General features: G+C 40.9%; 10 protein-coding genes across 26 annotated transcripts; 5 read left to right on the forward strand and 5 right to left on the reverse strand.

Moving 5' to 3' along the window:
* Positions 1-8,211: 8,211 nt before the first annotated feature.
* LOC112563814 (cyclin-dependent kinase 12-like) lies at positions 8,212-23,226 on the reverse strand. Its single transcript, XM_025238170.1, has 12 exons — positions 22,138-23,226; positions 18,787-18,969; positions 18,341-18,602; positions 16,844-17,130; positions 16,154-16,315; positions 15,677-15,810; positions 15,102-15,272; positions 14,630-14,819; positions 14,134-14,295; positions 13,017-13,211; positions 12,480-12,611; positions 8,212-11,690 (listed from the first exon to the last, which is right to left on the reverse strand). Exons 1-12 carry the CDS (start codon positions 22,875-22,877, stop codon positions 10,208-10,210), a joined length of 4,101 nt encoding a protein of 1,366 aa, XP_025093955.1. The 5' UTR covers positions 22,878-23,226; the 3' UTR covers positions 8,212-10,207.
* A 45-nt stretch (positions 23,227-23,271) lies between these two features.
* LOC112563815 (inositol polyphosphate 1-phosphatase-like) lies at positions 23,272-31,690 on the forward strand. 3 transcript variants are annotated; one of them, XM_025238174.1, is made up of 7 exons: positions 23,272-23,532; positions 23,887-23,964; positions 25,305-25,520; positions 26,118-26,235; positions 26,647-26,793; positions 27,069-27,234; positions 27,576-31,690. In XM_025238174.1, exons 3-7 carry the CDS (start codon positions 25,311-25,313, stop codon positions 28,072-28,074), a joined length of 1,140 nt encoding a protein of 379 aa, XP_025093959.1. In that variant the 5' UTR covers positions 23,272-23,532; positions 23,887-23,964; positions 25,305-25,310; the 3' UTR covers positions 28,075-31,690. The 3 variants fall into 3 exon arrangements, with proteins under 3 accessions (XP_025093959.1, XP_025093957.1, XP_025093958.1); XM_025238172.1 differs by having other exon boundaries at positions 23,280-23,532; positions 27,060-27,234; XM_025238173.1 differs by lacking the exon at positions 23,887-23,964 and having other exon boundaries at positions 23,281-23,532; positions 27,060-27,234.
* A 2,631-nt stretch (positions 31,691-34,321) lies between these two features.
* Positions 34,322-54,569, reverse strand: LOC112564575 (ras-related protein Ral-A-like). Of its 2 annotated transcripts, XM_025239487.1 has the most exons (6): positions 54,427-54,569; positions 52,652-52,792; positions 52,005-52,213; positions 44,647-44,821; positions 40,662-40,822; positions 34,322-38,645 (listed from the first exon to the last, which is right to left on the reverse strand). In XM_025239487.1, exons 2-5 carry the CDS (start codon positions 52,757-52,759, stop codon positions 40,670-40,672), a joined length of 645 nt encoding a protein of 214 aa, XP_025095272.1. In that variant the 5' UTR covers positions 52,760-52,792; positions 54,427-54,569; the 3' UTR covers positions 34,322-38,645; positions 40,662-40,669. The 2 variants fall into 2 exon arrangements, with proteins under 2 accessions (XP_025095272.1, XP_025095274.1); XM_025239489.1 differs by lacking the exon at positions 40,662-40,822 and having other exon boundaries at positions 54,427-54,564.
* Positions 54,570-54,710: 141 nt separating this feature from the next.
* Positions 54,711-85,498, forward strand: LOC112564563 (mediator of RNA polymerase II transcription subunit 1-like). Its single transcript, XM_025239453.1, has 17 exons — positions 54,711-54,849; positions 55,931-56,049; positions 60,811-60,889; positions 61,342-61,529; positions 61,959-61,987; positions 63,727-63,798; positions 64,752-64,826; positions 65,081-65,148; positions 65,415-65,501; positions 65,890-66,001; positions 66,720-66,844; positions 67,497-67,597; positions 68,905-69,097; positions 69,934-70,029; positions 71,058-71,163; positions 71,859-72,571; positions 74,487-85,498. The coding sequence occupies exons 1-17, from the start codon at positions 54,792-54,794 to the stop codon at positions 80,183-80,185; spliced, it is 7,920 nt and encodes a 2,639-aa protein (XP_025095238.1). The 5' UTR covers positions 54,711-54,791; the 3' UTR covers positions 80,186-85,498.
* Positions 85,499-85,650: 152 nt separating this feature from the next.
* Positions 85,651-100,737, reverse strand: LOC112564564. 3 transcript variants are annotated; one of them, XM_025239456.1, is made up of 12 exons: positions 100,632-100,737; positions 100,300-100,393; positions 99,862-100,013; positions 95,839-96,024; positions 95,534-95,587; positions 95,154-95,211; positions 93,695-93,759; positions 93,328-93,367; positions 92,788-93,025; positions 92,240-92,378; positions 91,924-92,084; positions 85,651-91,493 (listed from the first exon to the last, which is right to left on the reverse strand). In XM_025239456.1, exons 2-12 carry the CDS (start codon positions 100,337-100,339, stop codon positions 89,018-89,020), a joined length of 3,609 nt encoding a protein of 1,202 aa, XP_025095241.1. In that variant the 5' UTR covers positions 100,340-100,393; positions 100,632-100,737; the 3' UTR covers positions 85,651-89,017. The 3 variants fall into 3 exon arrangements, with proteins under 3 accessions (XP_025095241.1, XP_025095239.1, XP_025095240.1); XM_025239454.1 differs by having other exon boundaries at positions 85,651-91,496; XM_025239455.1 differs by having other exon boundaries at positions 85,651-91,496; positions 100,300-100,721.
* A 205-nt stretch (positions 100,738-100,942) lies between these two features.
* On the forward strand, positions 100,943-102,651 carry LOC112564573 (WD repeat-containing protein 74-like). Its single transcript, XM_025239485.1, has one exon. It carries the CDS (start codon positions 100,950-100,952, stop codon positions 102,075-102,077), a length of 1,128 nt encoding a protein of 375 aa, XP_025095270.1. The 5' UTR covers positions 100,943-100,949; the 3' UTR covers positions 102,078-102,651.
* Positions 102,652-103,969: 1,318 nt separating this feature from the next.
* Positions 103,970-115,874, reverse strand: LOC112564569 (sphingosine-1-phosphate phosphatase 1-like). Its single transcript, XM_025239476.1, has 3 exons — positions 111,905-115,874; positions 105,797-105,886; positions 103,970-105,370 (listed from the first exon to the last, which is right to left on the reverse strand). The coding sequence occupies exons 1-3, from the start codon at positions 112,838-112,840 to the stop codon at positions 104,807-104,809; spliced, it is 1,590 nt and encodes a 529-aa protein (XP_025095261.1). The 5' UTR covers positions 112,841-115,874; the 3' UTR covers positions 103,970-104,806.
* A 1,094-nt stretch (positions 115,875-116,968) lies between these two features.
* LOC112564570 (transmembrane protein 246-like) lies at positions 116,969-124,123 on the forward strand. 4 transcript variants are annotated; one of them, XM_025239477.1, is made up of 2 exons: positions 116,969-117,348; positions 121,851-124,123. In XM_025239477.1, exon 2 carries the CDS (start codon positions 121,913-121,915, stop codon positions 123,245-123,247), a length of 1,335 nt encoding a protein of 444 aa, XP_025095262.1. In that variant the 5' UTR covers positions 116,969-117,348; positions 121,851-121,912; the 3' UTR covers positions 123,248-124,123. The 4 variants fall into 4 exon arrangements, with proteins under 4 accessions (XP_025095262.1, XP_025095263.1, XP_025095266.1 ...); XM_025239478.1 differs by lacking the exon at positions 116,969-117,348 and adding an exon at positions 118,622-119,016; XM_025239481.1 differs by lacking the exon at positions 116,969-117,348 and adding an exon at positions 120,609-120,649.
* Positions 124,124-132,497: 8,374 nt separating this feature from the next.
* Positions 132,498-176,343, forward strand: LOC112564568 (G protein-coupled receptor kinase 5-like). 4 transcript variants are annotated; one of them, XM_025239474.1, is made up of 16 exons: positions 132,504-133,215; positions 143,918-144,013; positions 149,085-149,197; positions 150,273-150,350; positions 151,636-151,739; positions 151,979-152,071; positions 152,529-152,733; positions 153,048-153,238; positions 154,165-154,202; positions 161,373-161,462; positions 161,572-161,660; positions 162,228-162,347; positions 163,212-163,349; positions 163,817-163,954; positions 164,731-164,865; positions 166,391-176,343. In XM_025239474.1, exons 1-16 carry the CDS (start codon positions 133,164-133,166, stop codon positions 166,421-166,423), a joined length of 1,713 nt encoding a protein of 570 aa, XP_025095259.1. In that variant the 5' UTR covers positions 132,504-133,163; the 3' UTR covers positions 166,424-176,343. The 4 variants fall into 4 exon arrangements, with proteins under 4 accessions (XP_025095257.1, XP_025095259.1, XP_025095258.1 ...); XM_025239473.1 differs by having other exon boundaries at positions 132,505-133,215; positions 164,731-164,892; XM_025239472.1 differs by having other exon boundaries at positions 132,498-133,215; positions 164,731-176,343.
* A 10,414-nt stretch (positions 176,344-186,757) lies between these two features.
* Positions 186,758-247,678, reverse strand: LOC112564566 (5-hydroxytryptamine receptor-like). 6 transcript variants are annotated; one of them, XM_025239464.1, is made up of 5 exons: positions 246,669-247,678; positions 208,299-209,035; positions 194,572-194,871; positions 191,292-191,580; positions 186,758-190,410 (listed from the first exon to the last, which is right to left on the reverse strand). In XM_025239464.1, exons 3-5 carry the CDS (start codon positions 194,661-194,663, stop codon positions 188,722-188,724), a joined length of 2,070 nt encoding a protein of 689 aa, XP_025095249.1. In that variant the 5' UTR covers positions 194,664-194,871; positions 208,299-209,035; positions 246,669-247,678; the 3' UTR covers positions 186,758-188,721. The 6 variants fall into 6 exon arrangements, with proteins under 6 accessions (XP_025095249.1, XP_025095252.1, XP_025095250.1 ...); XM_025239467.1 differs by lacking the exon at positions 246,669-247,678 and adding an exon at positions 238,731-239,963; XM_025239465.1 differs by lacking the exon at positions 246,669-247,678 and adding an exon at positions 231,299-231,554.
* Positions 247,679-288,358: the final 40,680 nt, after the last annotated feature.

The following is a 288,358-nucleotide window of genomic DNA, read 5'->3' on the forward strand; positions in this document are numbered from 1 at the left end:
ACATGTCGAGTAGCATGACTAATCGTTTTGTTTAACATCGTCTGACCATCATTTACCGGTGTTGTAATACTGCAGTGACACGAATGTATCATGGGTAGAGGTCAGACGCGAGTTTTGCACGTTTGGTTTCCCGCTTCCCCCGCCATAAGTCCGATCTTTAGCTCAGTTGTTCAGTTTCTGGTTGTGCAAAAAGGTTTGTCTTACCGTAGAGGTTCAACGCGCTGGTTGACAGGAAAAAGAGAAAGGGGGCTAGGGAGTGTCGAAAATTAAGTGAGTGGAAACACGGTATTTGGTCAATGATATTGGAGATAAAGCTGAGTGCTTAATTTGCAGGGAAAATATCGCAGTGTTCAAAGAGCCATATTTGAAATACAAAACATCCCGGGTATTGCAGCCAACTTTCCGAAGAAGCAAGGGCAAAACATTCACGCCAATTGGTGGAACAGTTGGAGGAGCAACAAAACATTTTTACTGGAGCAAAACCCAGCAGGCGGACACAAAAGCGAGTTTTATTGTGGCATATAATATTGCAACGGAGGATAAAGCGTTCGCGAACAGCGAGTTCCGCAAGAAATATCTGCTTGAGCCGGATGTGGTCCAGAGAACAAAAAGAAGTTTGAGAGTATCACCTCATACAAGAGAATAACAACAAGAACAAGAAGGATCAACTACAGGAACTTTACATCGCTGTTGGAGGATGTTCCCTACCACACAAATGTGCGGTGGTTAGGTTTGGGGAAAGTTATCAAGCAAGTTTGGGAACACAGAGAAGAAAAAGTCCTGTTTTAAAATTTAAGAAAAAGGAAAACACTTTCCCCGAATTTTACGATTTCCGATGGCCTACAAAAGTTGCCTTTATTCCTGACTTCTTGGGCCATTTGGATAACTTTAGTGTGACTGCAAGGTAAAACCATTCTTGTTCATGAATTATACTTCTGCGTGGAAGCGTTTTCCCGGAAATTTGATATCTTTTCAACCCAAGTGGAGGAAAGAAATTTTAACACTTTTCTATCCTGAACTTTTTAACAGTTGGTGTTTGCGAAGCAAGAATATACAGCAAAAACGCTCAGACATCTGCGAGATGAATTTTCGTCTGTTTTCGGGCATTTTAAAAACTTGGAAAGTATGCTGAAAATATTGTCAAATTCGTTTACTGTCAACGTGGAAAGTGCGCCAGATAATCTGCAACTTGACCTGATCGGTTTACAGGTAGCACAGTGTTGAAGGGTTCTTCTAAATCTCCCAAACATTTTCCAGTTCTTCAAGATTAGCTTTCCTTGGTTTCAGGAATAGTTTTAGCTCTTAAAGTGTGACAACGCTATTCATGACAAAGCCGAAATATTGCTTACGAAGGGAAACATCTATGCAGATATAAAGAAAGACGGACGGAGAGACAGACAACAGAGACTCCACCTCCGCCACGAGAGACCATGTCTCTTGAAGGCGTGTAACCAGATGTCGTCGAAGTCAACTCGGAAGTGAACATCTGGACAATTTCCAGCAAATTTGACAGGTCTTTTACACGCCAATCAAAATGGAGATAACAGAATAACCTTGACATCCTCCCCACCCCTGTTTCTACCGTAGACTCGCACCAAATGCACACGCCTGACTCCTGCTGCAGTTCCAGCGCACGATGCTGTGTATCTCTCCCCAAGTACCATCGCACGCACCAAAAGATCTCTCATGAAGACAGCTGTCCAAGAACATATCTGCGGCATACCCTTTGTTCCTGAAGATGAAACGAGGCTGCTCTCCAAGGTGCCGACAAAGACAAGTACCAACAGGCCGTGGAAAATGGGACCCGCGTTCCCAAAAGAACAGAGGACGATAATGCCTCAACCAGGAATGTCAGCTGACCTGAAGGAACAGATGCCAAATAGCTTGCTGATTGTTTGATAGTACTAATACATCTAGGGGGAGATTTTTCACTAAAATGAAGGAAACCGAACCGTATAAAACCCTCAACGAACTCACTGTATTGTATTCAGAAAGAAGTTTTATCCAGGACCTGTGCGATATTCACCAAATGGACGTGTTTAACCACTGCGGCACTGGACCGCCCCCTCCCCTTCCTGTCAAGTGGTAGCTAGCTATCATGCAGTCGCCATAGCGTGGTCAGTGGAGTGTTGATAGTGCTGTGAGCTAACAGTGCCGAGCCAGGAGAGAGACCACCAGTGATGCTGTTAACGGACACGGGAGGCCACTCAGCGTCCGGCTTCGCACAGTTCTCTCCACAGCTGTCTTCACATCTTCCTCTCGTTCAAACGACTCCGCCTGCAGGTAATCTTGGCAGGGGTGGTCAAAGAACGTCTATCAGACCAGAGATGACGCGACCGTTAAAAAAAAACAACAAACACAAACATCGTTTGGACGATATACAAAAACTGGATAATAAGTTCATCTAACCTGGACATTAATGAGCCATAACAAACAGAAAAATCTAGACAAAATATTGGGGGTGGGGTGGAAAAGAAACACCAGAATCCTAAACGCCAACACAAGTAGCCTCCTCTACCGCCACTTTTTGAGGAGGTCAAGAGTTAATCCTCCTTCAGCTACGTTGTCGCCCCGCGCTGTTGTCACACGCCTGTCGTTTCGTGCCGTAAGCTGCTGCGCTGATGATGGAGGTTACAGACCCAGGCCAGGTCGTCACGCACATCAGGTCGGTGCTTGCGTCCAGCGGCGGCGACTGTCACTAGGGAGGGGGCGGGCCAGCAGACGACACACTGGGTGGCACGTGGTCAGATCATCACTGTCTCCACCGGAGAGCCGTCGACAGGCACGGAGACGTGCCGAACCCCATCCTATGAACGGGGAGAAGATGCTACTTGGTCTGCCTAATTCCACAGGCTACAAAACTGGAAAATAACTGCGCAAGTCGCGACCCTTGTGTGTGATGTCTGCCACTGTTTAAACGAGATTATTTTTATGATTCCGCTTATTACTATGGTTAATAATATTAGATATCATCAACAACTTGCGCAAAACAAGCTACGAGGTTCTCTCATTACATGCTGAAACAGGCTTTTACGCAGTTGTGTCCTGTTTATACAACAACCATGGAGGAGTCAATTCTGTCATTGTAGCTTTACCCAGCTATTGATTCACCCACCGAGAGGCCATAACCCTACAAGTTTTTTGTATCATAATTCGACTCCGTTGTCAGAGCCTTGTCGTCGAAACTTTACAAGCTCTTCTCCCCCGACTAAAAAAACAGAAGACCCATCGCTAGTTCTCGTCTCTCTTGCAGTTGTTTGTGGATGCAGCACACTTCAGAAATCGTTCAATCTGGGAACAACAGCAGGTTTGAATAACGGTGGTTTTATCTTCAACGCTGCCTAATTTCTGTGGGACGAACGTGACTGTGCAGTTGTCTGCATCTGATGCTCTCTACCGAACGTTGGCGGTTGACTAAGGAACTGCTGCGCTGCAATGAGAGTGAGCAGCACTCACTCTGGAAGTGATGCAGTGTTACAGTTTCACTCCCCTACCTCCCTACAATGGCAGAAGTTGCCATCGGTTATTTCCCCACCTTCTAGTCGTCGCTACTGCTGCACTCGTGAAGAGGAGCCAGAAACCGTGACCGCACGTAACACAAGGGACGGAGCTCGTTCTTCGTTGACGACGATCACCCACATGTGAGGGAAGTGCGCCAGCTGCGATCGCAATTTTCCGATTATGTGGGCCTGCCATGGCACGCACAGCAACTGTGGAGGATGTGTGCGTGTGTGTGTGTGTGAAGGGTGGGGGAGATGACAAAGCACACAGACGATTTTTAACATTTACTTTCTCTTTGCGTTATCGATCACTATCTTCCCCCCACACCACTCACACCATATGGCTGTTCCCATTCAACCTGGCAACTACAACTGCGCGCGCACACCCCCCTCCCTTATTATCAATAGTAATGTTTACACTCTAATGCTTCACTTTAAGCAGTTTCCCAGTATCCGTCACTTAAGTTCACCTGCAAGTCCAAAATAAGACAATATCATTTTCATAATTTAGATCTTCAATATCATTTTCACAAAAAGCCTTTTTTATTTAGTATCTGTTATATGTCTAAAATTCTAATACTCCTTTGTTCAGTTTTAAAACCCGACACAGAAATTTGCTACCAATACACATACATTTGCACTGATGCATTACATTTATGCGCAGTAAGTTGTGTGTGTCAGTTCAAGTTATACTTACAAAAAGTGAATTATATTCATGTGTAGAAAGGTAAAGGAAAAACTGGAGTGGCTGTGCACATGAAACAGCAAAAGTGTAATTAAACATTTCCTATTTTTTTCCAGTTAGGGCTAAAGGCTATATACATTTATACACTCTCAGCTCATTCCATGCTATTTTAATTTTTGCTTAATTTTCATGCAGTCACCTGTTTGTCTACACCAGCTCAGCTGAAATGTTCTCAATCATGTTTATGGAATTAGTGTTGAATTGTTCAATTGATGTTGTAAAATTCAAGTTCTTTTTATCAGAATACTTGTCCAGTTGAAGATGTATACAGCACTGTTATCATCTTCCTCAGTTAATTTCACCTGAAAATTTTTACACACTATTTCTTTTTCCAATTATTAGAATAGGAGAACTTGGTTAACAACTAACACTTTTCTAAAGTGAGAAGCCCTTCTTTATACAATGAATGTGCAAGTTAGTTTTTACAATACAGACACAAATTAAAAAAAAAAATCTGAGCTGTCACAAGCCCCCACCAACTTCCTTATTTATGCTAGGTCAATGCTCATGTTTAACTGTCACATAAACATTCTGACTATGCTTAAAAATGAGATTTTTCTGGGACTTTATATTCAGATTTTAAACACATTAAGCCAAATTAATGTGAAAATTTGAAGGCTCTTAAACGGGATTATTAAATGCTCATCAACAATGGGAGTTAACATGCCTCCTTAGACTTTTCTTGTGTTATTCACTTTCTGCTTAATACCCAATTTCTTGATCTCATCAGATTTTAAATATTTAAAACCAAAAAATGCTACACCATGCAACTGTTAACAGCTAAATGATAGTAGGTATCTACTATTGGACCTAACCAGCCAATTCACTTCACTTTTAGCACCTCATTACATCTATGCACCATGTAAGTTGTCCCAGAAGTCCTCAGTTCATTCTGGTGTTAGCAAACAGAGTACCTTATACTTTATACTTCAAGTAGATTCATGCCACATATAGTAAGAATCCAAACAGAAAAGGTGCACTGCATGTCAGCCAAATTTGATATGTGCTCAGAAATTGACCAAAGTCCCCTACAACTAAATTGAGCCATGTGAAGCACTTGCAACGTCCATTTTTATATTTTAATTTAAAAAAATTAACTGAAATTATGCTATGAGGCGGCTCTGGGGTGTACCCACACCAGTTGATGATGCTGTTCCAGTTTATAGTAATATAGAGAACCAAAACTCAATGTAAAAATCAATGACTTGGCCAACCCTCAAGCTGCCCTTCTAGAAGGTAGTACATGCAGTTTTCATAAGCCTGTTAAAAAGCATTTGTCCTGCATTTCAAAGATTCACTTGTAGAATGTCACTCATTGTTCATTTTAAACTGGGCAAGAGTTTCTATATTTGATAAATAAAAGTGTTTTGCCTATATCATTATATTTCTTGCACAAATTACTGGGTTCAAAAAAACAAAAAACAAAAAAAACTTCAAATTGCAAATTAGGGTAAAGGGTTAATAATTGTCCTTCATAACACACAGCTTTTATATGCCATGTAGTATTTATCTCAGAAAAGTGTGATTCATTTATCATCACAGAATTATTGGCTTAAGGTAAATGTAAAAATCATGCCGCGAGGGCTATAGGGCAGTCAATTTCTCTGGGCCAGCTTTTATGAGAGTGGGGTGGTGCCCATTTCCTCTCTCGCTGCCTTAATCCCAACCTTGTACAGAATGTGGTACACATGCCACACCTGGGGGTGTGCTGCACCGAATGGACATCAAACTACCATCACCTCACTCTCATGAAATATGGAGGTATTGAGAAAGTCATCAGACAATATGAATTTACTCACAAAAAAGGTCAAAAGAAAAAAAAAAACCCGTCAGTCTTTACAAGCCTATTTTTCAACCGAAATCTCTTTTTAGCTACCATTAATTAAGATTTTTCAGTTTCTAGAAAGAAACTGTTTACCATTAACCAAAACATGAAGAATCATCAAAGAACTAGGATGTTGAATTCTCTTAGGTTTTTTAAAAAAATGTGATAGTGTTAAATAAAAACTAGTGCTAAAAAAATGGTAGGCCAAGCCATAAAAATGTTTATATTTTTCCCATTGTCTAGGCAAAAAAAAAAACAAACTGCAAAACTCATCTTCTATAATGAAGCTATGCAATTTTACTTGAGGATCAAGATTTTCTGTTTAGAATTTGAGTTAATCTAGCACTGATGTTTACTGTAAGTTTGAAACCCTTTTTATACTGGTGTGATATTCTTCGAGCAGCGATGAGCATGGTATGTATAATGATTATTTAAAAAAAAAAAAAAGTAACTCACCTTTCGAAGTCTCTTCCTTGTGCACATGGTTTCTGGCCTTCCACCTCTTGTTCATTATATCACTGCCACTGTGTTCATGGTGCAAACAAACAGTGCATGTAAGCGTGCATGCAAGCTTGTTTGCATAAATGTAAGTGTCCATATCTGCATGCAAGATGAGTTTACATTTTCTGCACACTGAGCTTCTGTAAGTGATGAAAGCTCCATTTTCTTAACCAGTAAAAATTTAAACATGTGAGATTGTCATGTTTCTCTTTGCTGTACTTTTTTTTTTGAAGTTTATTGTGCGTTCACTTAAAATAATACAAAATGCATTTGACCTGAAGGTGATGGGACCAGTGGGAAATGAAGTTGAAAATTCAGGTGATAAAATGAAACTCATGATTATGCTCAGCATATGGTATTATATATAAACAAAGAAAATTTATGATTTCTTGTTAGTGGAGAAAAGTATACTTAAGTCACTTAAAGGTTATGTTTTTCTACTTCAATTTTGGGTTTAATTTATACCTAGGTGCTAAATCTTCCATCTATGAACTGCTTTTTCAACTCACAGCCAGAGGAAGCATAATGTGCAGAAATGTAAATGATTGGAAAGTCTTTCTGTTTTTGCAAATATAAATTATCAAATCCTGAAGTTTATGCATGGCAGGGTCACCACGATAAACATTTACTTTCAAACATATTATAAATGAAAGTGTTGATGCTGAAAAAGGGCATACAAAAATGATTCCCTATACCTTATTATCAATTATTGTAAATGTTATTAGTGATCAATTTTCTCCTACAACACCAAATCTTTCTACTTCCCCACCTTTCATCCCAAATATATCATATACATCTTTCTCTTCTTGATGCACTAAAAAATAAAAGGGGGTAGCAGAAGAGAGGTTATTAATTTTACTAATTTAGAACTATTCTAGCATGGAAACGTCAAGGTTTCATTTGGTCCTCTCAATTCAGTTTAACAAGCAGCCCATTCTTGGAACCTGTTTTATGTTTCACTGTACCATCTAGTGCTTTGTGTAAGTGCACGTATAGCCAAGTCAGTCTCATAATTGTCACTAAAAACATGCCTAGTGAGAAAAAGAATTCATGTTAATAACATAAAAAAAGCACGAGGACTGCTTATGGTTTTAAAGCCATGACAGGTCCTCAAAGGACACCCACCTTTTGCTGCATACTAAAGGCCTGCAGTATGCGAGCACTCAAAATACAGCTCCAGACAATGCGTAGAAGTCCTTTCCTCCAGTTCTGTTGACATGCTGCAAGCTATTGGATGAAACAGCAGGTCATGTTGTTAAATCACATTAGATGAAGTACTATCAGTTGTTCTTGAAGACGATAATGAAAGTGTTCCAAAATGCAATATTGTTCTTAAACTGCTTAAACTTGTCAGCACTGGAACTGTTCACTGGCAGCACTTTGCAGGAAAACACTGAATAGATGAAGGCAGACTACACTATTCTTGTCCTCCAAAAATGTAGTCCCTGGTCTGTCCGAGTATTCCGTTAAAGGTTTTCTTGGCATTCAGATGAAAATTGAGCATGCACTTGCACAAGTTGTCCCATGATGAAATTATCCATTCTGAGCAACTTTCTTTCATCACATTAACAAAACAATGCACAAATTTCAGCAGCCTCAGAAGCTAAAAGACAAAGTATTATGACTACCACTAAAACAAATACTTTCTTTGTTTTATTATCAATAGTTCAAGATATAAAGTTAAAAAAAATATATAAACAAAACCCTTCTTCCTGGCACTGTACTGGTGATATTGGACACAACAATCAAGCAGTGAAAAATTTTCCAGGACATGAAATGTCAAATCTGCAGACTTTCATTGGTTGTAATTTTATTTATGTTAAAAGAGAAATGTAGTTACTGATCAATCCTTAATGTTCAATCATCTGGAAAAAGTACACAGTACACTCCCTTGATCTGCCAAATACCACAAAGGGACATAAGCTGTACAGAACCATTATTCGTTCATGACATTTTACTTTCAAGATTATATTTATAAAAAAAACAAAAAAAACTAGCACAACCACAATAATAAACATATACTTGTACATGAAAAGGGCAAACAAGACTGCCTAAAACCAATATTGAAATGTAAGGCAAACAGATGTTTATCACAGCTCAACCTCTCCCAAGAAAATGCATGAAACTGGCCAGCTTTTATTCATTTGTGGCCATGTTTTGTCCTATCTCAGAAACAATACAGATTTTTTCAGTTATTATTTAGTTTTTGTTAGGTAATGCAGATGGTACATTTAAAATAAACGGCATCACACTCTTTGGTATGGAGGTATTGGTAGTTGACAGAAGAGTCATTCAAATCTACACCAGTCACTCTGAAACTGTACAACAGCAATCAAAGACAGCAGAGCGCAATGTGACCCATGTTCACACTACCAACACTGCACATTAAAACTATTTGCACACCATATGCCAGTGGAGTATTGCTATGCAGAGCTATCTAGAACCAACTCAATTCTATTTCTGGCACAACAGTCACAATATACAGGACGAATTCACCTATAACTTCATTTATCTTTGTCTTAGCTCTGCACCCTCCCACTCTTGTATAAAAATTTTGAAATTAGAATATAAATACCACTACAAATCAACAATATTTTGTACAAGAAAAATATCTCCTTAGCCTATAATACTGCACATTCTCTTTAAACTGTACTTTTTGTTTTAAAGCAGCAGCAATGGCTTTGATACATTTTACTGACTGCACTGATAAAACAAAAACAAAGGCAGGCTGAGGGTTTATTATATTTTAATACCATCTCAATGATAACAGACAAGCACCCCAATGTGGCCCAAATCCACCAGTCTCGTCTGAATGGAAAACGCTGTTAGTGCAGAGGCTAAACAAACATCTGCAGAAACACGAGAAACAGAGGTCTGATAAACTCAAACCTTTGTTAAGCGAACAAACATTAAACTTCACTGGAGCAAATTCCAGTCAGCATAAACATTCAAATACAGGAAAACTCACAATGTTCTTTGCTGCTGTTTTAGCAAGTCTTGCATCAACAGAATTGCTTAATGTTGGCATTATGATAGGGTAGCTCAAAAACAGACAGGCAGTATTTACAGCACTTTTCAATATGCAAATCAATTTGGGCAGCTTTGCTAACATAAAGGTCCCTCTTCAGCCATAACAGTCCTTTTCCTTTTGGATGGCAGGTCTAAAGTCATCAGTTAGGAAGGTATTCAAAATATTGCTGCAAATACTCCCCATTACCATTAAAAATATAGCATGTAGGAAAATTTTACTTGCACGAACAGAAGAAATCCTGCTCCTTGTCAGCTTTCAGCAAATAATTAAAAGTATTTTTGTTATGGCAGTTCAAAAAACGAACTGTTCAGCAAAAACTGATCTCATCTATTTTGCAATATGCTGGTTACAATTTCAAATGGATGTTCTTGTCCAGGGACACTTTCTGAGAGATCAATGGGTAGGTAGGCTTAGAAATTAATGCAACGTCCCCTTGATGATGGCCACAATAATTTTTCCGGTGAAATTACCGTGGGTTCTGCAAAACACCATCACCAATAAAATCTCCGTGATATCCATCTGTAAAAGTGGTTTAGATAATAAACCATCTACACTTTTTTTTATGAAATTTCTTGCCACAAGTTTAACATGCAAATGTAGGATTCCTACCATCCATAGTTCCCTCGACCTCCAAGATAGCCATCTCGATTATCTCCTAACCCAGATGCACCACGATAAATGTCTCGGTTTTCTTGTCTTTCATTTACGCTAGATCTGCCATAGGAACCAGATGTACCTCTGAATGCATCACCAGCATCCAGGTTTCCTCGGAACTCAAAAGTGTCACTTCCATCACCAGTGCTAGGACTGTCTCTGTAGCCTGTGGTACCTGTCTGATATGATGGCAATCCCACCCCTCTTGGTGGACCTGCTGTACTTGTACGTGTTGGCAGTGTGGTACTTCTCTCTACCATGAATTCTCTTGGAGGCACTCTTCTCTCTGGGAATTCACCTGGTGAAATGCCCAATCCTCTATTAGATCTATCATATTCACGATCAATGAACAAGGAACCTGAACGAAGAGGGTCTGCTGGGCCATCACTGGAAATGCTGCTGTGTGAGTCTTCTGATGCTAGGAAGTTGCGCGAGAATGTAAAAGATGTAGGAGCGTCTTCATTACGGTCAGCCACCTGCCGGGTGGCAGTCAAGGCAGGCTTATCAAGCTCACCAGTCTGGCCTCGCTCACTTCCAGCTGAAAAGGAAAGCTGAGGAAGTCTTAATGAAACCTGAGAAGTAGCAGCAGCTGCTGAAGATGCTGCAGGCTGAGACTCGGCAAACATGGCAGATTGTTGTGCTGTTTCAGAGTAAAGAGTTCCTCCTATGCTAACAGTCATACCTTGCTGAGACAACAATTTAGCCAAAGCTGCCTTTACTCCTGCATGCTTATCACTTCCTGAGTTAAGATTCACTTCTGGATCTGCAATTGCCTGCCTCCTAGAGGCAAAGGCACTTCCTTCCAAGTCCAGGGCCTGATAGTTAGCTGGATTGCCAGCTGTTCCAACAGACATATTTGTTGATGCTGAACCAGGCACATTTAGACTAACAGAACCACCACTGGGTGGCTGAGATGAATTGGTGCTTGTATTTTCTGCATCAACCTGAGCAGTGATAAGTTGGTGCCTAAGGTTATCGAGAAGGGCAGCAGTCTTATTGTCAACAGTCACATTAAGGCTTTTGGCAATCTGACTGACACTGATGCCTTGCTGGGCATGCAGCAAAGAAATAAGCTTAGTAAGCGTGGCCTGAATGTTTGCCACGTCTTCGGAAGGAGGTTCAGTCATTGTTCCTTTTCCATCACCTTCACCTGACCTGGGGACCTGCAGCTCCTCGTCTTTGTGGCTGCTTGGTACTGCAGTGTCTCTTGAAAACAAGCTTGCTAAAGAGGACAGTTTTGTATCAAGAAAAGACGGTTTATCTATGGTTCGAGGAACACCTTTCACTCCTGCTGCAGTGTCAGAACTAATGGCCTTGCCTGGAGCACCAGGGGCCAATCTGCCAACTTCAAGCTGCTCTCTCATGGCATCATGTCGAAGCATTTTTTTGCGATTCTTACACCACAGTTCATGGCAGTCTTGGTCCTTTGGAAGACTGAGAGAAAATAACCAATAATTAATTGATACACAGATGAAACAAACATTTTCTCACCCACATGCAAAACCCCATTTTTTATATGTACAAACACCAATAAAACAACAGAGTTAACTAAAACACTCTGATGCTGTATTTTTCAAGTTCTGCTAACTGGCTTTTTTTTTTCAATTTCTGCAAGAGAAACAGAAATCACAAGGCACTTTAAAGCAAAATACCACAGCATATGAACTTTAGCATGTGGTTATATAAAAATAAGACTTCTCAAAGAAACCACAAGTAAAGAAAGTTGGTGACATTAAGCGCTATAACTACAGGACCATCTGATCTCATCATTTAGTGTTTGCCTTACTTTTTATATCTATGCTCTTTATTTTCAGTGTCACTAAAATACTAATGACCACTCTATCTTTAGTAATAAGAAAAATCTGCTTGATGCAGGTATGTAGATAAAGTAAAAAAATACCATACCCATGATCAGTGATTTTACAATTTTTCAAATCTTTCCTTTCCATCCTCTCCCTCCCACCCTACAGAAACTATAAACTTTTATAAAAATCATAATCTATTTTTTTTTCATTAAAAAGAAGGTTCACATGCACGCCACTTCATGCTATTCAAGCATAGGCAGATCCATTGAATACAATTAATTCTAGATTACATATTTATAACGGTATTTTCTACTTCAGCTGGTTTTAGCTTAGGTATGACATTTAATTATATTACTTATGCCCACACACATGTAAGATCATATGACAAAAAAGAGATAATCATGCCAACAAAACTTACTCAGGTGGGGGAATTTTGTCAGGTTCAATGTCTCGCAGCCAAGGTGAGTCAATACCTTGCTGAGCAGTACAACGCTTTGAAGGATCAAGTTCCAGCATGTGATCCATTAAATCTAGTGCCAACCGAGGGAGACTGCAAGACAGAAACAAGCAAAGTCAGTTATCTAAAGATAATTTTCCATGAACTGCGACATTTGAAAGCATAAGATTACCTACATTTAATTACATTGTTTCTGGAAGGTAGCATTAAATAAAAGCGTATTATAGAAGGGGTGGTAGGCAAAAATATTTTGAAAAAAAGTCTTGCATTGGTCTGAAGCACATTTGTTTTCTTGATCTAATGAGCACCTAAACATGCAAGCATCCTCTGATCTGTCAGATATGATCATTCAATACCAATGAAAAATAAAACATAAAAAAGTAATACTAAAACCTGCATATGTGATAATGTTAACGGAACTAAAAAATAAGGACTCATGTTACTAGTCATTTAAGCCAGGATATGCTTGTACAAATAGCCCACTTGTTATTTACTTACAAGCCAAATTCCTCCCTTAATCGACGGCGGTACTGGCGTTTGGGTTTAAAAGTGTGGAAGAGAGGAAGTTTGATGACCTCAGGCCAATTAGCAGGACAAGGCGTACCACAGGTTCTGCTGATAAGCTCCAGCTGAGCAAATTCTTCTTTTGCTTGAAAAATAGGCTTCCGTGTAAACAACTCTCCCAGGATACAGCTGCAAAGAAAAAACCAGTCAACATAAGGACCACAAGCAGTCACCAAATTATATTTAGTTAAAATTGTGAACACTCAGTTGATTGTACTTTATGTAAATTAAGGTCAGCAAACTTAGGGATTTAGTTTTCTGAAGCCATCAACAAAACCATGAATATAAAATCTGATTCAAAATTTAATTTTGAAGTGGGTGTGGCAACAGTTTAAAGCCATGATCTCCAAAAGTGTGTTTGGACAAATTTGCAGGTTCTGTCTATACCAGGGGTCTCAAACACGCGGCCCGCGGGCCGAATGCGGCCCGCGGGCCGAATGCGGCCCGCGAAACATTTTTGTGCGGCCCTCGGCCACGTCCGCGGTGTATATGTATGTTGTTCTTGGTGATTAACTCCCACAGTGAAAATTACCCCCGTTATTAATGACAGAGATAACGTCAACTTATTTTAATAAACTAAAGTGCCTGTGCATGTAATAAACTACACTAAATGTAATTAATAATTATAAAAACGTTATTTTAGCATTTAACTGCAGTGACAGTAGTGTTCGTAAAATTTAATGAAAAAACATTTTCTTTTCGTGGTGCGGCCCGCTGACTGGCTGTTACTTTCCACTGCGGCCCACATGCTAATATGAGTTTGAGACCCCTGGTCTATACTCTCTAGAAATAAAATGCTGCCTTCAATACCTGTTGCAACTAACAAATAAAGCTACACTTAGTTCACATACATATATTGCTGCTAATACTAATTAAGCTTGTAATATTTGTCAATTATGAAATTATCTATCAAGTATGTAACTTATCTTAACATATTACAACCCTAATCTGCAGTGATGTACAGAAGAAAGATTTTCAGATCTACTATTGTATATTAGAATAATAATAAAAATTAAAAAAAAAACAAAAAAGAAACAAAGCAGCCACTCACCCAAGACTCCAAACGTCTATTGCAGGTCCATATCGTTCCTCCCCAAGCAAGAGCTCTGGAGGCCGATACCACAAGGTGATTACCTTGTTGGTATACAGGCGCTCTTTGTCTTCTGCTGAGAAGTAGCGGGCCAGGCCCAGGTCACCCAGCTTGATCTGACCTCTGTGCCATGGTACAATCAAATCATCAAGATATGCTCAAAATCTGACAAAAGTGCTTCATCAGTTTTGTGTATCAGCTGTGAAGCAAATAAACAAAACTTCAACGTTAATGTCTGTCCTCAGAACTATCTCTTGTCATTTCTCTACAACTAACACTATCTCCCGTCCCCCACCAATCACATATTTTTGTTTATAATACACACAAATTGTTTTCGGTGGTAAGGGGGAACCAACAATAACACAAAATCAAAAACTTTCAAACACAATGTTAGATACTGTGTCTCTTCCTGCTGAAAATATAAATTCTAAATGGTGAAAAAAGCAAAGATTCACACCTATTGTTTAGAAGGATGTTAGAACACTTGATATCTCTATGAAGGAAATTTTTCTGATGACAATACTGTAAGCCTCTCAATAGCTGCTTCATGAAAGATGCTATGTGTTCCTCCTTGAAGGTGACCAGTCCAGATTCAAGCAGACCCATTAGGTCATGGTCCATGTATTCAAACACTAGATAAAATGCACCTGCAAACAAATCTTTTCATACCAAGTCACAGCATAACACTTTGGCACCTTTTTTAACACAAAGCAACACTTACCAGCACAAATAATTGAAACAAAAATTCAGCCAAACATGTTAAACAAACAGTGAATGACAGTTTTGCATAAAGTTGAAAGAAATTTTAGGCTACAAGATGGATCTCTTTTGCAAAGCACAAACATGATAAAATGATAAACAGAGCATGAATCAAACCTCATGGTATACATGAAAGCATTTTGACAAAAGCGATAAAGCTAATTCATTACCTTTATCTTTCCTGAAATCCAAGGCATCCTGTTTATCTGTCACAATCTCACGCAAATTGACAATGTTTGGATGCTGCAGTTGCCGCAATATTTTTATTTCGCGTACAGCTGTTATAGGAAAACCTTCCTTTTCGTTCTCCAGACGTACTTTCTTCAGTGCAACAAAGGAATCTAAAAGCAACCCCAAAACCATGTATTAGTATTCTGTTCAGCCTTTAGTATTTTTTCTGATCATAATGCCTAGACGCCGAATAACAAAAGGCTCACAATACCAATCCCTACAACCATTAAATTTACTTTCTCCTCTACAAAATTACTTGGTAATATGTTGCAACACCTATGCATGCATTAGGCATATCCATTTGTGACATTTTAAAAGATGATCTGTAACTATCATCAATTTCATATGACTGAATGTCTTGGAGCTAGTATTACTCAAATTTAAAAATTAAATGTTATAGATGTCTCAAAAGATCAAGTGCTTAACAATATTTCAGTTGTTACAAAACTTACTAAAAAACAAATGCACTGAATTTTCTGAATTTGAATTTTTTCTTTAAAAAAAACAAACTTACCAGTGTTGGCCTCCTTGGCCTTGTACACCAAACCATATGTACCTTCTCCAATTATTTCCAAATTAGAGAAGACATCCACACACCGTTCACCCCAAGATGTCACTTTTCTCTCATCTAGCCGGCGGTGACAAATCCTAATGCAATTTAGAGACATATTAAAATTCCAGTATTTCAAAAAAACCTAACCAAGATGCACCCACCCCTAACTTTCCAAAATACCTGCTTCCCATGGATAACACCTCTACTACATTTTAAATGTGCAATTATAATTAGCAACAAGTTGAATAATTTCACAAACTGATGCACTATTAAACAAAAGTGAGAAAAATCTTTACATTAATCACCTTTTTTTCATTTACTATTTAAGTGCCAATGACTGGATCATTACTGAAATTTTCATAAAGTTTACAAAACTACTTTTCTCCCCAACTTTACCTCCAACAAGTTGGTGAGTGAAAAGGATTAGTGTATTCTTACTTTGGAAGTCTAAGCTTTGGGCCATTAAGGCGTGACTCATTGTTAGAGACTGCCTCTTCAGAATCATTATCATCATCTTCTGGTTCATCCATTGCTGGAGGCATGGGCAAATCAATAATTCGCCTTGGCCTTTTCTCTGCTGGCTCGAGGTCATTTGTATCACTGAAAACATTTAAATGGCATAATAACTAAAGCTGATTATTTTTAACTCAAAACATTCTACATTCTGTTCTGTCTATAATGGACAACACAACATCCATCTTAAACATCACATGTACCTGTTTTCTGCCAATTCTTATAAAGGCTTAATTATTTTTTTCTAACATCCGAATGCTAAAACAGCTTTTGTGCCAGTTTTCTTTCAAAAAGACAAAGTGGCAATTTACTTCAGAACTGTGGTGGTCCAAATTGAGCACAGAATATTACAGCAAAAGCATCTGATGCTGGTGATCAATTAACTTGGTGTAAATTCCTTTCTAGCTCATATTTCTCTACCATTTTAAGAACCATACACAATGCAGTGTATTTTTTACACATCTATGATAATGTAAAGTGTCAAATGCCACAAACCAATTTTATTATATACACAGGACAACAATGGAAAAATGGTAGCTAAAATTCTTCAAAATAAACATTCCATGCTACTGTGCTAATGTTAATCAAATTCAAAATCTGCAAAATCACACTGACCTTAAAGGACTATTGTCTAAGTCCATATCATCAGTGACATCAGGAAGAGGAAGGCATGGCAATGTTGACATCTGGGGTAACCCATTACTTTCTCCACTACGACCTCGCTTCTGAAAGGCAGGTTGAATGGCTACTGCTTGCTCTTCTTTGACAGATTCTATTGGGGAATGCTGTTTGGGAATGCTTGGCACAGACTGTGGTAAAGGAGGCAATGGCATAACAGGTTTCTTTCCCTCTACAACACGCCGCTGCTGCACCTCCTCTTCTCCTTGCTTGACATTTTCAACCTGATTTAACAATGCAACATTTAAGTATTATTAACATTACAAGAAAAAACTGAATTCAATAATTTACATACAGTAGCACCGACAATAGTGAAGAAAAAAGTGAAGAAAAAAGTGAAGAAAAATGATATCTACATACAACATCAAAAATGTGTAAATAATTTAATACAGCCCCAAATCATAAAAATTTGTCAATGGGGAGGTCTTTAAAAAAGCCTTTGTTTATTACAGGAATTAGCTTTTGTGTTAAGCCTATCCAAAGATGCAACTTATTCACACCCCTGAACTGGCTACTTTTACTCTTTCTTTGCGCACTCAACACAGTTGGCTGATTTTGCCCTGCTCACTTGTTTACGCAGTATACACATAGTATGCATTGCTGTAATTTTTTTTAGGCCTATACAGCTCGTGGTTTAAAAGAAAAACTTAATAAATAAGATAGTTTAGGCATTTTTGAACACAACTATTTCCCTTTCATGACAAAGGACCTACGTTTGAACGGAAGTCTCGCCGATATTCTACACTACCTGTCTTTTTTGACTGTACACATTGTGAACATCATGCATCTGAAATGTCGAATAACAAAAGAAAGAACATCCCAGAGGATATTCCTGCTTCAGACGAAGGAGAATTTGATCACGAATGGTGTAAAAATGGTTTTCATCTGCTCCCGAACTTCAGGCCACACCATATTTGAAATGCGTAAAAAAAAATATTAAAAAAAAAATACATTTTTCAAACTTCACTTCATATACCTAATTTTGGTTGGATTATCATAAAAGTGAGTTCACAAGCAAGATTAAGGTAAAAATGTTTCACTTCTACTTCTATACATTTCGATCTGTAATAATCAATTTTAATTGTTGTTTTATCTTGTTGACTTATTTTTGGATTATTTTTTGAAAAAGGATAAATTCATGTGTACAGGGGGGGGGGGGGTTGACTTCCTTTAGCCTTTCGTAAAGAGTGAGTTAACCATTTTGTAGCCTTCAAATGTCTCTAAAATGCATATAATGCCTTGAAGCATTGTTTGACATATTTTAACCTGAGTAAAACACCGCAGTAAAGACTACAACCATAAAATCTGTTCAAGATCTTTACCATTTTCTTTCTAAAGATATATAGATGAAGTCCTTATATCAAACCCACCTTATTTGCTGTTACATAATTTTTTAAAAAGTATTTTATACATACATATATGCACATTAGATACCTTTATGACAAAATTTTCTTCTATCTTCCCTAAAGTTCTCTCCTGTTTCTTGACTGCACTGGGTGTTGGTGTTGGTGTAGGTGTGTTTGAAGCATCATCAGAGTCCACCTTAATGACCTCTCTAATAGGTGAGTTGGAAGGTGATCGTGTTTCTTTCCTGACTGGTGTTGATGTGTCCTGTACGGAGTCAACAACATCCAGCTCACGTCGCTTTGACTTGATCTCTCTTGCACGTTTGTGTTTGCTGAGTTCAGCTGCAAGGCTGCATAAAAAAAAAAAGGAAGCATGATATGAAAATGCTCACAAAAATGTCATTCGTGGCGTCAAAGTAATAATTAAAAAATAATTGCATTACCAAATAGTTTCATAAAATAACTGAACATTCAACTTGAAATGTATCACTCAATTTAAACTGCTTGTACCATTTGAAATTAATTGTCATTTACCTTGTGGAATATTTGAAGTCTGAAACGCTGACTTTAGACCTACTATAGGATGATGATGAATTTCGGGAAGGGCTCCGGGAAGGACTTCGAGAATATGAACGTCTTGGCCTGGATAGATGTGATGTTTTCTTGATGTACCTGACAGGACTCTCTTCTCTGTCTCGCGTGCTATGCTTTTTTCTCCTGCAACAGAACTGAGGCAAATTAAAGACAGAAGTAAAATTTTTTAACACTACCCTCCCATATGAAGTCAATACAACCCATGATGGAAAAAAAAAATGAATTTTCTTTTTATACAATCATAAATGGACAAATTTTATCACTAGATATACCAAACTTCTTTTTGCAACTAAAATGTCCTTTTTTTGGTTCTATTTTAATTAGACATGTCTTAACATGCATGAAAACAAATGAAGCTTTCCGAAAAACCAAAAACAATCATTTCTATGTGTTGTCATGTTAATATTTCTTTTTTTTTATACTTTATTTTTAAAAGATGCAATGTTATACATACAGTGATGTGTTCCATGGTACCTAGTGATAACATTTTTCTGCTTTTCTATTAATATTATATTATTACTATATGTATAAATATATGTCCTTGCATGCCTATATGTAAAGTGCCTTGAGTCTGGCTAATGCTGGAAAAAAGCGCTATACAAATGTGCTGTTTATTTATGTGTATCTTTTCCCTCATGGGACTTAATTTTTAAAAAAACTACAGATCATAAAACTACAGTAAAAACCATTAAGGAAATCTTGCTCTTAATTGAATATAATATACTTGTGCATCACTAGCAAAGCAGAAATGCTTTGAAATCTTCATTTAAAACTTGAGAGATTTTTTGGGGGGAGTGGGGGGTGGATGCGCTTCTAAGATATTCCATACCATCTTGGACTGAAGAAAATCTGATTTTCTATTCCCTTACACTTTACCAAATGCAGGTTAAAACAGTATGAAGTATTTATAATTTTTAAAAAAGTAGTAATCTCAAGAGATCATCCCTATTGCACCACTCTAGAAAAAATTACTCTAAAAAAATTGTGAATTCAACTGATGCTCATAGTCCAAATCTTTATCATTCTGATAAATAAAATATAGGCATGGGTGTTGTGTCGGAAAAAGATCCATAATTTTTTGATAAATTTAATTTTTCCATATGCTTCTTTTGGTTATTTGACTTCAAAAACAAAGTTTTGCATCAAGTACATTACAACAAACACATTAATTTCAATTCAATAGCTATAAAAATAAAAGTTTCAAACTGTCATGAATTCAGTTATAAAAAAAGTGTCTGCAATTCATACCATGAACAAAAATTCTTCAAAATTAAATTCTTGCAATTTCTATCTGGCCATTTTTTATCAGCTTGGTATCAATGTTCTTTGGTTTTCTAGGTTTATTCAGTTACTGCTGATGTGTGTATAAACACTTTGCAGCATCTATTAATAATATGTCAGGCTGCCTCATTAAAGTTGAACATCCTTTGTGGGAGTAAGGGGTGGAATAATAAGCATGTCAAAGACTAATGATTTTTGATCCAAGTTACAAACCAGTAAAAAGGCAATTCCTTCAACCACGATGATTACACTTAGTCATAAAATAAGCATTAGCTAATTAAAAAGATCTTTTTTAAAATATCCACAGATTCAATAACCATTAAAGTAGCTCAGTTCCATCTGTTTACCACTGGATATAAAATAAAACTTGTCTCCAATGTTATGATACACCTTAAAAAGACCAAGGTGGGCATTCTACTTCACTGGAAGTTTTCCATAAAAATGTAAATAAACTTCTTTCTACCACCATCACATGCCACCTAAATGTAATGCCCACAAAGCCTTTATATATAGCAGTGAATCGTAATCATCAATGGGTCAATAACTGTACAATGAAACTACAGAAGAAGCCAAATAATTTGACAGAAACTAAATCGTGTGCAGATGTGATCATTATTCTACACAAGACACCACAATAATATGAGCTCCATTCAGTTATCCTATCTGCATTCACCTAACTTGAATAGACCAGTGTTAAAAGCAGCAACCACAGCCCAAGCTCCATCCACGTTTACTCCTACGTAAGATGTAATAATAAACACAATAAGATGAAATTTAGTCATTTTCATTACAGGCATGTCAACAGTAACAGTGCATAATTTCCTGCCCTTAATAATTATCATTATTTCAATATAACGAAAATTAGTTCAACACAGATGGGTTCATCACTTTCTAGTCCCCCTCTTTCCTCGACCAAACTCCAAGCTATTTGTTCAACCTACTTGCAAGCAGCTGTCAGTTATCCTTTAGTCATCATTAGTGTACTTTCTAGAGGCACAATTAAGAGTTCAGCAAAGCAGCTCAATTACTAATCTCATAAATAGAGCAGGTGTGTGGTGAGGTAGGAAAACTATATATATCTGCACCCTATTTCAAATGTCACCTAATCTGTAGGAATATTTATAATGTATCCTTTTTAAGATGCTACTGGTAGTGCCAAATGGAAAAATGCCAAGTGGAAAAAATTGCAATGAGCCCCCACATTCAAAAAAAAAAAAAAAAACAACAACCAAAAAACCCCAAAACATAAACATTATGGCTCTAATGAGAGAAAGTACGAAAGACCACAAGCAACATGTGATGTTTTCAAGATACCTAGTGCAACATGCTCTGTCAATTTTGGAAAGGCACACGAGTACATTAAAAGGATAACCACTCATATTCAACAATATATATTCAGCCAAGAAGGCCCTTAAGGTTGGACCATCATCTGAAACTTTGACAGCTCTGCAACAGGGCATCACATCACATTCTTATAACAGCTGCAGACTTGACAATTTTTAACAAACCTTATACTATTACTGCTATCATATGAAGACAAAGTAACAGCCAAAGCATCTCATCAGACCTCTTTATTGCTAAGTTTTGATCAATATCACAGCTTAAAACAGGCTGCTTAAAAATAATTCTGCAAAAAACAAACTTATACCTTGAAAAAAACACTATAATTTTCCTGAAATGTCCTGGCTTGTTGGGGGATGGGGAGTTCCTGTACAACATGTTGAACTAAAAATGTTTCTTAACTCCAGCAAATTTTTTTGCTGTGAAAAAGTGACTGGACGAAGAAAAAAGTGTCCTGAATTACAACGTAGGTATACTGTACATAAGCAGTCTTGTCATGGACATTGCTTCACTCCTCTAAACTGACAGCACCAATATTCCTCCTTTAATTATTAGGTAATACTGCTAATGTGCATCTAATATTCTACTCTACAAATAATATCATTATGCAACAATGACAGCTATACACAAACTAAGCACAGTGCTAGTAAAGTCCACAGTTGTACATACCTAGAACTTGGCAGTGGACTTCTGCTTCTAGCCGATTCTCGCCTTGGACTAGGCGTTCTCGATCTGTATCGCTTGTAGGCATTACTCCGTGGTGAAGGACTGAGTCCTCTACTACTGTATGCCTTAGGCAAGTCTGCGTAAGATTTTGGTAGCTGTTCCGCTGTACGATCTGAAACTGGAAGGGGTGGATGATTTTTTGTACTGCTGGATGTCGTGGTCCTGCTCCCACTGTGTCCATGATTTCGGGATTCTCGGTTGTCTGAACTTTCTCTAATTGTCTCCGGGGAACGCACCGTCCGGGGACGCTTTGACTTTTTCGACGATGTTCGATGAGACGAAGTGAGAGTGCCTGGAGAATTGCTGTGACTACGTTGGCTAATGTAGGAGCGAATTTCTGTTCCAGGAGAAGGTCTTCTGGAGTGTCTGTCAGAGTCTGCCAGACTGGGCATTGGCACGTGAGAAGTGGCAGGAGACAAATCCGAGTCGGAGCTGATGTCATCGTATGCCACCAACGGCTTCGTAGTCTGTTGCTGTCGTTTGTCTTCTCGATCTCTTGACCTCTGCTTGCGACTCTTCTTCTTCTTTTGCTTTTTCTGTTTAGATCCTGGCATAGAATTGTAGTGCCCTCCTTCATACTGACTAGTTCGTGACACACGTCCTTCGTTTTGTGGTACAAGATGTGCATAGGCTCTGGCGTCATATTCATAGAATGGGCTTTCTTGACGACGATTTCTCGGCATTTTTAGCTTCAACTTGTGAAGCAGTCATAAATTTTGATTCTACGCTTTAACATACGTATCGATAAGAATTACATGTTCCTTTTCGCTTATATTTTCTTCCCACTGCATCCAGGAAAACTGCTTTTCATGGGTTCAAAATGGCTGCCTTGTAAATCTGCTATTTATCAACCCTACCAATTGGTTTTATTTCATATTTTACTTTTATCTGATTTGTAAGTCTTGAAAATAAAAATTCGTTGTTTACTGTCGAATTCTGAAATGTAAAGATCCACAGATTACTTAGGATGGAGAGATATAAGAACGATGTAAACTGGATTTTCTTTACTCTCCTACTAGCCTGCAAAGTTAAAAATACTATCGGTCACGTTGGTACAATGCATTGTGGGTATATCTCAACACACTTTATGGTGACGTTTTACACACGGAAGTATTGATCAACTCGATTAAAAAGAAATTCTATTTCATATTTTCTTCATTTCATGCTTTAGTTTGAAGATTCAGAATTATTAAGTGCTTCCTTGTTAATTAGCTAGTTATGTTTACTATCATTTATTATAAAATAATCATTGTAAAGTGCTCATGAGGAACAATAGTACACTTATTCTTTTGCGTCCCGTCACCTTTACGAGGTCTGGCAAATTTATAAAGCCGAAAGGTCGGTATCAATACTAGCTGCCTATACATTCAAGTGTTAAATTTGATTTTTTTTCAAATAATGGCTTGTTGATGCTTTCTTTACTTGCTACACGTGTAACTTACAATCTATTCTAGCCTATTTTTTACTGGGAAAGAAATTACGAATATACGTATAGGTTCTTAGTTAAATATCTCATTAACATTTTCTTATGCTGACCTTGCATACACTATAAACTGAATTTATTAGTTGCAAAGTTATCTTGAATCATGTACACTTAATATCATAAAAGCTATTACCTATTTTATGATAGCTAGTTGTTTTAATTGAACACCTTTAATTAATTGTGAATCTGACCACCCACGAAATGTGCAGCAGGTGGATAGTCATACTGACAGTAGTCTTGGAAGACTTACATTTGACGGGAATAAATCACCATCTGAGGTGTACAATGTAAGCACCTTCAGCATTATGTTACTATTGTTATCAGAATAAAAGAAAAATTAATACATAGTTGTACTGGTATTTGTGAAATAATTGTTAAGCAGAGTGAAATATATAATTTGCACCTATATCATAATGTTCAACAGCAAGATATATGTCACTGGTAGAATCAAACTGAACTGAGTAACTAAATTTCAAAGTATCCAAATACCAATACTTTACATACAGATAAAATTCAGAAAACAAATACAACATGCAAAATATCAAGGGTAATTCAAAACTGTTCACCAAAGTGGGCAGAAAATTTGGATTTGAGAGTTTTGATTTTTTTTTCTCACAAATTTGACATTTACATTTAGAAAGTTATTGATAAAGCTAATAATTTTGTGTAATCAGGAGCATTTTCCAGCTTCTAGAGAAAGATATATTTTTGCAGTTGTATAAAGCCCTGGTGAGATTATTTTTGGAATATAGATGTGCAACCAGACTATTAAATTGTGCGAAGCATTAACAAGATTCATAACCATTATTATCCCTGTAAGTGAGATTTCGTTCAAACACAATAGATAATTAACCAGGTTTGTTGATATAAAAAAAATTTTAAAGATATAACTTAAAGCATAAAACAAGTAACACTGCTAACATAAATTATATTTTGGGTGTTTTATACTTGAGTAAAAGGTAAAGGTCAGGCCTGTTCTTAGCCCCCATGGGGCCCAAGGCATAGGAATTTTAATTTGGAGGCTAGTTACCATATTAATGAAAAGTATAGGGCCTCTGACAACTATCAAATGTATGTGACCTTAGGCAGATGGCTTCTCTGCTCACCTCTAAACACAGGCTTAGTGAAGTCCCATGACATTTTTTCAGGTCATTAGAGAGTGAGGTGTTAGATACCTCACTTTTTTCAGGGCTAGCTCTACCTGAGGATGGTGCCCATCTCCTCTCCCTTGCCATCTTACTTTCCACAGCCCTGTTAGTAGTTGGGTACCTATTCCCACCAGCTAGATCAACTGGGGGAAATGAGCTATATTACACTGATATCAGACTGGTGTGCCTCTCTCTAACCACTTGGTTATCCGCATACTGGAGTAAACTGAGAGCATAAAGTAAAATTATGATCTTTCTCATACAATCCTAGCAGTCTTTAAGTTAAAGTGTATTTTCTTTGCTTCCATTTGCCATTCATATCTACATGTGCATACATGCATTCAAACACACACATATATATTTCAGTATGTGTATATATATATATCCATTCATACATGCTTGCTAACATACCTTGAAGTATAATATGCTACAAACTGCTAATTCATATATGCCACAAAGTTTTAACTTACTTTTTCAAGGTCAAGATGAAGCTGAGAGATCTTCTACTTGCTATATTGCGTGTGGCAAATAAGGCTCGAGATGTTGCTCGCATCATTCGGTCTGAACATGCATTGCTGGAGCTTCTTGTCCAAGAAAAAAAAGGATTAGACAAAAATGAGCGCTTTGTTCAAGACTTTAAGACACTTGCTGATGTACTGATACAACAAATGGTATCACATGACATTGCTGCAGAGGTAGTTATCATTAGGGTTTTTTTCTTACTCTTCATGTTTTATTCCTGTATTTTTGTGTTTAAATGATAGATAATTTAGCTGTTAGTTTTGATCATATCCCTATTTGCTTGTGTTGGTGTGTGATGGTGGTTGTGAAAATGGTGTGAGAATTGCATTGTATATGTGTATATGAGTTGATGCTTTGTACAGTGGAAGGGGTGGTTTTGTTCTTCAGATACTTAATTTTAAGTAACTACGTGATTAATGTCGAGAACATGCTTTTACAAATAAACTTACAATAAAAGATTAAAGTTCAACTGAAATTATGCTAGTTACAAATGTCATTATAAAATCTCTTTTTGTTCCATTTAATTAAATATGTTATTTTGGAAGACTCCTGCATTAGTAATAAATATAGATTACATAAAGGGATTCCTTTCTGTTAATGTAGTTATTCAGGCTGACAAACTACAGAGTGCCAATCTTAAACATTGGTGTGTGTAGTTGTCTGCAAGATTTGATTATTATTGTACTTTCCAGAAATGTTTATTTTTAAGGAGATAGAAGTCTGTTGATATTGAGAATCTTGTTATCTCTGTTACTTGCTTATATTTTCAGTTTCCAGCTATGGAAGGAAGCATTTTTGGGGAAGAGAGTAACCTATTCACTAATACTCTTGGAGAAACCAAAATTATTCAAATGTGCCCAGAGCCTGAGCAAACCAAACAACTTCTTTGTAAGATCTTTCTCAGTGATAGTTTTTTTTTTTTGCAGGAGAAGGTGATAGTTTTCATGTTGCTTTAAATGTATATTACTCATCATTTGTCATTTGGAACATTGAACAGTTCTTTAATGCAGGTTTGTTTAGTATTTATGTTAAGTCAAAAGACTAGAAAAAATTGATTTTTAACATGTTCCCATTTTAAATCTTTTCTTTACTTTGGATTGTCGCTTGTAGAATTTAGGTTAATGAAATGAATTGAAAACAGATAGTTTTGCTTTATACAAAGCCATTTGGTAAGTTATCACTTTGAAGATATGCTACCTTATGAAATAGACAAATAGTTTAAAGCATCACCAGCCTCTTAAAAAAAATTAATCTTGCATTTTGACAAGTTCATGTGCTGGTTTTATAATTTATTTTCAGTAGAGATTCTAGATGATAATAAAGAAGCAGCGACACTTCTCTCAGAAGTAGTGCACAGGGAAGCAGCAGATATTACTCTGAGTGAGATGCAGGACAATGAAACAGAAATACCAGACACTGATGTTGGTATTTGGATTGACCCAATAGGTAATTATGGAACATTAGAAAGGCAGATATCTTAGTTATTTTGTAGAAGTCTTCGTAATTTAGGAGAATTTATTAATTACTAAAACAATATATTACATACAGAGGCACAAGTTTGGACTGCTACACAATTGTTTTCCTTGATTATGGCACAGTACAAGGTTAGTTGGCAGGTAAAAAAAATGGAATCATTTCTCTCTCTCACATATGAGGGTACAAGAAGCACAACTATTAAACATTCTTTAACATTTTTCTGTTTTATTTTTGAGACTCCACAGGTCAGTATATTCGTGGTCTTTTTGAGGAGCTGGATAAGGAGGGGATAACAGATGGCGGACTGCAGTGTGTTGCAGTTCTTATTGGCGCTTTTCAGAAATCAACAGGCTTGCCAGTCTTGGGGGTAGCTGTTCAGCCGTTCTGGCAATTAGATCCAGAATCAAACCAGTGAGTTTAAACATGTCACTAGTAGGTGACATGATTATATTTTTTTTAATGCTGATGCTTCTACTCCAAAACTTACCAAACACAAAATGTCTGGATATTTTATTCCGGATATGATAGTGTGTGTGCTTAAAAAATTACCAGATTAAAAGATTACCAGAACAGAATGGACCAAATCAACAACTTGAACAGAATGATGTTAAGCAGGTACAGATCAGAATTAAAAGATAAATATCAACCTATCATTGAATCTCTTAATGCTTTCAGTTACTGTAGAGGAGCTTTTGCCTTTGTTAAACATGCTTTATACTGATAATTTGTATGTCTTTTTTTTCTTTTGCCAGATGGACTGCTCAAACTACATGGGGTATATGTTACCAAAATACATACATTGCCTCTGTTACCCAAAGTGAAAATTCAAATTGCTCCAAATTACCCACAATACTAATGAGCACAAGTGAATCAGAGACTGTTAAACAGGCTTTGTCTACCAAATTTCAACTGCGCTTTACCTCTGGAGCTGGCTATAAACTCCTATGCACAGCACAGCGGCGAGTGCAGGCATATGTCCTCAGCAAGAGCAGCATTTATCTCTGGGATTGTTGTGCTCCACATGCCATTCTACGTGCAACTGGAGGAGGTGTTGTCCGTTTTCGTGCAGCACTTGCTTATGTTGAGTCCCAAGGAGGTGGCAACATCTCTTTAGGTACATTAGAAGAACTGGAAGTGAACTACTGCTCATCCAGTTCAGCACAGATAGTAAAAAGCATTGATGGAATCATTGCCTACAGTTGTCCAAAAGTCCTTGAAGAGGTTTTGCAAGTTCTGACAAATAAAGAATGAATATATACATGGGTATTATAGCTTTAGAATAAAACACAGAAAAAACTGGAGTACAGCATTGGTTCAGTATGTATGTTGCCAAACTGTTTTGTGCATTTAAAATTTTTTCTGCATGTGTTATTTTACATTTGCAATGTTGGCAACAAAAAAATTATTGTGGATAGGACTGGTTTGTCCACTGTTTTATCTCAGATTTATGCATAAAAGTGCTCATACATTTCAAGGACAGACAGGCCACACAGTAACTTTTAAGTGCACAGAAGGTAATGCCAGCCTTATTGCTTACTAATCCAAGATGTCATTTTGTGCTATTAAGGCCAGGAAGTTGTTGTCTAATGTATATTTGTTATTTATTGAAGTACACATTTGTAAAATTAAGAGGAACTTTTAAGACAGTACATTTTCTACTGTGCTGTTGGTTTGCTTGCTTTTACACGATTTCAGCTATGAATTGTGTTAAAGTCCTTTTTGTACACACTATATTGTTTCTATGTCTCAGCCATAATGTGGCTAAGCTCAATACAGTCAACTGAAAGCTAACAATATTTAGTCTATCATCTAGTCTATATTTTAAAATAGTTTCAAAATCGAAAACATTTTCATGTGATGCTTAAGGTTTAGCCTTTCATCAAAGGTGAATAGTCACATCAGTGAATAATTTTAAAGCATTACTAGCAACGCCTGTTCAAGATCTTCAGAAACACCAGTTTTGTCTTTTTCGTTCATTGTTTGTATTTTTAATATTTTTGTCTTTTTCGTTCATTGTTTGTATTTTTAATGTGGTACTTTTAAGTGTCAGTAAAAAGTTTTAGAACTGGCTTGCATATATAATGAATATATTTACTTTCTGTGTTTTTTTTTTTATAATAACAATTTTATGTCCACCTGCTTACCAAACTTCTCATTTAAAAATATATATTGCTACAGTACAGATTTTTTTCTTTTTTTAAATACTGTTAAATATATTAAAGCTGATGTGAGTAAAGCTTTTTAACTTCTTACCAGTGAAGAATATAGGAAATTTTGATTAACACATGTATTTGCATTAAAAAGTATTTCGTGAACACATTTTCACCAAATCAGCAATTTTGTCCAGCATGTATTCACACGAACACACTAAAGTGTAAAATCAGAACATGTTTTGAAACAGCCACACTATGAAAGCCAGTAGATACATTATACTATTTAGCATTTATTAATTGCATTCATACATCTCAGTATCATTACACTTAGTTATCAATGACATTGTGATGCATTGTTTAAAAAGTTCCAGTGATCAAAATATGGTGATTTATATCTTTGTATCTTGTAATTTACAAAGATACACCAAATACAGCTGTATTTTGAAGTCTTGTAGTTATACTTTGATGACAGGGACAAAACAGTTTTCAGGATAGATTTTTTTTCAGATTTATTAAATATTTTTATTTATAATTTTATATTTGAAACTTTTCTGCACTTTTTTCAACCAAGTGTGTTTCAGTATGGAGGATTCTGCACATTGGAAAGATAAATGTCATTTTTGTTTTAATACCAATATTAAAGTATGCAGGATTCTGTAAATTCAAAATCTGTTGCATTTATTTAGCCTTAGACAGTCATTGATGTAATATTTTTTAAATGAAAAGCATTTTTATGTAAACAACTATGTTATACAAACCTAATCTATAAAATAGCATGGGTCTATAGAACACGTGGCATTTAGCCTGTTATATGAGGACGTATTTCATTTGGTGCTTTTGATCCCAAATCATTTTTTCTGAGCAATCAGAGGTTTATTAAAAGATATCTACTCTTTTAAATAGTTTATTTAATCACTAGTAAGTTAATAAAAAAAAACATGAGATGTTATTATCTTCCACTCTCTGTATTTTTTATTTGCTCTTTTGTGTGTGCTTGATTTTTAACAAATATGTCAATGCATTTATTTGCAAAAATTTGAGAGAGAACTGATGACCAAGTTACTTTTCTTCACATCGTACTTGTTGACTGGTATTTATAGAACCTAGTATGATGCCGAGTTATTTCACAGCAAGGAAAATACTAAACAGATATTAAATTATTTATAAATGTTTTCTGCATGAGAAAGTTTAATGACTGTCAATATTCATGTGGATATTTATTAAGGAGAACAGCTTGTTATTGGTTACAGATATATGTATAAAATGTTATAACTTATTATAGTTATCATATCCTTGTTTTATATATTATGCTGGTTTGCCCTGAAGTCTTTTTACTCCTCTGTGCAACCAGTAAAATGCAAATCAAAAGGCACTCTTGCAACAGGCCTTTGTGCTGTAAATACACCAGTAGAAATTATCTGAACAATCATTTAGTCATTGTTGCCGTCTTTCATGTCATGTAACTGTTAGCCAATGTTAAAACTGAAAGAAATTTAACATTTTTAGCCTTAATGCATAAAGGCAAAAGTTTATGCTGTACACTAGTAGATTATTGATAAAAGTACTATGATGCGCACCTTGTAAATTTGAGGAAGACTTTTCATTTCAGATATTCACTAAACAAATATGCTCGCTACATTATTTTAATAGTTCAGTCTGTTTTAGTATTTGTACATGTGATTTCAAATGCATAATGCTATCATTAGAGCTCCTAGTCATCACCTTCTGCATAAGCCATGTGTTGAACCTTTTTACCATGCCACCATTTACTGGTCCACTTAAACTATAGATTGTTTTGATGGTATATCCCTTACAAGTCAGTTTTGGATAATAGTATGTGGGAATGTTGTTTGACATGCTTTTAAGATGGGGATTGGGAAAGATTGTGTAAGGAAGCTTGTAATTTATATATTCCTGTTTGTTTTAACCACATTTTCTCTAGTGCTTGGAAAGAGACACTAAGATGATCAGTTTAACCAAGAACTTGTATTACCTAACCCTATACACATCCATGGTTTAACACACTTTATAATCTTACTCCTGTTTGTGATCATAGTGTCACTCCAAACAGTATTTTTTTGGCAGTTCCAGATTGCTTCAGCTCTCCCCTTTCTGTTCCAGAAATATGTTCCTTTAATCCACATTATGGATGTCTTAGGTGTGTGGCAGGGACAATTTTTCTGGATGTGATCTCTTGATGGAGAAAGGCACATCACTGATTCTCATACATGCATTGATTTCAGTTTATACCTGTTCTGAAATTCAGCATATTTGTTCTTATCAAAACATCAGTAGCAAAACTTGAAAAAAAAAGCACACCTCTAGCAGAATACCCCAAATACTCCTAAAAGGTGATGTGACCAGTTTGAGAATTTCCTTTTCCCTCAGAAAATTGTTTTCTTAAGAGAATGGTCAGAATTTTAATCTTAGAGGTTTTTGAAGCACAAAATACATACAAAAAATTTCTAAAACTGTTTTAGTTGTGCTTTAAAAAAAAAAAAAAAAAAAAAAAGACTTGAAGGGAAAACTGAAAGGTTATTGTTTTTGCCAAAGTGCCCTGAAAGTGTATTGATATTCTATATTGTCTATTCACAATGCAGATGTGATAATTTTGAACTTAAATTCAAACTGTTATTTTTTTGTATGTTAGATAAATGTGGAAAATACAGTGTATTTATTATGTTGTGGCTGTTTGGTAAACAGTACATCAGTTTCTCTGCTTTTGTTGTTATTTTATGCTAAAACAATAATGGTGGCAGGGAAATGAATATACACCAATGTAAAAAGTGAATGACCTTAAGGAATTTAAGAAAAGAGTGATAGGAGACTACTAGAGTTTAGCTGCAACAGATCTGGTCAGCAGATGACATTGGGAATAGACAGGATGGCAAACCCTTATCAAAAGGTAACTGTCTTGAACCACAGGCCTTCATTTAAGGCACGTGATTAAATACTAACCCTAGAGCAAAAGAGTGGAAAGAGGTTGACACTGTGATATTAAAAATATTGACTTGCAGATAGGGTAATTTAGGTCCATTCATGAGCTTTTCTTAAACATTCATTTTGCACTTTCTTAACAAAGTCATAACAGATGTATGTTATTAATTTGCTAGCAACTATGAGCTAAACATGAAGGACTGGACAGACAGCAGCGAGATCTTTAAAAGGGTACAAAAGGCTAGTCCTGATGGCCTGTCTTCATTGGCTTCATGAGTGGGCCAGCTTGCTCTGGGTCCGTATGTGACTGTCTTTGTGATAGGGAGGGATGAAATGCTCCAGTCTGATACTTGACCAGCACAACACTGTAAAACTATTTTTTTTTTTTTTTTTTTTGTCGTTCGCCTCTTTCACACTTGGAGACCAGCTCTTGATATGAAATTGGTGGTCTTCTGTAGAGAGTCCACTGGCCCGTACAGCTTGTTGTGTAGGGTCTCCGACTGTGGCCACGTCTCTTTCCTCAGGGTACGGAGATTCCTACAGTCCTGTAGGATGTGTTCTACAGTCTGGTCTGTCTCTCCACATGAGCATCTCGGGGACGGCACGAGGTGCAACTTCCTGTGTAGGTGGTGAAGCAGCCTGTTGTGCCCGGTCCTGAGGCGGAAGATAGCGACCTGGTCCGGTCTGGACAGCTGATGGTAACTGTCCAGTGGTTGCTGTGGCCTGTACAGAGACTTGATGATGGTTTTCATCTCTGACATGTTGACTGCATTGTCTTCTTGCTCGTCCTCTGCACCCAACTTAGCCATCCTGTCAGCTTCCTCATTCCCATCTATCCCGCAGTGTGATGGGATCCACTGCAGAGCCGTTCTGAGGCACTTGATGTTTAGCAGCGCGGCTTCCAGGTCTGGCAGTTTGTTATTGTTGACTGCCTGCAGCACCGACAGAGCATCGGTCAGGAAGACGACCTGGCTGTCATGGTCTGCTCTGCTGCTGATGATATTTGCTGCGTGGACCAGGGCTTCTACTTCTGCTCTATAGTTTGTACAGTGGAGGCCAGTTGGTATTGCTGCTAAAACTATTAGGACATTCTTTCGAAAGACAGACACAGAACTGGCTGGAGAGTATAAGAGAGCAGACACACTAATCATGCCCAACTTGACTGCTGCCACTGAACAAAGGCCTGTGTGACAAACTTTGTCAACTGTTGTATTTAATTCAGCTCTCCCCTCTCAGATGACCAGGATATGTCGATCAGCACAAGAACTGACTTAATTCTGAGTAACACACCTTCCCCAATATATAATTTTGAAGGGTATGTACAGTGGAACCTCGGTTAGCGAACGCCTCGGATAGCGAATTTTTCGGTTAACGAACAAAAATTTCGTTAAAACTTTGTCTCGGATAGCGAACAAAATTTCGGATAACGAACAGCCACGTGAACCACACGTGACCGACTAGCATGTCATCATTCGCGCTCGAGACACAGTTACGATCGGTCGTTCCTTATCTATGCGCATCCTTCTTATTTAGTGACTTTTGTGCTTTATTTTAATAAGATAATCCTCAATCATGGCTCCAAAGAAGATTAAGAGCAATAGTAGTGAGGTAATGACAAGAAAGCGGCCAACAAATGAATTGTAAAAGGAAATGATTTCAAAGTATGAAGGTGGCATGCGTCTGTCGGATATGTGATGTCGTATTACCCAAGAGTTTTACAAAAAGACAGAAGCAACAGACACTGGACAAGTTTTTTCTTTAACCTCAAAGCTACAGAAAAGGGAAGTCTCCCCCGATTTTATAATGTCACGTGTGCTCATGGAGGGGGAATCAAAGCAGTAATTCCACCCCTTCCTCCCCACACCTGCTTCCAACCACGCCGTCAACACGGCAAGTTTTCTTATGTTTAAATACTTTCGTTAATGTTTTATGTTTATTTAACTCCATTTATATTGCATTTTAACTGTTCTCATTAAAACAAATACCTATATAGCCTGTAACTTTCAAATATTAGCGAGTCAACAGGGGCTGGGAACCAATTAAATCTATTTCCTTTATTTCTTATGGAAAAATTTGTTTCGGATAACGAACAGTTCTCCAGAACGGATTAAGTTCGTTAACCGAGGTTCCACTGTATGTGCGTAGTTCTGATAACTTCTGATAATGGGGTGGTTGGCAGAGCAGTCAATTTGAGATTTGGCTATCATTGGTTCTTCTCTCCAACACAGTTCTAGATATGACATCTGTTTACTGGGCTAACCACTTTCTGTGGGTATTCCAATTTTCTTTACATGGTAAAGTGCCCTTCACCCATCTTTGTTGGTGGGGTAGGGCACTTTATCAATAAATCAAAATATTTATTAGTATTAGTTATTGACATCAATGGTTGACACAAAAATCACCACTGCTTTCTGTCACAAAAATTAGGCGTTTATTAAAGTGTCTTATAAGTACAGAACAGTCATGCAAATAAAATAAATGATGTGATGACAAGTGTACAAAAGTTTCAGTTTGTTTAAATAAGAATACAAAAGGAAACAACATAAACAATCACGAGATACTAGCAGAGATGCAGGACCTAACAATGTTACACATACTTAAAGAATCACCAGCTATGAGGCAAGATGAATTTTGTGAAGTTTCACATTGATACACAGCTTACAAATAAAACAAGGAAGTTGTCTATACAAGTACTTAAAAACAGAGGATGGGGAAAGTTATCAGCAAGCAGGGCAGTGCATTTGCCCATTATGATTTCATACACTGATGCACAGCTCTAGATTCATCATCTTGTTAACAAAGCCAAAAATCACCAACATTCACTCTTTTCTCACATGCTCTTCTTCTCCACTGTAAAAGGAAATTAAACTTACACACAGTAGGCAAGGCTAACTAGATAAGTAATGCATGTAATGCTCACTCTTTTAACCAGTCTGAAATCTTTTACAGCTAAATATTTGGTCAGAATGGACACGTTTCTTCTTGGACATCAATTTGAACTGAAGGCTCTTTCAATTTAACCAAAAGGCAGAAACAAAGCACAACAGCTGCAATCATACTGCATTCTTGTACAAAAATTCTCCAGAACTTTCTGACGGCACACAAATGAATTATAAAACAAAGAATTCAATATTTTGGCTATAGTGCAAGTCTTATGCACCACCTATAGACTTTCTTGTTTGAGGAAAAAAGTTAGAAGAGCTAAAAAAAAAAAACTAATAACAAATGTGGAGTAATATATCCTGGCATTCAAAAGTAGTAAGTGCAAATTTGCCATTTAAGGATATTAAAAATTCCTTTTACTGGATTGTGAATTATTTTTTTTTTTTGGTCAATGATTTCTGATACAAAATTTTTCATGTCTGATAGGTGATGTTTTACTCATTGCTGATGATTTCTGGCATATATCATACAAACTAAAGAGACAATTCAAATTTTCCTAGGATGAATTAGTGACCTAAATAGATCCATACCACAGATAAAAAGCATGTTTAAGAGCTTGTATAATGTAAAGTGGCCGAATATTTCAAGAATTTTTTTTTCTTCTCTTATGACGCTGGATGAAAACAAGAAAACAATATGTTCACAGATTTGATAACTGGCATGTTTATTAACAAATTTTATTCTTTAGCTAAGATTTACATTCCAATGCTTGATAACAAATGAATGTCATCTTGTTAGGATTTTACCATAAGCTGTATTGAGGCTTTAAAAGAACACAGAAGTAAAAATCCAGAAGTAAGAGTCCAGAAATAAACCTAATCCAATAATAAGTCTCTAACGACAAGGAACTTCTCAAATGCTGTGAAACTTCTCTCACATTAATGGTCTTCTTGCATATTAAATTCTTAATACAGCATGATCTCCATGCGTTGATCTTGGAAAACCAAACAAAATGAGGAAAAATAAATATGACTCTTCAGCATATGCATGCATGTGCTGTGTTCACTTTCTATCTAGAACTGGTGCATCATAAGAATTATTTTTATTCTTATGAGAAATATTTTACCTCTTTTATACCTATTTTACCTCTTTTACCCAATTTCACAATCTGGGATGGGAAACTTTGTGCTATATCTTTTAACTCAACTGCACAAAATTTACAAAGCACACCATAGATCCTCCAAAATCCTTTAAGGGTGACATAAAATGTAAGTTTAAATAAAAAATAAATCCCCCACCCCTTTTTCTTTTACACATATCATCACACAAGCCTGGAGACCCATGTTTCTCCACTTACAGCCTTTCTGCAATGTACATGTGCAAATTGTATGCACAAGCTAAAGAGAAGAAAAGCCAACATGCATATGATGATAGTAACACAAATGAGGATGATTACAAGGACATGGACAGAAGTCATCTGTCTTCCAGCCTTAACATGCTATATCTCCCTGATCCAAAGATTTAATGTTTGGTCCACCACATTACATTGAGGAAAAAACATTAATGCTAGCAAAGCGAAATGTGTGCCACACAGAGGCACCTTGTCAGCAAAATGTGCACTGTCATAAAAGAGTATTTCCCAGACTGGCATGCTTTAAAATATAATTCCTGGTTACACATCATTACTAACAGCCTTTATAATGTCATGCTGATCTCACCAAAGCTCACAACAGTGTTTATCTAGCCACTAATGCATATGGTACATTAGGGAATGGGAAATTAAAAAAAAAAAAAATTCAAGCAAAAAGAAAAAAAAAATAAAAGCTCTTGCCAAACCAAATCATAACAGAAAAGGGATAACACTCATCTCAATTGTGGTTTTCTGCTAGCAAAATACAACAGTAAACTCGACCTGATTTGTAGTTCAGATATCCCAGATATATGCAGTACTTAAAATCTTTGGCTAAAAGGCTAATGAAACTTGGAGGTAAGGAGGCCTTTGTCAATGCATGGTTTGGGTTTACACACTTGCTCTGGTCAATCCCCTTGAATTGAGAAGACCTAAGCCCACAGCCAGCTGCAGCGATTGCAGCTGTGTACTGAGAAGTACAATTTAGGGTTCAACGAGTTAAAATACACAAACTAAGGCAAGAAACAATATAATCCCGTATTTTTGCATGAAATATAAAAAAGGCTTAATGAGTCACAATGGCTACCCCAAGCCACACCAGCAGTTACCTCTTCTGGTACATCTCGCTTATCTGCTGCACTTGCTGTTACTGAGCTTTTGAACTTTATGGTATGCTGCATATAGTTTAAATATATGAATTAAACATCAATACAAAGTACTAACAGACTTCATTCTACAAACACAAAAATGGTGTAAGGAGAATGTGAGCAGACTGCAAAAGTATTAATGGCTGTTGCATAGTTACTCCAACAAAACTGTTTCTTTTTTAAAGCGTGACCTAATTTGTCCATGTGATAAGCAATCTTCCATCTCAGAATCCCAAATTAAATAAAAACGACCAAAGACAAACCCAAAATCAGTCCCTTGAGTAAATGGTAACAATAAAAATGTTGGTAAGTTTAACTTAGCAAGACAAAATACCCCTGATTTGCTCATCAAGAGATGTTTTTATAGTTATGAAACTTGTGCATTTCTGATCATTGTAACCCTAAGCAGAGACCCAGCAGCAGTTGAAGAGGATGCTTACAACCCACTGCTGCATCAGGAAATTCATGGTGAAACTTTATGAATCTACTGTAACTGCACCGCAACGAAAAAAAAAAAAGTTAAAAAATTAGTCTTCTTTTAATCCTGGATAGCCAATGCTTGTCTTTAAAGTTAAAAACACTTTCACATGTCAACATAATTTGAGTCAATTACATTATAAGCCAGTACACTGTTGTAACAGCAGTTTTAAAGTCTTTTTTCACTTTTTAACAAAAATGCATGTATGTGGGTTCACAATGTATGACTACTGTTTCCAGAAATCCTGGCATCGAAGAAGCTTCTCCATCAAGCCATGAGATGAAAAACCAAAAGTCTTACAAATACAAGAAAATGCCAGATAGGCATAGATACTGTCCAGTCATATGTTAATTGTAGCTTGCAGTGTATACACTGGTCTCTAACAGATGTGCATTCTCCATGGCATGCATTTCATTCAATGGTAAGGCATCATAAACGTAGCTTTCATTATGAATGATAAGCAGCAACATTTAGCAAGCATACACATAGCAAAATGGGTGTGCACTAGCATGCATGTGCATGTGTACATGGGTGCACAAGCACGATTTTCACTGCTCAAGATACTTTCCACAAATGGAAGAATTTCAACATAAATATGCTGGAAAGATTACAACTTTTCATTAATAGACCAAGATACCGCAATAGCTGTGCAACTCTGCAAACTGCTTGGTCAATTCTGTCCTTGGGTTTTTTTTGTTGGTGTTGTTGTTGGAGATCTGCACTGTCAGGGTATACTGTCGTCATCTGAGCAAACTGTTAAATAACCCAGCACATGTGACGTTATCGAAACTAGACCAGTGACTTGAAAGACAAGCTGGCTGTCTAGGATAGTTCCTGTTGAATGTCTCTTACTTTTGTGCCTGCATTTCCAGGTAACCTGAGGCTGGTAGTGGCATCTTAAGTTAAATGTGTTAAAGAAGGAATATGGGCTGCCAACACATGAAGCAGTCCTGATTCCATGGAGAACGAAGTTACACACATTACAAAATCACACACTTTTTTTTCTGTTTGACTCTCTTCTTCTGTTTACCATTATTTTGTTTGGTTGCCTCCATTTTGCGAGCTCGAATTGCACGCATCAAATCATAGAATGCCTGAAACAGAAATATCAAGGAGGCTATGTCAAGTTCGAACATGGCAGTTTAAATAATGATCACAATAACTTTAAGGAAAGCTTGGAAAATGTTTCCTGACCAGTTGCATCAAAATGCAAATTGAGTAATATTTTGCCAGTTGTAATGAAGATGTTAACATATGCACAATGTTCATGACAGGGACATGAATGTGTGTGTGTCTGAAGTGTGGTTTGTGTCTGTAAATAGCTCATTAATTAATGAACAAAACAATAAGCAAATTAAAAAACAAGAAAACCCACCAAGTTTCCTACCCACTAGAAACAAAATAAAATGTTTAAATCCTCACCATCTTTTACCCACACCCCTCCCACCAAAAAAAAAAAGGGTAAAAAAAAAGGTAAAAAAAGGAACAAAATATGACTGAAATTTACAAAGAGGCAACAATGGTCTAAGCAGCAAATTTAGCATGGAACCCAAATAAAATTAAAACAATGAAAACAAATCTTGTCGCAGCCCATCATCTCCACTTGGATAAACTTACAGGTCTTGAAGTGCGGAATACTTGATCAAAACAGTATTTCTCTTCCCCTTAAGAATTTACTTTATCTCACATGATTAAAAGTCCTGCCTTTCAGTCTATGTTGACAGCCTTTCATAATTTTTTAAGCAACATGAATGTAAACAGTCTGTGCTTGTACCCCATTTACAAAGATTTTATTTGTACACTTACACATTTTACAACTATTTAATTTGGCAAGCTTTTATCCCTACGATTTAAAGCAAAGCGAGACTATGATGGATTTCTTAGGCATTTAATGGGAAGTCAAAGCCAAGTATGTACTAATTAAAACGGGAGGTACAGAAGTTGTCGAATTAATGGTATCCCAGTGACAACTTATTGCCTTTCGGATTACAGAGCAGCAGTGCAGTGCTGGGATGAGGAATGGACAGCAAGGCTTTTTATAAATTTTTAACATAAAGGGTAGAGGTAAAGGAAGAAAGCCTATTCCCCAGTCCTCACAAAGACAACAGTAAAATATTTGAATTAAAATATGGGTTAACAATGCCTTTGATTGCTTTAAGTGCAATGAACTTTTTAAAGTATCATTCTGATCTATAAAAAAAAATTATGTAAAGTGTTGGTTTGGCAATTAAATATCTACAGCTAGTTTTGTTATTATTTTTCTAATCGTTTACTCTCTTCTGAAGACAATAAAGCTGAAAACAAATGGCTGAAACTAGGCCAAACTTATGACAAATGCACCAGAAAACTTGCTCTTCATTACTCTGCAACTCAGACACAAATCAACTGCCAAAAGCACAATGAAGTATAGCAAATCATACAGCGACAGGATGTATTTCAGCCAGGATGCAACAAGACACTTGAGAAATATATACATTGTGAGCCATTGCACATCTTAAGATGTGTTAGAAACTTTACCACTATCCATGGGCCTCTCAGCAAACTGTTCCACAGCACATTTCTGAGTCAGACTAGAAAATAATCCACTTAGATCAAATTGTTAGAAGCAACAACAGTAGCATGATGTTCAAAGAAGGCCAAGCCTGAGGGAAATCAGCACTTCTAGTTTATCAGCGGATTCTGCTGCACAATTAACTTCTGCATTTTCAAGGAAATCCTTTAAAAGAATAGCAGTCTTTTTTAACTGAAATGCTGCTGTTTTCTGAACCTCTCTTCTTTGCCCAGTGGCCTTAGTAAGCCAACTGTCATTGCTCCTCTTGCTAACTGCTGTTGTTTAGCAAGTGAGTACTTGTCTTTTTTTCCCTCCATCTGACAAAAGGTAGTGCATAGGGACAGACCATGACTCCAGTCATTGTCAGTGGCCTACGGATGACCACTGGCCAGTCCTGTGGAATGGAACAGTTCGCAGAATTGCAATAGGAGGGAAGTGTTGTGAGTGGATAGCAGAGGGGCAGAGGGTGACTGGTGAAGATAAACAGGTACAAAAATGTGAATAATGACGAAGGCAAGGAGAGGAAAAGCAGGGTACTGGGGCGGGCGGAACATGAGACCTGGGCTTCTAGGCCAGAATGCAGCACGCTCGCGTGGCTGACTGACTCTCAGCTTTGCCCTGCTTGGCGGCTGCAGCGCGACTCTGGCCGTGGGAGCGTTGGGCTGCTGAAGAGTGGGAAGATTTATACTTTCCCATGTGGCGCATGAGATCATAGAACACCTGAAAGATATGTACATTCACGTTGAACGCATTCTTCTCCTCATCCTAAAAGACATGTATGGATCTGCTGAATGAGTTTTCTTTCGCCATCATCTGTTGCCTGTGTGTGCATGTTATTTGACTAAACTAAACTTGCCCTGATGTTGCCGTCTTAAATTTTTACTTCTATAACTGAAAAAATAAATGGAATCCACACTTCAATACTTGCAGTCATTTATAAACTTTAAAACATTAAGCAGTAAGCAGACACATGTAGCATGAATAGGATTTAAAGCCGATAACAAGACCTTTGGTTTTCTACAAATGAAATGAAAACAAACAAACAAAAAAATACAGTTTTAACTTTTTACTGCTGTCAACCTCATGCAACAAAATTATGAAATGATTTACTACAACTGTATCCCAAATATTACTGACAGTGGTTTTTTTTTTCACTTTCAGAAAATGCAAATGTTAAAAAAGTGCTGTGAATGCAAGCTCATCATGAAAATTTAATCATTTCACACAACACGGTGGCAGCTGTTATTTCAATTTTAAACTCCATAGACTCTTTGAAGACAGAAAAAAATCTGTTTTGTGCAAAATCTGCACATCTCACTGACAATAATCAAAGAAGCTGTTGAAAGTTGGCTGTAATCTACTCCCTCCATCTACCCTACCTATTAAAAAAACAAAGGCTAAAAAATGACAAAACAAACCTTGTTTTTTCTGGATGTAGAAGTGTACCTTTGCTTTTGAACAACATAAAAAGTTTGTAACTTTCCCTAACTCAACCACCTTCACTTCCCAAAGAGTCTTCTTACAGAAATCCATCTAAATAGGTTAATATCTTTTGATTTTATAGAAATGGTATCCAAACCCAGATGAACCCTGACCAGTGTGGCCCAGCATGGTTCCGCTAGTGGATCCAGTTGTGGGGAATGGGTTCCTGGCTCCATAGAGGGTAAGGCACCAAGGGAGGGGATATGGGCACCACCCTCAAATGAAAGCTCCCCCCCCAAAGAAAAGTGAGATCTCTAACACTCCTCTTCCCAACAACCTGAAAAGGTTAGGGAGCAACTTTTACCTTCAAGCCAGTTTAAATAAAGCTACAGGTCTTAAACATCTCTATACCATTTACCATACTCTGAGACTACTACTAAAAAAAGAATACAAGAGAAAAACAGAAGGGTGAAAAAAAGCTCTTGAAACACAATTTTTACTGGAATTTTCAGGATATCAATCTGTCTTTGCAAAACTTCATCCTTTAATAAAACTGGAATAACCCTTTATCTATCATTACTACTGCTGTTGAAGCTTCTGGTTTGCAAAAGCCAAAGAAGAGAGGCATGTGATGGTGATAAAAGTCTACCTTTGCTGATAGCTGAGGCTGTAAAGATTAATTTTCCCCATCCTTAATGCCTATCTCATAGTCTAAATTGCAGAAATGTCTTTTTTATCCTTTGACTTTAAACCTGAAGGTGTGAAGAGGCTCGAAATTTCTTTATACTAAGCTAACTCAAGTTCACCAATCATTTTGAATAAAAAGTCCTCTTCTGATATAATTATACAAAAAGTTAAAATATTGAAAAGAAAATAGAAAAAGTTATGCTACAATGCCCACTTTTAAAAACAATTTTATTTATTCATCTCTTATCTGGCACCAGTTGACTAGTCCACCAGTATTGGTCATCAGAATAGTGGTGGTGGGGAACAACTGGATAAATGCAGGCTTACCAAAAAGCCTGTCCTGAGAAGCAGCAAGTAGGTCTTTCATGGAATCATCAGTCCATGCCCTTATTTTTGTAAAATGGTTCTTTTTCTGTCCATTTCAGTGTGTACCCTCTCCAGTTCTAAGGCACCATAAAGGGTCACCCAACCAGACCAGACCTCTTGCACCACTTCATTGCAAGAAAAGGTTCATGGTAGCCAACAAAGGTGGCAACCATGCATCATACAGAGTGATTAATTTTGGGCTCAGTGTAAGACATTTGGAGCAGCCTCCCCAGGCACTTGGTCTCAAATGCTTGTATTCTCTTCCCATTGGCAAGCAGTCCATGTCTCATATCTGTACAGTAGGAGTGGAACTATGAGGGAGACTAGTACAGTCTGTACTTAGTAACAAACCTGATGTGGATGTCTGCTATGGAGCTGCCATCTTTGGAAAGAGTGGCTCACAAGTACTTAAAGCTGTTCACCTCTGTAATCCATACATCTCTGCTTTGCCAATGCCGTTGATTGTAACCTTGCTCTTGTCAGGGCTAGCTCTATTCTATATGTTTGAACTGTCAACTGGTGCCTGCCATCAGACTGATGTCAAGTGCAGAATGTAGGATTCATATGGGCCTCCCACAGTTCCCTAACCCTCTGTCAGGTACCTTACGGCTGGTATTGAACACACACTGAAACACCGCACATCTGATTTTTACACCAGTAGTCTAATCATTCAGCTGTCTTCTTCCCTGGTCTCCCCCAGCACCTAGCCACCTGACCTCTGCCAGTCCTACAGTTCTACCCTGGTACCATTCTAGTTCACGAGTGAGTTCGTTCATCTTGTCACACTAATGTAATGTGCAGATGTTTCACATACCAATGGATATTCCTTCTTTCCGCTATAAACCTAGTTGGGCTCCAACAGTGTATGCTTTGCTTTCTCCACAAAGGAACTTGCTACTCCTGCATGCGATCATTATTGATCTTGGCTTTCACTGATCTGCAGAAAGTTTCTTCTGCACTGTCTGTCCACATTCCTGTCTTTGGTCTAATATACTTGGTGGCACCCACCTCCTCTCCCAGAAAGACCTCAACACGTCATCAGTAAGGTTGCCCTAGCCGGTATTTTCATCACCAAAAACCTTCACTCAATTCTCATCACAATCTGCTGCAGGTTTTTATTTCATTCACCTTTATTTTTCCGAAGATTACCATTTGCCCTTTACTGAGGTGGAGACAGAGTAGGTAGAAGTGGAACTATGCAGTTTGTTCCATTCTACAAAAGTACCTATTAATCAGGTGCACCGCATCTTCTGATCAATGTTGTCTTTACCAGTGGGTACTGGCATCAATTTTCCCTCCTATAATTAATTAACAATGCATTTGGAACCCATTACAAGTTTCCTCACACATATCTGCATTAGCATGCATATTATCCACCTTTCCAACTAACCACACACGCATCTGTTATACTCTTACCATGCAGTTCTTTATCAAATAACACAAGAGATAAATGTTTAAAAAAAACAAAAAAACACTACTTATTACAAAATTCTAAACACTTCTAACCCCACTCCCCCCAAAAAACCTCACCCCTAAAGAATGTCTCATTTATCCTCTTACAATACAGCATGCGATTTGACCTACTTTACCAAGAGATTTAAGCCTGAAACACCAACATGGGTTTTTCACCTGATATCACTCAATTTATAAAAAGCTGTGTAAATAACTGAGCTTAAGATAGAATTCTTCACAGAAAACCCTAACTTAATCTCTTTGATGAGGTATAGCCTTAAATTATTCTAAATATGTCAGATCTGGTGCAATATTGGACCCAGGTCCGCAGACCCCTCCACAAAAATTCCCACCACCACATTTTTATGACAAAGTTAACTAAACTAAGAAGTAAGTATTACTAATCTACCAGCAAACGAGTTTCATTTGACCATGCTAAATGCTACCAGAAATTCTAGAATGTACAGCACCCTTTTGAAGAATTATACTACAAACTAAAACAAAATGCTGTTTTACACCAAATTTTACATAAATCAACTTTGAAAGAGAAATGAAAGAAAGGGGAAATTTTGTGTTTTTCCACTTCCCCTCTATGCAGAAACTTTTATTTTCCTCACCTTATCCACATTTACACGGGTTTTAGCTGAAGTCTCAACATATTGTACATTCCATTCCTGAGCACGTTTGAGGGCTTCCTCGTAGGATACCTGGCGCTGATCCTTAAGATCAATCATGTTCCCAACCAGTAAAAAGGGAATGCTTTCATCACCTTTCACTCGTAGTATTTGCTCCCTGAAACATATGCAATAACTTTTAACACTCAGCACTATTGAAGACAGCACTAAATAAAACTGACACTTTGTAGTCACTACGGTAAATAAATGCCATGCTGTCAACTTGATCAGTTTACCACAGATGACAAGTGTTTTAAAGAAAAATACAGCACTTCATGACTGATTGCAAACTGAAAAATGCAAAAACCTAGTACTGCTAGAACATAGACCTAGTTATTATTTTCTAAATCAGTGGTTCTCAAAGTTTTTTGGACCGCGGACCACTTTACTTAAGTAAAAGCTATGGCGGACCACCAAGGCCTAAGTAAAAACTATGGCGGACCACCAAGGCATAAAAATCAGTCTGCACTATGAATTTCAAATTTAAATTGCCACATTTATTTCATTTTAATTCAAAACTAAATGTCCTTTTGTAAAAGTAATATAGTAATAAGTTGACATAAAACTACCTACCTCGTTCTTTGTAATTAAAATGTTAATGCGAAGAATTCATCACTTTAAACATCACTTTGCTGACAAATGACGACTGTCAGCCGCGGACCACCTGACTTATGCCCGCGGACCACTAGTGGTCCACGGACCACACTTTGAGAACCACTGTTCTAAATGATCGAAATTTATGTAGCACTTTCAATACACCCACATTTATGAACCAAATATGTTCCTCCCTTAAAGTATATTGCATAAAATCTACTTCTCTGGTTGTTTCCTAATGAAAATTGAAGTAAACAGTCACTGACATCAGCAGGAAAGAAAAAGGGATAATCCCCCCACCCCATAACCTTTTGTTTCTTATTGCCTACATCTTTTCTTCCAGCTTCAACACATTATTTTTCAAGTCTTTGCCTATTATCCTATGCGTTCTCCATTTTATTTTCCCTTTTCAGAAACACAATTACGGGCACCACTAGTATCACAACATCACAGCAAAATTACTGGAGCTGTTTTACTTTTTGTTATTTAATATCTTTAAATCAGGTTAACTATCTCCCATTATGATTCAACAAAATTAAATAAACACAAAAATTTCACATTAATTTGTGACAAGAACACACCTTCGCCCAAATGATTTAAAAAAAAGAATTTAATAAAAATTATTAAAGCAAATATGTATCTGTCAACGTATGAAATTTTTAGGGAGTTTTCTTTTTAATCAGTGAAACTAATAAATTAAAACAGAACTAAAATGTAATAGAAAAATTCAGCTGCATAAGAACAAAAACCAGTATGCTGCAGCTGCTACCATGCCTTTGAAATAAGGATTTAAAAGCCTATTTGTGAACAGATCTTCTGCTTTATCTCATCTTCTGTATGTTCCCACCCAAGAGGAAACAAATTCAGTCAGGGATCACAGTACTGTTTTAGGCTGCTAAAACTAAATGCTTCCTGAATGCTGGATGCATTCTATTTATGAAGCCAACATTCCTAAAACAGAGGCATTTACACAGTTCAACAAATGAGTAATTAATGTGGGAATTATCTGTGTATTCTTTTACCTTTGACTAAGTGGCTAAATGTGTTTGGTGTCAGCATGTTATTACTATCCAGTATTTTTTTTAATGTTGCTTCATTATTGTTGGTCAGCACAAAGAGTGTGACCTGCTTTGGTGTGACAGAATGAAACGTATAAAATCACTGATTCTTGAAAGATGTGTTGGTTTTTTCACCAGGCTTCATGTATTGCAGTGTGCTCTTGAAAGCAGATGCACCTGGGACATTTGAATGCATTACTGTTGGTCCAGCTCTCTTTTACCTTCTGAAGTATATACTTTGTGTTGTTTGGGCAGATTCTCCCTTGTGTGTTTCATGCAGTGTCTATGGGATGTGGATGTTTTGCCCATACTGTGCATTGACTTGGCAGACTGGAAATATGACTTATATATGAAAAATTCTACAAAGTAAGTCTCCTGAACATCCATATCATTTTTAACTACACATGGAATTTCCTCAGATGGAATTGATTGATGCCCCCCTCTGATTTTATCACAAATGACATAATGGCAAAATATGATGCTAACTTATATGGTCTGTGGATCTAAACTTAGATTTGTCCAAAAGCAATATCATTTTACCAGGTGGCTTGGATAATTCAGATCCTTTACTGGCTTTCATCTTAGGGACAGAACACAGGGTTCCCAGGGATCAGGGATGGTGCCAAAAAAGGACCTTAAAAGGACCTTTCATGCATTCGAAAGGACCTAAGTGACAGTCATCAATGCTTAAGTTTTTCTCTTGTGTGGTCGGAAAGATGTATTATTTATGAATCTGTGGTCTTCTCTATGTTCTCAAATACATGTATTTCTAGTAATAAATAATCAAAGAGTTAATTTTGATGCCTGTCTGCCATATTTAGATTAGATAACTTAAAAAGTGTCCTTAGCGCGCTGATAACATACACCGTTAATGTTCCAAGTTTTCTAGAAATCTAAGTAATAATAATTGCAAAACCTGAAAGCCATTCTTTGGTGTAATACAAAAGTCAGTTCACGTGTCTCTCTCTCGCACACACACTCTAATGGGAAGAGAGAGATAGAAATAGAGCTATGCACAGTAGTACTAGAAGATCAAAGTTCAAGAAAGAGTAAGTTTCTAAAGAACTTTTGAAAAAAAGAGCGTTTTTTGCGAATACGGAAGGGCAACTAGTGTTGTACAGATGTGTAGACCAAACATTTTCTTGTGACTACAAGGAATGCCAAGGATTGGAGGATCAGATGAGGAATGAAAAGAGTGTGATCCTAATGCTAAACCAAAGATGGAATGAGTCGAAACTGTCAAGCATTACAGTCCATTTATTTTTAACCTTGAGATATTATTTAAGCATTCTTATTACACATACATGTAACACATGCAAACATATACATAAACAGCATGATATACTAATACACATAAGATTAAGATTACAAAATGACAAAGCAATCCATCTACTATAAGCAAAAGTTTCATTGATGAAATTCAATTCTTTGTCACCCCTACAGCTTTACCAATACTAAACAATACAATTTCTTTACACAACCTAATTTCCTCTAAATAGTTCTGGTTTTTTAACATGTTCCATAGCATACATGTACAGAATTGTGCAGGCTTATTTAAACTGAAATAAACATTAATTCTGAATGTCACAATTCAACACCTTTTAATTTCTTCCTGTAATCTATCAATGTCTGACTGAATCTTTGTTATCTCCTTCTTCTTGTCTTTGGCTAACAAACGCATGTTGTTAGATCTTTCAATAAGTGAAAAACTTTTTTGCTCTTCAGCCTGGAAACTATGTCTGTCAGCCAGTTCCAGCAGGTGTCGTTCTTCGGCACTGGTGGTCTTTAGCCTTTTTGTGAGTATTACCAGCTCATCTCCTAATCTCTTTCTGTGGACCTGCTTTTCTTCTGTTTCCTTCTGCTGCTTCTGCTCAGAGAGGTAACGTTCATACCTGCCATAGGCACTAGAAGCGGATATCATCAGTGGTTTGGAGATCTCAACATTTTCCACCCCTCCCACACTGTGAATATGATCAAGAATTACTCTGCGTGCTTTTAGTGCAGTCTGACTAAGATTGTCAGCTACTGTTTCTTTGTTGAATGAAAATCCTCTTTCCACTGTAGCTTGACCATGAGAGAGTAGGAGTAACTGTCTGACAACAGACCACAACACCTGAAACTCTGCTTTTCCAGCAAGGGCATCATAAAACCAACTATCCAGTCTTTGTGTCATAGGGTCAAAAGCCTTACTACCACACTCACCTGCAGAACTGTCAAGAAAATTACGGAACTCTGACAATACCTTGTCACAAGTCACATCATCAAACCTTTTCACACCTTGGCAATACAACAAAACCTTTTTCATTTTTTGTATTGATTTGTCTTTTTCCCCCATGGTCTTTGGGTTTAAGAAAGTTATGTTTCTCACTAGGGTGTACTTCAGTGGAGATTTATCCTGCAATTTTAGAACAACTGCTTTCAAAAAATCTCTGCATTCAGCTCTGAAGGCCATGAGAGTTCCATCGTTTACTGATGACTGTTTCTTAGCTACAGCCAGTAGTCTATCAACCCTGAAGCCAAGTTCGATCATGCTCAGATTGACATGGTTAGAACTGTTGCATATATCAACCTGCACAAGTTGGAGGGCAGTTTCACATTTATTAAGTACATTTGACTTGATAAATTTGTGCATCAGATTTTTCATAATGTCATGTAAGTCTAAACAAAGGAAAGGAAGAAGAGGCTGATCAGCTTGGTATTTTCTCAAAAAAGGTTCAAGTATACTGGCAATTAAACTAAAGAAAGCCAGACGACATGAAAGCAAAGGGGTAGATAAGACTCCAGCTTTTACAATATCAAAAGATTTGTTCTTTGGCAATGTTATTTTTTTCTCCATTGCAGCTTTGACAAATTTTTCCAAGTATGGAAGCATAACAATTGCTTTTTCAGCAACAGAATTGTTTTCAAGCCATCGGTGAGCACAGAACTTGGCTGGAAAAGATGTGGAACCAGTTACTTTTATATAATCTTCTCTTCTGGCTGGGCTGTCTCTGAACAAGATATAAGCAGATGTAAGAAATGACTCAAGCTCCCATTGAGAAGCCTCGCACCACGCCTAAATGCATTGTGCATAACATGGAGTCCACAGCTGCCCACATTTAACAAACCAACATTGTGATTGGTAATCATGTCGTTATTAATTTTCTCAAGAAGGTTTAGGTTTACAGAAGGTCCATCCATAGAAATTTGAAGTAAATTAGCTTGCTTGAAGTTTGATTCGCTAATTACCTTACTGAACTTTTGTTGAAGGTCTATGGCCGCGGAATGACCCAAAAATTCCGAGGTCAGGTAATGAGTCCTTACAGCATTGTCACTCCAGTAACGAACATGGAAATCCAGCTGTTTAGTTTGAGTCTTATGGTTAGAAGATTCATCAAACAAAAGAACATACTCAGGCGACGAATTTACACAGTCCAGAAGCAATTTCGAAAAGTGAGGAGCAAGCCCAAATGAAGTTAGATAACTGGCTTTTGTTTGACCGCACTTAAATTCTGCAGCTACTTGGCTGTCTGGGAACATAAGTCGAAACAGTTCAGCAGACTTTTCAGCAGATCTGAAACTGTAGTGTGATTCCACAATCTGAGAGTCCACAGGATCTCTGCCTTCAATCGTTCATTGCTCATCACGAAACCTATTCAAAGAAAACATTTAAGTTACCATTATGTCTGTAAACATTATGTTCTGTCTGAATAAAAGACAGGTTTCAAAAAGCAATAATTAATGACATGATAATATAAATAATACTAAACTAAGTTAAAGTATAAAGATGGCAGCATAGTTGAAAATGAAAGTTATTTTCAGCTAACTGATTTAGCTTTAATGTTAATTGTTTGATTTAAAAATCCAAAAAATAATGTATTTGCTGGTAAAATAGGATAATAAGCATACATTATTAATTATACTTTCTTTTTAATCTTTCCTGATCAGATGCCAAAAATTCAGATCAATTTTCTGCAGCAAAGCTGTAGTAAGATTCGTGATTGTATAAAACTCTATTTGTAGTTCGAATCATGAGAAAATGAAAATCTCAACTTTTTAATTTAAATAATTCTTTGCTATTTACTGATCTTTAAGCTATTGGCTTCACCGTAAATTAGACGATAGGCTTAATAAAGAGTGGAAAAAAACCGCAAAATGTTATGCACGCTTTAATTTAATGTGTTTTTCTAAGTACCCACATCGTTAACTAAATGAATCGCTAAAGATAAATAATTGTCAACTTACTGGACACACTTGCAGAGCTGGTCGGTGCCGTCTGATTTTGAGCGGGCTGTGGATGTTCTCGATGACGAAAGTAATCAGTTACACAAAAGCGCGCATCTTTCAGAAATACTTTTATTTGCCTTTGGTGTCTTCGGTAACCATGTGCTGTTTCAGAAACACTTTCGCCCATTGATGAAAGATTCAGAGATATTTTGCAGGCAGCACATCGTGCCAAATGTTTATTGCTCGAGTCTTTTATTAACCAATCTTTATACTTGTCTTCCTTTAGCCACTTCTCCTGAAAAGAGCACTTCCCCGGCATCTTTCAAATTGTTAAGCAGACAAAGAAATGTGGTCGACACGACGAGAGTGAACTCGCGAAAGGCCGAAACGGACGTTCCCGCCGCGAGCGAGACTGGGTAGTCATGTGATTAAAATAGCAATGCAGCGAAAAATCGTCGGTATTTTGCGCCAAAGTCTACTCCGGAAATAAATTTGTTGTAATATTTTATCGATAAAAGGACTTAAAAGGGTCACAGAGAAAATGTAAGGACCTGTGTGAGAATTTGAAAGGACCGCATGGCAAATAAAAGGACTTAAAAGGCCTTTTGGCGAAAATTCAATATAAAAGGACTTAAAAGGACCTTGCAAGGACCTGGGAACCCTGAGAACAGGGTACATTTTTGGTGAACCAGACAAGAAAAAACCAAAAAACTTTGCACTCAAGTCAGTCTTAATGCCAGCATCACAACAGTGCAAGTGGCAATTACAAAGAGAGAAGCACTGTCCAAAAATGAATAAAAGACAAGCTTTTCAAGTACAATGTTAAATAAAGAGAGAGGACAAATAAAATGGCTTGTATGGAATCATTCAGATAGGTAGATTAGCACAAAATCATAAATGACACTGTAACTCTGCACCAATAAAACACACATCAACCAACATCCTCATCACAACCATGAAAACATAAGAGGAAGGTATAAAAGATGACCTTGTTGATCACTAGATGTGGACTGACATTGTAGCAACAGATTACAGCTGCTCTTCATGGACTTCACTGAGATGCAGGGAGGAGGATGCTTTTTAATGCTGTCAGCTACAGCTACTACTTCAAAGCAGCCAACCCAGCACCCAAGTGCCACATCCAGAGAAAGAATGGTGTTCATAAGATCTGGATCCATGGCACCCAGTCCTCAATGTATTGATGACAAGCGTTTAACCTTATAACCTTAACCACCATGATTCCCTCCCACTCCTTGTATACCTAATACCAATCTGTTTAAAAAAAAAACCAAAAACAAACACCTAATAATCCAGTGCAATGCTCACCAAAACATGTAGTGGTAAACTGCTACCCATTGGTCCCATACCTTAAAGTCCCTTTAAAATAATGCTTGGATGAAAAGGATTTTTGCCCAATTCATACATTCAGCTTTAAGTTCTTACCTAAACTCCTGTGTTGCTTGGAAGGACTCTTGTTCTTTGATGGAAAAGACACAAAGAAATCCTTCACCAGTTCGGAAGTAATTGTCACGAATGGCTGCATAATCTTCCTGCCCTGCTGTGTCAAGAATATCAATTTGCACTTCTTCTCCATCCAGAACCACCTTTTTGCGATAGGAGTCTGCTTTTGTGGGTTCATAGTCCTCAACAAACTGCAACAGATCAGACATACAAAATAACATAACCTTTAGATGTTTTCCAACTTCTAATAATTCACTAATTATTGCCCAGCTTATAAAACAATTTTCAACAGCTATTTTTTACAACTCATTTTTAAACATTTCTTCATAATTTAATATACATAACCTTTACATAACAATTTAATGTAATTTATTTTTTAAAAAAAACAACCAAAAATATTACCGTTTGCAAGTGGTTCTATAAAACTAGCAGATTTCTTTAAAAAGTTTAATTTTCAACATAGAAAGTTTCTTCTTATCAGTCTGGACTACTTAAGTTTCAAAGGAAGTCAATACCTGAGAGCACTGTAAGGAGCAACTACAATTGAAAAAAGGTTAACTCTATTCAAGTATTGCTTGTAGGAAACTGAATAAAATAAACAAAAATCAAAACAAGCAAGCTGAATATACCTCATCATACATGAACTGCAATGTGAGAGCTGATTTTCCAACACCTCCACTGCCAACCATTATAACTTTGTGGATAACAGCTGGTTGCTGAGCCTTGGTTTTGGACATCTTGATTGTTGATGTGTATCCAGATGCCCAGTACTGAAAAGCAGGGGGAAATAGACAAAATACTTTTTAATAAATCTATTAACAATAAGCTCTGATGCATGAAATAAAACAAAAATATGTATACACTGGAATTCACTTAAAGAAATGACTGTCTAAAAAAAATCACTAGAACTATATAAGCTTTATAGCAATACCATCACCAATAATCTTAATTTTATAAACATAGATGTAAATTAATAATCTGACAGACTGAGATGTTCATAAGCTTATAAATTATATGTATTTAATCTTATAAAGGGGTCTGAGTCATCAACTCAGACCAAACTAAACCCAGTCACAACTCTGCATTTAAATCAGTCTTTAATCATATACACAAATTCCTTCAGCAAAATGAGGACATAGCAAAAATACTAAACTTCCTTATGCCATGCTTTTTTTTTAAAGTCTGAACGTTACCACCTCACAAAATAAAAAAGAAACTCAGCAAATCTTATTAAAAAAGAACTTTGACTGTCATAAACTTACTGCCTGGCATAGTTTATTAAACTTGTACATGTCTTTGATGGGAGAGGAGTTAACTTGATCTTATACACCACTAACACCTTTTGCATAGACATATCGAAAATACATATTTTACAAGCTACAAAATGTGCGCCACTATGGTGCTAAAAAAGAACTCTTTTCATATTTAATATTTATACATTCCATGAAATATTCATTTGACTGAGTGATCAAAACATTATGTCTCAATAGTAAGTTTCAAGGAGTTCTCCTCAGTTCTATGTGTCTGTCCTTTATGAAAATACAAAAATATTTTTGATATTTGTACTTTTATAGTTTCCATACATGACAATTCAGCCACATTTGGTTGCTGTAACATGCTGCCATGTGTTACAATTCATAGCTCTTTTTAGGCAGCGTTTTCACTGTATCTAAACAAAGCTATATCATACAGATGTCAGGTAAAAGGTGCTATGTCTTCAGGTGTGTCTAATCGGTAGCATGACTCACTCAGCAACAGATAAGGAAACACGCACTTAGAAGTAAAGCGTATTATAAATTATAAATAGTGGACTATTAGAAATTTATGGTTTGCACACCAGATTTATAAATACGTGTGTATATGTTCGCTAATTTTGTCCCCCCCGTTTTCTACGGGTAACGCATTCACCAAAACGACAAGTATTTGTACCACACCCTTGAAGGACGAACATGCCAAAAACATTATCTTAAAATATCTTCTATACAGAAAACGATCCGAAAGAAGACCTAACCAGCTGCATAAAATTAATATAGTCTAATGAGTCACGAATGTTTATCATTTGATCACTAACCAGTTACAGTTTTGCCATCTGATGGCATTTTTTTACAAATGCAGTTACTAAGATTTTACAACACACTAGTCGGTTTTTTCTTATTTTTATGGTATAATCATTAATAAAATATAGACTGTATTTTCTTCTAACACCAACAAGAAACCAGCCTGAAGATGTGATGATAATAAAATTAAAGACCGACTCCGACTGCCCTGCCCTAAAAAAAAATCTAGAGTTTCCGTTCTTTTCAGATTATGAAATGTATGAAAATTAGTCAATGGAAGCTAAATCTTACAAATTTATGAAAGAGAAAGTAAGAACACAAAATATGGTAACAGTCATTATACTGACCTCAAGGTTTCACTAAAGATTTAGAAACAACTACAACGGAACACTCATTTGAAGCAACTTTCCCAAACTGGAAATGGCGAGGTCCAGTGAGGTGTTGTGGGATTGATGACGTCACGATGACCCAGGCACTGACCCCGGCTGGGGAAGTGCGTTTATTCGACTGAAGTAACGAATTGTGGATTCATGCTGTAGTTATAGACAATGAATGCGTTAAAAATGTTAAATCTGGACATTACATAGAGCTGTGTACTAATAGTTAAATTAAGTATATTCTATGGATTGTTGAAAATTGACCATGCACATACCGCAACTGCTAATGAGGCAAGCGTCGAGAACCCGCTGAAGATTGCTGTGCACAATCAAAGATGGCAGCCGCTGTCAGTGGGTTATTCCCTGTTTGTTTGGACCAACAGCGCTCTTGCGGTAAATATTTCAGCGCTTTTAAAACTACAGCCATGTAGGCTAGGATCTGAACTTTCAAAGTGCTTTATGTTTCTTAGTTCGAAGGTACAGGAGTAGTCAACATAGTCATTTAACATGAGGTTTGTCTTCCACCATTATGCAAAATAAGGTAGAATATGGGTTACGTGGATTCTGGAACTGTTCTATAATGTTTATTTGCTTATTATAAGCACTTTTAGGAATAAATTTCTCTCATTAATTACAGTACACTGACTAGAATAGCATCTTCCCAAGTAAACAAGGTCCACTTTAGAGTCCACTTAACATCTCATTCCAAACATTTCCACTCAAACTTGAAAGTACTGTATAATGTCTGCAAGCAGAAAATGTTTAAGTATCACTACCGAGAAGTCTCTATTAAACGGCACAAGGTAGAACTTGTCCACAAAATGACAACATGAAAAGGATGATGTAAATTCAATTTGAGTCTTAAGTAGTTTATTAATGATTACATCATCAGCCTCACTAATTAGTATTCTTTAACAGTATAGAGTTTGCGTACAAACATGCGTACATGAGTTTGCGTACAAAATTGGGATTTATATGAAAATCATGCAACATTAAGAAACAGCAGAGAAACATAATCATGCTTGCATTATGTTTGTGCTGTGCATGTATACATTCCAACTGTAGTAGCTTAGTTTAATGGTTTGTGAACTTGCAGTCCAGTTTCTACGCTGTATAGTTTCTTATACCTATATATTTGTAGCTTATTGCCATTAGATAATTCAGCCCATTTATGATTTGCTGATGAAAGTACAAATAGTTTTCCACAACAGCACATGCACATGCACACATACACAGTAACAAGCTTATCTTGACTTCATATATATGCTGAAAACCTGTGGTCATACCAAAATCTGGAATAATAATGACTTGAAACATAGTTTTAATTATAGGTAAATATCCATTAAAATGTTTCTATCAAGGAAATGATGCAGCTGTGCAGTTTTTTTAATAATAGCATGTATTCACACTCTTATCACTCTGTTTACAAGCAAGTGCTAGTTGTAATAAATGCTATGCTGGTTTTTTTCCCCAGTTGAAGATGCAGAGCAAAAGAAAAAGCGATTGGCTTTGATGGAGAAATTGCGTAGCAAGCGCAGTACTCAGCATCGCTCATGGACTGAGAGCTTGAAGACAATACGTACTGCTGTTGTGGTGAGTCTTTGCCTACATTTTCTTTTTAGATGTGACATATATTAAAACCAATACCTTGTTTCTCAAGGCATCAGTGCAAGAGCCCTCTTGTTTGCCAAGAAGTCTGTAAAGCATCATTGATTACAATCAAAAAAATCTAATCAGACTTTATTGTCTGTCGAGGAGATCTGTAGAGAATATTGGCTGCTTAAGACTGGCTAGGAATTTAGCCTAGACTTTCAGCGACAGTCTTTGTGCATTCTTTAGTGAGGGGTTCAAATTAAATAATAGTAATAGTTTCTATATAGTACATTTCCCCACATGGAGGTGAGCTTGATGTGCTTCACAAGAGACCAGGGGCCGTAGACTCATCGTGCCGCTAGGGCACTTAGGGGCCATCAAAGGTCCGCCCACCCTTTATGTGCGGCAAAGGTCTAGACATGTGTCCTAGTTCGACTGCACTAGCGGGCATTTCCACCCCTAAGTGTAGAGACAGCCCTCCCCACCTGTAACTCACGTGGGGCTCGCTAAAGATGGCTCCTATATGCTTGATGATGTATGACGTGGAAAAAAATCTTCACAGAAACAGAATATTTCGCGATCAAACTAATTCATTGATTCATGGGATGGTTTAGCCCTCTATCAACGATTAAGGTGTTAAATTGTCCTCCTCTGATTGTTGGGGAAAACCCACGCTTGTACTACAAGTTGGTTCACACATGCGCACACGTGGAGTGTCAGGGTGTCGACGGCCTGATAGCTGACATGTGGTCAAACGGGTAATACTGCTCGCACTCGTGGCGCTCACTCGGCCACTGGCCAGCTCTCAGGAGGTTAGAGGTTTAGCGACGCAAAAAATGCTGGCGGGATGAGTCTATGGCCCCTGGGCAATGAGTAAAGAGGCCATGTGATATAGATATCACAATTGAGCACAAAGAAACACGACATATATACATGATCATGCACCAGTTCACAATTGAAGAACATGAAGGAACCCAGAGATAGTGTAGAGGACAAAAGATAACAGGATGGACGAGTTAGGAGGTGTTTCCGAAAGAGATGTTTTAAGTCCAGATCCAAAGACATGTACCAACTTGGCTGTGCAGAGAGATGGAGGCATGCCTTTCGAAATACTGGGGGCAATGAAGGAGAAAGAGAAATGGCAGAATGTCTTCAGTCTTATATGTGGAATAGAGAGAAAACCAGTCTGGAACTGACCTGTGAGGTGGTATAACAACATGAGCTCAGGCAGATGAGACTGGGGCAAGGCCATAAATAAATAGCCAAGCATGGTGATCTTGAATTTGATGCAAGCCTGAACTGCCAGTCATTGGAGATCATGCAGAAGTGACTGTTGGTAATATTTGTTATTAATAGCTGTTTCATCAGTGATTGGTCGTGTTTTGGGCCTGGGATGATTTGGCTTTCATGTTGAGATGCTGTGACCTTTCTTGTTGAGATGCTGTGACTTTTCTTGTGAGGAGTTGGTCATGGCTAAGACAATTTGACCCAGGCAGTGGGGCAAACTGACTGGGGACAGTATTCTGTTTTCTTCCCCAAATCTTCTATTGTAACAAACAGCATAAATACACATTAAATAATTTAAAAAATGCTGCATTTGTTTAACATATGACAGAGGCACAACTCATAATAACCCAGATCAGCCAAAGGAAAATATAACTAATAAAGTGATAAAAGGAACTTAAGTAAAAAAAAAAGGTTTTTAGTTAGTAGATGAAACATCTGTTAGTATCAGTGGATAAACAGATAAACCCATCAACAGATTTTGAGTTAGTGGCTATAGGAATCTGCAATAAGGTTGCAAAATGAAAGACAAATGTGTATCTTTTACTGAGCTTTATTTTGTTCTCGTTTGCCTATTTTTATCACTTTATTTTGAGATAAAGCAGGCAGACATCTGCAAAGCAATCACAGGTCCATGCAGCTTGGTGTTGAGGGGCATCAGCAATGGCAAGACCTTTGCCCTTAGTTCTTGGAGGAGCCTACACTTTTGAAGGATATGCTATGAGATTTACTCTGCATCTTCACAGGATCCCCACATTGGGGATAACATCAGATGTGGCTTAGGGTAAAGGTGATGCTTAGCCTGTTTGTTAGGCCTTGTCCTGAAGCAGAGAATTTTCTTCTGGTCTAGACAGGTGATGGTAGCTGTCTGGTGGCTGAGGTGATCTGTGCAAAGCCTTGATGATGGTTATCATCTCTGTTTAGCTGACTTTGTTTTCAGTCCCTAGTTTTACCATTCTGTCAGCCTGCCCATTGCCTTTAATACCACAGGGTATCCACTGCAGTGCCATTTTTATGCCATTGATATATTTTTTTTTTAGGGCTGCTGTCAGCTTAGGCCACCAGTTATTGTTGGTGGCTTGTAGCACAGACGCTCTGTCTGCTAGCAACACTACCTGTTAGTCTGTGGTTGCTTCACTGCACAGATCAGGGTTTCAGTTTTGGCTCTGTAGTTGGTTCAGTGAGAGTCTGTTGGTATGGTTACTATCTGCTTGTATCCGTTGAGGAACTGGATGTATAGTAGACTCCTAGCTCCATTTTTGCATTACTTATGTTGCTGACCCATTTGTGTATCCATGTTCCTTAAGGGTACTTTACTTTGAACTTGGCTAGTTTTGTAGTTTTCTTGCTTGTATTGCTGTGTTCATCCTTGGCTATGAAATGTGGAATTGTGGTGCAGATGGCAAAGTGGTTCTCTTTCTCAGAAGGAGGTTTGTGAGAGGGGACCTGGTTCTTTTCTTTCAACCTTGTGTTGTCTCTGCAGTGCCTGTGTCTCTTTCATGAAGCGTGATCTTCTGAGCCTGCCTGACGGTAGCTGTGTTTGTCTGGCAATCATTAGATGGCCTGTACTATGCAGTACTTGGTGGTTTGTACAAGTGCCTTGCGCTCTCTTCTCTTGCAAAAAGAGGCCATTGATGTTATCCGCTTCATATTTTTCTCATCGCTCCGGTGATTATTCTCAGTGCTTGGCTCTGGACTTTGTCCGAGGTCCGTTGGCGTGTCATGGCTTCTACTATCCAAGCGCTTGACATATATTCAAGGTTTGGCCATACAGTTCCTTGTTACAGAGTTTTGAGAATTTTCTAGTTGGCTATCCTCGCCCCACCTCCATCTTTGCCAACCAGCTTTCTCATAATGTTGATTCTCATAATGCTAATTCCCTTGTTTTCATCCCTGGTAATATGTTGCTTCCATGTCAACATTTTTTTTTTAAGGTCACATCCATTTTAGTGGTGTGTCTCCCATTATTAATTTGCTATCTTTTGCATTGGTGGAGATTAAAAAAAGGATTGTTGTCTTCTCTCTGTTGACTGAGTTTTATTAATGTTGATAAATATCAGAGGTCTAACAATGTAGCAAACTGTAATGCAGAAAGTAAAGCATGACAGCTGAACAGATTATTTCTCACATGTAAAATGGCTGTTTAAGTCTTAATCTTCAGGACTAAAGTGATAGAGGGGGACTTAGTCTGCATTACCCTGTATTTTCAACATTCATTTTGGTTTACAAAAATCATTTGAAGTGCAGTTTTGTGATGGATTAATGTAAGAACAGTTGGTTTTTGCTTATTTCTTACATTTTTATAAGTTTGTTATGCCCATTTATCTCTATATCGTGTTTAAAAATACATTTTGAAAATAATTATGTTCATCACAGGGTAACTAGCTTAATAGTATCTTTGTGGCTAATGTTTTAAAGATGTTACTAATGTTGGGACCATTCAGATCCTTAGTTAAAATTATTGGGAGTCTTGAGACACCCATATAAAATTATTGGCTGTTGGTTTTGGCAACTTTATTTAAGGAACATATACTAAAGGTGCTAAAATTTTAATGTGAAGCCATTGGCTTTTACATATAGTAGATAAATAATTAGAACTTTCATATATGTACATAAAACATTTCAGTTTTGTATATACAGCATGTTTGTGTATATGTAGAGACAAAGTTTATAGCTAGGTAAACATTTTTGTGCCATTTTGCCTGCAGTTCTTGTCTCAAAGAGTAAACCAACAATGTGTAAGTTGTCAGGGTCTCTGGCTTCTGGCATATTATCTGGCTGATATTTTCTAATACTATATCATAATTGCACCACTTCTACAGTAGCTGAACTGGTTGCAAGTTTGGGAACCCCTTAACTCCAAAGTGGCAACACCATGTTGTTGCCTTCATGATCTTACCATAGAATAGCAGTCTGAGATGTTGACACCCTACCGGTCAAGTTGGTTGCTTTAGTTGCTTACATGGCCTTCCTGTGTGTGCCCCATGTCAAATGAGACAAATTTAGTTGCCATTCTTTTTGTGTCTGGAATGCTTTGCCATTGTTGCTTCACGCCTTTGAAGCTTTTTCAGTCTTGGCATTAAGAACCATCGCTTTCTTGAACACTTCCAGCTGCAGAGGGTTTCCCCTTTTTTTTACACTTTCTGTCCCTCCTCTTTACACCCCCACTCCAACTTCTGTTATTGTTATTAGGAGTCTGTGGTGCTGCATTTCTCATGCTGCTCTTGAGTTCAAATGCATTGAACTCACTGGTAAGTGGGACAATGTGCTGCTTAGTGTTATTTTTTAAATGTTGCCATGAACCAGTTACTGTCATATTCCCAGATTAGTATCATCTTGCACATCTTGACACAGAGGTATCCACAAGAGAAATTTAGAAGAAAATATGGCAAAGAATAGTTGTGAAGCAATGCATGACAAATAATGTTAAAATATATGTGTTAATCCAAGACTGACATTTTTTTTAATAACTTGTAGGATCGGCGGCTGCTAACTGACAGTCTTGAACGTACGCAAGTGCAGAAATGCCTGGATACTTTGCAGCGAGCTATGAAAGGTAAACAGTTTTTCTTTGCCCCATATTCATCAAAAAAATATTTTTCACCCTGGTGAGTCTTATACCAAAGGCTGATAAACTGAATGGACTCAAATAAATTGAAATTATAGGGATTCTGTGTGAGAAAAGGAGAAGTTTTTCAGTTTTTTGATGCTATTAATTTTTGATCATCATTAAAGAAAAATGTTTGAGGAAATAAAACATATGCAGAAATGTGAAATGGTGTTGTTTCACAAGATTACTTAAACATAAATGACCGTATTCAAGACATTTTTACCTGAGAAGAAAATTGCAATGATGTGTGTGAAACACTTTGCTTGTGCTATGTGATTTTAGGTTTACATATATAAACATTCAAGGGCACATGCACAGATCTTGAATTGACTGTTGTACATATTTCATTCAGGGAAACTAGACCTAAAATAAATCATAACTTAATCCTTTTGCTGCAGTAATATCTCAGAGGTCACTGGTCGAAAGACTAGAGTCCGTGGCTCGTCAGCAGTCGCTCACATTCCTAAAGAACAATGTGGATCCACCCAGTGTTACTCTGCAGGGTGATATGTTTCATGTGGAAATTGTGATGAGCAAAGGTGGAGGGGTGAAAGAAGTGAAGGTTGCACACCAAGGGGATGCGAGTGTGAGTTTGGAATAATTGACTTGTGTTCACATCTTCTGTAACTTGGATCATCAGGACTATTTCTCTCTTTTCTTCTCTTGTGTCTCTTTTGCTTGCTTTCATTTCTTAGCTACAAATTTCAGATGTCAGATCATCATTATCAATTGTATTTGTGCATTTTAAGTATAGCCTGATTCAATATAGTATCAAAATAAGCAAACTTTTTCTTGATATTAGATAGTCCTGCTTCCACTGACACTTTTGTACTTCTTTTTTCTTTTGATGCATTACTTCATCAGACAAGATAACATACAGGAATGTATGATTTTTGGAGCATATGATCAAAACCTGCATTTGTAGGTGGCATATTTTGTAGGGTTAAAAAACTTAACCTATGCATTTTGACTGTCATATTTTCATAAAGATTATGGTATTTTATTCATTTTTCAGGTTTGTCATGAGTTAACAGATATTTTAAGGTAAGATAATTGTTGCATATCATAGATACGTTTTTGTTCAGTTATGCACCATAAGTAATTGGTAATTTGCATATTACAACTAGGTGATGAGCTTTACATAAGAAATACTGACAGTATCTCTTTTATCTTCCATTTTACTTGACTACAAAATGACTGTACCACTCACACATGACTTTCGTTTCAAAATGCTCATTGTTATAAATGATGAACTCAAAACTGCTATTTTGGAGAAGTTAAATTTTTATATTAATGTTACTATGTTCTGTATTTTTCTTCTAATGCAAGACATAGGCCCCATGGATTTAAGCATGTGGGTGGAGGTGTAGGCTAACTCTGGTCATCGATATTAACCTAGAATGTGGAGAGGAATCATACACAGTGATCACAACATTTCTACAGTTAAAAAGAGATCGAACGGCTTGTGAGCCCCCACCCATTCTCTTTTATGCTGCTAAAGACAACATGAATCAAACAAACTTTATTAAGAAAAATACAGGTTACAGAAAATATTTACTCAACATTTGGCTCTTCTAAGGGTGCCATGACTACTTCTATGTACTACACAGTGCTATCACCTCTTGTTGTGCCAGTCATCCATTCACACACACACACTTTGGTGGTCTTTTTTGCCATCTTCATGCTGTGTTCATTTCCTGCTTCTCAGTCCCATCCATGGTGTTGGTCCTTAAGATGATTCCTGGCATACCAGTAAATTCTCTGTTGACTGTACTTCATCACTTTCACACTGGATCCACCCTCCATGTCGGGGAACAGTGATTACTCCCTTGGAAACACAGTTATGTGGGTGCTGTCACAATCCAGGGGTATTTCATGGGATCTTTTTGTTTTGTTTTTTCATTCCTGTATGCTCACTTGACTACATTGTTGGTGTTGCACCCAATGGTAAGTGCGGAGATAAAGCCACAGAGAGTTGCCAAACAAATAATCTTTGATCCTGACTCTACGAGCAAATATCCAGATGTTCTCTTTTCTGTGAATGGGTAACTTCTCCATCCAGCTATTACATTGAACTCTTATCTCTCACAGATAGCAGATTGTCCTCTTCCCACTGAGTGGCCACTGATGTCTTTACAACAACAGCTGGCAGTCCCAACAGTTTATTATCGCTGACTAGACATAGTGTCATGGCTCTGTAACTTAAGCATCCTGACTTTTCTTCTGAGTCTTTACCTCTATAGCTCAGATTCTAAGTCTCATAGAAAGTGCTGCTTTGGCATTTAAGTACCAGCCATCCTGTTGATGAAGTGCTCAAGCATTATGTTGTTTCTTCCTTGATTGATCCTACATTCACACTAACAAGGAATGCCATTGTTCAGTCACACCTTGAGCATCCTCACTACCAATTACAATTAGCTAGAGTAAACTACCTACCTGGTGGGTCTGGCCAACCTATGGCAAAATATCCTTGGGTGCTGTCTGTGGTGACTGTGGTCCATACCTGCATCCTGGTAATGAAGCGTTTGTTAGTTGCTTTAAATCTGAATTTCATCTGACCTACTAGGGATGTCTTATGTAATGTGTCCTGACAACTTAAAACAACTGTCTTGTTTACACTGGTGTGCTCTAGCTGTAGATGCCAGGTAAATTAGCTCATGTTCCATTTAGGAGATTACCATGTCAGCACATTACAGTTTAAGACACTGATGCATAGCCATTTGTGTACTGCTGATTAATTTGTACTGAGAAAATAAAAACCGCTGCATGTTTCTTCATTTCAGCCAAGGAGATTTTGCTGAGTTTACATCCCATCTTGATGGATTACAAAGTATTTATAAAGTAACAGGAGAGAGGTGAGTCTTTAACTGATTCTGTACAGTTGAACCATGGTATGAGAAGCCTTAGTCCATACTTTCTTGCTAAAAGAAATTAAAGTTTTTAATACTTATCTGTGCTATTGTTACGTTCTGCTAAAGAATCTGACAATTGATTCCAAAAAATTCTAAATATGAGCAAATTCAAAATTATCACAAATGCACCATATGGTCTGGCGAAATGCATTGCTTGATGAAACAAAGATAAAATGTTTTCTAGAATAACCTTAACTTTTATTTGGTCCAGTTATATAAAGTAATTTTTTTAAAGTAAATTTTATGTTATAATTATGTTGTGCTGACCTGTTTGATACATGTATTATTATAAAGTATATAGCTATGGATGAATGGAATTTTCAGTATTCATGGGGTATAAATGGAAATGGGGTAATCAGGATATACCAGGAGGTAGAAATTATTCCCATTAGAATAATGGGATTATGACTTCCATTATCTGAATGGTCATTGGTGGAAAAATCTTTTGCTATCATTTATATCTTAATAGCAATTGTAATTGTATCATAATAGTATTACGAACTGCTAAATTCTTGTCAGCAACACTATACTGCTAAATGAGTAATTTATTCAAGAAAAGCTTATAAATGTCTCTGAGATATTTTTAGGAAAAACTTGTTAGAAATAAAAATTGTTTCAGATATCCACATGTATATTAACATAGAACAAAAATATATTCCATCAACTACAGACTTGCAGAATACACCACCAAAATGTACAGTGCACACAAGCAAGTAAACAAAAGCTTAGATGCTTAAGTAGTCACTGCACTTGATAATGTGTTGGATATTATGTTGGATAAAAAGGGATAATTGGTCTTGATAATGTTGCAGCAGGTGAATGTTTTTCCTGCTTTTCAGCATTTATTACCATATCATCTGAGCAAAAGACATTGTCAAAAAAAATTTTTTTTTCAGGAAGCTTAAGTCAAAGGCATATCTTGCATTACAGTCATTGGAGCGAGACCTCAATCAGTTAGCACAGTTTCAAAAGTAAGCGAACAATTTTATTTTTGAATGGATTCAGCTTTGTTATTTTAAACTTTATCACTAAACGTTATAATGGATTTTTCTCACATTGTATGATATAATCTTCTTGGAATTCTTGGGGTCAAATGGGTAGTGTTTTTATGTTAAGAAAAATGTGGGACATTGCACTGGTGTAAGTTGTTTCACATTTTAAGGGACCTTTTTAAGCCGTAGTTTGCACTGACAAAATGTCCCTTCTTGCTTACTGATGTTTTCAGTTCAATAAGTGGTGTGGCCAACTATATTCACAAGTCTCCACTTGGCATACTTCTTCCACGCACTGCTGGTAAAATTGTGTGTGTGAAAAACAGAGTGTGTGTGAGAGTGAAAGTAACTTATTACTAAATAGAACCCTCAAAATGTTCACTTTTGTAGGATAGTTTACAGTATACTACTTTGTTCATATGATGTGTTGTTTGCTTAATCTGTAAGAACTTACAAAGACATGCATTTATGCACACAAAGAGATGTATGTATCTTCAAGATCAGAATATTTTTTTCATCAAAAAACTCTCCCAGGGAAATTAAACTTTACATAATAATTTGTCATAGGGAAACCCATGAAGCTGATTTATTTTGTGTCACCTTATGATCTGCTGGACAAGAAAACAATGTCTGCACATCCAATGACTGTCGAGGGTATGGAAAATATTAAGCTCTACCTGTCTGTCTCTGCCTGAATATATTTTATGACATTTGCAGCAGTATTTCAGTGATTTGGGCTGACTCTTATAGGTATTTGCACACCTTTGGAATAACCTTTCCACAGTGAGCAAGAGTACTTTACCTTTGGAGCATTTGATCTGTTGATGTGCTGTTCCAGCACGGGCAAAGTAAATTGGTAGGTAATGTAAACCAAGGTGTTGTCTTTATACTGGCGATCCCACAAACTTTTTCAAGGACAACTTAAATTTTTGAATTTCTTTAAACATTTTATGTATTTTTTTCCTCAGTTCTCTGATGTATTTTAGGAGAGAATCTTTTGTTTCTAGTTGTATTTTACATTTCCTTTCCACTTCATTTACAGCCATCACAGAACATGGGCTAGGTCGAAGTGTAACTGTCTGCCTAGAGCCAGGCCCTTCAAACAAGTTGCAGACCATGCCACTTCTAACAGTCAAAACTTCTGATGGCAAGAGGTACCATTATACTGGTAGTCCCTTTCCCTTTTCTAAATGAGTCCATTGATCTCAAGGTGTATCCATACCACTTTAACTTGCATCTGTTCACAGTGGATATGAATTCATCATAAGGCCCAAGTTTTTGTGAAATTCTTTTTCATATTTGGGATAGGTGATGTTTTTGTAGGAGATGCAGGGAATCGTCTTGTAGCTACAAGTTGATATGATATGATCATGTTTAATTGCTAGAGATGGCTCCAGAAAGTAGGGGTTTTAGAGCATTATGGTTTAAGGTAACAGATTTTGATACGTCAACATATACCTATGGTTCAGATTTGCTTTTGGTGAAAAATGTGTGTTTTGATGTTAATGAATTTTTTGCTCGTACCCTCCGCGAATTTCTCTTGGTGATACAGAAAATTGCACATGTTTGAGCTCATCATCAATCGTTCAAAACTTGACCTTGTATATCAGTGGAATTGGCATTCTCTCACCTAATCCCCTTTATGAATGAAGTACTTGAGATATCAGATAGCTCCAAAGCTATTTTAAACAATTCAAAGTCATCTTTCTGCGTATATAAAGAAGAAAATATGAACTCCAGTCTTTGCTTGAAATATCTTACTACTTTAAGTCTATACTGTTGAATGATAAGCAGTTTTTCCCCCTATTCTTTTTTTCAAGCTTATTGAGACAGCAAATTCTTATTATTTATAGTTAAGTTATATGTTTGCAGTTTGCCATCCTTCACTGGGCTGACTCACATCAACAGTGCTACCTTACCAGCCTGCTTTGTGCTTGTACTTCCACAGCCAATACCAGTGGCTTCGTCCACCATTCAGAAAATTCAGGCTTTGACAAGTGAGTGTTCAGAATTAACTAAGCTTTATTCCTTTTTTTTTTCTTTCACACTTTGTAGTGATTTTTATCAGTAATTCATTTTAATTCTGTGAAATTAATCAGACCAGAAGGTTTGACTTTTTCCAGGTCTTTTTGAGTACTGTGTTGTGTGAGCAATGGAAAGACTGTAAAATAAAATTGTAATGCAACCCAGAGAAGCATCTGGATAAGACTGAAAAATCATCAGTATAACATGAAGTGTGTAACAAGCTGGGTGTGTAGGGGGTAGTTTCTATTTGTGTGCTTGTTTGTAGCAAAGATTGTATGTTGTTTTCAGGTTAGTGAATACATACACACCAAAATAAAATTAAGCTTATTAATAGATGGTTTATACAATGTTTGTGTTTACTGCAAGCTACTACAGCTACCATAAAAAGTCTTGCTGTTGTGCTAATGCTTTATTGCCATTATCGCAAACTTATCATGATAAAATAGATACTAACTAAAAGTTTAATGCTATGAAATAGATTTTCTACCCATTTTGTTCATTTTAAAAATATGAGAAGACTACTAATAAAAATTTTTGAAGTAATGGATTGTGGGTGTTTAAGGAGGGCAAGATACTTAGATGAAGATTATGATTTTTTTTTTAAATTTCATTTTTGTCTTATAGAACTGGATGTTTGCAAAGATGTAGGCAGCCATTCACTTCTTTCGCTTATTCTTGACTCCAATTCTGATGGGAAAATGAAGAAGGAGCAGCGGCTGTTTGTTGTAAGTTTCTTTTAAGATTATCAGTGTCAGTAGTAGTTCAAGACCATGTATCATATGGTTCCTATTGATAGTTTTCTAATATTAGGTGTGAAAGGTGTGCACAGAAAATTATTATTCTTCCGTTTTCTGTAAAGTTCTTGTGAGGGTGGCTTAAGTACAAATGGTACAACCTTCTCTGCAGGACGATGAAAGTTACAGTCTGTCCTGATTATTTTTTTTTGGAGTAGATGAGCCCTCTTGTTCCAAAATGTGCCCAAATTGAGGCAAAAGCAGACAAAGCTGGATGCAAGTACCACACATGTAAGAGGGTTTACCCACCATAGAGTTACACAAAAACTGGTCAGATTAAAGATGTTAAAACTAAGAGGATTAAACAGATCCCAAGAGTGCAATAAAATTAACATCTTGCACACAAAACAGCAGATGATTAAGACTGGCAACTAAGGAGCATGAGGTAATGTGCATCATCTGCTGCTGTTGTTCATTTCCTTGTTAATATTGCATTCATTCATAGACAAACTGTTGTGATACTTTTTTTTTCCTAAGTTATAACATGTTATATTTGAGTATACCTGTGAAGAAATATATAATTAATTCTCAAGAAGTAGGTCACACCTGTTAAGATATGAAGTTGCTCGGGTGGCTAAAATTTGGGGAAATAATCACTGGGGAAAGAGTGGGACAGGCGTTTCCTCTCAGCATCAGAAAGTTGTGTTGATTTTTCCATTTCTTATGCTGTTTTTATATACATGTTTAAAAATCATTTTATTTCTGTAGTTTGACAGTTGATGAAAATAAAAAAAAATATGCATGTCTTTATCTGTAATTCTATTCCTTTCACAAAAATGATATCACTAAAATTACAGGCAACCATCGTCTGCTGTGAAATTTCTTAAGTCACATTTGCTACAGCATTTTATTTTGCTGTTTGTAAAATTCATGAGTAACAAGGATGGATATTTGAAACTTATGTTGACGTAATGTGCTAACAGCATTTTGACAACACTTTATTTTATAAAAAGTCAGACATATTTTTAGATAGTATATATGTAGCATTGAGCCTATATCAAAACCAGCAGAGGTTAAACCCATAATTGGTATGAAATTCACATATATAATCATGTGCAAAGGTCCATAATTTGATCATGTTTTGATCATATTTTGTGGACTTTTCAGATGCTAATATAATGTGGGTTTTTTTTAATTTTTTACAACAGTACTTTGTCATAGGCAAGAGTTTATGGCCAATTAATGAAGGCATTTCTAGTGTATTGTTTTGCAATTGGTAATGTCTTCTGTCATAACAGTCACTGCCAGACCAACATCATGTCTACTTCATTAGAGGAGTCAGTGGGGGAGTTCTAGAAGAGCCTGCTGTCATGCTTTCCCGCATTCCTTTCACCCATCCCACTCATGTTCCTCAAATACTCATACTGCTTAGGCAACAGCTTCTCTTCAACTCCATCATTGCAAGCTGCATTAGGCCGTCAGCTAAAAAAGGTATGACATTGTTCTGTCTTGGGATTCTCCCATTCCCCAGGTGAAGAATCAAAAGACAAGATTGTATTTTACTTGCAAATAACATCAAGATAGGAACAAGCAAATATAAAACATTTAGAAAAATAAACTGTAGACTGTTGAAATATTTATTTAAAACAAGTAATGAAGAATCTTGAATATGAAATAGCCTGATTTAACCTGATAAGAACCTGTGCAAATTTTTATAGACCCTGCTAGGAGAGCACAGCTTTTGCTCTCAAAATTACTATCCTAGAGAAGACTAGTATTTAAAATAATATCAACTTATAGTTGGAGTTAATTACATCGGTCCATACTTCGTGTAACAAATGGCGATTTTATTGCATGCTATCCAGCAGCAATTTTTAGTACCAACGAGGATTTGTGCCTAACAGGTCATCTGGATCTTTAAGGAGTGCTTCATGTGTTTTTATGGACATGTGGGGCTTTCTGGTAAATATTGCTAAGAGCTTTAGCAAAGAAATATCATTATCTTCAGAGCAGAAAGCACACTAGCACCTGCTTTAAAGCTTATTTTAGGTAATGGAAACGATAATAATGTAGAATTTGCCATGTGAAGTCCTTGCTATTTTAAGTGACCAATAAATTAGATGCAGCTAATTGTGTGTGCAACGCAAATTTTACCATACACTTCTTAAGTGTAGTCACCGTACGCAACCATTCGGGCCGTGAGAGCAGGCTGTTAAGAACTTTAACTCCTGGCACAGAAACTCGAGGAAGGCAGGGACGAGGAAAGGGTGGGGGAAAGACATGAGGTGAAAGTCATAGTTAAAGGTAAGCTTGTTATTTGATTACAGATCTCAACAGTTGCATGGTGTTTGAGATGACGGTCATCTCTCTTCAGCAGTTAATGGTTGTATTTGAGCATCCAGCCTATGATACCATGGTCACTTGTGAGTATTTGAAATATCTTTCTGCTTTTAATGACAGATTACCACATGTCAATTATTTATGAAGTCTTATTATGTTTATATTATTGTTTGGTACTTGAGTGTATAAAGAACACACACAAAAAAAAAATCAGGATTTCCATCTTTATGTTAACAAATAAAGTGATCATTGGTAATTTGGTTAGAAAACAATTTATATTTGAGGTCATTTTTAACCCTCTTAAAAGAATTTGTAGCTTGTATATTTAACACTTTGAGTTTGGACCTTGATGTTTGATTCTGATCCTAGGTACTCAGGAATTTGAAAGTATTTTCAAAAAGTCATAAAAAGCATGACGAGATCAAATTTATGATTACACTTCACAGAGAAATAAATCATTCCTACCTTGTTCCATTGTGCAATAGCACATTCTTGTAAATTCAGAGAAAATTAGGTATGTCAACTCCTACTTCTAAAAAGATAATTTTGTTATAGGCACAGTTGATGATCACTGTTAATATAGGCACAGTTGATGATCACTGCAATATTAGTCCTGTATTCAGTAGATTTTAATGGTCATACACCTTATATAAATGAGGAAATATAGTATATGATGGTGAAGAACATTTTTAGTGTCGGAAATAAGCTCAAAAATGATGAAAAACCAGTAACCGTCTTCGCATTTGCACTTGTCACTTTTTTGAAAAGATAGGTACAGCCGAAAAAAGTCTTCATTTTCCAGTTCATATATTAAGGGATGTAACTGGATGCAATTGACCTATCAATATGATTGAATTTTATCCCTTTTGGTTACATAGTTTTGTGTTAAAAATTATTGAATGTGATGGATGCAGTTGGGCAGCCTGGATTTAATAGTTGCTGAAATAGGGTAGACACATTTATCCATCTCTCACTCAAGGAGCTAGTTAGATCGTTTACATATCTTTTATTGTTGTTTGTATATGTACAGATTTTTCCTTGTGTGAGAGACTTCATTAAGAAAGTTTTGTTTGAAATTTTATATTTTTTCCTTATCTCTCTTGCATTTTAGTGGATGTGGATCTCTCTGACATAACAAGTTTGAAGTGTCGAGTACTTTGCACTAATCCTGACCACAGTCTGTGCTCAGAAGATTATGCTTGTAGAGTGCTGCAGAGGTACCTGATTTTACTCCAACAAATACATGTATCATCTATTGTTTACACAAAGGGATTTATGCAAGTGTTTAAGGACTGTGTAATTGATAGTCTAAAGCTGAAGTTTGCCATTTGTCATAAAGGGATGATGAAGAAGACAGCAGACTACTATGGTTGACTTTTTTATTAGATTATGTAGAGAGAATACAGATGAGTTGCCATATAATAAAACAGCATATAACATGGTTATAGTTATTATGTTTGCTTGAGAATAATATTTATCAGCTTTCATAGTTTTAAATATTTTGGATTTTGTACTCTTTTGAAGTACATTTTTTATATAAAGAAAAGAATTCAGTACTCTTAAATCAGTCATTTAGTCCATATATTTCAGTCCTTGTTTTTAAAAATTCTATTTTGAAGTTGTTGTTTTTTTAAGTTGAAAAAAGGAGATAAGTTATTTTTATGATAAAATGTACTCTGTTTTACCATGTGCCTTCCAAGTCAACTCCTTATTGAAGGAGTCGAAGTTCTTTAGAAAAATCTTCAAGGAAAGTACACTTTAAATCTGTAGATATTTTTTATAAATTTAAATATGGATATTGTTGCTAGTAACATTAAGATAAGATATGGTACTTAATGCAGTGTATATAAATATACACATGATTTTGAAAGAACAAAATGTCTGATGGTGATATTTTTTCTTACCCTTCTAGGTGCTTGTCTTTGCCTGTACTTTTGCGAGCAATGATCCGTAAAGGACGCAGTCAGCTGGAGAAGCTTATTGAAGCAGCAGCAGCCCTTGCTCAAGAGCAAGCTCGACAAGCACAAGAAGCAGCTTTGTGGGCAGCGCAGGTGCGACAGCCAAGGATACTGTCCACCACTATACCCACCAAAGGCAGACCACCGCCACTACCACCTACTCCTCACACACCCACCTATCCGCCTACCCCAAGTCCTGTATCCAGCAACCCGCCATCAGTGGGTGGCATGGGTGATTTACGGGGAATGGGTAGCAGCTTGGACTTACCTGGTGGATCTTCACCTGGTGTTGGCTTGGGATTCATGGGAGCTGGTACTGATGGACTAGAGAAGTTGGGAAGCTCAGTACTGACCAACCTGCTGGATGGTGAGCGCAGCCATGCCAGTCCAGTGCAGAATGCAGCTACCACAGCACCACCTCTGGTTTCTGAGAGCCCAATGTTGTCTCGCCTTCTGGAGGACAATATATCCGTGGCAACCAACATCAACCCTATACCTGCTCCAACCTTGCAGCAGAGAGTTACTAAAAGAGTTCGTAAGCGCCGGTCACAGTCAGAACTCCCTAGTGGGCGTAGTCCAAAACATCGGCATGGGGATGGTGAGAGTATAGATCGCTTTGCCTCAATTGATCTAGAGTCTTCTTCCAGCCCATTTGAATCCAGTCTTGGTAAGTGCTTTTGAGTTCGGTGGTGTTATGCATGTACTAAGGCATATATTGTTTATGTTAAAAGAGTATACTCATCCCATGGGTGTTTAGGTGTTGAGTCAGGACAATTATCTTTTCAAGTTTGCACACTTCTGTTATTGTTTTAATATTATGTCATTGTTTTCATGTCATTTTTTATATTCAATAATTTTACATGAACAATAGACTTGTCCAATTATTTTTCCTGTTACTGAAATGGATGATAAAGATTTATTGATTTCAATTGTATATTCATGTCTGAATCCTGAACTTAGTAAACTGAATAACAATTGTGTATTGCTTATTGAAAAACGTGTAGCATATGATAGGAAGAGAAGAGAATTTTAAGACATTTGACTAGTTTTTCTTTTGTTAAGTACATTTGTTGGAGAATGCTGGGTTGTTTTTGTGAGAGGCTGGGGGGGGGCCATTTTAATATTTCAGCATTTTCTCAAATGTAAGAATTCGGCGGGGTAAGTCATGCACAGACCATATCGCTACACTACAATATATAATTAAATAGTCCATCGAATGGCATTCGCCACTCTACATAACATTTGTGGATTTTGAGAAGGTTTTTCACTCCATAGTTAGGGAAACCATCTGTAAGCTGATGCAGCACTACAGATTTCCACCAAAGCTCATTGCCATCATCCAGCAGCTGCATGAGGAATCGACATGTCAGGTGATCCATAACGGAAAGCTGACTGACCTCTTTACAATGAGGACTGGAGTGAGGCAAGGTTGTATGCTCTCGCTGACAATCTTCCTGAACATCATAGACTGGATCATGCTGGACCTTTGCCAGGCAACTTGGGGATCTTGACTTTGCGAATGACATCAGCCTGTTGTCTCACAAGAAGCAAGACGCACCGACAAAGCTCACCCGGCTCTCAGAAGAAGCAGCAATGACTGTCCTGATCATTAATATCAAGAAGACGGAGGTAGTGCGGGTCAACAACAAGCAAGAAGCCCCACTACAACTATATGGGGAATGTATTACAGAGTCTGACCATTTCTCCTGCCTTGGCAGCATAGCAAAGATAGAAGTACAGATGAAGGTGTAAGAAGCCGAATAAACAAAGCCATGCTTGCATTTCACACCCTGTGACCTATCTGGAACTCCAAGGCTTTATCTCTACGCACCAAAATCCGCATCTTTAACAGAAATGTAAAGTTAGTCCTTCTATATGGATCTGAGATATAGTGTTGGACAAACACCATCACCAACAAGATTCAGACATTCGTCAACAGATGTCTGCGCCACATCCTCAACATCAGATGGCCTGAGAAGATCTTCAATACAGACCTGTGGGAGAGAACCAACCAAAAACCTGCCAGCCAAGACATCAAGAAGCGGAAGTGGGGCTGGATCGGTCACACCTTGTGAAAACCAGCCAAGGTCTGGGATGGAACCCACAGGGGAGGCGCAGGGTTGGGAGACCCAGACAGACATGGAGGAGATCAGTCCACAGACAGACAGCTGGCATGACATGGTCCCAACTGGAAAGGCAACGCCTAAAACCAGGTCCGATAGCGGGGTGTAGTTGCGGCTCTATGCTCCACTGGTGGCAATTAGGAACAAGAAGAATTCTGCAGTGCACATTAAAACTACATTAGCTATAAAGATAAAACTTGTGCATGAATGTGGGGAAACATGTTCATTTTTATCCTACAGCACAAAGTTCCAGTACTGTGTTTGGATAAGTTTCTTTTTGAAAAGTTGCTATTGTAAAGTAACAGAAGGTTTTCTTTTGAGATGTGTATGCTATACATGATAAGGTGCTGAGATAGCTTTTATTAAAGGCTTGCAATAAATATATTAATCTCTGTTTTTATAATCCATAGGTTTGGCTCTCTAGCTAGATAAAATGCATTAATTACTTGTGTGTTGCAGGAGGGCCTGGAGGAATGATGTTGTTTCCCCATCAGATGGGTCCTGCACCACCACGACCTCCATCTCAAGGGCAGAGTTCCAGTATCATCGATCTAACAGAAGAAAATATGCCTGAGTCAAGTCTTAAAAAATTGGAGGACACAGTTGACAACTTCAGCTACAAAGATGGCAAATCTGTGTATTCCAACCCAGATGCAGAACTATCTGCTCTCCTCCTGAATGAAACTGAAGGAATCTGCAGCCCATCAGCCATGAAAAACAGCACAGCGTCTGGTCCAAAAAACGAGAATGCCTCTACCTCTCTTGAGGGAGTCCTCACAGGGTCGGGAGAGGTGGGCAAGGCATCTCCTCCAGACCCTATTGCCAGTAGCACCAGCTTTCCAGGTGTGAAGGTTCGCACCTGCAGTCAAAGCGGTCCTTCTACTTTGGCTACTTTTTTAGGCCATGGCCCGGTGGCCACCAGCACCATTGATCGAAACTTGCACCCTGGTGGTCTCCTACAGCAGCCGCAGCACCAGCAAGATATCTTTCACCCTCACCAGCTGCCTGGTGCCAGCAGTGCTGGAGTGCCGGCAGCGGCTGTGCCATCACATCCTAAGGTGGTATCCAGCAGCAGCATGACAGATATCATGGATGTCAAGTCATCACTCAGCACCAAGAAAGCCACCATGAAACCTTCTGTAAGTGCTGATTCTGCTATGGATAGACGCTCTGGTCTGTTTGAAAAATTTGATTTCACAGGTCAGACAGTCCCGGCTGGACACAGCTTGTCAACGGGATCAGTTACAACAGGCATAGCAATTACTTCCCTTGACAGCGAGGACCAGATGATGCCTAAAATGAGACTGAAGTTACATCCGTTCCGTGCACCTCATGGAAAGAGTCAGTCATTAGATACCTCTGTAACTCCCTCACCGACAAGTGCGGGGAGTAAGTCTAGTAACAGCAACACCTTTGACTTTCGCAGTGATGAAGAGGAGGACGAACCAATTGCTTACAGTGCTCAACCAGAACACCGGCTTTCAGTCTTTAATTCATCTGCCACGTGTCTGCAGATATCAAGCAAAGCAAAAACCTGCACTCCTGGCTCGATGCCTGAGACCTCCCCGTCAATCAAGCCAGAAAAATATAAGCGTAAAGACAAATCTGGGTCTGGGAATTCCACAAAGCGAAAAAGAGATCGTGAAGATTCTCGTAAGGAGAAAAAGAGAAAGAAACTGGAGCTTGGTGAATTCTACCACACGTCTGTTAAAGAACCTATGTATCGGTCTGCAACTATTGAAGGAGATGATCGCTCTGGGACAAAACTTAAGATTCGAGTATCAAAAGAGCATATTAAAACCCCATCTCCTCTCAAAGAGTCCAGCAAGCTAGACAAAATATCAGAGCGGGCAGACAAGCTGAGTGAAAAGATCAATGAAGCAGCAAAGCGATCTAGTCCTTTAGTAGGAAAATTGGTGCTTTCTAAACAGGACCTTCGTGAGCACATGGTTTTGCAGGACATGGGCTGTCCAGAATCCACACAGATGTATCATTCTTCTGTGACAAAGTCTTCTAAGATGAGCAGCGGGAAAGCTGGAGCTGGTGGAAGCAACAGTGCTTTAAGCAAGAGTGATCCCAAATTGGCCAAGGCAACAATACGCCTCAAACCACTTAACATGTCCACAGCAGCCTCTGCCTCTGTCACACTTGCTCCACCTGCAAAGTCATTACTAGGGGGTCGTGGTGGATCTGAAAGGTCGGAGCGTCGAAGTCAGTCCACTTTGGCAACCACAGGTGTTAGCACTCCCACCACGCCAGCACTTTCTCTCTCTAGTATCTTGCCAAATGCACCTACCGCCAGCAGCGTGGCCTCCCTTCCTCCTATTCCTAAGCTCTCTTCTTCATCTGCGTCTTCCACATCTGCTTCCGGTTCAGGAAAATCCGCCAATTCTGTGATGACTCCTGCTAGCAAAACTGTTGCAAGCAGTAACTCTATAGCTAATAATGTTACCCCAAAAGGCAGTGTGAATGTAAATGTTGCAGCAGGTAGTAGAGGTCCTGGCAATTCTAATTTGACAAGCTCTGTGAGCAGATCGTCTCCAAATGCAGTTGGTGGCACAGCAGGTCTTAACAAACTTTCTAACTCAAACAGTGGTTCTCAGAAAGTGTCCTCTGGTATCATGTCACACAAACTCTCTGGAGGTGCTAGCTCTGTGGGTATTCCAAAGGGTTCAGGATCTGCAGGGCAATCCAGCAATTCCCAGAAAATGTCTGGCATGCCAAATCAGAGTGGGGGGCCACAAAAAGTATCCTCATCCCCAAACCAGTACTCTTACTCTCAGAAGGGGCCTGGTGTGCCAAATCAGAGTGGGCCACAAAGAATTGCCAGTGTTTCTGGCCATGGCAGTCAGCACAAACAGTCCAGTTCAACTCAGGGGGGAGTGGGAGTTTCAAAGAGTGCTCACAGCAGTGTTCAAAAGATGCCATGCTCAGTGAATCAGTCTGGAAACTATCAGAAGGTTGCCATAGGTGGTAACCAACAAAAAGAATCTAACAGTCCAAATCAGGGTAGTCTTCCTAAATCAGGTAGCCAGCATGTGATGTCCCAGAAAATATCCACCACACCGCAGAGTGGTGCCTCTCATAAAGTGTCGGGATCGGGTCATCAAGGAGGCAGCCTTCAGAGAACAGCATCAGGGAGCTTCTTACAAGGCAATGTTATACAGAAAAACTCTATGCAATCTCAAGCAACTGCAGCACAAAAGGGTCAGGTCTCTGGCAACACCATCTCCATTACCAGTCCCAGTCAAAAATCAGGAGCTTGTCAGGGACGCTCGATGTCAACAGGCGGTTACAGTTCCAGCCCCAATAGCAGTGGGCGACTTCCTGGAGGAGTGAAAAGTAACTCTGCCTTCAGCAGTGCTGGCCGCACTCCTCCCAACCATCTCTCAATCAACAGGTCATTATCCAATCCATGTCCCAGGACAGGGTCAGGGTCAAGTCCACGTGCTTCAGCAGGCCAAAGTCCTTCCACACCCACCACCTCTCGTTTCCCTAGCAATTCCCCACAAAGAAACCCAGGTACCTCTCCCTCAAATAGCAGTCAGCGAAACCCTCAAGTTAGTTCTTCTCAGAGACCTTCCAGCATATCTCAGGCAACCAGCAGCCAAAGACAATCAGGATCCCAGGGAGGTAACTCGCAGAGACCCTCATTGTCACCTCTGTCCCATCAGCGCACTAATTCTTTTTCAGGATGCAGTCCAAACCACAGACCAGCCAGCACCCCTTGTAGTGCTAGTTCAGGAGAACAGAGGGTGGCTTCAGGGGCTTGTCAGTCTCCTGGTTATCCTGTGCGTCCATCCTCTGCAGGTCCCCGTCAGAGTTCAAGTCCACTAGGATCTAGGCAGAACCAAAGTCCAGGAGGCACTAGGTCTGGTTCTAGTCCATCGAGTCAGAGAACAGCAAGCCCACTTGGTCAGAAGCAGAATGTGCTGGGACAGAAACAGAGCCTAGGCAGCAACAGTGTAATGGGTGGTGTCTCGCCTCACATGTCAAGACAAACAGCAAGTGTAAACACTGACAGCCTTTCGCTGCCACGGCAGAACTCAAGTGGAAACATAAACCCCTCTGGCATTGGTCAGAAACAGAACATTTTGGTGAATGATGATGCAGTAGCATCAACACCTTCAATGCCTCGCCAGAGTACACCCTTTGGCAATGCTGCTACCAATTCAAGTGGAACAGCTGCACCTGCAAAACCTGCTGCTGCTGATGTTCCGAGTAGCATCTCATCCTCTCCTTCAGGACAGCAGAGTACAGCAGACAACTCCATAAACACTTTAGCATGCAAATCATCAGCAATGAATAATTGTAATACCAACACCAACAGTTCCAGCGGGGCTCTGCGGCAGACATCAGTGACAGCTGTGAGCTTAAATCGTGCTTCTGCAGCAGGCACATGTAGTGGAACAGGACAGGCTGTTCCATCTAAAACTGCCAGCTCAGTGGTGTCAGTTTCCGGCAAGACTCAGTCTACAAAGACCTTCTTTAATGCAGGTGGGACTTTAAGTAAAAATCCTGGAACTGGTAACCTAGTCCCTTCGAACAGCATAGATTCTTTCAGTAAAAGCACCCTTTCTTTAGATACCAACAACTGTGTTTCCAGTGCATCAGAAGCAGTAGAAAGTGATGGTATGTGTCACACTTCTCTTGGTGCAGCATCTTCAGGAACTGAGACTTTACAAGCCACCTCTAGCATCACCACCATGCCTCCATCATTGGTCTCCACCATATCAGCATCTGCTGCTTGTCCTGCTGTTTCTGCCTCTGTTCCCAACAACACAGCTTTGTCTTCTGCCTACCCTACCCATGCATCTGCTGCCTTACCTCTGATGTCTGCCTCCAAAATGTCTGCTGTCCCACGGGGTCGCAAGGGGTCACTTTCAGCCATAGTTAATAAACTGGCAACCAAGGTCGGCAGTAGTGCAGCAGCTGTTGGCTCAGAGCCGCATGATGCCATGGCTATTAGTAGCTCAGGGGAAGGTTTGGGTGCAGAGAAATCAATTTCTGGAGGAGCTGGTAATGACTCAACGAAGGAAACGCCACACCTAGCCCATGTGCAGACGCACTCTGCTGCCCTACTACTTGCTCGGCGTCGCAGCGCTGCCGATGGAGAGAATGCTATTGGGCAAGGTGAGCAGGATCGAGGTTCTGTCAAACGTCAGGCATCCATATCTGGTCTGTCTCCACCAAGCTCTGAGCCAAAAATAGCTCGCATTGATTCTTTTTCAAAAGCAATTGCCATGGCGCTCTCTGCACCATCTGCACACATACCCACATCACCACACATGGCAGCAGCAGCAACACCAGCTGCTGTTGGGGAAAGGGCAAGTCGACTGAGTTCTGGGAGTGACCGTGCCAGCCCACTGGCTAAAGAGATGGGCTTGCCTCTCCACCGGGCTGTAGAAGAGGTTGGACTAGATCTGAGCCTTCCCAAAGACAGGACCTACCAAGAGTGTGCACAGACATCACAAAAGATGGATTCTCGAACAGGTGTTGGAAAATCAAGTCCAAGAAATGCTTCTCCAGGCTTGTGTAGTTCTCCAGTGCAAGGTGGTGAAAAGATGGGTGGAACCAAATTCAATGGAGAGTCCAGTCGTGACAAATCACGTGTGGAGAGTGATGTGTTTAAAGTGCCCACTCCCAAAACATTGACTTCAGAAGACGATGAGCGGTGTGGCAGTGCCGGTGTTGGCAGGAGTTGTGGTGGTGAAACTCGTAGTTCAGGCACGCGTCAGATTCCGGCTAGTCCCTTAAGTGATGCCAGCAGCCCTGATAGCGGCTTAATTATTGACTGTGAAGAATCTCCAAATCACAACAGCAGCAAGCCAATGCCTACATCAAATGCCACCAATGCTAGGATTCCCACACCTCCCATACTTCCCTCCCCCAAACGAGTTGTGGAGCTGACTGGCGAGCAAGGATTAGGTAGTTTGGGGCGTGTGAGTCCCAGTATTTCTAGTAAAGCCACCCCTTCCCCCAGTGCACGAACAGTTAAAAATTCTCCATCAGAACCATCATCTCATACAAAGCCATCTCCAAACAGCAAAAACTCACCAGCGCCAGCGTCCCCACATCCTAAAGAAGCCCCAGTGAATTCACCTTGTGAAATTGATGACGAATTGATGGACGCAGCACTGATGGGCTTTGGAAGCTGACCCTGCCCAGCAGCCGTAGGACTTGTGACTGCCATAGTGGATCTGTTCATGCCCAGCACAGTTGGTAAACTCTGTTCCAGGCCGCCTCACAAAGGGGAGGGGGTGATACACATCCTCTGGGCCTGACTGTCATGATTACCGGGTAATGGCAGCTGAATCCAGTGGTGGCTAATAGCACATCCACTCTTCTGCTTTAACCATGTGCATCACTGAAACTTTGTCTCCTACTGCCAGCTCATTTAATGTATGTGGCAAGCATTCATGATGGAATGGGCCACTTTGCTGCAGTCTGATACTACAATTTTAATCTTCCTTGACCAGTGTGTGTGGATGCATAGGTGCATGTGCTGGAGAGAAGTGATGTGTCAGAGGATGGAAGTAATCTAAAGTGTGAATGTGTTTTCACTAACAACCTACCAAACAAAAAAAAAGTCTCATCGTCCATGTTGAAGAAAACGCTGAGGTTTAAGCTAGAAAATAATGTTCTACAAAATGATAATGTTATTACACTGTTACAACCGGCTGTTGCATGTAAGGGAGAATACATGAGGTTTGTTTTTTTTTAGCTGATTTAAACATCTTAGAGTACTTCGTGATCATCTGGTGTTGTCCATCTGATTTGGAATGAGCTGACATAAATTGCAGTCTAGATTTTTAGTTTCATCTTTTGGTTCTTCAATTTCTGACACTGTCAAGATTTTGTGAAGGTAAAAAAAGAAGGTAAATGAATTTTGCAAAAATCAATTAAGTACAGAATAGTTCTGTGTGTTATGCTGTCTCTGATTGTTGCACCATCCTAACAGGGCTTGTTGATACAATAAATTTTCAAGTTTATTTATTTATTTTTTTGGAGGGGTAGTCCATGTGGAGAGATTTATAGCCCTGGGCTTTTTTCCATCTTGCAATAGTTTGGTTATTTTGTAAAACTTCAGATGTACTACAGTGGTGTTCTACATTGATGATATGAAGTCCACATCTTGTGTATTGGACAAATTATTATTAATTCTTTGTGCTCAACAGTCTCTTAGCCTAGTTCCAATGACAGTGACTCATTATACACACTAGATATTGACTATATCTTGTCACTTTGGAAAAAGAGAGCATACAATTGATAGATATCATAACACTTAGCAGGAGCAAGGAAGAAAAAGCTAAATTGATAACAAAAAGCACTCAGAAAAATTGCTCCTATTAGCTGACCATCCAGCTGTTGCCAAGCAATAGGTCCAGTGAGTGTGTGATGTCAGCAGCTTATACTAGTGTCCTTGCATGTAAGAAAAATGATTGGTTTTAGCTGTAACCTCAAATGATTAATGAATTTCGGAATTAATGGGAAAAGAGTTTAAAAAAAATAGTGAAGTGTAGTGAGAAAGTGGGGGCTTTAATCCGTGTCTTTTGTGATGATAATTGAGCCTTGTGGTTTTAAAGGAAGTTTGTAGAATAGTAACCTTTGCAGTGTACTTTTTAAATTTAAAAACCCTGACTTTTTTAAAACAAATATTTTTTGGCTAGCTTGAAGATATCTGTGGCTTTGTATGTTTAATAGACATCATATTTTAACCTTTCAATTAATGTCCTACAAGAGATAAGATTTCAGGAAAATTAATTCATAGTGCACTGTTGACTTAAAAATAGCTTAATCCACTTACTAAATTTTGGGTTATTTAGAAAGAAAATATGTGTGTGAAAGAGGAAACTTGCAAAGTGCTTTTAAATATTTCAAAGTTATGATTTTTTTCAACATGTTGAATATTAAACACCCCAAAAGGCCATTCCTTAGTAAGCACAGATGTATGTGCATGACCATTTTCAGATGAAATAAATATAGCATACATGCTGTGAATACTACCTAGTTGTAGTAAATAAGTAAACCTTAGCCAGATCTTTGGTTGCTGCACTGGTTTGGTCTCTTTAAAAATCCGTTTCTGACAGTGCACAGTGAAGTTTTCATGTGCATAGTTCAGTGTACAACTTTTATCATTAAATGGCTGATGTGTTTGGAGCCGCAGGTACAGTTACAGATGTAGGGGCAATTGCAAATGCCCATTTAACGCCCCTTGTTTTATTTATGAATTTTTGGGCTGTTGTAAACATTGTGGTACTCCATAAAGATTTCAGGTTTATGACTGTTATTTCTTCTTCCAGCATCATACTTTGTTGTTTGTGTTTTGATTTTATTTATTTTGTTAGTTGTTAGAATTGAAGTCTGGGAACATCATTTTTGCTGTTTTTCACCCACGTTTATAAAGTTAAAAGAAGGGCTAATCATGTTACAATATTGAGGCCAAAAAATCATTGATGTGCATGACAGTTTCCTGTATTTCCATTTACCATTTTAAAAATATACAGCTTTCAATTATGAGATTGGGCTATTGCAGCATGCAGAAATGGTATTTCTTTTACCCATTAAACGTTCTTGAAGGAAAATAACATTTGGTAGCAACATATAAAGCAGATTTTTTTAACAATATATGTGTATAAATTTTTTTGATAATTATCCTGATCCAACTGGTATGCAAGGAATGCTGAGATGGTCCAATGGTACAGTGAGAATGTGCTGTTTCTAGCTATACTAGATGACTCCTTATACATTTCCACTTTGTTTGCAGACAAGATAGCACTTTCTGCAAGAGCCTTGATTTTAAATCGTTTTTGAGAACTTTCACTGTCATTAAATTTTCTGGGTTTTTTTTTTTTTTTAAGGCATCGTTTACATTTCCTTCAAAGTTTTCTTCCTGACAAGTTCACAAGAAACCTCTTGTTGCCATTTGTTTTTCCCTATGACAGATTGGTTATCTTAACTAGTAAGCAGTAAACAACTATGTGTAATTGGCTTTTTTTTAAATTTAAAATTCAGCAAAATATTTTTATGGTTTAAGTGGATGAACTTGCTTTCCTCAGTTATAACTTGCACAGTTGCCAATTATTTTTCTGTGCTGCTTAGTGATTACATAATTTCCCCCCACAGAAATAGGCTCTCCAAATGTTTTTTGTCTGTGGTACTCTATATAATGTTTTTTAAGAGAGGATCTTTTGTATCAGAGTGGTGCCAGCAGTGAAAAGTGAAATCAACGGCATACTAAGTAGACCATCATCATGTTTAAAGGAGTGAAGAAAGTGTTAATTGCCCTCCTAACTCCAGCTGCTCCAGTTTCCCATGTCAGCCAGTTGGTCTTTTAATGATTGGGATAATGCAAGTTGTACACACTGTTCCAAAAATTCAACACTTGTTGTCAGGGCATACTTTTTCTTAATGTTTTTCATATCTCTGAAGTCATTTCTGCTGGGCAGTCCAGAGTATGCAAGTGGCTGCTGATAATTTGTCGGTTCTGTAGGTTTGCAAGTGCGTGTTATATTACGTGAATATAAAAAGAATGATTTTAGGTAAAGGAACTCCTATAAATCACGTGTGTGTGTGTGTGTTTACAAACATATATATATATAGTGTGTGTGCTCGTATATTTGTGTATGGAGAGAACAGTTGTGTTACATGGTGATGACCTTGTAAAAAAGATCTCTTTGTTGAAAGTTATGAAAAAAAGATAGTAAATGCAACGTATATTTGTATGAAATAGTTTTCTACACATCTTTTCAAGCCTTCCTGTGTGGAGTATTGATTCTGAAATCATTCTTTGTTTCATTCAAACTTTTTCACTTTTCTAAGATTTCCCTTTTACACAGTCCATCAAGCATTGTCTTTTCAGAGAAGTCATGGCCTGTGGACATTGGTGAACAAATTTTGTGCTAGCATGATGGCTGATGCATCATCATTGCCACTCAGTTATATTGGAAAGTATTGGCTACAATGGCTTTTTTACTAGTAATAGTACATTATTAAAACCACTTTTGCTGCTTCTGTTTGGAAAAACTATTGAGTAAATTGTGACAGCATCATGACTGGGGGGTGTCTCGGTCCATCAGTCACAAATTACCTTTGTTGACTTAGTCTTAACATTTAAAAGAAATTATTTGCTCTTTTGCCATGTAGTTCATTGGTAGTAAAACAAGCCATACCACTTAATGTCAGCCCTTTTCCCCCATCCTCTTTCTTAAGTACATTATTAACAGAATTTGCCAGTAACATGCTTGACAGTATGTCTTGTTATGGTCCTTAAGCCAGTCTGGCAAAAAATAAGAAAAAAGCAAGATATTTGTATACCATGAATTGCTGACTTCCCACCCTATCCTAGCTCACAGTGAAAGCAGGATGATAGCTGTCATACTTGTTTGCTGCTCCCAGGGGATTTCTGCATCTGTGATGTTAATGAGGTGGTATGTGTTCACTAATTGGCGAGTGAGATGTTTCTTAATCAGTTCCTGTGTTTTAAAAGCTGTCTGATATGATAATAAAGGCTGATTTATAACAGTCGTGATTATTGCGTGTTTGCTGAGGAGCCAACGGAGGCACAGCAACATACAAGAACATGGGTTTTACAGCTCGTAGGTCTTTCTTTTTATGCCTTTTTTTTTAAAAATGGTTTTGAACTGGTATGTTTCTATGGCTGCTGTGCAGAGCTGTGTTACTATGGGCCTGCGTCCCAAATCAATTGGTAAGTTTCATAGTTGATACATTAAGATGCTGTATAGACTAGGTTGGTATATTGCATTAGAATCATCACCTATAGTTGTGGCTGCTGGGACTCGGTTTCTTGCATTCATTTCTGTACAGATTTTTTTTTTTCTCCTTCAGTTTTATCTGAAGTATGCCAGTGTAATATATAATCATCTCAGTCACTGATTCATACCTCTATGTACAAACTTCACCGTGAAGGCAGCATTCCAGTTGAGACTGTGAAACACCTTGTAAAGTGTGTAGAGTAGGCAGAGTGCATGACCGGCAGGTTGGGGTTATGGCAGCACACTTCTGTCACTTTTTCAGTGGAATCGTATAGTCTTGTAGTCATTCTATTCATGCATGCACATTCTCGCATACATGCATGCACACATCAACATGCATATGGCACACGAGTGCATTCTTTATAATTCTTTTTATTCCCATGGATTTAAGATAACAAGTGATATTTTATGGTGAAGATTGCAGATAATACTGCATGTCAAGGAAAATGATACATTTTGTAGAAATGCATTTACTCTGAAGGACAGAAACAGTTGCTGCATCAGTCACATTGCACTGTGCTTTGTCAACGTGTTATGACTGCTTTTCTCTTGATGTTTGTCACGGTCTGGTTGAAGCTGCCATTATGTTTATTGGTGTGAACATTGTGTCATCCAGTTACTGCTCGGGTGATGTTGCACCTTCATGAAGGTGGAACAAAATTTGGAAAAACTACTGAATAAATGATTCTTAAGTGATGCAGTGGAGTGGCTTTTGTTTCTCCCTGAATGTGTTGTCAGATTTCCCTCCTGAAATAGCATCCAAACTTATTACAGCTTACACAAGAAGTATGTCAAATTATGCTTGGGCTGATACTGTTTGAAAACAATTGACAGTAATTGAGACTGTATATGAAGTGATCCTACATATTAAAGCTTACACTCATGCCAAAGAACCTTTTTTGGTGATAAATTATGTCTTGACAGTTTTATCTAACCTTTACTATTATTCCAGATTTGGGTATCTACACGTGTTAAAGACCAACCTGAATGGTTTGCAATTTTTGCAGATATCAGTAGATAGAGGCGATATAAACCTAACCTGTAAATTTCAGCTCCAAAACCCATCCATTAATAAACCGCTAGCAAAGTATGAGATTCGTACCTGCGACCAATGAGTACCACTAACAGTGTACTACTTCACGCTAACAGTGTATTGCGTCACGTTGGTACACCATTCACATTGCCAGCCGTCAACACCAATCACATCGACAGTTTGGGTTATTCGAATGTTGAAAGCCTGCATTTCTTATGCTAAAGCAGCAGTTGTTCAAAACTACGAGAAATGCAGACTGTCACCGTCCAAATAATCCTGTTGCTCATTATCTCTGGTGTTGACTGCAGGCAATGTGAATGGTGTGCCATGCCTAGTACACTGTAGTACACATAGTACACTGTTATCATCGCTTGTGATCACAGGTGTGAATCGTAGCAGATAATTAATGGTTACTGATGTCTGAAGAAAACGCAGGTTGGTCTTTAACTATATAGATAGGACAAGGTCCACATTCACTAGGTAGTGCTAGTGTATCACATGAGATGTCATCTGGGGCAATAGCATAGGATCAGGTCCATAGGTGCTTGACATATTGCTTCCTTGACAGGGGTATATTGGCTTCCTAATGAGATTATAGTCCCTAGAGAATCTAGCTTCCCTTTTGGTTCATAACACACTGATCAATAACTCCAGTGTGAATAACTTCAGTTTCGGGGTTTTTCTATGACCACCCCAAATGAGGGTGAAAGAGAATCTCATCAAAAGTGCTCAAACTCAACATCTTTCAAAACACATCAGTTGCTTAACAATTTATTTCTATTTTGTAAACAATGTCAATGTATTATTCAAAATGTACCAAACACGGCAGTAATGCTAACTTTACCAACACTTATTTTAGAGCTGCTTATGAAAAGAGCACGCACACCAATAAATTACATCCAAAAATGTTAACATCTGAAAATGTGACACTGTACAACTATTTGCCATATACAATTACCATCAGAAAATGTTAATTTTTTTCCTGTATACTCTTATAAGAGCCCCTGTACTCTAGTCACTGAAGATCCGTCTTCTGAACTGATTCGGGCCTGTTGCTTAAGAGTATTCTGAATAGTACAATTAGTGCTTCAAGGAGCAAAAGGAAATCACAACCATATAATCTCTAGCACCAGTCGCTGTGACCTGTATAATACATCTAAGAACCAGGCCCCACCTGGTCAGCAATTTTGTGTGCACATACTTGCACAGAGGGAAAATACTGTCATTTCTCAGTTGTACATATGCACAAAACTCAATCTAATGCCAGAACAGGAAAAATTGCAATTACAATTATGTTCACATGTACATACAAAGAGATATATGCTATTCTTACAAATCAAATGTGCAATAATAAAAAAAAAAAATTTTTTGTGACGCTGATATTTTTAACGTACTCATGTAACCCCTTACAAAAATGCATTAAATGAAGATGCAGAACTGCTAACATATTTTTATTTCATCTTTAATGATACATTAACTTAATCAAGATTGGTTGCCACAGATAACACAAACATTAACAATCAATATGCACAACCTAAAGTCGTTAATGAGTCAAAACTGACGATGAGATAAAACACACAAGGGCTATGAGCAAAGAAACAAAAGTATTGATACTGGAATGAATTTGTAATACTGTAACCCCTAGGTTGTTGGCTACTTTGCCTCTGATGTTCTGAATCCTTCTTTAAGCCCAGAGAGATGAAATTCAAATTAATCAGTGCAGATGGGCTTAAGATTAGGCCCTCGAATGCTGTTTACCAGGCCTCATATTTACTGCTTATACCCAAGCTAAATTATCTAACCAGAGACAGTGGCTCACATTCATGGACTCAGGGTAGACCTGTCTATTAATGTGAGCCTAGAGTTCATGAAGTCATTGGATTAAAAACAGGCAGAGCAGACCTATTCCAGAACTGAATGTCTATAAAGGACATTAAATTCTAGCAACAAAAGAGTAAACGAATTTTTAGGGGAAGACTACAAATTTTGGTCGTAGGCTTGCAACATTATAACAGCAAATATACAGCCCTGGAAGTAACAAGGTAAAGATCATCAATTTATTTTTATCATTCATTACTATGCCAACATCAATAACTGAAACAGCTTATATTCACAATAACCATACACTCGATTTTAAAACAAGAATTTGAAAAAAACAACAACAACAAGAAGAAGCAAATGGTGAACATATCACATCAGTCTGTTCTGACAGGAGATCTGTAATATATTTCCTAATGTGTAGCACAGATATTCATTTTCTGAAGGATGCAGTGATGTACTTCCGGACTACATGGTTTGTGGACTATGTACACTACTGGACAGATTCCTGACGTATGTACAACGCTCTGCACAGCTCAGATTTCCTCCAAAAAGTTGGGCCAGATTTCTACTACCAAGTATAGCCAGATTCTGTGCAACTATTTAAATACTCATTCTTGAAGCCAGATTTCTGCCCAACAGCTGTATAGCATAAAAGTAATACGCATACATCCTAATCACTAATGTGATGTGTAACAATGCAATAGTCTATTGTCTCTATAGAACATGTCAAAATACATATTTATTACTGCATTGTAGAGGTAGACATGACATATCACATATGGGATCTTACAACTACCTCTACTCCAATGTCTGCGGCAGTTTTCCTTGGATACATTATAGTGAGCTTCAAAAACACCCATTACTCATAAGAATGCACATACCTAATACTTTAAGATGCACTTAGGAAATGCTAATTATATACAAAACACATAAAATGAAAGAATACAGAGAAAAATTATTCAACTGGGGAGACCAACATACTCCAAAATTATGAATTCCATCGATAACCACTAAAATAGCGAAAAGGAATTCCTTTGACAGGCCACACCATAGCAGGCAGGCAAGCCCAGCCCAGTTCTAACACCACTTTTGTGGATAAACTGCTAACCCATTTACTGCTGGGTTAATGGGGAGTTTTTCTAGTGTTGGACTGAGTATATGAAAATCAATTTGATTCTTGTGTTGTTTTCTTTAAATATGCAGAATCTGCAGCATCGTTTCCAAACAAGTCTGTCAGAACCAAAGTAATTTTTTTTTTCAAAGAGCTTCAGTTTACAAAAACAGTGCCGTTACATAACCTAGAACACGTATAGCTGATAGAATTCATCAGAGATTTTTTCAGCCTCACACTTGTAATATGATCAACTCCAGTCCAGCCTTCTGCGCCTGGGCAACAATCTATGGCTGCCTTCTTGTGTCTGTTCAGATAGATCTAGTGATGATCTCACTATGTTCCCACTGATGACCTGTAAAGGGCTGAAGACTATGTTATTTCTATGTGGGCTGCTGTAGTTGAACAGAATCTCTGCATCCACTCTCTCAATGCCTTTACCTTTCCTGCTGCTTTTAGTGTTGGGATCTTTTCTGAGTTTGGTGGGAGTGTGCCCATCCAGAGGTACAGTCAAGTGAGGTTTGTCTGGAGATTGAACCACTGCCTTGTGGCTAATGTGATTTTTGATTTGTCTCTGCACCTTCCTACATCCCTTGGATGAAGGGCTTGTTGCAGAACTTTTATTACTGATGAACAACTTTTTGTTAACAGATTCACTGAGGTACAAGTTGCAAGCATCTTCCCAAGAGGAGTCAGAAGCCTTGTCTGGAGAAGAGAGAGTTGGCAGGAAGTAATTAAAAGTCTCCACCCCAACTGCTTTGGAAGTATCAACAGGCAACCCCTGGGGTATTTCATCAAACACCCATTCATACTCTTCAGTGTCACTGACTTCAAACTCAGAGGCTTCCACATAAGTTAGATCAGATGACAGACCATCGTCGTCTCCAGTGAATCCAAGGAAAGGTGGAGCATCCACTTCACTCTCCAACAGGCGACACAGACTGCGGTCACTTAATAATTGCCAGCTGCCATTTAGCTTGACCTTCTTGGCTGAACTGAGAGCAGACACTTTAGAAACACTTGCTGTTCTCGTCAATGGCACAACTTTTTCCTTCGCTCTGCTCAGCCCTCCATTTTCACTGTCTTGTTTGTCTCTGCTTATCTGGTGTGTGCTGAAATGCTTTTCGATGCCAGACTCTTCAGACCTGTTTTCAAGTCCAAAATCAACTTTTTGAAAGACTTTGACTTTCTCTAAGTCTGTTTTACAATCTGACAACTCTCTTACACAGCATCTCTCAATATTACCATTAACTGCTTGACCACTAAAAATGGCTTCCTCATTAATGCTGCCTTCTTTCTCAACTAGCACCACATTGTCTGGAGAATTAGCTTGGTGACATGGAGAATTAGTGTGTGCTGTGATGTCATGCATACTTCCCAAGACATTTATTTCATCACTTTCAGCAGTATCTTCTTCGCCGACATAGATTTTGCATTTGGCATTGGAAGACTCTTTCATATGTACAAAAATGGGCATTGAGCAGTGCACCTGAGATCTGGGGAAGACAGGGGAAACACGATGGTCATCAACTGATGCCTTCTTCATTTGTTTCTCTGGAGTTTGTAGGTTGCTTCTCTCCCATGTACAAGATTTGAACTGTGGACTGTGGCTGAGTTTTCGCTTTCTACAGGTCTTTGACCATGGGCTGGCTACAAAATGGGGTGGTGACTGTGCCCAGTCTAAACTTTCTGCAGTATGTTCTGTAACAGAGCATATGTTGCTGCTGATTTCATGATCTTGGTCTTGAGCACCACAATTCTCTGGTGTCATTTTTGTCATGACATGTGGTTTACGCTCTGAATGTTCAACTTCAGATCTCTTGTAAGAATTCTGCAAAAGGAGTTCTGTATGTCTAGCATCTTCCACAAAATCCAAACCACCTTCCTTGATCATGACATGCTCCTTGTCAGCTTTGTGAGAATCATTTTCTGATTTGTGATGACACCAGCCATTCTCCTCTGGCAGCATAGCACCTGTCTGCAAGTCTGTTGAGCTTCCAAGCTTTTGTGAAGTGGATCTCTTACTCAGCACATTACCAGATCTTTTATCTCGCCTCTGACTGGCAGGTTTCTGATTCAGATTATTTCTTAGTTCCAGTGGGGAACTATCTGCAGAGTTGACAATGCCCCTGACTTCATCACAAGTTGCTGAAAAACTTGATACACACACTCTGCCAGTTATCAGTCCTGCCGGCAGAACAGATAACACACCTTCCTTACTTTGTTCACTGTTACCTTTACCTGAAAGCAAACCTTGGTTCCTACCCTTGTCTTCCACCACAGCCTGTAGGCATCCCAGGGGAGAGTTTCCAAAGACCAAAGACCTTTCCTTCACTGGCCTCAAATCTCTGCTCCAGAGCTCAGGATTTCTGCTGGCTTCAGTCCGCACTTTGACTGGTGAGCCATATGCTGCTTTGGCTCCTGGTCTTCGAATGACGACTGCAGCTAAAGGGAGTCGGTCTGTAGTTGTCCCATGAGTTGCACCACAGGAGACTTGCTCTTGAGTTCTGGAATTAACAATGCAATTACCAGTCCTTGGAATGTGACCTCTCTCCCAGTCTTTTGCTTTGTAGTTGTGGCAGTCATCATCTGCTATCAAGACAGCTGGAGGGTTGTTGCAGATGTCATCTTGTGCCCTACCAATCTGCTTTGCAGTTACTGTCTGATGTCCCATTTTAAGAAATGTTCCTGATTCTGTTGTCAGCTCTGATTCACTATTTGCAGAACTGCTGTAATCAAAGAAATGCCAAGCACAATTAGAAACACCATATCAAATAAAACCACAAAAAAAAAAAAAAAAAAAAAAAAAAAAAAAAATCCACCAGTTTGCAAATTGTAACATATACCTTGCAGACCACATAACTGTAAATATACCCCAAACCCCATCACCAGTTTAATTGTCCGTACTTAGTATATTAAATTTTATTTCAAAAAAAGACCACAATTTTCTCCTAAAATTCTGCCACTGAAGGCTAAAACAACTGCTTTTTTCCCCATTAGTACAAAATAATACCAGATGCACCCACACATTAACTTACCATCAAATGTTACGAGTTAGAATATTAACTATAAAAAAAATGCTGCAAAGGCAGAATTTGCTAGTTTGTCTGGTCATTCTCAACCACAAAAATGTTCACACATAGCTGTTCTGTGTACCTGATGCTAACAGGTCGATTGGCAGCCTGGAGTTGGCAATGGCTAAGAAGAACAGACTGAAGAAAATCTGCAATGGAGGGCCCTTGAGAAATGACTTCATCTAATTTCTCATAGTTGTGCTTGTCAGATACAAAATCCACATGAGCTCTGTCTTTCACATGCTGAAACAGAAAAATTTGACATTTTATGATTGTATAGGTACTAACATCTAACCCTCCACCCCTACTTACCAAACACTCTGCCAAAGTAATCCAGCCAAAACAAGTGAAAATTTAGCAAATTTATTATCATTAGTAGCTAACATGGAAGGTAGTACCTCTTTCATGTCTTCATATCTGGTATTACAACATTCACAAAAGCCACGGCGACGGTGAGTTTGTTTCTTTTGCTCCCTCTGTTTACGCAAATCGCCTGCTGTCACAATTGGCACTCCAATCAAGCGCAAGCTCTCTTCTCTGAAATGCACAGATAAGTATTTTACCATCTTAAGACACAAACTTTATGACTCTACCAATGTAAAACATTTATAACACAAAGGGTGGGAGGATGGAATTAGTGTTTTACATTTGAACCAGCAACTATGGCTATATCACAGCATGCAGAGAAAGAAGAATATGCCCAAGTTGAGAGCAAAACCAAAGAAAGCCAACCCCTGATATATTTGTGACAGGCATTAATCACTGGACTACCCTTAAAGCAATAAAGAACCAAAGATATCACAGCTGGAATATAACAGAGCGATATTTTGAAGAATACATTTTGAATAAACTGTACCTGACAGGATGTCTCTAAACTGACTAAAGGAGAGAAATAGTTCATATTATGCAGGCAAATAAGAACACTGTTATAAGCAGTGATGTTTACTTCTGCTTAGAAGCTCCTTGCTGCGAAGGTGGCAAAGGCCAGTTGCCAATTGATGCTTTGCCATCCCGATCTCCTCGGCCTGAGCGCTGAATAAATGTCACCCCGTGTCCATCAAATGGACAAGTGCATGGAGGAGTGTTCACGTTGAGACGTGGCCACTTGTTTAGATTGAGGTAAACAGGACGGTGATGCATGTCAACAGGCTCCACTTTGATATATGGTTCCTGCAGCTGCTGAGCTGTTGTCGTAAGATAAAATGGCCATTTAGACAGTGATTAGTGCTTATAAGTGTGCTAGAAATATTTGAAATGTCTGGACCATGGTCAATACCTTTTCTTTACAAAGCTATTTTTATGGAAATAATTTGTTTCACCACATATAGCAGTTTCTTTTGCAAACATAAAGTAACAGTTTATTAAAATCAAATATAATGCCTGAATTCAAAAAAGTAGTTTTTGTTTAATTACCAGTGTAAAGCTTAAACTGCCACTAAAACCAAATGTCTTTCAAAACTTGTATGTAAGCAGGAACTTTACTCACAGCGCTTGGCAACTGATCTTTTTTTCTTTGCCTCCGAGTCCTGTAAGAGATTTCTGACTCGTGATGAGATTGCTCAAAAAAATAAATTGTGCAATGATCATTCAAGAGTAATTAAAAAGGATGCACAATCAATGTAAAAAAATTCTAAAATATGCTAAAGCTTTAGATTCATTCATAATCACAAACATTTAAAGGGGAAATCTACATTATCCTTTCCCCTTGATGCCATATGACTATCAAGGATAAGGAATAACTCATCGAAACAAGGTTCAGCACAGATTAGTGATCATGAAACTGGTAAAGTTGAAGTATTTCTGAGAAAATTCTATAGCAAGTTTGGATTGGAAGGGAAGGAGCCATTACACACCTGAGCAGTTTGTTCAAGAGCGTCTCCCAGTTTTGCCATCTCTTTGTCTAGCCATTTCAAAGCAGCTGAAACACACACACATGCACACATTTGTCAATGCAGCAAACCAGGGCCAGTAATCTGGACATACATGTAACATTTGTGTTCGATGGTATATATTGGTCATTTATTAACAAAGTACTGAACTTCTTACATTTTGGACCTGATTTAAGAAAATGGGTATACTTTCTATTCAGACATATCCTCATGCATTTTGGTAAGTGGGATGTATCCTTCATGGTACTGTAAATGTAGAGAAGTGAAACAACGGGAACCCCTGTCCCCTTATTTCATTTTGCTACGCACAAATATTTTATCTATTATGTTGCATGAAAATGTGAGAGATGTAAAAGTGCAAGATAACGAATTTTTATTATCACAATTTGCACATGATATAGCATTGTGTCTGGAAGTGAAAATTGTTTACAGAAAATGTTAAAATTCTCACAGTCTTTGCAAAGATGTCAGGTCTAAAAGTCCAAGCTATATGGATAGACAGTAAGAAAAACTTCCAGATAAGGTTCTTGTGTGATATGAATTTTTGTTGGGACCCAGGAATTTTTTAATATTTAGGTATCACTTTCTCCGTCGATGTGGATCGTATTGTAAATTTAAACTATGATGATAAGCTAACTGAAATATAAAAATTATAAACATTTTATTTGGGATGCAAGATGACATTTGTTAGTGACAAAGTGTTAAACCTAATCATCTTGCCAGCAAAATATTACATGTATGCAAATGGAAAACCAGTATACCTTCTGTACAAGTTTTTCTGAGGACTGTGAAATACAGAAAGAGCATAAAAAGATATAGAACATTAAGTAACAAGTTAGACCTGTGTGAATTACTGTGGAAACCATACATGCAACTATTATTATAAACACAAATAGTGGAAGCTGGAATATCCTCATTACTTCCAACCATCCCATCACTCTTTCTCCACGTGTTTTCTTCCTACCTCCATGTCCACCTCTGTTTCTTCTTCTATACTTTGTTTTTTTAAAGAATGAAGTGTCTTTGCATGACAAGTTTGTGGTATAGTAGTAATCGTGGTGTTGAATGTTGTACTTACTGAATAAAAGAAAAAATGTAAACAATTTGCAACTCAAGGAAATCATGGTTAATAAAGGTTCTCAGTTCCATGCCGAAAATTCCTTAAAAATGTTACTAGATCTTCCCACTGTCTACTACCCTGTCCTTCATTCCAAACATTAACCAGTGTTTGATTTAGCAGCAATATCTGGCACCCACACTTACCCTGGTAATAAACTTCTTCCAAGATAGGATCAAACACTGCTGCTTGTTTCCCATGCTTTGCTTTATTTAAAATGTTTCTTGTTTTTGCACCTGCATTTCAATTAAGTGATGGCATACAGAACAAAAGTGCAAGGAAACAGAAAAGGCAAACATTCCTCACCTTCACTTGTGACTACTTTGATGCCCAACTTCTCTGCATTGGAAGCAACACTGTTTGGCTGTATTTAAAAAAAAATAACACAACTTATTTTTTTCACACAGAGGTACCATAAAAGAGTGGAGATAACACAAAATATAAAAAGTATAGTCCATTATTTCCTGTTTTTTAACTGGTTTGTACAATAAGTGCATGTCAATAATGCCCAATTAACTAAAACAGACCAAAAATATATAAATAAAATAGAAGCATCAATAACTAGAAAGAACATAACCAAACAACTAGATTTCTTGCATTATCTCATTCATTCTTGCAGATTCCTTTAGAGACACATGCATATGTTAAAGTTTAGACCTCTCTACACACAACAGCTAAGAACTCACACTAGGGCTGCGGTTCGCACAGGCTATCTGAGCCATGGTTTTACCCCTTGTCATCTGGAATCCAGGAAAAAAACCAGCGAATACAGCCAAGGTTCCATATGCTTCACGTTTGTGAACAGGCATTTAGTATCAACAGTTACTCAACAACAATACATCTGATGCTTTATCATAGTGATTCAAGTTATCAGCGAATCATTTTCCCCATTAATTTCTTATAAAAACACACAAAATAGTGAAGCTGTGAAAGGTGGGGAGTGATGAGGTGAGAGATTACTGTACATTTATTTATACACAGTTCAACTTACGGGAATGATCCTTGCACTGGCCACCGTAGAAGTAGGGGAGGGTACAGCACTAAAAGGACTTGGAGTATTAACAAAGGCTGGGCTTTCTGGTCCATATCCTTCTTTTTGACATTTGCTCTGAGATCTGACAGGTGCTGAATGGGAGATGACATAATTGATATCTTTGCTGAGGAAATCTTCCACTTTCTGCACAATGAATAATAATAATAAAAAAAAAAAAATTACATGTTTGTGTGAAAACAATAGATACATTTTATTATCCAGATTTTTTTCCCCCCTCAACCTCAAGTGGTTGGTGCTACAGTGATCTATCTATTCTATCTATTCCTCTTCGTGCATCAGGTTGCACATAAGGCCTCAACCAGAGTCCGCCACCGATGTCGATCAGCTGAAACCCTCTCCAGGTGACCCCATGTCCAGCCCTTTCCTTTCATCTCCCTTTCCACTGTTCTTCTCCAAGTTTCCTTTGGGCGGCCTCGTTTTCTTCGGCCGTCTGGAGTCCATCGTAGGGCGACTCTGGAAAGGTCTGCTGTCTGCTGGCGGAGCACATGTCCAATCCATCGCCAACGCCTTCGTTGAACCTGTGTGGTGATGGTCTCGGTTTCAGTTCTTCGGTGGAGTTCTTCGTTGGTGATGGTGTTTGGCCAAAAGATGTTAAGTATGCGCCTGAGGCATCTGTTTTGGAAGACGTCAAGCTTGTTACTGATGGTTTTGGTCATCTTCCATGATTCTGATCCGTAAAGGAGGGTGCTGATCACATTTGACTTGAAGATTCTCAGCTTGATCTTCTGGCTGATGTTTTTTGCCTTCCATGTGCTCCTGAGTGAGGCGAAGGCCTGGCTGGCTTTCGCCAGTCGGGCTCGAATCTCCACCTCCGCATCCCCAGTGTTTGACATTTTGGACCCAAGATAGGTGAAACTGTCAACTTCCTCAATCTCTTCTCCATTTAGTTTGATGCTGTCTTGGACTCTGGCGTTCACTCTCATGCTTTTCGTTTTCTTTGTGCTGACCTTCAAGCCAAGGTTTCCAGCTGTTTCTGAGAAGGCCTTTGTTTTTTCCTGCATGTCTTGGTGGCAGTGTGACAGCAGGGCAATGTCATCAGCAAAGTCTAAGTCTTCCAGCGCTGTTGTTGCTGTCATAGTCATGGTCCATCTGATCCCTCTCCTCTCACTGTCTGTGGAAGTTTTCATGATCCAGTCCATGGCCAAGATGAAGAGGAACGGCGACAGAATGCAGCCCTGCTTCACCCCAGTACTGACGTTAAAGGGGTCTGTGAGCTCCGTGTCACAGACAACCTGGGATTTGCAATCGCTGTACAGCATTGCAACGACCTGAACAAGTTTTGCAGGGACTCCGTAATGCCTCAGGATCTTCCATAAGGACTCGCGGTGGATGCTGTCAAAAGCCTTCTCCAGGTCGATGAAATTGATGTACAGCGATGTGTTCCATTCGTTGCTCTGCTCCAGAATTTGACGCAGAATGAAGATGTGTTCAGAGCAGGATCGCCCTGGGCGAAATCCCGCTTGCTGTGGTCGGAGGTCTTTCTCAAGGGTTGCCGTCAGTCTTGACAGAACAATCTTGCTAAAGACCTTGCTGGTGAGGGAAAGAAGTGTTATGCCCCTCCAATTATTGCAGTCTCCAAGATCTCCTTTCTTGGGTAACTTGAAGATGAGCCCTGTCTTCCACGCATCAGGGACCTGTCCTGATTCCCAAATTTGCCTGAAGATTTCAGTCAGCTTGGGAGCTGTCACATTCACATCTGCTTTCAACATCTCTGCTGTTATTCCATCTGCCCCTGGTGCTTTGCCGCTCTTCATTGTCTTGACTGCTGCTGTCACTTCTTCCAGGCTTGGCGGGTCTGTGCAGATGTCAAGGTCTATAGCTGCTGGCTGGATGTCTGCAAGCTGAGGGGGATCTGGTCTGTTGAGAACTGACTCAAAATGCTCCCTCCAGCGCTGTAGTTTTCCTGCCTCTCCCTCGATGACATTACCGTTCATGTCTTTCACTGGCACATCACTGTTCTTAAACCCGTTGTTTAGCTGTTTGTTTATCTTGTACAGTGTCTTCAGGTCATTTTTGCTAGCTGCTTTTTCTGCTTCATCTGCCAGTTTCTCTATGTAGTATCTTTTGTCGGTTTTGGTCATCCTCTTTACCTCTTTGTTTAGTTTTGTATAACTTTGTCTGTGTTGTTCCTTCAGACGTTCAGATCTAGTGCTGTTGATTCTTTGTTTGGCTGACTTTCTCTCTTCTATCTTCTTCCATGTCTCTTCTCTGATCCACTGTTCTTTCTTTTTCCGTTGGAAGCCCAGTATTTTCCTTCCTGATTCCTGTAAGACTCGATTGAAGTCGTCTAAGGTCATCTCTTGTTGGTCTCCTAGTGCCTGGAACCTGTTCTTTACTTCCAAAGCAAAGGCCCTTTCGGTGGCTGGATTTTTCAGTTTGCCAGAGTCCAGTCTCTGCTGACGTGCCTGTTTTCCTCGTGATCGACGTAGCTTCAGGGAAACTGTGGCTATCACAAGAGTGTGGTCACTGGAAACGTCTGCTCCTCTGTAAGCTCTTACATCTTGAAGTGAGCTCCTCCATCTTCGGTTGATGATGACATGGTCTATCTGGTTCTTTGTGCTCCCATCTGGTGATGTCCATGTTGCCTTGTGGATGTCTTTGTGTTGGAAGAGTGTGCCTCCAATCAGTAGGTTGTTTTCTTCACAAAAGTCTGCCAGTCTCTCTCCATTGTCATTGATGGTTCCAATTCCATGCTTGCCCATGACATGCTCCCTGCAGGTGTTGTCACTTCCCACCTTGGCATTGAGATCGCCGATGATGAGCAACATATCGTGGGCTGGAACACTTTCTGAGGCTGCCTGGAGCTGATCGTAAAAAGCATCCTTGTCTTCTGCCTCGGAGTCATTTGTTGGTGCATAGCAAGCTAGCACTGTTAGCTTGGTGTACTTTGAGTGGAATCTTGCTCTCAAAAGCCTGGGTCCATAAGGCTTCCATTCCAGCAGTGCCTTTTCAGTTTTCTTGTTGAGGAGTAGTGCCACTCCTTCAGAGTGCTGACCGTCTGATCTTCCTGAGAACAAGATGGTATGTCCTGACGATAGTCTCCTCTTTCCGGTGCCAGTCCATCTGACCTCACTGACTCCCAGGATGTCCAAGTTGTAGTTGTCAAACTCCTTGACTAGTTGGTGCATCCTGCCAGTCTGGTACAAGGTCTGGACGTTCCAGCACCCCACCCTCAACTTTTGCCTCGGCTTCAGTAAATCTGCTGTCGGTGCGCCAGCTCCCTCTCGGGTTTGGCTGTCGTCCGTCATAAGTCCAGTCGCCTGGTGTGCTTCATTACCTTCGCCATCTGTGACTAATTCTCTGGTTTCAGTTTCTGTAACAAGCTTTTTTTACATGGTGGGGTTGTTAGCCCTACCACAACCTATTTTACCTCTAGGTGAGGTGTCCACCTTAGTCGCCTCTTACGACATGCCTGGCTGGATGGCAGGGACCCTATTCTTACAATGCTCGTTAGGCAAGCATACCCCGGGGTCCCACAGGGGGCTACAGTGATAGATTTAAACAAACTTTTCCGAAGAATAATTCAAGAATGTTAAGCCTAATAAGTATAACTAGATACCACTGTTGTAAGCACGTAGCACTTATTCTTTCATTAATAAATAGCTATTCTGGTAGCTTGATCTGCAAGAAGTCTGCCTATGTAGGCTTTTCTTACAAAGATGGCAACATGTAAGACCAATACCTTAGATTTAGTAACCATTGTTACAGCCATCTTAATGTTTACAGTCAGTTTGAAAACAAATGATTGTGTTTTCTGCACTTGGAATGGTGACAAAACTTTAGTAAAATACAAAACAAAAAGATTTATAGTCAACTAAAACAGTCAATGCATAAACTTTTAGGAGATGTATGTCACATATGTTTCACAATTTGGGTCCTCCAAAGAAATCTAGTATTTAAGATAATATAGAAAAATTAGCATCTCTCTTGGATATATGCTTTCCATTATTACTAACTTACAGCACCAAGTCTCTTGAGTTTCATCTCCAGTACTTTTGCTTGCTGAGAATCTTTGACATCCAAATACACACTTTTACCCGTAAGTGGCAAATAGGTGAGGTGAGTTTTGCATTTTTTGTGGAAGCTGGTGCTTGCTGGTTGAGACGATGGAACTGGAAAGTAAAGTCAAATGTAAACTTTCTTTGATCCAACGAACGTGTTCAACAGATTTAAACTAATTAATCTAATGTATCATTTATTAAGGAGTAACACAAATGCTTTTAAGATGCCAGTGCTGACTAGTATCTAATTCAAAGATGATTGTAAGCAGTCGATTAGTGTAAACTTCCTAAATTTCTGAAAGAGTATATTTACGAAAATTCGCTGTCGTTATGTGCAGACTGGCAGACATTCCAACAATTTAGATTAACATTTTAGTAACGCAAGCACTACAGGTACCTTTTTCTGATCGAGTGGATGAACGTTTCGTCCTTTTCATTTTCGCTAACAACTTCAGAGGCCCCGTGTTATAATATGAAGAATTTTGGAAAGTCTGGAAACATAGACTGCTTTTGATATTCGCTATTTCCAAAGAGAAATATAATCAAGAACTCAAAGCAAACCGCTTTTGACCCGTAGGCATAGCACGAACATATACACGTCCACGGGCATAGAAAGCTGTTTCTTTTTCTAGTTCCCAGCTTGAAGGATATACACAAATAATTTGAACTTCCACATAAGTATATGCATAAATCACAATGCCATTAAAAGAAAATTCAAAAGAGACCTACACGTAAGAAAGACAGATAAGAAATTGCTCTCGGAAATTCTAGTGATAGCTTCCCGCCTGTCCCTCCCCATATTCACACTTTGAAGCCATTCCAAAACGCGCCCTCGATTACGCAAAGCCGCTTACATCAATGAAAATAGAAAAAATAATTAATATTTTTAAACTTTGCTATTACAAACATTCAACAAAATTTTGCTATATATTCTTTACTAAATAAATAGCGTAACAAATTAAAAAAATAACATTCGTTAAAGCTTCGGCTTCTCTTACTTCCGGTATTTCCTTTTGTAAACTGTCGCTTCAAGCATTGCCAATAACTATGGCGGCCACGTGGATGTACAACGTGTTTGCTGGAGCAGAAACTGGCATTTTGAAAGGCATAAATACTGGAGAGAAAAAATGGGAAAATCTTAACTCAATTGCCGATGCTAAAAAAAGCAAGGAGATTTTGACTCTCTGCTGGGAAACTGACAGAGAGAACAAAATTTGTGCTGGTCGACGCGACAACACCATCATAACATGGTGTGCAGAGAAACAAATCCAAGAGGAAGGTGAGTTCCAGTGCGAATCTGGGGGTCATATTAAGACCATTGCAAAGCTGAACAATCACTACATTACAGGGTTTAGCAATGGAGTGGTTAAGTTTTGGCATGATGACGCAGTAACAACGTTGGAAAGTGGAGAAAATCTCTACGCTTTTGCACAAAGCAGTGTAGAAGGAAACATCATTGCCACTGGAGGTAAAGAAAATCCTTTAAAACTGTGGGATTTGATTAAAACTAATCAAGAAATTTTTACAGCCAAAAATGTGAGAAATGACTGGCTGAATCTGCGGGTGCCAGTGTGGGTAACGCGGGCAGCATTTCTTGATGCCAGAAGACGGATTGTGACAGGGACTGGATATCATCAAGTTCGACTCTACGACCCACTTTCGCCTATGCGCCGCCCGGTGCTAGATATGACTTTCAGAGAGCATCCAGTGACAGGTCTTTCAGTTCGTCCAGGCATGGAACTGCAGGTTGTAGTGGGCAACACACATGGAGATATGGGACTGCTAGACCTTCGCAAAGGAAAGATGGTGAATCTTTTTAAAGGATTCAGTGGAGGTATTACTGATATTCAGTGCCATCCAACTGCACCGTTCATTGTGTCTTGTGGGGTTGACAGATATGTGCATGTGCATAATATTGAATCTAGGGAACATGTACATAAATTTTATCTCAAGTCACGTTTGAACTGTGTTTTACTCTCCAACGTCTGGTCAGATGACTTGCAAAGGAGTGGGGCAAGTGCAGAGAGTGGAAAAGTGACCCAGAGAGACAGTATGGAGAACATTGATTCAATGGAAGACATAGACAGTGACATATGGGGCAGCTTTGATGTTGTGAAAACTCAAACAGTAAAGAAATCTGCCAAGAAGCGTAAACTAAAAATGGAAGTAAAATGAAAAACATTTGTCCAGAATCATAAGACGAAGAAAAAAAGAGGTAGTGTTGGTAATGGTGTGCTTAGAAATTTGCATACAGTTAATCAGTCAAGAAATAAAGTGTGGCTGTCATGAAAGACTAATATTTGTATGGCTTTATGCAGTATAGTACAATATCATATATTGTAATACTAAGAGAGAGCACCGTTGGTCAGATTGTGCTTATGTCTAAAATTGATGACATTGATCTTCATCCAAAGGCCTGTCACCCTGACAATATGAATCAGGTGTTGTAGGTTTAAATCTTGGCTCCGATACACATTTCTAATGCTATGACCCCTGCTGACAGCTTATTGTCTGTCGACGGTGTTTGTCTAGTGCTCTGGTTTTCTTCACTGTGTGTGTTCATGTTTGTTTTTTCAAAATATTTCCTCTTTGGCTGTGTGTGTGACCTGACCTCTTGTGCTCTACATACTGGTTATAATGATTTACGTGTATAAAAGTATAATGACTTGTAAAGAAATGTTAAAACAGTATACATATACATTAATTTAATTTTGACTATTAAAAATGGTAACAATGCAGTTGGATAAAGCAACAAGCTATGATATGGTGATAATTTTGCTTTAACACTAAACAGGCATCGCAGTGTGTTTTGTATGGTTGGTAGACTGAAACAAGAATATGAGCTCTGAACAAGCAAAGTGTTTTTCACCTAAAAGAAGGTTCGATATGACAAAAAGTAATCTGTATGATGACAAGCCTGTAGACTCTTAAATGATAGTTTATATATTTTACTTTTTGTAAAATCAAACTCTTATTATAATCTGTAATGTGTCTTTGTGTAAGAAGTCAGTCTGATCTTAAAAATACTGGACAAAAAGATTTATTTGTACAGTGTGTTCTGTGGTCATCTGAAGCAAGGATAGTTTAGTCCTTGTTACTCCTTGAGGGCCATAGGGCTTCAACAACACCTCGCCAGCGGACCCAGTTTTGAGCAGCCCCCTTCAGTTGGGCCCATGTGGTTCTGATGTCCTTTGCCTCGCTTTCTACTGTTCTTTTTCAAGTCTGCTTTGGTCTCCCAACTCTCCTCTTTCCCTACTTGGTGTTGGTTTGCACAGGGTGTGTCCATCCAGCCCCATTTGCACTTTTTGATGTCTTGGCTAGTGGCATTCTTGTTGGTTCTTTTCCACAGGCTGCTGTTGGAGATCTTTTCAGGCCATGTTATTCCCAGAATATGGCATAGGCATCGGTCGGTAAAGTTCTGGAGCTTGTTGATGGTGTTTCAGAACCATATAGTAGGACTGCCTTCACATTGGTGTTGAAGATGCGGGTCTTACTGCAGAAGGGTAATGCTCAGGAGTTCCAGATGGGACGTAGGCTGTTGAAAGCATGCCTGGCCTTGTTGATGCCGCTTTTGATATCATCGTCCTCTTCACCATCCTTGTTGACAATGCTCCCCAGATACATGAAGCTAAGATATGAAAGAGCAGGCACAGTTGTCTCCCATGAAACATGCTCACTCCTCAGTTCTTTATCTTTATGCACTTTGTTTGTGTTTGCCATGGTTTTATCCCTGTCCTGATGCTTGTATTTTTTTGTTGTATGGTTTTATTGTCAGTTCATTTGAAGTCTTTTGTGCACAGCACATTGAGTTGACCTCCACACAGAAAAATGTGCTCTACAAATTCCATCATCAGATCAAGAGATGTTTATACAACAATTTGCACAGCTTTCAAGATAAGTGTTTAGAAGGGTAAATACTTTAGAGATGTATTTGTATGTTGTAGCCTTATGGGATCCAATACCTAGGTCCAGCCAGCAAATAAAACATTCTGTTTATTGTGCAGTAAATACCCATAGTCATAGGCGATATATTTTTTAAAAAATCGCACAACATGCACGAGTTTAGATTTATTTCAAACACGTTTTATTCAAGTTAATGAGTTCACTTCATGTTCTTCTTTCGTGCGATATTATTGCCTTTCTGAATGGAATTCTTATAGTATCTCATGATATATAAACATTGCAAACAACTAATGATAATAATACCTGAAGAACCTTACTGCTTTCATAGAATATCCATACAGTCAGTGTAATACTGAAGTGAACATTCAAGATTAAAACCCAAGTAATGTAACAGACATTTAAAAAGGGATGTAATCACATAATTAAAACTATCGTGGATAACAGTAACCTTATTAAAGGTACTTTTTAATAAAAAAAAAAAAAAAGCAGATACTTGATTTAAGGGCACTTAAATTTATGGTAGAATGCAAGTAAAAAATACGTATTTGACAAGTATCTATAACAAAGATGGGATTAACTGAATTTTTATAGATTTCTGTAATAAGAATGTAACAGTGTTAGAAATTTTTCTTGAAACTGAACAAATGATTTGCTGATGGGACTGGATGAGGACCTGAATGATGAACATCAAAACTTCAAAAGAAAAAACAATCGCTTTATTTTAGCAACACTTTTATGGTTGAGTTGTTTGCAGAAATCTCACTTTCAGTAATCCAAGTTGCTCGGCCTGATATTTTTGTGAATGGTGACAAGTTATATGTTATTATGCATTTAAGATCATAAAAATATCTCCGCAAAATGATAAAACATACCTCTTACAATCATGAAATATAACATTTAACCATAAGCATCTGTACTTGAAACATTATTTACATATATGTTCTGTAAGGCAGGAAACTTAACTCTTAAAATACCACGGACACACATTTTTACATCAAGGCTCATATTACTTCACTGTAGTAATGTGGTCTGTCAATTCCAAGGACTGTGAATAGTAGAGGGATGAAGAAAGCAATGACTAGACCTAAAATCAAATAGGTAGTGTACTTGTAGGCCACCAGAACATTTGGATGGTGTGAGTTCACTCTGTCAAGGCCGAAAAGGCTGCTGAAGAAACAAACAGTGAGGTATTTGACCACTGATTTAAGTGTCAGTAGCACTGCCACCCCTACTACAAACTGCAATACAGACACTTTGAGCCATTGCAAAGTGGGCAAATGGGCTGGCAAGGGGACAGCAAAAGGAACCTCTTTTGAAAAGCCAAGCTGATAGTTCAGCCATGCTCCTATTCCAACCCCAACAAGAACAGAAGTGATTTGTACTGCATCTCCTTGGGCAGAGTTCTTGTCCTTTGATGGGTAGCAAATAGTGCACAGTGCTAAGGAGGTTGCCACCAGCACCAGTGGAGCGAAGGGATGTGTCTGCTGGTAGTGATCATAACGTGCCATCAGAGGAGCTAAGCTCATAAAAATGATCAGTGCATATAGCACACCACACACCACATCCTGTACAGACAGAAAAACAGTATCTTCATAGTTTTTTAAAATAGCATCAGAAGAAGTAACATTCTCAAATCGATCTACTTATGTATTAAAAAGCAGTCTGGCAGTCATGCATAACACTGGTCTGGTCATGCTCATGGCTGCATTTCTTTTGCCATCCACTGAATGGCACTATCTTGTTTAAAATGAAATAATAAAATAAATGGAAATATTTGCGTAGCACATTTTAGAATTTAAAAGACGTGACACCACGGAAAAGAAATCTACAGCAGAAGAGGGACATGAGCAGTACTGATTGTAAAAGCTAAAAGAACTATAATCATCAAAGTAATTTTCAAGATTCATCATGAATTAAAAACTTTTTTTTTAATCATGTCCCAATTTTTAACAACAAAGTAGCTGTTCTTATCCTTGTATATAGTACACTACCAGAATAGTGTGGACACCCAGGTAGAGGCGACTATAGCAAGTTGATCCCCACCATAAGGCTGCCACAGCCACCACAAGTATCACAGGTACCTGAAAAAAAATAATTAGATTGTTTATAGACACAAAAGAAAAAATTGTGATTTCCTATTGAGTAATGCATGTACTACAAACAAATACATGAACAGATTTTAATGACTAAAAGTATAAGATAGCTGAAACATTCTGCAAGACCAAGATCTACAGTCATCACACAGGTTCCAAACCAGTTAATCTTACAAGTAAAGATTGAGCTGCCCTCATTAATGCAAGCAGATTCAATAACCAGTGTTATATCACAATTTTGCTGTACCCTATCAAACAACCTTATACAGAAAGCCAAAGAAAAGCTGTTTAGCTGCCAGTGTATTGCCTGATTAACAAAGCAGGTTGACAAGAAACCCAGAGAAGGAGTACATTACTAGAAAATACAAGAAAACAAAATGAGCATCATTATGGGAAAACTCGGTAAATTAATATTACTGGAAGACATTCACGCACACCCCACCCACGAACATACAACCATATATATATTAGCTGTTGAGTTGGTGCGCAGCCTGAACACAAGAAAACAAACCTTGAAAGGAATAATTGAAAACTTACTACAAAACAAACATCATTGGGTTTTCCCAAAGGCCTGTATAGTCAGTAAGCTCGGCTAATGTTATCAAGGTCGGCCTGCTAACAGTGCATCAGTACTATCCACTTTTGCTGAAGTTGAAGGTAAAAGGGAGGAAAGGCAATAAGTACCTATATAAACTATATTTAGAGTCCAAGTCTAATGATATAACGAGGACGATTGATATTGCTTTGTGCATGTTATCAAGACTTGTAGCGCTGTTGCAGCTGGATGGTTGATTCATCAACTGTTCACAGAGGAATGTGTGTATATAGTACTAATAATATTAATCGGACAGTGCAGCAGTGTTGCCGCGGACAGGTGAACATGCTGCCTGAGGAGAAAATGAAAGCCAGAGGATCACCACTAGAACAATTAAATAAAAAGACGACTGGCCGGCAAGCCGACGGGTCTGTGGATATTTTCTTTTTCTTTAAAGAAAGGTTGATGTAACATACTTCACTCTGGGAACTTTTCTATGGAAATTTTGATCCTTTACCGTCATTCTCCTCATTTACTGACCACTCACATGTAAACAACTCTCTGTTCAAGTAGTGTTGTAGACCCTATAGTGCACTTGTCCTTATGTTTGCAGTCTAGGTTACGTTACTGAATGAAATGCAGATATTGACAAGAATGATAAGCAGTTTATTATATTGTAAGAAAATAATTTACTATCACAATTACAATTAATCAATGAAAATAGATATATTGTTATTTTTTTAAACTTTGCTATTAGAAAAATTCAATAAAAATTTTCCTATATGTTCTTAACTTAATAAAATCACAGCACAGACTTTGATAATCTAGCTCTGTCTCTGTGGTTAACATAGTCACGTGTCAGATATTACCTGACGGGGTTCTAGCTGTGGTAAATGTACTTTATTCCGTATCATGGCATCAATTTAATTATTTTTCAATTGCACAACCGCATGTTTCTTTCCCACCTACTTTCTTTGAGGTCTAAGGGTGCGAGGTCAAGTGGGTTGTACGCGTGTGTTTGAGTAATGCAATGCTCATTCCGCAAGTACCCGTGTCCTTTTAGTGACTGAGACAGTGTAGCATGTCGGCATTGGGCAATAGCAGGCTGCAAGGTGTATTGAGAAACCTGTTTTATCATCCTTGACGGAACGAAAGAAGTGAGCGACAGCTGCGTCAGCGATCACGAGGGCCCTCGCACGCACGCACACATACAGATACCCAACCTTACCCCTCCACACTGACACACACACACACCTGAGTTTGATATCTGTGGAATATTCATAACCGACTATACCCAACCCCTTCACATCGTCATCGCAGAAATGAAAGATTCTCTCTTTTTCTCTCATTAATCTGATGTTAGTATGTTCCATACCCTCCCATAACGCTGGCTGTGTGACAGCCTCACCCGGATCAGAGATGTTAAACTCTTTAACGTCTCTACCCGGATCGACAAAACGAAAATCACAGATTTTGGCATGGCAACATACACACAAAACTAAGGCCGTAGCAGCTGTCCACACAGAACCCACAAAGTTCAAAGGCTGAACATCTCTCCAAACAATTGGTGGTGTACATGGATACGTTGTGACGAGGCAGACTGTCCCTGGTGTCCTCCTGCCCTCCTTTTTTGGGCAAACTCGATGTGTACGGACACACACACAAAGCAGATTCGTACACACCGTTGAAATGTAGGTTAGTGATGTGTTGAGACACGTATTTTCCACTTGAGTGCACTCAAGTGCTGCGCTCCCTTGACAGGTCTATCAATATTCAACAACTAAGTCAGCTCAAACCAGGCACTACAGGAGGTCAGGACGGCGAACCCTCATGATCCAACACTAGAGGTAGCGCTGAGTAGACAAGTTAAAAAAAAAAACCCCTGCCAGATTGCAGTTTGTCATGAACCATCTCTCATAACAGACTTGTACTGTCTCTGGAATATAAAGCGGTAGCAAAATACACATACACCCTCCTACCTATGAGGGTAAAATCATGTGTGATGTGAGCGCATAATTACGATCTGCAGCAATCCAGACCCCACGGTAATCCGGCCCATGGTAACACCCGCTGTAGTTCAGGGTAGACCTGTCAATACGAAGCTGTATTTACCATGGTCAAATAAACCAGGAACTCGTTCATGACAGTGCGTGGTAGTCTAGTGCAAAGACAGGATGCCTCCGCAAGATTAAATGTGATTATAGGAAGACATTATGTCTCCGCAAGCTATAATGTCTTTTGTTTACTGATTATAAGAAGATATTATGTGTCCTCAAGATACAATGTCTTTTGTTGGAAGATATTGTTTCTGTTACTACAAACATCTATATATGTATCTCTCTCTCTCTTTTCCCACTTTGTACAGAATGAAAACGTTGCAGTCCTCACTCTTATGTACCTCGAACTAACCGGCTAGTATTCTTTAGCATTTGATTCGAAACAATCATTATTTTGTTTATTTATTGTCGTAAAATATTATATGCCAGTGACTTTTTGAAACGTGTATTATCTGTAGATGGAAATAAATAACAGCTGTGAAAGACATATGCTCTGAACTGACCTCTCATATCACATTAAACATCCTCTCCGGATCACCTTTATGTTTGTATCTGTCTGCAGATTGTATCACAATAATGATGTGTGATTAAGAGCTAATACTGTGTCGGTATCGAGAAACTCGGGTAAGTCCAGGCCTGACCTACCGCTCTTACAGCTTAAGTCTGAGGTGGTATCCCGTTTCTTGTTCATGCTCCAAGAAAGATATATTTCGGGTTAAGGTGAATATAAACCTGCGACCTGACTTCTAATGAGAAGATTTACTCTCAAAATCTCAATAAAATGTTTGCAGAAGCTGCTGTTGAAGCTGCATATAAAACAGACACTTTTGGTCGAATATATTAACTTCTGAGCTGCCTCTGTGAATCCAAAATACTCTCCAGCAGCTGGAGATGTGCCACCGACGGATGTTGAGTTACTTATATAAATTCGTTTCCCTATTTCCTATTAACGGGAAATAAAAGCTTTTATCACAAAGAAAGCCTTTGCTTCTTTCAGCAGCGATACAATATATCAGCAGTTGTATACCCCACATGCAGTCCAATCACGTGACGTCCTGTCGGCGTCCATGTACACTGACGTCTACCGAGACTAACAAAGCCTCTCCGCAGGTTGTCATTTAACAGTTTAATATCCGGAACCGCGATAAACATCACCAACAGACTTGAAATAAACTTGCTATTTAGTTATTTTTCCTTTTTCTTTTTCTTTTTTTTTTTTTTTTTTGCAAAAGTCCTCACTCCGTTGAAAACGACTCAGCCAATAAACTGAAACCCAACAGACCATAGAAGCGTGATCTTCTGTACCTCAGCCAATACGAGAGCTCGCATCATCTTCTCTTCTACATGTCGATGTTAAACCGGAAGCGAATTTGTGCTTTGGCTTCGTTTCAGAAGTTAACGCGTATGTGAGCGGGAAAGGGGGAGGAGGAGAAAGAAAGCAGCTGAGAAATATACTGATGTATGAAGTGGATGTCTTCTGACTTTGACAACTGATGGCTCATTGAACTTCGGTGGACATACAGTGACTTTTGGTGGACGGGGACAAGTTCACTCACACTCTTGTCCCCTTGTTCTCAACGATGGCCCCAGTGAGACACAGCGATGGACTAAGAGCACTAGTCTGACAAAAATACTTTAAGGAACATACACACACATGCACGCAAATCGGAGAAAAAAACCCACATACGACACCTAAGAAGGTGGCGTTCATGGAGTGAATATCTGAAGGAGACTATCTATTGAGACACTGTATAAGTCTGTGGAGCAGGCAAATGCTATCGATGAAGATAGTCTTACCACTGAAACCAAAGCAGCTGCGAAATCACGCGAGCACACAAAAGCAAACGCACATGTTGTGATGCGAGTTAACAATAGACAATAAGCACTGCGCGGGATGTGGTGCCTGCCATCTTCTACGAAACACTTGAGGATTTAGAACCAGTGTAACTGATCTTTACAAACGGTATGATGTATATATCCGACACTATGTATATAGGACTGTACAGAGCATTATGAAAGCCTAGTTATCACCTTCTGGCTCACCGCTCTCCGCCTTCCATTGATTCCCGTTTTATAGAGCAATATATTTCTTGCTCATATGTAGATTTGTTTATTATTAAATACCTTACGGAAATTGACGAATGTGACACCTCGCACCAAGTGATAAAGAGCACCAACCAGCATGGATTGTTACCGGGTAGGGGCGTCGGGTGGAGGTAAGGAGGACATACAAAAAATCGTGCTGACTCGGATTGGGCTGATCAGGTTAAAGTCCGGCCTGTTCCTTGTCAAAATATTGCATCATGTATCAATGTCAAGCAAGAGACACCGAATGCCATCTCTGAGATATAGAGAGAGAATGAAGGAGAGAGAGAGCTCTGCTGATTAGGTAACTTAAGTCTATCTCTTCATCTTTTTTTTAAAACCCTAATCAGCTAGTACTTAAAATCGTCCAGCCTGGAGTTATAAACTCACCGACTAAGAATGAAGAGATTATAATATCTTGCGATGCGTGACAATAATTTTGTCATGCGCATCATTAAAGTTCGCCACGAGTCAGACTGAATGTATAATCCCGATGCTATGACACTAATTCATGCTTAATCATCGGCTGAGATCATCGAGGTCATCACGACACCAATACTCTTTGATGACACCGTCTACTAACCCACATTCATTATGCACTCTTCATCGGGTTCGTTAATGAGCTTCATTAACTAAAGCCGCTACAAAACACACGTGACCATGACCTCGAGCATTAAGACGATGTAGACATTGTAGACATTCCACTGGATTGTCAGGGTGTGCGACCCAGTGAAGCAGCAACACGAGTCCGACAAACGAATGTCACTGCACCCCTATCTTCGTTCCCCATTATGCTGCGATAGCTCGCCCCACCCGGCTGTAAACAACATACCTGCGGATCATCACGTCCCACGAGAAGGCAAAGGGTTGGGTGTGTGTGTGTGGGGGGGTAATGGGAGAGGAAGAGAAAAAAAATTTATACGACGAGCAAGATAATTGTTGACACAGTGTCAACACTCAGCTTGCAGAGTCGGACTTGGATACACAGCAGTACGGGGCTTTCACCTCAACTCTTAATATATATATACCACTTCCGCAGTGATTCTTCCTAAATGAATACACCTCTAGTTTCTTTCTTTCGTGTTTCGTTCGCTCGTTCCTTCATTTATTTCTCCTCTCTTTCTCTTTGGTGTGTGTGTGAATTCGTAAGTACAACTCTTTACTTGCGAAAAAATTGAATATCTTCCTGAAAAATTGTGTCTAACAGTCGTGTAAAAATTCAAGGCGAAGATTTGTCAGCTATCGTCCGTTATCTCAAGCTGTGTGACATGTGGAAACAGAGGAATAAAAGTTGTGACTGGTGATGCAATGAGCAAATACTCCACTGACCTCATACCGCTCCAGTACCAGCTTCGCCAGCAGGAGGGGGATTCCGGTTCCAGCCATGGCATGGGTGGAGGGCATGGAGAACTCCTGCAGGTGCTGCGTCTCCAGGCGGATGACAGGTGGCGAGGGTGGACGAGGCCAGCGCAGGTAGTCCTTGGTGGCCTGCCCCAGGTACATGACGAGGCAGAACATGGTGCTGACCTGGCGGGTCACCACGGCGTCGAAGGCCCACAGCATGAAGGGGAAGGCCGTGAGGTAGAACTCCTCGTTGCCCAGGGTAGCGCCCATCTTGGCTAGCCACTTCAGCGGCGGGTACCGGACCTGTATTCGGGTAGCTACCTTCGTCGTCCGACCGAAGTGCTGGGTGGACGGAACAGGAGATGGATGCGACAACCTGTCCGCCGCCGCAAGGGTGGCAGAGCTGGATGCGACGCAGACGGCCGTGTGGCTTTCGCCAGCGGCACCCACTGCCGCGTCGTCGCCATCCTCCAGACATGGACGAACGCCACCGTCGCTGCCGCCGCGACCACTGAGTTCGTTTGCGCTTGCCGCCGCGGTTGCCGCCATCTTCCTCCGCGCGGAATCCGTCCCATTAAGAGAGCGATACGCGTGACCGTTGCCGGCGAACGCCGCACCGTTGGAGTCTGCATCGCTGTAAGGAGTTGGCTGCTGCTGTTGCCGCCACCGCGGCGGGGATGCGTTGCCGTTTGCAGCAAGGCTGTGCTGCAGCGCCGGGTGGCCAGTGCTTCCGGGTGCAGCGGGTGTGTCCATGCGTTGCCGCGCGACGCACGACGACGCGCTCGGGTGCGGCTGCTGTTGCTTGTTACTTGTCGCACGGGCATCGTCCCCCGGGACGTCCGCGATCAACCGGACACCACACAGCTCCTGGAACTCGGCGACGTGTGTCGGATCTCCCAGCCAGCGAAGAAGTCGCGCCATTTTTTCCAACTATTCTCACTCTCTTCTGTTTTAGCTGTTGACGCCTCTACTCAAGGTAAGACCGCACAAACACACTCGATCCTCCTCACAGGAAATAGTAATCCGCCCAGCACTTGAAAAAACAACAACAGCCTGCCTCTTGACCAGCGGAGACGCGGCGAGATAGACTTCGCTCGACCCTCGCAGGTACCGTCGCTCCCTTGAGCTCTCTATAACTCCAAGGGCCTGTCGTCAATCACTGCGCAGCCAGCCAGCCAGTGAACCAGCCAGCCTACAGGCCCGCTGCGCCCCTCGCGACGGCGGGAGAGTCGTACCCTGGTTACCTTGATCGGGTGGTTCAGGTAGCTGAGGTGACAAGACAGCCTCCACCGCGCGTGTCGCCAACCACTGTTGCTGCTGCTTACTGCGCCGCTGCGGGGAGGGTCGACATGGACCGATCTTTCTACACAATGACTCAGCAAGACAATAGATGACGATGGAAGATGTCAGAGAAAGAGTAGTAGATAAGTATTCACAGAAACACACACACACAGATGCACACGCGTACACGTACATATAACATATACATATATACACAGCATAAACAACACAAAAATGGTAACAACACTTCCTTTTTTTTGTTTTCGCTTAGCGCGCGAATAACATTGTGTGCGTGCGTGTTGTTGTTTCTGTCACCTGACTCACAATACAAGAAAAAACCCTGACATCAACTTTGTGGTGACAATATATAAATGCTCGCTAGGACTGTCGACACAGTAATCGCAGTGATGTATGTCACGTGAGTATGATGAAATCATTAGGTCACTTTTGTCCTCTTTGGAGGGAAACAAACACAAAGCAAACAGTTATAATAAACTTCCCAGGAAAACTCGGTACAGTGGATCTCCAAAACATTTTCATGAAAACTGTGTCCAGCTCATCGCGAAGCACGGTTGCAACGCACGTAGGATTAGGACACCAGGAACTCCTACTACTTGCAACAGTCACGCGACATCAGCTGGTCTGGTTTGGCCACGTGACACGTCATGACACTTTGACGAAGACTGTCCTTCAATGACAATAACAATTGTTTATTAACGAGATGGAAAATAAGAAAGGCACCTTGAAGGGCAGTGGACGCTGCGGTGGCCAGAGGAAGAACTAGTTTGCGAACTTCAAGGAGAGGACTTCATGGTTGTCCTGTGGAGGACCTGATGACTACCGCCCAAGACCGGGGTAGGTGGTGGGTCTTGTCAGCTGCCGCGTCTATCCATTTTTTTTTTACCCCACCCTACCCCCAAGACAGTTACAAGTCAAGGGATGAATAAGACATTAATCGCTGATCCACCGACACAACGAATACATAAATAAGTAAATGGACGACAACAATTAAAACATTTGGTGCGTTAGGTGAGATAACCTCAACAACTGCACGCTCTGTCTTTAAACAGTTTAACAATGTGGAAACAATTATAATATGTGATAAATTCTACGGATAATGAAAGGGAAAAAATCGAAATACCGTATTTCCTACACTTACAGATTATAACAATCGCAACTTTCCTCAACTACATACATACTTTTTCTTACTTTATTAGACAACGTACAAACCTTTTGTGTCAGAAATCTACCAAGGATTCACAGAGGAAAACTCGGCATTGATGACAAACGTATTTTCGTCATTTTGTTGTTGTTTGTTTGTTTGTTTGTTTTTGCAGCGTGACCAGAACAGTTCAGTCCAGAGGATTTATTTTCTCACGTAAGGAGAAAAGGACGACATGACCAGATAACACCTCAAACACAAGGAAATGACTTGAAAAAAACGTGTTAAAGCTCACAGACGGATCGTTAGAGCTGCTGCCGTAAGACAAGAGAGTGGGTGTTGGTGGGTGTCAGGGGTGTGTCATGTGTACATACATTACGAAGGATATTAATGATGGTACAATATTATGTAAAAAAGGCGATATATATATATACAGAGAGAGCTATAAAAATATAAGACAATATAAAGATAAAAGAGGGAAGTCCACAAGGTGCTACGGATCTTTTCATTACCATCTTCTGTTATCTTTATTCAATCGTCGTGAGGATTTTTTTTAACGCGGCCTATTCACTGCAGTCATAGGCTACAAAGATTTCGTAATCTGTAATTGCTATCAATTATTGCAGCCATCACGTACTTCACAAAGGCACCTGTGGAGACGGCACATACAATCTGATTTCAATTAAGGTTCCTCAGGTGACGCGAACTGTAGACAGCTGCAGTAGAGGGAGTGTGACAGCAGTGATCCCCTCCCCACTAAACCAGGACATTGATGTCCTGGTGTTGACATACAAGGCCTTTTTATTGTCCTTCTATAATGGTAGGTGGTATATTGTTACACAGCCGCTTTTCTCAATCTGCTGGCGTGCTTTTCTGTCATCGTTAGGTTCACGCGAACCTCTTTCTCTCTGTGTGCGCATAATTCATAAAAAGACAAAAAAATCTTTTTAATTTGTAAGATACAGTTTGTGACAGGTACATCTGTTTTACTATTACCCGAATCTCTATCTGATAACGATATTTTACGAGCCGCAGGTGCGGGATACGTCTTGCAAAATACATTTTCTTTGCGGAGGATCATGTCCTTGGGCCTGTTGACCTGCTGGGAGCGAGAAAGGGTCAGATCGTGACAGCTCTGTGGTTCGATGGCACAAACACCACCACCCACACCCACACCCACTGGCTCGATAACGATGGTGTGACGACCTTTTGCATTATGAACTCAACTACGTCATTGTCGTTCTCTACCTTGGCGGTGCATGTGGGACGGTTGAATGTATATAACTACAGCACGTCTAATGGTGCATCAACCGAAAGTGTTCATTATTTGAACGATACGTTTTCTGTTGCTAGAAAAAGTTATTTCTGAGATATAATACCTTTACAGCTGTCTCGCTTTCTCAAAACGTGAGGCTCATGATTCTGATATAAATGCATACATCACTTCAGGACAATCAGGCTAATAAACAAATAAGAGAACACCAAAGCAAACAAACAAGTTACTTCTGCGCATCTTACTTGTCTTTGTTTACTTCTGTTGAAGTCTTTATAGGACTCCATTCCTGTTGCGCCATCTCCTGCCACGGCCTGACCAGGTCAAGGAGGCTCATGATGCAAGATAACCCAGTTTATGATGTGTGTGTGTCCTTTACTATTGGCATGCAGACTACGAAACGTATAGCGATTACAGGTTTCGCTTTGTATTTAAAAACAATCATGCAGTGAAAATAGAGCTGGCCTCCTTCGAGACCATGGCTGGGTGTAAACTCATCTAGCACTTCAAAACATTTCAGTCAGGCTCATTAACAAATTCAGTAAGTGTAACAAATAATTTTGTAATTTCTCCTAGTTTGTAATTTCTCCTAGTGAGATAATAAAGTTAAATTGAATTGAATTGAATTGAATTGAAATAAGATAGAAAGTTAGAGTGAGCATAAAGACAACGCGTATAGCGGTAGATGAGAAAGGTAGACATCGACAAGTGACAAGTGTACCAATGACAATTGACAAATTTGTTAATCATAATTTTTTGCTGTCCCAGGTTCTAGTTTCTGCAGGCACTGAAAACAAATGGATCCACTTTGAACTTTGTCAGACAACTGTAATAAGAATAAGAATTAAACTACTGAAATAGAAGGATATTAGATAAGCTCATAGAGTGTAAAACATGTTCTCTGGACAGTCCAATCATGGATGTGTATTTATAAGTTCGTGATATAAGTTCGTGGTCCAAGGAATGCGACAGGTCAGGGAATACGGGAATGACGAACTATGTAAGAGAAGATAATTCATAGAAGCTCTGTCTCAGGTTGAGCAGAGTATATTCCCTTGATCCGTTTAAATCCTTGTGAGAAGTGAGTAGGACTCGAAGTGTGTGCGCGCGAGCCTGTGTGCGTGTGTAAGAGAGAGAGAATGAGGGGAATAAATGAGAGAACAAAATAAAAAGCTAAACAATGAGCGAAAGACGTGTTTGGTGAACATAATTATAGTGTAGGACTGTATAGGTAGTGCCTTACAAGGGACACTACTCGATCGTACAAAGTCGATTCGGGGACTGATTTCCCCTGCTGCTCCATAGATCCATTTTGTGACCTCAGTACTCAACCTTTTAAATGCTTTTTTTGCATCGAATTAGATGCGAGTACAATCGTCTTCCTGGGGTTTTTAGGGTGGATGGGAGGTAGTGACAATGACCTAAACTTCAATTGCTACAACCGACGTGGTGAAAGGGAGAGAAGCGTGTTATTACGCGAAAGGAACGAAGTTGTCTGCCTGTTGTAGCGACGAAACAGTCACTCGTGTGTGTCTAGGTGACTCAGGGAGCGTCGAGTACACGATCATCTTATGCTGTTCACACATCTGGCACCGCAGGCGCGAAAGCAAAGGACAATCAGCACAACGCCCATAAATGTTTGTGAACAAGCAGTTGGTGTGACTCTTGGTCTAGACTTCCGGTTGTGTCGTGTCTGATGAGATACCTTAGTCGGTAAGTAATCACTGGCCGGAGCTCCACTCACAACCTTATGCATCTAATGCTCTAGTTACGGTGAACCACTGGTGGTTCGATGCCTGCACTGTGGGACCTTTATGTTCTATCTCGAAGCAGACTGTTGCAAAGCATACAATACGGAGTTCTAACTGCCTTTTATATATTATTCCGTTCCCATCATTTTTGGTGTGGAATGGGGTTTGGGGAAGAAACTCAAAGAAAGAAATAGAAGGAAAAGATTGTTTTTCAAAAGTAGTGTGATTTTTTTTCGGTTAGCCCTCTTGACCTGATGTCAATATCTTCTCATAAATTCGTAGCTATATATATATGTTTCTCGCTAGTTTTCATGCGTCCTGCGTGAGACGAATTTTCCTTGATAGGCCCTCGGCATTGTGCAAATCTGCGTCTGTCTGATGACAAGTAAAAACACTCGGAAATCTCTGGCCTGTGCAAAGCAGGCTTTCCGGAACACATTCTTCACAAGCCTATGTTTCCACTATCAGCACTTGATAGCTAAGTAGCCGACTAGTTAAGCATGCACGGTAAAAGAGGCCAGACCGCCTGTCAACTAATGTTATCTATCTCACATTCAGAGTACACAGGTCAAAGAACTTTGTGTGTGCCTCTAGAGGTGGTGGTTGGGAACTTGTGTTTAGCGCCGAACCACCAACTACATGGTAAAGCAGCCAGCCCTGTATAGACTGCCACATACAGAGAAAGAACTGCGATGAGATCTGAACCCAAGACAGCCAATGCTCACAGTATTGGTGACAGGCGCTAACCGTTTCGCCATCAGACTGCCCGTGCATACTACAGGAGAGCAAAATCAGCGATTTGATGAATTAATGACTGCAAAAGAACGGTCACCAGAGGCAACATGACCCTTTCCGACTTTACAGGAAATCTATATTCCCCCCTGCCCCTCTAACTCAACTCCCATCACACGCGGCGACGAGCGGCCGACTACCGCGTTGTCAGAATGGTGGTCTGAGCTGAGGGCGAGCGTGTGCTGAACACATTTCTCTGCATCCTTCAACTGCCAAGTAACACACCGGATGCAGTCACCGCACGGCATGCGAATGTGTCCAATTACTTTACTTAGATTCGCATAGAGAAACTGAAATTTTGTAACTAAGTCATTTACAGTGAAATATTAGTCTAAACACGAGCTTCTGGTTTGCTAAAACTAATGTTGATTGAATGGACACCAGCCTAAACGAGAATAGGCAGCCTGCCAGACGGCTGGGTCTCTGACTGAAGGCGTGAGCCGGAACTGCGCCGGCCAGCAGCTCGGAGTGCAGCTGTGGAGGGCTCACACATGACGTCAGCGATGTCTGTGGTGCGACGTTTAGTGGCAGCCTCGACCCGGATGATCAAACTGAGCTGGTTTTTGTAGGTCAGGGCGGGTCGGCTGACGTGTTACCTTCGTGCTGTCAGCCACCGTGGTACGACACACTTAGCAAGTAGGACGTGGAGCACGCGAAGGTGGCTGTGACCTGTGTACACACATCACGTCGTAAACCATTGCCATGTCGCGTGTAGGCGGTGAGCAATGAGAACACGCCTGGTACACGGGACACGCGGTGTGTTTTGCCTTCTCTAACTGTGGGTCAGGATCAGAGAAGAAAAAGTTGCTTACTTTTTAAAGGGGATAATTAAACACAGGTAGGTTCTAGTGTCCTATTTCTCTCTGTGTGTGTAGCGTGCTTTATTCGCCTTTGACAATTAAGTTTTCCAGCAAAACGAAAATAAGCTTGTCATTTGACCAAAATCGTGTTTACCTTTGAGTGGCAATATCATTTACAGTATAAACACCATTTAATCAGAATAGTTATGCTGTGGAGGGCTTTTAAGCTTTCTTATTTAGAACTCGATCTTACTTCATTTTGGGACCCGGAAGCAATTACTTACACTAAATAGTGCCAGTACTACCGACCATAGATCACAATTTGTAGATCCATACAGATATTGTACCACCATGATTATTCTCAGAGCATAGTGCAGTCTATAAATGAACGAGAACCTATTCACACTGCTTAGTGAAAAATTATGCACAGTAGAAAGGGAGAAGTCATTTACACGATGCTATTTACACCATGAAGCTAATTTACATTACACGTTGCCGAACCATCATGTGGGTCACGTATTTAATAATAATATAACCCAATAAAATTAAAACTAAACCTTCGATAGCTGTTTTATTATAGATACTACAGCAAAGATGGAATACCAGTATCGAAAGCATGTTGAACACAGCCAGTGGCCAGTCCATTCCACTGTAATTTTATTTAGCATTCTCTCTGTATTCTATACTCTATTCTTCTTTGAGTCCGTGGAAAATCTTCATAACACGAAAACTTAATTATTAAAAATGGTATAAAGGTCGCATGATAATTGTTTGCTAAATAATAATTGCTAACACAGACATACATGGCAGTCCATGTGTTTAGGACCTTGGATTTTGCAAAGGCGTTGAGGTCAGAGTCCAACTGTCAAGGGAACGCAGTGACTAGGAAGTGGTCACACCCCCTCCCTAACATCGCAAAAATTCATCTAATTTTAGTCGGAGGATTACTTTACAGCCCAGTTCCCTCCGCCTTTCTCACAGAGACTGCGTCTGCACAGAAGATTTGATGAATTGTTGGTCAATCAATTTTAATTTTTTTCTCCGATACGGCAAGGTGTTCGTGAGTGGTGTTGTGTGTAGCAATCATTGCCTCCCCTTGACTGCATCCCAGCCTCAGCTGAGCGTGCGTGTACATAAGATTGTTTCTATATAGGAAAACCACAGATAGTGTTTTGAATGAATAAAATGTTCATTAGTTGTAAAAAAGCTTGCGAATAGGAGCTCATGACGAAAATATATATTTACATGAGTGTTTTGTTGGACCCGTTTTTTTTTTCCTTCTAAAGAAAACAACTACATGTATACTGGTTTCCACTAATTGTTAAAAAAACAAACAAACAAACAAACAAACAAAAAAAAACAAAAAAACAAAGTTGATTTATGAATCCAAATTGTGATAGGAAGGTTAGAATTGAGTCCAGGTAGAAATCTTGATACACCCGATTTATTTGTGCTTTTACTTTTTCCCTGTTTGAGTAATAAACAAATTATTTTTTTAAAACTTTTCTGTCATTTTAGTAGCTCATACCCTAAAAATTCAAAACATGACTGTCTGATCTGCCCCTGTACCGGCTACAGAATGATTAGTCTGCTAGGTAATGCGTAGTCTCGTGTCAGAGAGTCGCATATAGTAACATACATATATTGGAGTGGCATCCCTTGGCCTAGCAGGTTTGAAGGAGGTGGCTCTCCACAATTTTTGAATTTTTATTAGTTTGTTGTGTGTTTGTGCCCATTGTGTTGGCTGATGCTTTTGTCGTTGCGGCGCAGGACTGTTTGACTTTTGTTTTCTTCTGCGACTTTCGGATTTTCCGCCGACTGCCGTTTTTTTTTCCTAACGGTTTTTTTTAAGATCTAACAGACAGTCCTTTGCTTCAAAAATGTTCGCGCAGTTTCTTCTACTTTGTGATTGTATCCATACCACCAGGTTTCCGGCGATTTCAGCTCTGGTAATCCGAGTTGATCTATTCTGCGTTCATACTGACGACTTAATGGTTTTCTGAGCTGTTAGATCTGAACACAGGTCCGTTGGGAGCCAGCACGGGCCCCGGGACAGACGACTTGCTAAAACAAGTAGCTGGTCAAGTTCATAGATTCAAGAGTAGGAAGAGGCTAAAGACAGACAAACGTTATGTCAGACAAATCAGTAACAAAGATTTGTGCTTGCTCCGAATCTCATCTGATTCTTAACGACCCCATCTTGCATTGCTTACATACCTTCATTGCTTTAGGCTGTACTCTTGTACCTCATCTTTATGTTGTTCAGTATCTCTGTACATACCTCCCTGCCTTAGGCTGTTGTCTTTCATATATCATTATTAGTCTTCGTAGAGAGTGTGCTCTATCATTATTATTATACATTATTATTCTCCACCAGCAAGTCAGGCTTACGACAACGTCTTTAACGGCGTGGAACATCGCTATACAAACCGACATTATTATATATATAAAGAGTTAATCTCCAGTTACGTAGCTGGCAGCAAAGCAGCAGTTTTAGCTGTGGCGTCTTTATCTCCAAACCATAATCTGTGGTTCAGCAATCGCGATATTTCTTTGACAGTTCTGGAACTTTACTCGATAGTTTAAAGTACATACAAAAATTGTCGTTCACTCCATTTCACGTATAGCAGACTTGTCAGGCCGGGGTTGATGCCTGAAGAATGTAAACTTGACACTTCAAGTCTCAATTCATGGAATAACTTGTTAGCAGGCGAAATTCCAAACTTTGTCACGCAGTTTTTGAGTATAACTATGTGTGAGACAAACTGTTTACAATGAGTTGTGGTTTCTGTATTTTTTTCCTGGAAAAGTTTTGCCGTAGTTACACACAGAGTTTTTACCTAGTACTAATGTTTGTTTTGTTTTTTTTCAGTCATGTTTGTTGCCAAGCCTTCTGACATGAGTTCTTGACAAGACCTTCCGCGAACGGCCATTATGAGGCGCTTGACACTGGCCTGCAAATGTAGCGCGGTCCGTATGCGGCCTGCGGCCTGCTGCTGCAGCATGATATGCCTGCGGTCAACGGCACAATTTTTGCTTGCCAGCTTCCTCATCGTCGCACTGACCCTTCTAATCCCTGGCTCACCGTTGCGTCGCCACCTGCTGGCTGACGCAGACGCGACACGTGACGTGATACTGCGTGACAACGAGCTGAGGATCCAAGCCAGCCAGGCGGTTCTGGACGCTTACAAGGCGCAGCTGTCCTCCCCCAAGCCTAAACCCTCCTCTTCAAACCCACGCCCTCTGGTCGAGTATGGCGCTGATGTCGGGCTCACAGTGTTGACCATGTCGCGGGGGCTGCACCTGGTGAAACCGGTGACTTACCGCACTCATTACCTAACGCAAAGCGTGGCGCGACTTCTGACGTTGCTGAACGACACGTCCTTGACCCTCACATACCGCCTGACCATCTGCAACGTTGACGAGAGGCCGGATGAGTTCACGGAGGCCCAGGAGCTGGAGGTGCTGGTGCCCACGACCAAGCGATTCGGTGCGATAGTAGGGGAGGCTGGATCCTCCCGCAGGACAAAGGCCACGCGCTGGGAGAAGTTGAAACACGATTACGTCTACTGCCTGCAGGACACACTGGCCCGCGGTGTGCGCTACGCCTTTCTGGTGGAGGATGACGCGCTGGCACATGATCACTTGCTGCACGTGCTTGAGCACGTCTTGCGGACGGTAGTGGAGGCACCGAAGACCCCATCCGTGACCTACGTAAAGTTCTTCCACCCCCAGCGCCTGCTGGGTTACTACAGCCTGGAGGTGGAGCGCCTGAGCGAGCTGCTAGCCCTGTCCTTGACCCTGGGAGCCGCGCTGGCACTGGGGTGCAGCTGCAGAGCTCCCCATCGTGGTCAGGGGGATTCCGCTGGCAGCAGCGACGGCGGTGGAGACAACCGCAGCACGGAGCGTCGGCAGCTGTGGTTGTCGTGGGCGTGGTGGACTGCCCTGGTGGCCGTGGCGGCGCTGGCTGTGGGGCGCGAGAACTTGCTGGAGCTGCGGCGCTTGTCGATACAGCTGTACCAGGTGACCCCCACCCCGTCTTGCTGCACACCTGCCATGCTGTTCACGAAGCAAGGAGGGCAGGAGATCATCGACCATTTGCTGAGCGTGACGTGCACGTCCAGTCAGTCCACGGACTTTTGGATCGACGAGTTTCGTCGCCAGACTGGCGCTAGGGCCTTGCTGGTGCAGCCCAACCTTTTCACTCACATAGGCCTTGTGTCTACACTGAGGGATAGTGAGGTGAACCCGTTGGTCGTGGCCAGGTAGCATACAGGGCTAGTCCGTCCTATCCTGCTTGTTTTCGCGGAGAGTCCGGATTCTTTAATCTCTCAGGCAGTCTTGCTGACATGACGTATGTAAAGCGACTGAGATGCGACCTGGAGTATGAAAGACGAATGCATGGCTGAAATAGCAGAGCCTAGTCAGTTTATCTAAGATAAAGCTTCAGATACACCACGATATGTTTTGTATACGAAGTATTGGTAAATGGAAGACAGCGAGAAAGTGGGTGTAAATGCGACAAGATGAGTTGTAAGAGACTGCGAGAACTGTGTGTGCACTAGAGAGAAAGTAATTTCATGATCTATTTATCTGAACCACTCAGTGGTTTATATAGCAACCATCCTGTGATGTAGGATTTTGGAGATGATCTCATCTTACCACCATAACTAACCCTGACCATTTGTTAGAATTATGTCCATTTGATGCTTTCTTCAGTGCATCTTTCTTTAGTGCATCGTGCTGAATCATCAGGATCGTGCAGCAATATGAATCAGACCTAAAGGACTGTTCCCCCTTCATCTTCACCGTCTGATCAGAACGGAGTGTCCGCTTGATTTTGGGCAGTGCACACGTCGCCTACATGAAAGATTAATTGACATTTATTTCTTTCGCAACAGTAAACTACCCAATTTTATCTTGGAGGAACGAGTTCGGGAATGCCGAAAGAGGAAGGTTATTAACAATCACAAATGCCTAAACTTCGTAAATAAACATTTAAGACTTTATTGAATCGTTCTTGGTCATCGATGAGATCGAAGGACGACCACATGGATTTATGGCGTTGTTCTACTTTACAACTTTAAAGAAATTTTAAGGCATGAAGGTTCCAAAATAAATAAAGCTGCTGCTCTATGCATCGTGTTTTACCTTCTTGTACTCTTTCTCTTTTGTCAAGTATGTTTCAACGCTGTTCGTGTCTCAGAGAGGACTATTATTTTGCGTTTTTGAACTTTTACCAACTGTTTGCTCTCGTAGATGTGTACATAGTTCCTACTGTATGTTTGAAATGCTGTATCTATTTTTTTTTCTTTTATTTTTGTAAACCCAATCTTCTATGAGCTGTCAAATACTTCAAATTTGCCACCAAAGAAAAACGGCTTATGTGTTCTGTAGAACCTGTAGAACGCAGCTGAGATATGAGTTGGAGACTGGTCTATGTCAAGATGGGTTTCAGAAACTTCAAAGAGCACTTTCTCTTTTTTTTTCCCCCTAAGTCTTCTCCCATTAACCCCTTCTCCCCATTCCGATCACAGACACATATATCTCCTTTTCAGATAATACTTCTTTGATAAAGCGCTCAAATGTAAGCAAAGCAGCAAAGCATCCCTGATATATTTTCGCCGTTCACGCGCTCGACTGCCACAAGCAAAGTAACCCTCACTTCGGCCTTTCTTATTAATTTACTGATTGACTTACGCTGATTACCCCAGCCAACCGTTAGAAACGTAAGCAATTACTCGTGGCTGCTTTCTCCTCCGCGACACCGAGAACTGATGAGGCAGTCCTGCCGATGTTATAATTAGTAACTGTTCAATTTTGGATGACCTTCTGTCGAGGCACCACGTCGGAGGTATAGCAGGGACGAGCAGGATCTACTGGCCTCGGGCGACAGGAAGACGGCTGCTGTCGGAACTCACCTTCACACTTCATCGGCCAGAAGCACTGCACTTCATCTCGCTGTCTGCTGTCTTACTAATCATGAATCGCGACGCGACCCTTGTCTGTAAATATGTGCATCCTCATCTGGAAAACCGCTCGCTTTTCCTTTCCTCTTGGGGTTAGGGAAGAGAGAAAGCGCGCACAATCTAAAAACAATTGTGTAAGTAGTGTTCAGTTTTGTAAGTTTGTTTATAGTTTTCTCGTGAAGATAAATGTAAAGGGGTCCCTTAACCTAGTGACATTTTGATATGCTCACCGTATCTAGGGAAAGGCATGTTGATAAATTAGGTAAAGTAGGTACTGAGCGGATAGGTAGAGATTTGTAGTCACGGGCCAAAGCAAACTCCCGAACAGGAAACCTCCTGCATCGAAGTTTCGAGCGTCTAAGCTGCGGGCGTCTCTCTCTAACTCCTCTCCCCACCACCACCACCCCCACAATCCCTCGGGCTAAAATCATTTATAACGCAAAAAATGCAGTACAAGTACATTTATGAGGGCGTGGGCCCCCACATCTGTTTCTGGGCATCATTTTTTAGACGGTATTGGCCGCTGCTGACAGATGCCTGTTCGGAGTTGCCCTCTTCCTCACTTCAGATCCATTTACCTTGATGGATAGCTACGTTCGCAGAACCTAGCCGACTGATTAGCTCACCGCAGTCCTAGTGTGAGCCTGCCTATTAGAGTGGCGAAGCTAGCCTGTTAATACACATTGTACATTTTCTCGGAAGTATTTTTCTTGTTTCTTCTTGTAGAATTAATTTTTAAGGCAGCGGTGCTTATGAATCACTTACTGTTTGCGTTCCAGACATTCGCGTTACCTGGCGACAGCGTGCGTTATCGTAGTATGCACCTGTCCTCATTATCAGAGGTTTTTCTGTTGCGCACGGCTGTTATCATCAGGTAAGCCGTCAGTTATTGTTGTCATTTACAGTCCCGGGTGAGATCACGATGTCACCTCTTGCCGAAATTCGAATACGATTATTAAAATATTTACCGCGATTGTCTACTGACCTCCATTGAATATAAGTGTCCAACTTTGTTTCTAGTCCTTGCCCTCTCGGGAAAAAACACACACACTTATCTTGTCAAATCCCTTGTCATATGTGAAACATAAATTTGTAAAACAACAATAAAAACCAAAACCGAATGATCAATTCTGATGTATCGCGGATGATTGAAAATTGCATACGTCGTCCCACATAAATTGTTGAGTTCCACCTGCTCATGCTTTTAAAGATCTAATGGGGTGCAAACGTATTTTCCTAAATAATGCGTAAAACTCAGTGAAAGAATATTCCTTTAATATGGGTGAATACTCGTCCCCGGTGTCGAGATGCACACATACAAACATAACGCACAGAAAGAGATCAACAACAGACGTCACGATTGTACACCGATAGGTTCACGTTCACGTTCACGTACCCAAAGGAAGAGCTGGTTCCATGTTAATTATAGGTCTCAACGGGATGTCACAAGTTTGACCTCTTTCTCAGCATGGTGATATGTCTAGAGAACAAAAGGTTTTATCGCTCAGATGTGAATAAACAGTATCTATCACTGAGCTGTATCCAGTGCAAGATTTTGGCTTAACCAAGAAGAAAAGATAAAGTACGAAAATCTTAATGAAGTAAAAGTCGAAATAAGAAAGTCTTAGCTTTGGACTAATCTGGAGCCTAAGACGTGAATCGGGATAATGACAAGTGTCCGAGACTGAGCAGGAAGTGTCAGGTCCCTGACAGACAACAGTATTTCCTCTGTTCTCAGACTTTCTCAGCAGGAAAAATGCACTGCGGTCTTCCGTTGCCCCACTTCGTTCGTTAGTCCTCAGGTTTTGTCCTCTGTTCAGTTGTATTACCTTGTTTTTGGCGAGAGACATAGTCGGCAAGTTTCCGACCGTAGACAGTACTCTTGTGCATGCCCAGAACCACTACGTTTATCAGTCACGTGGCACGATTGCCTTAAGCATGTTCTGTTGACAGCAATAGGCCGAATATTTCTTATATACATATGAAACTGCATAACGCACACACTGTAAGTGGAAGAATGGGAAGAGGACAGAAACTATTACGCTAATTAAACTTAAAAAAAGAAAAGAAACAGTCTCGACGTGTTGACCTTCTGAAATGGTCGTAAGGCAATGTTATTTATGCATCCAATGTTGGTATTTGCATATAGAGCGGTACAACGCAGATTCCACGTCACCGTTATAGTTTCATTACCCTTCTTGCCCTCTCTCTCTTTCACACACAAACGGTTATCAACATCTTAAACTTAAACAGATGCACTCGTGAACGCACGTGGCAAGATAGTGACTTAGTGCTTGCACACAAACATGACAGGAAGCGCAAGAATAAACTTCAGAAGCAGGGACAGGTGCGGCCTGTTATTGTGCGTATGTGGTCCTGGAAAGACGAACTGGACATTATTGGAAACAAAGAGGTGAGGAGTCCATGACACGAAAACCGTATCAACATCGGAGATGATCTTACAAATCGCCAAACCCAGATTCTGCAAGAACTGCGCGTGGAGGGGAAGAAGGACTATTTCTGAGGCACGCACTTATTTATCTACAACTCAAACTTCTCTTCCCAACTACCCCGGTATCTTTAAAACAATGACAACGACAACAACAACAACAACAACAACAACAACAACAACAACAACAACAACAACAACAAAACACGACGACTCTTTGTGCTTCCTCGACTCTTAACAGGACTCCAAACTATCCTCCAGTCTCAGCAGCCTTATCCAGTGCTGATAACCAGTGAACAGACCAAAAGCATTAAAAGTGACAGTTCCGAAACTTCCACCTCACTTCCCAGTGGCCCACCAGTCTCAGCGCAAGTTCAAAGGTCACTACTAGAGGTCTGTGTCTATACCCGGTGCCCGTATGTCAACGCTGGAATCACAGAGAGTGCGGCAGTGCACCATGAAGTACTATACACTACTTCCACACCCCTTCTCATGTGTGACAGCTTTGCTAATAGAGACGTTTAGTTAAAGACCTGCCATTAGCCGGGAAGACTATCTGGGCGTCGTCGTCGTCTGGCGTGGCGAGAGTGGAATCAGTGACGTCAGTCTCGCCTCTGCTGTGACATTTTCAGCGACCGTAGAAAGTGGCATCGCTGTGTTCGCCACGAGGTGGGTCAGGGGACCACCCATCAGGCCCCGCCATTGCATCTCTGCTTCCTTAAAGTGCTGTGAGACGTGCTTCTTCTAATCACGTTGCTGTGTTGGAGACGAGTTTATAACTTGCTTTCTCGACAACAAAAAGTGGCGAACAAACTGTGACCGGTATGACAGTCGAAGTAGATGTGAAATTTTAAGATGGACCTGGCGTCCGTCTCGTCCACCCCGTTTTTGTCAAAGCTTCCAAAATAGCAACAGGTTAATGAGGCTTCGTTTGGTCTTGAAAAACAAGTCCTAAGTCACCAGTCTCAAGAAGTAAGTCGATTACTCAGACCAAACTGAGCCAAGTTGACCTATTTTCAATACTCACAAGCAGCCCAGCCCAGTCGTGAAAAGTCTTGTATACACTTTGCTCGGTAATCTTTCTCGGCAGAGTCGTATCACGTAACACAAAGACAGTACACAGGCTTAAGACCAAGAACAAAGAAAGAAAAAGAGATGAAGGACAGACAGAAGTGAGACATTGAGTGACGTCACAAATAACAAAACAACAGTGCCACACATTCAGGTCTTTGCCACGAAAACTATTATCCGTAGTCAGGTAACCGATACCGAAACTTTTGTGTAACTACCAATAGCTGTTAGAACAAGAAGAGCAAGAAGAAGAAAAAGAAAATTGATGGCATAGATAACGGAACTTAGACATGAGCAAATTTAACACTTTTTTTCCAGTGAAACTATACTACGCTGAATTCAAAAGAGCAAATCTGGGCGGGGCAGATAGTATCTCTCTCACAACAAAGCCAACGAAGCAGAAACGATGACTGCACACATCAAGCTTAGTCATGTGCCATTAAGAGAGAGGCCGCTAGCTTCAAGTAGTCTACTGAGACAGGGATCGGGGATCCTACTTCTTAGTAATCGGCAAACAGCGGTAATTAAGCTGCACGAAGAGGACAAGGGAAGGACAGAAGCGATGACGTACCGCCAGACAATGGCGGAGAAGCTGCAAAAGCAAATCACCAGCTAGGTCTAGGTCTATCCGTCCGGTCAGAACATTGGCTCACCCACTATCTTTCGATAGTGGTCCGTACACTCAGGCAGCTAGCTTGTCTCTGAAATACCCGGGAAGTCGTTATCCACATAACCTGGCTACACGTCCAGGGTACGTACCATGAGGGTACCAACCAATCAGGACGCTTATAGTAACTTAGTTGCCAGGAAAGTTGTCTAGCGTCACTAACACTACCTGGAATCCATGGTGACTACACTAATTTATTGTGTCGGCATGGATTCTTGGCTTATTCAACCGTATCAGTCAATATTGCACCAGACATGACACCTCTCAGGTAGCTTCCATGTTTGGAGGAGAGTAATGTCCCTTCACCTAACTGGCTAGAGAGTGACTTCTGGTTGATTTGCGTGAAATTTTCTGTCTAATGTTCATCAGTACATCTTTTACGATATTTGCTACGTTTTTATGTGGATTTCTTTGTCTGCGCCATTTTTCGTCTTTTCTTGGGCCATTTTATTTCTACTGTCACATCTGCGCCATCTTGCCCTTACTTAGATTTTAGATCTACACATGGCAGTGTCGACTTCAAACTCTGATTACCTTCCTGCTGCTGCTTCAGAAAGTTTTGATGTCGAGCTGTCGAAGCAAGTTTTTTGTGCAATACAGGCAAGTCTGCAATTACATGGATGTACAGTATGCATAAACATTGTATAATACATGTATACACAAAACATTAAAGTACACATGTACCGTTCACACAATTTGTTCAGACCATAAATCAGTACAACACTTATGAAGATGCAGTACATGCGTGCTGTAATGCCGGGTGTATATTATGTTCTTTGATGTCTATTGTACATCCGTACTGTAACACTTTGTAGAATATATATGTGTGTGTTGTACTTATACTGATCATGCTGTGTGCTCAATATACTGTTCATATCGCATGTTTATCGTCGTGCTGCCTTGCTTAATGGCAGAAACAATGCCTACATGTCCTAGTGGCCAAGAGGAATGGATTTTAAGTGTTTCATCACGAACTTGTATTTGTGAACTGCTTGCAGACGATTTTTTTCCAACTACTAAAACGAGGCTGGTGTATACAAAGCTTCCGGTTTAGTCACATTCATTGTTTAGGCTCGCCGAGACTAACAGTGAAGTCCCAGGTGCAACAGGTCGGCGATGTGAGATCGGTGCCAGGGATTTCCCGTCTCATCCTGCTTTACGGGCGGACGTCGCGGGCAGGTTGTGCTGCGCAGATGGCGCGTGATTTATGGCTGCAGGTATCGTCCAAAGCTGAATCGCCGACATTTAACCTTGTCGAACTCCTCGTTTGGTGCGTAGAAAACGTAGTGGGTCAGCAAACGCTCTTTGCTCTTGGTGTCTTAAGCACCCTTCCCAATCACACCCTTTGTTAAGACCACTTATGGATATCATCAGCAAGATTTCCAGGAAAGCACTAAAAGTATAATAAAGAATGTAGAAAAATATATGAGGATCGATCATTGCGTGTTTTACATCTGTTTATCTCCCTACATTTGTTTAGTACTGGTCGTATCACCAGAGAGGTATATATGCGACGACATGATCGAGCGACACAATATGAGCACTTAAAGGACTAGTGGGGTGCAATTTGTATTTTTACTGATTCTGTTTTCCAAAATCTGGTTGAATAACTGCCCAACCCCCTAAAAGACCATTCTTGAGATACACACATACAGACATCAACACGCGCGGGTAAAGGTCAACATCACAAAAGTCAGAATTTTATAATGATATGTTTACAGTGTGAAGACCTGGGAAGAGCTGTGGAAGAGCTGGGATCATATGTTAGTTAGGTGAAGCCGTGTACTATGATGGCGTCTTAAGTTTGACTTCCTTCTGTGCGTGGTGATGTTTGTAGGCTTGCATGTTGAAAACAGATAGTGGTTATTCATTTAGATTTGAGGAAATAGTATCTTGCACTTTCCCCAATCATTAAAAAAAGGGAACTTCATTAGTTCTTTAATGAGATTTCTGACAGGACTCAAAGGAACTGGTTTGTTTCCCGCAATGGGATAGTCATATCTCAACATATGAAGCTTTCAGGCTGGTGGGTGTATGAATTTGTTTTTCTTTGAACCAGCTCACCCTCGTCTCAGTTTCTTTACTGTGTGTTCATTTGTATAATTACTCACAAAAACGGGATTATCCCCTCGAAGGTGCAGACTAGACAGTTCAAAAGTGAACAGACATCAGTGAAAATACAGCATCGAGCTTCAATAAAAGAAAAATACAGCGTCAACCTCAACTACAAGCACTGTTATGTGTCCAGCTCGTAACTAACGAGTAACAGCCCTTGGTCAAACAACTTGTATTGTCGCCTAACGTTTGCCCGTCGTGACCCATTTTGCCATAGCTTCTCCCCTTCTTTTCCCTTTTGTTCCTATCACACAGCGCCCCCCCCCCCGGCACCCATCCTGCTTCTTTCACTGTCGAAGAAGTGGAGCACGAACATTTTCCCTTACATCCGTGTGATGGGGCGTTATAATGGTTCTTTTGTGATGACGCTGTGAAAGGAGGCAAGAGAAAGACAATGACATCCATGCAGTTTTAACTAGTACAGTGGCTGGTAAATCAGCTATGTTGGTGGAAGACCTAACAAATCCCCGCTGCCCTTTAAAGATCTGACATTAAGTTGTAACTGGTCAGCGAGAAAGAGGGAGAGGAAACTAGAGACTCATCAATTAACAAACATACAGGGCATACACTAAAAGAGATCTTCCATAGTGTGCACAGACAAACAATTACATTATTTTGCACTTTAGTGAGACCTATTATCAGGCCTGAGTATAGTGGGGTAGGGCTGAAGGGGCCCAGGGATGTGAAGGGGCCCCGGCCTTGGTCAGTTATTTTTTTTCCTTTTTTTTCTTTTAAAGAAAGGTTGACGGGACAATCGTCACTATGGGGATTTTTTTTTCCCCTTGGTATACTACAAATTTTATCCTGTACCGTTATTTTCCCTCATTTTACTAACCACTCACGTGTAAAACAACTTTATATGTTCAAGTAGTGATGTAGATCCTAGTGCATTTGTCCTAATGTTTGCAGTCAATTTTACGTCACTGAATGAAATGTAGATATTGCCGATATATTATTATATACTAGGAAAATAATTTATGATTACAATTACAAAGAACCGGCCGGGAGAGATCGTCTGCCCCGGGGCCCGTGCTGGCTCTCGGCGGCCCTGCCTATTATTAAATATTAGATGAAACTGGCCACATCTATTCCAGCACACAAAATTATATTAGTGGTTCATGAAAGGTCGCCCAGTCAAAGAGGTTTGGCAGACAATACCAGGAACATAATCAAGGCGAGAAAAGGCGTGCAGTCTCCTCCAATAATTCGACACTACGTTAACAGCTTCAGCAACTGCACTTGAAGTTACTACAATATCTGATGGGTGCTAAGAAATAAAGAGACAACCCGCAAGGGTTGCAAGTGGGTCTCCCGAAGTTTGGAGGCATTGTGCCCCCTTGGCCCATTCACCTCACTGTCGTGACAACACCGATGCCAGTAGTGTAGCCGCTGCGTCCGTGGTCATACCTCTGTCCTGCTGAAAACTCGTACATGCCAACTAACACAGGTGGACCCAGTAACGACATCGCAGGTTTGAATGTGGTTACAGCATAATGTGGCCTTTGAAACAATTGCAGTGTGCAGGCTGAAGACATGAAGTGCGTGACAGGCGAACCTAAAGTCGATCGATGACCCGCCTCATTGCTTCTTTCCTTCTCGGAAATATATGTGGAAAATTGGCAGAAAGCGCTGTGTTATGCCTAGTTTCGTGCATTCTGATACATCGATCGCTGGTGAAGTTCTAGAATTTATGAAACTGTATTCATTTTGCCAAGATTTGCAGTCAGCCACACTTTGTAGTAGTCGCTGGAAACAAATTTTAGCCAATGAGCGATCGCCTTCTCAGTAATCCCTCGATGAGAGCAGCCATTTTGCGCTCAGCTCACCACACCCTTGTCATCAGAGGCGAGCTATTGGACTCAATCGGGGTCTGGGGTTGACCCTATTGCAGCCCAATACCCCCTCCCAGCCTAGATGGAACTGGAAAATATAGTAGCAAACACAGTCTATTTAAAAGCACGTGAAGGTAAGACATGCTTCATTTTCTGTTTAAGTTTAAATACGGTCTTCTGTCGGTGGCACCTAGCACAGATGCAGGCATAAATTTTGGTCAGGTTTCAGTATACATGCAGGGATTTCTTTGGTAGTCTTGACGCATGGCACTGTCAGATTGCTTGTAATTTTGCATGTCTGCTAACTACAATGTATTATCTGTGAGAATTATTGAAGGCGTCAGTTATAAGCGCAGTAGGACGTTTTTGTTACAACACTGATAATATGAAATCATCACTGGCTCGGCATCATTTGAGGAAGCAGAAATTTTATATGATGCTTCCAGAAACGGGCAAGCATTGTGTGCACGAATCCATTTTCACCTTTTTTCAGTAGTAGTAGTAGCTAAAAATAAACATTAAGCTGTCGTTTTCCTCTACGTACACGATGTGTGAATGTGTAATACTTTAAATAGGTTAGTTCTGGAATATTTTTTTAAGACGAAAGTATTAGTCGAGGCGCATTTATAATTTTGAAAGAGCAATGAAACCTGTATGGCAACACATTTTGTTCAAGGCTCTGTTGGTCAGATTCACAAATGCCTCTAATACCCAGTTAGAGGCATGGCAAAAATGTAAGTGTTTAAATGGTAACATTTGGTTTAAAGCTTAAAGAGCATTTGATTGGAGTAAGAAATTTAAAAAATGCTTTTCCATTTCCTCAACGACTGCTTTTGCATGATGAAGTTTTTTAATTTATGAGGTTTGGGTTTTTAGATGGTATAAATAATGAACATGTGTTTTTTTCCTATTTCCTTTTATAAAATGACTGCATCGAGGATGGTGCTTTACTACGTATGTGTTAACAGTTTAACTTTTGCTGTTTTGTTTACATAGCATCTGTTCTGTTAGTGTTGTTGTTGAAAGTTGAATAAATTACAGAAATGTATTGCATAGCATCAAATGATGCTGGGTGTCTTCCCCACCCCTAGTAACTGCCATTTACGTTTGGTAAATGTGAAGGCTCATACTTTGATATGGCCGGGTGGAGGAACCATCAGTGGAGGGTACATTCAGCCTACACCATGATAGCAGTGCTGTGCTAGGCAGTGGAAATGAATGTGATAATGATGCTGGTATTTCACAATTGACATGATTTTTCTTGTCCAGTGGTAGTGTTCTGTTATGTCAGCTTGTTGGAAGATAATTAAAAAAAATCTCCTCTTGTTAAAGATGAAGTGTAATGAAGCTGTTGTAATACATTGCAAGGAGAAAGTAAATTTATTGAGTGATATGTTGCCTCCAGAAGGATTTAAAAGTAAAAGTAATTTGAAAGTGCAACAAGACCATTTATTCTTGCTGTTCCTAAGGTATTTTTCGAGTTCCTTTGTCACAGCTCATTGATTAAAAACAGTTGTTATAAAATTGATTAAGAGCAGTAAAACATGTGATGTGTGGCGTTGATGTTGCTGAAAAGTTATAGAAATTATGTACTTAAACATAGGTATTGGAAACGATCATATTAGACAGAGGGTACTGATTTGTGGAGTTGTTTTGTCAATGAACCAGGTAATAGGGATATTTTTTTGCATCAGTAAAATTTAGGCCTGGGCCTTGTAAAGTCATGTTACTAAGTTTGAAGCTTTGCCCAGTTTTTTGCAGCACATTGAAGGTCAACTTCTGACCACCCCTACACCCCCCCCCCCCAAATTCCCAATATCAAATTGGTTCCAAAGTGGATTTTTTTAAAAAATAGGATTAATAAACGATATTACTGTGATAGTTTGGCACTGACTTCACTATTTAAAAGTTAACAGACTGTATTTTTTTTATCCATTTTCTTCACTATGTTTAATTAAGCTTTTCTAGTGGCTCGGTGATATATTCAAGGAAATTGGTGAGTTGCTGTTTCAGTGCTTGGCTTCAGCCTGCCTGATTTAATTCTTTATGAGTGGAGATTTGCTAGTACATTATCAGCACCTTTCAGTTTCAAGTCCCCTTATCAGTCGGCCTGAATATGCCAAACTGCAAAATGAACTTGGAGATTATGCATTTTTAATTATATTTTTTGGCTGAGGCTTATAGCTACCGCCTTATTTTGACAGGCAACATGTTGAATTCGCACAGAATGTGCATTGCCAAATTAACAAGTGTGTGCATTTGGACTGGAGAATATACAAACTAAAAGACTGAAGTGTGCTCCCAATGCCACCTGAATATGTTACATCTGCCATAAAATCACACCTTTGGATGCTCACTGCTGCATTTGCCACTTGCTTTTTGCCACTCAAATGTTTAATTGTCTATGCATGTGTGAGACTTTACTGTTTCACATTTGCTCAAATAATTTATTATAGGTGATATTACATATGTAACATATGTTAATAATATGTAAGCTGTGTGCTATTTAAAGTAAATGGCATTATGACACTCATTGTAAGAACTATATATCGTGTGGAAATTATGACACCTTAAGGTTGTTTTGTTTTAAAAATTTTGCTTCAACTTGCCTGTGATGGCTTGTAAACAGTCTTTTGATCGGTTTTACCTTAAATATAAATATTTATAGTCATTATATATGTAATATCAGTTTGAGATAGGTGACACTGCCTGAAAATTAGCATTTCGAAATTATATTGGCTCATTTTTAAGAGTGGTATAAAGAAATCATAGGTAGGGCATCAGTATTACCATTAGGGACTTTTACAAGTAGCTGACATTATCAATTGCAAGCATGTCAAATCATTTATAACTTTGTGTTTTTGCAATGTTAATTTTTTTTTTTTATCACAATGCTGTACTTATTTGGGTTGACAGTTAAGATTTTTTGGTTCTATATTGCTCATTATTACATTAGTTATTTTCAATAATTTTTAAAGTTATTTATGACATGAACTTTCCATTTGATTTGTTTTTCAGCTGCAGATGTCTTAATACATTACAGACTATTAACTATGGAGTGTGAACTTAGCCTAAGTTGATCAGTTTGATAGCAGGTATTTGCATGATACAGAAGATATTGTGTTCCTGGAATGTTTTGCTGTTTATTACAGTCAACTTGGGAAAGAAACTTACGCCTATACTATTGTTAAATAGCAATATTTGAGGGTGTGGTACTTACTCCTGTTCCTTTGATGCTGGAATCTTTTTTAAGTAGCTCAGTGTAGGGTATATAATGGCTTTTAAAAAAAAATGTTATGTGCTGACCTTTATTACAGTTTTCAAGAAATTGGAAATTCCTAAACACACCCAAAATGATGAGCAGTAAATTCCTAAAAAGACCCTACTAATTTAAAGACACCAGAGCAAAAGAGATGATTGTTTTAAATTACTGGTTACAATCTATTGAAAAATAACAGTTCCAAAAGTCGAAATAAATAGCTCCCTTTGTTTTTGTGAGATACAAACCTTCTGATATCAACAAGAAAAGAAAGAGGTAAAATCCACAGGTTGTTTAGAGCAAGATTATGTCACCAAGGCTGTAGCCAGTGGGAGAGTTGGGAGCATATATCAGGTAGGCCTTTGCTCAAACATGTCACAGATTTAGCTTTATGGCAGTGCGTAGCTTAGAATCTTGACACATTCTGAAGGCTTGTATCTTTTAAATAGGAGGTTATATGCTCAGATGTTGGAAGTTGTGCTTTATAATGAGTGATGCTTAATCATTTTAAAAGAATGTTTACCCTGGTGTTTTTAAATATTATGGCGTCAGCATTCCAAGTTGTCATTAAAGTTATATTTGACATGACTTTCCAATTGTTAAAGACATAATAATAATAGTAATAAATAATAAATAACACATTAGTATAGCAACTTTTTCCAACATTAGCCAGACTCAAGGCTCCTTACATATATATATAATGACCATATTTATTGCCATGTACCTAGGAGGTACATAGGCTTCCACTAAATATCTTCTTTTTTGTCTGTGATCAGCATTATATTTATTATTTGTAAAATTTATGGAGTAAAATGGCAGTTTTAGTAGTATTTTTCAGTATGTTGTGCCAGATTTCGATAGTACAAAGAATGAAAGTGAAAGAAATGTTTAGTTTTCAAGACAATTTTGTTTCTTCACTTAGTGAATTCACTTTACAATGCATAATTAAGACTGGTTTTAATGATGGTAGCACTCTGGGAATGAAGAGGTTGAGAGAAAATAAAATCTAAGCTAATTTAAGCAGTGTCCATGTTTCACAGCCGTTGAGAAAACGGGGATGATGAGGGACTTGTACAGCCTGTATTTGGTAGTAAAGCTGGTGTTTCTACTGTCTCTGCTATGTTTCTACTATGTGATTCAATCTTACCATTGGTGCTGTCGCAGCTGTGATTCTGTGGCGAATATCTGCCATACAGCTGCTGTCCTTGGAGATCATAGCTCCCAAGTACTTAAGTTTTGTACCTCCTTGAGCTATGCTCTGTTCATGAAGATCTCTGCTTTACCAAGCCAGGAAACACTGTTTGACACTGTCAAGCGGTGAAAACTAGTGTAGTTCAGCCATGTTATTAGATGCTACTCAAAATGATTCTTTAGAAAACCTAAGGAGGGCGCCATTGGGATAAGCAAAGAAAAAAAATTGGCAGTGAAAGAATGGACAGACTGCCAGTGAGAGGCTGTTAAATATAGCACATGAACAGCTCCAGTGGCAAACCCTTTTCTCTGCTGCTTCTAAATCTCATCAGGTCCCCCTTCCGATGACAGGTACCAGTGGGCTGTCGTGTCCTGCTGCTGCTAGTGCTGTTTGTGATGATGACATGCAAATAGAATATTTATAACATAAAAGACTATTAAAAGTACAGTTATGTTGCTATTGTGAGCTGGTCTAAGCTGTAACGGAGTTATAAGATATATAAGACATGACTATTGAATGAACACAGTTTCTTTTCACATTGCTGAATTTTAGAGATTCTTTTGCAATAAACAAGCACAAAAGAAGGCTATTGCACCTTTTGTGATAATTTGTTTCATCCAGTATAAGCTAAATGGAGGGAAGGAGAACTTTAATGCTTCCTGTAAAATCTATGACTTATATAAACAGAGAAAAATATTCTTTATGTAACATCAACTTGTGTGACCTTAACAGCTGTATCTTGTCAATTCGAAGAATCATTTGGAACCTGCCAATAGGACTTTCTGTGGCTAGTGAAAACCAAGCATAAGTAATAAACTTTTAACGGTGAACACTTTTTTCCTTTTACACAACTGAATAATTGTAGCTATTGTATTAATAGTGGGAAAAAAACCCACTTGAGGACCAAGTCTGGTTTAGGTCCTATGTAGGTGGACTGGCTGCCTTATGTGAAATAATGAAATTTGTGAATTTTTCGGTTTCTGTTTTGAGCTGGAAAAAACCCCCGAATTGTCTCTTGCACAAATTATAATCCTCTGACCAAGATCAGCAAAAGTAATGAAAATTATTGTCATGGATCAGCATCAAGAGTAAATAATGCTAATTAGGTGTTAACTAATAGCTGAATTTTTTGGTGGGTTTTCCTCTCCCAAAACTTTACTTCTTTTTCTGTGCATGGATAGTGATTTTATTTATATATGGTATTCCCAGACACATGCACATAAGTTTAATGTCTAGATAGGCATCTTTTTCAAGTATATGGAGAGTTTTAAAAACAAGTCATAGACCCATTACACTTCTACAGTGTATGTTTTTGGCAGACAACTTGGCATATCTTGCATTAGTGTCATGTAGTAAAATGAGAGGCCGTCGTCCAGTTTATATTTCTGCATTGGCAATGAAGGAAGTCTGCGGATCAGGTTTCAGCTTTCTAGGGACGATATCATGATACATAGAAACATGGTGTCATTGTCATGGATATTTGCACATAGCATGATAGTCTCTTGTTGTTTACTGTTGCAAAGAAAGAAAGTGGATGGGTTTATCAGTCTGTGCTTGCAGCTGAAGTGAATCAACATTGAAGTACAGCAAATGGAAGTAGAAACAATGTTGTCGTTTTTTCTTCATGGTTTGTTACAGATGGAAATGCAGTCAAGAAGAACTCTGCTTACATTTGTTTCAACATTTAAAAATTGTTTCTTATATCTTATTAATCAATCAGCAGGGTTCCCAGGTCCTTGCAAGGTCCTTTTAAGTCCTTTTATATTGAATTTTCGCCAAAAGGCCTTTTAAGTCCTTTTATTTGCCATGCGGTCCTTTCAAATTCTCACACAGGTCCTTACATTTTCTCTGTGACCCTTTTAAGTCCTTTTATCGATAAAATATTACAACAAATTTATTTCCGGAGTAGACTTTGGCGCAAAATACCGACGATTTTTCGCTGCATTGCTATTTTAATCACATGACTACCCAGTCTCGCTCGCGGCGGGAACGTCCGTTTCGGCCTTTCGCGAGTTCACTCTCGTCGTGTCGACCACATTTCTTTGTCTGCTTAACAATTTGAAAGATGCCGGGGAAGTGCTCTTTTCAGGAGAAGTGGCTAAAGGAAGACAAGTATAAAGATTGGTTAATAAAAGACTTGAGCAATAAACATTTGGCACGATGTGCTGCCTGCAAAATATCTCTGAATCTTTCATCAATGGGCGAAAGTGTTCTGAAACAGCACATGGTTACCGAAAGACACCAAAGGCAAATAAAAGTATTTCTGAAAGATGCGCGCTTTTGTGTAACTGATTACTTTCGTCATCGAGAACATCCACAGCCCGCTCAAAATCAGACGGCACCGACCAGCTCTGCAAGTGTGTCCAGTAAGTTGACAATTATTTATCTTTAGCGATTCATTTAGTTAACGATGTGGGTACTTAGAAAAACACATTAAATTAAAGCGTGCATAACATTTTGCGGTTTTTTTCCACTCTTTATTAAGCCTATCGTCTAATTTACGGTGAAGCCAATAGCTTAAAGATCAGTAAATAGCAAAGAATTATTTAAATTAAAAAGTTGAGATTTTCATTTTCTCATGATTCGAACTACAAATAGAGTTTTATACAATCACGAATCTTACTACAGCTTTGCTGCAGAAAATTGATCTGAATTTTTGGCATCTGATCAGGAAAGATTAAAAAGAAAGTATAATTAATAATGTATGCTTATTATCCTATTTTACCAGCAAATACATTATTTTTTGGATTTTTAAAATCAAACAATTTAACATTAAAGCTAGATCAGTTAGCTGAAAATAACTTTCATTTTCAACTATGCTGCCATCTTTATACTTTAACTTAGTTTAGTATTATTTATATTATCATGTCATTAATTATTGCTTTTTGAAACCTGTGGACTCTCAAGATTGTGGAATCACACTACAGTTTCAGATCTGCTGAAAAGTCTGCTGAACTGTTTCGACTTATGTTCCCAGACAGCCAAGTAGCTGCAGAATTTAAGTGCGGTCAAACAAAAGCCAGTTATCTAACTTCATTTGGGCTTGCTCCTCACTTTTCGAAATTGCTTCTGGACTGTGTAAATTCGTCGCCTGAGTATGTTCTTTTGTTTGATGAATCTTCTAACCATAAGACTCAAACTAAACAGCTGGATTTCCATGTTCGTTACTGGAGTGACAATGCTGTAAGGACTCATTACCTGACCTCGGAATTTTTGGGTCATTCCGCGGCCATAGACCTTCAACAAAAGTTCAGTAAGGTAATTAGCGAATCAAACTTCAAGCAAGCTAATTTACTTCAAATTTCTATGGATGGACCTTCTGTAAACCTAAACCTTCTTGAGAAAATTAATAACGACATGATTACCAATCACAATGTTGGTTTGTTAAATGTGGGCAGCTGTGGACTCCATGTTATGCACAATGCATTTAGGCGTGGGTGCGAGGCTTCTCAATGGGAGCTTGAGTCATTTCTTACATCTGCTTATATCTTGTTCAGAGACAGCCCAGCCAGAAGAGAAGATTATATAAAAGTAACTGGTTCCACATCTTTTCCAGCCAAGTTCTGTGCTCACCGATGGCTTGAAAACAATTCTGTTGCTGAAAAAGCAATTGTTATGCTTCCATACTTGGAAAAATTTGTCAAAGCTGCAATGGAGAAAAAAATAACATTGCCAAAGAACAAATCTTTTGATATTGTAAAAGCTGGAGTCTTATCTACCCCTTTGCTTTCATGTCGTCTGGCTTTCTTTAGTTTAATTGCCAGTATACTTGAACCTTTTTTGAGAAAATACCAAGCTGATCAGCCTCTTCTTCCTTTCCTTTGTTTAGACTTACATGACATTATGAAAAATCTGATGCACAAATTTATCAAGTCAAATGTACTTAATAAATGTGAAACTGCCCTCCAACTTGTGCAGGTTGATATATGCAACAGTTCTAACCATGTCAATCTGAGCATGATCGAACTTGGCTTCAGGGTTGATAGACTACTGGCTGTAGCTAAGAAACAGTCATCAGTAAACGATGGAACTCTCATGGCCTTCAGAGCTGAATGCAGAGATTTTTTGAAAGCAGTTCTAAAATTGCAGGATAAATCTCCACTGAAGTACACCCTAGTGAGAAACATAACTTTCTTAAACCCAAAGACCATGGGGGAAAAAGACAAATCAATACAAAAAATGAAAAAGGTTTTGTTGTATTGCCAAGGTGTGAAAAGGTTTGATGATGTGACTTGTGACAAGGTATTGTCAGAGTTCCGTAATTTTCTTGACAGTTCTGCAGGTGAGTGTGGTAGTAAGGCTTTTGACCCTATGACACAAAGACTGGATAGTTGGTTTTATGATGCCCTTGCTGGAAAAGCAGAGTTTCAGGTGTTGTGGTCTGTTGTCAGACAGTTACTCCTACTCTCTCATGGTCAAGCTACAGTGGAAAGAGGATTTTCATTCAACAAAGAAACAGTAGCTGACAATCTTAGTCAGACTGCACTAAAAGCACGCAGAGTAATTCTTGATCATATTCACAGTGTGGGAGGGGTGGAAAATGTTGAGATCTCCAAACCACTGATGATATCCGCTTCTAGTGCCTATGGCAGGTATGAACGTTACCTCTCTGAGCAGAAGCAGCAGAAGGAAACAGAAGAAAAGCAGGTCCACAGAAAGAGATTAGGAGATGAGCTGGTAATACTCACAAAAAGGCTAAAGACCACCAGTGCCGAAGAACGACACCTGCTGGAACTGGCTGACAGACATAGTTTCCAGGCTGAAGAGCAAAAAAGTTTTTCACTTATTGAAAGATCTAACAACATGCGTTTGTTAGCCAAAGACAAGAAGAAGGAGATAACAAAGATTCAGTCAGACATTGATAGATTACAGGAAGAAATTAAAAGGTGTTGAATTGTGACATTCAGAATTAATGTTTATTTCAGTTTTAAATAAGCCTGCACAATTCTGTACATGTATGCTATGGAATATGTTAAAAAAACCAGAACTATTTAGAGGAAATTAGGTTATGTAAAGAAATTGTATTGTTTAGTATTGGTAAAGCTGTAGGGGTGACAAAGAATTGAATTTCATCAATGAAACTTTTGCTTATAGTAGATGGATTGCTTTGTCATTTTGTAATCTTAATCTTATGTGTATTAGTATATCATGCTGTTTATGTATATGTTTGCATGTGTTACATGTATGTGTAATAAGAATGCTTAAATAATATCTCAAGGTTAAAAATAAATGGGCTGTAATGCTTGACAGTTTCGACTCATTCCATCTTTGGTTTAGCATTAGGATCACACTCTTTTCATTCCTCATCTGATCCTCCAATCCTTGGCATTCCTTGTAGTCACAAGAAAATGTTTGGTCTACACATCTGTACAACACTAGTTGCCCTTCCGTATTCGCAAAAAACGCTCTTTTTTTCAAAAGTTCTTTAGAAACTTACTCTTTCTTGAACTTTGATCTTCTAGTACTACTGTGCATAGCTCTATTTCTATCTCTCTCTTCCCATTAGAGTGTGTGTGCGAGAGAGAGACACGTGAACTGACTTTTGTATTACACCAAAGAATGGCTTTCAGGTTTTGCAATTATTATTACTTAGATTTCTAGAAAACTTGGAACATTAACGGTGTATGTTATCAGCGCGCTAAGGAAACTTTTTAAGTTATCTAATCTAAATATGGCAGACAGGCATCAAAATTAACTCTTTGATTATTTATTACTAGAAATACATGTATTTGAGAACATAGAGAAGACCACAGATTCATAAATAATACATCTTTCCGACCACACAAGAGAAAAACTTAAGCATTGATGACTGCCACTTAGGTCCTTTCGAATGCATGAAAGGTCCTTTTAAGGTCCTTTTAAGGTCCTTTTTTGGCACCATCCCTGATCCCTGGGAACCCTGATCAGTCTTGCATATGTTGAAAGTTTCCACTGTGTTCTTTCACATATTTTGCTTTAATGATAGGCTCCTTTAGTACATTTGATCCTGATGCTGTACAGCTTGAATGGAACTGCATTCTGTGTGAACTGAATGCACATCCACTCCCTTCAGATTGTCCCTGCTGTCTCTTTAACAAAAAATGTCAATCTTTCATTATTGCTGAAATACTGTTTCTTGTAATTATGTGATTTTTGTTGTGTGATAAAGGATGGGACAAAATTTGTAAAGCTGGTTGCTTGTGTTCTGGTATTCTATTTCTGCCTAAATTATGCTTAAGTAAGAAGTAAGTAAAGACAGACTGCTTTAAGACATTTAGTTCAGACTTCATACATTACCATGCATTTGCGCTGTAACAGTATCTGCTTGCTTACTGCATGAGCATGTCGGTTAATATGTGAATTTTATTTTATTTAAAAATGATGATTTTGTAAAATTTATGTTTAGGTGGTGGTGGCAAACGCAAGGGAAAGAGTAAAAAATGGAAGCAGATACTAAAATTTCCTCACATTTCACAGTGTGAGGACATCAAAAACAAAATCCGTAAGTACCTCAGCCTTATGTTGAATTGTGATAATGTTATCATGGATGCTTATACAATCACAGCTTAATCTTTTAAGATTTTATTTCTGCTGAGGGAAATGTTAAAAAAAATACACTGTGGCATACATTTGAGTAAATGCATATGAATGGTGAGGCTCAAAAGGTTTGATGTGAGCAAGAATGACTTGCTCTTGGAGTAAACAAACATGATCAGGACTAAATGGCCACAGGCAAGCAGTGAGACAACATTGTGTTTTTGAGTATTTCAGAACTGTTTTTGTAAGACTTTTTCAGTGAAAAAATACATAATCCATATTCTGCAGAACAATCTGTATGAATATTTTTATTGGCTAATAAATCAACACAACTTATTAAAAGTTATGGATAGGCACTGTTGGTAACTCACAGACTCAGTCCCTTCAAGACTTCAACAGATCACCATCTCAGCGGAAAGTCAGCTCATTTTTTTTTTTTTTAGTTTGTAAAAGATTTCATAGAAAGGAACAAAACATTAAAAAACAAATTTTATAGAGTGCATTATGTTGTACCCCAAAGTGATTTGTAAAAGATAGTGCTCACAGTAATGTTTGCATCAGCAGTTACTGACTGCAAGGTCCTGAAGATGTCTCCTTCATTTGCACCACTCCAAAGTATCAAAAACCTGCACCTGTCCTTATAGTTACGTTTACTTCTTTCTGCATGGTTGAATACCTAATGTGTGTAGATAAATTATTTTAAACATTTTACATCACAAATGCTGAATGAAAAACTGTTGGGATCTTTGATCCACTGCAAATAGATAACTAACAAGGAGAGTTTTGAAAATCTAAGTAGGTCATGAACTTGAGCAGTTTTCAGGGCACTGCTTGATTACTTATCTGCAAACTATCAGGCTAAATTCAGTTTTATGGTTACTTCTGCAAATATTTGTATAGCCTGTTTTTATATACATTTTTATGCTTTTCAAGTACCTCTCTGTTCTGCACGCACACACACAGTTATTAAGAGATATTAATGTAGATAGATATTCATCAGGTTTTGTTTATGTTGTCATTGTCCAACTGAAAGAGCAGCAACTCAGATGCTACAGTCTTTAGTCAACTTTGTTGCATATCCCTTGGGCAAATCATACATCACTAGTGTATTGTTTTTATGTTCTTATGGTTAAAATAGCTGTCTAGGAAAAGTTAAAAAGGATTTGGAAAGAAGTCTAAAGTTTAGTTCTCATCTGTGTGAACCCTGCTGTTAAGATAAATACTGCACTGGAACATTTAAAAATAAAATTTAGCACTTGGGTAATATTGGGGGACATGAGAGTAATTAACAGCGTTGTAGTGAGTGATATATCAGTGGCACTATATGCAGATCATTTTTGCAGCAGTGTAGCTAATCCAGTTTTTTTTGGTACAAAATGTGTTTCCATCATTAGCATAGGACTATTCAGATTTTTGAACATTAACTCAAAAATGTCTTGGCTGTGCTGTCTGCACCTTTGAATGCAAATATCTTCATAGCTATAGCTCAATTGCATCGATGAGTTAAGTTTTTGATTCTTATAGAACTTTGTTTATCCCAAGTAAGAGAAGTCACAGGTGATGATGTCAACCTTTTGAGCTTCATAAGAATGAAGGTTGCTTATAGGGAACTGTTTGTAATAGCCCATAGTGCTTTACAAAAAATACACAACACATGCTAACATCATACAGGCACACACACCACAGCCTTTTTCATTATCAACATTCAAGCACATGATTATGATTATGCAAAGTGGGGAAACAGGTGGGTCTTCATTTGCTGTTTAAATTGATGAATCATTTCTCAGCTTCAAGGGAAGCAAGTTCCTGACAGCTGTGAAGGAAAATGTATACTCACGAAAATATTTAAAATTTACCTTGGAGACAACAGCTTTAGAGGACTGGAGTGAACGAGAAGAAATGTAGGCGGACAGAGTTTAGGGAGAGAGATTCTAGAAGTGCATCCTTGAGGTGATAATAAGCTAGAGTATCTATTTAGGTACTGTATACCAAACTTCACTGGTAGCCAAAGGAAAGCAGTAATGTGATCCACTTTTATGGAAAACAATGCATGCATCACTGTTCTGGACTTTCTGTAAACATGTTATCTGGTCATGTGGTAATTACTGCAGAAAAGAATTGCTGTGGTAAATTACGGTGGCTGTTGCAGACCATTAACACCAGATGTGTCTTTCTTGAGCAACATTTCATAATTCTGTAGTGTTGAATGTGTATTCAGATCAAGTAATGGCAGCATGGTTGATAGCTGTTTGTTGGTCTCCTCAGACAATGCAGCTATCTGTTTTGATACAATCTGTATATGAAGATACTTCTCAAAATGTCTTTTTTTCTCAGTACAAAACATTGTACACTGTATAAACATGAAAAAAGAGTTTTATGACATTCAGTGTCTCACTTGTATACTTTGCATGATTAGTGCATGATGCTCTTTGTTCTGGGAAATATATTAATGAGGGACATGTGAGTTAAATATCTAAAATTGACATCTGACGAGATGTTGCCTTGCAATCATATGTTCTTTTGCAAAGCATGGTGCATAAATGTGCATTCTTTCTGCATAGTATATACAGGTGCTTATAGTCTATCTCTGATTTAGTTTAACCCATGCCTATTATGTGCAATAATGAGCAGGTCCTATATGGGATGATCAGTCCAGTCTTTGACGTTCATAAGCCAGTTCTTTTTCTGGCCATTGTGGCATTGGAAGACATTTACGATCATAAACAGTTGATTACCTTGGACTCACAAGGAAAGTTGTCTGGTAGGCAGTTGCAAATGATGCTATGGTTAATGACAGTTTTCTGGCAGATTAGTTTGGCTAGATTTTATGGAGGTTGACCAAATCTTCCTTGCTCGTGGAAGAAAGAGGGACTTTAAACAAGGGGGAGGGGGGAACGAAGAAAGATTTGTCGATAGGAAATAAACAAAAGAATAATGTTACCTCCAGCATGTTAGCAAGTAGTAGAGAAGAAACCTTGCAGGAGTAGAAAGAGGTGGATTATCTGTTGCAGTGTAGTATAGACATAAAATGTTGGTCATACTTCTTTATTTCCGGCTCACTTCCAACTCAAAGCATCCATGCACACTTACATGGAAGCTGAGGAGGAGAGCTTCTCACGCCAGCCATCACCAGTTCTTATCTGCTTGCACAGAACTTGGGGTACAGCTTGATCAGCTTGGTGTTGCAGGTGTGCTGGGAGCAGTGTGACTGGGCTGTTTACATCAGATTCTCTGTTTGATTGCTGGTAGGAGAATGTTTGGTGCTGGGAAAGAAGGGTATCCCTGTTGGAAGACCTCGGCATGTCTGCTGTGTAGTAAAGTGAACTGGGATGTCTTGTGATTAAAAGATTTCTTGGCCTTTTTGTAATCAAGGTTAGCAGCTGTAAGCATGAAACAGCTAATATAAAGTTAAGTAGTAAGAGAAGGGGAGGATATTATTTAGTAGAAGTTTTACTGAAAGAGACTACATCTGCATTATGGTATTTGGACCATTTTAGTAGTTTACATTTGATAAATTCGTGCAATCAGAAGTGTCTTCAAAAAGCGCTGGTTCTGTTATAAGAACCATTGCTTCTGCATGGACAAGAATTTGTTAAATTTTCATCTGAAATAGGTGAAGAGGGCTTTTTAATCTCTGAAAAAATGCATGACATGATTGCTGAAAGACCTAAGGCAAGTGTGCTTTCTTCTTTTTCCTTATATCACATCAGTTTCTTCATACTACTTAAATAGCTATATAATAAATCTGACTGAAGTGCTTGACCTGAATAGCTATTATAGATAACTTATCAGCATGGCTGATTTATTGTACCGTCCTGAAGCATTGACTTTAAACTCTGCAGAGCTTCTTCTATCCCCAGCCTTGGTTTAAAGGCATCCTTAGTCAGGAGAGAATGTCTTGATGCTGATGTTCTAATATGCATTTATACTTAGGCCCATGACAGTGAACCTATCTTACACTGGTAATAGCTTGAGGGAACTGCTCTCTTTTTGGGCCCTCTCTGGATGTTTGTCGCTTTTAGTGTCTCTTACTCATCTGTTTTTTTCTTCTTCTTTTATTGTTTCTCTGTATCGCTGTAATGGATTGTTCTTTTTATGCTTGCACCTTGCTTCTTCCACTTACAGACTTCACACACAATAGTCTCTTCAGCCTGTTCTTTGTCCTGGCTGTCTTGTCTGCATTTTTTGGTTTATTAATGATTAATTGTTCTCCACTCACCGATGCTTCCTTGGTGCTAGAAACTGATAAGTTGTGTATGCTGCTGTTCACAGTGTTGCCTCCTAAAATGTATTCAAAATATAACTTCCAACCCAGTGCTCAAACTTGCCTTTTTCCACCTTGCCTTGACTCACACCTTTAGTTTTATTTCTTCTTGTCTCCATGTTTGTTTGTTGATATGTTCTACGTATGCCTTTTTGAGTCTGTATTTCTATATTTGTGTATTTTACTTTTTTGCATTGTGCCTACTTTAAAGTTGGCAAATGCATTATAAATTATGATAATTGATATTTAACTATATAATTGTATAATTGTATTGTATATTATTGTGTGGATTTTACAAACATATATACAGATCGTTACTTTTCCATTCTTTTACTAATTAAAATGAATTAAGTATAAATTCTATCAACACTCCCTTTTTAAACAATTTGGATACTTTTTGGAAATGAATTCTACATTTATTTCACATGCATGATAACAGCATAAACACCTCATGAATAGTCTTGGAGTAGTCTAGACCTATATGGTGTAGATTTCCTTAAAATTTTACTTGTCATGGGAAACAGCAACCGAAGGGTGATCATCTCTCATAAGTAGCTCTTGACAGCTCTTGAAGCTGCTGTGACCAGTGTTAACAGAACTTTGTCATTAATCTAATGCTGTTATAATGCCAGTGTATGCCAGCTTGCCCTGTTTGGTAGCTGGCTTTTGTCACACCAGAAAGTAATTTTAGTTCTGTGACTTTTCACCTTAGTCCTATTAGCATGCTGTTTGTTACCCAAGGTAAACCTGCCTGTGTTGACTTTATCTACAGAAGTGACTTACCACTATGTGGTGGAGCAGCAACCCATTGGATCTCGACTCTTCAGACAGTTTTGTGAGACCAGTCCTGGGCTCAATAAAGCCATCGGTTTTCTTGATGCTGTGGTGAGAGTTTTTCTTTGTCACCAGATGAGGTGATTATAAGAGCATCAGTTTTATACCTCGCTACTGTTATATACTATCCTAGAAGTAAGAGACATTGTTAACACTGTATTTTCATTCAAATGCACACCTGCTTTGTGATGGTCAAGTCCCATTTAAGTTCATTATCATTGTACAGTTGCACTCCTTGCTTCCTCTTTAGTCAATTTTCCAAGCTGGTCATTCTGACCTGATACCTTATATACCAGTCTGTTTTCCATTCCCATTTAAAGTCAAGGAATGCTACATTGAGAAGCACACTTTATGCTGTGTGCTCAGCTGGGTAGCTGAGTGTCAGAACTGGTTGCTGAAATGTATAAAGGTAGTGGTATACTGTTCAAACAAGGTTAGGTACACAATGGGACTGCCTAGTCTTTTCTACCTTTGTCATTAGGACAGATCCCAATGCTGGGATTAAGAATAGGATTGTGTTAGTGGGAGTGATAAGATAACAGTCTTTCAGGTTGAGAGATACCTCCCAAACTCTCATATTTGTTTTCCTGTGGTCATCTTACATGTTGAAGGCGAAGAAAAAACAAAAATCATGTTCATTTCTTTCAAGACTCACCACCTTACAAACAGTTGACCTGACATCTACAATGGCATGGTCACTTTCAGCAGAAGTTGGCAGAGTTTTTACATGTAAGAAATGAGGGAATCTGCAAGATAGGAATACTTGCTAAGGAATTTGTGCTCCTTATTTGCTGGATGTTTGTAGCCAGGGGATGTTATTTATATTTATTGAAGAATTAAGGTAACATGATCACTGCAGTAGTCATGTTTTTGCTTAATTCTAAAAGAAGGGGAATGAAGATTTTTCTTATTGTTGTCAGGAAATTGATGAAATGGGCAAAAGACCGTATCTGACATGATGTAGCATTATATCAAGGCTTTATACCATTTAATGATTATGAATCTGTGATGCTTGGAAACTGTAGCTTATTTGTTTATATGCTTTGTTTTTTTTTCAAGATGTTTCACAAAAAAATTAGTTGATGTGCTAAAAATCATGCTTTTTAAGATTTCATTTTGTGTACAGAGAGAATATGAAGTTTCACCAGATGAAATGCGCCTGGGGAAGGCAGAAGAGTTATTTGAACGGTACTTGCAGTCAGATGTACGTTTGATTTTTCAGTTTATAATATAAACTATAAATGATATTTCATTTGTTTTGTCTTGGTGCTTGTTTCATATAATGGATAAGACATAGCAAATTTGCTTGTGCAGTGCAGACGCGTGAAGCTGGGTGTAAGAGATAAAGAGATATGAGTGTTACTGGTTCACAGAGCATAGATTCCTGCCCTAAACAATTGAGAGCTTTGTGTGTGTGAATCAACATCACAAAATGTCTTAGCATGATGCTTAACAATATAACATTTTCTTGTAGATTAAATAAAAAGTTTTCTGTTGTTTCAAATATTCTCAACATATAACATTTGTAACACTGATTTAAAAAAAAAAAGCTGTAAGAGATGGTTGAGAGATATTTTGTCTTGACATTTTCATGAAAATGAAATATCTAAGCAGACTGAATTATTTGAAAGTGGATAATTTAGAAAAATACTGGCAGAAGTGGGTTTAGTAAATCATTAGTGCCAATTTCATGAGTAAAACTTTATGTAGAAATGCAAATTTTACTTTGTTTAGAGCTCCATCCTAGATAGTACTACTATTAATGATAATTAAACCTTCTCCTCCTTGCAGTTAGTCTGGTATTAAACGATTTCTGCTAAAACATGCCAACACCTATGTTACACTATGCACCTAGCAACTTAAATCTTAATCACAACCCAAAAAGTATATCAATAGCCCTACTACAATTCGCTTATAAAGTTCAGACTATATAAATTTATAAACCCAGTCTCAGTACATTCCAGCCTTCCATAATTTCTTAAAGCCTGTTATCACTCTTGTTTGCTTAACTTCAGTTCCTTTAAAAGAAAATCATAGAATAAGTTAGTAGAAAAAGCAGGAACATTGTTAGGATACAAACATCAAATATTTGTAGTAAGACTATAGGACTGCTGGGTACAGGAGGATGACTTAGGATATTCTCTGTATATTGAGGTTAGTAAAGAAGCTGTTTTTGTTATGGATCTTGACTTTTAATTTTCTATGTCTTTGCCTTAAAAACTTTCATCATTGCTAGCACTTAGGTAACCTCAAATCCTGAAGCCATATTTGTTTGAATACTTGTTAAAGGGCAGAGGATCTTTACAGTTTATTTTCATGCATATACTAACATGGTATCACAATATTATGATTGTTACCAGTTTTGTTAAATCTTAAAAAAGATGTTACTTTTTCAGCATATGCTATTGCTTCAGCTTTTCACTATTGTGTTATTTGTGGTTGGTTTGTCTACTTGACCATTTATTAATTTGATATAATTTTTCTTGCAGTCTGAGATGTTTGTTACTCAGCTGAATGGAAACTACGTATCTGCTGTAAAAGAAGAAATGAGTCAGAAAAACTCCAGCAAAGAACTTTTTAACCGTTGTGCTGAGTAAGTGTCAAAAGTTTTTATTGTTACCTAGTCAAATAATCTTATTTTCTGTTTCATTTAAGTTTAATAAGCTATAGTTAACAAGTTATTTAAAATCTGCTGCTAAATAAATCTATGACATCGTCCTTATTAGATTTTACATGCTAACTTTAAACTTTGAAATATTACCTGCAATGAGCATTTTTTCCCAATTAACCAAATGTCTAGTAGTTTTAGTAAACCTTTGTTTTATTTTCCAGGATTGTAAAAAATTATCTTTCGGAAGAGCCATTCAGAGAATTTGTGGAAAGCATGTATTTCAAACGCTACCTGCAGTGGAAGTGGCTGGAAAGGTAATTTTTTTCCTTTAAGATTTTTTTGTGCCATACAAATGAAGATAAAGAATAATCTGTCTAGCTGTTTCAGTTGATGCTGTATAATGTTAAAAAAAACTAGTGTCACAGAGTATGCATTCCTTTTTTGCTCAAACAAATAACACTTGTTTTGATAAACCAGAATTTTTTTGTGGTATTACAGTTGTAAAAATAAAGTGTCTTTAATTTTATGTATCATCTTGTAGATGCATTTTGGTGATGCCAGTGTTTCTGACAAATTTAAGATGATATTTAAATGATGCAGTCAAAATGGGCTAGATTACACACTCTCTCTTTTTCATCCCAGCTGATCACAATCAGTCTGTTTTTTTTTTAATTTTTAATTTGTTTTTAGACTGTCCCTTGCAAGAAAAGAATAAATGCAGTAATTATGTGCATGATGATGTTCATCATGGTGTTTTGCTTTCTTTTACAGTCAGCCAGTCACGAAAAATACATTCCGAATGTACAGAGTTTTAGGTAAGGGTGGGTTTGGGGAGGTGTGTGCATGTCAGGTGCGAGCAACAGGCAAGATGTATGCTTGCAAAAAACTTGAAAAAAAACGAATAAAGAAGCGCAAAGGAGAGGCAATGGCATTGAATGAAAAGCAGATTTTACAGAAAGTCAACTCAAGGTTTGTGGTGAGTATAACATACATGGGTACTTTCTGTATTTATTGGGCGCTTTATACTTCTGGTCAACATGGATTGATTTCTTTTTGATGTCATTATAGATGACAACCTACAGCAGTTAAAATAATAACGGAGGAAGAGAAGAATGGCACAATTTGTTATGTAGAAGAAAAAAAATTGCCTTGATTAAAAGCATGCATGCACTTTTAAAAAATAATTATGTGAATGCACTGTTATTGGTGAATTTCTCATATGCTTTAATAGATGCCATTACTGGCATAACATCATTTTTTTTTAAAGGTAGTATATATGCATTTGTGCAGGTTAGTCTGGCTTATGCCTTTGAAACGAAAGAAGCACTGTGTTTGGTATTAACTATAATGAATGGAGGTGACCTCAAATTCCACATTCATAACATGGGAAATCCTGGATTTCCTGAAGAGCGGGCTGTCTTCTATGCAGCAGAAATAACGTGTGGTTTGGCTGACCTGCACAAGGAGGGTATCGTCTACAGGTGTGTCTTGTTTTGACTTCTTCAATTAAGAAATGGTTATCTTGAGCAAATCATGTTGCCTTATATTTTGAGAGGGTGGTCTATATTCCATGAAAAGTAGACATTCAACGAGATTTTAAAAAAAAATACTTGAACTGTTTAAACATTTATCAGATGTAAGAGCTTATAAGGTCACAACTAGCAACGTAATTCAAGTTTGTGCATGATGTAAAGAATATAAACTTTCGCTATAGATCGAAAAAAATTTAGAAATAATTATGTCGTTTGGGTTCAGTCCATGTCAAAGGCTTGTTTTCTGAAGAGCTAATTTCACAAATGCTTCTAAAAGGTTAGTGTATGCATTTTGCTTAATGTACTAACACTTATGTGCTTGACACATTTATAAGGTGTGTCTGTGTGTACATATTTAAGGGCAAATGCCATGACAAAAGGGCACTGTTGCTTGTGTTTTATTTATTTGAATCACTTTGTTTTAACCTTAACACTTACACATCTTCAGTGTAGAAAATATGGAGTGGTGGCTTTGCATAACTGTAGAATTAAAAGTAGGACAGTGCTTTGTGGAGGAGACCTGACCGAGGCCAAGACTTTCATTGTGTAATTTATCTGTCATGGCATTCTTTGAAAAACTAACAACTCCAGACTTTTACCTTCATGGACTAGAAAATGGTAATAGCCATAGGCTTGATGACAGACTCAGTGACATATAATGTCAAAGCCACCTACATCAGGGTGGGCAGAACATTAAAACAGCCTTATGGTATATTTAAAGCTTCAGTCAGTGCAGCACACTTAGTCCTTGAAAGCTGTTATGTTTTAGAGCTTTTTTCTTTTTGACGTGAAACAGAATTTTAAAGTCATGTAAGGTTGCTAGACAGTTAATGCTTTTAAAGAAAAATACCAGTACCTTTGAATCTTATGCGCAGAGACCTGAAGCCAGAAAATATACTACTGGATGATGATGGTAAGTCTGATTTGATCAGGAAAAAGAGTGTTTAGTTATCCACATTACTTTTGTTTCTCCATCATCTGTAGAACATGTATGATTGGGAATATTCTGATGAATTAAGCATTAAGGCTGGAAAGGACAGTTTTGTACATTATTGTCAGGAATGTACCCTTACTTTCTAATGATTCCACTTGCATTTAGGATGTGCATAAACTAGTAAGTGCCAGATTTCTAGCTTTGTTTTTATAACTGTACTTGATAAGCTTAGTGTATATGTGTGTGTTTTTTTGTGTTTTTTTTTAAGAAAATGAGAATCCTGAAAAGCGTTTAAATAAAAAAATGACATAATTTACCACTTGCCGTAATATTGCGACTTTTCTGTGCATGTTTAGCATTTAGCAGATCACTAATATCTATGGTCAAATGCTTTTGTCCAAATTACTGATGGTCAAGTACTTGTAGTCAAGCTTGAGTTTTAGATTTTTGGTTTTTTGTTATTAACTCATAACTGACATTCCACTAGCATAACTTATGTAAGTTATAAAAAATATTGCTAAAATAAGACTTAATTCAGTAGTTGCTGTTGCTTGTTATAGTAAAGGCTTACCAGCATGCAAAATTTATTTCAAGCGTCAGGGTTCAGTACTTTGTATGAAAGTGAGTTACCCCTGCTTCTTTCACAACATTCTCATCAGTTGATTGAATAAAGGGAAAGAGGGAAAGGAAAATGAAAAAATATTTTTGTAGCAAATGTAGTATATGGCTCTACTTTGGATTCAGCATGCAAAAGAACTGCAAGTATAGACTTACTATAATTACAAGGATGCTACAGTTTTGGCCTGTTTTGGTTCATTGGTGAGAATGTTGAAATTTGAAGACTTTTTGAACAGAAGGGAGATACTAGATTTTGACAGTACACTTTTATCCAGTTTTTGCTTTTACATGACCTAAGAAACAGTGCATTTGGATTGTTTCTTGATTTTTTTTTTTGTCTTTTGCAACCTTTGACTTAGTTCCAAAAATTAGCAGTTTTGATTGACTCATTTTCTTAACTACTTACTCTCAGTAGACAGGTAAATTATTTTCTGTAAAAAATATTTACCTTTTAATTGTTCATGCATACCCTCATCATTGTTCTTCCTTGCATGAAGGATCACTTCAAGTGATTTTTGTTCTTTTATCTGTGATCTTTCTTAGATCTTATAATCAATTGTTAATGAATAACTCATTTCTGGATAGAAGACAAAGAAGCACATATGTGAAGGCATTTTTTAAATTGGATAAAAGTGTGTTAATAAATGAACTAAACAAAACCATTTGTAACAATTTTGTTTTTTGCATCTGGTAAACCTTTATAGAGACACTAGGACAAACGGCTTCTAAGTATTTTAGTGGCACTTAGCTTGAAAAGTACCTTTATACATATAACTGTAGTACTTGCAAATTTTGTTTTTGAAGAAAGAGTGTTGACTTGTTTAGCTGTTAGGTAAACAAGACTTGCAAATATAAATCACTGACAGGTCTAGTAGGATGGAAACAATTTTTATTTTACTGGCTAGGTGAGGCTCAGTGCAGGATGTTTTCTCCCAAAGTATAGACATATGTACAAATATGGTCTTGCACAAAAATAGGTGAATAACCACCTTCTGTTGTCTAGATATACCTGCAAACATCACCATGCACAAAAAAAAAAGTGTCAGCAACAGATATATCAAGATGAACCTGTATAAGTTTACATAGTCAAGGTTTAATGCAGTGGGATAGCTGGGATCGTATATTACGTAGGCATATCTGTGTGATATCATAAATTTAATATCCTGCTATGCATAGTGATGTTTGAAGGTGTATGTATCTTGAGTATGAAAAGGAAGGGATTGTGGGGTGTTTGTCTAGATTTTGGAAATAGGATTTTCACTTAGTTTTATCAAGTCTAGAATAAACAAAGCTACACTCACTGGACCTTTAACTGTTTAACTTGCCATTGATATTGTTACCCTGGTGTGCATAAAATTTGCTAAGTTTGAAAAGAAGCATAAATAAACAATATATCATTGGAAAAAAATATGATTAGCGACACTTTATATACAAAAAGTCAGTCTTTAGTACCTGAATCCTTAACATACCACCTTTATGCAAAACAGAAACAAATTAGGTGCATACAATCTATCTATCTATTCCTCTTCGTGCATCAGGTTGCACATAAGGCCTCAACCAGAGTCCGCCACCGATGTCGATCGGCTGAAACCCGCTCTAGGTGACCCCATGTCCAGCCCTTTCCTTTCATCTCCCTTTCCACTGTTCTTCTCCAAGTTTCCTTTGGGCGGCCTCGTTTTCTTCGGCCATCTGGAGTCCATCGTAGGGCGACTCTGGAAAGGTCTGCTGTCTGCTGGCGGAGCACATGTCCAATCCATCGCCAACGCCTTCGTTGAACCTGCGTGGTGATGGACTCGGTTTCAGTTCTTCGGTGGAGTTCTTCGTTGCTGATGGTATTTGGCCAAAAGATGTTAAGTATGCGCCTGAGGCATCTGTTTTGGAAGACGTCAAGCTTGTTACTGATGGTTTTGGTCATCTTCCAGGATTCTGATCCGTAAAGGAGGGTGCTGATCACATTTGACTTGAAGATTCTCAGTTTGATCTTCTGGCTGATGTTTTTTGCCTTCCATGTGCTCCTGAGTGAGGCGAAGGCCTGGCTGGCTTTCGCCAGTCGGGCTCGAATCTCCACCTCGCATCCCGGTGTTTGACATTTTGGACCCAAGATAGGTGAAACTGTCAACTTCCTCAATCTCTTCTCCATTTAGTTTGATGCTGTCTTGGACTCTGGCGTTCACTCTCATACTTTTCGTTTTCTTTGTGCTGACCTTCAAGCCAAGGTTTCCAGCTGTTTCTGAGAAGGCCTTTGTTTTTTCATGCATGTCTTGGTGGCGGTGTGACAGCAGGGCAATGTCATCAGCAAAGTCCAAGTCTTCCAGCGTTGTTGTTGCTGTCATAGTCATGGTCCATCTGATCCCTCTCCTCTCACTGTCGGTGGAAGTCTTCATGATCCAGTCCATGGCCAGGATGAAGAGGAACGGCGACAGAATGCAGCCCTGCTTCACCCCGGTACTGACGTTGAAGGGGTCTGTGAGCTCCGTGTCACAGACAACCTGGGATTTGAAATCGCTGTACAGCATTGCAATGACCTGAACAAGTTTTGCAGGGACTCCGTAATGCCTCAGGATCTTCCATAAGGACTCGCGGTGGATGCTGTCAAAAGCCTTCTCCAGGTCGATGAAATTGATGTACAGCGGTGTGTTCCATTCATTGCTCTGCTCCAGAATCTGTCGCAGAATGAAGATGTGTTCGGAGCAGGATCGCCCAGGACGAAATCCTGCTTGCTGTGGTCGGAGGTCTTTCTCAAGAGTTGCCGTCAGTCTTGACAAAACAATCTTGCTGAAGACCTTGCTGGTGAGGGAAAGAAGTGTTATGCCCCTCCAATTATTGCAGTCTCCAAGATCTCCTTTCTTGGGTAACTTGAAGATGAGCCCTGTCTTCCACGCATCAGGGAGCTGCCCTGATTCCCAAACTTGCTTGAAGATTTCAGTCAGCTTGGGAGCTGTCACATTTATATCTGCTTTCAACATCTCTGCTGTTATTCCATCTGCCCCTGGTGCTTTGCCGCTCTTCATTGTCTTGACTGCTGCTGTCACTTCTTCCAGGCTTGGTGGGTCTGTGCAGATGTCAAGGTCTATAGCTGCTGGCTGGATGTCTGCAAGCTGAGGGGGATCTGGTCTGTTCAGAACCGACTCAAAATGTTCCTTCCAGCGCTGTAGTTTTTCTGCCTCTCCCTCGATGACATTACCGTTCACGTCTTTCACTGGCACATCACTGTTCTTAAACCCGTTGTTTAGCTGTTTGTTTATCTTGTACAGTGTCTTCAGGTCATTTTTACTTGCTGCATTTTCTGCTTCATCTGCCAGTTTCTCTATGTGGTCTCTTTTGTCGGTTCTTGCCATCCTCTTTACCTCTTTGTTTAGTTTTGCATATCTTTGTCTGAGTTGTTCTTTCAGGCGCTCAGATCTGGTGCTGTTGATTCTTTGTTTGGCTGACTTTCTCTCTTCTATCTTCTTCCATGTCTCTTCTCTGATCCAATGTTCTTTCTTTTTCCGTTGGAAGCCCAGTATTTTCTCTCCTGATTCCTGTAAGACTCGATTGAAGTCGTCTAAGGTCATCTCTTGTTGGTCTCCTAGTGCTTGGAACCTGTTCTTTACTTCCATAGCAAAGGCCTTTCGATGACTGGATTTTTCAGTTTGCCAGAGTCCACTCTCTGCTGACGTGCCTGTTTTCCTCGTGATCGACGTAGCTTCAGGGAAACTGTGGCTATCACAAGAGTGTGGTCACTGGCAACGTCTGCTCCTCTGTAGGCTCTAACATCTTGAAGTGAGCTCCTCCATTTTCGGTTGATGATGACATGGTCTATCTGGTTCTTTGTGGTCCCATCTGGTGATGTCCATGTTGCCTTGTGGATGTCTTTGTGTGGAAGAGTGTGCCACCAATCAGTAGGTTGTTTTCTTTCACAAAAGTCTGCCAGTCTCTCTCCGTTGTCATTGATGGTTCCGATTCCATGTTTGCCATGACATGCTCCCTGCAGGTGTTGTCACTTCCCACCTTGGCATTGAGATCGCCGACGATGAGCAACATGTCGTGGGCTGGAACGCTCTCTGAGGCTGCTTGGAGCTGATCGTAAAAAGCATCCTTGTCTTCTGCCTCAGAGTCATTTGTTGGTGCATAGCAGGCTAGCACTGTCAGCTTGGTGTACTTTGAATGGAATCTTGCTCTCAAAAGCCTAGGTCCATAAGGCTTCCATTCCAGCAGTGCCTTTTCCGTTTTCTTGTTGAGGAGTAGAGCTACTCCTTCAGAGTGCTGAGCGTCTGATCTTCCTGAGAACAAGATGGTATGTCCTGACGCTAGTCTCCTCTTTCCCGTGCCGGTCCATCTGACCTCACTGACTCCCAGGATGTCCAAGTTGTAGTTGTCAAACTCCTTGACTAGTTGGTGCATCCTGCCAGTCTGGTACAAGGTCTGGACGTTCCAGCACCCCACCCTCAACTTTTGCCTCGGCTTCAGTAAATCCACTGTCGGGGCGCCAGCTCCCTTTCGGGTTTGGCTGTCGTCCGTCATTAGTCCAGTCACCTGGTGTGCTTCATTACCTCCGCCATCTGTGACGAGTTCTCTGGTTTTAGTTTCTGTAACATACTTTTTTTTTACATGGTGGGGTTGTTAGCCCTACCACAACCTAATTTACCTCTAGGTGAGGTGTCCACCTTAGTCGCCTCTTACGACATGCCTGGCTGGATGGCAGGGACCCTATTCTTACAATGCTTGCTAGGCAAGCATACCCCGGGGTCCCACAGGGGGGTGCATACAATAAACTTTACAAAAATATTATCACAGCATTATTTGGTCTTGATGTTGATCGATTTCTGTGTCTGCCCGTCTTGCTGTTCTTGTCTATTTGCCATGTGCACTGCTTAAGGAGATATTTTAATTAAAAAAAATATTGTTAAAGGTTTAGTGCAAGTACTGTAGGCATTAGAATGTTTATGCCACATCCTGAGTGTCCTAATAAAACTCTTTTATTATTTTAACATGACATAATTCTTGTCTATTCGATTATAAGAGAATTTTAAAGATCGACCTGAATGGCTTATGTTTCTTGCAGCTATAGATATAGGCGATATGAAACTTCTAGAACATAGGAGGGTTTCCGTTTTTTTTTATCGTTTAGTTTAAGCTTAATTTTGTCCATCCAGTCCTTGATGTCACTAATACAGGCTTCTATAGTGCTAGCAGCAGAGTGAGATTCAGCCGGTGGTGTGGCACAGTACAGTTACGTGTCGTCAGCATATGATTGATGAGAAACATAGTGAGACTGGATGCTTGATGAGAAACATGGTGAGACTGGATGCTTGATGAAAGTGGTTTTGTGTAGAACATAAACAGAACTGGGTCAAGTACTGATCCTTGGGGAACCCTACAGGAAAGTGGAGCAAGACAAGATGTTTGATTATCAAAGAACATAGTCTGGGTCCTATCAGAGAGTGGTTGATAGTGTTGAATACAGCAGACAGGTCCAGTAGAATTAAGGCAGAAACATCACCACTGTCAAGGGCAGGTAATATGTCTATGGTCACTTAGAGTCTTAGAGAGAAAAGACAATTTGGAAACTGGGCGGTAGTTGTTCAACACATTGATGTCAAGCGTAAACGTCTTAAGTAGTGGTCTCATTGGGGCATTTTTAAACAAAGATGGCAATGAAGAATGACTTCACTCTACCTCATGGTAGGTATGATAGATGTTTGTCTAAGGGTGCAAGCAGATTATTGTTATCTGCAGGTAGATGTTGGCTGCAAGTGTGAAAAATGCTGACATTTGTTTGGGATTGGGGAACCTTTGGGCTCGAACATGTACAGTTTTTTCTTGTACAGTTTCCTTCTGTTCTCAAAAACTACTACTATAGCACGTTAAATGCAAACTTTCATCATCCAAATAACCCAAAATGTCACTCATTGTCTCTCTCTGTGTTTGGTGTTGATTCCTGGCAATGTTGTCATTGGTGTACTAACATGATGAGGTGCACTGTTTGCGTTACTCATTAGTCGCAAGTTTGAAGCTTGTACTTTGTTACTCTATAATTAACGGACAGATTTTAGATCCTAAAATTTACAGCTTAGTTTTATATCGCCTATACCTATTGATATCTGCAAAAAACATGAACCATTTGGGTTGGTCTTTAACATGATTTTTATATAATCAAAAGCAAGGAAAGTTAAAGAGTTTAGTTTCAAGGTTTAGTTTGGAGGTGGTAAAATTAGTTTACGGAATAAAGAATACAGAACTAAGTAGAACACAGTTTGTTTAGAAGAGATTGATTCCAGGATATCTTTTCCAACTGTATTCTTTTAAGGAACCTTTAACACAAGTTTCATTTGGTCATTGGTGTCAGCACTTCACTTGCTTCATGTTAGTCTAATAAATTTGAGACTTGTTTCCTCATACCTCTTCCACATATGATAAAGACATCAGTAAATTTACACAAAGATAATTTTCAAAAGTTTGATGATGCTTAATTAACTGCATTTGTTCCTTTAAACAACCAACAGATAACTTTCAACAACTAACAGATACTTTTTGCCTTTTGTTGATTAGGCCATGTTCGAATATCAGATTTGGGTCTGGCTGTGGAGATTCCACCAGGAGAAAGTATACGAGGTCGTGTTGGCACTGTTGGATATATGGGTAAGTTGCTTGCTGTAAAGAACTTTGACATTTTAATTTGGCTTAGAGTGTTGAAAATGTTATCAAAACTTGTAGATTACAAGCTGGCTCATCTGTTGTGGTGTTTCAGCACCTGAAGTAGTGAAAAATGAAAGATATACCTTCAGCCCAGACTGGTGGGGGTTGGGCTGCATCATCTATGAGATGATTGAAGGCAAGGTCAGTGTATGGCCAAGACTTGCGTACGTAAGGTACTGATGGTGTAGCTGATAAACGAAGCGTCACTCATTCTCTTCATATTGGTATATTATTGAATTTGAAATTTTACATGCACACAGCTAGATGCACACAAAGCAGACACTTTTTCTGAAGAACGTAAGTATACTTTTTCCTATTAAAGAAGCCTGACCCCCTCATCCATACACATTAGTAAAATATAAATATTTGATGTTTCCAAGACAGCATGCATACTTGTTAGTGAATACCTAAGACAGCTAACTAGCTAGAACACCTTAAATTTATTTTTATATGTATACTTGGCATTCTTAAATGCTTGATTAAAAAAAAAATTAGGAATTTTTTTTTTGAGTAAACAAAGACCATATTTATCATTATGTTAAGGAAAATGCTCCTTATTTCATGCTGAAACCAGCTGCACTGCAGATTGTTCTATATTTAACAGATTAAACAAAACCTAAATTTTGCAGAACAGGGTTTTCTTTTTCATTATGAAGATGTAAATCATTTTACATTAGATTTTAATTAGATCATGTTTTGAAATTACAGGCTCCATTTCGAGCTCGGAAAGAGAAAGTGAAACGTGAAGAGGTGGATCGTCGTGTGAAAGAAGATCAGGAAGTGTATTCTGCAAACTTCTCAGAAGAGTGTCGTTCAATTTGTCAGGCGGTATGTAAGAACTCACCAGTTCTTATGGCTTTTGGTTCATGAGATCTTTAACTACTCTTTGATGTGACTCAGTGGTCTTTATCTCTGCCATGTTCTAGTTTGCAAAATGAAAGTCTTAATTCATTGGTCACTGGAGATGATTGTTGGGGAAATGCACTCTTTATATTTAAACATATGCTTGTACAAACCTACTATTTTGCTCTCTTGTAAATCTTAAGTGAAAGAGATAAATGACATTAATGGAAAGCTGTGATCATTAAAAGAAAAGGTCAAACACAAGTTTACGAATACGAACTCAAAATAAACAAGACATTCTGAAACCTATCAATAAATATGAAGAGATATACGTTATCATAATATTACAAAAATCAAGATCTTGGGTCTCTTGCAGTAAGGCAAAGTGGGAAAATGTTTGCCTGAAGATGAGCTTTAGGGCAAGACTGTTGAAAGTAGAATAAAGTTTTGATGCTGAGGAAGCATTAATAAACACAATCACAGTCTTTAGATATGCATAAAAGAAAGTGCAGTATGGCACACAAAACACCTATTGTCAGTTCAGTTGACCTTTATGCGACGCAAAATCTAATTTGCAGAGCATGTAATAAGAAAGTATATGGTTTGTAAAGCAGAAAATGGAAAGATTGCTTGGTTTATAGTGAAAGTTAAATTTTCAGTGAAACAGAAACAATTCTGTATAGAGAAAAATTTCAGGCAAGAATGGCAAAATAAAATGAAGAAAAGATTTCAGGAAAAAAGTCAACTATTCACCCAGTGGGATCAGCACTTTGTGTATATATTTGTGAAGTAGAATGAGTTCAGAAGACTGATATAAGATTGTATTAATATTATACTTCATATTGACAGCTTCTGGAAAAGAATCCTCTCAGTCGGCTTGGTTGTGGCCTAGAAGGTGCTACAGATGTGAAATCACATGTCTTCTTTAGAATCATCAACTGGAAAAGATTAGAAGCTGGAATGTTTGAGGTTCCATTTGTTCCAGACGTAAGTTTCTAGATATTTGAACTTTTTTTTGCAAAGATGCATAGAATCTGTGTGTAAATGCATTTCCCCCTCCTCTCTCTCTCTCTCACACCTGCCAAACAAAATTTGTATCCTTTTCATGATCCTGTCTGGATATATGTGCTGCAATATTTTTATTTTAGTGGAGTTTTATTTATTTATTTTTTTTTTTTGGGGGGGGGGGAGGTTTATACCTGTTTTTTGTTCAGTTACAGAACCAAATACAAGTTCTTTGTGTTAAGCTTACAAATTGAACAAATTTTCTATTAAAAAGAAATGCCTTCACATCAATGACTTGCCAAAGAAATTTATGTATTGAAATTTCTAAGGCAAAAGGGAAGTAATTCTTTTATATTCCAGTGTGAGATGCTTGTTAGTTTTGTGCAACTTGCAAAAATCGCCACCAGTAAATCAGTCATTTGACACCATATGTTTTTCATATTTTGCAGCCTAGGGCTGTTTACTGCAAAGATGTGCTGGACATAGAGCAGTTTTCCACTGTTAAAGGAGTTAATCTGGATGCAAGTGATGACACCTTCTATAGCAAATTCAATATTGGCAGTGTATCCATTCCATGGCAGAATGAGGCATGTACCTTTATGTTGGTCTTTTTCTGTTTATTTTTTTTTTTTCTTGTAGCAACACGTTCAGTTTTCAAAAATTTATATCTAACCAATAGGAAATAAAAATAATACAAGAAGGAAAACTTGAAGAATACTGTGAGAGCCTTGGGAGGCATCAAGATGCTTAATATTTATTGGATAAAATTGTATTTTCTGTTGGTTAGAATGCTTTTCCAGAAGAAGAACTTGAAATATCTTATGTTGCCAAGTGAAATCTGATTTTCTAATGTTCTGAAGTGAAAGTTCTGTGAATCTCCAGATGCTGGAATTTTAACTTTGTCATCTTCATCACAATTTCAAGTGAAAAGAACTTGCAATTTTGTTTATTTTTTTTCCCTTTTTGTCCACCTCTTCCTTCTGTCATTTGTTTCAAGAGGGATTGGATTTAAAATTGAAAAAAAAGTGCTTCTGAGAAGAAACAATAAACTGTAGAGCAGAAATTTTCTCCTGTTTCTAAATTGCTCACTGTACCCGGATCCTTTCTTGGCATTCAAATACCAGAATATTTCTAGATGATGATTTTACTTTATTTGTAACTTTCATCTATAAAGTATTTATTTTTTCAAAATTTCATTGGCATTCTACTTCCAATTCTATTCTTTTTAAATTTGCAGTTAAAAACAACTTTCCTTTTGTCTTTTTATGGATGGAAGAGTAAAGTAAGCTGTTGAGGAGAAATTGTTATTAGCTCAAGTGTGCTGGTTATGAAGATGCATTTAATGTGCATTAATTTCTTTCAGATGATAGAGACTGAATGTTATAAAGAACTAAATTTGTTTGGACCTGATGGAGAAGCCACTCCAGATCTTCGAGAGGATCTTCCACCAACACCTCCACCGCGTGGTTTCTTTGAGCGCTTGTTTCGGCGGAGACGAGTGAGTTGTCTTGGCTGCTGTCGTCAGGTACTTGTTGCTAGCTTGATTCTCCTGCTATACAGATCAGTCCATCTGTATTATGCAGGTCTATGACAATTTTGTTCATTTTGACTGGCAAGAGTAGGTATCAGAACTAGCCTTTCCATTGCTGATGCTGTATCCCTTGTGGTTGGGAAATTCTACTATTAAGACTTTTTTTTTAGGGACATGTTCATTTATATATTTCTGTCACCAGTGGCCTAATGATTAGTATTATGTTAGTTATAGAGGCTGCACCATGACAACAAAGCTTTTAAGAGCATGCTACCGCTGTTATACAATCTTAATATCTTACTTTTGGTGCAATCATTATTTTTGAGGATAAAGGCTTAATAGTTCTTTTGTGGGTACCTAGTTACTGAAGACCTAAATTGGCATTTATTGCTCGTTGCTTTTTAGCCTGTTTTGCTTTAGTCTTTCTCATTTTTATGCAGTGCAGTTAGATGTCAGGTTCACAAAAGTTAGGATGATGCATACACAATGCGTCATCCTTCAATAACATTGATAACCACTTCTTCCATACTGTCATTACCGCTTGCAAAAAAAAAAATACCGAAGATGTGATACTTCTATACAACCATCATGTGATTTGACCAGCTCTTGTCTTAGGGCAAAAAAAAAACAAAAAAAAAAACACAAGTATTTGTTGACAGAACTAGGCAGTGTCCTTAAAATGTGTGAGGGAGTAAGAAGATTATGGGGATTTATTACTGCATACTTTTTATTGTGCATTTGGCCAGCACAGCTTAAAAAATATTTACTAATCATCCGCCTACATCACCAGGCTTTTCTTAAAATTTCTTTTCCATGTATACCAGTGCTCTTAATGTTTTCTTTAATTGCATTTTAGGTGTAATCAATAGCTTAAAAATATTGCAAATGGCTAACTGTAAAAAATCCTTTTACAGAGCATTTTACAGAGTTGGTAGGTGTTTGGCTTTATCTTTTGGTTTGCATTTCTTTCTCTTTTAATTTGTTTCAATTTTATTATTTTGGTTTTTTTCTGTGCTTGCAAGTAACTGAAGCTTAACAGTATTCACAATAGATAAGTAAAAACTGGTTTTGAATGTGTGTTTATATTATGATCACACTTGCATAACGTATTAAAATGCTTATGAAAAAAATGTGGCCAGCATAAAAACTTAAGAGACTTCTAAAAGAACGTAGGTGTCATTTGAATTTCAGTTCTATTTGTTTTCTAGACTTTTCTGTCTTTCATAATTAAATAGTTTTAGCACATTGCATGGCATGGCTTTTTTTTAGGGCTTTATGCTTGATTTATTGAGAAAAAAAACCCCATGAGAAATGCACTGTTAAATGCACAAGGCTACCTTGGATGGGATAGCCACTAACAGGTTTTGAAATTAGGAGCCTTTCTGTTTTTTGGTTGGTTTATTTTTAGCATTTATGTGTTGCATTGTGCATGGCTTTGGTATTGGGGATGTTCATTTGACTGAGCCATGCATGGCTGTTTGTCATGTTGCAGGCTGACAGCTCCACAAACTCAAATTCCTCCTAGAAGCAGATGGTGCTTTTTTGCTGCTAGTCACCAGTTCAGTGGATTTGTGTTCATGGGATAGCAGGGCAGAGTGTACTGGCCAAAATTCTGTGAATACTCAGAATGTCATCATGCCAGATGTTGCACAGTAAATAGGAAACAAGTTTCATGGCAGTGATAGCTCTTGGACTTTTCAGGACTCAGGTCTGCATTTGCCATCACGGATGAGCACTGGAGGGCTGGAGGACAGTGCCAGTCACCTTGATGTCAACATTGGCCAGCATCCTACTGAAGTCAGCAACCAGCACAAGAGCTACCACTTGCCTGCAGCTGCTGCCATCTTGGCAGAGTGGCGACCATTCGCATAAACTCACAATGAATGGCAAAGGAGATAATTGTGCATCTCCCTTTTGAATGGGTCACGCCTTTTTTTTTTCTTGTGTGACAGTGCTCAATGACTTGCATCAATTCAGGCATGAATGGGGTGAAACAGTACCTTATGCTGTTACACCTTTTCCTTCCCCAATGTTTTGCCCCTTTTTTCTGCCTCTCCACCTTTCTAGCTTCCATGTCCTCCCTACCCAGTCCCATATGAGATGGTGACAGGGCTTGCAACCACAGCTGGTAACAGTTCTTTGTATAGCTGTACCAACCTCAGGGCTGTCTAACCATGTTTGCACGGTTGCTTTGCAGCCACAGGCTGCATATGTGGTCTGGTTTGTTGACTAATAGACATTCTTTTTCTTTTAAGCTAGGGTTGTTGAACGCAACTATTCTTTTCTTTTACCATGCCTTGCAGGGCTACGCCTATGCTGCTTTTCTTTCTTTCAAAATATAAATGTTCTTTTTTTTCCCCAGATATAAATGAAGTATGGGCAGAACAAAAATGAATAAGATTGCTTGCTGCATTCTCACGTGCCCTTTACTTGTGGTATGCTACATTTTCAAAGCCATATTACTGAATGTCACTTGGGGACTTCCACTGTTTTGACTGGGTTGGAGGGTTTAGGCTGGAAGTGTTTTAAAGAAGATATCTTTGTTATCGAACTTCCAAACTATGGGTGCAGTGACAATGTCTAACCTCCAGCATTCCAGGTTCATGCACAAAAAAAGTTCTGAAATGTTACATAAGATTTTACAGTCAATAGTGACATTTGCAGAATAAATGCTTCTATATTCTTCTTTGTTTAGATGCTACTAAGAGCAAATCTTCCACTTATCCAGCCCTCTTATTCTTTTAGGTGGAGACCTGGAAATGTTGGAAGTTTAACATTTATCACTTGTTTGGTTAAAGTGCACAATGTGCTTGAGGATTATGGCTGGTCAAATTTTTTCGATAGGCTGTTTAATATTCATATACTACAATCAAGTTATGGAAATGGGTGGGTCAAAATTTTTTTGTTTTCTCTTTTAATTGCTCATTGTGGATAAAAGTTGGCTTCAAGTCATAGAATTTTGTAGACTTAAGACATAACTTTTGAATAGTCTAATTTTGCTCTCCCTGGAAGTATACATGGAGTCAGTTTAGAGGGGGGGATGGGGAACTAGTTCCAGCTTAATTACATATTGCAAAGCTAGCTAGAACAGGGAAGGTGTGATGTTTGACACTGACAAATGTATTGTTTCTTTTGGAAATACATTCTTGTTTTAATGATTTTATGTAAAATTTAGCATTTGCTGATAAGCTTTATGACTTGATGATACAGACCAGACTGGTATGACGACATTGTAAAATGTTATTTCAACAAGCAGGTTGTTATGTGTGCATCACTTACCTTGGGCTTGGTCCATATTTTTCTTGCCAAACATCGCCATCGTGATTCAGTCAAGAAGTATTTGACTTGCAAAATTGAAAACAAGATTGTGTTTAGGTTGCACTTTTCCTCTTATTGTATTCAAAAAAAAAAAAATGAATTGTTTGCTGGTTCTCATTATGGCTGATGTGAATCCATGTGTAGCCACTTACATATTTGTTTCCTTGTGATGTACTCACAGCTTCTCTAATGAGGCTGCACAGTCAAAATCTTCCATCATGGCTTTAGCAGGGGGAAAAAAATCAACAAAGGTTCATATGTGGTGCAAAGTAAATGCTCTTTTAGTAATGTGGCTGTCTAGTGCTACTTTGTGCATTTGAAGAAAACCACAACAGATGAATGTTGTCAGTGTTAGACTGCCCAGGGGACCATCAGAAGAAAAGAGAGAAATTTTAGGCTTTGTTGCTTGTTGTGAGGACTGCATCAGCTTGTTTCCAAAGCTTGAACAGTTGTTTTTTTTAAACTTCTTTCTCTGGAATGACACAGACAGCAGTGAAGCCCAGTGAAATTAAGAGAAATCCCAGGCATAAGACAACAGGTCACACTTTGACCTCATTATTGGCATACACAACCATCTTTCTGTGCATGTGCATGCAAGTTGCCATATTCTCTCTACCTCAGGGTCCAGGAGATTTAAAAATCAGAGTCAGCAACAGACTTACAGATATGTGGGTTTATAATCAGTGAGAATGTATTAGAAATGTGGCTTTATTGATGCTGAAAAAGGCTTGGAAGGAAATTGTCTTGTGGAACTTTTGTGTGGAGTTTTTCTTCGAAGAGAGATAAACCTGGCTACAGTGGATAGACTTGATGATATTGAAGGCATAGGTTTGCCACCAAGTATTACTCGTGTGCCAGACACAGAGGAATATTAACTTCATCCAGGGGAGATGGAGTTTTTTTTTGTATGTGGTCTTTATTTGATTTTATTTTTTTTTCAAAGGGGACAAGGGTGTTGATGCACACTGCCCATTCTTGAGCATATAACCTAAGTGTAATAGGGAATAAAAACACATTGTATGGATGTTCTTTTATGAGAGAAAAAACTGCTGTAAAGTGAGCCATGAAATTTGTGTACTGCTCTTGTGTAAGACGTTGCAACAGCAGGGATGATGGAAGATGGTGATCTGGAGAAAGACCATGGAAAGGTTGAGTGTCAGGGCAGACTTTTCTAAAGGAATGTTCAGTGGAACCTATTGGATACTGTAGGCTGGTCTCCTACATTATATGCTCAAGTGCATGCACACATTCAAAGACTGTTTATACTGTCGGCAGGGCCCCAGTGATAGCTGGCAGCTCATTGTTCACAGTGGTTTTCTTGTTTCATGTCTTGTCATTATTGTGTCTTCCTGTATGGTTTGAGTGTTTTGCCTACTGCAGTGTGTGTGTGTGGAGACAAAGTAGTTTGCATCATGGCACCCAAATGATCATTCAGTGACACTTGCTTCACCATCAACATGTGTTCTTTTAAAAAACCAAAGTTCAGGAAAATGCTGTTTGTTGCTGATAATATATAAAGTACAGATGTGCATCCTGAATGCTGATCAGCCAACTATTTCTGTGAATGGAGTTCTTGAAAAAACAAGGCAAACAGAAACTTGGCACATGGATTATCTGCTTTCTCCTGATTCATGCATGTATGGATACTTAGTGACTTAAACATCATCATTTTTAAACTTAACCTTTTACTTTCTCACTGTGTCATCCTGTCTTTTTGCCACAAAAACTTAGTTATTTTTACATAACACAGTACAAGGGATCAATAAATATACTTATGGCTAAATGGCATATTTTAGGCCATTAATTTTAAATTTGTGCGTTTGGCAGCTCCGTGACAAGACATTGAGCATTGTTTCAATGGTGCCATGGTGCAGACTAAGCTGGTGACATGTTAGGATGGCAGACTCTGCTCTTTTTGTAGCATTTTCACTAGTGGTATTAAGATGTTTTCTGCATCATACTCCCATTTATTTAGAGAAGTTTTGTATGGGCATTTTGTTTTGAAGAGATTCTTTTATCATAGAGGGAGAGAGTATATATGTGTGTACCTGAAAGAAATTCTGTATGAGTATGAACAGAATATACTGAATCTCAATTTTTAAGGGTTGTAGTTGATGTTCAAGCTGGTAGTGTTGATGTTTTATTTTATTTTTTTTTTGCAGTCATAGTGGGTTTTTAAATGTCATTGTCCACACTCACGAAAGATTTTTCTGGTGAATTGAAGGTTTTTTAAATCAGCCTAAAGATTTATGCTTGTTTATGAAGTAGGCTCAAAATAAGGGATTATTTGTTGGGAGATTGATTAAAGGCAGATTGCCCACTTCTAAAGCTAGTTTTAATACTCTAAATTAATTTTTATATCTTTAAATGAATTTTTTCCTTGTTACCACTGCAAAAAATTTTGCATTTGGTTTTCTTTTTTTACGTCTGCCAACTAGTTTTCTTTTCTTTTATTTTTTTTGTTTGGTTTTTAATACATTTATAGTTGACCCGTAGTCTCTTGGTTCTTTTGTGTGATATGTTCTGGTATATCTTGAGAATAAGAAGTAGCCAGCTTTGAAATCACATACCACTCCAAGCTGCACTTCAGACAGCTTATAGAATGGAGATAATTAAAAGCCACTCTTCAGCTGGGAAAATTTCACAGCAGATTGTACAGTAGATTCAGCCTGCACCGGCTAGGAGACTACATGTGAACAGCTGCACATTGGGAGAGTATTCAAACATTCATAGCTTAGAAAGTGCTGAGTTGTAAGGGTAGAAAGACCTACAACTGGATTTGTTGTTTTCTGTACTCAAGATCACCTCAAGTTCAGATGATACAGATTCATGAAATGAATGTGCATTTGTTATGTGTGATTTTTGAATGTTTTACAGTAGCTGTTATCTGTCCTTTGTATTATAAGAATGTGTTTTAGGTCTATTCTCTAATGTTTAACATTGATAACTGATTTTTTAAAATAGTGAAATTAGAATGCTTTTGATTCTTTTTTAATGTTATAAAAGAATTCTTACCTTGCTGATGAGAGATGATTCAATATGTCAGAACACTTATATTGGTGGGCAAACTTATGAGGGAACATTTTCCCATTACTGTTTGTAAGCTAGAAGGCACAACTAAAATACTTAAGTTGCAAACTGCTCGAAGTACCTGCAAATTGCATTTTCATTTTAAAATTCTATACCATATACCATGCATTATCTTGCAGGTGATAATCTATGATCAGTTACGGTGGTCATTCATTTGTAAACACAATGTGTTGTGTTTCACCTGATGCCATTGATAGAAATGTTTATTGTGTGATTTTTTTTCTTTTGGTACAAGTGAATGTTATCTACTGCTGCTCTCTGAATGGTTTTGTCTCTTGGTATTCACTTTCAGTTTGGTTGAGATGTAAATGGGAAAACAGAGAAGTGCCCCTCTCCTACTATCACCTTTTTCCTGTAATTGCTAATGGGACAATACCTGTAAAAATAAAAATATCCTAAGAACCATTTCAGTCTTTTCAACTTCCTTGCAGTGTATAGGTCATCAGGGCCGTGAATTCAGTTTCTGGATAACGTTGTTTTGAAGAAATGGCCTTATGGTAATGCAGTTACCAAACATCAAAGCTGCACGCCAAACTTGGTGGCTTTTGTATAAGAATCACGTTCTTGTGCCTCTGGCCTCTCTGCCTGTTAATGTGTCTGATAAGTGCCCCTGCAGTCTTTAGGGGCAGGCTATTTGGTGATGAGAACCATCCAGTCTTGCTTAGTAATAAGTTTACTTGATGTATGCAGTGGCGTGTAATTCACAACAAAGAAGGGAGAACTTTTATTAAGGAGTACCCTTTTCTTTGTACTGTATTGCAGATGGTGTTGCAGAGTATGATAGAACATGTTACTTAATTTGTGTTCACCTTATTATCCTTTCTGCATGTCATTATATTTTAATCTTAAATGTTTACTTTAAGACTTCAGTTGGTAATCTGTCATTGCACAGCCAGGGGCATAGTGATTTAAATTTAGATATGGTCACATTTGTCATTAACTGGAACTAAAAGAACAAATAGCTCAGGACTCTGCTGTACATCTCAATATTGATCAAAATGGATTTTAGAGGTCTTACACAAAAGCTGGCTTGCAAGAAATGTTTTTATAAGTGAAGAATTTAGCGGGTTTTTTATGTGCTGAGTGTCCTTTTTAAAAGTTATTGCTTAAAAATGAAGTTAGATACAGTGATTGCATGGTAGACTCAAAGTGTGGCTTTTTATGCATATTATTTACTTTTCTGCCATTATGCTGTCTTCGTTAAGTTCTCATTTTTAATATTGCCAAGCTTGCTATGCATAATTGTATTGGTATATATTTTTTGTTTTGGTTTTCATGCCATAATTCTTCAACAAAACTTAGACAGGAATGATGTGAATGTTGCTCAGAGATTGGTGTAATGTTAGAAGGTGCTAAAGGACAGGCACTGTGAGAATGGCTATAGGTTGTGGCAACAGCAGTTGACCTTCATTATGTTTGTGAAATGCTTTTGCTTCTTTTCTGTTCTGGAAGCTGCTAGAAAATAACACCCTAAGGAAGGATGCCTATCTCCTTAAAATGTCTTTACATTAGCAAAGGCATTCTGCATGTTTGTAAGCACTTGCAATGACGACTGTTGTCCCCAGTGGAAAAAAAATGTTGCGTCTAGATACTCTGCTGATCAGCTGCTTATAGTTACTGAACCCGTCATTAACGTTTGGAAAAATTTAAAAAACAATGTTAATGGTTTAGGAAGAGGTATGGGGGTGTGTATTATATGAATGCATGTGTATGTTTATGAGACTTAGGCATGAAAGAAGTCAGAGTCCCAGACAGCTTACATGTTCTGTCTGTATGCTGCATATGAAGTTTTTGTTTTTAACTGTTGTATCACTTTACCAGTCACACTTTATTAGAACAGCAGACTTCTCTGTGTTCGAGCAGGGAAGACCTTTCTAGTCAATGCAATGCAATGGTATTTTTCAGTACGATGATGAACGATGGACATTTTGTCTTGTGGCCTAATTGTATGATTAATGGGCACAAGATAAGTTGACGAACATAGCTTCATGTTCCTAGTGGATGTGAAGCTTGAAAACTTTTTTCGTAATTGTTTAAAAATGATTTTATTCAGCTAGCAGGCAAAGCATCACTCGGTCCAGATTGTTATAAGAAAATTCTTCAAAAAAAAAAAAAATGCATTGTGTCAGTAGTGGGAGGGTGTGTGTGTGTTGGGGATTTGAAGCAGTTTTTTATGATTATGAGCAAATTTATAAACATGGATATTTTGAACACCATTATAATACAAATATCAGCATTGTACCAATATGATGTGAAATGTCAGCATTAACTTTCTTGGACTGCAACTACAAGTTTTTATTTTGGGGAGAATTACAATTTCTTTTTGCAGGTGAGGGAGGAGTATCTTGAAAGTATCCAACTTTAGGTGTGCACATTGATTTTTGCTTGGGTATCATGCTTTTAACGCATTTTATAGCTGAAACAACGTTACTATAGATGAAAAAAAGTATTTATAGATGGAAATGGCTGCAGGACACAGTACTCGAGCTGAGCCGTATGCCAGAGTTGCTGCCCTTAGACTGCATCCTGCATTAGTGTTTGGCGCCTAGGAAGGGCGAGAACATGGCTAAAAACGCTGGTGTCTTGGCATTTTTGTTAAAGCTCTCTCACGCTCACAAAGCAGGCGGCGAGAGATGCCACAGATTATTTGACAGAAAAGGATGTTAGGTGGCTTTCGGTTTATAAGATCATCTCAGTGTCTTTTTAGATTGGACAAGAGAACCTCCGGCGTTTCACCTGCGCCGTAATTGTCTGTCCACTGGGGCAGCTGAAGGCCGTCAGTCAAGCATCCACCTTTGCAGTCACCCCTCTGTCCTTGACCCCACCTCCAGCCAGATGCACTACTAGCGAGCGCACAGCAGCCTCAGAAACAGTTGCGCGAAGCTGCAAGCAGACGTTAAGAAAATTAACCAGCAAGTTGATCTTCAGGCGTCTTGATGCAAGGGTTAATGGATGCCGGCGTTTGGTCATTGGTTATGGCCTTGCACCTGACACTTTCGACCAACAGCATCCATCTAAATTTTATTATTATTATTTTTAAACTTCATTTTAGTGGTTAGCTTGTATTCAGCAACACCTTTAGGGAACGCATACTACCGAATATGTGACTATGTTATGCGAAACATGTTCACACACAAAACTGTCTGGCGAAGACCGAAACAAATTTGCGGACAAATTTGTATTCGTTGGAAAGACACGAATAAATCTGCTAATATGGCAGGCAGATAACATTAACTATGCAGTTTTCTTTTTTTTTTTTGGGAGGGTATATTTTTTAATTTAGCTGTTATTTTTAGCAGGAAAAATGTTTAATGGTTAACATATATAATACTGAAACTTTAATTCACGCAGAGAGTATATGTCTATTGTTTCTAAGGCGTTTTATAGACAATCAGCAGTCGTTTTTGTGTTGCTGACTGTAACATTTTTTGCCATATGGTATATGAGGAGGATAGCTATTGTGATACAAAAAGGGGTTTCGGTATTTTGAAAGTAAATGTTTGTAGTGGATCATGCGTGTTTCGGGTTACGTATGAAGACTAGTAATTGAGAATGTAGTGGGCCTGTAAGTCACACAACGGACTCGGAAAATCTTAATCATCGAGAAGTTGCTCTTTGTTTTTTAATCTTCCCACTGTAGTGAGTGCAATTGTGACTAAAATTATATGTTTATCTTTTGCTTTTGTACAGTTTTTTTTTTAAATTGTGAATGTACAGAATTATGCGCTGTCGTGGCTGAATGTATGTCGGGGTGTGTATGTGTGCTCTCCACTTTCCCATACAATCTCCAATGTGAAGACCGCGATGCAGATTTCCTAGTCATTTTGTGTGGGCGTTTTATTTTTTAACTTTCAATTTTCCCAACAGCGAAATGATGGTGATGAGCACTTCCTGCATCACCCGGTAATGAGAGGCTGAAGACAAGTAAGATAATGCAGCACTCAGGTCTGTTTTGGGTGCTTGGTTTTTGCAACATCTTGTTTATGAACCCTATCGTAAGGCCCTTCTCAATCAAACACAGCTGAACGTATGACCAAGTCTGACAGTTTATATAAAGTTCATGTAATCAAGTGGCTAGACATGGTCAAACGGTCGTCTGTATTTGTCCGGTGAAGTACACGCTTCACATACCTCCATCTACGTCACGGGACATCTTCCCAGTTGCCCTTCCCCTAGTGTATCCGCTATCCCTAGCATGGTCGTCAGCCCAAACTGCTTCTGTATTTTACTTGTCTGTCAGCTGCACGCCATTAGCTGGGTCCTTCAGTCGAGGTCGCTTTAGAACTTGTGACGGGACTTGGCGGCCACTGTGGGGACGCGTGGCTGCGGAGTCTTGTCACGGCAACCCTCGGCTGAGTTCGATCCCCACAGGAAAAGGAAGTCTCCTCACCTGTAGGTTACACACGGCTAGCTCAGACTAAGTGTAAAGGGTCGATGGTCAGACGGTTTGGGGAGTCGGCAAGAAAGGAAGCCGAACATTTATTTATAGTGGAAGCTTTTACTCATCAGTAAGTGTGGGCAGTACAGCCATCTGTTCAGCTTTATTCCTTTTGCTGTTGACGGAGTTGGAGCTTTTGGCTTCGTATGTTTCTAATAAAACACGAGATTTTGCAATGTCGCTTGTATGAAAAAACGTATGCGATTTTGAAAAAAAAGGCGAAAATGATTTGGGTGTCGTGGACATCTTGTTCGTAGTCCACAGGTGGGTGCGTGCGTGTGTTTGTATATACGTTTATTTTTAAGTGTGTCGATGTTTCTAACTGCAGTAGGTTGGTTGGCTTTCACCATTTTTTTTTTTTACCCTCCCTTAACTCGATTTTTGTGGAGAGAAAAGGGCTTGCCTTTTTCTCCCATCATCGTACAAACCAGGTGTGAGAGTGGATTCATTTACTGAGTGTTCCTTTGTGCGATCGTGGGCGTGATTGACAGAGTGATTGTACATACAGATGTATTTATAAAAGATGTGACCCTTGTTCATTAGCGCTAGATTCAACCGTTTTAAGTCGCACCATTCGTACAATAAAATAGACAATATTACATGGTTGTGTTGGCTGCATGTCTAGCTTGAGATGTGTTTGTGGTTCATGCATAATTAAGACTGGTTGGTCTGCGCGTGGTGCACGATTTGATGACGTAATCGACAACGGACAAAGCCCATTGGTTAGAATTTCATACCAGACTGTCTTTGAGTGGGGTTTAGATCTTCCCTTTATGCCCTTTGGTGTGTTTGGGGTGGGTGGGTGGCTTGGGAGGGAACTCCATGGCTTGGTAGCCTTACAGGTATTGGCTTACTATACAAGGCACGTGATGTGGGAGGAGGAGCCCAACCTCTTTCTAAGCAATCTGCAATATCTTTGCTGTTGTATACAGTGAAAAAATCGGCAAGATTGAAAAATACATATCAGGTAAAGAGATGGAGAATCCCGTGACCTGTTATTTGAACGTAAGTGGCTCACCGTGTCAGGGTGCGGCACGTGCGAAGCTGATCGCAAATCTTCCGTCGTCTTCACCCTCCCCCATTATATGATCAGGTGCCCATTCCTGCTACTCTGCTGGACAGGCAGGAAAGAGTTTTCACACCACACAATGGAACCAACAATCTTGTTCTCAGTTGAATGCAGTGATCATCAGGCTATTGAGTCATCAGACTTGCTGGATTTATAATGAAGCGTGTACAAGTAACACTCGGACATTGGAAGAACACTTCTAAGTGAAGGGAGGATAAATAAGAAAATAAATGGCAGTGCAGGTAGCTTGTACAAAAATATTTTGACTTCGTTTACCTTGGACTCCGCCGTGTGCGGGAGTCGGTCAGGTCAGAAATAGGATTTCACCAACGAGCACTTGTCGATCAGCTGTTTGGTCCTGATAAAACTTTAGTAGATGCCCCGCAGCTGACTATGAGACAAGTGCCTACCCACGCATGCACACTGATACTGAACCACAATGCACGTGGTCAGGTTCTAGACTGAGTAGAGCCATGTGTCGAAGACTTTAAAAAAAAAAAACCCATTGCTTTCGTGAGGATGTGACAAACTTTGCGAGAAGAGAAGGTGCCGAGGATCAGAGGAAGTAGAAACACCTGTCACGTGAGTCAAGGTAACCAGTGAGCTTGATCACGGTTATCGCCAAGAAGTAATTCTCGATAAACACGTGAGAGAAAAGGTCACTGAACACTTTAGTCGACTAGTTCTAGGATTCACCATGTAAAAATTCCAACAATTAAAAAAATCTGTTCTACTCCCTTTACTGTTTCTTGACGTGACCGATATTTTCTTCTGTTTCTCTCCTATCGCCCCTACACGCACTACGATAGCTTGATGGTTATCGTGCTCACCTGTGGAACATGAGGTGGCAGGTTCATGCCATGCACGACAAATAGTCGACACTCCTTTTCACTCACACCTTTTGCTGTCGAACAAAAAAAAAACAAAAATGGAACAAAAGGCGGCCCTCCGGTTGTCGCGCCTAGAGATGATGAACCACTTACGGCAACTAAGCAATGGTACTCTTTATCCCTCGCGTGCGCCCTCCCTCCACCATCCCTCTCCCTCCACCACACCTTCAGTAGCCAGCGGACTGTCTTGGTGTGACAGCAGAATGCTCCAATTACATCCCATCTTTCTTAAATCTGAGGATGCTGAGCCCTTCTATGACTGGCGGCGCATCGTCCCCCTGTTTACACGAGGTCGAGGGGGGAGGAGGCTGGAGCAGGAGCGGCTTAATAGCACTTAGGAGCTCTCACGAGGCGGAATACGTGCCCCGCCGAGTGGGCTGAAAGCTCTTAGCCAGCGCATGATTAGCAGGGCACCGACTGGTGTCGGGCAACAGGACAAGCGCACCAACACGGAGAGTGAAGACAGTTCTTGCCCTTCGATACGGAGACCCCAAGCCGTGAAATGGTGGGAGGGGTGGAGATGGTGGGAGGGGAAGCTGTGTGTTTGTGTGATGGTTGGGGGGATGGGGTAGAACAGATCGGAGGGCGACAACCGAATAGGCTTCGGGAACGCAAAATTGAAGTTCACGACCGCTGAATGGAGTGGGATCGCTGATCCACTGATGGCCTGGGGTATTGGTGGTGGTAGTGGGGTGAGGGGATTGTTTTGATAAAGGGAGAATAATTTTTTTCTCATTAAGAGAAAGAAAAACAAGTGATAATGTGAAACCAATGAGGAGCAAGATGACAACTTAAGGGAGATTAAGCGCGCGTCGAAATGTTGTGGGGCCATGACAACTCGGAATGAGAGAGGAGAAGAAAGTGGAAGCAGAGGGTGAGTGACGCAAATGAAGAAATATGAAATAACAAAGAAAGGAAAGAGGGAAAAAAAGAAAACTGTATTTTAGAATTTATGTAGACACAATATATATATATTCAGGCGAGACATTTTGAGTAAAGTGGAGGGACGGCGCTGCCATGTGCATGGTATGACGGTCTGTGAGACGCAAATTTCGTGGACCTTGAGGCAGCCCCTCCGCGTGCTTGTGTCGCTGTCCCGGAGCGTTTTCTTTCGACCTCCCTCTACACCAGTGGTCTCAAACTCATATTAGCATGTGGGCCGCAGTGGAAAGTAACAGCCAGTCAGCGGGCCGCACCACAAAAAGAAAATGTTTTTTCATTAAATTTTACGAACACTACTGTCACTGCAGTTAAATGCTAAAATAAAGTTTTTATAATTATTAATTACATTTAGTGTAGTTTATTACATGCACAGGCAGTTTAGTTTATTAAAATAAGTTGACATTGTCTCTGTCACTAATAACGGGGGTAATTTTCACTGCGGGAGTTAATCACCAAGCACAACATACATATACACCGCGGACGTGGCCGAGGGCCGCACAAAAATGTTTTGCGGGCCGCATTCGGCCCGCGGGCCGCGTGTTTGAGACCCCTGCTCTACACCTACCCAGACAAATTTCCCACCCACCCCCTCCCGTACAGGAAACAGAAGACGAAGTCTGGACACAGCAGTTCTGCATTATGTCTCAAGTCGGAACAACTGCTCTAATGTGAATCGATCAGGGGTAGACAGACGCAACCAAACATCTGGGGCCGCAGGCATGATGGAGAGGTAAAACGTTACCTCGGGGTTACGGAAGCATTGCTAAATCCTGTAACTAAAAATAGGTGCAGACCTAGTGCCCCCCTCTCCACACTTTTGTGCACTTTCTACTGATTTGACTGTACAGACATTGGACCTGTAGGTATTGGGCAGATGTAGAGCAAACCTACGTATGTAACTTTACTTACATATCCTCTGGAGTGGAGAAGTAGAACGTTAGTTTGACGAGGAACCAGGTGTTCAGGACTTTGCTAGACGTCCGCTGGATGGCTGACATCCTTCCTGAAGAGTCTATATTCTATAAGTATTTATTTGAGTGTTCCTCAGTTATAATTAGCTATCAAGCTAACGTCTAGCGACTCCTACTTGTACACCTGACAGCAGTCCGTGGTAAAGCTGTGTCTTAAGTGAGTGATCTTCCCCGGTCTAAGTCTCGTTTACGGAGATAGGCTGTCATCGTTGATTCCAGTTTCGTTCTTCTGGGAAGAACTCCACTCCAAATCCTGGTTCAAACACAGGTCGCAACTAGGTTCAGGATCGAATAAGGTTACCATGGGAACCTTCGCCTCTGCGAAGTCAACTAGCCGAGCTCTTGTGTCGAAAGAGATGAAAAAAGTATGTTAGATAATACTAGAAATGAAGCGTTGAGTTGCATATTGCGAGTGTAAAACAGTGACAGCATGGTTGGAAAGTATGTAACAAAACAGTCTTACAAAGATTGGTCTATAAAACATAAAGAGTGAATATGTTCAGGCTATTAAAGATGCAAGTGTATACTGATGAAATACAGCAGTTACACTTTTCATGCCGTTTCCACTTCATTTCTGCTCTCGCTAAAGTTCGAAGAAAATTATCTACATCATCCAGGCATGTGGAAGCACCCATCTTCGATTCGCAGACTATAATTTTGGCCAGCTTTAAATAACAAACCTACTTCACTGATCAACACAAAACCAGTTCGTGGATGATCAGCTTTTCACGAAGAACAAACATTTGAATGCTGGAACTAATCAGCCAGTCGTCAATGGTGGGAAGACTTGTTCCACAGATGGTGTAGAAGTCTGTGGCTGGTTCAGTTAAGACTTTGTCTAATGAGAACAACTCAGAGATTCGTTACAAAGACGCTGAAGTTTCTGGTACACTGAACTAAACAATAAAAAACAAATAAGAAAACAAAACCACGATCAAACCACTTAGGAGTGGAGTAGAGAAAACAGGATTTATGTGGGAAATGAACAGGTGTGGGGGAATAATCCTTAACACGTCTGTCACAACTTGTTCATGTGTTCTTCCCACGGTCTAGACTGCTGGTCAAAAACTATGCAAATCTTTTGTCGATATTAAATGGAAAAAATAGTCCCTTGTTTAAATCGTCTAGTTCATCGCCATCTACTTTTTTCTTCTTTTTCATCGTCTTGCTTTAAACTCTCATGAAGGATATTAAATGGAGCACCAGGATTTGGCCGTACGAAGTTAGGTTTCCGATGTTAAATAAAAGAACTGTTCGTACCAGCCGCTTTATTATCTTTGAATTTAATTGCCTTTTCTTTTATGGGAATGGAGAAATAATCCTCTTGTAACTCGACCCAACTTCTTTAATACCGCCAGTCAAATATTCAGAGATCTGAGGGTCTAGTCTTTTAAAACAACTTTTACTGCCGTCAATTTGAAAAGATAGCATTGAAAGCTAGGGCGAAAACAAAAATCCCAGAAAAACGAGAGAATTGATGGATGAGAAACTGAGATGGAGAAACACGTGTGTGACGACAGCTGTCTTTTTGGTTGGTTTATGACATGATTTATAGTAACTGCCAAGTTTAAAATATTCTGCAAATGAGAAAAAAAAGTTGGTTTGCTGTTCTTTCCAAACCTCGATCTGCGATGAAAACAGCATTGTCATAGCACGTGCTTCAATATGAGTAGACCATTTTTATTTTTATAAAAAAGTTTCGGTTATTCTCGCAGTTTCTCCTCTAAATCTGGCATGAGTAACTGCGATCGGATCCGATGCCAGATCAGATGGTACAGCTTCAGTTTCTCTTGGTTCCTACCACAGCCACAAACAAAAAATAAGCAAAAGGCAGCTGGGGAAAACTAATGGCAGCAAAACACAGAAGCAAATAGAAGACAGGCACTTCCATAGCTTCGCTATGCTCGCCACCCCGCCCTCGTCCCACCCTTTCTCTCTCTCATGAAACCTAATGCAGACGAGCCTGGAAATAGCGGGTGCGTCAGCGGAAGATTTGTGCGGATGGATATTTTCGTGTTGTGGCGTGCACGCGCGTAGCACCAGCGTCTTGGGACATCCTTCGCTTCGCGGAGCACGTCAGCTCTAGCGGCAGAGTGTGACGGTCGCTTGGTGTGCTTGACCTCTCGATCGTTTCACCATTCCACCCTCTACCACCCACCACATGTACTCTAGGGTAGGCACATCTCACTAAAAGCTCTCTGTCTCAAACACACACAGACACACGAACACACACAATCCTAGACTGGGTTTGCGTGTGAAGGCAAGATCAGTTGGAAGCAGACGCGGCGCCAGTGTAACTGCGACTATTGTTAGACATGATGGTGGGAGCGAATGAGAAGACGAAGGATGGAGCGCGAAAACACCATCTTCCTTTCCCTGAGAAAATCGTGAGAAGGGAAAATGACAAAGAAAGGAGAGAGAGAGAGAGGAAACTTTCAAGGTAGATGTATAAATATCGTGACACTCCTGTAGGCAGAACGACTGCACGAACTCCTGTACACCTGACCATATGGATGCAGTCCGTCTGGTACCGAGTGTTCTTCGATCGAGCACCCAGCCAACCAACTAATCAAGTTGTCTAACAGAAGGATCACGAAGCCAGCAAGCTATTTACCTATCAGCCTGACCTCACCTAACTCCTACAGAAACAGAAAAGGACAATTAGAAATAAGAAAAAAATTCCACCTGTATCTTATGTAAGCAACGGATGTCGTAATGTTTGGTGTAGACACGCGCCGCATAAATTGATTTGAAGAGATAATTGCAGTAATGCGAGGTAAAAGGTCATTTGGTAGAAATTAGGAAGCAGATTTATTTAGGGTAGTTAGTAAGGGGCAAATGGTCGCTGGTTTGAAGCTTTTTTCTTTTTTTTTCCGCCTCCGCAACTTGCCCATTGAGCTGATTACGAGAAATGATTACATCAAGGGAGATAAGGCGGTGGACGGAAAGCAGTGACCTCCCCTTGTCGCGCCCTAGCAGACAACGGCATTCTTTTGCACTTTATTTGCTTTGTTGCCAAGAATTTACATTTTCGATTTTATCGGATTTGCAGAATGTAAACAATCCAATGATCAGAACTGATATTACAGTTTGTGAAGATAACACGCACACACAGACGTGCATACCTGGAAATACAAGTAGAGGATGTGGAAGGAAAAAAAGTTATTGCGGGGACCACACCTGATTTCCATTATCTGCCACTTTTTGTTTCAGTTCATAACCACGATAAATCAAATCAATATGCAGGAAAAACTAAAGAATCAAAACCAGGGGTTTGACGGGAACGAAGTTAATACTGGCACCAAGATAAACCGTTATGATGTGAAAACAAGACTCGGTCGTCTCCCTTAGATCGATGTTATTATGGGAGCAAGAACAAGCAATTATGATGTCACTTCTGATCTTGCTCACTTTGGCCAAACTTGTCATTGCCGAGAAGTACATTATCTTTCCAAAGTCGCTAGCGATTCAGACGTCCATGTTATTCCAACGGTCTTGCCTGAGTTCCGTATTTTCAAAAGTTTCCCACGAACACTTGGCTACAGCAATCTCATTTCCACCTAAACCTCTGTCATTCTCCTTTCCTGTCTTCATAATTGCCCGCTTCTCTCTCTGTCTGTCTCGTAAATAAAGATTTGTCAAGTGCTCATTGTTCTCTGTTTGTGCAATAGCCTCCAACTGGTTTTGATTCGTGGCCTCAAGGTATCATCTTGTGTCACACTCTATTTTCATCGCGATCGACGTGTCTGTAAGACGACCTCGCTGATGACATCGTGACATCGACTGACGCACATTGGAAGATGATTGCTCTGCTAATAATGTTGCTGCTGGAAATGAGACCAACCGCCTAGTTACTTGTTCCAGACAATGGCTGGCAAATTAGTAAGTTTAGTAAGGCTACGCATGGGTAGCCAGTAGGGTCTGTTTGTTTGCAGAGAAAAAGTTATGTTTAGTTTCAGTTTAAAACCGTTTAAAACTTATTCGCACTAGGAGATTTGCGGTTCAGAATAAATAATAAATAAATGGATGAATCTGGAGAATGACATCAGCTCGGAACTGACAAACTGTTCTTGCTTTTCCCTATTGTCTGCCCAATTCTTTTCAAGAGCTCTTGTCCTAGAAAAAATATTTCTCTCCCTAGCTTCACTCAGACGACATCTGAACCCTAGGGCTAGACCCTCCACATAAAACTATCCCAGCCTTCTAAACCCTTCAGTGTCAGATGATCTCGACTGGACAGCTTCCCCCTGCTCTGTCATTTTTGAGATGGCCGGCGACGGTAGAACTGCAGTAAATGTGTACCTCTGCATATACAAGAGAATAAATATTTGCCTATGAAAAAATTGCCGAGGCTGCTCTTGAAAAAGTCATAAGACATGATCTAATACTTCTGGGAAACTATTTTACACTCACATGATTTCTTTCTTTGTCATTTTTTTGAGCTTATAAAACATGATTTGATATGTCAGTACATTATCGGGTGTTTTGTCAACACTTGAAGCATGCACCTCTCCCAACGAGCTTTCAGAGTATGCGATAAACCACTATTAAGTTTATCAAACTAAGTAGTGTTAAATGTCGTGCTCCGATTGTAAAGACCGAATTGCCTAACAGAGGAGTGTAGATAAGATTAGAACGGTCGGCAATTGCGGCAGAGAAAAAAACCTCCGAGACACAAAGCAGCTCAGACACTTGCTAACGACCGCCATAATACTAAAACCTTAGTCATTTGTCAAACTTATTTTCTCAGGACGTATAGACAAGAGATTTCAGCAGTTATAAATGTATTCCACTCGAGACTTGCGTCACAAAGACACACCCATCTCCCTCCTCTCAACTTCCTGTCGACTCTCCCTCCACCATTTTTCTCTCCGAACCTTGTCGCTCCTCACACGTGTTGATTTAATTCGCATGAGACACAAATGCACAAAAAGATGACAGAATAAAGTGTATAACCCTTCTCCAGACCTTACTAGCCCCAGTTTACTAGCCATGCATCCTCGGAGAGACAGGCCGCAGCACTGAGGCACAGGGATGCTGCACTGGGTGAGAACGAGTCCCGGGCACGAGAAGTCGATGCCAATAGATGTTACGAGGATCTGCTCGATGCGGCAAAGATTTTACATCGGTGTTCACAGCCATTATACCCCGGCAAGAAAGATAACGGCAAATGTTAACAGCATAAAAATCTCAGGAAACGCTCACAGCAGCACAGGCTATTATGGGGCCTCCAGCTGCTGTTAAGCTTTGTACTGTCCCGGCGTGACGTCAGAGGCAGCTGCGTTCTCGGGGAGAGCACTCTCCTCGCGATGCCCTGGAAGACGACGAGGTGATGGCGTAGGTGGCAAGCTCCGTGGAATCGACCGAAACGGTTTATTTTTTTTTTATTATTTTTTTTTGCAGTATTTAAAGTTTGGAGCCTTGTATGTGTAGCAGCAGCATTATTGAAGGGAGCACAACATTGTCACGATATCTGTGCTGCTGTGAACTCTGAACTCTTAACGCGTTTAGAAAACGTTTTCAATCGATCTCTTCTTCTTGCACAATTTTCTGTTGTCGACTGAATCTAAAAGCGTTTTTCCATAAAAAGTCAGATATGTTCGAAACATTTCGCACAGTGGATTTTTTTCTTCTTTTACCTTCTCCTTCTCGAGTTTTCCTGTTCCAGATCAGGTTCATTAAAACACTGAACACATGATATTTAGTGTGTTATATTGACCCCTAGCCATTTCCAGATAAAGCAGACATGAACAGATTGACATCTATCTACCTCCTTAGTTTCGAAATAAAACATCCGAATCAGTTTAACAAAAACAAAAAGTATTCAACGTTGATAGTTAACAGCATATATGAAATTAAGTCGGAGCGCTTTCCGAAATACTAAGTCAATATAGTATTACGAGAATTCAATATGACAACTTGTCGGCTTCAGGTGGACCTAGCCAGGGTGTTTACCTTTTACTTTCCGATCTTTGAGCGAGTTTTCAAAAAAAACAACAACAAAAAAAACCAACCAAAAAAACAACCCATAATAAAAAACTAACTAAACCATTAATATCTGTTCTCGCTAGCCTCACTCCGCAACCTCTGATCACCTCCTCGTAAAGATGACACATGAATTTTGCATCTCATGTGAGGGTGAAGGGGTGGGTGTGTGGGTGTGTGCGGGTGCGAGCATACCTGTGTGCAGCATGCCAGAGGTTCAACAATGCATGCCAGAGGTTCAGCGACGCACGGCAGAGGATTCGGCAACATTTTCAGTAAAGCTTATTTTTATGCTCAGCGACAAAGAAAGATACCAAAGATTTCGACAGACTCAACATCGAAATCTGCTTCGAGGGTAAATAGCCAACAGAGGGTGGATACACTGAAATAACCGTAGCTGGCAGCCACCTACCCGTCATCTTGTACCGAGAAGAAACCCCAAACAAAGAACGGACTAAAGGATTATCGCGGACATCATAACCACAGCGAGGCTACAAAAGTAAACCTAATCGCTTGTGTATTTGCTTTGCTGGTCGTTAAATCAGGGTGGCGGGGGAGTAGTGGGGTGGAAGTTGCTGGAGAGGGCCCGTGCAAAGCAACCGTTGTCGTTCTCTCAAAACTGCAGCGGTTCTGATGGAATGATCTTGACCCCTGTCAAGAGGTGAGAACGAAGGTTGGGGGGATGGGGAAGGAGGGGATGGGGAAGGAGAGGATGGGGAAGGAGGGGATGGAGAAGGAGGAGAATGGTTCGCTAGCAGCATGCTGCAGGTGGCTGTGCGCCCCTGACACGGTTTGCTGCGCATCGCCGTGCGGCAGGGCGTCTGTCAAGCGTGGCGCAGCTCCGCCATGATTTACCTGTGCGTCGCACGGGACCCTCCCACCACCCTTGCCTCGCGCTCCGATAGTAACCATGGAAACCGCACAGAAACGCAAGCTTGTCTTGCCTCCGGATGCGATGGATGCGGGTGACAGCCCGGGACCATTTGCACGGCATGTCGCTTGTCACTCGCCGGATGGTTAACGCTTCGTGTGATGGAAGCGTTTCAACGAACTTGCTTCTTGTTTACCGCAAAAAAATAATGACAAATAATTAAAAAAAAACTGCTGACAGATGCTGTCTTACGGTTGAAGATAGGTGTTGGGTTACTTTTCTGTCAGAAGAAAATACAATTTTAGTCGGAAATTATAAGCCGCTTCGTCATGCTCATTTTCACAGGACCAGTCACAAAGGGTAGTTAGAGTCGGGTAGCCTTCCTGTGCTACTGTATCACTGATGAGTTCGAAATACAGGTGTGAGGGGGCACTGTAAGAAATGAATTGACCTTTGGGAGCCACATTTACAGGTAGACCATCATCCTTACACTTGCCTTCAACAAGTCGGAACGTTTTACCTTTTTAGTATCTGTCACAACATGGTGAAGTATGTTTGTTTGAATGTCGATTACGAAATAAAAATAATGAAAATAAGAACTTCAGGACTGTTGTTGGTATGGGTACAATTTCTGTACGAAAAGTGTAGTGTTCTGTAAATGTATTTCGCTTGGCTGCGGTAGGCCAATGCGTCCCCACCCGAGTTGTTGATAGTTTTAGAACCATCTCAGGTGTACATGACTGTAAACAATATTTAAAACAAAGGGTGTGGCGGGAAGTTAAGGGTATATATATATACAAATAGTTTATGAGGTTTTAAGACAAACCGTAACAACCAGTCATAACTTTGACCTTTGAACTATTTAGTAGGTGTGAGTAGGGTTAATGTGAATACGCTTTGGGGCTCAAATTAGTCTTGTGTCTACATTTCGTGCTCACATTTTAGACATTTTACAATGATTTGCTCCATAGTAAGTAAGGATCGCAGTGGGTTTTTCATGACTGGAACAAGACATAGATCAAATCTTTAGGTGCCCGCTCGGTTGGATAATTTTTTTTAATACCAGCCTTGCTTTCCAACAGTAAAAAAAAAACAAACAAAAACAAAAACAAAAAAAAACCCAAAACAAAACAAACAATAAAAAAAAATCAGTGGCAAGAAAGAAATGACATTTTCAACACATAAAATGTTTATGTTAAACACAAGTGCGGATCTGACAAAATGCAAATATATTTGCTGACAAGTTGCCATGAAATATTTATTGTGTCTTGTAAATCCAAAGACGCCAAAGAAAAAAATGTGTTAGTAACTTTGCTGAGCTTCTCCGCTAAAAACGGACGGGAAACATGATGAGTAGTGGTCAGGGTGAAGTCTGTGAGAAGACAGGGGCGCAGAAGCTTACCTGGCGAGCTTCAATGGTCAGGATATATAAATGGAGCTAAAAAAAGTTTTTTTGCGAATGACCTGCTTCAACTGGTGTGTTAACAAAAGTGTGCAACAGGTGTGTATCCGTGTGAGAATGAAAGCAAATGTGTGAGCGAGTGAGTAAGTGAGCGAGGTTTGAAATAAATTGAAAAGAATTTACCTGCATGACGGATCACGTGACCATGCAGCTGTGCTGATGCCTGCACCATTGGGTTAGTTGCATATTACGTCTGTGCATACTCTCAGATGTACAAACGCACAGACATACAGCTGCACACACATCCACACTTCCACACATCCACACACACACTGAATAGCTGGTGCTCTCAACAGTCTTTGTCTTTGCTGTACCGAATGTCATTGTCATAAGCGGTACTGTCTCACCTGTTCGACTTCATATTTTCATTTGTCTTAATCTGTCTTTGAAGCGTCCTCTGTCCTTTTGTACACTCCTCTCTCTCTCTCGATCTCTCTCTGTCTCCTCTCTCTCTCGATCTCTCTGTCTCCTCTCTCTCTCTCTCTCTCTCTCTCTCTCTCTCACACACATATTTAGTATTTCTGAACAATGTTCAGGGGAAAATATTATCAATATGTACAAGTGTACCATAAACGTACACTAACAATGAGTTTATGCAGGCTTCACCACTCCATTTGTGTCCTGCTACACGCAACGACAACAGCGAAACTGGTAAAAAGACATCCGTAGTCATATCCAAGACAAAGTGAAAACATTCGGACGCCCAAAGACACAAATCCATGAAGTAGGTGGTAAAAAAAATCACAAAAACTAAAACAAACAAAAAACCCTCAAAACAGGCAGGTTGTCATCTGCCTATAGAGCGTAGCCGCCTGAAAAAGATCTTTCTGAAAGCACACCGGAAGCTGGGGTTGAAGATCGTGTAGATGATGGGGTTGAGGAGGCTGTTGACGTAGCCGAGCCACAGGAAGAGGCTGTACACCTCAAGCGGAATGGAACAGGCGCTCGTGCAGAATGGCGACAGCAGTGCCAGGATGAAGAAGGGCAGCCAGCAGACGACGAAGGCCCCAGTGATGATGCCCAGCACGCGGGCCGCTTTCCTCTCGCGCCGCATCTCCAGCTTCTCGCGGCGATGTCGCTCCTTCTCGCGGTTGTGCGCGCGCTTGGTGTTGTTGTTGGCGCGAGACTTGTTCGGTTGCGTGCCCAGCGTTGGGGGCATGCCACTGCCGCGCGGCACTGTCAGCTGGTTGCCGCTGCCGCCCCCGCCGCCACCTTTGCTATTGAGAACGACGCACCTGGGCTTGAGGCCCACCAGCTCCTCGTCCAGGCTGTTCTTGCGGATCGCGATGCACGGGAGGTCGAGGGCGGTCATGGGGATCTCGTGGTTGTACACGCACCCTTGATCTTGGTCGTGGCCCGCCATTGTGTTGGCACTGCCGTTGTTGGCGAAACTCCCACAGCTTTCACGTCTGCTGCCGTTGGTCACGTCCAGCAGTACCGACCCCACGTCCTGGCTGCTGTTGTTGCAGTCGCGCTCTCCGAATCCAACCGAGAGCGAGACGTCCTGTGCTGACACCTCGCGATGGTCGCCACCGAACCCTCCGTCGGAACATGGCCGTCCGTCCCCCAGAAATGGCCGACACTCCAGCGACAAGTGGTTGTTCACCGTCGGCGGCCGACACTCCAACAACGACCGCGAAGGAACGATGATCGTGTCGACTCTTAAGTGATTGGAGGAAAAAGAGTTGGGAAGCGGAGGGTCTGGGCACGCCACTTCCTCTTCCGTGGGGACCGGGTAGTAGGAGTTTTCTGGATTGGATCCCGAGCCGTCCGTGGTGCTGTCCCCGGGGTACCCACTTTGGTTCCAGTCCTGCCCGCTGTCCATCCCAGTGTCCATGCGCGAGATCTCGTTATGGGCACAGGAGGCGTTGAAGAGGCTGTAACCATCCTGACTGACGTCACTTCCTGAGGAATTTCGCTGCGTCCGTTGCGCGGTGATTTCCTCCACGTACACCATGGGCACTTGAACCTTTCCTCTGTGATGTCGCCGGCTGTTTCTTCCTGCACCACCACCACCGCCGCCTCCACCACCATCACCGCCCCCACCACCGCCAGGTCCTCCACCAACGGCCACGAAGCCTTTCCGGCGGATGCGGTAACGGGCCGCCCGGTAGATCTTGAAGTTGAGCACCAGCATGAGGACCAGCGGACAGTAGAAGGCGCCCACCGTGGAGAAGATGGTGTAGCCGTGGTCCTGGCTGATCATGCACTGACCCGAGAGCTCGGGATTGTCCATTTCGCCCCGCCACCCGAACAGAGGCGGGATGGAGATCGCGATGGAGACGAACCAGACGAGGGCGATCATCAGCAGGATCTGGCGCGCGCAGCGTCGTCTCACGTAGTCAATGTTGGACACGGCCCAGAAGCGGTCAAACGCGATGGCCACCAGGTGGAGGATAGACGCCGTGCAGCACAGCACGTCCATCGACACCCACATGTCGCACAGGGCGCGGCCCAGGTACCAGTTCACGGACACCTTTAGAAAAAAAGCAAGGTTGTGAATCAGAACGCATAAGGTCCTTAAGTGACAGTAAATGCAACCGCAAAGGTAAAAAAAAAAAAAAAGTAAAGATATTTTCATGACCACGCGGCCGAAGGAGAATGAGGTGTATTAACCCTCATTATATCGGGGTCGGCTTTTTAGAGGTACCCTGTCCACATTAAGCCAACCTATGTGTCTCCCGGATTTCGAAGTGACCAGCTGAATCGGTGTAAAACTACAATCCCTCCCCTTCTGTATGCCAAAATCATTTCTCTTCGGGGCTCCCCGAGGAATCCTTGTGACACACCTTTCTCCACATACCATATTCTCGTTGTGTGTTTTTGAAAACCATCAGCATCCTGCCATTCTCTTTATTTCATTGCTTTTTCTCACCCTACCTCTTTGAGGATCCCCAACCTCTCGTCTCCTTAACACACGCTTTTCTCTCTTGTTGATGAGGTTTAACTAATTTTTCCCTATCCCAACATGTCTTTTTATCTCCCTTACTATTCGAAGGGGCATAATTTGTCTTTCTCCTTATTCCAGAATTTTCTTTCTCAATCTATATCGTCTTCAAAGGTTGAAACACTGGCTGTAATCCCTATCCGAAGAAGTTCTTTCTCTCCTCCTACAGGTGACCTGCAGGCTTACCTTACCAAGAAGCATAGAGGCTCACCTTTCTCCCTATCCCAGCATGCTCTTTGTCTCCCTTCCTAATTGAGGACCCATTGTGACAGCCATTGTTTTCCTCCCTACCTAGTTTTCTAAGATTTGGGGCTCTCTCCCAGTCTTATGCCTGTTCTCTCCCTACTTCGTTGGGTGAGGCCTACAGGTTGGTCTGTCTCCCTATCCCAGCATGCTTCTGCTCTCCCTACCTCGTTGAGGAGGCTGAGTGGCATGACGAGGACAGCGACGAGGAGGTCAGTGACGGCCAGCGACAGGATGAGGTAGTTGGACACACCCTGCAGGCTGCGCTCCACCACGATGGCGGTGATGACGAAGACGTTGCCCAGCACCGTGGCCACGATCATGGCGCCCAGCACCACGCAGATGGACACCAGGGTAGTCAGGGGAAAGCGGGGAATATGCGAGTCGTACCGGGCCGCCAGACTACCCACCTCCGTGCTGTCTGTCTCGTAGGAAGAATTGTGAGAGACATTTGGACTACAAGCAGAAAACACACACACCCACACACACAGACACACCCACGCACGCAAGCACGCAAACACGTAAAATAAGCTTTAGCTTTGTGGAGGGCAGTTTCACAAAGTGGGGAACATTTCACAATTCCCGTATTGCGAAATCCAAGCACGAGACAGAAATGCAACAAAAGGGTAAACAGCCATCGAGGACGGGAAAGATGAACGGAAAGTAAAGAGGAAGAAAGGTTTTTCATGCCTCGTGACAGATGATTGATGATGGAGGAAAGTTGAAGACTAGGTTGCAAGAGAAAATTGCTAGCAGCATGCAAACAAGACGATAGAAGACACGAAGAACCCACATCCTAGTGACACGTAAACCAGAAACAAATTAAACTTAACCAAGCGGAGAGATTCCGCTCGCAGTTTTTTTTCCCCAGCAAAAATAAACCACGCGACGGTTGGTTTTGCATTCGTGTCTATTCTGTAGCTATCAGTGTCGTGTAGTAGCATCTACTGCAGAAATTTTACTTTAAGGTATTTATTTGGTAAAGTAATTATATTATTTAAAAGTTTGTTTGCTTTGTAAAACCATGCATCAGTATATATATATAGAGTTATAGCTTAAAACAAACAAACTAAAAGCGACATCTAAGCCTTGTAAATACATTTTCAGTTGCAGCAAAATAGCCAAATCGCAGACGATACCCGAACTGCATCGGGTCCCGACGTCACGTGACATTAGTCATCCAACGAGCCGATAGCTGCAGGGTGTGCATCCGATCCCTGACCGTTGACATTCACAGACCTGCAGTGCGCATGTCCAACGCGTTTCATTGAGCGGACGCAGAAGGGCAGGTCACAGGGACCTGGGGAAGAAAGGTCAAGGAGGACCTCTAGGCCCTGTCGATGGCCGACCACATACCCGATAGAATGTGGACGAGTGCGGCGGTCGTAGAGTGACCGTTAGTTGGTCTTCGTGTTGTCTCACGTGCATCTGTCTCGCTGGCGGCGGCTACAAAGATCGGGGATGGTATGAGATGGATGGATGGTGTACACAGTCGCATTACAGACCTACCCGACTGGTGACACACACCTTCTGGCCATTGTAAAGTGTGCTAACCCAGACACCGAGAGCTGACGCAACACATTATTCGCTCGCGAGAGTGAGATTTTACAGGACTTGCTGACTACAGGTGCAAATCGTCAACTTTAAAAATAAATAATAAATAAACCGCTGTGTTTCAGGCGCTGACCCTTACAGAATCGTGATGATGTTTGTGGCGTGCATCTCGAGGACTAAAGACGAAGGACATATATTCAGGCATATCTCGGGAAAAATGCACCCCGCTAATCTTTTAACCCTGACAGAGACGCCAAGGTCCACAGTTGCTGTTTATTTGTTTGTTTGTTAGTCTGCTAGCTAGAGGTGTGGTCGGCTTTCAGGCACATTTGTGACTAAGACCCTTCAGCTCTCTACAGGGTTTTGCTTCCGCGGTGTCCTCGCCGATTCAAACGTGACTTTCAAGATATCCTTTGCCGAAAACGCTAACGGTCTAATCCTGTCAACGGAAGCTTCAGACACCCACGTGTACACGCATGCGCTCAAAGGCTTGATTAGCATGTAGCTGTGTAGTTCACACCTCAGAGTTTGACAGCTTTACCCAAGTTCAGCAATCTGTATAAAGTAAGCTAAAGGGAATTCACAGTTTGAGTGCATGGGCATTGATGCACCCGCATATTCAAACTCATGGGTAGTCTCATGTCTAATTACTTCATTGACATTAACGAGGTCTCGTGCTTTTTATAGTCTATTCGTTAGCAAGGGAAAAATAAAACCTTGGATTGGAGTTCTCGGATTCGATTTTTAGCTAAATTTTGTGAACGTGCAGGTCCGATTTGTTTGGTTTGCAGCCTAATTAGGCGCGGCCATGTTCGATCTTTGACAGGAAGGTCAACCTGAACCTGCGGCTTCTTTGGTGTTAATGAGTTACCTGAACCTACAGCACGCGCGTGCAGCCGGGCATCCATTCTAATTCTGTACGGATTGCGTGCACGTGTGTGTGTGTGTGAGAGAGATGGGTAGAAAGAAGCACAAAAAGTGTCGGCGATGCTATATATATCTAAAATTCAATCCGGATCTCTCTTCATCAGAAAAGGCCGACTCGAGTGGGAGAATAGACAGCAGCGACTCATTAGAACTGAGAGACAGACCGCCATCTGCCGGGCCACGCGCACTGTTACAGGAATTAGCTTGTTTACACTCGTCTCTTGGAAAGTGAAGCTGTGGGGCAGAAACTGGTGGACATTTAAAAACAACCGTAACGGACTTCTCTACCTCCGCTAACTACCTTGACGGACTACCCAGCCTCAGTGTGTGCGTGTGTGTGTGTGTGTGCACGCAAAGGTTATTATTATATTCGCTACATATTTAGTGATCATGCAGTTTGATGGATCTTGTTGTTTCTGCTAAAATTGTTAGTTTTCTGTGTGTGCAAGAAGATGGGTACGACAGCAACATCCCCCTCCTCCTCCACACAAACACAACTTGTAGAGCAGGGATGTGATGCACGGGTAGGCGTTAAACAGGTGAAAAAACAAAACAAAACAAACACAAGCACTGAAAAGATTCCTGCTTTGAGGCTTAAGACAAAATGAACACAGACAAGTAAATAAGGTTGCAAGACGAAAATAAACAGAAAATCAACATGTTTACCAAACCGACCAATCCCGAGGGAGAACTAAAACCAAAACCAACCCCCTCAAAAAATAAAAAAAAAAAACCAACAAAAAACAAAACGAAACAAAACAAAAACAAACAAACAAAACACAAAAGCAAAAAAACAAAAAAACAAAAACAAAACAAAAACAAAAACAAAAAAACCCCAAAAACCAAAAAAAAACAAAAAAACAAAAACAAACAACAAGCTAACAAGCAAACAAAAAACAACACAAACAAACAAGAGAAGACTATTAGGGGCAGACAAGCGACAGATGAGCCGACTGGTGGACTCACATGCTGATGTAGAGGGCGCTCGCAGGGGTCGGCCAGGTCGTGGTGAGGTCGCCCACCATCCAGCCCACAGTGCTGTCTGTGGTGTTGCGCATGGCAGTGCCGCACGAGGCAAACTGCCGCCGCTGACCATGCACGCTACGTCATTTTACATGTGACGCACTGCACGGTCTGACGTAACGCGCTGCTGTGGCGCCAGTGACGGCAGCAGAGAGCATCACAGAAACGCTGGGGGTCAAAGGGCACGCTGGAGGTCAGGCAGCAATGGCGGAATGTCTCACTGTTTTGTACTTTTTTCACCTCCTGCACATGGAGAAAAAGAAGAAGTGAAAGTGCTGTGCTGGCGAGAGAAATAAAATGAGGGAAGGAGAAGTTTCCATCAGATTCAAGTTTTGATACAGTGTTACACCTACATCTGCCTTCGTGATTGTATAAAAGAGGTATAAAAATATGAGTGAGTAAAAGAATTAGAAGGTAGATGTGAGTGACAGAAGAATGAGTTTACAGCTGTATGCGTGTGGGATGACGAAGGTAGTGTTGGTGTTTTTACATCGAGTCACCAGATGAGGTAATGTCACATGACTCAATAGTCCAGCCCTGTGACCACTCGCCAAACCCACAGAACAACAGGAGTGTGATGTCGAGGTCTGAACTCAAGATTGGGCTAGCCTTAAGTAACAAAGAAGATATTGTAAAATAACCTGCTTTTGATAGTTTAGTTTAAAATATATTAACGTAATCAAACTTAATGTGATAAATGAATAAACGAGGCGAAACAGAAACGTCATCAAACAGAAAATTTTTCTTTATAATGTAGCATGAAAATGCAGGTACTTAAAATATACGATGACATTTACTAAAATTCCAGCTCCTGGAGCAAATGAAACATCTTGGAGCAAATGCTAATAAACCTTTGCCGAATCATTTGTGACCCAACTGAGAAAAGACAGTCTGGCCTGCCAAAGCCCATGCAAGAACTGCAATAATCTTCACCTCGCATCCCTCAGATTTTAGGTATTGGCATCTTACAAGGAATTGTGTGCACTCGAAAATAAGTTTGCACTCAGCTTTACCTGCATAGCGTACTACAATGTTCTTTGCACAAAGTGTCCCTTGATCTCTCCATACCTCTCAGATGAAGCTCCCAGGCTTGTCTTTCTCTCCATCAGCATGCATTCCAGTTGTGGTGCAAAAGGTAACAGTAATTAACTTTGTCCTTTCTAACGCTTGCCCTCATGTTCTTCGCTTTCACCTGCTAGTGCCGTTTCTACCTCCACCTGTATACTATTACCATCGCAATTTTTCTGTTTTCTGTCTCATTTCTGCTTTCAAATGTCTCCTCTTTCCTGTATTTTGTGATGTCCTTCTCCTAATCCCTTACCTTCTTCCGGTCTCCCCCCCATCTCTCCCCTCAAACTCCCAAACCCCCAAACGGCGGAACACTCAAGGCACCACGTGACCCCAGCGTGCAGCATGCGTTGTTGATGCCGTGGAGCTACTAACACGACAAAGATGTAAGCCGTGGACTTATCTCCAAATGAAGATCGTTGGATAATTACGCTAACTGTGGGTGCCGGCCGCCGACACACAGCCCCGTGAACTGGTGTGCAGCGCCAGCACCAGGTGCTAGAGATTAGCACAGGATTGCCAGTGGTTCCCCAGGCACCTACGACTACATTTCTAGGTTTTCATAAAAATTCTGCCAATCGTTCAGTCACTGACACGTTCCACAGTCTCGTGTACATCGTAAACGGATTTTGAGGAATTTTGAAAAGTTCAACCGCCAGGTGCAAGCCAAGAGCGGAAAAAACAAATCAGGTCTCGCCGAGGGCTCCTGTTGGGGAGGACGACCGTCCAGAATGACCCCAAACTGTCATCGTTGTCCAACCAAGTGCTTAAAGTAAGTTTAGATCATCTTATCGTCCGAGTACCCCAGATTCTACTTAAATTTCTATTTCAAATACGATTTTCTTAGATATCCCACATTTTCTGGATTCACTGCTGTTGTGTTGAGTTACAAGACCTTCCGTACGTCCAACTCCGAGTCTTCAAAAAGTTTTCTTCTTCTGTCACTTCCTTTGCAGTCAAATTGGCGACAGATGTTTGCTTCCGAAAAGCAAGAGCTCAGAAGATTATTTATCTCGCCAGGGGCAAGGAAAAAAAGGGAGGGAGGAGACATGTGTGAGGAGATGATAAGCTTGTTTACTTGATCAATAGCTGGCTTTCCACGACCCTTGGGGCGGGGGTTGGGGAGCGGGTGGAGCCACGAGGCAGCAGGAGGAGCTGTTCCCTTGTTTCTCGAGGCTCGTAAGGTCAAGATGTAGATGCAGGTTGATTGATGAGCCTCCGTCCTTGTCCTCTTTCAAAGAAAATTCGTATTTTTCTGATTAAAAGTGTTTGGCTTCCTTCAATCAGCCTGTGTTTGATGTTTTGGTGCTGCTGCACTCACACCGTGGAGAACGTGTTTCCGCTCCACTGATCACAGGATGCAGTGACCAAGTCGCTGACCACAAGGACTGGCCAGGGGAAGGAAAACAATCTTTTAAGGCGAGACTTCCATTCCATGATGTCTTCCTTATCTACCCGCTTCCAATCCTTCTGTGTAACAAAGGCACGTGACTCCCAGTATATCGGGTAAAGGGTAAACATGGTGTCCAGATACATTTTTGCCTTTTTCTCTTTCTTTCTTCTTATTCCGTATCGGAGACAATACAGCGCCCTGGGGGATCGCCAACTTTACTTTCTGATATTTTTGTCTTGAATAGAAGTCATCATCATCGTCATCATCATGACTGTAAGAAGAAGAAAAAACAAAAAACAAAAAACAAAACTGTTGTTTTCGAAAGCAGACTCGATAACAACGCAGAATGTACTGGAGACGACTTCACATTATCTTCATTGTGGTATTTTTTTTTTGGAATGCAAGAAAAACAGAACCGAAGGCGTAATGCAATATACCTTGAGAGGTACACCCAGTCTAACACAGAAACACACACACACACACGTGTGTGAAGAAAGACGTGGGCGAACAAAAGCATCATGGGAAGGTTTTGATGGGACGTGTCGCTCTGTAATCGTCAAGGCATGAAAGATTTATAGAGCATCACAAAAGATGCATGCCAACACAAAAGTCGATCACTCCAGTCAATCCCACCAAGCAAAGCAAAAACTGTCCGCAAGGACACACAACACTTCTGTCCATCCTTCCTTCTTTCCTTTCGCCCAGACTGAGCGCTGACATCACCAGCCCAGCTCTTGTGTCCCTCAAACTCGGACACAGATGTTAGCGGAGGGTAGATTCCAGAATATTGGCAGACTTATACAAATCATGTTTGGTACTTACCTTAAAAACTCCACAACGGACATTTCCTGATGTGACACCTCACCACCCGGGTCTTCCTTGTCCTTCTCACACTCAAGTGTTCGGAATTCTCTGTCCATTTCTTTTTAAACTGTGTCTTGCGCTCGAGGCTTTCCATTCCATTCTCAAACCCACATTTTTAAGAAACATCTTTCGTAATCATGCTATTCCACTCCCTCCTCACTTCTTCATCTTCATCCATACATTATTCATATTTTCTTTGTCATTCCGTTTGTCTACACTTGTGATTCTTGTATGGCTGACCGTAGGATCGTGTGTAATCTTTTGCACAGCTCGCCTCCACACAGAGAAATTCACTATACAAAGTCAGTTATTATTATTATGATTATTATTATAACACAAGTAAAACTCTTTTGAAGTGTCTACAGGAAGAGAGCATAACCCTCCCTCTGACAGAGACTCCAGGTGTTGTATAAGCTCCGTGATGAATGTAAGATCACACCTGGAAGGAAATGTACCGAACAAAAAGAAAAAAGAAAGCTTATCCAGATTTGTTCGACTCGGAAATGGTTATTTTTAGACAAGAAAGCAGTCAGCATGAGCTAGAAAAATGACGAGGCTAAAATATATCTTTCCAGCAAAAATTTCACAGGGTGAATGGTCTGTCACCTCCTCTCTCCTTCTGTGTGTGTGTGTGTGTGCACGTGTGTGTTCATGTGTGTGTGTGGATGTGTGTTGGCCTTTGTGCTGTAAGAGAAGCGTGTGCAGGTGAACCAGCATGCCCCGTGCAGCACGTGCAAACAACGGTACCCACACAGCAGGCGGTGCCAAGCTCCGCAGACTTCACGACGAGCCACTCAGGTGTTTGATCACAAACAAAGTGTATCGGGTAACAAAACAATCGACGAAGCGGCATACTTTCGATTGAGCCACGAAAATCCATGCATGCTTATTGTCTTTCCACAAAACGCTTGCTTTTCTCTTTGAAGATCTGTAGGGTAGCGAGCGAGGAAGGAAGAAAAAAAAAGGGGGAAGGTATCCACCGAATATAGCTTTCGACGAGTCTGAGTTGGCAAAACGAATATTCAAATTAGAATGGAAGCTTATTTTCACGAACAATGCCCAGAGAAGAAAATAGTTTATACAAATATGCGAGAGGCTGGATCTTGTTTATTTGAGCGGCGCAAGACCAGAGATAAAAGGACCGCCAGACATTTGGTTAGAAAACGCGGAGGAAGACGAGTTGCGGGCTTTTATCTTCCACAAAGCCAGATGAGAGAAGCTGCTGGCAACACCATGTTTCACCAGACTTGCTGCCCTCTTCTTCCTCCGGCAGCTGCATGTGTTACCGGGGTTTCCGTGCGATGGCATCGCTGCTCCTCATCTCCATGTCACCAGGGGCCCGCCTTCGTCGCCGCCGTTATCGGCTGGCTGTGAGTTCAAGCCAGAAGACTATCCATGTAGTCTGGCACTAATGTCTACTGGTTTGGCCTGGATTTACTTCCCCCCCTACCTCACTTGTGCTGAGTAGACAAGGCGCCCTCTGTGATAGGATCAATCAGAAAGGCATCCTCTGTCCTGTCCTCGATGGCAGAGCGGACAAAGTGGACAAAGGTTCCTTCTGTGTTCGATGGTCATGGCATGCTTGCTTTTGAAGTTGAAGATGCTCTGTCTCTGTACCCAGTTCATTGAAAATGATGTTTGTGTCTTTGCACCCACATGCACACAAAAAGTACAAGATCACCATGGATGGCTGAGAGGATCTGATTGGTTAGTTGTGTGGAGGGCTGAATGAGTTGCTCGTTGGTGACACGCGCCTTTGCTGGATTAGTTGCTGCAAGAACCCACACGGCACAGACTCAGAGCTGTTGCAGATAAACGAAGTTCGTGTCTGGAAAACAAAAACAGGAATTTGGCTGTCGGTAAAGCTTTCCCCCGACTGGACCGTGACTGGTCTTGTGTGCGCGCGCTGAGAAATGGCCACCGCAAAAATCAATCCCTCAATTTCCATTTGTCTTTTCATGCATGCACGTGTGCACGCATGTGTGTACACATACACACGCATGGTTGCACACAGGCACGCAGGCAAACAGACGCATATATGCATTTCTTCTCTCGCTCTCTCTCTCGCTGTGTCTCTCTTGCCCAGACATCTCAGCCCCTCCTCCTTCCCTTGTTCTTTTCATCTTTCCTTTCAGATGAAGAGGGATGTCGTGCAGGCATGGGCAAATAACTCCAGAAGCAGACGTGTTTAGACAAGATGAGCATCCCACCCCTCCTCCAACCCCATCATTGACCTTCGTAGATTGTCCATGTCCTAGCTTGCGAACTTTGACCTTTCGTGATGTATAACGATGACCAAAAATGAATTCGTTTAAGAATGTATAAACGTGGTCTTTGTTCTTAATTTAGAAAATATAATTTTTATAAAATAATACTTTGTTATGGACAAAGAGAGAAATAATTAAAAGTTCTTGAGAAAAAAGATGTTTTTTTAATCAGCGACTATTGAAAATAAAAGACTGCGATCATGTTTAGGACTGGAGCTGTCAGGATTTGATTTATGACCTTATTCCAGGAACTGACATTTAGGTTTTGATGCCATTTATCTTCGATCAACCTCCTGCTGCGGCCTCTTTGGATACAGCGGCACAAAAACTTCCGGTCGATTCCAGAAACTCTTGAGCTCATGACATACCTTTGATCAAGCGCGAGTCACCGTTAATGAAGTCATCTGCAACCTGGGTCAGCAGGTCAAGGTTGGAGGAGGAAGTCGGATGTTGGAATCAAGTTTCTCACTCGATTCTGATCGTCAGTCCATGAGCATGAGTCAGGCAACTGAAGATCGGATTTTAGTTCCTTCACTTCTTTAATGCCGACGCCGCATTCCCCGACCGAGGGCTGTGTTGTTTTATCTCTCACAATTTTTAACCCTGATGTCAGCAGTCAACACAACCTGGGAGGGAAAATTCCAGACATGTCGGGCCTGGAGGAGGGATCTCGTGAAGAAAGTGAAAGAGAAGAAAGGTGTTGACATGGATTGTAGGTCCGGGATGAATGGTTTTCATTCTCGCCACCTTGTGGAGGTACAATAGCAGGCCAAGGGGTGAGAGGTCGTTGAACTATGAGTGGCCGACTCAAGCTCACACATTTTTCATGAATTGCTCAATCAGTTCAAGGGGTTGAACAAGTCCCAGCGATGGCGCAAGACCAACCACGACTGATTTCTTTTGGCTAATCTTCCCAACATCGATCTCTACATGCAAATACATTTTTCTTTCAACTTTATAGTTTTTTTAAAATTAAAAACTAGCTTTGTTTGAAAAAAACTCTAAAACTTGACATAATATTATGCAGATGGGGTAGGATACCATTAGCCGCCAGACCAAGCTTGCAACCTGCAAAATCTTGGTGTGGAAGTCAAACGGATACTTATTAGCGGAAGGGAATATAATTAGGAAGAAAAAGAAAAAATATTATCGTTGTAACAGTGGTGATTGAAGTGGTGATTGGTTGATTGGTATTTCATAACTTTAGCTGTGCTCGCTCCAGAGAAAAAAATACACGTGTGGTGAAGGCGAGATCCGAACACAGAACCCTCTACCTTCTCTGACGTTTTCATTTAGCGAGCAACAACAGCCTGCTGATGATAGTGAGAATGATGGAAGCAAAGAAGATGTTGATGTGGTCATGTGGATGGACATTCCCCCCGCCTCCCATAATGCACCTTGAGTGAGATAAACGATTTTAATCGATTGTAATTCGCTACCTACGTGATAAACAACAGCTTACAGCTCAGACTAGAAACTGGACAGATCCAATCCCACCCAGGATATGCGATATTACAGCAAAAAAATGGAAAGGTTTTATTGACCCAGCACTCTGCACTTTTTGTACTCTCCATCCATCCACGTCCACCTGTTGAGCTCGGAAACAAACAAACAGCCCAGGTAAGACACGATCTACATCAGTTAAGGGTTAATGTGTTGAGACTTGGTGGGGGCTGGAACTCACACCGTCATAGTAGCACCAGTCACACCTAGAGCAGATGTTTTCTAACCCTACACACATAATACAAAATCAACACATTTTTGTAGACACAGTGGGAGACACAAAGTGTTCTCGTGAGATACCTCACAGTTGGACCATACTGATATATCAGTTAGTGATGATACGATGATAACTGGTGACGATGCAGAAGATTTAGGAAGTGACGATGCTGATTTATGAGGTTAAAATGTAGGTATTTATGATATCTATACACGTGGTTCAGAATTAAGGTGTTAACGACAATGATGTTTGAGGGTCAATTTTTAATTCTAGTTTCAAGATTTGAGGATAATGATACATGGAGGTTAAATATTTCAGAATTGACAATCTTTATGTACAGGGCTAAACATTTCCATATCGACCAGAGAGACATTCATTGCCAGAAAAAACTGCATCTCAGACATCAATTATAAAACTGTATAAACTGATTTTGTGGAAAGTTTTTTTTTAAAATTTAATTTGCACCACGAGAGGGTGCAAGGATCACTTAAATATCGCAGACATAAGAAATCAAGAAATGAAAGAGAGAAATACACAGATTTCAGAGAATCATCTTTCAGATGGAAAGAAAGAGAGATAAAAATACCCCCAGACAATGACACACACAGAATAAGTAAGCAAGACAAAGACATACCCCGTTTCATACACAAACAAATCCTACCTTAAACACCTGGTTAAATCAGCATGTTTTTCTCACTCTACTTTCTCCTTAGACAACATCCTGGAACACCCAATCTCTTTGTGAACACAACGATGAACCCTGGAAGACGGCCTGTCATCGCCAAGACCCGAAACTGAGGACAAGAAAGACAAGCCAAAGGGGTGGAGATGGCGAAGGGTGCTCCCCTGGCCGCGCACACTAAAGTTTGACGGGTGGCAACACTTAGTCCCGTTGCTCCGCCTTGCTTTCCCCTTGGCAGACACCATGCTTCAGAAGAAAGCGGGTGGCATGCACGGGCAGACGAAAGGTTGTAATAACCTGGTGTAACTGTCATGCCGGCACCCAACACCATGCAACGGGATCGATACCCCATCGAGTCGGCGCCGCCATCACCCGAGAGTCGGCGGCATCACGACTTCTTTGTGCGCCTCCTTCTCTCTCTCTCACTCACTTACTTTCTAATTTTATCGACTTTGTTGAGAGAAAGGCCGTCGTCAACTTGCCTTTCTCCACCCTCGTCCCAGTTATTTATTTATTTTTTTTTTACTCACCCTCTCTCCACCCTGACACGTGCTTCTTTATGGTTGGCAGTCGCACGCTCCATCCTCTCCATCCACTCCGACTCCATTGTTCATCTTCGCACGATCAGGCGAACCCGGCTGATTACAAAACAAAAGTTCGTTTGGAAAGCCATTTGTCTAGACACTGAACCACGGTTAATGAGATCCGGAACTCTTGTTGAGCAGGGAAGATGCTGCGCACAAACAAAAACAAAACACCGAGCCCTTGTTGAGAGGATGCTAAACCCTCGTCGGGAGGAGAGCAGCAGGTTTCTGGTGTTTTGATGGCGAGACCAGCAGTTCAGACAGCAGTCCTGCGTTGCTTGGATACCTCAACTTTTTCAATGACCGTGAAGAAGAACGGAGGACGAAGATGGTTTTCCTAGGAAACGGCGGTTGGTCACGTGAGTGTCAGACAATGTTTCGGTACGAGCGTACTCACGCGCGTGCGAGCATCCTCCCACTATATATAACACAAATACATACACATGAATCTGTGAATACATCATATCAGCTTCAGGAAGGTAATCACACCACGACTCTCTACTCTGTGAGATCAGGAATATCCGTGATTAAGAATCCACTTACAGAGGATCGAGGAAAGTCCGGTCACGTGTCAAGGAAGTGACGATGTCCTCGTGTTACTGCCAACAAGCCTCGTTCTCAGCTGCACACAATTCTCCAGAGACCAGTCTGTTCCTACCAAGACCTTCATGACAGTCATCCTGAGCTCTCTCTCCTCTCTCCACAGCCTGCCTGCGGTTGGGAGGGGAGGAAGAGGGGAGGAGGGGAGAAAGGTATCTTGGTGCAGGAGGGAGATGTTTTGACGGGGATGCTGGCATTGTGACACCTTTATCGCTCTCCAGCCTTACTCGAGGTCTGTTCAATGATGGTTGTGGGAAGTGTTTTTATCGAACCCATTTGTTAGACTTAAAAAAAAAAACTTGATGAAAGTGGTTTTCTGGTAAGTGCACAGGTTCAAGAGAACTTTTCAATCTACGTGTCTGTGTGTCTCTCGCTCTGACATTTCCATCATCTTCAATGTTCATCCTCTTTTCCAAAAATAAATATTCAACAAGAACAACCCCAAATCTCTCTTCGGCTTTGCAAACTTTCACAAAATTTCTCTGTAGATAGAAGTTTGGTGCAATTGTATCCAAACGGCCTGCGAGTCAAGCAGAAAAAATATGGGAGGGCTGGGGTAAAAGCATGGGAAGAAATATATATCTCACTTCCCTCAGGAAATGGAACAAAAATGCAAAAATATGATGAGAAATAATAACAGCAACCCTAACGATCTCATCCTCTCCCGATTTATTTCGTCACTTCCTTCGTTTTATCCTTAAAACTCGTTTCTAACTTTTGATGTGCAAGGATTTATAGTCGTTTAAAGATCCCTTTATATTTTTAAAGGAAATCGGGCATGAATAGTCGGAAAATGTTGCAACACTATTTAAAAGTTGACACCCACAGTTAGGGTGTGTTTGTTTTCAAGCTCATTTTGTCCTTCCCCTTCTCTCTCTCTCTGCCTTTCCTCCAAGCCTCTATGGCAGGTGTGGGCAACCTTCCTCCTCTAAGGCCATTTTGATATTTTGATATATACAGTATATATATAAAACATCATTCGTAGGTCGTGCAAAAATATCTATTTAAAAACGAGCCTGCTCTGTTGGGTGAGGCTGTAGTTTCTCCACAGTGTGAACACTTGTATAGTGAGTACAACCTCAGCCTGTCTGGCACTGATGTCCTCCGAGTCACCACAGTCTGCCTCTTGGTAACTTAGGTGCGTGAGAACTAGGGTCTGGAATATGAAAACAGCTAAACATCTGTTGGGCGTCTGTAAAATTCTTTGTTTATATTTATAAAGTTCCCAGAAGAGACAGAGTATATAGTAACAACACCTTTTTCCTACTGCACAATTATCTGCTTGTGGTCGTGGAGGGAAAGTACATTAATAATAACATAATAATCAGACTATTTAGTAAACACACACCTTCTCTTGATGAGGAGTTCATGGCCTTTACAAAGTGTCTACACAAATGCTACACACTGTGCGGTTGTGTGTGTGTGTCATGGATGCGAAACCAGTATCCATTGAATTCATTTTCTGCATCCTGCCTGGATATCGTCGAGGTTGTCGCCATAGCAACGAACATTTTTCCCACGACCTGGCTAAAACATCTGTGGGTCTCGTCCTCAAAGCATGCGCATGACCTTCCAGTCCCGAATGCGACCCAGGTGACTGAAAGTTCTCGTCAAATATCAGCACGTGCAGCCTCCTGACGACGACAGAAGCACGAACCTCGCACTCAACACGTGCGGAAACCAACTGGATGGAGGTCTACCTTTCTGCTCGCACGTACGGGCTTGCTACTGCACCTCCCATTGTTACAGAAATCAGCAGGTGCCTACTAGTTCCACCCTGCTGACCATCTCTGACCCTTGACCAATGTCGGGTGTGAGGGGTGGAATGACGACCTGTACAAGATAAAGGTAGAGCCATGTAACCGCGAATTGCGAGTGGGCGAGAATTCAGAAGAGGACACGTGACCAATTCTCACAGAAAGATACCCGTGTGTGACAGAAGGTCAAAAGAAATCTGTCCATAAGAAGAAGAAGAAGAAGGGGAGTTAATTACTCTAATATCGAGAGGTCCCATATCCTGCGAGGAGACGAACTCTTTCCTCTGCCCAAGCTGTTGACCTTTGACCTGGTCGGTTCTCTGTCTGCAGAACGGGCGAGGTTGCAAAACGTTCTCATTCTCCCCCTGACGACCAGATGCACCAGCAGCCTGATAGAAATGCACCCGTTTGTCTCCCTTTAATACCGGACGCGGCAACCACCCCGCGCATGTACAAGAAGTTAAAACGTGCAGATAAATTTATTTTCAGACCTAAACTCAACCCGGCAGCAATTCCTCATAGTTTATTTATTTATCAGACTGTTTGCTGAAGGTTGTCTGTACGATTTCAGAGGAGATTTACAAATCGCGAGGATCAAGTTCTCCCCCACAACAGAGAACACCCATAGAAACCTTTTTATTAACCTCAGCTCCAGACAGACTTTGAAGGATGCGAGTCCTTGTTTTTCTGTCTGTGTGTGTGTGTCTATGTGTGTGGGTCTATATATATTATGTGTATGTCTGTAGGTGAAGCATGGTGTTGGCACTGTCCCGCCAGTCGCAGACCTCCACTGCCCATGTAAACACGGACCATGTGTGCACGGCCGCACGCGTAGCGACATTCTGCACGTGCGACAACAGAAAACCATTAACAGAATGATGCTGCGCCCCCTGGCCAGTACCTACCCGCCACTCGGTCCTTTTGCGGGTCTGACTTCATCTTAGCTGATCCAGACTCGGGTGGTGGTGATGGATGTGGGGAGGTGATGGGAACTATTGCCACCTGCAAGTCGAGATGGCACCAGCTCGCCCACCCAGCCATCCACCCACCGTGTTAATCATCACTAACCGCAGCTTATACGAGTGTCGACACCTGCTGACGGAGCTCGGTTGCACATCACCTGTCGGCTCACCTGTCACAAGGTAACACGAGCGAACATTGTAAACACGCTGATTGCAAAAAAAAAAAAAAAATAAAAAAAAAAAATAACAACCGATGCCTGGTGATGACATAGAACCTCCATCTTGACAACCCTTGCACAAGGTGCGAACAAGTCTCGACTTGGAGCATCAGCATTAACACCACCAGCAGCAGCAACAACAGCGGGGCAGCAGCAACAAACATCACACCTACCCGCGAGCGGTGTCCCCCGTGAGATAAGAGATAGGAGGATCTGAACCACTCCTCCATCCTGGCGGAGGTCGAGTCCAAGTGTCGGCGACATTTGTTGTGCCCACCCGTGTGCGTGACAGTGGGAGGATGTGTAAAGTGTCTGGCTTAAAAGAAAGAAAAAAAAAAAAAAGAATCGATGGACTAAGCAATCGGGCGATGGTGCGACTGCCTGACAGTTGCAGCGACAAACAAAGGGGCTAGACAGTCCATTACCTAGCCGGCCAGGCAGGCAGCTCCAAGAAAAAACCAGACAAGAAGACAAACAGGAAGACAGGAAGCAGTTATGTTACAGGGAGAAACATTCACACAATGGCTGGGACCGTCTGCACGCACGAACATATTTTCTAGAAAAGTCCACTGAGAAGAATACAAGTTTTAGGACAAAGGCTGTAATAAAATAAATAATTTAATTATACGAGTGGCAATTGCAAACTTAATGGTCTGGAAGTTCACCCATGCATCTCAGATCATGAAAATTTCTTCTTTGAGATGCAATAATTCGAGTTGAAAATTTTTCTCTTGTGATGAGTAATTTCGTAATGCGATTTCCAGCCGACAGTATTTTACATTTTGCTTCTCTTAAGTTACCGGTGTCATCGACCGGGCGCCATTCTGGGAGGATGGCAGGACATTAAGTGTTTCCCTCCGTGAGCCTGCAGATTGCCGGGGTCAAGGTGATGGCAATTTTGTGCATTATGCCTTAAACCAACAGTTTTTATCTCAAAAAATATTCAGTGGGTGTCAAGTTTTAAAAAGAACTCAAAAATGCCATTGGCATTTCAGATTGAGTTTGTGTTATGCCAGGCGACTGAATATCATCGATTTCTGCTTCTCACATTTTACTCTGTTTGTTTTGCTTTATTCTGTTAATGGCTGAGTTGGAAAACATCGGCCTTGACCAGAATATTTTGTCAGTAAGCTCGGTCTGAAGTGTCGAGCAGGCAAAAGCTACAAAAGTATTCATCAAGGACTGGTGAAGACCAACACCTGAAGGCGGTGTTAATGAAGGGAAGTTGATTGCCTTTGTGGAGAGATAAATCTGATGTTAACTAAAGCGGTTGTTGTTTTGGAATTAAGGAAGTGTGGATGTTGGGGGTCCTTGTATCTGATGAACAAACAAACAAACAAACACCCAACCAACCAACCAAACAAACAAACAAACAACCAACCAACCAACCAACCAACCAACCAACCAACCAACCAACCAACCAAACAAACAAACAAACAAACAAACAAAGAAACAAACAAACAAAAAAACACACTTACACGTCCACCATCCGCAGAAAGATCCCAACACACGTAATATACACATAAACATATAATATATCAAATTACATCCTTACCTGAATGTGTTGGGGTCAGGGGTTGACAGTTTGGATGCAGTCCACGTTGTCATCCTTCATCAGACAGAAGCCAACAGGAAGACAGAAAGCCAACAGAAACAACGATGGGCATCAACACCAACACCACTCGCGACCTAACAGAGAAAAGAAACAACAGGATGGAGGTCGTCTTTGACTGAACTTCACAACCTAGCGCTGGCTGGCTTGCTGTCTGGACTTGTCTCCTGTCTTCTGGTGGACGTGGGACATCGGACAGGATGATGCAAGACCGCAGTCAGGTTCGTGCTGAGCCAGCGAGGTTTCGAAACTTCTCTCTGTCACACAGTTACCACTCGGACACCAAGAACACAAGTTCGAATCCCCTTGTTGATGTCTAGAGGCGCTCACACACCGACAACCCCGTCAACTCTCGTGACAACGGCATGTATACAACAGAGTTGTCTTTCCTCCCTCCCAGAAAAAAAGTGGCAGCACGAATGGAATAACAAAAAAATGTTAGGTCGACATTAACTGCCCAGTTTGCAGCTCCATCTAGTGTGTGAGAACAAGTCGACTAGGAGGAGGTCGTGGGAGGGAAGTCCATGCTGTAGTGAAGTCCATCCCAGCCTGATGGCCTTTTAATCGGCGCGGTTGTCACTCCAGTCATCTGTTTGATGATGCATCCGTGTCGGACACGGTGTCTGACGCTGGTGCTGTAGTGTTCTGTTTACCTGCTGGGTGCTGACAGGTGTGCTAGTCTGAAAAGAAAACAAAGAGAACAGGGTTGACATGTGGATCCACTTAAATCGAGCTGAATTGCAGCCAATCGCTGCTGTGCTAGCAACAGACGCCACCGCCCCCTCTCCCCAACATTGCCCTTGCATGAGGAGTGCATTTGTCTCCCCCTCCAGCTCTTATCTGAACCCTCCCCTCCCCCAACATCCGCCTTGCTCCTCATCACCTGTCTTGCTCTGTTTCCATTCATGGCGCTGCGTCAATAATCTGACTGACGACGAAATTCACTTTTCCATTGCTGTAAGTGTCTGATGGAGTACGAAAGCGAACCCTTGACCTGGAAGTGTTAAGTGGAGGAGCAACCTAACGATGCACATCCATCAAACGGAGGGTGAATAGAAGCGAGGTCAAGGTGCCAACAGGAGTTTGAACTCGAGGCACAGAGCGACTAATTCAATACAGGGAAACGTGAATGAATCAAATGACAATCTTACAATAGGACAGAAATTAAATATCACTAAGGATGTTCTGATGACTTCATCCCCCACAGCCAATCCATCGTCGTTAAGAAACAATTGAAGCTGATTCGCTAAAGAACAAGAGGACCACCATTGCAAGTCGGGTAGTAAAATGGATTCGTGACTCCAACTACTGAACCACACAAGTTCATATCCTCCTTACAGTAATTTGTAAAAACTATGGCATTGCAGTATCTGAGACTTTGACTTATAAACAATTGTTAAATGAAGAACATGGACGATTGTTGCCGATGGACCAAAGGCTGGAAGGGAGGGATGTAGGACAGGTAAGCAGATGATGATAGGAAGGCTATTGCCTGCCCCTGAGTCCGGTTCCGGCTTTGCAGTCATCCTCCCACGATGTTGACAGCAAAATCAGTTTAAAAAGAGTTTGGGGTGGGCTGTGTAACCGGGTAGATAGTGGTGGTGGGGAAACTTGCTATTTCCGTAGTCATCGTCCTTATTGTCCAGATTAATCTAAATCTGGAGGCTGGCGATTCCCTGGCGGCCAAGCTGCACAACTGCTGTCCGACACGGCTCAAGAGCTGAGCTTCCGTGGGCTCGTTTGTCGGGAGGGTTCATCCAGGACGAAATGTCCATCGAGCGGCACCCAGGGTGCCACCTGGGATGTACGTCCGCTCCGTTGAGCGCGGGACAGGACGAAGGAAAGGGGAAACCATATGCGACATCATTCGACACCAGCTTCGCCAGCCATTCCAGACCTTCCGACATAATCTCGTCTGCTCCACTCGCGGACCGCGTGCCCTGTGGACATGCGCAGCACTGGTGGTGGTGGTTGTGGTGGTGGTGTGGTGGGAGGGGAGAGAACCGAGTCTGACCGCACAGGACCAGAGAAACGCAAGACCCACAAGCGCCTTGATCCGGGCACCGGACTGACCCTGTCGATGCATGTGCAGAGGTCAGTGAAACGCGCGGTGACCCCACAACACCAAGTATTGATCACTGTTAGTAGCGCCAGCAAAATTTGCAGAGGTTTGCTTTTTTATCTACCTCCTTTGCTTATATTTAGCATAGGTATGACAATGCGCTTACTCATCAAAAGTTATTGAATGACTAAATATTTAGTTTTATTTTAAATAGAACTTTGACCTCGTGGCCCGCGTGTCTTGTTTGAATCTCAATCTTGAGTCCCAGATAATTTGTCGTTGATAATAATACTAATTCATTGGAGTCAATGCCCTTTAGTAACTGGCTTAAGGACTTTCACTACAGATATGGACAACCTTTTTATACAACCTTCCTTAAATAAAGATGTTCAAACGTCCGTCCATATTTCGCCAGTTAATCTCCAACTCGTCCCTTTTCAACACATTTCGATAAGCTCTGTTCAGGTGAACGTATTTACACAAAAAGTGTTAGACCAAAAGAATGTTCAGGTTTAATTTAAACCCCTGTAGCTGTGCAAAAGGTACACGGACGTTTCGCCGACGGACGTTTTTCACACCCTTAGCTCACACATTTCTCTCGCCATTGTATCAATGTATCAGTGAACTCTCTCTCACTATCCCTCTCATGTGAACCCTTAGCTCAGCCATTGTATCAAAGTTTTTTCTAAGCTGTTGCGCATAATCTGTGACAATCAAAGTGAACTGTCTGTGAAGTCTGTGTGTAAAATTTGTTTGAAATAAAGAATTATTGTGTAATCTAGTAGTTACTTTCATTCTTTGAGAAGTAAGCTCTCTCTCTCTGACATAATGCGGCGAAACGCCGGTCGGCAAAACGTCCGCACACGGTGCAAAATGACAAGGAAACATATTTCTAGCTGACATTTATCTATTGATCTCTCTGTCTCTAATTCCTTCCATCCTCTTCTCATGGTCATGCAGTTTGCTTCCTTCCGTCTCTGCGGCTTCTCACCCGCTCATCGATGTGAACAGCGATGTGTTCCGCGGTCTCGAGTGTCTGTCGCCGTTGGAACAAACCACTCGACATCTTAAGTTCGTGTGCACTGTGTGCCTGCCATGTATTTTCTCTCAGTTCTTTGTGTTACCCTCCATCAGTCTCTTTATTCATGATGACCTGCCCCGACATGCTTCACTTGCAGGTGTCTCTGTCTCGTGTTGATATTTGTTGATGTGTCTCTGCTGACATTTTGTGTTTAGTGTATAAATTCTGTGTCTATTTTGCTTTTGTAATGCTCTTTGAACATTCTGTTATCTAAGTATTCTTTATTTTTACAATTTTGTCTGTTCATCTCCCTGAATGACTTTTGTTTTATGTGCGCGCGCATCTCTGAGTATTTCCGGGCACGCTCTCGTCAGTGGGAGGTGGTGAGCGTGTTGTCGTGCATCTGACACCTCTGCACATGGACGTCTGCCATCTTTGTGCAGCAACAGGAACCCTCAGAGTCCCTCCGCCCTTTGACCTGCCCCCCTCTAATTGAGGGTGTGTGAACGAGGCACCAGCCATCCCCTCTTCCCTCCCCTCTTCTGCTGCAGGGTGCAAAGCTTTACGAACCAGTCCAGCCTCCCTCCCAACATCTTTCCCCTTCCCTCCATCCCACCCTGCTCCTCCATTATCGATTTAGACGTGCGAATATGAGAGCCCCTCAAATATCAACTACTCCTCTATTTTTAAATTTTCTATTCCACCAACGCCGCACTTGTAAATATTTAAACAGTGTTAATCTATCACCACCATGCCAGAAGGAAAAAAAACACGTAAGAAGGAATAAAAGAGACATGTCGGAATCCTGTACCACCTTGCCAAGCTCCGCTGTCGATGTGTAGACAGATTGGTATCCCACCAAAAACACGCCCCACCCCACTCACGAACCCTAACCTCGTGTGATGATGTCACAGAGATAACGGTTCACGCAGGAAATGAAGAAGCTGTGACGTGTGACAGGGGAGGACCAAACCCGCCGGTTGTCGGTGACGTCAGAGGCGAGAAATCCCACTGGCGGGGATCTCGGGGGGCGAGATTCGAACACAGATACGACAGGGCGACTGTCATACATCACGCTTGTATTTCGCTCGCTATTGACCGACGTGGTTGTCGTTCTTGGACAGAACTCTTGGGCGTCTGGAAACCCGAAATAAATACCTGGCGATTACAATCGACATTAAGAGCGTAGCTGGTGGAATTGCTATAAATAATACCTCCCACACACACACACACACAAACACACCATCAGCCGATTACAATACGGAGTCCAACAAAACAACTTTTTTTTCTTGAGAACCGTACAGGAAAGCAAACATGCAAACAAGAAAAAACCATTCTGTGAAAGTTTTTGCCGGTTGTCAAGTAAGTGACATTTAATTCTCCTGCTCTCTCCTTCAAGTCGCGGTAAACTTGCCGGGCAATAAAAAAGATAGATGAAGATGGAACTGTTGTTTATGTTGTCACCGAGAAATACAGCGAACACTGGCCATTGTGCCCGTCCGCGACTTTATTTTTCCCATGACATTTCCTCCTTTTATCCAAATACAGAACTTCACAAGATTAACTGGCGACTTTTCCGACAAACTGCAATGTGTAAAGCGAGCGGTTTGAATACGGAATGTTAAAGTTCGATTTTTGTTGGAAACTTTTTTCTTTTCTTTTTTATTCCTATTTATTTTTTTTCTTGCTATGGAAAACGTGTGTGTATGTGTGTGTGTTTGCGTGTCTGCATATATGATTTAATTTGAAAACTCGACCATGTCCAGAAGACCGGTGTTTAGTTCAGGGGTAGGGTTTAGGTGTGGATTTGTATTTTTGCAGAATGAGCGTTAGGATGTTCACATGCATGGAAGAAAGTCATTGCCAAAATGTGGGAAACAATCGCTGTTCATCCTTCTAGCGAGTATCAACAGCATCACGAGGACATTGCTCCCTTCCCCCCACGAAGAGTCCCCTCTGGGACTAGGTCCAGTCAACAAGTGAGCTAAAAGATCGGGGTGGTCACCCATGGCAACGGATGATCCCCGCTGGACTGTTGACCTTTAGCCCGTGGCGCCTTCCTACCCCTGAACCCACTCTCTCCTTCCGATCTCATAAATGTGAAGAGAAAAACATTAAGGTGTGACATTTTCGGGGTTGGCCTCGAGCAATGTCATCCTGACCTCACGTGACACTCTGCTCTGTCACTGGACATTTAATTTATGTCACAAGCAGAGTGAAGGACTCTTAAATGCACTCTCCTACCTGCACAGTTAAAGTATTTGTTGGAGCGCTTATTAATCTTGTATTTATTTCTAGCTCTGGTTGTTTGTTCCAGTCTTAGCAATATTTTGTCAACAACCTACTGGACGACTTGCCCACAATTAATTACTTTCATTGTTGCTCGATTCTGTCGTGGCCTGGTGCTTTTAGTTTATAGCTTCGGCAAGATTGTCCTTCATCATCACATTTTAAAAATGTTTACGTTTTTTTTTTCTTGTGGATATTTTATTTTATTTTTGTTTTTTCAAAAGCCTGTTAAATCGACAATAGAATATCTAATGTCAAAGTTAGTGTTTGAGTTTGGATCAGGGTTACTTCGGATTAGGGTCAGGGTTGGGGTCACGAGCTGGGGATGAGGTTTGGTTTGAAGGTTGATAACAACGTGTGTAGACGAAATAATGGATGATAAACTCTGTCCAATTTGGTATGAAAGCAAAACTGGCGGCCAGGGGACCTGGCATCATCTAAAAATTAGCTAATGCTGATACACCAGGGAATTGGTTCTGCACTCAGCGACAGGATTTGTTGTTTCTGAAATGAAAGGGCGGGTGATGCCATCAGCTATTCCGAAGGGGAAAAAAGAAGCTTCGACGAAAACAGCATTAAAATATTTATCACGAAAAAATCTGCATGTGTCTTCACATTTTTAGAAGTTCATTTCAAATTCAGTCAATAGGGATTGTAAGCTGGGCACGCCTTCAGGCCTGTCGTGAGGTCCTTGCCCTAAACCTCGGCGCTTGTAGTCCAATCATCGTTTTTGTGACTACATCATCTGGAAATAACATTCCAGTCTGTCTTAAGTGCCACTCACAGTGGTCTCGGGACTTCTTCTACAAATGACATTTGTTTGATGTAGGTATATTTTGTGTACACTCCCTGAGAGGTCTTCATCCATTCATTTCTTTCTTTCATTAAAATTTTTTTCTTTCCTGTTGGCTTCTTGTATTAAGTATGCTATTGAAGTGCGCTGTATACCACAGTAAACTTTCTACTACAGTGACATCTAGTTTCATGATTCTGAATTGGTTTTGAATTACAAAATTCTGAGCGAGGCAGCGAATGGAAGAGGTTTTCAAACTGAGATTTACACTTCACATACCCGGCGAGCCTGAAATATAGGGACCGAGGTCTCAGGGGCTGGCCATGGCTCGTGGGAGGGAAGAGCGGCGTCCGACACTAAATCAGGGAAATGTGGTGAAATGGCGGACAGTCCTTCCTAAGGACTTGCTTCAGTTCAACAGATTTGTACAATCAAACTGCCCCAGCCTCCTTCATGCTCTCCATATTCATACGCCTTGCCCAAATATTCATCAAAGGCATCCACAGAGAAAGAACAAAATAAAAGTAGTGAGAAAAGAAAGCCATAGAACGAAAAAAGAATGTTTAGAGATAAAAAAAGGAAAAAAATACTCAAAAGAAGGAAACAAATAGAAGCTGAAGGCAATGGATAAAAGTAAATAGGTCAATTGATGAGGAATGTCAATGTCCGTTCATTTCCCATCCCCTTTCATCAATGGAATGGACCATTTCCGCTTTCAGAGAATGTTTTATTAACGGTAAAATAATCGACAGAGTGTGACCTTCAATCCCAGACGGCGAGCAACGACCACCATGGAGATGCTGTTGGCTGTGACCAGCAGGCGGATGTGGCCGACACACAGCTGCCTCGTTTTGGGTTACTGTGTGCTCAAGCCAAAGCAAAAGCAAAACAGAAAGAAAGAAGGTTGCAAAAATCCACACAAACTGCGTGCATCTTAATGCAGGGCTTGAGAGAGAGGCTGAGGAGAGAACAAACATAGCTTAGGAGACTAATATTTACGGAGCCATTCCCCACCGGAGCCAACGGGAGCCAGCGCTGGTCAAGATGGAGGCGCGTCACCACCAGGGAAACGTAGAGGGCGCTTGTTGCTGATTGTCTCCCTCATAATGGCGCTGGCAACAATCAATATTTTCCCCCCAAGGATAATAATAATAATAATAATAATAATAATAATAATAATAATAATAATAATAATAATAATAATAATAATAGCAAAGCAGAACAGCGAGCACGGGCACGGTACCTTATGGAGATGTTCGCCGACCAGGATGCTGTGTTTGTCAGATGGTCTTTGTGCAGGATGCTGTGTTTGACGGATACTTTATCTCTCTCACACACACTAAACACTGTTTTTGACGGATGTTCATTGTAGCACAGACTCTCTGCTGTAACTGTCATCTGCAATCGTCTGTTTCTATGTCTGTAGACCTCCCCAGTAACTACCTTGTCTTTCCTTCACTTGTTGTTTGTCTCTACACCCGCTGTTTATGAAAAAGCTTCAGACCGCAATCACGGGACAGTTGAAGGTGGTACACATGGCGCACGACTTCACAGAAGTACAATTATAGATGAAAGTAGATACCGAAACTATTTTCATTGTCCAGTGGAGAGGAAAGTAAGACATATCTTTAAAGGCATGGTCAAGGCTGTGTGACGTCAGCGAGGGAGCGGAAGTGGCGGTTACTGTTAGAATTTGAACTCAAGCGATCGGTGATTAGTTGGATTAATGATATATATTAGTGAAAACAATCAAGATGGCTACAGTATAAGCACTGTCCAACCATATCATTGTATCAGCTTACACTGGGATCGAGTTGATGTCATCGGAGGACGGGACTTCGTCGAAGCCAACGAAATAGTCACGTGACATATCTCTTATTAAACACAACATCCTATACAACATTCAACTTTTTCCACATTTTCAGCAGACGCGAGATTCAAACTGATCCTACTTTTTACGAGATTCTAGGCAGTTTTATTTTGCCTTTACAATCCCTTTAAGGTAGGTAGACACAATTCTGACACGATGGATCATGCATCTGACAGACAGGAATATGGTTTTTAATTCTCTCAACGCTCTGTGAGAGGGGAAGTTTTGAGCTCCATGGCTACAACAAAAGTATCATCTTCCCAAAGAATGCAAAGAAATTAAAAGTTCGCGTCTCGATGCCTGGAAACATGAGTGAATGCGGTGAACGAGATAATATTGATTTCTTTTTTTTAAAATGTTTTTAGTCTGTGTATTTAACGAGAAAATATCTTTCATTTTAGCACTCTCTGCTATTCCAAGAAACATGTGTTTGTTGAATCCTGTATAAAAAAAGTAAATTCTAAAAATTTGGTTTTGGGAATAAGCTGCGCATATGAACGGATTGAGTTTTTGTAAACATTAGGCTATTGTTAACTTTTACAGGCTCAAGCCTTTAAGTGGCTCTTCTTGGGAAATTGAAAGAAAATTTCAATGAACCTTAATTCGGATGCTATAAAAAGTTACATTAAAAGATTATTTAGACAACAAGGAAGTAATACAATTTGTTTTCTTTGGAAAAGCTGCTTAGTGTCCAACCATGTTGTGTTCTGTGGGAAGAGTTAAGCGAGGAGGGTAAAGGTGGACCATACCTCTTGGCCAGAGCTGTGGAGGTCTTCAGGTCATCATCAGACACATCCGGGTCACGGCTGAAATAGCAGATGTCAATGTTGGGTTTGTACAGGTTGTACATCATCGCCCATCATCCACTGTACATAAATTAACCGGCGTGCAAGACGATGTAGGTCTTGTTGGGGGAGAGTCCGACGGCAGACATTTTTAGGGACCACGTGATGGTCTTGGTAAGAGAGGACGATCCTTCTCTAGCGACCGCTCGTGAGAAAATAAAGTTGTTAGTCTGTCGTCATGCACGCGAGTGTGCGTGTCCTCGTGTGCATGCGTGTATGCGTGCGTGTGTACGAATATTCAGTGGCGGCGCATGTATGCGTGACCATGCAATGATGCGTGCGCGCCTGTACATGATTCCACGATTCTCGCTCCTGACCAAAAAAAAAAAACAAAATCCTAAATGTATGATTATGCCTTTTTCGTTCGATGCCAGAAAATGGCTAGTTCTGCCAAAAGGGAGGGACTGGCATGGAGGCTGGAGATGAGGATGGGAGGGAGGGAAGGGAGAGGGTGAGTTCAAGAGACCTCTGGCTAGTTTTTGCAAAACTTCCCTTCGTGTGACGGGACGGGCACTCGTCAGATCGATTTTTCAATTTCGCTCGCTTCCCACGAGCAGCACGTCATATGTCACGTGATCCCCCGGTGCAGCAATCGCTGCGCACTGCTGCATGGCGAAATGTGACCAGCTTTCGCCAGCACGCTCGCGGCTAAAGTGATAAATTCGCCAAAACAACTCGCGCGCCCATGGGCCCAGAATAGAGCATTCGGATTAATTGCTTAACCCTCGCATGCTCGCGGGACGTGGCCTTTCGCAGGTTTGCACGGCAAGAGGAGGACAGCTCGTACTACAAGTGAACGTTCACTCACTTTTGCAGAGCCTGGACTTTATGTTCCAGCGTGCTCAGAGATTCCCTCGTACGCGCCGGGCCATTCCGCCGGCGATAAATAGTAACTGGGTAACGGTCCGGTCTGGCCAATGTTTGGTAAGAGCAGTTGCTGTAAGAGGTGGAGGACGGAGGTGGGGGATGGGGATCGATGGCACCAACATCAGTAGCTGCATGGTCATCTCACGGACATACGATGGGGGAGAGGAGAGAGTAGCCAGTGAAGGACTGGACGAGATTTGGGGGGAAGGGGAGGAGGACGAGGAGGATGGGGAGGACGAATCTGGAGAGGGAGGTAGGTATCCAAGTCTGCTGCCTGGCGGAACTCGAGCTTTCACGCGGGACTCTGGTGTGTTTGTCTGACAGGCCAGTGTCTGGGGCTGCCACCTGATGTTTGTAATCTCACAGGAAACGGAGCATGCGAAGACGTCACGTGTGCGTGCATTCGTGTGTGTGTGAGTGTGTGTGTGTGTTCTTGCTTTGCTTTCTTACATTTTGCACCGATGACTGTTCAGGAACCGTTGGTTTGTTCACTTTATTTGTCGTTCTTACGACGAACAAGCATCATCAGAGATGGAATGAGAAAACTTGTCGAAGAGGAAACTTTCTTTTCCTGTTGCAGGAACCAGCTGCCTTGGTGCGATATAATTTCAATTTCATTTCCCTATCCACTCTACACACACACACAAACACACGCACACGCACACGCACACACACAGGTGAGAGCGTACGTCATCAAGGTACACGCCTCAGCTCCCCCCACGACACGTGGCTGAACTGTTTTTGCCATGCTCACGTAATAATGAGCGCCCAGAATAATTTACCTCCCCGCGAGTTTTTTCCAGTCGATATGAATTATTTTCTGACGTCAGCGCCAGCTTCAACGCTCCTGTGCATCCACAGCTGGCAAACATACAGGTAGTCAGCTGCCAGACAGCTGCATCCGAGCATCCGTGATGGTAGGGCGAGACGTCACTAATGATCATTGTGTGTGACGGGTGACGTGCAACGTTGAGTGGTCCCTACACGTAACAGCGCGTGACGGCTGACAGAAGTGTGTGTGAGTGTGAGTTTGAGTGTGAGTGTGAGTGTGTATAAGTATGTGTGAGTGTGTGTGTGTGACTGTGTGTGTGTGTGTGAGAGAGAAGCATGTGTAGGTCAAGGTAGGTATTAACAGGTATACAGTAAGATTTTCAGTGTCTCAATGGTAATCACTGTACTGTGACCTTTTTGAAATATTGACCTCTGAAGTTATCGACTAGCGTGCTCGACTTCATTAACCTCCGGGGTTATGGGACATGCGTGGTTCTTGACTAGCACGATGTATTGGATTGTAAACTAGTGCTATCATTTCTTGAATGGGAAGCTAACCCAAACACTAGCAATGTCTACCGCGATACGTGGACCGAACTTGCCGTCTGGTGGGTGCGACACAGGGTACCTGGCTCGCGGCGTCCCTGGTAAAAGAAGTGCGGACAGGAGGGTGAAAAAGAAAATAAATACGTAGCAGAATGATTGATGGGAAGTAAAAAATTCACCTTCGACGAAAGAGCGAGAAAAGCATTCTTAACTTTACTCCACCATGGATAATTGATTACAGGATAGGCTAGCCTAGTATTTTCATTTCATTTCTTTCTCACTATCTGGTTCGCACAGAGAAAGCATGAGAAAGCAAAAAAGGCACACACGCTCATGATATTTAAACCATACACATAGTACTCAACTATATATTTGTATATTGCTGTACCACGCAAGGCTGTTATTTGGGACAAAGAACTATATTTTTATGTGTAAGCTTGTGAGAATACAGACACACTCACACCCGTTCACTCTCTCTCTCTCACAATACTATTCTAAGCAGAAAATGGATCCAAAACAAGATTTATCTACGACTTGCAACAGATAACACAAGAACAAGAGAAAAAATAACAACTGTGTCAAGACAGAGAAACGAACCGCGAGAGAGACGCCTGATTAACCACGCCCACTTCACGCCCGCCTCACGCCCACCTCACGCCCTCCTCTTTCCCGTTTTTAGCCACCATGTCTCTTTTTCCTCACTTCCACTCGAAGACTTGCTCAGTGGAGAGAAAAGAGAGTTTTCTACCCGAAATATTAGATTTCAGTGGCTACGAGGAGCACAATGTCTTCCAGCGGAGTGAATTAACAATAGGATGCGCCTGGCACGTGCAGCGGCATCCGCGTGATGTCACGTCTGTTTGTGTCCCTGACCCTTGCCCCCATCATCAGCGTATTATTTATCTAATTGATTTTCTTCTATTATGTTTTTGTCTTAATAAAAACACATTATTTATTCTAGATAATCATGTTATACCATCTCTTGCCTCACATTTATATTGGACGTGTTGAGATAACAAGTTGGGGCTCGAGCATATGTTTGTGTGTGTGATCGTCTGTTTTCTTTTATTCGTTTTCGACCAACATTTGTACAGTACAGTCATAAATGATCCACAGTTTCGATGAAGGTTTTGATACTACTAATCATGTAAAACATCGAGACAAACCGAACTCTTTCTTGTAAAAAGCGTGTAATGCAATCAACTGTCTGGTAAAGATAACAATCACTTAAACAATATTTTCTTGAGCATCTGCTGCCGGTCATTCCTCCAAGATTGGCCATCACTGTCCTCTTCCTTCCTCGTTCGCCACTTCCTTGTCTTCACACACAAAAAGATTTGAAAGCATCCAAACAAAACCTTGCTTGACATGCTGCTGACATTTAACAGCGCGGACGAAGAAGACACAGAAGACGGACGAGAGAAAGGAAACATTTGTTTCGAGTTGAAAATACTTTATTTACAAATTCTGGTCGAGTTGAACCTTCGCGAATCTGAGTGCAATCGTTCCATCTTGTTTCTTGATTCAGTTAATTTTTCATCGCACTTTTCAACTGCACTAGATATCCGGAAACTGAGCATTGACCTTTGTGTATTGAATGCCGGTACATCAAGTCCATCTCCTCCCACTCCAACTCTTTTTATGATAAATCTCCCTTTTCCCATCGCCACTTACCCTCCACTTCTTCTCCTCCTTATTCTTTTTCACTTCTACTTCTGTCAAAAGTTCATTAACTCCGAAAGCGAAACCACCCCTTCCCCTCCATGCCCCCCTTGCTGGCTTTGTTTCCAAAGCAGAGAAAGATTTTTTTATTCAGGTAATTCTCTCAACAAAGGGAAGACAACCCCTGGCACTGGCACAGAAAACACTATTCGCCGTCTTGCCTTCACGAGAACAACAGACAGAACCCACACTGTCAAGTTTCCTACAACAAATAATAACAAAGCAATTACTTTTTACTTTTCCTGGAGGAGAAAACTCAGGATGCTCTTTCTCATTGTCCTGTATCAAAGGATGCAGTCTCCTCCAAGTTCAGTTTCCGCGGCCAATGAAGAGCAATAAGTGGAAATGGAACTGTAAGGCATCCTGTCTGAAAATGCTTGTTTATTTGTTTGTCTGTTCGTCTAGATGAGCGAACAATGACATCAGCAATGTAATAATCGACACGACCGCCAAGTGCAGACGACATAATTCAGTCAAGAAAAGAATTGAATGCAGGGAAGTTTCCGATAAAGTCCAGTGTAACAAGAAGGTTTTGTAAGTTTAATCCCATATATGGGCAAAACGAAAAAGAGAGAAGTCAAAATTTACGATTTTGTATGCGACCATCTTGGGGAGAAATGGCAAACATCCTACTAAACAATGTTGGGGTACAAGTAACATCTCTACGCACTGACCTTCTGTGGCACTGGTCTTTGATATTTATGGAAGATAACTCAAGTTGAAACTTGGATAATTCAAACTAAACATCAGATCATGACACGAAAGGAAGAACACTTTGGTTAAGTTTTTATTTATATATTGCCATTTCCAATCGTCACTGAGATAACCTAGAGTTTTGCAGATTTTTTTAAAACAGATAATTCAGACTGCAACAGCAGTTATCTCCACTTTCATACAATTGTTGTGGTTGAAGCGCTGGAGTCATAACTGAGAGGCGCGCTGGTTCGATACCCGTGGACCGCAGTAAACTAATTACATCAGTCGATCCAGTTCGCGGGAGGGTACCTGACTCTTGAGAGGATTGAGAAAGGTGGGGGAGGAGATGGGAACTGCCCTCAAGTGAGCTCTCTACCATTTTATTACACTCTCCTAGCAAGCTAACAGCATGTGAGCTTTATTCTCGTTGAAGTAGTTTCAGTATTTACAGTCACAACCAGGCAACCAGCGGGACTCTTTACTACATATAAGTTCCTTCCAGTAGCCAATGAACTGTGTCATCAGAAGAGGATTCACGGTCAATATACTAATATTTTAGGTGCAATCCTTGGCCTGGATAGGAACTATTTTTTCCATATAGAACACCCGCACGAGTTCTAGTCAATGTGTGTTCAAATCTCACGCAGTTCCTTCTCCGCAAATGTTGATGCAGTCCTTGACGAGGACAGGACAGCGACACACTAGAGACAAGTCACTGGCAGGGTACAGTGAAGTTCCTGAAGGATGATCATTAATATAACTTGTGGGAGGAGAACAGAACCGAAGGACAACCTCCCTTCATCAGCTCCTCGGACACCCTCGTCCAAAGACTCCATCTCATCGTGTCGCGGTCCTGGTGTCGGACAAGACTTGCCTTTCAGTCTTCGCACGGACCAGGACATTTCCAGGGAGAAAGGGTCGAGAAGGGTCAGTTTGTCAAAGAAAAAATATCTACATTTATATTCCTGGCCCTAACTTGCCCTAATGACAAGGCGAGAGTCTCGGCGTTTTGTCTGAACTTTGATATTTGCTGTGTTCTTGTTTTTACTCTTTTTTTTTCTTTCTCTGATTCGTCAGACCCGGCCATTGCGAAAAGTTCTGAAGTTGTATACATTCCTGTATACTTTTTTTTATTCCTTGATCATGCCGATGAAAAGGCGGTGGTTGGTAATGGAGGTGAGAGTGAGCGAGGGAGGAGGAGGAAGGAAGGAGTGTGAAATAGAATGTTGGACTGTGAAAGCTATCGGCAAGTCGTGATGGCAGCGCGGCGCCACTTGCTTCCGAAGAAAGAGGGAAGTGTCGTAAAGCGCGTCACGTGGTCGACTGGTGGGGAAAGAAACAGCGCCACCTTCACAGCCCATGAATTGCGTTTCCTGAGTAACACACCCGACACATGCAATCGGTGACTGTGCGGGGGTGGGTAGCGGGGAGAAGGGTGGATGTTGTTCCTGCTGCTGCTGATGATGCTTGCTGGCTTGGAGTACGATGCTGAGACGGTTTTTTACAAGCACGAGCGCCCTCCCTATCCATCCACACCCCACTAAATTCCTTCCACATGCATGGACGTGCACGCTAGCAAACTCACATGTACACGAATAACTGTTGTGTCTCTTGTTTATTTGTCACCATCACCATCTCCGTGTCTCGGTTGATGGGTTTCTGGACATGGTACGTCACAGACAAGTAAGTCACGTGACCGGCCACAACCTAACCCAACATTCATCCAAACTCGGCCAACAACCGCATCACATGAACACACATTTTGTAAGCCGACACAATCTGTTTAGTCAGCTCCATGTCGCCAGCAATGTATGGCAATGGCCGAACCCATCCTTTATAAGAAGCATATGTTTCTTTTTTTTTAAATTCTGCTGGTCAGAAAAAGGGAGACAGAGGCAGAAATCAATTAAAGGGAATCCATTTAGAGACCTGTGGGAAAAACCCGGTGTTAGCTGCAATGGCGAGATGTTTTCGGGTTTCTATTCATTGGGTCACGTGTGCTATCGAGCAGCCAATCGCTGGTGATTTGTTAAATCCCTTTGAAACCTCTCCTAATCAATGAAAGGAATGAGGTGATATTTCTTTGCGCGGGGGTAAATAAGAAGTCTGTGAAAAAAGAATAACCCGCTCTCCGTGCCGAAGAGGAATTACCGACCGGTCTTTGAAGAAACCCTGATGCAAGGAAACTACCTAGAGTGAACATTGTCTCATTAAAAACATTCGCCATCTGCGAAAATGCTATGTGACAGCGCGAAAGGAAACTAATTATGTAATTACTAATGAAATAAGTATGGATGACTGATTATCCGCGATTCCTCGGTGGCAGTCTTACAATTACAAACAAAATCTTTCTCCGGGGATGAAATTATTATTTTGTGTTGAAATATTTGTAAGTATTCGTCTGAACAAAAGATTTGAAGGGAGCCAGGGTAAATCTCAAAGTAAACAAAATAAATAAACTAAAGCTAAGTCTACATGTTAAACAAAATAAATAAACAAAAGCTAAGTGTGCATGTCACATGACTTTGTTAGCCTCTCTTTGGCCAGCGGACCGCCATCAGCCAGAACCACTTCGGAAAGAGCATCAGTGGACCTCCTCCAGCCCTTAATGGACGACAGGATGCAGGATACAGGAACCACATGAAGAAACAAGCTCTCTCTCTCTCTCAGACATGATAGCAGGAAGCCCTCGATGCACGCCGTCGAGCTGACTCAGTCTGGAAGGCCAGTCTTTTAGCTGGAGAAGGAGAAGGCAGAAAGTGCACAAAGGCCACCCGGCAAATGACTGGTCTGAGGAGAGATTGTATCGGCCTCGGGCAACTCCAGGCTCATGCATACTCCATTCCGATGTCTCCAGTGCACCACCAAGACCTGAGTTTGCAAACGACTACAGGGTAAGCAGCGGTCATACAGGGGGGTAGTCTGCATCAGCATTCTCGTCTGCTTTTCCATAAATAAAAATTGCCCAAGGACCTCTCTGCCCTGTGGATGGTTTGGACGCCAAAAGAACATGCAAATGCTTTCATGTGATGCTCCAGAAAATGCGGAATCGGATCTTTGTAAACTTATCCTGTAATGTTACCAACTGATGTAACAGGTAGAAGTTGGTTTACCAAGTAAGGTGACTGTGAATGAGGCCAAGGAATATTTCTTACTGTTGAACCCAAGCTCTATCTACCACCGAAGCAGTGTTAGTCAACTATGTCCATCTTCCCGGGATCTTAGTCATCCAGATACTTAAACGTGTATGGGAAGACAATCCTACCCGTTTTCTAGAGAATCTGCAGGTCGTCTTCCCTTGGAATTTTGTAACAATCCAGACATGGCAGCAGGACAACATTGGCCCCAACAGACGCCAACAGCACAGTCATACAATTTACTATTTATCATATATATTATGAGTTAGTACTGATCACCAACAAGAGTGCAAGGGTACATCGCAAGTTCGGGACAAACAGAAAAACTCACAAGTTGAGACCCGGAATATTAACATACGGCTTGTTTTTGTTTTCTTGCGAAGATGAGGCGACGAAAGACGTGGGAGGGAGAGATGATGGAGGTCGTTTTACAGTTTGTTGAATCATCGTGAACGTGCCTTCGAATTTGAACTGTCCACTTTGAAAGAACATGGCTGCTCAGCTCAAACATTTGTAGTCGAAATAGGAACAACTAGGCTTAACATAATCTTGTCCACGTGGTACAAGTGCATGCATTCCATTTGCATAAAACTCCGGGTCCATTCAGTCAACAACATTTTTTGCAAATTCTTTTTTGGGTTCCATCTCTTGTTGGAGGGTTTAGTATGTGGACAAATCAGAACAAGCTAGTGGTTATAAAGAATAAAAAACATCCTGTAAGCAGATTACCACAACACTTTGTCACACATTCAACCAGTTCTACATGGCATTGAAATATGTGAGGCAGATGCCACAAAACCGCGGGGAGTTTTCAGCAGAAATCAAACACTGACTGTCAGTTGTCAGTGTGTTTTGTCGGCGGTCTCGTGGGCACAGAGATTGTCACAGCATGCCAAAGGTTTGTCTTCAAATGTGTCCCCTTCTGTAGAAATATATGAAAAGAAATAACTTCGCTTAATTCTCGAGACAGCTGCAGAAGACCAACAAGCTAATAGACAGATAGATAATAATACTGTCAACCTTGATGAGTAAGCTCGATAAAAAGCTATAAAATTTGATCGGTAAATTCAATCTCTTAACATTAACTGTAACAGATTTATCTTCATGAGGTTGAAAGGGTTTTCCTCCCATCAGAGAGGTATGCAAGCTCGCTGTGTACGTCCATGACCCATTATTAGATAGCTTAAAACAAAAGATAATTTACTTCCCTTTATGACGCCATCACACTAAGTGCTTGCCAGAGAAAGTAGAAGAAAAAAGGAAAGAGACAGAGAAAGAGAGCAGGATGGGGTGGACGGCGACAACGACAGTGACGTCAATGATGATGTCGCAGAAGCCAACGGACTCAGCAACACCACCATCCACCCCGTCCATTACAGGGCTCTCCACCCACACTATTACAATCTTTCTTCGGATGGAGCTCTTAAACGCATTGACACATTGAGACAAAGCCGGCAGACGTTTCAGCGAGGAAGAGAGGAGGGAGGGGAAGGGAGCAGAGAAAAAATCCCTAGCCGTCCAGCTCCAGACACTTTAAAATGGATTTATCTGGAAGTAATGCCGGTGATTTCATCTGACCTATAAAAGCAACTGTACGTCAATACATTAACGAACCCTTGAAGTTCCAAATGTCCCACTTTGGATAAATTCGCCATTGGCGCTAAATCCTCCGTGGCAATGAAATTGCATAGTTAATGTAATCCTGGACTGTAGTTCTTGCTGGGAATTTTCTGCGGTTTGGTGGTCACGCAATAAAAAAAGAAGGTAGAAAAGCCTGCATTGGAGGAGACTGGCTGCGGCCTCGTCGCAAATTCATTTTGTCTGCCGCATGGGGCCCGCAGCAGACCAAGGAAGCAGGCTGGCCTCGTGCTGTCACAGCTTGCTGCTTGTCCTCTCCTGATTGTCCACGTCAGTGAAGGACAGGCCACAACTTAATGCCATCCCCTCGTGTCCTCCTCCCACCTACCAAAAAACTCCGCCCCTCCTTCCTTCTCTCACTTTCTGTCTGCCTGTCTTTCTCTATCCCCACACAGACACTTTTGGAATCATAAAAGTTTACCATCAGTGTGTAGCCAGCTGATTTGCCCCCGATGCAAGTGTTTAAAAAAATAGAAAAATAATTGGTACATTATTGAACACAACAAATGCTAGTGTTGTAAAAATGTAATTCTATTGTAAATATTGTTGTTTTATTTATATTTCCCCCTTGAAACAAACCAAAGATACAGAAATCGAATCTCTCTGCATGTCTTCCTTTGATATGACATCAGATCGGTCAAATCCAGACGAGTATCACAGTTTTTTTGGCAGCTCGTATTATTTTATTTTTTACCTACCTATTATTTTTTTTTTAATTCCCACACTTTCTATTTTTAATGCACACCAAGCTCGCGGCCGCAGGGGCTGAGACCCTAATTTTTTGGATGAGTTACATTCCCTTCGTCTTATGTCCAGACCGTGCTCTCTAAATTTCCCTTTTCAGTCTGTCTAATGAATGTGTCTTGGCTCGCTAGGTTGTTTCTCTAAACACGAGGGACCACTAGCGCAGCTCGAAGAATATTTCGCCATGACAGATTCATTCGTCCATGTGCCTGTCTTGCTTTCTCGTCTTTTCTCGTTTGTCATCGCACCCCGAAACAAGCACGAACATGACAAAAATAAATAAATAAATAAAATAAAAATAACCCATCCCCTCAAAAAAAAAAAAAAAAAAAAAAATTGAAGAGGCGCGACCATCGCCGACATTTCATGTCCAGAAGACATTTTGCTGTGCAGACCTATCTTCTTAGCTTCTTTCCATCTCTTGCTCCTCCTCAAACGTTCCACCTTTTCCCCTTCTGCAAGTCTCGCGAGCACTGAGCGAACTTACATGGCACAGACTAAAGCATCGACCTGGCGATCGATCAGTTAGACATTCGATCTGAGGCTGGCGTGATCGCTTCAAAGCTAATACGCTTCTGTGCGCATGGCAGCTGGACACCATCCACCTCCGTCATGGCTGCCAACAGCTCTTCACCGGCAGGCGGGTCTGGCCACGTGTCTGGGTGGAATCGCGGGTTACACAATCGTGCGTGCGTGAGTGTTAGAGAATAAGCATGTGTGTGGGTGTGAGAGGATGGGTAGATGAGTGCATGCGTGTGTAAGGGTGCGAAAACATTTTCACCTTCTGGCGAGCAGTTATTTTTAGAAATCCTCGCCCCCTGAACATAACCCGCACAATGGGGTAGTTGGGAGGGAGTAGTAGTCCGGAAATATCCCTAACCACCCCGATCCACTTCCACACTCGACACTGCGTGAGCCCCACACCCTGCACACACCCCATTCCTCAGCAGGTCTACCCGCTTGACACAAGGTCTGAGAGAATCGATTCGAGATGGATTTTGTTCGTTTACTCACTTTCACAGTTATACCTCCTATCCTGCAGGTCTGTCTGTCTGTCCACTCTTACTGCTTTGTTTAGGGTCAGAGCAAGGGTCACCGCTGATTAATGCTTAGTTCAAAGTTTAGAGTGAAGGGTGGGGAGTACAACCGTTGTCCCTGGGTTGTCCAGGTACGGGTGGTTTTGTCCAAGTGTCTGATCACTTGCAAACTCAGTCCTCCAATAGTTTTTGACCTTTAAACCAGCACACATTCTTCTCTAGATTCTGACCTATCGCCGGAAAGGAGGAATATAATCTGGCGAAACAAATGCAAGAATAATATGACTGGAGAAGAAAATCTGGCTAAGTACACGAGACCAGTAAATCTGATGTCAGAGATAGTTATACACGAAGATACAAGGTTGGTTTTTTTTTTTTTTGAAAAAATGATTTTGCTGCTTTGGGGATCTGAATGTAAAACGGAAATGAGGATAATTATGACAAGAAGACGATGATAAAGAAGAAAGAGAAGGAGGTAAAAGGGGAGATAATTCATCGCTTCAAGCCTGAAACTATAAAATTGTGGCAGCAGGGGGTAAGTTAGCCTCCACCGCCAACAAAATTACTCGACAAGAGAGATTTATTTAACACTGGGAGAAGAAAAGTACTCACCAGGATTTGTCGAGGTGCAGATATAATTCTTTTCTACTCAGGTCACCCTCATAGAACATGTTTCTCACAACTTCCCACAACTTCCATCTCTCACTCATCTCCCTCTTACACTTGCAAGGGCCGTGAACCTCATAATGAACTCAAAATCCTCAGTTTTATATGTCTGTTTGCCTACGTGAAATGCATAACTTGTTTGTTTTTTTTTAAACATCGGGTCTATAGCATGTTTACCGACTCTCCATGTCCAAGTTTTTTGAAATGTCTGCCAATCATTCAAGAGATGACCTAGTCGTGACCGCATTCAATGTAAGCCCTTTAATTGACGATGGCTACATCCACAGAGTGTTAAAAGCCACAACATGCACCAAAACTTTGCCTCCCATGATTTAATGAAGTAAACATCAAAGAGCCCGTCAACAGCTTCCAATCCAACATGTCAGCAACAAGTTCGGAATCCGCCTGCAAGGCGTGTGGTCCCTTCTCTCTCACACACATCTTCAAATGAAAGCTCCCTTCCCTTACCTGGTTCCTCGGTTGAGAGACTTGAAACCATAAAACTCTGGCTGTACAGTTGGCTGTCACCCAGGGAACATAACTCCATCATTATTATTATTATTATTATTATTATTATTATTATTATTATTATTATTATTATTATTATTATTATTATTATTATTATTATTATTATTATTATTATTATATTATTATTATTATTATTATTATTATTATTATTTATCTTCCACAAGCACGCCTTCAGACAATGGAGCTCGAATATCTCCATCTCAAACATCGTCGCATGTCATCGAGGACAGGGCATTGACATTCAGGTGATAGTCTTCTGGTGAGTGGTTTTACAAACACGCGTGCACACACACACACGTTAAGTACTTAGTTGAAAGACAAACTGCATGTCACCAAATATTAATAGGACATCATTAGGATGGCAATCGACATCCTGAAATATGAGGCGCATGTTTGTTTGAAGGGAGAATGTCGCACTGGATGTGACGAAGCGCTCGGCTTACAAGGATGGGCAACAGATGTGCTGGCACACGAGGCCAACAATGAGAAGCTAACACCTCCCCTGTGATCTGTTATCTCTTGATTTTGTTTATTAATGGACTCATTCCGCTTAAGTGCGCCACGGTAACATTTGGCTGTTTGTTTGCAGATGGGGAATTAGTGAGGAGGAGGAGGAGGAGGACTGGGAGGAGACCTCTACATTTGTAGTAGTCATCACATGAGGTGGAGTATTTCTTAGGGAGCTCTTTCAACTTTCTGTTTTTCATTCCTTTGTTTCTATCTCCAACCGGTACAGTTTCCACAACACCTTACTGCGTATGAGGCTAAATAAATAAAAAAGAAGCCAAATACTAACCATGAGAAAAAAGTAAAATAATAAGGTAAAGTGAGAATCAGGAATAAAATAAACAACAGAAAAAAACCACTGGAATAAAAAATTCAAGAAGATATCATTTTTAGCCTTGAAAGGGCTGGATGCAAGGGCCATGGCCACAAGGCATTCAGAATGCTGGTCTTAGAGGCAAAGCAGATGCTCGCAAAACAAATGCAGTTGATAGAAATGCAGAGACAACTCTATTGATTCTTCAACCATTACAAGCAAGTTCTGTCTTTCTCTCTGTCCACCCCCCGCCATATTTGAAGCTGATTGTGGCGCCACCACGAGCGCCATCCTCTGACTCTGTCTGACCTCTGCACCTCGCAGATGATCAAACTTCGAGACTTAAAAATCGCCAAGCCGATTGGTTAGCTAATCAACAATTAGCCTAAAAAATGTCTCGTCAAAGACAGCCCCGTAATTACATCCAGGGGAGATTACACATAGGAATGAAAACCAAAAATTAAAAAAATCGCCAGCAACAGCAGGGATGACTTCAGGTATTTATTAAGCTGCAGGTGACACAGGATGAATGATATCTGAAGCTGTCTAGCCTCATCCTTCATTATTAACTCGTCACAGAATGCCAGCAATTAAATAATTAAATGCTGGGTAGTCTTTTTTTTTTTTGGAACTTCGCAGATGTGTCTTTAAAACCAACTGGCAAGAGAGGTAACCATACAAATCAGAATTGAAAAAATCAAAATAGAAAAAAAATCTAAAAAAAGAGAAAGAATGAAGCAAACAGCAGAATATAAAGAATGGAAAAAATATTGCAACTAAAAAAAGATGAGGTTAAAAAAAACAAAGCAAACAAAATTAAGCGCAAGATAAGAACAGAAATAAATATAAAATAATGACGGGCAGAGACATATCTCTGGTTGTAAAACTCACAAGTTGTATCGCCAGATCCATGGGCCACACACACACACCGACAGGAGAGAATTTAATAACTGTGACAAACAATCTATCACTTCCCAATTACCGGCCATGCCCCTGCTGAGCAAGGATGACTGGCAAAGGACAGCACTGATGCAATCTTCATCTCCGGCGCAGAATACGAATGTGACATGGCGCCCACCGCCACCACCGCCACCACAGCTCTCCACCTTGTGACCTGCTTTTGTGACATGGGCATTGGGACACCCGCGGGTGGGCTGGGGTGGTGGTGGGCAGGTGAAAATACAGGGAATGACACGTAGACTCTAGTTTCAAGTCAGCTATTTTTACGTTTTAGGTTTGTTTGTTTGTTGGTGTGTTGGTGTGTTGGTTGGTTTGTTTGTTTGCTGGCTGTTGGTTTGTTGGTTTGTTGTTTGGTTGGTTTGTTTGTTGGTGTGTTGGTTGATGGTTGGTTTGTTGGTTTGTTTGCTGGTTGGTTTGTTTGTTTGTTGTTTGGTTTGTTGATTGGTTTGTTTGTTGTTTGGTTGGATGGTAGGTTGGTTGGTTTGTTGGTTTGTTTGCTGGTTTGTTTGTTGTTCGGTTGGTTGGCTGGTTGGTTGGTTTGTTGGTGTGTTGGTTGGTTTGTTCGCTGGTTGGTTTGTTTGTTTGCTGGTTTGTTTGTTGTTCGGTTGGTTGGCTGGTTGGTTGGTTTGTTGGTGTGTTGGTTGGTTTGTTCGCTGGTTGGTTTGTTTGTTTGATGTTTGTTTGTTGTTTCGTTGGATGGTTGGTTGGTTGGTTTGTTTACTGGTTTGTTTGTTGTTTGGTTGGTTGGTTGGTTTGTTATTTGGTTGGTTGGTTGGTTAGTTTGTTGTTTGGTTGGTTGACTGGTTGGTTTGTTTGTTTGTTGTTTGGTTGGTTGATTGGTTGGTTTCTCCTAGCCATTCCGAGAGGAGCTCAAGCATAGTCACAGCCATCAAGGCCCGTCTAGGATCACACGGAGGTTTCACACGAAGTCTGTCCACTGGGGTTGGACGTCTCGGGAGTTCTATGGGTGCTCAGCTGATTTCCTCTTCTTTCATCGGCAGATTTTTTTTTTGGCCACGACGAATAAAACCAAATTACTCTGATAAAGCCCGGGCCGTGCGTGTGTGCTCGTGCGCGCACGAGTGGATATATATATATGAATGTATTTGTATATATATATAATATATATATATTTGTATATATAAACGCATGCGTGTGTTTGTATGTGTGTACATATATATCTGTTTGTGTGCTTGTATATGTATGCGTATGTATGTATGGTTAAGTAAACATATTTGAGGTCATAGCTGCCTGTTTTTTGTATATAAGCTGCGGTCTATTGGAGTGACTGATCGTGCCTCGCTTGCCAGTCCAGGCGTGCAGCGCGGTGCTGACTGCGGTTTATTGGCAGTTTCAGATATTTGAACTGGGAATATCTGGTGTGGGAATCAGCGGCGTCCGGTTGTGTCGACAACGTGTTAGCCAGTCTCCTTGATTGTGCCGGTGGAAGAAAGAAAAAAAAACATGGGTGATGCATCATGAAATGACAGGATGTAATCCACTCGGGCGCAGTGGGACTGCAGCACCAGCAGCCGGCCCCACAATAAAAATAGAGACCACCATGCCTTGGCTATAGGATCTCATCAGCGTCTACACAGCTTCCATCTGCCACTTCTTCCCCAAACCCCTATTTGTCTGCCCCTGCTCTTCACATCCTCCCACCTGTCTGCTGCTACCACCCCCTCTCTTCCGATGTTGGTTCCCAGAGTTCACACAGTCTCGGCAGTGGTCAGGATGAAGGGTGAGCTGTGTTCAGTGTGGCATCAGTTGTGATGTCTGCTGCTGCCATGAGTGCATCCTGCTGGAACCACTGGGGGCAGACCATGGAGCTGAGGAGGCCCCGACACAAGTCATCCTGTGGCGGAGACACCCCATAGGACACCCTTTACACGAGAACTTAACACACACCCGAGAGCTCTACTATAGAACTGTTTACATGGCAGCGAACTGGATACACAGGATAGACAGAAACAGCGAATTCTTCTACACAATCGGAAAGAGGAAAGTTAAAAGAAACCCCAACAACTACAGGACCGTGAAAAGGTCAGTGAACTCTTCTACACAACCCGAAATTGTACAGTAAACTATGCTACGGACCCGTAACAGCAAACATTGTAAACAGGGAATGGCATCAACCCTGAAAAAAATTAACAAGTCACGTGGTTACAAAACTAGACAGGATCCCATCCTGTCCTCCCCTGATAAAATTAGACAACGATGTGGCCATGCAAGCCATCAACCGTTGACCTGCCTCCATGTGGAGCTGCTGGCTGGACCTTCGCCATCTGGACCAGAAGCCGCTTGCAAAGAGATTTACTGCTGACATTAAGTTTTAGTGGAAAAGACGGAACTGACAGTGAAGATCCCAGTTATCTCCGCCTGTCAACTGTTGACATCAACCACCACCCGGCTATCTGACAACACTCAGGAGCGGGGTGCTGTAAACATATAATAAGGTGCACCTTCTCGCACAAAGTTGAAGTTCCAGTCCGTTATAGCGGAGTAATCCAGTCTGGGATCGACTCATGTGAAAAAGGTTCCAGCAGTTGTTGGCGGGAGGAGAGGGATGGAAGGGTAGGAATGCGTTGTGAAAAGATTGACAAAGTCAAGGCAGCTTTCAAAACGAGACTGCTGTCGAGAAGATGGCGGCAGATGCTCGGCTGTGGAGTTTTCAAATTATGTTCGTTGGTGTCTTTCCCCTCACTAGGATGTGTCACGTGTTCAGAGAGTATGTACCCTCCTTGGGGATAAGTTGCTCGCCGCCTCAACTACTTGAACGGAAGGCATGTATAATCACGTGATCCTCCGATGTATTACGTCGTTATCATCGACAGGCGAACACGTGATCAGTCATGTGGCAACACTTTCCTGGAGGATGCCTTGTGTTCTGTGACCCTAGAGACATGATGGGGTAGGACTGGGGTGGCTCGCATGAAAGCCCAAGTATCCTACTCCACAGAGTATTGCCAGTAGATGCTGCTGACTTCAAGAAACTTATAAACAATTCATGCGTAGAAATGCGATGTCCATACCGCCTTAAACTGGAATTAAATTGTATGAACAGAAAACAGTTGAAAACTAAACTACGTGTAATTAGCAGTAGAGTAATATTATTCAATAGGAAAATGCGCGGAGAAACATTCGACAGAGGACTGAGTTGGTTTGTCATCGAAGCACTTGTGGTTTTATCGACATTTTTCATTTACAAACTACGTTAGATGCAAGACATTCTCTAGAAGTGTTTTATGTTTCTCAGTAATAACATTACTCATGTTATAATTTTTGTAGTGCCACTAATTAAGACAAAAGCTGACAAAGGCTTGACTGGACAAAATGTTTGCAGTTATCTTTGAAGCAAAAATTGTATTCTTCCTTTACTGCAGGTGAGGCTGGCGCCAGTCGCTGCAGCTAACCTCGGGTAGAAGAGAGCGCGACGCGAATTCCTAATTAGACTGTAACTAATCACGTGGTGTCTCGCGCTCGTGGATCTCAGCGCACGTTCACAATAGTGGGTCACGTGGTGCGAATAGCGTGGGTCGTGTCAGCATGTTCAGACACAACTAAACGACTGATACATAAGAGTAATACACAGTAATAATAATGAGAACACGATACAATAATTATAATGCAATAATGGTAAACATAATGAGTAATGATGATAATAAAGAATCAATACTAACGATAATGTAGCAATAATAGTAATGATAATACAGCAGTGTCTGAGGCTGGACCTCAAGGTGCCTGCAGGGAATCGTGAAGACACATGATGTGGGTTACTAGGATAGCATCGTTATATATTTATATCTCTTCTATAGCACGATCTTTATATATATATATCACTACGATAAGATCGTGTGTGTGTTTGAGGGAGAGAGCAGTGTAGTGGAAGTAGGAGTTTGTTCAGTGGGCGGGGCACTTTACAAACATCATGGGGTAGGTGGTGGTGTTGGTGGTGGTGATGTTGGTGGTGGTGGTGGTGGTGGTGGTGTGGGGGCGCTGTCAGGCCTCGTCTTTGTGTCTACATTACTACTCCCATGACGTAAGCCCCGGCAATGGTCGGTCGGCAGACGTTTGCGGATCGATTCTCCAAAGTCTGCAGCTCAACAAGTGACAAACATGTCAGGGATGGGAAAGTTGAGGGTGGGAGGCAAGGATGCAGTTGCCGTCAGCATCACCTGGCGGTTGCAGATATTCAACTGGTGTCGTCTTGAGATCACCAGCGGGTTCAAAAGTCAACAAAGGGCAGTGACTCTACATACCCGATACACCCGCCGTCCTCACAGACAGACACGTGGGACACAGCCAGCAGGCAGACCGCTTTATAGATATTGATAGTAGACTTGGCAGCGAAACATGATAGAGGGAGAGAGAGACTGTATCAATATCTGTTACGCTAACCTCGGAGGCTACTTCAGGTCTGATTGTCCCTAGTGTCACGAGCAACTGCTGAATCTTTGTTCTCTTGAGTTGTGTACTTGTTTACCATGACTAGACACACCACGGACAAAATGTGTTACTTCTTTCCTTTCTCCATCTTAACTTCGACAGAACACTAACATTTTACACTAACATCTATGAACCGAGCGACACCACCTGACGGGAACAACTGTACCTGCTTACCACTGGGTTAAAAATTGGCAGACGAGCTGGTCACAAGGTTTACGGAATCGGAATCTTTATGCCTCATGTTTCAGACAAACTAACAGAGAAATAAAACTGATCATCGTAACCATTAGAGCAGAAAAAGCGTAGATGAGCAGACAGCTGCAAAGAATGATCGTGGTTAGCCAGTAAACGCCAGCCAGACAGCCAGCCAGCCAGCTAAGCATCCCTCCTAACAGCAGGGAACACTCAGGATTAAAACAAGATAACTAGCTTCGTGAAGTAACCTAACAACGGGAAAGAGGTCTGGATGAGAGTTAACTATCTCGGGCAGGTGGCCTAAGAGCGGGCAACAGGCAGGCTGGGATTAGCGCCAGTGAACCACTCTCAACTAACCTAACAACGGCTTACACCAGTCACACTAATCAGCGAGGACATCCCCCTTGGCCAATCGTCAGGTTTGTCATCATTCTTGGGCTGAGGAGGGGCAGCACGAGGTAGTTCCAGCTTCAGAGTGGTTTTGTGGGTAACACCCCGAATGACACCTAGTGTCAGTGTGGACCTCTTGTGTCACGTGTCTTCGTTATTTATTCTCCTTTCATAACTACGGCTATGTGTTGTCTGATTCATAATCTCCATCCCATAGAGATCGTAGCTACCCGTTTATTTGACTTTCTGTTGAACCTTGCTCATCCACTTTTTTTTTTTTTTTTGCAGAAAGCTGTTTCAAAATACAACAGGGCCGCCTCTAAAGACGCATTTTCTAGATGATTTCACCGTCAATAAGATCATTATCGCTTGGTCTCGATACAGACAATAAGCTGGAGGCCACGACGACGATTTGTGCCGAGAACCATTTCCTTTTTTTATGTTTCAGGAAAATAAAGTTAGCAGATGTTGGCTGACAGTAAAAATCCCACGCGTGAGTGGGAGCGGAGAATGACTTGGCATGGATGCACGTACTACGGAGGGCACAGACGCAGCCGCCGTGGGATGAGAGTCGTCTTCCCCAGCGGAGGGGATGCCATTGTCACGCCAGGTGGCGCGACCGACGTGCGCAAGCAGACATTCGTAGCGAACGTGAGGTTGTGGTGGTGGTGATGATGGTGGTGGTGGTGAGGGGGAGAGCAGAACTGGATTACGGACTTGAAAGTAGTACACATCTGAGAAAAATACAAGTACAGTGAAACCTTCCTGTTACGACTCGCTACAACCCACCAAAACAAAAAAAAAAGTGAGAGGGTCCGTAGTTGGGAGATGAACCAGACTGCTTTCATTCCACAATGTCTATAAACAACTATACATTCAGGTAGCGGTAGTCGTAACAGAGATGACATTTACATAGCAAGATATGTTGTTGACAAAGTTTTGGGTCATAGATAATAGGGGGTTGTAATCAGGGAGGTTTTACAAGAGACAAATGTATGAAGACAAGAACGAGAGAGAGACGAAAGGAAAAGAATGAAGAAAGAAAGACAAAAAAGGGAAGAATTGAAGGAAAAAATAAAACAAAGCTAAAGAAATAAGAAAGGACTAGAAGGACGGTGCAATATTTCTGACCAGTAAGGATCACCGTCCTGTAGGCAAAGACCAATGACAAGGCTGTGCCGGATAGGAAAAAAATCAAAGAAAGGAAGGGAGGCAGCAAGGAACTAAGGGAGGAAGACAGGAAGTGAGGAGAAGAGGAAGGAAAGAAGTGAGGAAGAGGAAGAAAAGACGGGTTAGTGACGCCAGCAGCCTGCAATATTTCGCAAGAGCGATGTGCAGCCATCGTAGACCAACGGGAAAGACGAACCGCCGTAAACATCTGACCTGAAACCTCTCGGCACGACAAACAGCAGGTACAAAAAGCGGCCGAGCGCTGACGAATGGCTGTGTCTTGCAGTGAACCGAGGAAAGCAGCAAAGCCCGACAATTCGCACACGTGGGAGGGAGAGGCAAAGGGCTGAGGATGCTACAGGAGGGGCTGGTGCCAGGACAAGTCCTGCTTTTCTACTCCGAGACTGATTCAGCTGTCGGTGTTTGTATTTTCAGTCTGGAGGTATACTCCCTGCAAAACACTGGTGGGGGACCACCTATTGAGTCGTGTTGTAGATAATTTGGTCTCAGCTCAACGGTCTGAAGGTCTGCAATCGCTGCTTCATGAATAATACTGCCGTATATTCTCCTCCAACTTCGCTGGTATACACTTGAGAGAAGGCTTTTATGTTTAAAACCATTTCAACTATTTATCCCATGCCGATAACAAGTCGGGGATATGTCGAGTATAAGAAAATTGTGTTTTCAAACTAGGTCTTTATAATTCGTACATTGCAGCAGGATTATTTTAAATGAAACACATAAAAGAAACTATAATAGTAATAACCTGAGCCAGCATGACATCTAAATTTAATTAAAAGTGACAATGGATCCGTCGCTGCAGATGCTGCTGCTGCTGCTGATGATGATGATGGTGATTGAAAAGACAAGGATCATAGCTAGTGCTGTTCATCCACAGCAAACACAATCATGTTTTAGACAATTTGTTGGCAAGAAAAGCGTTCAGGCTTATTTTTCATATAAGCATAACCGAAGTATGAAACAAATTTATGTTGAATCCATCGCTAATCAAACTTCATGGTAAATAAAATTGTTTTCTAGTTCCACAAGGCGAAGGAAAGTCAGGAAATGACAGAAGAACATCTCTGAAAGTTTTGACCACAGAAAGACAGAAAGATTCAGAAACCGAGGACAAACAGACATGTGTAAGGTACACACTGACCGAATGACTTGCCCCTGGAACCTGCTTTCATTAGCACTTGGTCACAATCTTGTCCTCGCCATTTGCCGCCATTCGCTTGCTGGGCGGCACTAACGGCTCACGAGCTGGACTGGGCCTGGCGAGGACATTAGCTCGATGAGCCATACTTCCAGCTTCGATTTTTGTTGTTGTTTTGTTTTCACAGTTGGCTCGTAATGTGCCGTCGCAGACTCCAAGGATTGCTGGCATAATCTGCTTTCCCTCAACCGCGTCAAGCACCAGCCTCGTTTTCATATCTGATGACTGCGTAGGGAGTCATTGCAAACACTGGGCAGCTGGCTGCAGCTGGGTGAAGCTGCACAAGTTAAGCCGAGGTGTGCGGCGATGTATGAAGGAAGAAGCAGCATGGGACTTGACAGGGAAACAGAAGGCTTAGTCGACAGGCAGCCGGGAGGATGTAGGAGATGCTCTGCGTGCTCTTTGGTGCCATGATGGGGGCCGTTACACCCCATACAGCAGTTTTCAGGGTCAAAATTCTTGGTACAGCGAAAGCTTTATTATTGAGAAAAAAAAAATTATAATGGACCCAGAAAGAAGGTTCGCATACCGGTGGTGAGGTGCGAACCTGGTCTCCCCACTCCAGCCACCTCCAAGACAACGGTTCTGCAGGTGTTGCTGGCGACGGGTGCGCAGAAAGCGATCGGCACCAGACTGTTTGTAAAACAACACACCGCCCTGAAGCTGATAGGTGATGGGGAAACAAAAGCAAAACATATCGGAAAGCAGTTCCCACAACATTTTTTCGCTGAGTAAATCAGAGTGTCGGCATGAAGAAGACCCTCTCCCAACCCCTCATCCCCCCAGCTCCGGGTGCTGCACGTGCTGACACTGACCGCGTGGGTGCGCGCAGTTCTGACCTGATTCAATAAGGGATTCAATCCATTGCGCAGCTTGCGACCTGCCTGGTCCCTCCATTAATTTTTAAGCAACTTGCGCAGTTGTGTGCCCCGCCTACAGGAAAAAGGTGAGCGAGCGTGGACTGGCATCGGGAGGGGCTGGAAAAAACCTTGCATGTGCAGTGGCGTCCACATGCCAGTGATGAATAAAACATGCGAGCCCCCCTAATCCTCCAACACACACACATGCATGCGCACACGTGCATGGCCTGACCTACAGTTAAAGGAACAAAGTGCACGGGCTCGACCCATCAAGGCGAGTAGACAGCGATCCAGCAGCACGGGCAGGTGCACGTCCTACCTGGAGAGAAGTGAAACAAGGTGGCCACGTGTGGCCCAACCCTTACCAGCATCACAACAGACAGACGAGAGTAGGTCCTGGTCCTGATGAACAACAGAGCCTCTGTTGAGAACAAGAACAAAAGCGCTGCACGAGCGAATTCTTTTCTCAACCCCAGAACATCAACAGGATTAGTGGGACGATCTGTGGGTATCCTGGGGTTCGATGGAAAGAAATTCCACCAAAAAATAGTATAAAGCAGTGTTGGTGTCGCAGTGGCTCAAGCACCTTTAATCACGAGAGTAAGAATCTGTTGTAGTGGGTTCGTATCTCGGCTCAGACAGGCATCTAGGGCCGACTGTCGGTGGTTTTCTCTGAGTACTCTACTGTTTGTGTGTGTGAGGACACACAGAGAGAGAGAGAAATAAAGACTGAGAAGTTTTAATTTGAATGATGAATTTGATTACTACTGATAACTGTGGGCTCCTGTGATTCCTTTAAGTTCTTTGAGCTATCTTTTATTGCTGAGATAAGGTGTTCAATACTTAAGTTTATTAATATTATTATTATTATTATCATCATCTAGAAATAACCTGAAGGAAGAGAGATTAAATGTTCTTATAGCCAGTTAAAGTTTTTATTAATCAACAGCGAAGGCTATTAATAAATTAATTTAGATTGGAGCAGGAGGAAACTCTAGTAATTTAGACTAGAGTGGGGGGCTAAGTCTGTTAATAAGGTTAGAGTGGAACAGAGTTGTCTACCCCTGATGGCCAGAAGATGTCGCTGTTACCCCCACCCTACTCACATTCGTTTGTAGCCCTCCGCACCCAGCTCCATCTTCACGCTTATTAATCAGATAACGGTTTCTTTCGAAAGCGAGGTGGAGCTGCAAGAATTTCGGTTGGAGACCAGAGTGTGGGGTGGAGGGGAGAGAAGAGGACAGACGACTGCCGCGCACAAAGCGAAACCCTCGCCAGCGATTCCGCTTTTGAGGAGCGGAGAAGCGCACTCAGGCAGCTAATGACGGCCTGGGTGGAAGTACATCAATGTACATCAATATACATCAATACATCCACGCTGCGCCGTTGGCTGCCCAAGATGTTCCTCGCAGCCCGTTCTGTCAAGCAGGGGCGACAACTTTACGGATAATTCTCGTGTCAACATAATTATTATTGCCAACATCTGCCGGCCGGGTGTGTTCTCAAGAGATGAAGCAAGATGGACAGAACGTTTAAGCCTCTCGACCAAGAAACGCGCGGAGCTCTCGCAGTGATGAGGTCAAAGTAGACTCGGCCAATCAGCGCCTAGTCTGTTTGTGACGTCAGTCTCCGCGCGCTGGTCGTGTTTTTATTTCAAATAAAAACGTTCTTAGACGTAGATGCAAGAGTGATATGAAACGCAAGCTTACATTGTTTTAGCTTCACTGAATTCATTTCACTGTCCACAGACATCCACTCCATGAATTTTTTTTTTGAGGGACTGGGGTGAGATTGTTTTGTTTTCTGGAGTGTGTGCATACTCGCATGTGCACGTGCGTGTGCTCTTGTCGGTGTTCATGCACCAGTCACTCCCGGGGGACAAAATTGTCTCTGACGTTCGCTCATGCCACGTAGCCTTTTAGGACGCACACGGTGCTTACGTCGGTGTGAAATCCAGGTAAATAATTAAGAAACGATTGAATAACCCTGTCGGCTGGCCGGTCTAACAGCAGGCAGGCCGTCATTAACCCTGTAAAGAAGTACGGCCATGAGGAATGGGGAGGTCTGCCGCCGTCTGCCACAGTATTTTGCACCTGTCGGAGCACACAGTGGTCTTCCTGTCGCAGCAGTCTACAGGTGTACCTGTCAGAGCATGTTAATTGAGCACACTGTATTGTTGTACCTTGCAAAACACGACATTCTGTTGTCTGTATGAACATGCTATTATTTTTGTTATTATTAAAACCTCCCAACCTGTTGGAAGCACTCAATGTTGTTGTACCTGTCGGAGTGACAGGAGCGTGCGGAATTACCTTTATGTCATACCAGGTCTGCTTACTTCTTGTTTACAAATATTTAAAAGCCGAAACGGGGTTATCATACCCTGATCATATTATCCACAGGTGTGCTTGTTCCCTGTGTTAAAAATATTTAAGAGCCAGGAAGATGCGCATACCGTTGCATGATCAGGAGATATTATCAAAAATTAAACAAACGGGTGCTGGGGTAGAGTCTAGCCAGTATTTATGTGTGAGTGCATGCTGGGTCTGTGTTAGTTCAGGGTGGAGGAGTGGGTGTGTCTGTGTGTACACTCTTATATCTATATGTAAGGAGGGCGAGATAGAAAGAGTGAGAAAAAGAGAATGAAAGAACTGAGATATACATTGTGAAATGGCGAGTAAGGTAAGAAAAAAATCCCTGGTATGTTGACAATAAACAAGGGTGACTGACAAATCGTTTGCGTGTTTCTCTGTTTTATCGTTTTCGACACTCATGGATAATTTTAAGATTCTCCTGTCTCCTAATTCAATTGCCATGGCGGAAAAGCTCAAAGAATATTTACGATGATTTTACCAAACAGTTGAATAGCAATTGCCTGCCTTAAACTGTTGATTCCAGCTTTTTCGAAAGAATAGTTCCTGTTTTGTGGTCAGACCTGACATTCCATTTTACGAGGAACGAAAGACATACATCGGAAACTTGGCGCTGATGGAATTCTCCGTCGGCCATTGGACACATGGCTTTTCCGGTGTGATGTTCCTGCTTCACGTGAAGGTCAGGTGCTCTCCAGACTGACAGGCAGGATGAGCAGGAAGCCCTTTCCGAGATTTATTTGTTTGTTTGCTTGTTTGTTCAACGCCGCCACCATGTCTGTTAAGTGCATACCCCTGCGTGCGACGCGAACTAGTTCACAGATGAGAAGGATACAGAGAAAGAAAGAAAAAAAACAGAGGAAACGAGCTCGAGACATAGAGAAACAAGGCAGGAAAGGAATGACAAATAAAGAGAGAGTACATGTGAAAGGGAGAAAGGAAACTCCACCAGTCCAAACCCAGAAGAAGAATGAAAGCAAAAGACAGGCGGGGGGAAGACCGGCGCCACGACTGACATCCTACTTGACTCGGAGAGTGGGTCGCCGAGCTCGAGACAGTCGCCCTCTATCCTCCATTTTGACAACGGACATCTTTTCTGCACTTCATGCACCAGAGAACGACCTCAATCTCGACCTCTCGCTTAATTGTTCATGGTTAATCACACACGGACTTAGACACCCAATTTGACCTGCAGACGCCCGTTAGAACACGTGACTCGGGATGACGTCACAGGGGGTCTGCATGACCTTCTGTTGTGAACAGTTCTTGAAAGAGACTTTGGAAATGTCAGAGGAGCAACAGGAACAAGACTTTACTAGAGAAGGGGATGCAGGCAGGAAGATGGAGGGATGGGTTGCTGGGGGGGTCAGAAGAAGCTGTCTTTTATTTCCTGCGCTGTCATGTGACGTGGAGGGTGGAGTGGAGGGTGCGACGACTGCGTGGTTGTGTGCTGTAAATGGCCAGCTCAGTAAGGTGCGTTAATTACCCTCATTGTATCCACAGGAACCCTAGCACGATCGAATTTTTCCTGTCTTCCTGGTGGAGAGTTCGCAAAGGTCGCGATAGGCTTCACAACTGCAGCCATTCATGTCGAGTGATGTACGTGATACCTTGAAAGCTTTGACCTCGGGTGCCACAGTCATTTTTTTTCTTTTTGAACCCGAGAAGGCGAGAGGCTTCGAAGTCTAGGCTGAGTTCTACACCACATCGTATTTTACTGCCAAGTCGAGATGTAGGGTGCAAAAAGAGCAGAGAAGGAGGGGAGGGGAAGATGTCAGGATAATGGAAACGTTTATTTAAAATTCAAAGAATGTATCGTGACAAAAGTATTCACCGAAAGATTGTGACAGAATGACAGGTTTTGTGGACTTAACCGATTTTACCTGTGCATTTTCGTTCCTTGGGATGCTAATATCATTACCGTTTGCTTTTTAAAAAAAAATCCCATTCAGCATTTTAACGTGAAGACTGCGAAAACCGTGGGAAACAGGTCGTCAGGGAATGGGTTGATGGCCAAAGCTTAGCAACTGTATTGATAATGGATGAGCGGATGAAAAACACAAAGACGTTTTTTAAAAAGTCAACAATGTAGGAAAGTGCTCTTAAAAGGCGAAAAGAAGTCGAGCAGACATAGAGACGATGGAATTGATGACGGTTGTGAGAGTGAGAGAGAGAGTGGGAGAGAGAGAAATAAAAACAGGGAGGTAGAACGATAGAGATATAGACATCGACAAAGATATCTTTTAAAGCTTTAAGCACATTGGCTAACATCGCTGACAATAAATATCCCCTCTCCTATATCTCATTTCCCACAAGGTGAAACATCCATCCAGTTAATCGTCTAGCCAAAACCCACAGAAAATAGCACTGTATGTATTTGATACCCAGCAATCATACCCCGAGTATTTAGCAAATGCACCCATTCATATGCTTTTATGAATACTGAGTATCTAGGAGTTTCAGCCAGCACAACTAGTATTGAACAGATTTATGTACATAGATTATATATATATAGAGAGAACAAAAAGTAAACAAGAAATAAAAAGAGGAGTCAATAAAGAAAGAAGGAGATTGATGAGAGCGATGAATATAAGTAGCGGCAGAGAAGTATAGATCAAAGCAAAATAAAACAAAGAAACAAAAAACAAACAAACAAAAAAAAACCTTAGATTTTTACGGAGAAAAAAGAACTATATAGAAAACACAGTACAGAGAATAAGAAAAAAAAAGATAATTAGTAGAAAATATCAGAAAAGGGAAAATTACAATGAAGGAAAACAAAACGAGAAAAGTTTGGCAGAACTGAGCAATAACAAGAGAATAACACAGAAATACACAGAATTACACAATTAACCGAAAAATAAACAAATAGACAGAATAAAAGAATTTACGGAAATATAAACAAAATATTACACATAATGATAGAATAATATTTAGACAATACAAGAAGTAGAGCAACATAAAGCCTAATGATGAAAAGAAAACGAAACAAGACTTCAAGAACTAAGAGGAAGAGGAGGACGAGTAAAGTAAAAAAAATTAGAAATGAAGAAAAGTAGATAATATAAAAAGATTATCATGGTACAATGAAGAAATACTACTCAAGAAGGTAACTTCAATGGAAATGTTCATCCTGCCATGATGCCAGGAGCAATACTGGAATGGTTCAAACAAAAGGAGGAATAAATATGAGTGTACACAGACTTTAGTGTGATGCACCCGGTGTACCCGGCACGTGAGAGGTGACGAGGTGTTGTCGCAGTATGAGATGTGATGATTTTCATGTAATGGCTGTGACAACTGTTACATCGATTCGGTAACGGACGCCTTAAATTGTATTGCAGACCTTTCCACCCTCTTCTGTCTTCCCTTTTCCTTTCTGTTGTCTGCCTGCTGCACATTTCCCAGTCTACAAACCTCCAGCTGCTGCTCCATTCTAACCAAACTGTCATCTCTCACCCGTCGGGGCCGCACGTGCAGTGTAAACATTATGTCATAGTGTCATAGTTCAGTGGAATTTATTTTTGCGAGGAAATAATTCTGAACCGCAGGCCTAGAAGACATTTTGTTAGTGAAAGTTTTTGTTTTAAACCTATTAACCACGAGGATTCGCAGACGAAGTAAAAACATCTTTTTTATAATATAGTTACAGTTCTAACCCTAGTTATAGTTACAGTATATAGCTAAAGTTCTAACTGCACCATTCACAAGATGGTCATACTGTATTTCACAAAAGGTTAACAGACACGACTATCGAAGGTTTGGTTTATTTAGTAGGAAAGTGCTTCCACCTTCCAATTCGCACTAGGGGGGGAGAGGGATGGGGAGGAAACTGGAGTACCCGTAGAAAACACCCTACGCCCAGCCCTGCGAACAGGTGTCACATACAGAGAGTGTCCCGAGACGAGAACTGAACCCCAAGCCTCTGACTTCAGTGGTGACAAGTGATTAACCACAATGCTACCGGCGCCCCAACGACTTTCATAGGATATGTGTGCGTCTATAAAATATATCGCATTTTTTATTTTACATGGCACAGTTTAATGAATATAAACACCGTGGTTTATATATATAAACCTTTTAAAATTCACTATAGATATAAAGAAGACAAATCCATATAACGCGACATGTGCGTAAAAATAAAATTCAGTCTATATATATATAAAGTCCATCTTACAGTGGAAAAGTAATTTAATATATTTATTTTCGGCTACAAGCTCCATCTTACTCAACAGCATACCAATGGTTATATACTCTATCTGGTGTGAGGGTGACACGCGGCCATGACATAGAAAGATCTGTGAGATAACATTCTTGTTGTATGTAATCAGCATTGGAGATGTCCGCAGTTACAAAGCAATCATTAAGGTGTTAGATGACGAGGATAATGGTCGCGATGATCGCATGTAGACAGCCCAACCCTCCATCCATCAAGTTTTAACCATCTTAAAGACTTGTCCATTGCATAGTTACAAACAGCAAAGAACTTAGTTCACAAGAATAAAGTGGGAGATAAACAATATCAACACACACCTGAAACGTACCTCGTATATCAGTGCATGTTTCAGTAATTAAAATGCCCCGTGAATTCTTTTTTGAAAAAGGGAAAAGAAAGGGAAAAGTAGATAATAATAAAGAAGATTCATTACCGAGTTCTTTCCCCGATGAAGAAGACACAGATTCGCGGGAAGGCTGGAGAGTTGTCGGTCGCGATGATGACACATGTGTCCTGCACGCTCCGCCAAACACGAATCACACGAGCGGCAAGATGAAGACGTGAAGACCTGAGAATTTCTCCTCCCACCACTCGGGATGCTTGCGATCGAGACCCCCAAGTCTGCTTCTCACATTTATCACACACCACTTATCTGTCGTCAGCTAATCCCTTTTTCTTCTGGTCGCTCTTCTGGAAACTTTTGTCCTCCTCCACCACTAACACGCCGCTCGCAATGTTCCTCCAAGTTCTTTTTTCTATCTCCCTCTCCTTACTTATTTATTTGTTTATCTTTTAATCAAGGCAGGTAGATTACTGCCGCGTTTACTGCTGCAGAGTCTGAAAGCTTTGGTGCACAGGACTGGACTGCACGCCCGCTGGATCCGTCTTATCGAATGACGACATCAACGACAACGTCGACGGTTTTGCCCGAGCGGCGTCGGCGTCGGCGGTGGCGGTGGTGGCGGCAGCAGCAGCATCAGCAGCAGCAGGGGAGAGGACTGCGGCTGACCAGGCCTGCTCGCCATGGCAGCCAGAGACGGGATGTCCAGGGGGAGGCGATCGCGCGCCACTCAAGACAGGCGGCGCGGTTTAGCGCCAGACCCGCGACTGGGTTGCGGTCCTTGGGCCGCGCCATGGGCTTCACTCTCCTACTCGGCGCGCGCGCAATTATCATAATTACTCAACAGCACGCGCCTTGCACACCGCCCCGTCTCCTTGTCTTAGACTTGTTGTTCTTCTACCCCCTCCCTCTTTACTTTTTCCCTCTCTCTTCTTCATTTCCACCTTTTATTTCTTTTCTTTTCCTCCATCTTTCTCCCTTGCTGAATTTCTATTATTCCTCGACTTCATGATGTTAACCTCTGACCGAGGACCGTGTTATAGTTGACGCCAGTGTTTAGGGAATGAATAAAAAAATTAAAACCCTAAATGAGTGGAGTTTCTTTAGTCTAGATTGTTTCTTTTTTCTTGAGTTACTTCTCACCGTGTACCTGTCGGCTTCGAGCAGCCCTCCGACCTATCTTCGCCTCGTCTGCCAATCTATCTAGCTTTATCTTGAGAGCGAAATTGTGAACAGTGACTAAAGGAAATCCACTTTTTTTGTGTTCCTTTCAATGGTCCTAACTCGTTAACCTTCCGCCTCTTGCCAGCTTAGACGACAGGAGTTGGTCTGTTGTTTGCAGCACGCCTGGCGGAGTTAACTAGTGCTCGTTTGTTTACAGGTATGCACGTGCGAGACAGCTTGTGCGTGCTTGCTTGTCTGGCACTCGCACGCCTTCTTATGGCCACTTCACATGCGTGTCTGCTGGCTGTTCACACTCGATTGCAAAAGCAAACCAAAAGGTGTCTGTGTGGGTCCAGCTGAGAGAAGCATTTTTATTTCACCTCCTTCACCAAGGAAACAATTTTAATGCAATAAACATTTTACTTTTGCAGGTGGTCTGACCATCACTGGGGTTCTGTTAACTTTGGACCGTCCGCAGCATCTGTCCGCGGAAGACAAAACAACTCTCCATCGCGTATGTTTAGGGGCTGTAACTCCATTGAACACTTGGTCAGGGGAACTAACTCCTAAGCTCTCTCGCCAGCTTTCTTCCGTCGGTCGCCTCAGTGACTAACTCTTTCTGGTGGAGATGATGGAGGTGGTGGTGTGGTGGGAAGGGAGAAGGTGGAAGGGGGAGAAGACAGCAGAACATATCGTTTAGTAGTTAGCATAGTGGTTAATATTTAGTGGTTGGTTAGCGATTAGTTCGCTCACCTGCGGAGCAGATGGTTGCTAGCCTATTGGTCTGATTGGACTTGTCGCTGGAAAACTCCTCTCGCCAACCTAGCAGCTGGTCTACAGAAAAAGACATCTGACTTTCCAAGGTTTAGTAAAGACAACAGAGGGAGAGCTTTAGTCGTTCACACTCCGTGTCTGTAGACCACGTGACCTGGAACCGATGATCAAACGCCTCCATTATTCTAAGCCACGGATTGGTTCTGTGACATTTTCTGTCTTCGGTTCAGTTATCAAGAAACACACCTCCTCACTCCATCTCTTATTCACTCCCCAAAAGCTGGAGGAAAAATCGGCAACTGAGAAATACTCAAGAAATTGTGTGAAGTTCGCTTTCGCGATTTCGCGTAAATAAGTAACACGAACATCCTGTTTGTTTCCTCTTCTTTTTTTTAGGGAGGAGAGAAGGGTGCTAGACCTTTTGCCACAGTACTTTTTGTTGTTCATCCATCTAGCGCCTGGCAATGCTTGATCGCTGCCTGCTACCCATGATCCTTTGAGCGGCTGTGGACTAGCCAAATGAGCCTCGCCTGTTTTCCACAGATAACCTCGCACAGTCTCGCAAATGCTCTCAGAGCCACGTCATCTCTCCAGGAATAACCCAGCTTCCCCCCTTGTCCTGGCCTGTAGTGGCAGACATACCTATTGTCTTGTTCCTACCGCCAGCTTTCACTAGGATTTATATTTATATATATATATGTAGTGCATCAAGTTTACATTTTCATGTACAGAAATTTCTAGGTCCAGTATCACAACACATTTCTACTTTTAAATATTCATGGGCCTGAAATATATTTAGATAATCAGTTTTCTAGAAACACAGCACATAACTCTATTTTAGAAGTTTTTTTTAAACTAAAACTTCTTTTAAATAAGATAAAACAGATTTTTCTTTTTGTAAGCATATTTTAAATATGCGCTTGTGTCTACGCATCTAAATGAGATAAAAAGATTTTTCAAAAACTTCTGGAAGTGTTTTAAAGTTTGAGAAACATGTTGTACAGCTATCGCCTGGCTTTACAACAGAAGCTAGTCTTCCGACTCCTTCGTTTGGTGACAGACCAATGCATGTCTAGCTTCGTGCGGTGGGACAGAGCAGGCTGGTCAACAGCTGTTCTGGAAATTATGAGAAACACGTGTGGTATACTTCCTTTGGTATATTATTTTATTACCCTGTACTAGATATCAAAGGCAAAAAAACAATAGATCTGACTGAACAATTTCCGTGCACATGTTTCAGTGACGTGGACATCTGCTGCCTGTCGTCCAACCTCAACTTGCAATGGATGAAATAAAATTCAATACTTCTAGCATTCGAAAATTCCAGTTAAAAGTAATAATGAAATCGGGAGTCTTATAAACAAAAGATAATTAAAAGGGGGTTAGGTTACTGTCTTGATGTGCTGAATGTTTTCCGGATGTTGGTTGAAAAGGATCAGGGGAATGGTGCAATGAGGACATGATGTGAGTGTAAGCACGAACTTGTATTACTGGACTGCTGGCAGACGATTTTTTCCAATTACTACTAGAACGAGGCATGAGACTTCAAAGCTTCCGGTTTAGTCACATTCTTTGTGTAGGCTAGCCGAGACTAACAGCGGAGAACTTCAGATGCACCAAAGTTGTAAACAACGCTTGATAGAAATAGTAAAAATTGTGATTTTTCCGATGGAAACACACAAGCGTGTGTGTGCATGTGTGTGAGAGAGAGAGAGACGAGAGAAAGGGTAGAGAGTAGGGTAGAGATAGGAGTATATGTATCTGAATGGATGCAGTGAGTGGATTGTGAGATGACGGGCGGAATAAACATGCTCACGTTACAACTTAATTTCTGTCAATTAATTCTTCATAGCCCTCGCTCTCTGTCTGTGTGAAAACTCGTCTTAGGATCTGTGTGGATGTATATGTGTTCGTACGCCTGTCTTTGTAACTGTCTGTTCCATATGCAAGCCAGGAATCTGTCCAAGTTCAAATCCTTCCCCCTAAAGTAAAGTTCAGTGGTCTACACCTTTTCATTTACCCATTGCATACTACTTATAAATAGTACATCAGACCGGTGACATTTCACCTTTCTTTCGCTAAATCTATTGTCGCCCTTTATTTAGAGAAGGTGGGGGAGAGGCTGGGGAGGGTGGTTCTTGTGACATGCAAGATGGCTGCGCCCTCCACCAACTACAGCAGCAGGAACGAGGCGCTGGCGGTGTTGACACCACGGCCCATTTGCACCCTCAGCCATCTGCGTCAACAGTTGTAGACATGCGCATACCTCGGACGTCAGAGCGTTTTCTGCCTGACTGCCGATGACGTAGCAAACATGGCGACTGTTGCGGGCAACGCGCGCGCGCTTGTCCCAGTGGCGCGCTGACGACATAACTCCAAATATAAATGGCGGCCTCTCAGAAGTGGCGGCTGATGGGGACAGTTATAGCACGAGGGAAATCAGGCCGTCCCTCCACCAGAGAACTTTGAGCGACAGTTTGACGCACGCGCCAGACCAACCCTTCCCTCCTTCCCTTCTTCAGACCCAGGCAAGGAGTAATTGCCCTTAATGTACAAGCATCTTGGGCGGAGGAAATTCAGGGAACGGTTGTCGGTCGAGCAGAAAGTTTCTTTTTCCTTTTTTTGTGACATAGCGCCTTTGCCGGCGAGAATAAGACGCCCAAGGGAGTCGAAAAGTCGATTTTTCGCAGGAGAAAATGGGCGTTGCAGTTTCTTTGCCTGGCGGTAAGTCGGTTTGAGGATTCAATGTCAATTTTCTTGGGGAAGAAGCCAGCGCATCGACGGTTTAAAAAGGGGGCGCCGAATGGCGAGGGGGAGCAAATAGCCATCCAGCGAAAGACAATCAAAACGCAATGTCGCCGTTACAGCGGCACAAACAGCCAGGTTGTCTCCCCGCGCCTTGTACTTTCGAACTCTCATCGACTGCGAGGTGCTGATGACGTAGCAAGGGTGAAACGGTCAAACTCGCCAGTCGGATGATGACGTCAGCAGCTGGACATGCGATACACTTGCCTATGTCATGACAGAAGAGCATAACAATAAATTGAAATATTCGACTGTCCAAGGAAATAGTCATAAAACCTATTAAGTCATTTTCTTTTTGTTAATCGTCCCCTGCAGTCTATCTCCCCCTGCTCTTATCTGTCCATTTGTCTCAGACACGCGCTTGTGTGTGTGTGTTGATCGCGCTCTCTCTGTCGTTCATTCTGAAACTAGTTGTGGCGTTTTGTGGTAGAAATTAGTTATAGCTAATGAAGTTTTACTGTATGGATGAATAGCAGGAGGCAGGATATTGTTTTTACTCCCTCCATCGATCTTTCTGTGCTTCTGCTCGTGTGTATTTTTAGGCAGATAGACGCACAGCGATATATATATATAGTGGAGGAGGGCATCGCTTAGTGCTGGACAAAAAAATGGGTGCAGGACGAAAAGGTCAGTCGAGGACTCCGGACTAAATTTCAAGCAGGAGACATGAGACTGGGCAAGCGCGCGCACACACAGTCTCTCTCTCTCTCACACACACACATACTGTCTCTCTCTCACTCTCTCTCGCACACACAGTCTCTCTCTCTCACACACACATATTGTCTCTCTCACTCTCTCTCACACACATACTGTCTCTCTCTCACTCTCTCTCACACTCTCTCTCTCTCACACACACCATGGCATCGATCTGCTCTTCATCACCACCAGAACTCCAGCATGTGCATGGAGTCGTCTGCCCTTGTCAGGGACGCGACAAACGCGGTGCCAAGAGGTGTAAGACGTGTATGGATCCGTGCCGCGGTGAACAGGGAAAGGCAGTGCATGGCGCCGGACACAGAAAAAAAAGTCAACTGCTGGACGAGCATCAGTAACGGACAGACACCACAGATGATGAGAACAGAACCAAAAGGTCACGTCCTCCGATAGCAGATAACAAACAGGACCCAGCAACTCCCTCCAAACCTAAAAGTTCGCACACGAGCATCGAACCCCATCTTCTCCCCACCCCCAGCTGAGTGGGACTTGACTTCCATAGAGGGATGGGAAGGAGTAGGAGATAGGTACCGCCCTCGCAAAGTCTGGCCATGAAGACGAGTGAAGTCTTTAACACTTCTCTCCTTTTGTCTGAATGTCACGGGACTACCTTCACCTTTATTTCAAGGATAAGGTTTGTGTGTAGATTTATTGTTGCCAAACTTATCAAGTTTTGAAAAGAAGAGACGAGATATTAGGAAGAATGAAATACGTTTTTGAATGCAGTCGCCAAAGATAAAAGTTCTGTACATCACAAGCTTCACCGCGAGCTACGACTGGCTAAATGTAATATTGGGGAAAATAATTTCTTCCGGGAAAATTCACTCGTTGGACAGGTAGAGCAGTACAGGGCAGGATGTGGATCCCGAGCAACAGATGTTTGAACGTGGCTGTCGTACATAAACAGATATAAAAGTTTGATTGTCACATGCAAACAGATTTTGTTATGAGGACCATTGGATCGGTTTGAGAGCCTGGGTTCTTTTCCAGCGAAAACATCACGAGCGTTAACGATTCGCTTTTGTTTTTCATCTTCCGGGTGTAGTGTTACAGGTCGTTGTTGAACTTTGTGTAACACACACTCGTGCACCCGCACATGGATGGACACATAGACAAACAGATCCCCCCACCAAAACACACACACACACACACACACACCGAGACCCATACCCACACACGGATGTACACAATAATAATATGTACTCTCTCTCTCTCAGCAACATACTCACCAGAAATTTACTGTTCATGAAATCCATAGGTTGTAGACTTGACCCACCCCTCCCCAGAAAACCTACCCTGTCACAGACTTGAGAACAGACCACAAGACACATCACAACGGACTGTAGCCGTTACCCAGAGAAAAAAGCCCACAACATTGCAGACGGGGACTTGATCAAACACCGACAGTACTGCCGACAGAAACTTGAACAGAAAACCACATACAGAGGCTGGAGTGCTTGGACTCTCGGAATTGTTCTTTCTCCTGAAACAAGTTCTTTTTTGTAGGGGATCTGCGATCGAAGGTTTGAACAAATGCACTCTTTATCCGTCTACCCTCCTTTTGTAAGTCCAGACCTGACATTATGAAACCCTTTGGAAGAAAGGAAAGCCAGTAATTTTCTTTCGATCTTTATTTTTCGGTGTCTTCAATACTTGTCTCCAGTCCAAACTTACAGAGACAGTACATCTGAACAGCATCTTTATCTACCTAAAGAAAATGGATGTAAGGGAAGAAAGATGGGGTAATCTGAGCATATTCATCCAGTAATACACCAACGTATTGATATACAGTGGAACCTCGGTTAGCGAACGCCTCGGATAGCGAATATTTCGGTTAACGAACAAAAATTTCGTTAAAAGTTTGTCTCGGATAACGAACAAAATTTCGGATAACGAACAGCCACGTGAACCACACGTGACCGACCAGCATGTCATCATTCACGCTCGAGACACAGTTACGATCAGTCGTTCCTTATCTATGCGCATCCTTCTTATTTAGTGATTGTTGTGCTTTATTTTAATAAGATATTCCTCAATCATGGCTCCAAAGAAAAGTCTGTAGAAAAGTCTTTCCCTAACAGTGCGATAGGCAATAGGAGCCTAAACATGTTCAATGATAATGTGATGTCGTCTTACCCAAGAGTGTTACAAAAAAAGCAGAAGCAACAGACACTGGACAAGTTTTTTCCTTGAACCTCAAAGATACAGAAAAAGGAAGTTACCCCCCCCCCCCCCCGTTTTTACAATGTCACGTGTGCTCATGGAAGGGGAATCCAAACAGTAATTCCACCCCTTCCTCCCCACACCTCCATCCACCCACGCCGTCAAAACGGCAAGTTTTCTGATGTATAAATGCTTTCGTTAATGTTTTTATGTTTATTTAACTCCATTTATGTTGTATTATAACTGTTCTCACACACACACACACTACATAAACCATTGTGTGCACGTGCCACATACACTGCATTCATGTATGTACGACAACTATGACTATACATGTGCAACACATATTCCATCTGTAAGTACTCCAACTCAGCACTACCATGTATGTGCCCTAATGTACTACTGTATATGGATTAATTACCAGGTGTGTACTAATGTACTACAATATATTTATTAATTATTATGTATGGGTACTAATAGACTTATATATACACACACTAGTGTACTGCTGTGTATATGTAGTACACATACTTCTATACCTTGTGTTTTACGGTATATACTGCTGTACTACTGTATGAAGTTCATGTACTATTTTGTATATGCATGTATCTGGGATAGCTGGATTTTGAGCAAGAGTTCGGACAGCCAACAGCAAGAAAAATAAGAAAGTAATACAGATAGAACCCTGCTTACGAAGTCTATCTCAGTATGGGGCCCTTGAATTTTCGGGAGAAGGAACAATCGAGAAGTGACCTCCTCTACATGATGATGATGAGGAGGAGGATACGTTTCGTGCACCCAGCAACACATTTTGACCGCCTGTTGCCTTCCAAGTGACTATAAGCATGGAGGGTTTCTTTGTGTGTGAGATGGCCGAGACCAGTAACATCTGTCGTTATGGAGCAGAGTTTACCTTCTGTCAAATTCTGCTTGAGGGATTTTATTTTTGTTTTAAAAGGAGTCACAAAGCTTTCTTGCTGCATAGAAAACTGTGTGGCATTTAATGATGTTGATATAGAGGAGTGTGTGGAATTTAATGATTTCAGTATTGTTGTTGGCATTGCAGGTTCAGTTTATGTCTCTTGCACGTTGAGAAATATTTCATAGCCGGAGCGCTGTTTAACGTTTGAATGACTGTAGGGGTCTTTCATACAGATTTCACATGAAAGTATATCATAGCGATGCAAATAACATTAACAGTAAAAATATTTACAGACAGAAGAAATTAAACACAGAGGCTACCGGAGTCGGAAAGTCTTACCCGTAAAAAGACTTTAATTTTTAAGATGTAGAAAACATCCTTACGAAGATCTTCTTCTGTAAATTCTTCAGTTATTTGTTTGTACGTTTACTTTGGAAAGATTTACATGCAAGTAAAAAACTAATGATGGAATAATGTCTAATGATACCAGATAATGATAGGTTCAAGATAAGACTTGCCGAATTCAAAGTAATCCACCCTTTCCATTCTCAAGATACACACCCACAAACATCAGCATGTACAGGTCAAGGCCACTCGCACAGACGTCAGAGTTGTACATAGCGAGTCAACAGGGCTGGGAACCAATTAAATCTATTTCCTTTATTTCTTATGGGAAAAACTGTTTCGGATAACGAACATTTCGGATAACGAACAACTTTCCAAAACGGATTATGTTCGTTAACCGAGGTTCCACTGTATTGAAATCAGCAATCAGAATAGTTTGGAAGTGTGCTGTCACTTTTGTATAAGACGAACTATTGAAAACTGAGGTAGGTTCGGTTTCTTGTGACCGGAAGACGTCAAAATCCACGCATGCGCACAGGCTTTATTTGCTTTTTTGACTATCGCCGATCTGTGGGTTTGTCGGTTTATCGGGGCTGATTCACCCCAAAATACCAATCATGCTGTGTCTGTGGGATAAACTATTTAGAGACTGCGTTTCACATGGAAGTCTCTTATTTCTTGTATAGTTCTGACATGCGTGCTGAAAATTGTTGTTTATATGTGAACATGATCTTTGTTTGGTTTGGACTACAGTCCCCTGAATGTATACCTCAGTTTATAGTGTCCTCTCTCGATGAAATCATTGAATCCAGAGACAACTATCGGTCTCATATCTTGGACAGTGAAAAAAGCAACACAAGGCTGAATGGACACATCTAAGCAACCTTTGCCCTTTCGCTACACAAGAATATTACTTCCATATTCCCCCATTTTGCATGTTTGTATTGTACTAGTGGGATGTGAGCTACGTAAGTGTTATAACAATAACAACAACTGAAAGTAATATACAGCAAGACATTTATTCTTGGTGCCCTATTAAGCCCAGCCTTGGCCACCTCAGACTTTTCAATAAGTACTCCAGACGAAATATTTCCTTCCCCTAAATCTCTCAGCAACATTTTGGTGGATGGTGTGATTTCTGTCCTGACACCTTCAACAAATGAGCTGCTTCAAAAGACACTGACCAAAATATCTCTAGCTGTGGTCCCGATAGAGTTCACTGCAAAGCTGCCCTCCAGGACAAGCCAACCCACCCTTATTACCGGCACCCCGTGGCCTGGCATTTCAACAGTAAACTCAAACACAATGGGTGTACCAAGGGAGAAGTCCTTGTCTTTGTTTGCTGTCTCGTTATGACGATTTCCATTAAACCTTGCAGTTGATCAACGCGTCTCACCCAGGCACGATGAAACATTGATCGACACCAGGCTGTCGGTGATGCAATTAGATGACAGTTCTCGGGGAACTCAAATCGGAAAGATAAGCCTTGGAGTGTAAGTGCATGCTTTGACCCAGTGCTGTTAAACACAGTCGAGTCCGTCCTGATAAATATCGGAGAGATTAGCCAACAAAGGGAAAAACCTCAAACACCAATGGAGGACACCTCTCGACTTCTGTCAACGCGGGAAGTCAATTTTCACGAAAAGATAATACTAGCGAGTTGTGAGGCAGGCTTGAAAAATAATATTGTGATTTAACATAGAACAAGTTTTACATGTGACAGTTGAGCAGTGATCTGACAATGTCTTCAGTGAAATCTGGGAGTTGAACTTTTGAACCAAAGTTTCAATATCAGGAGATTCCGCGAGGTGGTGTTGGATTCTTTGAAGAACTGGACTACCATGAAGACGTGGACACGTGATTCTAAAAGCTTCAGTCTAGCTAGGTGGTAAACTTTAAAAAACTCCACATTTTCAATATTTTAAAAAATTTATAACCGAAATCAATCTCAACTCTGTGCTTTTGCCATGTAGCTGTGGCATTTGGAGCCACGCGTGACCCCGGATGTAAGTAGCAGACGACATGATCTAGTTGCAGGCGGCTTCGCGGAGCATTAGGAGTCAGACACGGCTACCTTCTCCCCCAACTCCACCCCACCCCATACCCCATGTATGTAATTAGCGGTGATGTATCATGCATCAACCGGTGCACTGTATTCAGGACGAAACTTCTATCGTTGCCCAGGCAACTGTAACCATAGGTTTGTCGGCGAGCTGGCGTGCTGGGTGGTGTCACCCCGCGGGTTGTCCTCCACAAGACCGATGCTGTGACGTCAGGCGGGTACATCAAGCATGTCTCTCGTGGGTAGTTGCACGCCCAGCGCGTCAGCTGAGAAGAGCCTGCCATCCGGCTACCCACCAAGCCTCCACCCCATGTTGTCCTTAAATGGTGCCATCAACTTTCCTCAAAAAGAATATTTTATTAGTTTTATCTGCGCAGTCGTTCTGCCTAAAGTATCCACTAACCCAATCCCTATCCAAAGCTCAATTCAGTTAAAGCTCAAACACACTTATCCAGCCAACGAATTAATGAAAACCCACTCTACAGAAAAAAAAATAAACAAAGAAATAAAAAGTAAAAGCTAAATGTGTGCACAAAAGGGAAAAACATTTAATAAAAATGGAATAATCACTGGGTATGGTTTAGCTGTATAGAGCTAACCACATGATCACGCGTTGATAGTGGGATGGTGAAAGGAAGGACGAGAACTCTAAAAGCGACTTCCGGAACTTGTAGATAAAAACAGAAAACACGTGGGTCGCTCTCTTTTTACCCTGCGACGACAGTCACGCGCATTGAGGAGGGCTGAAAGGTGAGAGGAGGGAGGATGTAAGCTTTTAAAGAAGAATATTGAGATTGTAGATGCAGGTATTAAGGTTCAGATTAAGGGGTGGACTGAGGTGTTAATTGTTTGCAATAGAGACCGTCCCCTGGTCCTTTCAGTTAGTCTTGTTAGTGCTCTCCCTCTGGAGAACTGCATCCTGGGCGAAAATGCGAGTCCTGCGAATTGTTCCAGATCACGTGATAGTCCCCGTGGAGGTGCAACATGTTCAGCTGTCTACCATTCTTTGATTGTCTTGTATCTGTACAGAGTGTCTAGCGCTGCTCCTCTCTTTTCCCGTGTTCAGCGATAGATCATCATGCTGTATCCCAGACCAGGCTGCTGTTCTTTGCAGAAACCCACAACAGACAGGGTGTAGTTTTTTTTTTAAATTCTTCTTAAATTCTTTCTGGTCTCCCACATCTTCAGCCATCTTTTTGGCTTCATGCTCGCTGCTTTCACACAAGTCCATAATAATCTCTCCCCCAACTCTTTCTCTCAGGGTAAATATCCCCCAATGATCAGCTTATAGATGGCGGCAAGTTGACCTTAGTTCTTGTAGAAAAAAGCTCCGAAAACGTTTGTTTGTTTATTTCTTTCTTCGTGCGTACAGACTGGATGTCTGTCCTCGCGGATTACTACAGCAATGAGCGGCTTTTGCTAGACGGAGCCATCTGCGAGTAGTCTCCCCCTCAAGCTCGCCATTAGTATCCTTTTTTGAATTAACTCCCTGTCCTGACGCTGTCGTCTTGCCGCCGCCTCCAATGTTCAACCTCCATTACGAGGACATCTTTGGAGAGATGATCAGCCATCGAGGTTTGAACACAGCTTCACTGAGTTCGTGTGGACGTTGCTTGTAGAACAATCGGTGTGTACAGAGTTGCATCACTGCTTCTTTGTATTGCCCGCCTGCCTCTATCAATAATGCATTGCGACAGAACTAAATAGCATCCCTCCCCCTCCTCTCTTTAGACACATCTCTTCTAGGCTTTAATAGCCTGCAAGGTTTTAGTAACTGTGCGAGAGGTTTGAAAGCTCATATGGTAAACATTTTACATAACATGAAGAGGGACAAGACAGGGAGGCAGACAGACACACATGCAACAAAGATAACAACTGGAAGAAATAAAGAAAGAACGAATGAAAAGAATTACGCAAGCGATCAACGAATCCAGCACAGAAAAGAAGCAAGGAAGGCAACTCATTGAAAAATGACGAGGATCAGATAATAAGGGTATGTATGACGAGGATAAAGACAATGGTAAGAAGCATTGTAAGGATAAAAATAATCATATAACAAGCATAAATTTGATAATGAAATAATGTGGAGGAGGTTAAGCCGATAAGGAGACTATGACGAGGGTAAGTATGATAAAGATATGAGAAGTATGATAAAGGTAAGTGGACAAGGATGATTGTGATAAGGGTAATCAGGGTGATCAGGATGAAAGGAAAAGGAAGATAAGAAGTATGACAAGGATATGACAAGGGGAAGTATAATAAGGGTAAGAATACAGCAATAATGAAATCCGGGCCCCTTGCCCCTTCCTTCTGGTCAGACGTTCTGTTGGCGCTTCACTGCTGATCTTTCCCAGCCTGACCGTTGCTTTCACACACGAACTACCCCAGTGACGTCAGTCGGCAAGGGAGGGGTGGACGAGACAAGAGAGAAAGAAAGCTAAGAGAAGTGCGAGGAGGTGGAAACCTGGCTCGTCTGACGGATCTGTTTCGTAGGCGCGTCTGCACCGCCCTCTTACCCACGGCGGCTCTGAACAAAAGAAAGAAAAGGAACTAGTTAGAGAGTCTGGTGTGGGGCGCTGTGGACATTTTCTCCAAACCTACGGTTTTACTTAAGTGGAACCAATCGTCCCGTCCTTGTGAGTTTACTCTCTCAGAAATGACGAGAAAATTGCGAAATTCTCGCGAGACGAATCAGGCACTCGTCGGTAGCTGCACTCAGCAGCCTGGCTTGGCCCTCGGTGAGCGCTGTTCACTGTTCGGGTCTGATTGTCGTCTGAGGGTTTGTTTAGCTCTCGTCCTGCCTTTCTCTCGGCACTAGCTTTCCTCAACTCCTGTATCTGAACTCATCTACCATTTTCTTACCATCCATCCTTTCCTCTCTGTCTTTTTATTCTTTCTCCGTGTTCCCCTCACACACAAACCTTTCCCGCCATCCTTCCTTCCTAGCTCCTAATTTGGTTTCTCAATCGTTTTCGCTTGTTATCTTTTCCAGCATCTTTCTCTCTCGCAATAAATTTCAATATTCCTCCTTTGATTGTTTTGTTTTCCCTTTTCTCATACTTTGTCTCTCTCCTCCCTTTCTAATTTGTGATCTTTATCTCCTGTAATTGTCTCCCATGTTACCAGCAAGTCTCTTGCACAGACAACATCGGGAACAAATAAAATAAAATAAAATAAACCAAAAAAAGAAGGGAAACACTTCTTAAAATAAAATAAAATAAACAAAAAAAAAAAAAGGAAAACACTACATACGATGTCTGTATCCCTTCAAGGTATCTCCCCAAATTATTTGCAGTTTTAAATGGACTGACTGGAATGATGCTAAGTATAAACGTCCATTGATCAGCTGACATGAAGAATGGCGGAGTCCTCCAGTGACCTCTCTGTGATTTACTCTGTGTGTTGATGCACATTGACGGCTGTGCCTGAGAGCCCTGGGCTGCATGTGATGTGAGGGTTTAAAAATAAAGGGTTACTGTCACAAAAAAGATTACACGGAAGAGAAGCTGATGACTGGTAGATAATGAAGCACGGCAATGGACGGTCACACATCGAGGGGGGAGGAGAGAAGGGGGAGAGCACACGTGCTCGAGAAAAAGAGCTTGCATATAACACCATTATGTCCAAACACAACATACACCATCTGAACGAGCGCACACACGCATCTCATTGTACAATCAAGATTTCTGAGTGGTGATTGTCACGGACCAGCCCGTGACTCAGTGTTTTTCGGGGAATGTTAACCTTTTTTCTACAGCAGAGCTGAAAGAATGGGACCAATGAGTGTGAGAATGTACAAGGAAGCCAGAGATGGAGGGGTTAACGGATACGCCAAAAATATATAGAACAAAGTACACCCGAGAATTGGCGGGAAACAGCTAGAAATATCTCCCTCAGACCCACGAGGAGAGGGAAGACGCGAGTGAGTGGAGAAATACAATCTCACCTGGAGAGGGTTGTATCGCTAGCAAAGTGCGTAGATATAGATCGACATTCTGTAAACCTACAGGTCGATGTGATGCTGATCACTTATGTAACCTCGCCCACAAAGTACATTAATCACATACATGTTTGCTTGGTTTAAATGTATTAGAAATCATGGATGTATTTTTAGACTTTTGTGAGGCGATGAGGCACAGAAAGACGTATAAATAGCGCTAAGTATAGAAAGTATATTTTAAATTCCAGTTGCAGACTTACGCGGGAAAGGTTTTATTTTCGGAGCCTTTGCCATACCAGTTCTCCATCCGCTTGCCTGTTCGATTCTCCAAAGCGTTTGATGTCCTCACCACACGGTGCACTTCGATCCTGACAGATGTTGCTGTTGTTGATGGTGGAAAGGGAAGTGTCCTTAACCCTAGGACACCTTTGCTAAGGTTCCAGTACTGCTCCAAGGGTAAAACATCCTCTGGGTATGTAAATCATTTTATGACCAGAAACAAACCTAGTTGATGAACTGTCAATGTTGCTCCAGACCCACGCCCTACCCTCGCGTCGTGAGTGCGGCCCCAGAGATGAAGTACAAGCGAGCGGACAGTGTTAGCACTGCATGGCCTGCCAGTGACTATCATGGAGGAAAATCGTGAAAGAGATAGATGAAGATGGATAGAGGGAGATAGATGATTACTGCGTTGCAACCGAAATCTCGCAGTTCTTGATGCTCTCTCCCTGAGACATGGAGTTATGTAATCGCCTTTTCTTTATCCTCTGGAGTGTCTAGCACCAGTTCCTTTCCCCCTAAAAAAAATCCCAGCTGAATACGGCGAAGGAATAAAATTGAAAGAAAGAAGCTTTAGAAGGAAATGCTTGAATTGACACGGATATACAAGAATGGCTTGATCCCAGTGAAAATGAGGGACTTGGACATTGAGATGTCTGTTGTGTCCATCGTAACACAAGGAATAAAACTTTATGTGAGGCTAATCGTCTTATGAAGCTGATTCTCTAGCTAGCCTTATCTTCAGTTAGAACAGGGAGGAGGACATTGAGAGGTGACATCTACTTGCACTACCTACTCTACGCATTCCAGGTAGTCGTGAATATTCAGATGTAGTTTGTATCGTAGGTGACAGGCGACAGAGGATGCAGTGTCCTGTGCACCAGAGTGTAAGTTAAAATATATGTAATAATAATTGCAATGTCTTTAAACGAGATATCAAATAAATTTTACATTGTATTTCCACTGATCTAAATACCGGATACGGCATTAACATTGTATTTCAACATGTGTAAATGAGATACTCAGAATTTACATCGTACTTCCAGTTGCATAAATGAGAAATTTAATAAAATTTGTATTGTACTTTATTGGAATAACCTTTACATGTATGTACAAAGTATGGTCAGTCCCCTAGACGGTGAAAAGAAACACAGAATATTGATATCTGATACATGTCATCAAAAGGAACTTTCTCTAAATAAGATGTCTGACGTCACAAGCAGCTGGTTGCTGTGGTAACGATGGTAACGATGCAGATGTGGTGGTGTTAGTGACGATGATTAGGACCTGCACCCCACCACCACCATCATCACCAGCCTGACTTTCTCACAAAAAGTTGAAAGAATAAACAGAGAGCAAAGAACGCACAACAATGTCTTGTCTATTTTCGTCCACGTGGCTAAAAATAGCTACTGAGATTGCATTTGCACCTGGCTGTTAAGTGTGCGCTGGAGAGTGGGTGTTAGGTGTGCAGTCGGGACTGGTTATTAAATGTGCATTAGTGCATGCATGCTAACTGTGCAGTTGCAGACGGCTACCGAGCGTGTGAACAAACATTTTTGTTTGTCCAAAGAACTCTGGACGCAAAGAACTTGACCTATTGACCTTAAGGTCAATACAGTTCAAAATGTTACTACGTCATAATAGGTGATACACCTTGTAAGCTTATCTGCCTCGGATTAATTTAAATAAAAAAAGGACCGAATGCTATGCATACAAGTGTTGACGAAACATGTGAAAGGTGCATTTGCTGGTTTGTTTGTTTGTTTGTTTGTTTGTTTGTTTGTTTGTTTGTTTTTGTTAATGTTGATATCCACTTGGACAAGACCTAGATACTGAAATAGAAAGAAAGTCCTCAAAACCAAGGGTTTGAGGGTAAGAAATTTCAAGATGTGAAAATGGGGCATTGCGAGTGGTTTATATTAATGTCTTGAAATAATTATTGTGAGTATTAATGAGTCAGCCGCCATTAGCCACAAGTAGCAGCCAAGAACCGGATATTAATGTTTAGAGTTATGTATGTAAGACACAAGACTCTGGCTGCTGCAGCAGATGGCCGCCGGTGGCCGAACTGATACATTAATATGGCCGCGCAGACTAGTAACCTCTGGGGGCTCTGGCGGGTGTGAATGTTTGTACATTCTGTGTTTTCGGAAGACAGACGACCAGAATTGGATCCGTGTCCGCAAATATTCTTGCATTTGTCTGCGCAGGCGCGTGCGGTCAAATACTGATAGCTGATTAAAGCACAACATATATCCCGCCACCTTTCGCCCACGCTGCAGTCGTCCATCTTGTGGACAAACACGGGCTGAGAGACAGCGAGTCCCTTCGTTGCAATAGACCTCTGCGCATGCGTGCCACTCAAGTGGTCGCCAACCACCAAGCAGAGAGAGAGAAGGAGGAGGATCTGTGCTTGACGCCGAGCCAGCAATTATATCACTGCAAGGCATTCAGCCTTGTAAACAGATGCTACATGCAGAGAAAGAACAGCGTGCCCGAGACGAGAGCCGAACCCAGGACAACCAACCTTCACTGCATTGGTGACAGGCGCTAATCGCTACTCTACCGGCCCGAGAGAGAGAGAGTGAAAGAAAAAGAGAAAGAAAGAAAGAAAGACAGAGGAAGCAAACAGCCAGACAGCTAGAAGGAGGTTCAGATATTCAGTAAGATATAGAGGGTAATAAATTACTTTTTACAAAGTCATTAGTTTTCTTTCTAGAAAAACCGACTCAACTTTTCTAAATTCTCCAAACTTGCAGTTTGCGGAGTTTTCTTTCTACTCGGTAGAAAACGGCAGTTCTGATGATTAATCCTTAGACCAGGGAAATCCTCAGAGTAAAATCTACCCCCTTGATCCTTTTTCTGTATGTCACCCGGTCGCTCCCTCTTGAGGAGATTGGTTTCAAGGGTTTCCATTAAGATTACTCTCATTTAAGCTGCCATTCCATCCGTTCTTTGTGCTCGTTGTTGCGGCTTTTCTCGAAACTGTTTTGCATCCCTGAGATTTGTGCTAAAATGTTTAGCTCATGCCATGTTTTTCTTCAGGTCTTATGAAAGGTTCTTGAAGACGAATCACCGAGAGGAATAAGCCAAAGAGCGGTAAACTCAAAGCAGCAACAGAAAACATCAGCGTGAACTTTTAATACGTTTAATGCGTTAACGGTTTTTTGTATGGACTGTTTGTATGTACAGTGTATAGACTGGGCTATTTGTATGTACAGTGGACTGAACTTTTCTCTCTCTTTCTTTCTCTCTTTCACACACACTCACACACTCCCAGCAACAGTAGATACTATAGTCCAACTAGGACAAGATCACGGCCAGAAGAGTTGATCAAGTAAATGGCAGGTGAATGAATGAATGGCGGTCACTGAACCTGTTCTAGAAGCACAGTTGTAAGTAGGACAGATAGACATAAAAACCTAAGATAATTTTAAAAAGAGAAATAAAACACACGCCAGGCATGCACGTGCGCGAGTACAACGACCTCGGCTGAAAGCTTCGCGCAAAGTCAGGTTTACAAAAATCAAATTGTTTGCTCTTAAAACAAAACCCTTGAGGCATCAGAGTGGAAGTAAACTGACAGCAGACAGGAGAAGACAAGACATTTGATCACCTTCATGCAGAGGAGTGTTGGAGGAGTGCTCACACGTAAGATAACAAGAAAAATAAAGTTAATAAGAATGTTTTTTTAAAGTTTACTAGCTTACTCGTAAATTTGAAAATTGTTAATAAGAAATGTTAATGAAAAAATAAACTAAAATAACTGTCTTCATTTCAAACTGAATGCCAAGGGACTGACGCATACCTGTGGGCGGTGCCACAGCAACAGCACATTAGCTCCTTGAATGGCGAAAATGTCACGTGATAAATTGAAGTTCACATCATTGACGTCACACAACGTCGCACGTTAGGCAGATAAATAAAGAAATACTGGAAATACATCCTATATTTTAATCAATACTAAGCATTTATGGCAAGGCCTCAGAACAACCAACCTGCAGACAGCGATAATTTTAGCCAGGGAAACGAGGATTTCTGTTTTTTTCAAAGCCTCGCAGTTCAAGTGTAGATCGTGAGACACGGTTGAAGCACGTGACGCTCTCCATACGTCACACCTCATACGTTATTCTTCGCGTTCTCTTTCCAGCTGCCCTGTGGAGAAGGATGGAAGGACGGAGGGATGGAAGGACTGAAGGATGGAGGGACGAAAGGACGGAAGGACTGAAAGATGGAAGGAAGGAAGGACGGAAGGACGGAAAGATGGAAGGAAGGAAGGACGGAGGACTAAGACAGTGCCAAGCCGTGACAATCTGTGTAATTTACTCTAGACGTCACCCTCCCTGTACCTGGACAAGAGGCGATCGAAGACCTCAGGTGACATCACTGGTCGAGCACGCTGGGGGGAAATATAACTTCCGGCCGCAGAATTTCACTGTTCCGATGAACCTTTCCAAAGAAAGGGAGATAATTCAAATGAGCCAACCGCATGCTGTTTTCGATACGCGATTCCCACGAGAGCTGCTCGTCAACCGTAACACAAAGTAATCAATTTTATTTAATCAGCTGCATTGAAGCTGTTCTTTCTTTTTTCTGCTCACATGACGTCACCTCTCTGGCCGGTAGCATCCGCTGTGCATGGGAGAGAAGGTTTAAAACATGCGTGTTTATTTGCAGGATTTGCTGAGTGAACGAAAGGAAAGAAAAAGAGAGAAGAAATAATAGAAGAATAAAAAGATTGAAGGAACAAAATACTGAAAAAATAAGAAAAAAACATCGTGTGTTATAGTGTGCGAGCGCTCGCTCTTTTCAGCATGGATGTAGTTTCCAGATTTTATCCACTCAAGGATACCTGGAAATGTTTTATCAACATTAAAATTTTGTGTCAGTTTCTATTTTCAGTTTATACTTGTTCTGTCTGATTATTTCCTCCTTTTTAAAATTAAATTTTATTTTCTTCATTGGTCTGAGACTAGTAGCCCTCCATGTTCCTCCCTCCCCCTAGACAGTATTTGAACACTTGCTTCCATATTGAGCTTGTCATCACTCAGTCTGTTTTCTCAGCGCACCAGTCACTGAAGGATGTCGAAGTTGTGGAGTTTACCACCGACAACAGCCTCGACCTTTCCATCATCCCTGTATTAAGCAACAAGGTGACGACAGAGTGTGTATTGATTGAACTCAGGTGAGCTGTTACCTGAACAAGTTGTCCCGTCCTTCACGTGGGGGCGGCATTGCTGTCATCTACAGATCATCACTAAGTACCTATATACCTGTCTGTCTCCTCTCTTTTGTCCTTACTTTCATATTATGCAAGTCTCTTTAATATTTCTATTACATCTAGAGTAACATGTACAGCTGTAGTAATATTCAGTTACATCGAGAGTAACATTTCAGTTACAAGTGTAACAGTCGGACGTAAAAAGTCAAGAATAATGTGTGTAGTTTTTTTCTAGACATCATCTGTATTTCGAGAGAGCTTGAGAGCTTTTATCTCTACATTAACAACTTTGAGAGAGAGAGAGAGAGAACGGAAAAAAAAACGAAAGAAAAAAGTGCAATGATTTTTATTACAGGCAATGCTGGGATTTTTTTAGTCATACAGGCGTGAATGTCCTATTAAGGTGTCCATTGATTTTGCTGGGTTCTGAAAGACAAATATAATTTTCTTCTACAAGAAACGTGTATTGTAAGAAACGACTTCGAGACGGAAAGAAGAGAGAGTTATCTTCGTTTTGAAGCGTTTTTGTTGTGGATTAAAAAAAAAAGGAAATCGGTTTAGCGGTAATTTAATTTAGTCTGATGACCTCTCTTCACGCCTCGTTGTGGAAAGTATGGGTACATGGTGGGGTCGATGTCCTTAGAGAGCTTCGGAGCTTATGTACTAGACATCTCAAATAAAGTACGGGTACACGGGTGGAAGCCATCGTGATGAAGTGGACCGGCTGGCCAATGGGGACCTTCTCGGGCGGACCCAAGACCGTTTACGAATTCGTCGCTCCATCAGCTCTTCTCTACGACTGTTATGGGATGACATGACATAACATGGCATGACATAACATGACATGACATAACATGACATAACACGGGTAGAAAACTCAAAAGTCTGCACGACAGTAATCAGGAGTGAGGAGGGGGGAGTTAACTATCTGCAATCAGCATGTAATCGAAAAACCAAATTTTTGATTATTTAAGCAGAAAACACTGAAATTCAAAGGGTTCAACATCGGGCATGACCCGAGGTCGCCTTTGATGCGGCTCAAACGTTTCCCATGATGCTTTGCACCAAGGTCCTGACTCATCGATGGTGAGAGCGGTGGGAGCTCTTGCCTCTAACAAACAGCTTCAAACTTGTCAAGAGTTTGTCTTCCAATTAGGTATCGTTTCAAGTAAATCAGCTAACCCAGCTGTCATTGGGTCTGAAAATAATTTGAAACTTTAATATCGACTGAATAAAATCGTTTCGAATAGCCTAAGTATTTACAATAACAGTGGATATTATTTACTGTATATTTACTGTATATTTACTGTATTTGTCTTTCTTCTCGATATGGTGCTTTCTGAAATCTCTCCCACGGCTGTCTTCACACTTATCCAGTGTTAGCGAAATTCTTAAGCTGATCCACACACACACAAACACACACACGAGTTAACCTTTACTTTTGATGTTTTCATTTGTTTTGTATCCTAAACTTTGAAAAAAAAATCGTCTATTTAATATTCTTCTCAGAGAAATCATTCATCGTTTCAAAATTTCTGAAATCATCTAGTGTTAAACGGGCTTTTTTAAAAACAATCCATGAGTTCAAAGTCTGTGAACAAAGGTCAACTCATCAAGTGTCACCAGGACCGTTTGTTGTATTTTCCGAGTTTCATTTTACCATCCAACTGTTTCCATCCTGCCCCGTGTCACGCCGCTCTGTGGCAGGTCGCCCTTCTGAGTGTTTTTTTCTGTTTTAACCTCGGAGGATTCATTATTCTAGGGAAAGCTTCAAGTGTATACACTTTATGGCCGTCGTCAAGTTCCAAATCCTAAAACGAATTAAAAGAAACACTGGCGCCGCCATTACTGGAGAAAGCAATCTCTCACTGATTTGTCTTCCTTTTCTGATTCATACAACGCGGGGAACATCCATCACGAACGCAGTTCTCTCTTTCTTTTTTTATTTATTTATTCTTTGGCGAAACATTGCCGATGGTTGGCGATAACATATCGTTCGTCACGCTCTGTGACGCAGTTCCTATGTGGCGCGCGCATGGTACTCGGTCATGTGACATCCTCGCGTGCATGTCCGATGTCAGGGGAGACGCGCGAGCGAGAGGATGAACATGGAAGCTGATGGGGAAAATGACAATGGAAGATGAAGCTTCATTTATATAGACAAAGATTGCTGTTACAAAAGCGGAGGAATGACAGAGTTTGAAGCGTTTGAATACAGATGATAATGTGTGAGCAAAACAAAGAAAGAAAGGATGGAGCACACGCACTCACACACACATACACGCACTACGCGTAATACCCTCCCACACACACACAAACACATACACATATTCACACACACACACACACACAAAGTGGGGGAAGGAGAGGTCATATTGAAAGGTCGGAGGGCAGAAGCAGACACTCTCGTGACAGCCTGATAAACTGGCAAGGGAATGGTTCAATCCCTTTAATGTCTTTCGAGCTAGAAGACCAACAGGGACTAATTTAGGAGTGCAGGACAGAAAAGGAAGAAAATAAGATGCTCACAACGCTCCTGTCTTTAATTAGGGTCACACACAGACAAAGGTCAACCTTGAACCTGACATCATTATAAAACCACCAGTTAGAACTCGAGGACATTAAAAGGCTACGTGGTCACGTGGTCAAGTCCCAGGTGACTTTTGCTGTCAACCACCCACCCGCTTTCTACGCAGCACCTGAGTTAAATTTTAAAAAGAGAGTAATGAAAGTAAATAAACTAAAATAGGGGAGACCACTTTTTCACTTTAGGGAATACACCGGGGAAGCAAAGAAAACAAATCTGAGGAAATACATTTTTGAAAGAGCACGCACACAAACACACTGCTTGGAATAACATTGGAAGAGGAAAAGCAGCTTTCAATGTCGGTGCAAGCTGATAAATTATCGTTTGCTTCCATGCACCAGCGCACTACTATGCCACATCCAGCATGGTGGTGAAAAGAAACACTCGACACCAGACAGTTTATTGGCGGTCTGTTGTTACAGAGCTTGGCAATGCACTGACTTCTCGCCCAGCGTAGTCCTTTAGACAGACAGACAGACAGACAGACAGACAGACAGACAGACAGACAGGCAGGCAGGCAGGCAGGCAGGCAGACAGACAGACAGACAGACAGGCAGACAGGCAGACAGGCAGGAGGGCAGGAAGGCAGGTGAATATGTGTACACGTTTGTATAAATGTTTTGATAATTGCTTGACGGAATAACTGTCTTTAGTTAAGATATATTAGTTAAAGTAATCAACTTCAGAAGAAGAGACCTTAGATGTTCAGATATCGCACAAACCACGGCACCTTTACCCGTGTACAGGTGTGCAAGTCCGTGGTGGTGGTGAGCGCTGTTTGATCAGCAGGTCTGTATTTCTGGACGACAAGGTGAGCAGGACCATCAGCCTCGTGTTCCAGCGGCGGTCGTGTGAAGGTGTTCATGTCCTGCCCTCGGTCATCCTGTAGCATCCTGCTCTACAGTAACCACACAGCCAGCCTCTGTGTCCTGCAGCTTCCCAGAATTGATTTGACATTTTATCCATCACACTTTGGCCTGACAAAGACAATGGACAGTGTGCAGGAACACGGGCATCGATCACTATCCTGCTTCGTTTGTATGTCAATGCGTCCTAGTAAACGATATTTTAAGGACCTTGTCGGAGGCTATCTTGTCTCCAGATGCATTCCAGAGCTCAGGGCTAGTTTTTATGGCCATAATTAATTTACTCAGCGATTGCCCTGATTTCTGTAAAGTTACCTTACGGACAAACTCCTTATTCGTGAATAATAACTATTTTCTGAATGTGAAGGAAGGACCAATAGACCTGGAATTGTCTTGGACTGGCTAAGGTCAAAGGTGACACGTCTAAGATCCGAACAGGAAACAGGAAAAAAAAAATCAAGAAGTCTGAGTCAGTTATATCTCCTCTGATCAAATGATGTTCTAAGAGCAAAGGTTAACAACATAAATATTTTTGTCTTTATTTGAAAAATAAGATGGCAGAAGAAAAAAATTCAGAACACCTCATGTCGCCTTAATTTATAAACATTGAACACATTTTTCTAAAATAGTAGTTTCAACAATCGAGTCCTTCAACCTTCAAACTACTGTCAGTCTAATGAATAATATAATCCCCGACATAAATAGGAAATTCGCCCGATAGTTTTATCCAAAAACGGGGAAAGGCGCTTTGATACATCATCGACATCCATGCAAAGCTCATGAAGATAAATTTATGAAGAAGGTACATAGCCGCCTGTGCAGTAGGAGAAAATGGATGTTTTTGAAGGTGCACTTAAAACCGCTGAACATAATTGCCACTCCTGTTATATGCAGCACCATGAATGTCAGGGTGGTGTACTGGGGTGGAAACATTGCAAAGCCACGACAGGCGCAAATTGAGCAAGAACATTAAAAAAAGCTGGAGTGGTTGGGAGGGAGAGAAGGATATAAGGACAGGGTATGACAAGCTTGTGATCAATAAACTGCAATTTTAGCAGACGACTCCTACCCACTCCATGAGAAAATTCACATTAGACACGTAGACAGAAGTGGTAGACTTACAGTTCCTACAGAGAGAACCACGTGTTATCTGCACTTATATATCCCGGCTGTAATTCAAAGGTTTTCTGAGGTGAGGTACCACGAAAGATATACCCATGAATATATGAATATATACCCCCTGAAATTCCTGTAAAACCTGTCATTCAGTAAGTACTGAGTACGTGTGAAGATTGCGCCATTCCTTTTGTCTAAACTTTCTGTAACCTTTGTCCTGCGCATGCGCCGAAGTTCCGTCACTTAAACTCGACAAGAGCTCGTTTCCTGCATACAGACTACATGGCATCAATGATATTTTTCTTGTCAGCAGGACTGTAAACGCACTTCAACCATTGAATGCCGGAATGCAGGTATCTATATCATCCAATGTTCACTCTTGTGTACAGGGATCGCATTCGTTCTTTGTACGATGTACAGACCATCATGGTCATTGGGTTAACATCTCCTTCGGTACTTGAGCCAGAATTCGTTCGATTCCACTTTCGATACGTTATTGCTACTCTCGCTTTCCGACATTTCTGTAGTTCGATAACTTCCGACAGGAGTCTCCCGTCTGCTACACTCAGGACTGAGAGAATCTTCGAGCGCATAATGACTCCAAGTAGAATGCATATACAATTGTATATTACTTAGCTAATAAGAAGGGTAATAAGTGAGAAAATCGTTGAAAATTCTTACAAATTCAATATAAATGTTTGAAATGGATCTGAACATAGATGCATAAAACGTTTTTGTCCTTCAAGTATTTGTTTGTGACAGCTGATGGATTAACGCAACTGATTTAATTATGCGATAGCACGATGTCAGATGTTGAGAAGTCTCATTCTATTCCTACTTCAGCAGCTCAGAGGTCTCTCTCTCTCCCCCTCTCTCTCTCTCTCTCACACACACATACACACAAGTGATCTTAGTTCAGTGTTCAATATTCCTCCCTTGACCTACTCCGCTCTCCCCCAACAGGAAGCTGGACAATCTGCACGTGACATTGGGCATGCCGGGAAGTGGTACTTCACGCAGCACATGAAAGCCATTTTCCAAACACTTATATCAGTGTTCCCGATGAAGTTGTAGGTGAGCATGCATCAAATGTCAAATGCTATGATCAAAAGAAAATGCGCCATCAGCCGTTTCACAAGCGCTGAACGATCAGAGGCGCTGTTCACAGAAGGTCTTTCTTTGGCAAATGTGAATGCCGAAATTGAGAGAGCTAGGACAGAGCCAGAAAAGAGACAAAGAGAGACAAAAGATCGCAGACTACAATCAACAAAAAAGCTAAATCATTTACATATATCGACTCAGTGGGAAATGAGATAGTAATTCGCCAGAGTGCACAAATGTGAAGGGGGCGTGTCCAGGTACTGATAGCGGATGAAGGAGGCGGACCTTTATCCGGGGATTTTTTCCCCCCGTTTTTCCGTCATTTTCGATTAATAAGAGTCTGACTTAGGAATGGCTTTCTGTACTCTTTCACCATTTTGTTGCTTTCCACTTTGTTCATATTTTTCTTCTATGGGATGATGAATGATGTAGTTAGTAAGATCTTTTTTAGTTATGCAAACCCTTCGTGCTACGGGGCTCCATTAGGCTTCTATGTCGACTTTTTTGCTCGAGGAGGGCATTTCTTTGTGATTGAAGTCTACAGAATGTTCAAGGCTGATACAGCCATGTATAGCAGCTCACTGTTAGTCTAGTCTCCATCTCATATGTTTCAACTATCTACTGTGTCTTTCTTCAATCCGGTAACTCTCTCTTTCTTTCCCTCCTGCTCATGCATATTTGCATGTGTGTGTGCGTCGTGTGTATGTTCGTGTGTGTGTTCTTGTGTGTATGATATGTATGTGTGATATGTATGATATGTGTGTGAGAGAGAGCGAGAGAGTATCTGTGCAGTATCTTCAATGGCAGAATTTTTCTGTATAGGGAAATATCTCTGACATGCATAGATTTTATTTTTTTAATAACTCCGAATCTTTCTGACTTATCAGTTGCGGAAGTTCTGACCATATCAAAACAGATCTCTCTTTCCTGGGTGAGATGCAAGATTGATCGACGCTCTGCTCAGCGTCAGTGATGTCACGTGACAATGATGACCTAGCGGAGGTCAGTGACCTGTTACACTGCCGAACGTTTCATAGACAGGTGATCTTTACCTGCACATGATGGCGGGCTATGGTACCATGAGAACTACACACGATGAGGTGCATAAAGCACTAAACTCAAGACGAATGAGGATTTGTGATTGCTTTCCTGTTTTTCATATTTTGAGGATTTTTTTGGTTTTATTTTTTGCTTGTACTTCATGTTTATGTCATGTTTTGTGTTGGATGTGTGTGTATTTATTTTTTTTTTAAGCTGAGGGACTATCTACTTGTATTTACTTTCACAAACACGAATGTCTGCGCTGAAAATTTATACACGGAAGCGCAGCTCAGAGAAATTCCACTCGCAGACCGCAAGGCACCCCGTGACCTGAAGTTGGAAAATGTCGGGTAACATTTCCTGAACTAGAGCCATGTTGTCGTAAATTGACAAATTGTTTGTGAAAGGGAAGACGGGTTCACAACGAGAGCCAGAACCTGCTGAAAACGTTTAGGAGAACAAAGCCTGTCTTCCCGTCTTTAATTCTGACAGATGACTGCGCTCGATGATAAACACCCAAACAACACCATGGAGTAAGCATACACGGTAACCGTGTGACTCACCTGTGAATTGTGAAATGTTCAGGCTTACGTAATTGTTTACCTTATACTTACTTGCCTTGTGCTTACCCCACACACACAGGCACGCACGTGAACCCAAGCAGAGGACAGAACCCCTTCATCTCAGGCCATAAACTTTGACCTTAACTCAATGCGCCGTCCACATGCGCCTGACGTCATCGGCTTCTAATTGGAAATCGGCCACTAATCAGATCAGGCGGCAGTGAAAATCCCGTTAATTGTCCGCTGCAACTGTCAACAGACGGCCTCCCGCTCCGCCATACATCACAGTCCTTGTTGCCGCCATGTCGGACAGCCCGTCACAAGCCTGATCGAAAGCGCAGGTCGATCGCCGGGGACTCGTGCTTTACCTCCCTCCTCCACTCTCTTCTTTCATCTCACCCACACTCCAGAGACCAATTTAGCGACCTCCACCACCACCCAAGCCTTTGCCTGATAATTAATTTTGATACTTCCTACCTCCCTCGCACCCGTCCCCAACACAAACCCACCCCTCCCAAATCGCGATCCACCTCTTGCGATGAGGCAGAGAATCCCTCGATGGACCCGACTCTGGATCCTGCGGGTTCTGGACGGCGATCATGGATCAGTCTAGGACTCGGGTGCCTTTGTCAAGTTTCTCTGTTGTCGTTATCTCTACTGTCGTTATCACTGCTGTCGTTATCTCTGTCGTCGTTATCTCTGCTGTCGTTATCACTGCTGTTGTTATCTCTGCTCCCTCTCTGCTAGTCTCGGTAGCTCAGTGTTAATTCTTCGAGAAGGTGGGCCGAGGATTTCTGACAAAGTGTGTAGTCGTGTTACGGTCATGTGATGCCTGATCAATAGACAACAGTTCGCAGGCAAAAGTTCTCGAAGCATCTACGTTGCGGTGAATTAATGGCCTCGATAACTTTGATCTCATTTAATTGGTTGTTCAGATATCAAAGGCAAACGGGTTCCTTCCTGTGTGGTCAGCAAGTTTTCTGATCTCACTTCAAGCAACGGATACAGCTCCGAACCGTTAGGACGCTTGCAAAAAAAAAAAAAAAAGAAAAAAACAACAAACAAAAACAAGAGGAAATATTTGACTTTTATTGCGCTAGCTTTACCTTCTGTGACAAAAGCAGTCAAAGGTCACGTGGACATTCTATGAGGGAAGTTGGCATACGACGTCAGCAATGTACATTTCTAAACGACCGCTGACGGGTCGTGATCCAACAAATCCCAGCGATAAGCGAGAGTCCCATCCGGGTCGTTTTCGTTTGCGCATGCGCTGTAGATGAGCTGTCCAATGTTGACGAGTTCTGCCTGTATTCACATTTCTTCTTGTTAGGAAATTGTTTTCAATAAAAAAAATTTTTTTTTTCTGAAAAACTGTGTATACGTCAGAGTTTATTTTATAAAAAAGAGATTTGCCTCTGTACTGTGATCTGTTGATCACCATCCGGGGCTTGTTCTGGCCGAGCCCCAAGTGGCTTTATCTACTTGAAACACTGACTGGACAGGAGATAGGTGAATGGGTAGACAGCTGTCCCTAGACAACACTTTCTGACCGGTAGCATGAAGAAGCCGCCATGCATGCCAAAAGCATGTTATGTGAATGGAATTCCTCTAAATACTGCGCTTCTCACGTAATCCACGCTTTTCACAAGGGAGTTAATTGCATTAAAACAAACAGCAAATACGTACAAACATCGTTATTGCGCATCTTCCGGCTTGACTGTTACGGTACCCGGGGGAGGACTGCACATCTCCCCCTCGATGGCTCGTGTGCTCAGCACCGTTGTTGTTCTGCGCTGTGGGTGGGTATTTTCTGAAGATTGTTTGTTCCCATTATTATTTACCACACAATATTTGTAACATACTCTAGGTGCAGAAAGATCAATGCTTCAACATTAAACCAATAATTTTGCTTTCTTTTTTGAAATCAGTTATTTTCATGCTGTACCCGTGTTGGCATTTAGCTGAAGCTGACCCAGAAAATTGAATTTACTTTTATTTTTGTCGCTACAGTATCAGCAGTCGTATGAACATTTTCATTGGAAGTGAGATTATTTTTAAACAACAGTAATTAAAAGGAAAGAAATTAAATGTTAAAACTTATCTTCCTTTTGCATAATACTATAGAAAAGACATCACAGAGAAAGAGAGAGAGAGAAAAAACTAGAAAGAATAACAATACGTCAATGACGGAAATAAAATATAAAAAATGATTATTAAAATTTTGTCCAGAAAAATTAATAAAAATTTACTTCTTGTGTAGATGTCCTTGCTTTGTTATTATCCTTCTCCTCCACATCATCGCAGGAGGTAGAGGATGTGTGTCAGATCATTTTCTGGCATGCAAGAGGAGTTTTTCTCTCTTTTTTTTCACACACACACACACTAACACACATTAACACACACACAGATAGAGAGAGAGAGAGGTAAGAAAGGTTTTCTAGTCACACGTGCCTGCTTTGGTAGCTGTGTGGTTGTGTACAATCAGACTTACATCCGGCAACACAACTTTTGCATTTCGACTGTTTGCGGGAAGCAGCTGTCCATCAGCAGCTGCACTGACGTGTGACGGGGTGCAGCATGTTGCTGTCACAAACATCAGTGCACACTGCTCACGTGTGTCAGACACCACCAGGGCCTCCTACACCTCAACACCGAGATGTCAGCCAAACGCGATCACACGAGAGAAAATATCTCGGGCAAAAGTGATTGCTAATGCATTACAGCAGGTCACAATTACTCGAAATAAACAAATAACGTGATGAAACAAACATAAACAATTATCGTACCAGGTATAAGCACCCACACACACACACGTTGTTGTCAGGATAGTGGATAGACATGGCAGCAAACAGAGGTGCAAGACACTGTCACACAGGGTCACGTTAAAGTCTCGTACAGGTGTCGTGAAGAAGGTCAAGAAGGTCAGGGGTCAGATACATGGCTGGACGCTAGCTGGATCACTGTCGATGACATGACAAGTGTCCAGGTCACGCACCTTAGCAGCAACTTGCATGTGTGTATGTCTGTGTGTGAGAGAGAGAGAAAGAGAAAAACAAAGAGCATCGGAAATTCTTACAGGTTTGAAGATAAGAACAAGTAGGGTTCGTTTTATTCTGTTATATGACAGCATTAAGCTAGAATGCCTTCGAAGCAAAAAAAAAAAAAAAAAAAAAAAAAAAGTGTCCACTGCTTTTACCATAACTTGTCGATATTCACTAGACCTGTTCTCAGCCCCACTCTTCAATTACAAATGAGCAATGGAATACTTCAAAAAAACAGAAATAAAAACAAAAACGAATACGCTCGGCCAAAGTGGATCACAACACTTTGGAGGAGAAAAAAGACAGGAAAAGAGATTTCTACTTCCAGTAGAGAGATTAAAGTATCGGTCACTTCTTAAGCACTTCGTTTAGGATTGCTGCTGAGATAATCAAGGCGACAAAAAGGGATCAACCCTAAGTGCCAGGCTTCACGGAACCATTAAAACCTCACAGAAATTATTAAAGGTGGCAGTGCTCAACCCCGATTTCCTCCAAAACGATTCCTCTCAAACGCTGATTAAGAAAGAGATAATTAGTGTTTCCTGTGAATACTAAGGTTCACGGGCAAGAACTATAATCGCTGTCGATGACTACAAAAAAGAATTTTCCACGAAATTCCAATTTTTCCAAAAGTTTCATTTTTGTTGAATATTGCTTCTCTTTTTGAAACGCATAAACATCAAAAACTACCCGAAGCTAAATTATTGTGAAATATCTTGGATTGGTTATTTACTATCAGCATCGTGACATCATCCTAATGACCTTGAATATTAATTTATCATTAGTGGTGCGCAGCGGGTGGGATCTATCTTGGTCGTGGTGCTGCGCACTACAAATACCCGTTATTAATAATTAATAATATTATTATTACCCTTATTACAAGCCTCATCATCGAGCTCTCAGATTGATCTGCACTAGTTAATTACAAGCATCATAATCCACCCTCTACCTCCCAGCTTCCCCCAGTGACAGAGTTGTTATTATGGTTGTCATGAATTTTTTACCTGTATAGTTTGTAACGCATGACTTCACTCAGTTTAAGTAAATATTTGAACACCTGTTGCATGGGAATAGAGGTATGACCTTGTGAATATTAATGAAGTTGCTGGTATTGGATAGTTGCTCATGGTATCGCCAGCTTCACGTGTTCTTCCTGCTCTCACACTGGCTGAAGGTGGATAGGGAGATGGGGATGAGGTGAAGGGGACGAGATGGGGATGAGGTGAAGGGGATGAGATGGGGATGAGGTGGAGCAGACCAAACCCTTTAAACTCTGCTGCAACAACGCAGTATTCAAATGGCAGAAACACTAAACTATCACCAATGGTGCTGACCTGTCTTCGCTTCCAGGGCAACAACAATGGACACACACGTTACAGGATATCGCCGAAAACTTTTATTGTTGCCCGGATGTCAACATCCCGCCCTGTTGACCCGATGCATCAATGTGTCGCTCCACACGGGTCACACTTCCCTCGGCCGACGCTCGCGAAAATAGCATCAGCCGCTCACTCCATCTCATGTACTCTCACGTGTACACGGCGCCGCCATGTTGAAAACCACCCGAGCACAGATAGCGGCGTTATTTTTAGCAACGCGGCGATGATGGTTGTGGTTGTTGTGGTTGTGGGAGTGGGGAAAGGCCACCTACGCCGTAACTGTGTTTGTTGTTGTTTGTGCCTGCCACATCCCACCTACGCTATCAAAGGGTTGCAGGCGAGGAGGAAATGGGACTCGCATCACTGGCTTCATCACCAGCCTGCAGGCGGCGGTTGATACTGATGCAGGTGATTGTGCGAGCTTTGTGGCGAGATTACTGAAAAAACAACCAAAAGCCACGAGGAATGTAGCGGTGACGTTTGCTGCTAATCCTGATGGTGACGCCACGCTAATCACCTCCTTTCTTCTGTTTAGTTTTGTCCATGAAATTTTGCCTCAAGGCATGAAGAGAGAAGCTGGTTGGAGCCTCCTAACAAAGCCATCGTGAGATAGGGATTACCTTTTCCAGGTTACCTGTACAGTACAGAGGTTTTTTTTTAGGGGGGTTGGGGAGGTGGGGGTTGAGTGGTTGGATTTAGTTCGTAACACATTTCTTGTCCCCAAACCAGATCAGGTATTTTCTTTTATTTATCACGAAACTCCTTGTAAAGCATTAAGATTACAGAATCGAGGAATTAAAAAAAATTAAAACCGTGATATCATTGTTATTTATAGAAAAGTCTCCATCCAGACCTTCGATTGGCTGTAGCCTTGACGACGTAAGTGTATTTCAGCCTCGCTACAGTTGACAGGAGTCTTATATTTAAAAAAAAAATAGTTTCTAGTCGTAAGCTGAACAAACCAACCCTCCCTCCAAACAAACAAAAAAAAATTTTTTTTCTTTGAAGACAACCTTTACAGTCTGAGAATCGGCAGCTAAGTGTTCGCCATTATTTGTGCCAGAGAGGTCAGATGCGAAAATGAGGAAATTTATGATGGAGGGAATGTGTAGTTACAGGTGAGATAATCACAGAGTATGGTTGATCGATGGAAGTTTGTTGTCGTGAACTCCTGTCATCTGTCGACGCAACCGTTTCATCATATTTCAAGTAGGTGAGAATGAACAAATATGCTTGCACAGACAGACATACACGTGTATAAACACACACACACACACACACACACACACACACACACACACACACACACACACACACACACACACACACACACACACACACACACACACACACACACACACACACACACACACACACACACACACAACAAACACACACGCACACACACAAACAAACACACACGCACACACACGCAGTGTCGTAAACAGTTCTGAACCCGACCAGCGATAAAATCTTAAAAAAAGAAGTGGACGGATATTTATTTCAGCGGTCGTATTGCAGGAAGATGGGAGTGATAAAAAGGTCTGGTGCTGTTGATGCTGCAGGCAGGAGCGAGATAGTGCTTATGGCCAAATTGTCGCTCTTAATGATGGAAGAAGATAAACGACAGCCAACACAACACCCAGCCTTTGACCTGCAGCTGTCAGTGATTCCACTTTCATCCATTCCTTCAACATTCCCCCAGGGTACACGACTTGCCTCTTCAGAGCGACTGAGTGTTTATTTTACATCTGTCGCTTTATTCATTTGTTTCTGATTTATTTTTATTTTCTCCTCTATTTTTACTTAAATTTTCTTTCTTTCTATCGTGTGTCTCTGTTGCTTTGTCTTTGACTTTCTCTCTACTCTGGCCTCGTCAGGCATCTCTTTCTCGTTCTTCTCTCGCTTCCGTGACGTGGTACTCGATCCACATACCCCGAATTTTGACAGCCAGACTGTTCTTTGAGAAAAAAAACTGCTGCATTAAAAGTGAAATATATTCTTAGAGTTAAATCATTTGATAGTTGACATTTGGCATCAGTGACACTCGTAATAATTCTGAGAAAGGTTAAGAACTAATTGTAACATCCGACACATTCTGTAACCAAGGCAACCGCAGATTTCTGTCAATTTATACGATTTTTCATCGCAGCATAAATGTATATTAAGCGAACAATAACAATAATAAGGTAAAGTTGTTAGGGACAAGCATGGAATGTCCATTACAGGACAGACAGGACCCATACTGGTACATGACAGGGACAGACACTTATGATTGTTGTCGGGTGTCCGCGGCCTGTATCCATGAAAGCATGTAACCTTCACCCCGAGATGAGGGTGGACCACCCGATTTGATGTCGGGTGTTGACACGCGCAGTTCTTCGACATTATAATAAAAAGATCGTCGACAGTGCTGTGTACCCTAGGGTACAGTTCTCTCTCTCTCTCACACACACAAAGAAGTGGTCAGCTTTTGAAAGATTTTGAAAACTTCGCCAACCATTTAAAAGAAAATATTCATTTCTGTTGGCATCTGGAACGTGCTCGACAACCCCGTCCCTCGCTTTTTGCTGTTAGTGTTTTTTTCTGTGGCATGCAAACGTTTGGCAGTCAAAGATGAGAAAATTGCATGCATGTCATGACTTTGCATCGCCATAATTCTTTTTCCAACCTCCAGGACGGCGCAGGTCCTCTGTCTCTGTAATTGCTTCCAGCGTTTCATGCATGACTCAATTAACTGGCTGCCCACCGCCCTCCTGTCGCGCTTGGGAGGCGAGTTTGCTCCGACTGCAAGCAGCAGTTAGTCCTAAGTTGAACGGGAGAAATATTAGGCCATCTACTCGTCATAGCAAACGACATTTTATGGTCTTGTATAAGATAAAAGATGAAGCATTCAGGTGCTGGAGAGAGACAGACAGAGAGATGAGGAGGGAGAGAGAGAATGGGGGAGAGAAACTCGAACTCGAACTTTTATTTTGTAGGCACAAGAATGTGATGATGACTAATGAACTTTGAAAAGACAGGTAAAGAATGACTAGTCCAATACTTAGTGACTTTAAAAGTCAATGAAAAGGACTCATGAATCATACTGGACCTATATCATCTCTTCTATCATCTTTTTATCTTCCATGGTGAATCGTCTACTCATTGCTGACAGTACTTTAACCTCCCCCACATCAACAATCCAGTCTCCAAACAGCGATCTTCTGTTCCCCAGTGAATTGCGAAGCTGCCCACCCCTCAAGCCCCATAATTAATATAAAAGTGACAAAGGTCTCCAAGGAAACTCGTCAGGTTCCTCTAATGCCTGACCAACTACTTACAACACAAGCTGAGACTTATTCCCGATGGGGTTTTATTGTCTTCCTCCCTCTTTCCAGGTCACATGAACCCTTAAGTGCAGGTCGTGCTTTTTTTGCATTTTCTAAGAAATTTGCATTAGTTCCCAAAAGCCGTTGTAACCTGCTGGAGGATATAAAAGACCTTTCAAGTACGTACGTGCTTGAATTTTTTCCCAACTGCTTTAAACCAAATGGATGTAGCATTTACAAAAAAATATTTTTCACACGTAAGTGCACTTTTCAATGTATGAAAATTGCCGTGCATATCCCAAAGCTATGACAACCATCTCCCGCCACATGAATTGCCTTGTCGTCAGGGTGCGAGGTGGCAAGGGGTCAGGTGGGGTAGGGGTGGATGTGGGATGCCTGGGAGGACTTATCCCCAAAGCCATCACACAGCTGCTGAGCTGAAGCCTTGTCCCCGAGATTGCAGACCGCAAGCCCACGAAGAGAGCGCATTAGCCGCAGTAGTTCTCATTAAAGTTTCACGACAGTTGACGGTCGGTCTCTGACGTCCCTCCCGCTCGCCGACGTCAGATTTATGAGACTGCGTCAAAGTCTCGCCTGCCGAGGGCGCTAATATTTGTCGCAGCCACGTACATGGCGCGTGCATGACGTCAGTCTGTTTTTTCCTTTCACTTTTTGTTCTCTCAGATGACTGCGTTTTCGTCACTGGGTCTTGATGCGGAGTCGACGAAATGTTGACCTGCGAGAGGTCAATCAAAAGCTTCAGAGGGCAGGGTTAGGGTCTGGCTTCAAGCTGCAGGACTGTAGAGATGGTGAACCACTCACAGTCAGATGCTTTTGTCCTGGCTTTTTCACTTCTTCCGTTCACCTGCCCTTGTGGTTCATCTGTGTCTCTCTCGGTCTTACTCTCTCTCTGTCTTTTTTTCATCTTTCTCTCTCCTTATTCCTGTCGTTGGTTTTTCCCCTTTCTATTTCTAGCTCCCGTCATGACGCCAAAGGTGAGTGTGGTGAGCACCGGATGGGACTGAGGTCGTGGAGGTGTAATTAGGATGCCAGGCTCAGCAGGGACGACCTTTTTGTACTCCACACGCCTCGTCCAAAATGTCAGTGTTCAGACTAATCAAGAGCTCTGTTCTACAGGGCTGACGCCATTCGTTGAGCACCGTAAGACACGAGCTATCAAAGTAAATCTTTTGTAGCCTGAGTGGGTTTCATCTAGCAAAGAACAAATAAACAAATAAACAAATAACAACGTACAAAGTTCAAAGGAAAATGTTGAAATTCACAATAGGCGAACCGTGTTAAGGTTCTTATCGTCTCAAGAATTTAAAAAAAACTGTTTTATTTATTTTTTTGTTTTGCTTTGCTATTGAAATACATCATCTAAAATAAAAATGAACACTGAAATAATTTTATTTAATTTTAAAAACTTCAACAAATTAGCATGGAAAGAAAATTCACTGAATGTCTTTGCAAATGTCTTTCTTTCATTGAATGTTGAAGAAGAGCACACACAAGCGCATGAATATGTAAAATGCACATTCATATTTTCGTGAAGAGATCCACAGTTCACTGGAGCATGTCCATTGAGTTACATACACTTGTTACATTGAGTTTGTCTTTGTCACACGTGACTGAATGCCATGAAAACTGTTGGAATACTGAGTGTGAAGACCATTTAGGCATTGCAGACCTGCTTTCTTACAGTCTAGACACCGCTTGACAAAAAACCTTAGGTGATAAAGCGATAATTACACTGAAAATGGAGGTTAGACACGGGACAATTGCTGAATACCCAAATCCAAACTGATCTACCTTTATTTTCTCTCACCTTCAAATGATTCAATGCACGCAAACAACGTACATAATAGAAAATGGATTCGGGATTTTAAAAAAAAAACTGTAATAAATTATTTAGAGAATGGGACGAACGAAGAGGAATCTTACTTCCGTGACCGAACAAAAAAAAACAAACATTAGTGTAAAGCAACAAGATAATTAAAGAACAGAAGGCTGAGAGAGAGAGAACAGACAGTGAGAGGACAACAAGGTCGTTTTTTCAATGACACCTCTCGGTGGCTGGACGGAGTCTGAGATTGTTGTCCTCACAAGAGTCCTTCATGAGGCCAAAAACAACATTTGCAGCTATAAGACTCGACCTCTTGCCCATCTGTTGCTCCTCTCACCACATTATCTCCTCGGTGACGACAAGGGCAAATGGTGGCTGTCGTCTGCAAACGACTTCTACATTCTGCATCGCCAACGACTGACATCGTGGCGTCTGTCAACAGCTCCTCATCCTTCATACTGCAGTCTCCCTCTCTCTCTCTCTATCCTCTCCCTCTATCCTCTCCCTCCCCTTCCCCTGTCTCTCTATTGATGATCGAAGTCGGGAGCTAGTCTCTAGTCCTCCTCAAGGTCCGTCATTTGCAATGCGCGAAGCTTCTCGGGCAGTGAGTATTGGCAAGATTTACAACCTCCTTTGTCTCAAGTGGCCTGGGATTGTCATGTCTAGCATTTCTGAACCTCGTCCTCCCTCCCACGAGTATATGTTTATGCTCGCTGCTTTATTAACGCCGATGTAAGCAGGCTTGGGGGTTGTGGTGGCAGAGAGAGAAGAACGAGTGAGAGAGAGAGAGAGAATTGCAGAAAGACGAGGGCTAAAAGGAATGAGATGTAGAGATAGGAAAAACAAATTCGACAAAAGTTCTGTTAGAGGACAGCTCATTGCAACAGCCTCGAACGAATTCTGTAAATGTTCTGGTATTTAGATAAAACAAAATGTTTGTGTTTATTTCTTTTTGTTTAAAAAATACAGCACCACATTTATTTTATGACTACATCATTGACTGAAAAGCAGTTGTTTGAATTTTGATAACAACATTTTTATTTGTTTGAAAACCAGGTAAGTACTCTATCTTCAAATAACATGGTAAGTCTCCGGTTAGTCTGTTGCGGTTGTAAAAACAAAAATACAAAACAAAACAGAACAAAATTTTTCTTTTATTTCAGAAAAAAAACTGGGAAGATCCTTCTTCCCGAACTGTACCAACCCCCGATGGACTTCACCCTCCCACGATGACTGACGGACCCAACGTCCAGATGAGCTTGGATACAAGAAGGGGAGCTAACTGCTCCGAATGCGACCAAGTCGCGCGCTTGTCTGCACACGTCACGTGACCAACAATCGATGCGAGATCTCGCGCTTCCGCACGTCCCACATCCGGGGCCGTTGCTATTCTATTGCAGTAGGCCGATAGACGAATTCATCAGCCGCCCGCCTCCCGCCTGACACCCTTATCAGTCATCCTCCCAACCTACTTCTGGAGACGCACTCCACTTTTGTTTTCTAACTATAGTCCCGTCCAGTGGCTCCCCCAGATCCCTCCCTTGCCCAACATTTTTTCGAAAAGTATTGTTATTTCAAACACGGTTTCCGTTTTGGATCGTGTGCGCATGTGCGGTGAGCCCTAACGTGTTAATAGGGGATGCGTTTCTCTCAATCTCCGTGGTGTGCGTGTGTGTTCGTTCGAGTGTTTGTGCGTGTGTCCTAACTAGATGACACCTGCTCATAGTTCATTCCTCCCTACATTCCTCGACGGCCATCACCACCTGTGATCTTTTTAACGACCTTCTGTCATGAAGCCAGCACCTAGTCCGACATCTCTCCATTTTCACGCCGAAGTCCTTCTACGTGTCTAAACTTACTCCACCACAACATACTTCGCTCTCTACAAGTCCAAAAAAAAAAAACCACAAAAACAAAAACCAAAAAAAAAAATCAAAAAAAAAAAAACAAAAACAAAAACGAAAATAAAAAACCAAATGACTTTACGCTATCGAGATAAGCGATCGGAAACTTTCCACTTACATCCGGTTAATGTGACCCGGAAGAAGATGGCGGCGCGAGCCACCTCCATCAGTGACGTCAGGAATGTACAGACGGTCCACACCGACTGTTTGCTTTCTTTGAAGTACACACTGATCGTCTGCCTTGACGATTTGCAGATCCGTTTTCTCAAGTGTCACTCTGAGTCCTTAGCCTGCTTCTCTTCTCCCTCGCCTCCCCCATCTCTCTCTCTCACGAAGGCTGTCAAGTCGGACGGTCGTGGTCGATGCCCCTCTGATCTCTGTCCTTTAATAACCGTTGGTGTTTATTTTCAGTAATTTCCAGAATCCTTCATACTGACAATATCGAAAGGTCTTAAGTGTTACTAATAATAGATGATGAGGATGACGAAGGTGATGAACATGCCTTCACCTGACGGCGTCTACATTCTTCACACAAAAATAACATTCACTACATCGGTTACACTGTCAACCGATCATCCACCCAAAACATCTCGTGCAGGTCAACGATGAAAACAAATGTTTCAGTGACACTGCCATCCCCATGATATCGAACAGATGAAAGCGAGGCTGGATGTTCGCACGGACAAAAAAGTGGTCAGCGCTAATCTACGTGACCTGGCAGATCACGTGACCTCGTCAGGATGAGCCAAAGAGCACCTGGCACTGCGCCAAGCACTACGTCTGCATACGTCACGAGGGAGGTACGAGGGTGCTGAAGGCTTGCACGTAACCTCTAGCCCAGGAAGGGTCAGACCAGAATAGCATCTCTATTATTAGAAGTGATCGGGGACGTCGACTTTCTGGAAAGAAACAAACCAACGGTGTGTTCCATATTCATCCACAGTGAACATCGATCGTCATGTGAACTGCTGCGAGAATCACGAGCGAGGGAGCGAGACTTTGTCGGCGTTGATGGAGGGGAGGGAGGGGTAACGAAGGGAGCAATACTTTAATCAGCGTTAGAGGGCAACAGAGGGAGCAAGACTTTATCAGAGTTAGAGAGTGACAGAGGGAACGAGATTTTAACAGCCCCCGGAAGGAAAGGATCGCAATCCTTTATAGCAGCTGAAAGGTGAATGGGGACCAAAACGTTTTTGTCATTGATAGAAAGTAGCAGTGGAAGCACAACTTTTTATCAACGATCGACGAAAATCAAGAGAAGGAATACCTTTATCTGGTCTTGAGAGAAAGCAGGGATCAAAAAGTTTTTACTATCGCTAGAGGGAAAGCAAAGAAAGGAAAACTTGTTTATCAGCGACAGAGGAAGAACAAATGGAAGAATAATTCAATCAGCCTAAAGCGAAAACAAAGGGAAGGCACCGGGAAGGTTCGAGCAGACATCGTAGACGGTGTTGTGAATGATTCTTTCGTCTTTTCCTTCTTAACCACCGAGAAGTGATCTTCCTCGTTGTTACCTGAATCACACACGGAAAAATATATTTTCAAAAAAAATATCCTCTTACATCAAAGGTATAAACACTACTTCTCCTTCGACAACCTAACGAACATCGTCTGACAAGAGAGAGGTCAAACCATGGGGTCACCGCGCATCCATTGGTCAGATTCCTTACCGCCTTCCAACGTTTCCAGGACCAAAATGTCAAGAGATAATCCGAGAGTTGCTAAAAGCAGAGCTAAGTCTCTTCAAAGTCTCAAACGATGAAATCCGAGAACGAGCTTGATGATCATCACGTGATATAACTGATGTCAAAGATGGCGTGCACGTGATGATGCCAGAGCTGTTCAAGTGTCTTGAGGGACGAATCATGAATCTTCTTTCTGGCCGATGTTCCGTCTCCTGGCAAGTTAAAACAAGAAAGGTAAGAAAAATATAAATCGCTGGATCGAAAGAAATGATAAAGCGATAAGAAGAAAGTAAAATGATGAACGAGACCCCTGGCCGGCAGTGAGTTCTCTCCCGCCTCCCTGACAGCTCGCTCCTCCTGAATCTGGAAGTTGACAAAGTGAGTTACCAGCTTCGGTAAAGGTCGCAGCGAGCATCTGTTTTTGCACTGCTTAAAATGCAAGAGGCGGCTGGAAATGTGTGTTTGTGATCTTCATTTTTTTCTGTTTTAAAAACCTTTTTCGGTAACCACCTCGAGGGAAAAAGAAAATAAAACTCAATAACGCTCACTCGATAGAAGACGACAATCTTGGTGAATCCCTCAACATTCCGCTCGACATCAGAATCAGAAAACTTTCTGTAAACTTTAGACTGATCGCCCGAAATTTGGTTTACCTGGTTCTGTCAATTTTTCGTTTTTGGGGACTTTAAAGAAAATCATTTATATGCCTGTAATTTGCATTCTCTTTACACGATAAAAGACTTACTTCTAGTAGTCCTTGGAGTAGCCAAGTCTTTGCTGGATTTATTTAGAGGGTGGGCCTAATTCCTGAAACCCAAATCCGAAGTAAATAAATAAATTCCAATAATCTCACGTTTCCTGACAACTTGTCACAGGCTTCCATTAATGGTATGTCTACTTTTGGTCCGGCCTCTTTCTCTCTTTATGTATATATATCAGAAGAAAACAGAG

This window comes from Pomacea canaliculata, linkage group LG5, assembly GCF_003073045.1.
Source record: "Pomacea canaliculata isolate SZHN2017 linkage group LG5, ASM307304v1, whole genome shotgun sequence".
Taxonomy (NCBI): domain Eukaryota; kingdom Metazoa; phylum Mollusca; class Gastropoda; order Architaenioglossa; family Ampullariidae; genus Pomacea; species Pomacea canaliculata.

Excerpts from the sequence above, each read along its gene's own strand:
- LOC112563814 (XM_025238170.1), bottom strand. The coding sequence starts at position 22,877 with ATGCCGAGAAATCGTCGTCAAGAAAGCCCATTCTATGAATATGACGCC. Across the intron at positions 18,970-22,137 it reads AGTCCACTGCCAAGTTCTAG|GAGAAAAAAGCATAGCACGC; the intron begins GTATGTACAACT and ends GTTCTGTTGCAG. Across the intron at positions 12,612-13,016 it reads TTAAGGGAGGAATTTGGCTT|TCTCCCTCGGTTGGCACTAG; the intron begins GTAAGTAAATAA and ends TCTGTCTTGCAG.
- LOC112563815 (XM_025238172.1), top strand. The coding sequence starts at position 25,311 with ATGAAGCTGAGAGATCTTCTACTTGCTATATTGCGTGTGGCAAATAAG. Across the intron at positions 25,521-26,117 it reads CACATGACATTGCTGCAGAG|TTTCCAGCTATGGAAGGAAG; the intron begins GTAGTTATCATT and ends TTATATTTTCAG. Across the intron at positions 26,794-27,059 it reads TATTTGGATTGACCCAATAG|ACTCCACAGGTCAGTATATT; the intron begins GTAATTATGGAA and ends TTTATTTTTGAG.
- LOC112564575 (XM_025239487.1), bottom strand. The coding sequence starts at position 52,759 with ATGTCCAAAACCAAGGCTCAGCAACCAGCTGTTATCCACAAAGTTATA. Across the intron at positions 52,214-52,651 it reads TGCAGTTCATGTATGATGAG|TTTGTTGAGGACTATGAACC; the intron begins GTATATTCAGCT and ends GATCTGTTGCAG. Across the intron at positions 40,823-44,646 it reads CCCGTGTAAATGTGGATAAG|GTGTTCTATGATCTCATGCG; the intron begins GTGAGGAAAATA and ends CATATCTTTCAG.
- LOC112564563 (XM_025239453.1), top strand. The coding sequence starts at position 54,792 with ATGGCAGCCGCTGTCAGTGGGTTATTCCCTGTTTGTTTGGACCAACAG. Across the intron at positions 60,890-61,341 it reads TTTGCAGCGAGCTATGAAAG|TAATATCTCAGAGGTCACTG; the intron begins GTAAACAGTTTT and ends CTTTTGCTGCAG. Across the intron at positions 64,827-65,080 it reads CAGTTAGCACAGTTTCAAAA|TTCAATAAGTGGTGTGGCCA; the intron begins GTAAGCGAACAA and ends TGATGTTTTCAG.
- LOC112564564 (XM_025239454.1), bottom strand. The coding sequence starts at position 100,339 with ATGAAAAGGACGAAACGTTCATCCACTCGATCAGAAAAAG. Across the intron at positions 95,212-95,533 it reads GTGCGAACCGCAGCCCTAGT|CCAAACAGTGTTGCTTCCAA; the intron begins GTGAGTTCTTAG and ends TTTTAAATACAG. Across the intron at positions 93,026-93,327 it reads AAGATCAGTTGCCAAGCGCT|CTCAGCAGCTGCAGGAACCA; the intron begins GTGAGTAAAGTT and ends TTACGACAACAG.
- LOC112564573 (XM_025239485.1), top strand. The coding sequence starts at position 100,950 with ATGGCGGCCACGTGGATGTACAACGTGTTTGCTGGAGCAGAAACTGGC.
- LOC112564569 (XM_025239476.1), bottom strand. The coding sequence starts at position 112,840 with ATGGCGCGACTTCTTCGCTGGCTGGGAGATCCGACACACGTCGCCGAG. Across the intron at positions 105,887-111,904 it reads TGGTACTGGAGCGGTATGAG|GTACCTGTGATACTTGTGGT; the intron begins GTCAGTGGAGTA and ends ATTTTTTTTCAG. Across the intron at positions 105,371-105,796 it reads TGGGTGTCCACACTATTCTG|GATGTGGTGTGTGGTGTGCT; the intron begins GTAGTGTACTAT and ends CTGTCTGTACAG.
- LOC112564570 (XM_025239477.1), top strand. The coding sequence starts at position 121,913 with ATGAGGCGCTTGACACTGGCCTGCAAATGTAGCGCGGTCCGTATGCGG.
- LOC112564568 (XM_025239472.1), top strand. The coding sequence starts at position 133,164 with ATGGAACTGGAAAATATAGTAGCAAACACAGTCTATTTAAAAGCACGT. Across the intron at positions 149,198-150,272 it reads TCGGTTTTCTTGATGCTGTG|AGAGAATATGAAGTTTCACC; the intron begins GTGAGAGTTTTT and ends TTTTGTGTACAG. Across the intron at positions 151,740-151,978 it reads CTTTTTAACCGTTGTGCTGA|GATTGTAAAAAATTATCTTT; the intron begins GTAAGTGTCAAA and ends TTTATTTTCCAG.
- LOC112564566 (XM_025239464.1), bottom strand. The coding sequence starts at position 194,663 with ATGCGCAACACCACAGACAGCACTGTGGGCTGGATGGTGGGCGACCTC. Across the intron at positions 191,581-194,571 it reads AGCGCCCTCTACATCAGCAT|TCCAAATGTCTCTCACAATT; the intron begins GTGAGTCCACCA and ends TTCTGCTTGTAG. Across the intron at positions 190,411-191,291 it reads CACTCAGCCTCCTCAACGAG|GTGTCCGTGAACTGGTACCT; the intron begins GTAGGGAGAGCA and ends TTTTTTCTAAAG.